We start from the raw sequence: 286,633 nt of genomic DNA, 5'->3' as shown, positions 1-286,633 counted from the left end.
GGACAAACTGTGCCCCAAATCCTTACAGCCTAAACAGGCAACAGAGGCAGAGGAAGAACAGGACAAGCAAGAGATTGCTAGCTAAGGTGAGAAATGAGTCTCTCGTTTTCTTGAGAGATCAGAAGATGGAAGTTAATCTAGATCTCTCAGTTGCTAGACAAGAGTCATTCACAAAACCACACTACTTCTAACAGAGTCTTTGCATTTGTATATGCAGGATCCAGAAATGGAGAGGAACCTGAGGTGACATTTTCTCAGTAACCCAGTTCCCCTCGGGCTGCTTGGTCAGACTTATTGAAGTTATTAGCGACTTACTACTGAAATAAAACAGGTGGAAGGGAATAAGTCAGAGACTTGCTTGGCTAAAGGTAACCTGTCTTCTGCCTTGGAAAAAAAGCAGAACAAGTGTCAGCAGGGCTCCATTCAAGCACTCCAATGACTAAGTCCTCTCGGAAACCTTTAGACACAGCCTCTAATACACATCTCTGAAGGCAGAAACATGGCAGCACGTACGAGTCATAGGTCACTGTGCAAAGCCTCACTTCAAGCCAGATACTAATAACAGGAGCATCTCAGGCATGTTTGGGACCATTTACAGAATTACCAGCTGGCAATTCCTTCCCAATCTTTCTTCACAGCAAAGGCATAAAAAGCAAATATATAATCACATAACTGATTACACTTACTGCATACTTGAAAGCAATCCTATGCGCTGGGCTATAAAAGCTAGGCTGAAGAGCAGATTTACGTTTTCAAAGTCCCTCTCTGACCAAGTAGTAATAAGATGCTACAAACAGAAGGTCCTTGGCTGTGTCTGTAAGCCATTTCTCTCAGCCCCTCATCCAACTCTTACAGCCCTCAAAGTTGCTTTCTAGCAGCCCCCATTGCTCTTCTTTCTCTAGAGATGCCTTGTTTCCCCCTCATCCTACTCCAACAACTCCCAAGCCTCCTCTTCTGCATATCACCAACATTTGACCAGGGTTGGATGTGTCAGCATTAGCACACTTTCCTCTAAGAGGATGGACAGAGGCATTGATACCATTGAAGCATCAAGATAAGCAGGAGGAACAGCTGCCTGAGGAATCATGATGACCTCCTACAGCACTTGTACCATCAAGTAGCTGCTGGATAAACAAATTGTCAAGGTGCTTGAAACCACAGCTGTACTAAAACATGACAGCCTGAATGCATTCCTCTTTCTTCCCTTTCAGATGCTCTAAATCAAGAGGTGCCTTATCTTTAAGACTTAAAATACACTCTGAAACTTTGGATTTGAACAGATGTAGCCATCCAAAGTTACTGCATTAGAGAGGAAGGAAAAACTGCTAGCATATTATAGCCTTGCACAGTGAAAAGGCAGAGGAACTAGCCTATTTCCATAACTGCAGCATTGTGTGCTATACACCAAACAATATACAATCCATACACCAAGCTGTATAAGATCTCATACACAACAGACCAGGATGCCCCAAGTATAACTTGGTGGTTTTAGACAGATACTTCAGTCTACACAATTCTGAGAAGCAGTAAACAGTGAGATAAGTAAAAATACGAGCGGACATTGAATGAGCTCAAACACCCAGGAATAGCACAGAAGACTAAACCTTTATCATGTGGAAGCCACCATGCAATGGGAGGTATAAATAAAACTAAGTGAATATGGAGATTGCACACAAGGCATAGATAGAGCCCAACATCTCCCAAGATCAGGCCTCATACTGGGCATCAGCAGTATGACCACAATATCACAAGTAGCTGTCCCCAAAGCAGTCAGCCTCATCCTGCCTCCCAACACTATTTCATGACAAGAGCATCTCCCCTTGGGCACATTCATGCTCATGTTTAAATGTTTAATCACACAGGCCCTCACAACCAGTTTCTTAACAGTTGCACTGACAGAATTTCCTTTGGAAGGGGAATGAAGCAGAAAGAGTCAGCACATACCAAGTCAGGATTAACTAAAACTACTCTATATAAAAAGTGCAAGAGAAAAGCATACTTCTGATGCATAGCATGAGGCTTCACCGCACTTCAAATTATAGTAAGAGCCTTCTATACTCAAGCTACATAAAAAGGTCATCAGTTTCTCCTAGATTTGAGGTACAGAAAGATGAAGTTGGAATTATCTCCAAATCCTATGGCTGAGGACCCTCACTTGTGTGGATATTTTCTTGCCTTCCCCTCCTTCCCCCAGCATACACAGACAAACTTAGACTACCCTGTATGACCTCTCTGGGACAAAGCCTTTGGTTTTTCCAAAACATGGTTTCAGACTTAAGAGACGTATATATCCACACGTGTTTATCTGTACATTAATGCCTATACATGTGTGCAACATACACATGTGCACATCCACAGAGAGAACACTCAGGACTGGTCATGTTGAGTCAATGCAGAAACACCACGAGTCAGGTCAGTGCTCTGCAAAGCACAAACCATGGGCTGGGGCACATCTGTAGCTGAGGTGAATGAGCACAGATACGATTTTTTTCCACCACCTGAGGATCTAACACTAAATGCCTCTTTGTACTCATTCAAAACAAACTGAAAAGTTACAGCTCCTAGGGGAAAAAAAAAGCACATGCTTGTTTAAAGACATAGCAACCATCTCCTCATGCTAACAGCAGTACCAGGTGCTGGAGTGATATCACTACCCTTGAACTTACCCTTGCATGAGTCATCTCTGAGATTGTTGAAGCTGACAGGTTGTTTAAAATCACTGCCCATGGATTACATTCAAAGGGAGCTTTAAAATATTTTCTAATTATTTTTGCTTCCACTCCACCGAACATTGTTAATCAAGAGCTATTTCCAAAACACAGTATATTGTAGCAGTGCTATATTCCACAGGAGATGCACCAATTGGGTTGGACACCTTCCAGCTCAAACTGTCAGATGACCCAGCTGTTCTCATTCTTAGAATAAGGTGCTCATTATGGGCAGGGAACGTCTATTTTTTCTTTATTTACACAAGAGCCAAAGGGGAATGTATGGATGTGGGGAAGTCAAGCTGCCTACTTTGATTTTGCATTTTGATGTCCATTTGCTATCAGTGATATAGGTAAGATTTTTCTTCATTTATTCCTTGCTTCATTTCCCAGGGCGTTATTTCTTCATGCTGCACATAAAGACCTGGCCTGTACTCTGCCCATGTGGGCACGATGACATGCAACACTCAGCACCTTCCTGTGAGTACAGTAGGAGCAAATTGGAAGCAGTATTACATCTCTAAAGTCTTGGGATCCAGCTCTAAGTCTTGCACTGATTGTTGGGCTTGGCTAACCAGCTAGTTAGGTTTGCAGATAGTTCATACTTCTACTGGTTTTCCTCTACTATGCATTCCTAGTTTTTTTTAAATCCAAAGCTCAGTATGGGGAAAAGCATGACTACAACACAGAACAAGCCTCAGTGCTTCAAACACAGAGTTACCTGAAAGTATCCTGGCAAGGGCAAAAATCAAAACAGGTTCTAAGAAAAAAAAAAAAAACACATTTCAAATTTGTCTAAAAAGTGACCCTTTTCTCTTTGGAAGGTTTATGAACTTCAAAATCCTTTTCATGACCTCCTTAATTTAGAATTGGTAAAACACATGAGGTTATACACATTTCATTGTTTTGAAGTTTCATCCTAAAAATTGTTGCAAATTTTTTTGAAAAAAGCTTCACCATACATTGGTAGTTTAAATTAGAATTGTTATCAATGTGTAGAGACTGTATATAAAGAAATAGATCAAAAGTACCCATTAAAATAACTTCAGTAAAAATGGCACAAGTTAATTTTTAGAACATCTTGGAGTAAATTAATCAGTTTAAAAAGTTTATTTTCTAAGCCTCCAAACTGCTTTTACCAAAATAAAATCTTTAAAATTAATCTTTCCTCAGAAGCTTTGAAAATTTGTATTAAGAATTTCAAAAGCCCTGTTTCTTTTTTTTTTTTTTTAAAAAGTAGTAATACTTCTGTTTGTTAGCTAACCCATCAAGCAGCAGCTCTGAATCTGATGAAAATAGGTCCAAGACACTAAGTGTATTCTTAGATCTGGATTCTTCCAGAGCTCGGTTTTACCTCCACAGCCATGCATATTTTCCTGATCACCAAAGTAGGTGCAGAGATCTGCAGTCCACCAAAAAAATTCATATCTTCATCCTGAAGATCATGAACTGTTCCAATCTGGAGTGTTTGTTCAGTTTTACAACTATTTTTATTGATTTAAAGAGTGTTTTCACACTGCCTCTCCTCCCAGGCATGTTTAAACAAGCAGCAGTGTGCAGTGCCAGAACTTAACAGAAACATGTTCTATAGACAAGTAAACAAAATACCCGATGGCTTTAGCTACCCACACCACGAAGGGATTTTGAGCAAGTCACTTCAAATTATGTTTCGGTCTCTGGACACAAAGCAGAGTTGGTTTAGAGTTCTTCGGCTGTGTTTTGGGTTGGTTTTTTTTTTATTGTTTTGTTTTTTAAGCCATTGGCTGGCCCACACTCCCAAAGATGTGGTCTATTCATTCTGTTCCAGCTTAAAGACACAAACTGGACTTGATTTCAGCAAGAACTGCGTGGTATGTAATATGGTTATAATTTAGCCTGGAAACACAGGGAGTCATCTCTACCATGCATGGCTTGCGTGCCCTGTGACTGCAGGCTAGCCCAGCCAGCCATCTGAACAAGCAGTCTAAATAGACTGGTTTTGATAGGCCTTAATTAACCAGACTGCTGGTCAGAGCGCGGTGTCACAGCAGAGGAAGTGGGAATCGGAGCCCCAGGGATGGCTATCGGTCCAGTCACGCTGTAGTCAGGTTAAAAAAGAAAATTCAGAAAGAAAAACAAGCAGCTTTCGCTGAGAGCCAAGGTTAGTCTTTGCCATAAATCTGCTGGCAGTGGCACAGAGTGACATAGCACCTCCTCCCGCAGGGAGCCGGGGCCAGCCTGCAGGAAGCGGCCACCTCCGCAGCAGGACCAGGCAGCTCCTGCTGCCATGTTCATCCATCCCTGGGACACTCCAGCAGTAAGTTTCCTGCTGTGCGACAGTGGGCAGGAGGGAAGAGAGCAACCCACACGTGGCTCTAGCCGAGATCACAGTTTTGTGAGCAAGGGCTGAAAATACCAGCTAGCTGGCACTGCTTTGAAGATACGTCCTTCCCAAGCACCTTTCCCCAGTCATATTTTAGCACAAGGGGCTCCACCATATTCATCTATGAACTCTTTCTGTAAGACTAGCACATCCTGCCCTGTGATCAGCTATTTGTCCCATCACTGGCATTTCTCCTTGCTTTTTCTTGATGTTAGAATAATCCTTTCAAAATTTCTTTTCTTAAAAAGGGATTTTGAGTCTTGAAATGACTCTGTCTTCTGCATCACCAGCACCCCAGAGAGCATGACGTACACGCAGGCCATAGCGCATTACCTGCAAGGAACGCGACTGTAGCTTTCTCAGCAATAGCCTGCAAGCTTCCTCTCACAGTTCAGTGCCAATAACCCAGCACAAGAACTGACAGGAGACCTCGTTTCACCAGCTGCCAGATGATGAACTAGCTGTACCCCATCACAACTGCGATTCGGGGCTCCCCAAGGCTGAAGGTCTCAGCTGCTGGTGAATCTGCTCTAGAACAGTGACCGCAGTCTCAGCTCCAAAATGGAACATGTTGGCAAGAAAGGAGGTGAAACTGCAACAACCTGTATCTAGTTCTCCAGCACAACTACTGGCAACACCATGATAGGCTCCTGTGGACACCTCCCTACTGCTTCTGGCAAAATTTTTGCTAGCAGGCACTGCCTGTATTTCATGTTGAAGAAAACAAAGCTGCTCCAAACCTGGAGGACCTTTTCCCCCACCCCTTTAATTCTTTTCTCTATGCTCACATCTCCCTCCTGCAGGAATATTTACTGTTTTGACATCAACTCGCATCAAGAGCCAGGAGGCATCTGACAGCATTTTGTAAGGGACACCCTTCTCATCTGGTCCCTATTTTGTGAAACACAACTCTCTTCACTTGAAGCAGACCACCACAAACTCAGCATTTAGAGCCTAAGCGCCACATTAGATGGGAACATTAGGAACATCAGGATCCACTGCTGTGTGAGATTTTGGCATCTCCTCATTTTCATGGTTAAAAACTGTTGACACCATAAAATAAAACCTAGAGCTGAGGTTCAGGATGTTTATTATGCTGGGGAAGAGAATTACATGGTGTGGGAAGTTTCCAATACAAATAATTATGACCATCATTTTGAGCCATGGCCACACCATGTTCCATATTTGCAGTTTGAACTTGGGTAGATTTTGTTACATGACAGCACGTCCACCAAAACCCACTGCACTGTGCGCAGCAGCGATATTGAGAGGACTCACATTAAGTATGCTGGATGCAGAGTCCTATGGCAAGCTCATGAGTGTCACTGGAGCTAACAGGATAGAGGAAGAGGTGATAACAGCACAATGACAGAACATTTGAAGAGCTGGGCAATCATTAAAGGAGGACAGAGATGACTGGAAAATAGAAAGTCCCTGAAGGACAGCATTTCAGCAGGCTTTCCCTGTACCCCCTCAAGCTTTTTTGGCATTTTTCAAACGGCACCAAAGCATACTAAAATTATTTTTAAAAGTATTACTACTTCTAATAGTTTCTTTATGGCCAAAACCAGCAACATATTTACCTCCTTCCTAAGGTGTTTGCACTTCATCACCACACTGACACTTTTCAATGAACTGGCTTTTTATTGTGGAGCTATTCTAGGGCACACAATATTTTGTCGACTAACAATTGCTGCACACAGCGGTTTATTACTGTAGGGTTGCTCATAAGTACCTGGTTTAAAAAAAAAAGCAGGTGGGTTATATTTTTGAAGGGAAGTAAAATTATTATTAGAGCTTGGAAGTTTAAAATAAGCCACATTAAGAGTGGTTTGAATATAAGCACCAGGTATTTACTTTTAGAGCCCACAGTTATTTCAGTGTGGCACTTTTATTCCGGCCAACAGATAGAAAAATAATGTATTTTGAGCCTAACTAACTTTCTGCATGTCTATAAATGTAAGCAATATGCTGACACGAAATGCCAAATTTGAGGTCTTTTGTAAATAGTACTATTTAAGCCCCCCTCCCTAGTCTACAAACTCTTGCCCCCATCTGCCTAAAAGTACAAAACTTACTTGGGTTTCATGGTGCCACTCACAGTAGCAGAGTTGCAGGGTGTTCAAGTTTCAAATCTTGCAAGGACTTTTACTAATATGCTTCAATTCTACCCAAAAATGATCAGAGCTGGGCAAATAGCTAAGTTTTCAGTCCAGTGCAAAACTGAAAAATCCAGGAAATGTAGTTTGCATTGACTCAAAAGTGTTTTTTTTTAAATAGAAATTTAACTTTTTCAAGCCAGAAATATCTCCGACTCCTTCAAAAGCTCTCTCTTCAGGTTATTTAACCATAGTGAAAGCTTGTTGGATTTTTTTGGGGGGTGGTAGGGAGGACAGATAGCAGGAAGGAGGGGCTGTTTGCTCTTTATTCTAAATTTAGACCAACTCATCACTGAATTTCAAAAATGTCAAGATGTTTCAGCATTTCTGTAATATTTTGTTCTGAAAACACTGAAGCAGAACATTTAGACTTTAAGTAATGGCTTTTTTCAGCAGAAGCTATTTGTAAACAACCTGAAACCTTCAGAAAGGGAAGGGAAGAGTCGAACAGAGACTTTCTTATTCCCTGGAAGACTGCTGCCCCCACACCCCCAAAAAAACCCAAAAGCTCAGCATTTAAGCATATGAATATGCATGCATTACACCTTTACAAATTTGAAACTTAAGGACTTGCAAAGTCAAGCTATATGTGAATCCAATCTGTAGATTAATTACTATTATTGGCATCCAAGCATCTCACAGTACAGGCATTCCCAGATAATTATTGCATCCATGGTGTCAGATGTCTGTGAAAAAAATAAATCCCATCCTGATGAAAGACAAAGCAGTATGGCTTCTCCTGAGTTTCATGCAAATAAAAGCAGAAAACAAACATTTTTCACACATCAACCATTTGAAAGCATCTATTCACACTGTGAAAATGGCGCCATTCCACAGGCAACAAACACCCCCAGGTTTTTGCCATCCATCATCTTTTCTGTTGTAATATTACTGTTAATGACCAAATCAGCAACTTTCTAACATCACAACTCTGCAGTTCTCTACAGTAGAAACCCCTGGATCAAAGGTCTAAACAGACCATACACACCATCTGCTACATCCAGTTAGCAGAACATTTTAAATTTAATTAGTAGCGCATACTGCATTAGCCCACTTGCTCACAAGTCCTGGTAACTCCATGTGCAAATGAAGCACGTAACTGCACTAAACCCACATCATCCTGCTCTCTGCAGAGAGCTGAGCGTTCCACAAAGCTGAGGACACTGTGGAAATGGATGAGTTGTGGAGTCTACCGGGAGCCCTTCTCCCACCTTTACCACCATCCATCTCTAACAAACTGACCTCAGCATACCTGTTTTACATCTATAGCAAAAGCTCAACACTCTCCTGCTCCCCAAAACAAGAGAAAGTAACCCCACCTGTGTCTGGGCACCTAAGCACTACACAGATTTTGCTCCAGGTATTCTACTTATTTCACTCCCCAGGAAGTAGATACAGAAAACAGCAACCAAGCCACCTGCCTACATCTTATAGTCCAGCAAACAAGACACTCTCCAGAGGCACAAGAGCAGCAATACAGGACCCTCACCACTTCTTTCTAGAGAAATAACTATAGCAAAGGAAGCAACTCTAACCTTCTGCCACATCATCCTGCCAGCACACCTGAACTTCAGCCTTCAGGGTTTCCCTCACCCCTGACCATTCTGCTGAGGCTGCCAATAAGGGCAACAATTAGTGTCAGTTATGATGGGAGGATCTGCGGTGCTGACATATGACCCCACGGAAACTGGACTGTGCCCAACACTTCTATTTCCACAGGCCATTAAACAACTGTCAAAGAGTGTTGATCTATAATCCCTCCTATCCCATCCCATGCAAATTCCAAGTTGGTGACAAAATGTGAAAGGCTCGAGGTCCCCACAGTCACCCAGGCGTCTAGAATGAAGAACCATCTAATCCACGGTGCCGCCTGTTCAATGGCTGAAAGGATTTTACAGCCAAAGATAAACACACCTCTCTAGTTTCCAGCCTGCTACAGCCTCAAGGGCAGGTAGCCTCTCCTGCTTTATACAATGAGGAAGGAACTGATTGTTCGTCAGGAAAGATGTCAGAGATCCAGCTGCCACCACCTACCAAAACAGATTGGTCACCTTCAATTCTGGCAGATATCTCCCTATCAACAGTGTGTTTAAATGGCTTTCCATCCCTTTAATATCAGCCTGCCCCAGCAAATTCTTCTAGGCTGGGTGGCTACTCTTATTTTAATGTTGATATTCATAAATGAAAAGAAAAAAAATCTGCAGTCATTTGGCAGTGATAAAACGCCTTTTCGATCATGGGTTTTGGCAGCAATTTCTTCCCCAGCAAAATTCAAGTAGACACTGTAGGACTGAAGGTACAGCATCTTAAGTAACAAGCTCTCCATCTCCCACAGATTTTTTTCTTTCCATTTATTTGTTTACACCCAGCCCTCTTTCCTCTTCCCATTTCCATGTCTTTTCTTCCTCCCCCTCCTTCCATTCCCACCCTTTACTGTGCAGATATACAATATATATGTGTTAAGGAGGATTGTGATATCATCCAACATGCAGATAAAGCGAGACCTCCTCTCAGAGCACACATTAAGACTGAAATTTGCACAAAAAAATTCACCTCCTAACCTCTCCCTTTAAACCACTACTAATCCTGCCCTAGTCCCTTTACTTCTCATCTCCCCACCTCTGCTACACATAATAGGTATTCCCCATGAGTGTGGATAGAGCCGTGGCTGGGACAGGGCTCCTTGATGAAAGCCTGTTATGCGGTTTTTTTTATGTCCTGTAAAAGGCAACGTGCAGAGTTACAAATGAGAGACCCTGTAAACAAGGTGAGGGCCAGTTGCTTTATACAGCATGGAAAGTTTCTGCTTCTTGGAACAGACAGGTCAGCTTGGAAGGAAGTCAACCCTCAAGGTCTTTCTCCCTCTTTGGGGCCTATCTGAAACACCAGCTAACCCAGGGAGTACTGCCCAGAAGCTAGGAAAGCCAAACAAACAAACAGATCAGTGTAAGGCGCAACCTCAGCTGTGGCAGTTTCCATTTCTTGACTGGCCAGGCACTCAGAGGTGGGGTTGTGTCGTCAGACAACTAGTATTTCCTCAACTGAGAGGGTCAGCAGTCTGGAGATTGCTGCTAATGAGATGCACAGCTGGGACTGGCAAGCAGCAGTTGTCCCAGGGTTAACATATGCCTGTGTGCCTCTCCTGACAGACTTGGGAAACCAAGGAGAGAAAACCTGAGAACTGTTCCAGAATTAGATCAGTTGGCTCCAAGCCAGCTTCCCAGCACTGGGTGCCCAGAGGACAGGGGGACAGGCTCAGATGCGCATTTCACACTGATGTGCAGGTCCAGCACCAGTGAGGGTGAAAAGGAAAGTTCATTTGCAGCTCTGCTCCCCTTTCCAGCCTGCCTCTTGCATCAGCTGAGCCTACTCTCTCTGCTTTGTTTCCCCTCCTATACCCACCAGTGCTCTGATCCCCCACCCCCCCGCCAGCTCCCCATACCTACTTCAGCTCCAAGCTGTCACTCAAATGGATGACACTTCTGAAAAATGTCCAGATGCTTCAGCTATTTCTATTCTGCCTGGCATAAGGTGAATATCCGAGTCAGCTGGCTGTGCTCTGTCAGGTCTTCTACAGCCAGCATCCTGCCCCTCAAAAACACCCACCTAATTTTGAAAATGCCAGTCCTAACTTTGGTGCTCCTGATGAGAAGCAGAAAAACACACTCAGCTTAATCCCAGCTGCAGAAAAGGATCCAGAGGAAAGAAGATGCCTGAATAGGAAAAAAATACTAGCTCCTGCTCACTTAACAAACATTTTATGTAGTTGTTATGTGAGGAAGACAGAAGCCTCTTGCCAAACACATTGTCTTGGCATAATTATTCCTCTCTCCTATTCCTCCCGCCAAACTAACCTCCCTCTGAATCAGGCCATAAGGGAGGAATGGAGCCAGAAAGGACTTCTACACATCTTGGCTCAACATACTGCAAGTGTAAGCTGTGAGGCAGTACTGTAGCAGCAGGAACATGTTGCTGAATAGTATGGGAATATTAATAAGCAAGAGATGAACTCCAACATCTGTCACAAAGAATCCTTCAGAACCACAAAAAGAGTAAGAAAGGAAGAAGACAAGAAAACAAACTAATCTGCCGTTCAGGGCAGTACTCTGTCATTCCAGAGGGAACAAAGTTACCCCAGGCCAAAAGCTTCAGCATCACAGTGGTCATGTGAAGTGACTAGTAAGGCTGAGACTTGCAAAATTCGTTTAACTCTGCTCCCACTGACATCAAGAGTGAGATATAGATAGCTTTCAGTGGAAATAGATATAAAGCAACAAGAAGCACTTTTGAAATGCTCACTTTTCTACTCCAAGCCCAAAAGCAATCCAAGAAACCCAACTTCAAAACTCAGTTCATCTCGTTTCCATGCCACAGGATTAGCTCTACCTTTGTCATGCCTTATCAGCACTTCTCCAATTGCTTTCAGAGCTTTGCAATACTAGAGGCTCTGTGTGTTCCCAAGCAGACTGTCCTAGGACTTCACTGCCTTGAAGTCCATTAAAATATCTCCTCCAGCAACATCAACCCCTTCCTTCTTGTCCAGTTTGCCACAAAACATAGTTTGTTCCCTCTCTTTTTGCAGGGATTTCAGTAGAAAGTTTTTTTTAGTATCTGAAGGCCATAAAAGCTGTGATCAGTTATCACAAAAACAATTATGTGCAGCAGTACTACAGTCTCACATTAATATCTTTCAGAAAGCAACAAAATACAGAGAGCAATGAATTCAAACCTGAACATCAGACCACAACACCTTTGATGCTGATAGATAAGAAAGCTGATGCGGGGTTCATCATGAGAAACAACTTTTAGAGACTTCACCATGATCATCAACAATGCCCCAACTTCTAGGCAATTAGTCTCTTTTACTTACTAGCAACATAGCCAGCTACCAGGCTCTGCTCAGACTCTGAGACATCCTTCCCTTATAAGACATAGCTTGTACTTGCCTTTTTTCTAATAAAAAATAACGATCACAGCAAATTCTCAATATTACTCACCCTTCACAACACAGCCACCTCTCATTGTTTAGTGGTGCATCTGCCTTCAAGCCAAGTCCACAAATGAAAAATTCACAGCCTTGATACAAGAAACAGAAGCTTCCCTGGGCAGGGCCTTTTCAAGCTGCACCTCATCAGGTTAACGAGGCTGCCAAGGTGTCTGTCTCCTGGGCTGATTAGGTGTGCTCTGACCTTCCCCCAGAAGTACTGTGTGGACTGCAGAGGGGGATTTCAACGTGCCGCTTCATCCCCAACTAACTATTCTGTGGGGCTTTGTGGTTTACAATTACAACTGAAGCCAGAAGGAGCCTCAGTGCTATTTCCAGTCTGGTTGTGGATCTTCTGGTAGAAAAGCACTGTGTATTTCTAATCCTTGAAACCCTGGCTTTAACTCTGAATCAGCTGTGAACCCTAATTCAGATCTGAATCCTGGTTCTTTGTCTTTTTCTAAGTAATATTATCACCTGTTTGTTATTGGCATGTCAAACAGATGTCAGCCATTAAAAGTGGCTCCTGCTTTGTAGTTTCATCAAAGTAATTGGGAGACCCTGCCCTGTATTAGCTAGGGAAAAATCAGGAAGAAACTCAGACCTTATGGTCTAAACACACTGCTGGGGATGAAGTACCACTGTGCTTTTCATCATGTTCTGTTAAGACATCATTTTGGTGTCACTGAGAAAATCAGTTAATGTCTCTGCACCTTCTCTAGATCATCTTCTCTGTATTGAAAATAAAGCCATTGCCTTCAGTTATCCATCCCTGCAGGGGGTGGAGGAGGAGCCATGTTTGCACAGTGCTTTGTAAACATGTTTTTAAGAATTACCTGCTAGCACCAAAGTCAGAAGCTGTAAGTCATTCAACACCCTCCAACTAGGAAATTAGATCTACCTACATCCCTGGGAATGTTCTCTCTGGCTTGAAGCTGTTCTTATTTAGGTATCATCGTAAGCGTGTCTTGCAGCCAGTATTGTTTTGTGGCCAATACTATTGCTATAGCTCTATAAATCTGCAGACACTCTGCAGTAGAGTGTAGTGCCAAAAAAATGCAGAGTCCTCTGCTCTGTTTCCAGTTTAGGAACAAACACTGGAGCAATCCAGCTAGACAGATGTGGCATACTGAACACCTGATAAAGCCACTCAGAAACTGGAAAGGGACTTCTGCATGTCTCTCACCTGAAATGATTTTTCCTGCTCAAATGTCACAGCAAAGGAGTGAAAAATAAATAGAAGACATTGCATATTAGTATTCCTATGACCCATACCCAGAAGAGGTATAGTTGGCAGTCACTGGGGGTGTCTGTGTGTTCTCAGTCTTTCCTCCCCTGCCAAAACCAGCTACCAGTCTTACTTTCCTTTGTAGTATGAAGAGAGTAGCAGTGTGCTGAAAGACTGCTTACTGCAGGGAAAGCAGCCCCTTTACAGAGAAGAACGAGAGAACAAGGAACATCAATCCAAGCTGATGGGGCCAAAGGGGACTTTGCAGTGCCGCAAGAGCCACCTTCCCATCTGTGAAACAACTGCAGCAAAGAGCTGGGAACCCCAGGGATGCTTTTTCTTGGCACCCTCCCAGGTTCTCAGCTGGCTGCTCTGCTCCCACTTGGTGTGAATGAGAGAAACTCTGGCTTCAGATGCTACCCTGCCTCTTTCCAAAACCCTGCAGTCTGGCAGGAAAGGAGGTGCTTTAGCAAGAGGAACTCAAATTTATTCAGTGCAATTTAGCCTGCTGAGGAGGACAGCTCTTGTAGAGCAGGTGGCAGCATTACAGTGATAGGAATACCTATAATAGCTCTGCAGCAGTAAGTAGTATTATGCCAAAAACCATAACATGGCACCTCCTAGGCCTGTCTGCTCCACTAACCAGAGCTGCCACCGCACCCATTCTACCACCTGCTGTGGTCCAGCTCCAGTATTGCTACCAGGTGAGCAAGTTTTTGACTGTCCTAATCTGCGTTCATCCTGTCTTCCCCAGCACACCATCTGCTAGGCAGGACAGTGTTCCTCCTCCAGGTCAAGCATTAACTGTCCACTGGAGAGCTGCAGTCCTGACCTTGGAGCCACTACCTGCTTGAGAAGATGGAAAGGAAAGAGGATGGAAGGTTGCCAGGGCTGTACTGACACCAACTCTCCGTGTCACGCACTGTAGCCATGGGATTTTGCCCTTTGGCTGGCTCTTAAATGACTGCTCAGCTGGAGTGGGCTACTGTCTGGCCTTGCAGCTCACAGCACAGGAGGGAATCTGAAGAAAGCGTCTGTTCCGCTGCTGAGATGGGGACAGTGGGTTGTTATTATTTATACTGTGGTGCTGCCTAATATGTTCTGGGTGCTTTCCAAAGGCAGAGAGAAACATGGGCCCTGCCCTGGAGAGCCGTGTATAATTGAAAGAGCAGTCAGTGCATTATCCAAGCTGCGGGCTCTACGAACAAGCCATCTTCCCATTCAGAGAATTGTTTGAGGCTGAAGGGAGTGCTGGGGATCATGCAAACCACCCCAACTACTGCCACGGACTGGGACTTATTTAATCTTCCCAGAGCGACGGCTGGAAGCTTAGAAAAGATTCCACATTGTCCCCTGATAGTTTGCTCCAATTGCTGTAACTCTTCTTGGAATTATGATTTTTTTTCCTAATATTTATACTAAATGTTCCCTGCTGCAGCCTCAAGCCATAACAGCATTTTCTGTCATTTTACTAATGAGAGTATTTGATGTGTGCTCTCCCTCAGAACATCCCTTAATGTATCTGAGCACAGCCAGCCTGTCTCCTCCATAGTACCAACCAGCCCAGGGCTCCCAGCGTTTCCTCACAGGCCACAGCACTTTCGTGGGTCAGTGCACAGCTCCAGTCAGCTTGCCTGTCTTCATCTCAGCCTGTACAAATGAACATTAAACACAGGAATCTCCTTCTCTGCCTTTCTTAATACATACCACATGGCCAATACTCTCAATGCCTCCAGCATTCAGGCCCTCTGAGCTCTTTGCAAACCATCATTTAGGAGGCTTCACAACCATTGACACAATGTAGGACTCTTTAGTTGTAATTGAACTTTTTTGTTCCAGAAACAGAGATTAAGTGGGGTTTCATAAGGTGTTTCAGCAAAACAGTGGTGGAACTGAGACTGGGATCCATTCTGTTGCACCCATTTCTATACATACAGCTGAAGAACCACACAGATGGGATGTCCTGCTCACATAGTTCTGGCAAATCAAACTCTTAGACAAAGGCAAATAATCTCTGAAGCAGATTCATGTGGTTGTCATTCATGAACTGAGGAAAGATATTTTCTTTTAATTTCTCCTTTTCTCTTGTACATAGCTGGTAAAAGCATATATGTTGTGGACTCAGCTGTGAAAAGCAGATTAATTATTTACTACAAGTCTTCCTGGGCAAAGCCTCTCAGAACCACTTTCTAATCTCTGGTGCCGCATCTGAAGCCCCTGGCAAAGGAACTCAATTTCTGGGAGCACTGTGTAACCATGCAAGGCCTTTAATTGGTGTCTGGGCACCCAGAATCCTAATCCCCTCTGAAAACGTTGGTCATCTGTTGTGCTTTAACCCCAGCCAGTAACTAAGCACCACACAGCTGCTCGCTCACTCCTACCCCTCCCAGTGGGAGGGGAAGTAGAATTGAAAAAAAGTAAAACTCGTGGGTTGAGATAAGAACAGTTTAAAAAATAAAATAACAGTAATAATAAAATATAATAATAATAATTATTATAATGAAAAGGAATATAACAAAAAGAGAGATAAATAAAACCCAAGAAAGGTGATGCACAATGCAATTGCTCACCACCCGCTGGCCAATGACCGAGCAGCGATCTGCCCCTCCCAGCCCACTCCCCCCTTTATATACTGGGCATGACGTTCTGTGGTATGGAATAGCCCTTTGGCTACTTCAGGTCAGATGTCCTGGCCATGCTCCCTCCCAGCTTTTTGTGTACCTGCTCATTGACAGAGCATGGAAAACGGAAAAATCCTTAACTTAGGATAAATAATACTTAGCAACAACTAAAACATCAGTGTGTTATTAACATTATCCTCACACTAAATCCAAAACACAGCACCGTACCAGCTACTAGGAATAAAATTATCCCAGCCAAAACCAGGACATCATCATTATGAGACAACTGGTTAAAGTGTGCCGCAGCAGCCTGAGTCCTCTGATCTGGATACAGTTATATAACTGTGATTTTACCAGGAGGGGTCATGAATGGCAAAGACTAGATGGGTGAAAAAAAGGCTGCACTTGCTGCTGATTTATCTTGATATACAGAAATCTATGAGGAAAGAAAAAAAGAAAGGAGAAAAAATAAAATAAAATAAATAGAATAGAATAGAATAGAATAGAATAGAATAGAATAGAATAGAATAGAATAGAATAGAATAGAATAGAATAATCCAGGACACAAGATCTATAAAGAAGGATGTTTTGCAGAGTTTGCTATGAGGTTTCGGGTACCCTTCCTTAATCCTGACTCAGAGAATGCATGAATATTCCTGGCTCTAGGAGGACAGAATTATGTTGCATAATGTTATTCTCTCAGAATTTGTGCTCTGAAATGCATGTATGGGCTTCACTGATGTTCTACCTTTGCTACAGTGTTTAGTACTCATACAAAAAGGTATTTGCTTTTGTCAATTTTACCTGTCTTCTCTTGGGGTCCTGAATCACATCTTAGGTGAGCTTATAGGCACTCAAGCAGGAATAATCAGTGACTTTAAATGGTCATTAGGCTTAAGTATTTAGGAAGAACAGTCAATTAATAATCAAGATCTAGAGGATATTCCCTCGATTTATTTCCAGGGCCTGCCTTGAAATTCCCCATGCATTTAGGGCTTGCAAAGTAGCCTCATGGTTAGAGAAGCATAATTGGTCTCATAAAGCCTGATATTTCTTCTCAGCTTAGTACCAACATATCCATGTAAACATTTTATACTGCACTTGGCTGAGCACCCAATGAATCCCATTCTGGTCTTGCTGTTCTCCAGCTACAGAAGCAGGTTAACATATCACAAGGCTGCTGGGAGCCTTTGCCAGCCACTGTGTGCATCACCATTTGTAAATCTAAGTGTTTACACTGTGCAATGCTTCATAGAGAAAACTAGACCTCAGCACATAATCCCAAATAACTGGGTTGACCTGAAAGAGACTGGAAGCCTTTAAAGGGGGCAGCAAGCTGCTTTGTGACCAGCCACAATAACCACGACCATCATGATGACACTGATCAAAGGACAAGTGGAAGAGCACTCACTGCATATCCACTCTGAGGATGTGAGATAAGGACCTGCACTGCCTGTGGAGCCGTGCAGGGGCCATATGTGCTGCAACACGGCAGGATGCTCAAAATGCCAAGGCAAATCAGACAGGTTGTGCAGTCAGAGCAACGAGTGAAGCCCATGCAAGCCTTCTGCTTTGGAAGAGGAGAGGATGCTGGGGTTTGGGTAGTCCCAGGACCAAGAGGCTGCAGCTGCCCCACTGTCATTTGCTCTGGGTTAAAGCTGACAGCTGCAAAAACATTCCACGAACTGGCTGTTCTTTGCAGGGTTTGTCACTGAAAGCCAGCGTTTCGCTGGACTCGGAGGAAATCACAGGCTCTCTGTTTCCAGCACAGGGAGCAAAAGGAAAAGCCACAACTAGAACAGCTGCTTCCTTCAGCCTCCCTGAACTGTCAGGCGGAGACCAAAGCAAGTTGCTTCCCCTGTTATACTTACTGGCTTGGGGGGCAGCCCTCACAGATGCTATTAATTCTCAGTAGGGAGGAGGACCTCCTGGGGGACCTCAGGTAAAGTTGATGGAAATTCAAAAAATCAAAAAAGTGAGGTTTCAGCAACTTTTTTTTGTTCTGCACAAGAATGAAGTGAGACATGTCTATATCTTCCCTGCAAAATGAGTTTATCCTTTGCTGAGAAGACACTCTACCTATCCCAGGTGAGTGCCTTCATGGCTGGGCAGAGACCCAGGATGCTGGAGCTCTTCCAAATCAGGCTTTAGCATTATTCTTTCAGTTTCTCGTGAAGAAGATGTGCCAATGGTTCAAAGCAGGGAGTGCCCACCCTACTGTGGTGTCCAATGCTGAGGGCTCTTCTGCTCTCTCCTCCCCTCCAGCTGGCAAATGAGAAACTTTTCTAACAGCATGTTAGCTGAAACTCCCCTGGGACAGTTAGTGGAAGAACATTGACAAATACTTAATGTGTGACTGAGCAGAGATGGAAAATGAGCACGATGTGTTCTGATGGGAGCATATTTAGAGAGAGCGTTGGGTATCTCAGGTACTTTCAGATCAAATGAGAAAGCACGGTTTAACTGCTTCCTTATGTTAGGTGACCACTCACAGAGGGCAGTGGGCTCAGAAGTCAACCTTCAGTTCACTAAAATTCTAATTCCACTGCTTAGATCCTTAGTGGGTTATCTGCGAGCATGCAAAAAAGTTGGAATAGGATGGGAATGAAACCCAGATTCCCTATGTCCCAGGGCTCTATTTACCAGATTGTCATTCCTTGCAGACACATCGCATGTGACTCATATCTACAATGTCAGAAATGAACCAACACACCCCAGTAAATGGAAGAATGTTTCCAGACCCGCTGTGACCTAAAGTTTCTCAGAATTTCAGTCTCCCTAGGAGGGGAGGCAAGGACAGACAATATGGACAACTGGACAAGAACAGTCCTCATGCATCAGAGAAAATCCTTTCATAAAATGATCAAATGTCCTCTCAGAAACTGATGATTTACTCCTCCTGAATAGTCACACCAGAACTGCACTCTTCTGAAAGCTTGAAAACGTCTCCAATTCCCAGGCTAAACATATATTTTTAGTAGAATATAACAATATTATTGGCCAGTTCATGCCCTTCCATTTCTGTGCCAAAGTTGATCCTCAACTTAAACAGGTTTTAACACCCTGGTTCTGTGTGCCAGAACAACTGTATCCCCTCTTGGCCTCATCTTCTTAGGCATAATAAGAAAAGGTTATTTTAACATTTTAAATTATAGCTTCTCTACAAGGACCAGCCTGATAGACCACTTCATTTTCATTTCATTTCCTGTTTCTCCTCTGCATTGACAATTTTTCCCATCTTTGTGTCATCACCAGATTTCACTGGGATACTTTTAAACATGTTATTCATGAAGCTATTAAGATAGGCATCAAGGTTTTATTTGAAGAACTGTACTGGTAACTTCCCTCCATCCTTTTTTAACATTACCCATGGTCACCTCCCCTCTAGCCTGCTCCCTTTCCATTTCTTCACTATTGTGGTAATTCCCAACTTCTCCAGCTCTGCTAAAAATTCCCCATCATAACCTTATACCTTTATTGTTTCACTGAAGTCTAGACAGATGTGATCTATCACATCTCCTTTATCCAGATCAGTTATCTTTGATAAGATAACCATGAGGTTAGTCAGACATAATTTATCCTTGGTAAACACTTGTATTTTATCCCATTTTTCCATTACTTCCTTGTCTTTAATTATAATTTCCTTCAAAAATTGTTCTGATAGCCCTATACACTATTGCGGTCTGATTGATAGGTTTAGAATTTTCCAGATTGCTTCCTCCTTCCATCTTAAGTGTAGGTACTACATTTCCTAATTCTCTAATTATATAGTACTGCCTTTAACTTGATGGAGTAATTAAAATATTTTCTAACAAATTTGCAATTCCATGTACCAGGTCTGTTAAACTTTGAGAGTGAAGATTATTTGGTTCCTGAGCACAGGTCAGTTAAGCACCCTGTGTTTTCCTTCCCACTGGCCACCCTGCATTTTTTCCACATTCAGTATCTTTAAAAGGTACCTATTACAAGTTTGGGTCATCCCTGGACTCTAAGTTCTAGTGACCCCCATCACACCTCATGCACATGTAGATTGTGTCAGGCATCCACCTAAAAAAAAAAAAGTGGGGTACACCCACCTTTTTCTGCACCAAATCATTGTTACTCTGTATGCAAATCTTTGCCTCCCCTCCTCAGCTGCCCCCCTTGTATTTTCCTTCTCCTTTCTGCCTTTAAAATAAGGGAGGAAAAAACTCTTTATGTCTCCAACAAACTTCCTTTGCTGTCTGTTGGCTCATATGTGCTTAGCTCACCCGAAACAGCTTATATCGAGAGAATAGAGTAACTCCGAGAGCAAGCAGGAGAAACCGATTCTGATTATCCACTCTGAACGGAAAGAAATATTCTGGCTGCTGGCAATGCCTTCCCAGAATGCTTCTGGACTGTCTATAGGCAGTTCATTTTTAGCTCTATAAGTTGAAACCAGTGTTAGATGACTATTTGATTTCAGCTATAGTGTAGTAACATCCGGAAAGGGTCCTAAAGTGAGACGTGCAAATCATACAGATAAGCTCAATCTCCCTGCTTTAATTCCAGCTACAGGATCTTTGAGAACACCCTGTCCCTTTCCCTACTTAGAAACCTTATTAGTAAGTGGCCTCCGCTCAGTTCAGATGGGTTTGTTGCCAGATGTCTCTACAGGCAAGCTTGCTTGTTAACCTCATTCTAATAATAAATATGAACACTGCTTTCACAATACCTTTCAGCATGGGAATTCAAAGTGTTTTAAATATGTTGAGCATTTTAACAGCAATGAAGAACAAATTTTGTAAATTTTTCTTTAACCTTGTAAGAGCAGATGAAAATTAACACTGGGAAGAGTATAAATATAAGGGGATAGCTTTGGCTTTCCAATGGATGACAACCTACCTAAGATCTTAGGATAAATGTCATCTTTAAGAGCCTTTTTCAAGCTCATGGTGATGCTACTGAGATCCCCTCTAGTCAACAAAGATGGCTCCCAGAGAGCAGTTTGTATAAATGTGCGTGTCTTCACCAAAACAAGGGAAAGCATCCCCTGGTACTCTGTTATAGTAGTCACTGCTTTCCTGCTAGGTTTTACTTAATGTACAGTGAATTCATTAAATTGGTATTTGCTCCTCCGATATGTCCAAGAGCTTCAGGGAAGATCAGGAATAGGAGGTCATCCTGCATAACGGTCTTCTTGCTCACTGCCAGGCTTTTCTCCAGGTAACCATCCTATCAGCAGCGCTGCCCTGCTCCTGTAGTGAGCTGGCTCGGAATTCAGCTGCCCTCAACATCCTTAAGTAGTAAAGGCTTGGCTTCTTCAAATTTTTCTTATCCTAAAGAAAATGTGATAGGAGTGCCTCGGGACCCTCATGGCCCTCCTAAGAACTTGTGCTGCCTGTGACAATAGGTTATCTAGGTGCTGCCAACAACAGTACTACTCCTTCTTCAAAGGAGATGTTCTGCATCTGGAGCTGAGCCATCCATAGGATTAAGTCCATCTTTGCAAAGTGCCTGTGCCTAGTACATCCTGGTGAAGGAAAGACCTTTTTCCCAGCAAGGTGTGATGGTTCAAATCAACCAGACAACTTCTCTCTGCTGGAGGACAATGTGTGAACAAGGAGCAATCCAACAACCATGATACGAGAAGCTTTTCATACTGATGAACAGTTTGGAAACACTGGAAGTTATTTTTTGGGCTCCACAGCATCTGGTATCAGTGAACTGCCTTTCCTGCAGAAAGGGAGAACTTTGGAACCCTAACCTATGCTGTGAGGTGCAGGACTCCCAGGATGTGCAGCTGGGAGCGTGGAAGCTCTGGGAGCCCCAGGTGAGCACGGCAGAGCTACTTGGGAGCTGCAGACCCTCTGTGCCTGCCTGGCTTTCTGCCAGTCATACTAGCAACCAGGCACAGATCCAGGGGAATTCAGCCTGTATTTCAGTGGGAATTTACTCATTTAGATGAAACAGAGGTTGTTTGTTTGCAGCTAATCATTGCCTTCCAATGAAGAAAACATGTTGTCAGAGGATTCCAAGCAAACTCTACCCATGATTCACTTTCTAGATTTCAGCAGTGAAACTCAAAATCAGCTCTGATGCCCTCTCCTAACTGCACACAAAGCTCTTTAATAGCCTTCGCCTCTGCAAAGGCCCCCTCAGGACACACTGACCTTGCTGCAGTTCGGTGGCGCTGGAGAACACAGCACCCATAGAGAGGGGGCATACTTTGAAATTTGGTTGTGGTTTAGCTTCCCTACCTTATTCCCTCACTTTTTCTTCTTCAACATTTATTACAAAGCCCCAAAACATTATCTTCTCTTCTGTCTCCCTCCAGAAGAACACTTGCATGGCTGGTCTACTCTTTTCCGAGATAGCAAATTGGCTGGAGACCTCAAAAGTTGAAAAGTGCTGACAGCTGCCACCATTTTGTCACAAGATTCTAAAATCTACTGTTTTTCATACAGCTCCAGCAACCAGACGGATGTGATAATTACAAATTTTCACTTTATTTTACTTTTGTTCCCACATGGTAGTAGAAAAAAGGTGCAATAATTGCATGGCAAAAATGTGAGAAAAGAAAAAAGAAAGAACTCCAGGTCCTGAGTCTGCTAGTCTAAAGAAGCAGGGCTTGCAAAGGCCTCAAAGACAGGAAATTCTTACACAGTTTGTGCAAATAAGCAGAAGATGAGGGATATAGACACTGTTAGTTCTCTCTGAGGGAAAGCTGTGGCAGGATTCAAACCATATTAGACATGAGAGAATCCACAGTGACACTCAACCACAGGTGCAAATCCACCATGCTCCATTAATTAGTTCTTGTGCTCATGCAAACACTTGTTTTCCATTTCATTATTTTGAACTCAGTCTTCTCATGTTAAGGAAGGCAGATTCTTAGGGTTTGAAACAGCAGCAGAGACGGTGAGAGCTCGCTTTCTTTTTACAATAGCAGATTGCTGAATTCTTTAATAAGTGATGATTTTGTTCAGCTGTTTATAAGAAGCTTAACAAAGGGAGATGTTAATATGAATAGAAAATATAAACTGAATATAACTTCCTCTCTCGGGGCTTGTGGTTTTCTCTACCTACAGGTTCTTTAGCTGTCCTCAGTCTTTCATGAATATAAGTTAGGCAGGGCATGAGCTGCTAGTATATACTTAAAAAACATTGGCTTCTTTTCACTCCATAGAGAAGAAAAGGAAAAAGAGTCTGGAGCCTGTTTTCTCCTTCAGCATCATCCTATGGAAATGCACAACAGCCCTGTGGCACTTGTCAGTGCAGACCCTTGCATTACACTAGGTGCTGTGCATTTCACCCTTCGACTGTGGAAAAAAAAAAGTGCCAGTGTTTTCCATTTCTTGCATTAATCCTCTCAGCCTGCAGAGTTATCATTATCATTCAAATAAAACGATAACAAACCCAGCCATCTGCTTAAAAAGCCCAGGCTGGTCATAAATCCACTGGGTCCCTTAGATTTAAAAGAGGGGAAAATGCTCCAAAGCAAAGGGGCTCTTAGGCAATGCCAGCCCCCTCCCTGGCAGTGCTGAAACCTTTAATCACCTAAGGAGGGGGAGACTTACCGAGGCCGGGGAGCCCCGTGTCAATATTATTCCTCTTACATAACATCCTGCTTTATTTGCTGATTGAATGGGCTTTTTCTTTTTCTTTTTTTTTTTTTTTTGGAACTGAACTTGTCCCTCAGATGCCAAAAGAGCTTAGTGGTAAATTGCAACCCTCCCCAGAAAAAAAGCAAACCTCACCCACAGGCAAAAATAAAACACGGTCACAGATTGAGATTTGCTATCTAAAACCAAAACAATCATTAACGACAGATAATCCAGCAAAGAAGGTACAGCAAGCAACGGGCACCTTGCTGACACAGAAAATTAGGGCTAGCCTGACAGGACAGAAAGACAGAGCTCTCCCTCTCCCACACAAACCTAAATCACCCACTACATATTTTCTTTACCCTCCTGCAGGGAAAATGTTTTATTGATAAGGCCTCTCCTAGGCTTGTGATTACCCCCCCAGGGCTGAGAGAGATTCGAAGCTGGTCAGCTTGACATCATGTCTAGACAGTCTCTTTCATTGGCAAATGCTCAGCGCACCTGAGAACAGACCAGTGAGTCCAATAATGTGCAAAACGGTGCAGGAGGAACCTTTAGGGGCATGTTGGACACACTGAGGAGACTGCACAGAGATGCTCACATACGTGTGTACCACAAGAAATCCTCTTACATGGGTGCACACACAGCTCTGCCCACTCCCGCCCAGGTACCCAGCTTTGCACAATCTGACATAATTAAAGCACTACCCAAGTTTCCTGCAAGCAGCCATGCAAGCAAACAAAGCTGCCCTTGACGCATACATAAACCTGTAGTGCCAGCGGGGCAGCTACCCACCACATCTCCCTGTATCCCCACGGTGGGGGACTTACACTGTGCTAGTGCATGCCGGGCGGTGACACTGACAGCTATCTGCCCTGGGCCTGTTGCATCGGTAGCTGAACTATTAGGGAAATTCTTCTGCAGTTTACAACCGGATACTTTAAGGCAAGGAGAACCAGTTTTCCTTAAAACACAGCAGCTTTGGACTAGCTTCGCAAATCTGGAAAGGGAAGGCACCATATCTGCCTTACAGTAAAGACTACAGTCCCCTTTACAGCAGATCCACAGGGTCAGTGATACACACGTGTAGGTGCTCTCTCACTGTACATCCTTGCATGCAAACAACCACATATTTGCACATGAAAACAGCCCTACGTCCCTTGCCCTGCCCTCTTCCAGGGTAAGTGCACCCACAGGCACCAGTGCTGGGTCCATCAGCACACGGGGTCTCTTCACTCTCTATTCACTGGCATTCATGTGCAAAAGAAAGGGTGGGGACCTTGAGATACCCCCAGGACAGCCAGGCACTATGATTGCCCTTGTCATCTTTTAGGCTCACATGATAAAGCTGCTGTCTGCAGACCAAGCCCATGCCAACTGAATTGTTGTCTAGGCCAACCAACACCCACAGGGCCCAATCCCTTTTGTGCTCTCCCTCTTTGAATTGGGTAGAAATGATCGCAGTGAAAACCTCTGGTATTTTTAGGACAGAGCAGAGCTGCCTGAATGGCTCATGGCTGGTTCCCTGCTTGTCCCAGGGGAACGAGGCATGCAGAAGGCAGGGAGGAAAAGGCACGGTCACACCACGCTGTTTTGCAGCCGTCCTCAGCTGCCTGGGTACCACAGAGAGCCTGCGGGCAGTTTATCCCAGAAATAACATAGGCCTGAAGAAACTCTACACATAGGAGGAGTTCAAAGGTTGCTCAGAGCCACCTTTGCTAAGAAGTGGGACCGAAGACCTGAGAACAGCTTCCCTCTGGTCCCGGTTAGCAGCTGGCTGACTCAGCTGAACATCCATCATGCAGCAAAATGCGATAATTGTCTTGATCTGTGCTCCCCAAATCTGCCAACTGTGGTCAGTGCCCACTGTTAGCAAATCCGACCCTCATTATCTGCTCTCCACCCTCGTCTTTCCAAGGCGCCGAGCACTGCAGTGCACAATTAAGCACCCGCCATCAAGTTGCTTCTAGGCCCGTTTGTCATCGCCAGCATTTGTTTGGGAATGTTTGTTGGGAAGCACATGGTGGCAGGGTCAGTGGATGTTGTTGAGGTTTTTCCTCTTGTGCCTGGGGGCCAGAGAGCTTTGTGCATTTCTCAGTATGTTAAACTCAATTAAAAAAAATAAAAAAAACAACATCAGGATAACTTAAAGCAGATGTGAACACAACAAGCCTGAGACCCTTCTGAGCACAAACACGGCCATTTCATTGCAATTCCAAAAGGCTTTTCTGGCAAGCCTCCCCTCCATGTCCTACATTCTTTCATTCCAAGGAAGACAAACAATTCAGACTGGAGCAGCAAGGCACGTTTTTCAAATAAACAGGTTCCCTCAAACAATTTTTGCCTTTGTGTCACCCCAGTACATGCATTCCTCTCCTAAAGGATCTTCTGGGATGATCTAAATGACAATTTGTGTCGCACCTTTCATTCAAGGAGTTCAAAGCACCACACTCAGCCTAGGTGAGCCTTCCACATCGTAAGTGTTTTCACCCCCATATCCCAACACAGTATCTTCATGACTTGAAGGTACAGAGAGAAAATGTGGCATTTGTGGATGCTAAAACCAGAAATCCTGTGGAGCCTTTCAATGTTGGAAGAGGAACGTGGCTGGAATGCGGACTGGGGACGGATCCTCTGAAAAGCCGGTTGCTTGGTCATTTCTGCTCATCAATCACCACAAGGTCTGCAGTTTTTAAGAACAGATAAATCCTATTTTACCTTACAGGTAAATGGCTCAAACACAGGGACGTTTTTGGATAGAAGTACAGTCCATAACATTACCTGATTCACTTGTTACCTTAATTTCATCTCTGTCATTTCTCCCTGTGTCCCTCACATCAGCAGCTGCCTTGACCCAAGTCACTCACTCCTTCTTTCTAGCTTCTAAGTTTCGTGCTTACTTTGCCAGCTACTTTTGACTCTGGCTTTGATTTCTCTGACTAATTCCTGGACTCTGTTCTGGCCCTACTCATGAGCTCTCTATTGCTCCACCTGTCTCTTGATGGTAAAAAAACAATGCCAAGTGTGAGCGGATTTTATTATTTCAAAGTTTTGGTTCATGGTATGTTTTCCATATTCTCCTCCATGAGAAAGAACAGAGGTTGTCTCTGGAGAAAACATCAGGAGATGGGTAGAGACAATTCCAAAATCTACACCTGGGATTTAAGACTGCTTCTCCTGGACCTTCCACATGTGAGGAAACAAGACGGAGGCAGACTCAGTTTACAGCTCTAGCCTTCTACCCAGGGAAAGCAGTCTACTGGCATTTCCATTTCAAATCAAGATTGCTTGGAGATATGCTGAGCTGCCCTGTGAGGGCAACTTGAAGGATTTCTTATGCCTTCCAGCTGAATGGCATTTAGATTAATAAAATAGATTATAAATAATAAATAGTAGATGTACTAAATATAATAGGAGATAGTAAATAGTAGATAATAAAATGGATTGTTTCACACAAAATAAATAAAGAGGGATTATAACAAAGAAGGAATGCCTTCTGCAATGTGGGCACAGAGGAATGGCTTGAGGACAAACAGGAGGTCAGTTCACAGGTGAACACTTTCAATCCATACCACTTTCTCCCCTGCTACAACAGCTTCATCACAGGTTTCAAAGCTGGACTAAGCAAGGTGCTGTTCAGTTAGTGGGACAGAGGTACAGATGTGATGGTTGATGTAATTGGAGCCTAGTGTCTCCAGTGGAAGGGGTTAAGCAAGAGAAATGAGATGGCCTTCACAGCCCACCTCTTACAGGAGGTGGGTTGTTGCATCCTCTCAGAACAGAAATATCTGCTTCACCCTCCTAATAGGATTTTCATATTCCTCATGAGCTTAACATGGGAAAATATGTACAAAAAATAAATTGATCATTCCAAATCATGATGACGAAAAATCTTTAAATCTCCCAAATCCCTCTAAATCCCTTTACAGGATTCTGTATTTCTCACAGTAAGTTCCTTCGGTTAATTCTGCCACTGACTTAAGGTACCCAGAGGAGAAATAAAAAAGCTGTGCTTGAAAAACATTTTTCTTTGACTGCTGGACTTCACAGGACCTGAAAAACCAAGGGACAAGCACCCCACATCAAGGACAGCTGCATAAACTTCCTGAGCACAAGAAATTAATCATAATAAAAGGCTTTTAAATTTTTTTAAAATACAGTTAGGTACCAGAGATAAAACGGTTATTTCCCAGAATTGTTCCTGTTTGGCAGAGCTCCTGATTGCTTAGATGAAAAACTTTTATTATTGAGCTTTTCATAACCTCTACCCTCAAAATCTGGGGAATGTCTTACATGGAAAATACAGAATGCGCTGAAATCACAAGCATTCCTGGCTTTTGCATTCCCTCACACCAATACTCCTTCCTCCTCTTCAGCAACTCACCCCAGGGCCATGAAGGCAGCAGTGTCTGAAGGCTGCTTCTAATCTGACTTTTGGCTAGTAGAAACGATTCTGAAAGTTGGATGAGACTGAACCGAGCAAAGCAAATCTCTGTATAAGCCTACCCATACTTGCCTCTGCTTGCATAAGATGGTAAATTGTATGCTTAAGGGTTTCAGGCTTTTCCCATATTGATTGATGTTTCAGATATTCCTGCTTACAGTGCTCAGAAAGCTGTTTGCTGCCAATATTGGTTATGTGTTGCTCTCTAGATGGTTCTACAACAGAAAACCACAGCTCTGTTCTGCTGCATGAACAGATAGGAAAGGAGAGCTCAGTGCTTATTGTCTGGAGCCAGCTCCACAAAATGACTTGGGAATGACAGCCGAAACCTGAGCAGACTCGTGTCCACTGACAAACGAGGCTGCAGTTGAAGCTGGTGCACAGGAGGCAGAAGAAGGCAGAGGAGAAATGCCCTCCTACTGCCGGACCTCGATGACTGGGTTCAGTTTTGGGCCCCTCACTCCAAAAAGGACATTGAATGACTCAAGCATGTCCAGAGAAGGGCAACGGAGCTGGTGCAGGGTCTGGAGCACAGGACTGATGGGGAGCGGCTGAGGGAACTGGGGGGGTTTAGTCTGGAGAAGAGGAGGCTGAGGGGAGACCTCATGGCCCTCTACAACTCCCTGAAAGGAGGGTGCAGAGAGGGGGGATGAGTCTCTTGAGCCAAGGAACAAGCGCCAGGACAAGAGGGAATGGCCTCAAGCTGCGCCAGGGCAGGGTCAGACTGGCTCTTAGGAAGGATTTCTTTGCAGAAGGGGTTGTTGGGCGTTGGAATGGGCTGCCCAGGGCAGGGGGGGAGTCCCCATCCCTGGAGGGGTTGAAGAGTCGGGTTGACCCAGCGCTGAGGGATCTGGTGGAGTTGAGAACGGTCAGTGTGAGGTTAATGGTTGGACTGGAGGATCTTCAAGGGCTTTTCCAACCCAGATGATGCTGTGATTCTGTGATTCTGTAAATACAGTATGAACACAAACACTGAAGTCACTTTACGCCTTTGTTCACCCTGAATCTTCAAGCAACGGGGAAAAGAAACTGAACTGAGAATCAGGCAGAAGCAAGTCCTACCCTGTTGAGGCTGGGACATGGGGGCAAGGGAAGGGCAGGACAGCTGGGATCTCATCAGGTGACACTGAAGCACAGCACAGCACCTGGTCCCGAGGCAGGAGGGACAGGGAAGCGGCCGCCATCCTCATCTGCCAGAGCTGTGTCCAGTCCCATGCTGTAATTGCATTAGTATTACTTCAGCACGTACAAACACTGATTCTAACTGCTAGCTCATCCCATAGGCTATATGGGCAGAAAATAAGTTTTAGGGACACTCTTGATCTGTAATGGCCTTTAACATCAAAAAACAAATATAAAGCTATTAAGTGCAAGAGAGGAAATTGGTATTTTGGGGGTGAAGGAAGAATTGCAGCTCAGTTCTACAGGGCATTCACACAGAGGAATAGTCCCTTTGAAATTATCATGCAAATCTGGAGGCTTTTCAGCAATTTCAGCTAAATCTTTCAGGCTTGTGCACACAGAGAGGTTAATTTGGTTTCAAGCAGTATGGATTAAAAGCAGAACAGTTATTCCTGATTAATTCCCTCTGTGGTCACTCCTATTTCGGAATAAAAATGCCTAACTCTGAACCAATGCAACTCGTCCCCAACCTGGTTTATGTTCATTAAGAGTCAGTCAGTCTTTTCCAACTGGCAGTGTTCATAGAGGCAATTGGTTGGGAATAGTCAGGAATCGCTTCACAGGCAGTCAAACCTTTATTACGTCAGAGAAAACACCTGAAATGTGATATATTTACTAGATCAGACTCAGATATCAATTATATCATTAACAAGTTCAGGGCAATTCTGTTTTCCTCCATGAGCCAACTTTTGATCTAACCCAGTGTAACCTTGATAAGAATCTGACCACTGACTTTAGAGGAAGTTTTTCCAAGAACTGGAGGAAAAAAAGCATTATCAGACCTTCAGCAATGATCCAAGGGGAGTCATTCACACAGGAAAGGGTGACAGGACTGACCCTTTATTTCCATGTAACTAGTTTAATGATTTGTGATTTGGAAAGAAAGTTTCAAAAAAAGAAAGCATTGAAGGTCTTGAGTTGCTTGTAATTTATTTTTCTAGCTTGAATTTGTGTTTAATCTGTTACAACAAGCAATGAAATGTTTGATGAACTTATGCTGATGCTGATGCAGTGAGAAATCCAAACACTTCACCAGTCAGGAGACTAAAAGTGCAGAGATACCTTGAAGAGCCAGCTGAAGGGAGCGTTAGAGCATAGCCAAGGACAGCCAGAGCTGGAGGTAAGATAGGAACAAACTACCTGTGAGTTCAGGGATGCTCTGGGGCTTAGAAATGGAAATATCTAGAAACTGGCCCACTGGGCTGCAGAGCTCCCAGAGAAAGCATTGGCTCCACGCCTGCCTTCTGCCCTGGAGTAAAGCCTCCACAGGCTACAAGCAAATCTGTGTTTCTTCATCCATCTCCCCCTGCAGAATACAGTCACCTCCAAAACAGAGCATGGCAACGCTTTGAACGCTCATGGCAACATGCCAGGGCAGGCTAAGACAGAAAGTGAAGGAAAATTATCTGGGACGGAGTATCTGGTCCTGTGGCAACTCATTCAGACGAACTCCAGCAAAACATCTCCGTCGTCCTGTCCCGCAGGTAGAACTTTTGCCTACCAGATTCACATCCCCCTCTCACCACAAACTCCCCTCTCCAGGCCAAAACCACGCCTTGCACAAACTGAGCTCAGAGAGGCTATTCCTAAAAACTACCTTTATAAATCTCAGTGTAGTTGATTAAGAAAGGAGGAATTAAATTACCTGACTAAAAAAAGTGAGCAGTAATAAGGGAATCTTACAAAGCTGGACGTTTTAGCCCAAAGCACCTTTCAAGTTTCTGCTGTCACTCTCAGACGGGCTTGCTGCTGTGTCCTACAAGACTTTGGGATTGTTAATAATATACATCAATTTACAGATCTCTCAGATCAGGCAGATTAGACTAATAAGTAGATTGAGTAATTTGAAAAATAAAATCTTTGGGTGGTAGGCACCATCTAAACATCAGTCACATCAGTCACTGTTATTTACTGCTTCTGAAGCACAGCAGGGTACACAGAACAGGGCAAGAGGGGCCCGTCACCAGGCTGCAGATGGACAGAGATGCCAAGCTATAAATATGCTGATATATTTTTACATTTGTTGTGGCAAAGTCAGGATGGTCGTTGTGATGCTGGGACGTTGCTGGGGCTGTTTTCTAATTATAATTAGATTCTGTTACTTTTCCAGTGTCATTATCAGAGACACAGTCATGTGTGCTACTGGCCCTACTCATTATTCTGGGCACAAGGGAACTCCACAGGCAGAGGGGAAATAATTCCAGTCCCAGGAGCGCCTCTGTCCGCTGTCAGATGGTGGGTGCTGCTCTCTGATACCGTCATGGTCCACAGCAGGGACGTGCTGGAAGATGCTGTGACTGATTTTCTGACACCAGTCACAGCGAGCACCCCTCCAGCAGCACACCTTGGGGGGTGCTGACAGTCTCCCCACAGGTGCTCTTGCCTTGCCCTTGCTGCTTGCCCTTCCATGCTGGTGCCCTCACGTCTGTAGGCTTTTTGCACCTGTGGATTCAGAGACAGGATTTGAAAGCAAATGTACTGGAACATTTTCAGAATCCAAAAATAAATGACACCTGTCATTATAAAATGACTTGCTGAAGCAGCCATGCTTGAACGTCTGTGCCTCATCACAGCGCCTGATGCTGAAAGGGCTTTTTGCTGTTGTTGCTTGTGGTACTCTTGCTCTGCATTCCACAGGTGCCAGTACGGGAACCTTCCCAAACAAACTGCAAGGAGCTGTGCCCGGGAAAAACAGCACCCTCGGCTTTGTGGGTGAAGCTGATGTGCAGAAAGATTCCAGCTGAAAGCTCTAGAAGACTTATCGGAGCAGTTCCTCATCTACAAATCCACAGGAAAGTGGAATTAAATGATTGGACTTGACAGCTAGGGAGAACTACACTGTCTCTGTTCAATCTTCCTCGCAGGATAACACAACCAAAGCAAGGGCAGGAAACAGCCTGTCACACTAATGCAACACTTCAGGACCTTTTGTTGTTTTTTTTTTTTTTAATTGTATGCTGCCAAGGGCATTTCTGACATTAAGAAAATAGTAGGAAGAAGATGGAGATAGTTCTGTACAAATGTACGAACACTCCTGGAAGCGTTGGCCACACAGTCCCGGGCACTGCTCTGCCTGATCAGCTTTGATCGATAGGTACCTCAGCGTGCACTTCATCTCCTTCATACCAAGCCAGGAGATTCCAGATGCTGCGTCAGAGCCATTCCCAGGATGCCTCCCGTGCTGTGCAATGGCTTCTACAACTGAAATGTATACTTTGGTCCATCAGACCCTGCAAACTTCACTGTATTCACAAAGATGTATCTTTAGGGCTGATGCATTCCTTTATGTTTGTGTCTGAATGAATTGTTGGAGCTTCAGAGGGAAAAAGCCTTCAAGATCATCCACAGTATTGCTGTTATCAGCTGCAGGCTCTTCTTTACACAGTCTCTCTGTGTGTCAGAGCAAGAACTGACTGACCTGACTCTTGCATTCAAACTTCGGTAATAAGTATATATGGCTTTCCCTAATTACACTGGCTTTATGTCCAGAAAACAAGGTATTAGTGCCCACTGTATGTCTTCCTTTGCTTAGCATCAAGCCCTGAGTTCTATTTTCCTTTTTATCAATATCTCTTTTCTGATGATGATTCCTTTCAAACATTTGTAGATTGTTTTAAACTGACCTTTTAATCATCTTGTAGAGCTAGACCACATATACTTAGCTCCATTAAGCTTACTTTATTTACCAGCTATACTGCAAGGCAAGATGCTCCCATCAAATAACTCTTCACATTCCACACTCTGTCTGAACATTGATTACCCTCAATCTAAGGGACCAGTCACCTCTGCAGCCTGGGGTGCTCCACAAGTGCAGGTGGGCCAGGGTGATGGGGAGAGCATTTCACCCCACTTTACAGCTTGGAAATATAGGGAGACAATCCAAAAGAATCCTTTTTGCTTTTAAGAACACTATATTCATCCTCCAAAACAGGGAAGCTAATTAGCCTGGCTGCTCTGACAGTATTTTCTCTTGGGAAAAAAAGTTGCCTCCAACATTCAGAACTTTTTAATCCTGGTGCCAAATGCATTTCTCTGGATTAATATCGGTGGAATGAAAAGGCTTTCTTCTCTGCTTCAGCCTTCTCTCCCAGGATAAATCTTTTTGGAATTTGTTTTATATATTGTGCTTTTGAATGTTCTTTTAAATGTTAAAAAATGACTGTGTGAGAATGTCGCCTTCTCATTAGCAAAATTTACTACATATTTTCCTCCATTGTTACCAGTACAGTTCCAGCAGTGTTAACAATGGGAACCCTAGAGCAAATGGTCTGGCACCAGCACTTGTCATCTAACTATGGCTGGTCAAAAATGTGTTTGAAAAGTGCTTTTGTGTTTTTTAAATGTGCTTGTTTTGAGTAAGCATTTCCAAAGGAATTTTTAAAATAAAAAAAATCCAATTTTTAGTTATATTTTAACCAGGAAGATATTGGGGTGTTTGTGCTTTTTTTGGGAAAACCTATGATGGTGAGTGAAAGGAAGTAGGTACCCCATTACATGCCTTTCTCTTGACTGGGGGGAGGAAGTTAACAAAAAAAGACCAGGAGGGTATGATTTTCTTCATCAGAATGAAATTAAACAGTTCTTTTTTAATTCAAAATTTCTAACAAAATGGAAAAAAATCATAAACTTTCTGATGTATTTAAAAAAATTATTCTAGTGTATATCCCTTCTCTTCGTAACACAGACCAGCGTCAGTATAACGTAGCCCATCACAACAACATTGTGCTAGCAAGTTTGCAAGTTTTCACGAAGCTTTCAACACTACAGGTAAAGAGATCTCAGCTAGATTCAGCAAGGGTAGGAAATATTTAAATACTGTTTCTAGCACTGGTGGAAGAAGCGTAGCAGCAACGCTCTCTGGTGAAAGCTCTGTGGGACGTCAGAAGGGTCCCCTCTGATATTAAAAATTAGTAATCTACAAAAGCTGCTTCCATTCACTAGAAACTACTGCTACTTTCTTCCCTTCTGCAATTACTTAGATCTCCTTTGTTACCACAAATCTTTGCTGTAACTAAAACACAGCAAAAGCACATGCTCTGAAATCCTTCAGTTGTGCCTTCCTATAGCCATGGAAACAGTTTGCATGCCCAGGGCAAGGCAAGGTGGATATGTTTTTTTTTTTTTCCTTGCAATCTGTCACAAAGTCTATTTGCTTCTCATGAATATACAAATCAAGATCCTGGACTGAGGCATTGTTTATTTCAATTCAGACCAAAGGTCACACCTGCACATGACCTGAACTTGACCAGCCTCCCTCAGTGAACTGTTTTTTACACTGTTCTCATAATGAACTTAAGTCATCAGCTGTTAATACTTCTGCAAACCTACTGCTTCCTTCCCGGTGTTAGACAAGGATTCAGAGGACCCAGTTAATACTCACAGCTCTATCCAATTTAAGAAGAGGATTTGGAGCTCAAGTAGGTTGCTTATTGGCTGCTCCTGAACTTGAGCTGGGACTAAACTGTGTTAGAACCTTCCATTGGGTCAAACCAAAATAACCCAAGATACACCTGAATAAAAGCTCTGCTCCGCTTCCCATTTAATGCTCTACATTCCTGGTGCTCCTGTGGAAAAGAACTTACTCAGTGACAATGCAGCCCCTTTTTTTTGATGCTGGCATAAAGTGATATTATTAATAGTTTGTGATCTACTGTGCCTTTCATCTGAGGATGTCTCTGAAAGCATTTTAGGAGGCTGAATCAATTTTCAAAACACTCTTGTGTAATACTATCCCCATTTTACTGGAAGGAAAACTAAGGCAGTGGGAGGCAATTTTCCTGAGGGTTTATTGGTAGAGTCAGAAATAGAGCCCTGGACTCGTGCTCCAAATATAGCCTACATTCTCATCCCCTTTGCTGAAAACTGAATGCAGGAGTCCCCACTTTCAGTGCTAAACATACCTTCTGCCTGGTGGTTTATGCTTCCAAAACGGCTGCCCGTTGCCTTGGGAACTGCAGTTCGGATCACTGGACCAAATTTGCTTCAGCTACATCAATGCAAATCATGAGCAATTTAATTGAAGTTACTCCAGATTTCCACAGGGTAGGGAGGATACAGAGCAGAATCAGTCCCTTTGGATTTGATATAAGAAGGTGGTGATCTCCTGAGAGTGGGAAAAAAATTCTTTGATCATTACAGGAGGGAAAAGGATGAAGGATACCTTACAACAAAGGTATAAAAAGTAAATCTGAGAACTTAACTTCACCTGGGGTGACCTGACATTCTCAGACCTACTTCTGACCATTACCAGTAGAAGCTCTTAGAGTTCCCAAACAAGTGTACTGCTTCCTCCTTGCACTGAGCAAAGACCACATTCATGCTTTTACTGGGAGAATAAGGGATGGTGAAGAATGGTGTCAAAGCATCTACAAACAGAAAGTGGAAAGGACCAGTTTGTGCTGCTGCTTGCAGGACGGGTCTCACAGGGATGAGGAGGCGTGTAGCAAGTCCCCAGGCTGCCTCCCTGTGGCCTCTTCCTGGAGGGGAAAGGAAAGCCTGATGGAACAGGAACCTGAATAGACAAATGAGTTCTTCAGTGTCTGCCACAACACTACGAGGACATGGCCCGCTGCTGACCAGGGAAAGAGAAGAAATGTGGGAGGCAAGATGTGAAACAGAGAGACCTCTTCTAGCAATAGGTACCATCACCCCATAGCTTCCTTGTTACCTCGCAGCAGCTCAGCTCCCTAGGCCAGAGAGCAAAAATCAGGCTGGCACAGCCAGTGTCCCCTCTGCTTTGTGTGCAGGGAGAGATGGAGGCTGGCACTGAGGGAGGAAGAGTATGATATACTACAGGGAAGGGGCATCTCGAAGGCTCGGAGGTTTGTCACCCTGCACCTGCGCTAAAGCATGAAGTCTAATTTGAGATATGAAGTCTAATTGGAGATGAACTTCTCCTACGATACTGAAAAGCAAGCCATACTGTGTCCAAAGCTGAGTAAGCACCTACTGTTTCATACAGTTCACAAAGATACTGGAAATATCCTCCTATAAAGCACAGTGGCAGGGGATATACTGTTAATCTTGCTGGACCTTCAACAATTTAATCTACAGTTATTTAACTTCATGAATTAATATTCAAACTTCCCAAGCTGCCAGCTCTACAGATTAGATTGTTGCTGACCACCCAAAGAAAACCCTTCAGATCAGGCAGATTCAGTACTCGGAGGAGGTGTTATCACCATGGCAAAACTGATGCAGATTTTCTGAGTGTAGACTCCGGAACAACCAAGCAAGAGATGGGAAGCCTATGAGCAGCAAGGTTTGGCACCATCTGCTGTTCCTGATGACAAAAAAATCCTGCAGAGCTTTCAGATCTGTTTAGAAATTTACTCTGCAAAAGCTGTTGACCTGATCTCTGGGCAAGGGGCACCTGGCAGTGACACCGGACAGTGGTAGGGCTTAGCACCCTATTTGGAAGACCACAGCCATGATTTCAGGGAGACATTGCGAGATCGACCCTTGTGTATGTCAAAGATGCAGCAAAGACTGACTTCAAAAAGCAGAGCTAATCAGACTAAACATTGTGGTCTAATAGCATGGTGACCCTGCTAAACATCCCAGAGCTGGATCTGGGTCATGCACAGTCAGCCAGGCAAAATTTTGGATACATGTTTCAAAAGCCTCAGTATCTCTTGCAAAACAAACATTATTCTTTTGCCCACCTCAAAATAAGAGGTCAATGCTCTGATTCAGTATCTCATCACATGCTAAAATTTGGATTTGTCCCATCACTTTATCATAAGCCTGACCTGAGGTTCAAGCTTTTAAAGAAATCCCCTCCTGCACGTGAACATGAGGTTCAGGCTGGGGGTTCAAGGTGAGCACTTTCCACACCTGCTGCTGGAGCTGCTACCAACCAAAACATGACCAGAGATAATACAGAAATTAATTTTCTATGTTGCTAACATTTTCCAGTTTCTTAGATCCAGTTCTTGGGAAGATATTAATACCAATTTTCTTTTCTTTTCTTTTCTTTTCTTTTCTTTTCTTTTCTTTTCTTTTCTTTTCTTTTCTTTTCTTTTCTTTTCTTTTCTTTTCTTTTCTTTTCTTTTCTTTTCTTTTCTTTTCTTTTCTTTTCTTTTCTTTTTTCGCAATTTTCCAGTTCAAAAGATTGGGAAAAAAGCTTGAAAAAGCAACTTAAAATTGAGTTGTGGTACGACTAATAACAAATTGTGCTCTTAAAAACAAATTAGTGATTTTTATGTCCACTCTATTACATTTGTAAAGACCCAATATATAAGATTTAAATACTTGAGGTTAGTAATACTACAGATGCTATTACTATGAGACAGCATAGAATCACAGAATCACAGACTGGTTTGGGTTGGAAGGGACCTTAAAGATCATCTAGTCCCAACCCCCCTGCCATGGGCAGGGACACCTTCCACTAGCCCAGGTTGCCCAAAGCCCCGTCGAACCTGGCCTTGAACCCTTCCAGGGAGGGGGCAGCCACAGTGTCTCTGGGCAACCTGTGCCAGGGCCTCAACACCCTCACAGGGAAGAATTTCTTCCTCACATCTAATCTAAATGTACCCTCTTTCAGTTTAAAACCATTACCCCTTGTCCTATCCCTACACCCCTGATCAAGAGTCCCTCCCCACCTTTCCTGTAGCCCCTTTAAGTCCTGGGAGGCCGCTCTAAGGTCTCCCCAGAGCCTTCTCTTCTCCAGCTGAACCCCCCCAACTCTCTCAGCCTGTCCTCACAGGGGAGGTGCTCCAGCCCCCCAAGCATCTTTGTGGCCTCCTCTGGACCCGGCTGAGCGTGTCCTTCTGATGTTGGTGCCCCCAGAGCTGGACCCAGCACTGCAGGGGGTCTCCCAAGAGCGGAGCAGAGGGGGAAAATCCCCTCCCTGGACCTGCTGCCCACACTGCTCTGGGTGCAGCCCAGCACACAGTTGGCTTTCTGGGCTGCGAGCGCACATTGCTGGCTCACAGGCAGTTTTCCATCCACTAATACCCTCAAGTCCTCCTCCTTGGGGCTGCTCTCAATCCGCTCCTTGCCCAGCCTGGATTTGTGCTTGGGATTGCCCCGACCCGTGGGCAGGACCTTGGCCTTGACCTTGTTGAACCTCATGAGGTTCACATGGTCCCACCTCTCCAGCCTGTCCAGGTCCCTCTGGATGGCACATCCCTTCCCTCCAGCGTGTCGACCGCACCACACAGCTTGGTGCTGTTGGTGAACTTGCTGAGGGTGCCTCGATCCCACTGTCTGTGTCTCCAACAAAGGTGTTAAACAGCACCAGTCCCAACAGCCACCCCTGAGGGCACCACTCATCACTGCTCTCCACTTGGACATCAAGCCGTTGACCACAACTCTTTGAGTGCGACCATCCAGCCAATTCCTTATCCACCGAGTGGTCCATCTGTCAAATCCATGTCTGTCCAATTTAGAGACAAGGATGTCATGGGGGACAGACAAGTCCAGGTAGATGACTACAGTTGCTCTTCCCTTACCTACCAATGCTGTAACCTCGTCATAGAAGGCCACCTATTTTATCAGGCACAATTTGCCCCTAGTAAAGCCGCGTTGGCTATCACCGATCACCTCCTTATTTTCCATTTGCCCTAGCCACTTCCAGGAGGATCCACTCCATGATCTTGCTGGGCATGGAGGTGAAACTGACTGGCCTGTAGTTCCCCAGGTCTTCCTTTTTTTCCTTTTTAAAAATGGGGGTTATGTTTCCCCTTTTCCAGTCAGTGGGAACTTTTCTGGACTGCCACAACTTCTTAAATATGATGGGTAGTGGCTGAGCCACTTCATCTACCAGTTCCCTCAAGATCTGCAGATGCATCTCACCAGGTCCCATGGACTTGTGCACCTTCAGGTTCCTTAGATGGTCTTGGACCTGATCTTCTCCTACAGTGGGCACTCCTTCATTCTCCCAGTCCCTGCTTTTGCCTATTCATGTAGGATAAGGGCAACAAGTCAACTTCTCTCCTCAAGTTAGACCACATTAGTCTCCCAGACAATCCCCTTGAGGATTTATATTCTGAGAATGGAGACTCTCCACTGACTCAGGAATCTTGCCACTCTACATGATTACCATAATTTGAAGAGGTAAAATGTTTAGAAGGAAAGGAAAAAATTCTCAAGATTTGAGTTTGCTGCTCTTTGTTAAAAGTTCAGAAATTGGGTAGTTATATTAATATTAGAACCATACTTTGTAAATAGCTGCTTGAAAAAGGACATTGCTCCAGTAGAAATGGGATTATTTCTAGGTCTGATGGAAGAATGAGTATTTCCACTTCCAAATGATCTAAATATGCCCATTTTCTTTGAGATCTTGGAAGAAGAATATTTGAGGATGACAGTCACAAAAATTTCCAGAATGAGCTTCTGCTCCACACACTATTTTTTACAGACATAACTCTGCTGTATGCTATAGGTGGTAGCTCTAGACATTGCAAGTCTTCTGTTTAGGAATGGCAATGAAAATCCTTTGGATCTTGTTTTATCAATACTTTTTTGGAAATAGAAGTATATCATAGCACAAGGCAGAAAGTGAACAGGTAACATCCAAACTACAGTTTTCTAATTTTGTCGTCCCAGGTGTCTCTGACCATGAACCTACACCAGAATACCTTAATTGGGCATCGTCCCCCATCCCTCATGGCTGCCTGTGGAACTTGGAAATCAGTGCAGTCTTACCAATTTATTGGACTGAGGTTATAAAAGGAGCTTTGCAAAGTCAGAAAATATCAGAAGACAGAGCTATGATCCCTCTGTGAAAAGGACTTATATCAGTGACTTTACCAATACGGCTCGCTTTTGCTGACTTTGTCCTGGTTTTTTTCAGATACTGTTCACTGCCATTTTTCAGACTATAACTCTGTTCCTAGGGGCAGAGATCAGTTACACGAACACTCTGAGCTCAAAAGGATGAAAGCTGAAAACTCTTATGTCAGCTAAATATAGACACAGTTGGGTTTGCATAAATGAACTTTACCTGTAAAAGTCAAAAGTGCATAGCACATTGACGTATGTAAGTCCCTGATTACCTCTCCTCAGTAACGAGACAGATCGACAAAGCAAAAATGTCCACAGACAAACCATGTCCTAATTACATGATTGTGCCAAAACTGAAGAGCCATAAAAAGGGAGCAGTAGTAAATTATCTCAGCTGCTGCATGAAAATAGGAAAAAAAGTGTTTGGTTATCATGTTCTCTAGCATGGCTTTCACTTGCTAGAATTGGTAATTTGCCTGTTTTGCATAGCTTTTTTTTCCCACAGACAAAAACCATCTTGTCCTGTTCCCATGGTCCCAATGTGCAAACTGCACCCACCTGCAGAATGGCCATGCCCTGGGTCTCCGCCATGCCATGGAGAACCCCGCAGAGATCCCTCAGCTAGCTGAGACCTGGCAGGCCAAGCCCACACTATGGTTTAATACAGGTAGAGCTAAGTCAGGTGCTATACAGGCATGCCATCAGCCTCCTTAGAAGAGAGTCCCTCGTAGTGAAAAATCAGGTTCAGATGAAGTAAAGTCAGTCTAACCTGGGTGCTTACAGCGAGGAGGAGGATGTTGTGGAACAGGGATGCTTTGCTGACTTCCACATGAATTTCTAGTGAGGCCAAAGTTTAGACAAACCTGTTAATCTCCACAAACTTCTGTTTTCCTACATAAGAAATCAGGGTTTAAATGCTCCCTTTCCTCAGAGAGAGGCCACATGGGTAAACGCTCTTACACTCCCAATAGAGACCAATTGCCAAAAGCTGTAAAATCAGTGAGAAATTCACAGTCCCATTCCATAAGCATTTGGTCTTTATACTAAATTAAACCTAGGAATAAAACATAGAAATAAAGGGTCAAAAAATGGGGAGTTAAAATCTCTGTGATCAAAATTATGTCAAAACATAAACCCAAGGAAGGCCCAGCGCTGCCTGTCACACAACAGCTACTCCCTGCACTCTTCCTCTGGTGCAGAGCCTGACCTACTTGATACGTGTTCCTGCACTAAGGCCCCAGCACTAAGTATCTTAGACCCCTCAAATCGCATTCCAGACTTATAATTGCAAAGCAGCTGTCAGCCTGAGCCCTGCCATCGAACCTGCCCATCTGTTCAGCCCATCTAGCATTACCGCAGAGGACAGCATCAAGGCTGAAACTGTATCGTATGTGAAGACAGAACCTGCTGCACTGCGCACAGGGCCAGATGAGATCACTTGCACTTTCATGGTCTTGAAATCTTTCAGGCTTCACAAGAGTAGTGGACAGGGGCTGGTCGAGGAGGGGAGAAGGGACACAGGCAGAAGGATCAAATTCTGCAACATGACTCTGGCAGCTGAGTCAAAAAGACAGACATCCTTAGCTTCACTGGGGAGGAGATGTTTGACTTCTGACTGGGCTGAGAATCATTTGAGAGCCCCTTAGAGGAAAACCTGATACTGTGACTTTCCCCAGACCCTCCCCCTCCACATCTCTTGCTATTAACTCTTTCTGTAGCAATTGATTTTACATAGTCTTAAATCATCTGACCTGACATGTATACCTTGAGCCAAAGCCCTTCCTGAATTCATGTGCTTAGACAGTGCATTGATGGGGGCATACCTGTCTCTGAGTCAAATTAAACAGTGGGCTCTGTCCTATAGTCTTTACCAATAATATCAGATGAAAGCTGATCACTTTTCAATCTTAAGAACAACTATGAAAGCGCAGAGTAAGAACTTCAAGATTTGGCTCCAGCTGATTCGCACTACTTCAGTTTCAGGGGAACAAACCGTATTTTGTCCAGGAGCTGGATGTGCTTTGACTTGCCAACACTTAGACCATGAACAAGCAGTGTCTACAATCCACATCTCCTGACTCCCAGGACTTTTAGATCCTCCCTAACCCCAAGCCACTGCAAGCGGTCAGCAGGTGCTAAGAAGATGGGAGGAACAAACCATGGTGCCATTTCTCTCCCACTGAAACTGAAGAAACGTCCTGTTGCCCTCCCAGTACCACCCACACCAAGTAACGGTGCAGGCAGCTCTGTGCTGAGCTCCAGTGGTCCCTGTGCTGACAGATGTTCATGCTCAGGGCTACTAGGGTCACTTCCCCTACTCTGCTTCCCAGCTGGGCTCTCCTCCTTTAACCCTGATGCTTATGCCTCCAGGTGACCTAAGACCCCCAACTGCTCTCACGGTAAGCAAAGTTCCCAGCTGATCGTCCTGAGGAGTTTCTGCAGGCTGGGACCTTACCCATAGAATCACAGAATCATCTAGGTTGGAAAAGACCTTGAAGATCCTCCAGTCCAACCATGAACCTCACACTGACCGTTCCCAACTCCACCAGATCCCTCAGCGCTGGGTCAACCCGACTCTTCAACCCCTCCAGGGATGGGGACTCCCCCCCTGCCCTGGGCAGCCCATTCCAATGCCCAACAACCCCTTCTGCAAAGAAATACTTCCTAAGAGCCAGTCTGACCCTGCCCTGGCGCAGCTTGAGGCCATTCCCTCTTGTCCTGGAGCTTGTTCCTTGGCTCAAGAGACTCATCCCCCGTCTCTGCACCCTCCTTTCAGGGAGTTGTAGAGGGCCATGAGGTCTCCCCTCAGCCTCCTCTTCTCCAGACTAAACCCCCCCAGTTCCCTCAGCCGCTCCCCATCAGTCCTGTGCTCCAGACCCTGCACCAGCTCCGTTGCCCTTCTCTGGACATGCTCGAGTCATTCAATGGCCTTTTTGGAGTGTGGGGCCCAAAACTGAACCCAGTAATTGAGGTGCGGCCTCACCAGTGCTGAGTACAGGGGTAAGAACCCTTCCCTGTCCCTGCTGGACATGCTAGTTCTGATACAAGCAATGTGTGAAAGCCCCATGAAAGCCCCAAACCCATAACGAGCAGCATCTTGTTGACTGGAGCTCCCCATCCCATGCTCAGCACAGCCAGGATGCTCCACGCCCTGTTGTGGCAGCAGCAGTGCCTGGAGCCCCACTCTGCTTGCCTCGGTCCATGTGAGATCGTGCAGTGCCAGAGTAACTGCACCTCCGAGTACTTCTGCACGTGTGCTTGTTTCCGTGTGCGTGCACATGTGCATGTGTGCCGGTGCCTATGAGCACCAGGCTCCCACATGGCAGCAGATTGGAGGCAGAAGTTAGTGTCGCACAAATTCATTTTCTGGCAGAGCATGGATGGGGGAAGGGACAAGCGCTCTTTGTCAGCCCACACAGTTACACTGAGTCCCAGCCTGGATAAGCCAAACCTCTTAAAGGCACAAAATGTGTGTGCTGCTGGCAGCAGCTCTGCCTTAACTCCCTGGACCAGCTGGCATGAGGGCAGCTGTGAGTTCAGCAGCTGGAGCAGAAGGGATGGTGACGCACAGCACTATATCTGGAGATCTGCTTTATCATTTGCAGTTTTAACCTCTGAACCATTGCCCTCCCTGCACAGCCCTACGGACACTGGTACAGCTACTGGTGATGGTTCTCATCAAGAGCAGGCCTGAGACATTGCTGACTGGTAAACAGGGGTATGTGCCATCCCTGCCACCGGATGCAAGCAAACCACACATTGCCCGAGCGCATTATCCCTCAACGTCCTCCTTCGGATCCAGTCTGGAGCCACACAGTCAGAGATGTCGCCAGGACTTTGTGTCTGGGGCAAAGCAAACCCTCTCAGAAATTTACCTGCTGTACTATGTCAAGGCTGCAGTTTGGTATTTCCATCACTCTGGTACATGATTCCTTCCTACGTACACACTGGCATATTCAGAAGCTTTTGCAACCTATCCAGAAAAATCCACCACAATAAGAGGATACCGCCTTCCTGAAACCCCTTAATCAAGAAGGGCCAACATTTCCCAAGTTACTGGTGGAATCCCACTTCTGACTCAGGAGATCTCTAATCTCAGATTGCTGGAAGCCTGGAGGACATATCAGGCAAAGGATCACTCTGCACCTCTCCTGATCTTCTGTCTCCACCACTGGCTAGGGCTAAATACAGGATACAGAGCAACACAGATTTTTAGCCTGGCCCACAAAGTCGTTTCTTATAACAAATAAAGGGATATATTTTACTGCTTGGACAGCTGTTGGCTCCACACATGCCCCCCTATTTCAAAGTGGCAATTAGGAGTAGAGCTGAAAGGGCAACATGTCCTTTACTCTAGATCTCCAGCCAAGTCCACAGGCACAGGTTCCACTCACAGACAGGCAGGAACGCTCACGCGGGCACTCAGGATATCAAAGCATTTGGGCAACAACACACGTAGCAACACGTGACAAATCTGCAGCGTAAGATGTGGTTTGCTAGCATGTACAGACTGACATCTCCAAAACACGCTAGGAAAAACCAAGTACCACCTAGAAAACACTTGCATTGGATCCTTCAGAGTCATAGTTTTGGGTACAGCTCTTCATGGGGCACTTGCAGCATGTCTTCATCACGAAGGCACTTTACTCAACTGCCTGTAGCCTGGGAAAGAGGATGATGGAAGAACACCATGAACTGAACTGCCTCAGTTCAGGGTTGGTAGCAGTCCACACTCATTCCCATGGTGTAGCACTTGCCCTAGTTTCCAGCCCTCAGCTGGTGAGTCCACACACACTTTAGCGATGAGCTGGAGAGCCTGCCAGCTCAGGAGTTGTGCCCTGGCTGTCCCTGGGTAGTGTGTACAAGCCTGTATGGCCAACTCTGGGAGAAGGAAGCCAGCATTACCCAAACTAAGTGGCCAAGTGGGACCAGGAGGACCAAGAGCCTGGGTGTCTCTCATCTCAGGCACACTTACTGTGGAACAAAGAGCAGGTCTGGCTCTAAAGGACACACAGCTCAGGTTCCTGAACAAGCAGGACAGTAGCAGGGACTGCACTGCTTAAACAGAGCCAGAAAAACCTGCTACAGGCCAGGCTGGACACTGTGAGAGAGCAGTGATCTCACTGTGCCAAGCTTAGTTTGACAACTAGCACCAGATATCCAACACATGGCTTCTGAAAATACTCCCTGATACCAGGTACTTGAGCAGGAGAGGGGAAAGCACCTTCTGCCATCACAAATCAGGGCACAGGGCTCAAGTGGACTGTGCCCAAAGCAGCATGATGGTCACATCTGGTGACACGCAGATGACCATGTCAGTCTACCATATACACATTAACTCAGGACCACTTATCAGCTCCTTCCCTGATGATTCCTGAGGGGCCAGCCTTTGTTCTGAACTTCGATATTGTATGTCTACAACATTCTAACCTAGATACTGTGTGTATTGTCTATTCTACACTCACTCTCCTCTATAAAGGCATATGTAGTCCTCTCACATGGAAAAATATTACTGAGGAGAAGGCAGTTTGAAATTCTCACCTATCAACAAGTCATGACACAGTCCAGTTTCTAACCGCCTGTACTTGGCTTGCTAACACACAAATAGGAAAAATCTTTTTGTGTTCTTCAATAGGATTCTAGCTCATCTTAACCATCTATTTGGTGGTTTTTTTCTCATAATGACAAGTCCTTTTTGGAAAGTTCCAAGGGTATCTGTTGAACCAGTCCTATAAGGCCTTACCACCTTAATATCAGAGATGGCATCTTTCCTGAAGACCAGTAATAGTAGCTTTCACCGGTATAAAATACATAGTTTTTAACTGCTCACTTTACAGCGAAGTTTAAACTGGCAGTTTTCTAATGAACTCTGGAAGCTGAAATTAGATTGCTTCAATAAATATCAAGAGCCACCGACCTATGCCAGAGCAAGATTTCACAATTTTGTATTTTTAATATCAAAAATACATTTTCTTTCCAACTCCCAGAAAAGAAAGAATAGAAAAAGAAGCCTGGAACTGACCTACTTTCATTGCCAAATCAGTCTGCTATTGAGCCAAAAGTATTCTATCAAACTTCTTATTGTTCTTAGCAAAGCAATGCCATTTCTATGAATTCCGAATGATCTGGGAAAAGCAACCTCTCATTCTGTGACCTGCAAATTTCTACACAAGTCTTTCAAACAGTTCCAGAGCACCCAAACTCAGGAAATTGCCCCTGTGAGACAATTTCTGTAATCTCCTTGATCTTTCCCACTTCTTAAAGAGATGGTGGTTACAGCTGCAGAATACAAGCTTGCCAAATGTCAGGCTTTCATCTATGGCCTCCTTAGTATTTGATAGTTTTTCTAATCCCCAGCTTCTAAATTCATGTGATAAACTGAGAATTTCGGCTTTGGTAAAAAAGGAAGAAAATATTTTAGCTCTCTTGATTGCAAAGGGCAGCTTCAAGTTACGGACCCCAGAGGCTAGAACACCAGAAAAATACATAAAATTAAGTACAAACTCTGTGTTATTTTTAAAATGTAAATGCAGATCTCATGAACTTCTAGAGCCTTATGCATGATGCTGGGAGTGCTGGGAGTTGGGGTCAATGAAATAAGTTAATTCCCAAACAATTTACCTAGAAACAAGTTGGTTTTACCCTTCTCGAATAATCTCATTTCTCAATTCAAGAGTGACTGTTCACAGGCAGGAACTGCTTTTCTGGCAAGATGACAGGGTCTGGGGGAGCAGTCTTTGGGCAAAAGTGTCCTTCTTACTGCTGTCTGAGAGTGCACACTCTCCACAGCTGTGTCAAAAGCCCTCCCTGTCACCTCTGCAGCTACCCCTTGCCTTTCACATCAAGTTTGATCCTCAGCCTGTGATTATATCTTTCTACTGACTGATGCCAACTGCTGAGTGGGTCACTGGAGGATCTGAATAGCAACCACATGAGTGATCTTCTTGACAGTAAGGAGAGGGGACTCAGGACAGTCTCCTTCATAGCTAGGAGAAGGAGGAGGCTACCATCAAAACATCATGACACGCAGATAAATATGGTGGGGAGGGAATGGGATTGGAGGTAGGATCACTAGGGAAGGTATCCATCTCCCTGCAAAAAAGAACCTCAGAAGAACAGGGCCTTGACTCTGACCCCAGAGAGGCAAATTCACAGCAAGCTGCACTTAGTCAGATGTCTCACAAAGATTACCAGCTCTAAAAATTAGTAACATTTTTAAAAAGGCACACATAATAATTTTTGCAAAACTCTTTCCAACTTGAAGTGTTTCTTGGCTGTCTTGTATATTACTCACTTTTTTAGGGGGAAACTTTTCACTCCCCCTTCCCATGTCTAAGAAGTCAGTAAACATCTGACTGTTTCACTGCACAGATCCCCTTTCAGGATTCTGTTCCAGTCTTGATTAACCCATAAATGCTTTGCTGGAACAAAGAATGCTCACAGCATCCTTAGCCTTTGACTTCGGAAGTTTGTTTTGCATCCAATCCCCTTGCACATATGCACAGATAACAGAGAAAAGTCCTAAATGTAGCTGGATTTTGCTGCAAGAGAAGCAGAGGGGAAGCAAAGGGTTGTCAAATGACACGTGCAAAAATAGGATGCAGCTTCAGGACACTGTCTTTACAAGAACTAACTTTCTTTTTGTTTTTTTTTTTTCCTTTTCGCTTTTAAACCAGACTACACAGAGTGTAGCCCCTTTTAAAATCCCAGGAGGAACTTAAAAAAAAAATCAAACTGGGCTTCACAGAGTCCTGAAGCAAAATCATGCTATGTGTAGGCTGTCAGATGCAGTACACAAGAAATTCAGGTGGTTAGGATTTACCAGGAACATGGGACAAATCCGTAGAAATCAAAACTGTCCCAATTTATTGGGATGCCTGCCAACTCTAACATCCTATGTTCAAACCAAGCATGCAGCATAAAATAAATTTCTGATAGCCAGATCTTTTAGCAAGTGGTTTAGCATCAAGAAGAAAACACTCCCGTTCTCTCACAATTTAGTCTACAGACAGAATACAGAAATCTCTCCAGATCTTCTTGGATAGACAACAGCAAACTCGCACATCACATCATGGGCACTTGTGCAACCCAGTGGTCTGGGATCCTGGAGGAACACAGAGCTCCTGGGAATCCTGTTAAACAGGGTGAAAATACGTAGCTAAGACTGAGAGGAATCCTCATGTAGAGTTACCCCAGTGTTAGTGGGGGCAAATGCTTACAGCCTTACTTTTGTCCTGAGACATTTGTGAGTAACTACTGACGCCAACAGAAGCTGCAGCTGTGTGCCTGAGGACAAAACTGGACATTTTGTTTCAGCTCAGGATTCCTATTTCTGTGCCAGAGCATCTCCAAAGCACTGTTTTCCATTAAATTTTCAAGGTTACAGTATTTCCATAAATGAATGCATAGCTCAGGGAAAGCCCTGAAGGATCATAAAGAACATCTTCTTCTATATCCTTTAAGTACCACAAAACTTTTGTCAATGCCAAGGGCCTGCACCGTGGACTTGAAGAAAGACAGGCCTGCTGATGCTGCACATATCAACACTGAAAGCCACATTTTCAGGCATGTGTGCACATACGCTCCTTTTGCACTTTCAAGAGGGCAGGATTCCCAGGTCCCCAGCTCAGCCAGTGCAGCCCTATCACAACTCGGTTACCTGTTCCTGCAGCCGTTCACTTTGCTGTGCAGCCACTTTTGTGTGAAAACAAGTTATAAGCTCAGGATCCCACCAGGAACTTGCAGTGGGTGTCTTATGGCAAAGAAAAATCTCCTAGTTCTCCATGCTAATTGCACACTTGTGATCCCCCAAAAGAGCAGCCAGGCAACAGCTCCATCATGCTGACTGCTTTGGACTTCTTTTTTTTCCTCTGCTTTTTCTCCAAACACATAATTTACTCTGCTTGAGGGAGCCTATTGAGTGTGTATCTGTCTGTAACAAGCTCCTTCTGGGAGCAGCTGGACTGGTACACACGGAATGGAAAGGCAGCCCACCTCCTTTCCGAGAAGAGCAGGCGAAGGAAGGGTACTTGCTGGGGACAGGGAGTTCAGCCGGGCTCTGGCGTGTGGTGGTGGCACCCGTCCGTCCCACCTCCTCCTCCCTGCGCTGCTTGAACATTCTGTGCAGCTGCTGGCTGCCCGGGATGTCACCATGAATAAGTATAACTGTCAGATTAAATCACTGCCCGGGTGGGATCTGCTGAACCTACGACACACATTCTGGGCACCTAAGTCAGGCCAGGGAATCTGTCCAAGAAAGAAATTTAACTGGAGCCGCTTCACATGGCAAATCAGCTTTGGGGCTATAAGATGAAAATAAGTCCTGCCCTGTGTCAAAAGGGCTAGAGGGGATGGGAGGAGGAGACATATAGACTCCCTTCGCTGCTAATACACTTGTAGAATAACTGTATTTAAGTCCCCAGAGGCTTGGAGCAAGAGGATAGAGTGGCAGCTATTGCTGACAAAGCAGAGCTTTGTGCAATGGGAGCGCAGTGAGTCTGTGGGCTCTAGGCAGTGATGGTCATAGGGATGGCAAAGGCTTATTGCTGTCACCTGACAACCAGAAAGGGCCAGGCTTTAGCTAGAAGCTTATTCCGGTGACAGTCCCCACTGCAAGCTCTGGCTGCTGGGGAGAAAGGCCTGAATTACTTCACCCCACCAAAGAACTCACAGCTGCTGGCACTGTGATGGTGCCATCCGTGCATCCCCTAACCTAGCCTGAGCTCAGGGCATATTCTCCAAAATTGTCCTTCCGTGGATTACTGGCGAGCACACAGCACAGAAAGCGCTCACCGGGCCAATCCTCTCAGCAAAAGAGATACTGATCTGCTTTCCTAACAGCTTCTGAAATGTTTGGCCCTTCTTGTCTGCACAGCTCTGTCTCTACCACAACTCCATTACGTCAATGGTTCACCAGAACCGTACCGCCATTGCTCTCCCAGACACTTCAGAAGATCTCAGGGGAAAAGACACAGAATGGTAAGCAAACATACTTGTTGAGAAGATAAGGAAAGAGAAATAATGTATGGACACTCTCCCTCTCACTTGCAGATTGCTTTCCCGTGAAAACATGAGCAAACTTATTCTGTGCCTGCAGTTTCAGCTACAACTACATCACCACTAATTCTAAGGGTGCTAATGTCTATAACATTTTTGTTGATCTCTTTTCCTCCCACTTTAAGTATTTTTCCTGTCATCAAGGGTTTTTGAAAACCACACTGTTCTGGAAGCTGGGTTTCTTACATACATTTCCCACCTGCCTGTGAGTGGAATGCTAATTTTTGATGAGTATTTACTGCCATTTACCTTAGCATGGGGAAAGAGGAGCCCTGCTTGCCCTTGCTCTGACCTTTGGTGACCGTGGCATCAGGCCAAAGATCCATCTCTGAGTGGCTTCATTCACGGCTGACTGTTTAATCAGGCAAAGCAGCACTAGTTTAAACAAACTTCCCTTGAATGTGCTCACTGAATGAATAGTAATGACCATAACACTTTATGCTAATATTGTGCCTTTCACCCAATGCCGTGACAATGCTTCACAAGGGGGGACAAATTTATTTATCTTTATTTTCATGGAGACAAGTGTGGAAAAAGTGTAGTGTAATAAGGTGAAACACTTCTGCAGAAGATGTTGGCAGAGACAATGGAGCAGAACCCAATGGGAAACACTGCCTGTCTCTGGCTCTAACCATGACATGTTACTCCCGAAGCTGACGAAAAAATGGATGCTTCCAGATCTAACCTCAAAGCATGCCGCTCTTCTAGAGAATCTCAACACTGCCACTGTTCTTGTAGTGAAATACAGAGTACAAACAGTACTGTGGCTGTGTCTGTTAGCCTAAAGACCATGAGGGCTTTAATTAGGACAACTGAAAGGCTGACTGACCTTTAGTCCTCCCTAGCATCCCACAGGAAAGACCTTTCCACTGAGAAGCTGCTTTGTGCTCCCCAAAAGCCACCTAAGAAGAGTAAGCTCCCATTCCATCTGGCAGTCGGTGGCTCTTGGAGGTGAGGAATGACAGGTATCCCCACATTTTAGCCATGCTTCCCTGCTTTCTCTGGATTTGGTTCAGCAGCACAGGGAGACTCGCCTTTGACATGTTGAGCAGCCATGTGGTGGGTTTCTGTGAGCTGAGCCAAGCCAAGCAGTGTGGTGCTTTTCAATGAAGGAAGGAATGGGAAGCAGTTGATCAGGAATATGCAGAGAAGAGGGCAACAATAAAATGAAGAGGGAGTTCTGAACACAGAGGGAAGGTAAAACTGGGATTAAAAGGAGGGGGAGCTACTGACACAAAGAGAAGCTGAACACAGATGGCCTCATCTGCACTAGGCACATTGCAGATCTCAGACTGGGCCGTCAAAACGAAGATCCAATTAAAATGAAAGGCAGAAGACTGCTGCCTTCAGCGGAACACTGCTCCCTCCCTATGAGATCACTCAACACGCGCCTGATGCTGTCACTGACCCTGCATTGTCCTGACAAAGTCATTCTCCATGACACCCTGTGGAGGAACAGTCATTTGTAACAGGCTGGGGGGTGGAAGGAAAATGATGGGGCAGGGGAAATATTGGGCCTCACAGTGGGAGGCGTGAGTAACAACCAGACAACCCAAAGCATCCGACCTCAAAGAGTTGTGCACAGGGGACACTGGGCCTGAAATTCTTGCTAGGTTTACAGAAAGGAATGTAAGCTTAATTTGTGGCAGTGGGAAGCCACTAGGGATTTAGGGAAATTAGTAAAAGGAGGTGTTGCTGCGCTACTTTATAGGAACTTGACATGATGTTCAAATGCTGTCTGTTGGGAGCCCGGATTACTTTATTATTATTTTTAATAACTCCAGAGGGCTTTCTTTTGCAAAGGAACTCAAGCTGAGATGGTGGGTTTGTATGTTCACTATTCATTTGGAGGGAGAATTGTTTGATGGATGCTGAAGTTTATGTTTCTTTTGCAATGAGAATTGCTGGAATGTTTTGTGGCCCAGATCTGTGTTCTCATTTTCACCACACAGTTATGTAAGACTCTGAAATAATAAAATAATGCTGGCTTTTTAAAGGAAAGAAATGGTTGCATGTGCTCTCAGTGTGATGGCCTGCGTGTGGTATTCAGTGAACAGCAGAAGTCTGATCTGTAGGGTCCATTCTGATGGGTCTCTGACATCCATCAAGATTCTTTGTTCTACCGCTGGGAAATGAGAAGGAATCTGTGCTTCAGAAGCACAAAGGATTACTGGATTTGTGTGTGTGCTCTAGACTGTATAGATGTGAATTAACATCAAAGTGTAGATCTCTCATTGCTCTGATGTGTGTATTTTGGGGGAAAGAGAAATGGGACATTTCCAGCACTGAGAGGATCTGGTAATTTCTGCTGTTCACCTGATTTCCCTTGTGTAGAGTCATTCCCTTTTTTGAACCCAAGGATATTTTATTTTACAGAGGAATGGACATAAGGTCATTTAAGTTGAAATGAAATATTAGCTTGTCATCCAGGCCTAAGCACTTCATCATGCACAGCACAACAGCTTTCTTTATCTCCCAATATTCCCTGAGATGTAGGTGTCTAGTCAATCTCTGATCTCCTGTTACGCTGATTCCATAACTCCCCTAGGCATCTTGAGCCACAACTAAAGTACTCTACAAAAAGGTTTACCATATGTTTAAATCACCTTGCTACAGCCCAAGTTGATTTACTTCTGTTCCCTCTTCTTTGACTAACGAATATAATTGATGCTTCATTTGCTTCTCTCAGTAATAATGGAAGGTTGCATAAACTGTTTCCTAATATACTGTGTTGTAACATGATGGGCTAACTAGATATTAAAGAGCAATAAACAATTTAAGATAAGAGATTAATAAAAATGCACTGCAAAGACTGGGAAATCAAGCAAGTGAGAATCAGGAATTCTAAAGGAACGAAATTCTGTTTGTGCCCTTCTTTGAATGCAAATTTACAGTGACTCCATTAATTACAAAGAGATTTGAAATGAAGATGTGCCAGGCTGAGAATCTGAATTGCAGTCCCAACTGTTGTGCAAAAATACAGAGATGATTTTTCTTTTTTAAGTGAAGCTTTGTTCCTTCAGCAAGCTTCTACTGACTGTACTTGGTCTGTTACTCAGTTAAGCTAAATGACTGTAAGTACATCCATGTAACAGAGATGTACCAATCTACAGTAGGGATTTGGGAAATAATTTTGTTAAGTCTGTGTAGTTTCTCCGTGTAGAATGACCCTTTGTGTAAATGAGGCCCAGTGGCTCAGAATACATGGGAGGAAAATCTCCCAGGGTTCTCACATGCAGTATCCACCAAATACATCCCCAGGGAAAGCAGATTTGCTGCTGCTTTCCCATACACAAGAAGCAAGAATCAGCTCAAAGCTGATCAAAGCAAGAATAAGCTGCTGCTGCTCCAAGATCTTGGGAGGATACATCTAAAACCAAGGCATCTATAATAATAAGGGGTTCTGCTTTTATGTTGCTTCCAACCATGCTGTGAACATCCCCAAGATCCTTTGCCAACTTAGCTGTGATGAGATGCAACAGATAAGATTTCCTTTGGCCTTTTAAGAGAAAGTTTGAAAGCCCAGGGTGCTCTGCTGGAAGATAATGGGACACAGGCTGTCCATTTTCTCCAAACGATCAAGATTAATGATAGGCAGATGATTAATTCAAACGACGATTGAAAATTCCACTGAATTGTTACAAGATTTTATAAATTGGCTTTTCCGCCTTTACAATCTAGAAAATCTGAAAAGATCCATTCTCAGAAGCAATTAAGATCACAATCTGGTGCCCATCTTCAGGTTTCATCAGTTCCCATTCCAAATCCATTTGCACACAAATACTAGGAAGCCTGAAAGAGAAGCTGTTATATTGTAAATCAATCAGCTATCCTGTAAGACAGGAACTGAAGCCTCTGCTTTTATTAGTAGAAAGAACTGAGTCATTTGCCATGACTACATGCTTCTTGATATGATTTACTGCTTCTGCAGTTCACTACAGAAAAAACACAAACCAGTGCACAGTGCCTTCCTTAAATTTCACATCAACATATACTGAGAAGTAGAGATGGACACAAATTGATTTTTGCATCTGAATATCCTTCCGAAGCTGGACTTGCCTTTATACTTTGCAACACATATCCTCCTGAGCCATGAGAGAAATGTGAGAGACAGGTTGTGACACAGACCCAAAGTGAGGGACAATCTGTCTCAGAGATGCTGATTTCTTCCTTTCAGACAAATAGCTCTTTCTGGATGCTCTGCACAACAATTCCTTATTTTTGCTGTGAACGCTTAGAACAGGGACATTACATTTGCCCAGAATATGGCTAATTTTATACAGAAATTCATGACAAATGAGAAGTAGTTTAGGTCTCTCTCTGAATGACAGGGGAAAGAACTGGTGAACAAATGTATTGCCATGAAGAAGATTGCTTCAGTCTGAGAGACCAACCATGATCTGGTGAATATAGCAGGACCACGCAGAGCTGTCATTTCAGAAAAGGCTGTACTTTGACTAGCAAGTCAGTAATGCTTTAGATTATTGTCCTATTGACAGCTATTTTCTTTATATTAATATATCAAGCACGACTAAATTTTCAAAGAGCTTCTTACAGTATGGAAAGTATTCCTTATAAATAATATAAAATGTGGCTTTAAGAGCATATTCTCAAAACACATAACCAAATCAGTCCACTCATTCACACCTCCTGTTCCCACCTATCTATGGTATTTCTTGGGTGCTGATGACCTTGGCAGCTAAAAGCTATTTCTATATACATGATACATAGGAAACACATAAGAATGTTCAGGTTGTCTCATCATAACCTCACCCGCTAAAGATGTTACTTAATGCTATCTTCCAAGAATTTGTGCTTGCAGGACTCAAGGTGAATCACTTGCCTGGAAATTGTCCTTCTCTTCTTAAAATGGCAATCTTGTTTTGGTGCACTCTTATGTTGAGATAGTTCAGCTGAAACTGTGAAATGTAGATTTGAATGCAAACTTCAACTACATTATAAGCTGTTGAAATCCCAAGGTTTGTAGACAGCCAGGATGACTGGAGCTCAAATTTCCCTAAACTGTGATTATGTTTGGACACAGGGTGAGTAACAGAGTTGTGTAATACAGCATGAGCTGTTGAAACAAATCTGGATCAAGCATGCCCCACTGGGCCTGCTACAACTATACCTAGAGGAAGTGAGTAAGAGAAAACAATTTCCCTGACATGATGCTTGTTCCCATGCCCCCAGTTTGGACTGTTCTGTGCTGGCTGAGCTTTGCAGAGCAAAACAGATCGGTAGGTGCCAGAGCAGTAGGTGTGCACTCTCTGAATCGATCCATGCGCTCCCATCGCAGAGGCAGAGACTAGGGAGCGGGCAGGCCGGGGGGGAAAAGGAGAAGGCAATGTCCAATACTCTACCGGCTCCTTGCCATCCCAGAGGCCCGCTGAGATCACCAAGTGCTAAAAATCTAAAATCCCATTCCTTTGGGAGCCCAAGCTGAACCTCCACTGCTTAAGGAACAGGAGAGGTTGGGTATCTTTGCTGTCTCAAATGAAAGCTTACTGATGTTGATGATTTCTTCTGCGGCTATTGTTTAAGACTTCTTTCCATCAAATAATTTTCTCATCATCATCTAATGACCTTATTCAGCCAGAGTGGTACTGAAATTCATTTCCCATAGAATCTCACACCCAAACAGTATTGTTACAGGTCTCTGTGGACTTGCACTGAAATAATTCTTCTGTGTAAAGTGACATTGTTGCTTCTCCCTGCAGACTTGCATTGAAACTATTTTCCTGTTATATCTCACATATTATGGTGCTGTTGGTCTCCACAGACTAACCCTCTTTGGAATAGCTTTCCATGGAATTTCACATTTTAAATGCCATAATCAATAACTTTAGACTAGCACAAAGTTGTTCCCCCCTAAAATTTCACATTCAAACAGCATCACTTAAGTTCCCTCCAGACTTGCATTACAATCCATTTGCCGTTCTAATGACATTGCAAAGGAGATGTTTTAGTTGTTGGTGTTACATTAATGTTGCAGGCAATTTACACTTCCATGACTTGAAAATGCCATTCGGAAGCTTGTGCCATTTATGAGTGCCAGTCCAAATGGACAAAATACTGACCGTTACAAAACAACATTTATAATGATATGGGATGTAGCTTACACAGTAGAGCTGCAACAACTTCACCAATAGCATAGTAATGTCAAGCTGTTAACTCCAAACGATCACATCTTTATCATGCTAGAATTTGCCCTCTTCAAGCTGGTATTCTTTCAGTTTACTGAAATCTTTTCCCTCACTATAGAGTCTTTGATCCCACATTCCTCTCTCTCCTGTGCTGTATAAAATTTGTCCTTTCTCCCTTTCTCCCACTACTGCTTTCCATTTCTCTACTGGAATGCAATTTTAAAGACACTTGCTGATGGCCTTCTCATTTGCCTCTTTGGCCTCTTGCCTTTCAAAAGGAAAGATCAAATTAACAGCCTATCCTCCAGAACAATCAATTCCCACCTGCCAAAACTACTGACATAGGTTAAAAATCAGGAACCCTCAGATTTGCTTGAATGGTTTGTGTTTGTTTCTTCCCCCAATTCAATCTGCTGCTATCTGAACCACTGAGGAGATTTAATTCCTAAACTCTTCTCTGCAAACTAGGGCCTAGAAACTTCTATTTTTTATGAAAGTGAAAAAATCACACAACTTAAGGGGCTGCAGTTTTAAGAACAACATTAAATATCTTGAAAAGTGCAGCCTGAGGACATCATGAGAAGTGACTAGTCAGGGACCATAACTGGCATGGTTAGAAAGTTTCCACCTGTGTCATACCCAGCAAGCACATGAAGTACTGGCTGGCTCTAGTATTGCCACCTCCTGTCTACAATTTCATGAAACCCTGGTCTTAATAACCCTGTCCTAGTAAAAAAGCCTCAGATCCTGGAGAGCAGGAAGCAGTAGAATGGGTTTGTTTAAGGCTCAAAATCTGAAATATGTGTCAGAGGGGTGTAAAATGTGATGAAACCTGCTCTTCTTCCCTAGAATGAACAGATTTCTGTCTAGGTGAACAAAACACCTTGGCTGCACCATCTGACATGTATTTCAGTATGCTACCATGCCCTGAAGGCTAATGTCCCTTAGAGTACATTCAGACAGAAAAACTTGCTGTTGACGCAGCTGTACAGATACTACTATGGGTTGTCCTGTATCAAGCATATGCCCTGTGAGCACTGAAACTGTGCAGCTATTTCACACAGGGTTTCAGTCAACCTGTTATTGTGTAGATTTCTAAGGGTGATGTTTGGGTCCATACTCAAAACCCTTCTAGATTTGAACGAGATGTGATCAGATCTACGGCACTGAAAGTATAGATGCAAGTCCCTCAACTGACAGCAGGTTTTTGTTGCTGGCAAGGGATTCTAGAGGGCAATGATACACTTTGCCAACGCACTTCATTTTCAGCCAGAGGTCCTGATCGGGGTCAGGGTCCCACTGTACCCAGCACTTTACAAAGAGGGAGTAAGCAAAGCCTTTGCCTCAAACAGCCTACTTTTAAGAGTTCAAAAACAAGCTGCAAAAGCCACGGATAAGGATTAGGAGGAGAAGGAACACACCAATGACTAGAGAGCTCCAACAAATTCAAGCCCTTGCTCTGCCTGAATCAGACCTAGGACTTGTCCCTGGGTTATCCAAGTTAAATATCCCAACTATTAGTTTTTCACCAGTTTCTGGCCCAGTCTATTTTGGAATTTTTATTTTGTATAAATATTTTAATAGAAATTGGGTTGAAACTAGTGAGAGCATTTACAGCCTGGCAGCAAAAAGCCAAGCTGAAGTCCCTCATACTAATTAGACAGAATTGGATTTGAATCCTAGCTCAGTCCTGTTGCAGGTAAGTTCTGTAGCACTTCTGCTACAAGCTAAGTTAGGGTAGGGCTGACTTCCACATCTCCTCCAGCTGATTCTTGACAAATTAGCATTTTTGGAAGAAAAGAGTCTTGTCAGAAAGCTCCTGATGAGTTCCTTAATGATAAGTCTGTGAGCTGAACAGGTTAGCTACTGTCCAGTTTAATGGCTTTGAGTAACATCATCTTATCTCCAAATGCTGCTCAACTTAGCATCATTAGTTGGTTGATTTCTCTCAGACATCACAGCAAGAGCAGAGTTTAGGCTTGGATTTTGACAAATTAAGCCAGGTCTTATTTTTAAAAGCAAGGTAATTAGCATAATACCTCTGGTGGGGAAAACACTCTTGCAGTCATTCAAAGACATGAGTCAAAGTTTTCCAAATCCGATATATGTGCTTTAGGCAACCTTTTGTTCCATCCTGGCCTACGCATTGTATGCATCAGTTGGACCCTTTGATTTGTCCTCTCTTCCTTCAATCATTCAGTTTATCTCTTAGCACAAAGTGTACCTTAGGCAGTTCTTAAACATCACAGCACTGCGGCAGAGCTCTTCAAGCTGTACACCTTCAAGATGTACACATGAATACCTAGTCCCCTTCATTAAGATCACAGTTCTGCTAATGACCTCCCCAAAACCTCATACCAATCATACACTTAATAGAGAGAAAATGTTAAAGATATTATGCAGATGAACATATTAGCTAACAGTATCTGAAATTATTCTATGAGAAGCCCTAGGGAGTTAGAATTAACGGGAGAAGCAGAGCATGTTAAAAGAATCCCTCTCAATGTCACTTTGTGCCGAGCATTCAAAAACCACACACAAACTGCATATAAACTTGGCAAGTGCTTCAAGGGGCACAATCACCATAAATCTGGGATAACACTCAAGTCTATTCAAAATGATTTTTTAAAGTACTGTTCTGTTGATGATGTTTTTGTTTTATTTCATCCGGCTTAGACCATTCTAGACTGGCTATGTTTTTCTTTTGTTTACAGAAAGTGTCTCAAAGCCCATAAGTCTCTGAAAGTCATCAGGATTATTATTTCTGTGGAGACGCAGCTCAAATGTGGATAGGCTGAGTATACAAGTGTAAGCTGCAAATGATGCACAGGTAACCCTTAGTAGCTACAGGCTTCAGTTCTCACCCTTGCGCTCCCTGGAAAACTCTTCAGTTTTAGATCCTGTTCCTCACTTACTAAAATAGGTTATAGATTGGCCATATCGCTATCTTCAGTTTTCCCCTAAAAAGATGTATACTTTTTGCTCTTTTCTCTTGAAAAAGAATCTTAGCTATGGATGCTAAAGCCACATTCAAACTCTTCCCAGCAGTGTGTTTCCAGGTGACATTACACTGTGAATACAGGTTAGGATAAAAACAGGCATACACAGAACATGACACAATACTGCACAGTGTCAGTGTCCAACTCCAAATTCTGCAGTTGATGGCTCTGGGAGGATATTAGAAAGCATCAGAGTGACAAGCAATATGTGGGGAATGAATCACAATTTCAAGGTTGTTTATGGCCATGGAGAAAATCAAATGTTAAAAGTGTCACATGCACTCAATCAGCTTAGAAGAAGAAAAGATGCTGGGTTTCTGTCTTTAAAATAAGAGTATGTATGCCTTGGATTGCCCCTAAAAGTACTTAACTGTAGCATCTGTAACACCTACCACTCAAGAGCTGAGTCTATCAGCCACAGGGGAAGAACATTACGTGCTTTCTCTTCTTCTTTATTAAGAGTTTATGAGCAATTTTCCAATCTTCTTTAACAACAAGAATATTACTCTTTGGAAAATACAGAAATGAACGAGCAAAGAGATTTATTAATTGCCCAAGTCCTCCCCCTGCTTGTAGATGAATGGTTTAGTTTAAATGCTAGCAATTTTTTCTGGTATCAAACACATATAAAAATTGGATCGCAAATGGGGTCCTACCCACCAGCAGCTCACTGACAGCTGCAATGTTGTATCTTATGCCAATCAAATGGAGCAATGTAGGAGATGAAATATATATTTAAGAACATTTGGATGCTTCAGAACACAGTCAAGTAAAGAATATAAAATAAGAGGGCAGAGGTATCTTACAAATAGATGAATATGGCTACAGAATATATCCAGTGAAAGCATATACTATCTCCCCTACCTAAAGAGGAATAAATGTTATCACAGTTTACACAATGCTGCAATAGGATTACAAGTATCTTAAGAGAACTGGTACTGTCCCTGCAGGAGCCTCTGTACTGAGGCAAAAGAAGAAACAGTGTGATGAAAATGAGGGATATATTTGGAGGCATTAGAGAGCAATTTGAACAGATACTTGGTGAAGCAAATGACTCCCAGGACTGATTGCCCCTCATTGGGAGTGCTACCATTGTACTCTGTGAGAATAGAATTGGCCTTGAATGCTTTGCACCAATGAAAAGGAAATGTAATCTCCTCTAGCACAAAATGTAGTGTTCGGACTTTTTTATTGACAAACTAAGTGTCAGCCAGCACAGTCGAATGGAAAAGGCATTAAATGAAGGGTCATGAACCCCTCCATCTTACCCACCTTGATGAAATGGCTGAAGATCAGTGAGTGAAAAGCAGTTGTTCAGGTACGATCTATGGGGGAATAAGAGAAATCTTTTGAATAGGAACATGACTACACGTCTAAAGTGGCATGTTTTAAACACTTTTACAGAGGGACATTCCTGACTCTTATTTAACCTATGAAGTACTGAAAATTACATTGATTTTGTTTTTAACTAGTATTTCCCTAGAATTAAATCACTGTAATTGTTACCATGTGATGAAAAGAAGCTAGATCCAATGCTTTGAGACACTATACTTACAATGCAGGAGTCATGGACAAAATGTCAGGGGAGTACAACTCAGGGACAAAGATTGTGTTTGAAGTCAATATTTTGTTAAGATCACATGAAATTGGTAGGTAGAGACAACAAAGCCACCATTCCTAGAGTTTAAAGCAATACTTATATGAAATATCTCTGCCAACTGTTGGCAAACAGTGTTGAAAACAGACAGTAATTTAGAATACTCCACTTGGTGCCTGAAATCATTCTCCTGCCCAAGGAGTTGTCCACTGCTACTATCTACCAAAAAAAAAAAAAAAAAAAAAAAAAAAGAAAGCAGCTATTCACAGGGAAAACCAGAAGGCATTCTATTCTTTGGTTAATCATTATTATTGAAATCTTACATCAGTCATAAATTGAGCTGGAAAGAAGGGCTTTTTCCCCTCTAAAGATTAATCTGAGTCACTGAATTAATTTCTGTCCATACCTAAAATTTCTGCAAATTTTGCACTGGTCAGATAAAAGTTTGTTTGATTCTAGGTATGTACTGAGGGTAGTCCTAAGTTTCAGATCAGAGTTCAAAAAGGAGTATGAATTTTCCTTAAATCTGAAGAAAAGGTTTACTTGAATCTATAGTTACTTATAACTACCCTGAAGTAAAAATCTACAGTATCTGTCTTCAGAAAAAGAAAAAAACATGTGATGGTAACTTAAAACAAATCAATAGGTACTTTTTGTAAACTATTGACAGAAGAAAGTATTATATGACAACATAAAACTAAGCTGACCATAATCATGCCTGTATAGACTAAAAGTTCCATGCCTACAGGGACTGTCAGGGGGTTATGAAATTTTAAGGTGACAGATGAAAATCCACTGAAACAGAGGCCTATTTGGGAATCATTAGAAAGTGGTTTGGACATGTGTTCAGGTTGTTATCGGTAATCTGTTAGTTTTGTTTTCAGGAGAATATCTTCTAGGAAAATGCAGCCATCCCATTATCAGAACTTTAAGTCATTTTCTTAGGCAAATCCAGAGCAAAGAGAGAAGGTGTTTAAAACTAGAGTTCCTGGGTACCAACAGAGCTGTTAATGCTGCTAGCCTCACGTGGCCTGCAGAATTGATTTCTGGGCAAAACAGATTGTCTGAAGGGGACACCAGTCCATCAAAATGGTAGAAAAAACCCAGTAGATTTCTAGGTCTTAGATTGTTGTCATGCTTTTTCTCTAATTTACCACTTTATTCTATTGTCTTGTGTCTCTGTTTTGTCTTTCTTTAACCTCATCAACTGACTTTTCCTACATATTTGCTATATTCAGTGCTAGAAGCTGATGGGATATAAGCACTCTAACATGTTGCCACAAGATGGAGAAACGAAATTAAGTTAAAGATCTGATGAACTGTCAAGATATGTGGTCTGCATCATACCTATGAATGAAGTACTGCAGTCAGAGTTTCTCTTTTAAGTTGCTCCTTACCAGGTTTCATTTATTTTTTCCTAAAAACAAGATTAAAAACCAAATGCTGGGCAAAAAAACTTTTAATTCACTCTGCAAATCGACTATGCAGCTTTTGGACTCTGACTGGATCCTTTTGTTCTCAGCATTTGTAGATTCCACAGGCTAAACAAGGTTTTCAAAGACAGTCATACAATTCCAATGCCTTGAAAATAAACCCCATTCGTACCTTGGTGGAACCAATCAGAACTTAATAAGCAGCATCTTAAAGAAGAAATTCTGTCCAATTCCCTCTATGCTGTTTTGGCTTTTGAAGAAAGAACAAGGCAAAAGGCAGAAAAATCTGTTTGCTTTTAGCGAGCCTGTAACTCTGACTATGCCCAGAAATCAGTTGAGTGGGAAGATCCCATTCTAACATACCCCCTTTACAAGACGTAGCTGCATTTTAACTGAATACAGATCCTGACTCTAATTTTGGTTTCCTTGCAGTTGGTCTCTGAATTATATCTGAAAACCAATCTCAGAACTCATCATCGCCTACACATATACACACACACCCTCAAAATTAAGATAGGCTCAGCTTTCAATAACCTTTACCCACAGATTCACTGTGTTCATTTTCACTGCTAATATTCTCACCATCAGATTAGTGTTACTTAAGACTGGAGAGTGACATTTTCTGTTTCTCTAGAAAACACTGCACAGGTAACAGCAGTGCCAGTTACCTCATCTTCCTACCATCTCTACTGATTTTGATCTCGATTGGATTGCTCTAATTGACTAATATTCCTACCATCTTAGGAAAACACTTTAACTGTGGCATCTATTCCATGTATTTTACTACAGTCACTGTTGCCAGCAATACAATACACACAAACAGTGCCTTTACAGGTGCACTCAAAGTTCAGACTAGTCATGAATTACAACTATGAATGGGAATTAAGTAGAACATTCCTTTCTAAGTACTTAGAGGTTGGCAATCGAGGCTTCGTTTAGTAACGAAGGTATTAAGCCTGAAGGATTTGGCACTAAAATGGAACTTCTTTCTGGGGCAGAGATGATTTTACCGAAACATTTGATAATTGTACTTATTATAGGCAAGGGCTGGTAGCATCAATTATTGCAAAGGTTGCTTGACACTTCCCATTCATTACAAAATCTTCTTCTCAATTGCTGTAAACTTTGCCAACCTTTAGCTATCCAGTCTGAAATTTTCCATGCTGAGTGTCTCTCTTAGGCTGATTTATTTATTTAAAGGGAAATGTTAGGCAAAACAAGTCTGCCTTTTCCAAGAATGAAACTGGAGAAAAATACATGATTTTGGCCATGTTTAAAAAAAAAATCTGGAAATCTCCATACTTAAAAAAAGATCCTGAAGGAAGAGAGAGTTTTGATCACACAAGTGTCTCATGCTCTTCCTGTGAAACTTGGAGACTGCGTTTCAAAGACTTTAATCAATATTTATTGAAGGGGAAAATACCTGCAATACTAGGTAAAAGTGTGCAAAAAAAGTAAAATCCATTTTCACTACAGATCTCCCTCCTCCAGGAGCACCTACGTGGGAAAGCTGTGCATGTGTGTGCCAGCCCACTTATATCTGAGCATGCAGCATTCAGGACTATGTTGTTGGAGCTGGTTCTTTTTTTTTCCTGTGTACTCTCATTCCCACCTGTTTGAGACACATCCCAGCATTAAAAGGCAGGGGAAGGTCCACAACTCCCCTGTGCTTTTAATGACCACTTTGCTGCCAAGCCTGGAGTACTGATGGCAAAACTGTCTTGACACAGGTTAAAAGTACAAGACTAGTAGGAAGGGAAAGAAACTGACTGAAACACTTGGGTGAGGCAAGTACTTGAGGATGGGCAAAAACTGAGTACAGGGCTGTTTAGGATGAAAGAACTGGGGCTAGAGGGAGGGGGAAGAAGACAAAACAGCTATTGGGCCCAGGAGCCTAGAAGAGCACTGGGGGGGGGCTCAAGAGAGGCTCACAGAGATGGAAACGTAGGTCCATAGTCAACGGGGAAGGCACTTGCCCCACTGGATTGCTGGTGACCAAACTCAGCTCCTAATTTGAATTGCCTTCTGGAGAAACCTTCCTGACCCAGGAAATGAGCCTCCAGAGGGTACAGTTAGACTCTGACAAAGAGAAGCTGTAACAAAGGCAAAGGCAAGAGATGATTCATTGCCAGGGTTCCGCTGGAGAAAGGGGTTTGGGAATTCATCTGGGAGTAGGGTAACTGAGTGTCTCCTCCCTCTGGTTATCAGCCCAGGTGTCTCCTAAAGATGTATGAATGCTGCTCCTGCAGGACTCCACCCCACCCTTCACCAGTGTTTTTATGTGTTGCTAAGCAAATCAACCGATCCACATTTTTACAGCTTGTCAGCCATCCTCTTAGTGACCCAACAGGAGGCCCTAGAGTCTGATCTGCAAATCCGTGGAGCATTCACAGCTAGAACTGAAATTGGTAGAAACTATTCTCTGAATATATAAAATAGTTTGCAGTGCCATGAACTCAGGAAAAAAAAAAATACAGTCCCAGACAATCAAAAACCTTTGGCAATGTTTTCCCTTCATCTTCATATCTCTTTGCCATCTGTCCAAGTATGGGTGCAGTATCCCCTCACTTCATTGAGGTGTTGTGAAAATAGATTATTTCATGTCTGTGAAGCACCCAGATACAATAATGATGACTGCTGAAGGAAAGCTCCCAAGGAAATTAATAATTCTGTATTCAGAACAGGCTTTGAATAGCATGCAGTAAATAAGCCATGGGGTACACACTGAACAATGAAGATAAAAGAAAATATTAAATAGCTGCTCATTAAGTGAGCAATATCCATCCTGCACTTTAAACAGAGCACAGATTTAACAGTATGTGAGCCTGGTATTAAAGACAATACCATAATGCATATGGCACAAAGGCTATAGTGAATTTGTAGCAACAGCTTAAATTCTTGCATTTCCCAAGTTTTGAGTGTTTGGCTTGGCCACTTTGTGAGAATGCCAGATTTCCTTAGTTTAGCTCCACACAAAAAGGGACATAGATCAATAAAGATTAGAGAGGGGGATGGGTTCCAGAACTGGCTCAACACAAAGTCCAAGGGTGTCTGAATTCAGTTCATATCAGAGAAGAAAGCTGACCACAGCTTTTTATCTGGATCCAGATGTCCTCAAATTTCAAGGCTAATCAAGACTTCATTCTGCTTTGGCACCCTCTTTACTGTGATTTGCTCTCTTTAAGTTGAGAGAGTGTTTCTATGGACCTCTTCATTATCTTGACCTTCATAAATGTTGCAATACTAATCCTGCCATTAAATTTTACTTATTCTTGGTAAGTATAGAGGGTCTTGTTTAGCAACATCTTGAAAAAAGTGTGAGGTAGGTATACATTGTCTTAAGCAACTTGGGTAATACAGGACAGACAGAACATGTATTTTTCCACTGTGAGACTACAGTCAAAGGATAGGATAGAGGACATACTACACCAGGAGTAGAGGGCATCCAAACAGGGTCAGGATGGAGGAGGAATGGATGCAGACCTGTTGGAACAGGAAATCTCTGAAGCCTTGCAGGCATTCTCATGTCACACCTCCTAGAGCTCTCCAGCCACACTGAAACAGTGGACAAGAGGAAACCCAACAAAAAGCAAAAGGAACAGCTGTTTCAGAGAAAGGTATAGGAGCATCACAAGAAAAGTGTATTCCAAGCCTTGTCTTGACATCAAGAAGCTACGTGGCATAAACTGCCACCCAACTGCCCACAAGTAATATAGGAAAAGCAGAGGCTCAGAGGTGGGAAGTGAGAGGGTGCAGGTAGAAGGTCCCATTTCTGAGGCAGACAAACCATACAGCTGCACCTGCTATTACAGCCTGCAGCATCACCTTGACATTTGTTTCAGCTGTACTATGTGAAGCCATAGACAATCAAGAGACCATGCACCACCTCATGTAACAGCATTTATATTTGTGTTGTCCTCCAGGCTGTATGCTTTTAAACTTCCAGGTACACAAACGAGAACACGCACGCAGGTTGTTGTGCACTGGGAGTTAGCACAGTGGTAAGAAAGTACTCGGTTCAGACAAAGAATCACACCATTCCACACGTGCATGCTTCTGAAGGACTGCTTTTACAAAGTCTTTACTCTTAAAAATTTAAACAAAATGTAAAGCAACTGTAAAATTTTCTTTTATACAGTAATTTATCCTAAATGTCTTGAAAAGAGTCTGGCAACAAGAAAGATCAACTGCAACATTTCCCACACTGTATAATAAAGAACTTCGTTTTATGATGGCTGAAAGCATTTGCTTTTATCCAGTATGAACTTGTCAACTGTCAGGAAATTATATGGATGTTTGTTCTTAAGTCCTGAGATAGAGGTTAGAAGCTCCTGATCCACTTGTCTTGTTTTATTCACTGTTACATAAAAACTTCACTATCTGTCCAGAAATGATAGAAACAGCATGTCAGAGGAAAAGAATACTGACATAACTGGGGGAAAAGCAAAATCAATTCCAGTCTGTTCTTCTCCCCACTGGATTGGCAGCCAGAAACTTCAGTGTTCTAATCCTGGCCACTGAATCCCATTTCTCAATTAAGAACATGGGCAATATTCCTTTCTAATACCTGGGACATCACATCTGCTTAACACCTAATTCCTGCTCCAAGGAGGAAAATTTCTGCATTTTCAAAACTACACAAAACTCATGCTAGTCTTTGAGCCACCTGTAAGCAATAATTGCATTATATATGTGCAAAGGAATGTAAAGAACTCAGCTGTTAAGCAGACACGCACCCTGAACTACTACTGCAGGTATCACAGCAAAGTTAAAACTCCATCCTCTTCATACAGACATCTCCACTGATGTGGGAATCCTGAATCTTATCTGTAATCCCAGATCAACCCGCTGACACATTTGCAGCACTTCTCAGAGTGTCTTTTCATTCTCAGCATCTCCCTATGCAGTTATACAGCAAATCCATCAGACAAAGCACCTATTTAATACAGAAGTCCTGCTTTTGCTCCCAATGTCACAAGCAAAGCACCCAGGGCTGCAGGGGGAAATCAGCCTCCTCTAGTTAACTTGGAACAACACCGTCATCTAGTGGAGACCAGGGTGGAGAGCAGGGAACCCCGGCTGTGCTCTTGCAAGGCCAGACAGCTCCAGTGCCAAGTACCTGAGAGGGGGAAAGGAGCCACCCACCTGTTCAATCGACTGGCTGCTTCTCACTTATAAACCATCGTGAATATCAAACAGGAATTCCATGCTGTTCATTTTTATTCTCATCCTCCCCATAAACCCATTTTTAAAAGGGAACTAGAAAGAAACATGTTCACTTCTGCCTGAACTGGAAGGTTCTTCAGAGCAACTGCTAGAGGTCTGTGATTCAACATGTTTAAGCACAAATACTTTCCAGTGCTGAGATGTTAGTACATTATGAATAGGCAGTTACCAAGCTTTGCTGGGCAGAACAGTCCTGTTCAGACAAAATGCTGCAGAAATAAAACCTGATTTTGTATAGAGATGTTCAGTGTGAGACCCTTCGAACATTTTGCAAGTCTTAAGCAAATCTGTCTTCTCCCCAGATGGCAAAGAGGAATATTAGCACCCACTTACAGGTGGTGAAATCATGTTGCTAGGATCCCACTCCAGGTTCTTTAGAAGATTTGTTGTTTAACAACACATCCAAGTTCATCTCTTCAGCTTTCCAATTTGAGCAGCCCACTTTAAAAATTTCTTAACACACCTTCAGATGGCTCATTTCCCAATTGAAAATAACGAAGGAGCCAGTGCTTGCTACATTTGAAAGGTTTGTGTGCAGGTGTTTCATGGGGGCGAACCAAAGCGATGCATGTCAGAGCCTAGCAATGGCTAACCAATTTGCTAAAAAAGAGGTATTATTAGCAGAATGGGTCCAACTCCTTCCTTTTGTGTAGCTATAGTGAACAGAGCCATATCTATGTTTGCACTAACCTGCAAACCTCATTATCTACACATCGTGACTACTGGTAGAATTAACTGCCCAGGATTGTCTCAACTGAAGAAAAAACTTCATTGTCAGACCCTTTATCTGAGTTACAAAGTTACTTTTTCTCTAAATACATAATTTAGTTTTCAAATGCCAGTTTTATTATACTGATTCTTCAAGCCAATTTAAAGCAGAGAATATCTCAGAAGGAACATCACAAAAACACAGCTTGCTTTCAGAATTAAGGTTTCTCCTGTAATCTTTATATAGCTTTTTTTAACAATAGAAGCACAAGAGGATTTTGTGTTCTTCCCTCCCCTGCTTCTACCCCAGGGAAGGCAGCATTGCTAATAAAACCCACAAAGATCAACCCTAAAAATAAATATCTGCTGTTGGTCTAGACAGCTCTGGCTCTTGAAAGAATTTGATCTGGGTGGTAATTACACTTCACTTTCGATCCATGTATGAATTCAGTACTGGCAAGATGTGTCACTTATCTTTCTATCCTCTCCTGATCCATCCATCAGCATTTACAAAGCATTCATTGTAGCAAAAACAGTGCCGGAGATTGAAGTCTTTTGTTTATTCACACAGCAAACAGCACAGATAACAACAGTGGAAGCTGCTTCTTTACATTACCCTGCTATCATTCTTCCACCATGCCCAGAGAAAACAAGTTTAAGGGTGAGAAAGCATCCCTTTTATTCATCAGCTTATGTCATAAATTTGCCTACTAGATTCTTTCAAGGTCTCTCAGGGAAGGCAGAATGTACATACAAATATCTAATAAAAGATATCATCTCTCTCTCAATGCCTAGTTTCCATTCTATCCTTAGACCACCATGACTTCAACACAGCTATTACATTACTAATAAGAAGTAGACTGGGAGGTATCAATTTTACAAGAGAATACTTGTCTGATGATAACACCACCAAAATCTGGTGAACACACTGTTTAAACACAATAAAGAAAAAGCAAGTCCTTTTACCACTCATCTCCTCTGCTACTCTAGAGACTTTACCTCCTGGCCTTGAAAAATCAGCATAGAAGCTTACTTGGTGGTGAACAGATTTTTGTTCTTTCAACTGATGAACTTTACAAAGTCCTGTCCCAAAGCTCCCAGTTCTTGGTGCAAAAATAGGTTAACAATGACTATTCCAGCATCAGAAACTGGAGAGGTATTTTTATGATGACTAGATTTCCCATTTTGATCACAATGCTGTCCTGTTTAAGTTTGCTTTACTAGCTTCTAATTAGCCAGTTGCCAGAAGATAAGGATTTTTTTTATAATTAAATCATTCTTTTCCTTTTCTCATTGTTTTTCTAGCTATTTCCACCACCACTATTGTAAAAACCATTGAAAATGGGGTAAACCAATCTAAGCCTAAATCCATCCTTCTCCTCTCCACAAAATTGGATTCTTCTCTTTCATGGTAAAGATTTTCATTAATTTCACTTCAAGGAAAGAATTTCAAGGGAGGAATAGTGTTACTCATTTGCCTGCTGTTCTTGGCAGGCAGTGACATGTACAGAGCAAAGCCACAGGTCCTGTTATTGCCTTCCAGTTAGAGAAAGAGAGAAAGAGAGAAACAAAGGCATTGCTGTTCCAGAGTTAACGAGGAATGAGTAATGGGTATTTTGTGGGTCAAGCTAACCTGTATGGACACTTCTGAGTTATTCTTTGAATCCTGAGGTCTTCAGGAGGTCACTTGTTTCTTAAGCATCCATTTACAGTAAACCTAGAAAACATACAGCTCTGGATAAAGTGAAACTCAATTCTCCTTCTATTCACTGCTTAAGATCGGTTGCAATCATGTCAGGATCACTTGTCTAGTTTCAGGCTTTATTGTGAGGTTTTATACCAACATACGACATTACAGACAAAAAAAACCATGTCTAAAGTTGTTTCAAAAAGTGAAGAGAATGTTTTCAGTCTCCAAGAAAACATATCTTTGGGAAAAAGCTGACCTGAGAACGTCCACTGTTTTCGTGGAGCTACGACAATTTAGTCCCTTACCTCCAATTTCTGTTTTTGTTTTGATGCTCCTTGATGAACTCAAGACAGACTGAAAACAGAAACCTGATGTGTGTGTTAGCACAGCACTTAACACAATGGAATCTCAATCTCAATTTGGGCTTTCAAGTGCTACCGGCATGTGCACAAAAATAATTAACAAAATCAGCACTAGACCTGGATACCACGGCCGCCTAGAACAGAGAAGGTGACAGCCTACAGACTGTATCCAACCTGTGGGGTGAGTCTGTCCCACTCCCAAATGATTTTGCACCGTAAGATCTCTGGCTTTCGATCAGAGGTGGATGTAGCTGTGGGAGTTGAAGCACTTACCGTTCCCATCCGTTCACACCATTTTTATGCCAGAGTTCACTGGTCTCCCAACAAGGAGGACTGAACAGTATGTGTAGTCCTGTTCAGTCACCATGCAACATACCTTGTTTTACTCATGTAAACTAAAATTAGCTGCAGTGTTTGCTAATATGTTAGACTGGGAACTGTGATAGCTCAAGAAAAGGGGGAAGACAGAGGGGGAAGGCAGGGATACGTCTTCTGCTGATGACAGCCCAACCTGCCTGTGACTGTAAAGCTGATCCTTAATATGGTTAACCTTACGTGGTTTAGAAGTCCTCTGAAAGTGCTATTATATTATTTGGCCAGAAACTTGACATTCTGTGTCTAGATAATCCTAATTCTGGTTCACAATTCCTTCAAGTGTACCTTAAGTAAATCACTTCATAGCCATACTTCAACTTTGCATGTCAAAACTGCTTATTGTCAAAGCATTTAGGAGACAGCCATGAAGGTTAGTTGTCAGCATTTGTTTGCTGCTGAAGCTGAGCAATCTCCAAGGGATCCATGACTGCAGTGAAACTCCAGTCCCTCTGAAGGTTTGTCATTGATTCAGGAGAGTCAGAATTTTATGCGCAGAATTGGTAGCAACTACAGACCAGCCCTTCTTGAGAATTCAGCCCTAGGCATGCTGAGACAGGAGTTGGGGAATTTAGGAAGGGTTGTGTGGCTATTAATACAATATAAGGATAATTCATAATGCTATGAGCCACACTATTAAGAGTCTGAAATCAGAAGTTTCCAAGAACCTGGAACATGTGAGAATGTACGAACAATCATACCGAGCCAGCTGACAGCTCCCTTTAGCCCAGTGTATTGTTTTCAACAGTAAGGTAAAGAGTATAAGAAACAGGGTGTGTATGTAGAGCAATTCTTCCCCAGGGACGTCCTCCTACTCTCCAGAAAACAACAGTTTCTAAAGTAAGTTTCTAAGTGTAATTAGGAGTTGCATGAAAAAATGCTTCCCTATTATTAGCTGTAAACACAAAATTGGTCAGTGCCAGCCAGCTACTGGCCAGAGCAACGCTCATTCCTGCACTAAGTACTAGACTTCAAGAACATCCTGGGTAATTATGACACCTCGGACTGTTTAAATCTTAATGATTAAACACAACCTTGAAAGAAAAACAAGTGTTTTCAAGAGCAGGCAACCTTGGGTATCACCCAAACTCCTCCAGCAATACTCTGTACCCACTGTCTAGACCAAGGATATTCAGATAGGGATCTGAATTGTGATCACTACACTGGAATCTTAGGCATGTAGATCATCACACATCGCTAGCCAGAATACCTTTCGCTGTGCTACATGCCACCGCTTTTAGAGCAATGGGACAGCATGCTGCAAAAAGCTATATTAAAATTCTGCAACAGATGGAGGAAGAAAAAGCCTCCTTTGCCTTCTGCGCACAATCGCTCCCCACCAGAGCTGTTATGTCTCAAAGACACGAGCCAAAAGATGGCTGCACAAGCTGTGTTCACTTCTGCAGCTGCCTACAGCGACCCAGTGGATAAACAACAGCCATTTCAGCTGAAGAATAAGAAAACCATCTAAAGTGCATTGCTCATTGGTGGCATTTCCAGTGGAGTGCAAAGTGTCACAGGACAAAACAAAGAAAAGCAGAACCTTCTGCAAATAGAGGTTTCAGCAGCTGCATAGCAGGAGTATTTCACATTCAGCATCTGTCTTTGAAGGTAAAACTTTCTATCCTGGTCACTGAGGGAACAATTACATGCAAGTAAATTGGCTCCATTAAATCAACAGGGTCTGAAACATATGGGGACAAGCCAGAGGACTTTTTTCCTTCCAGAAAATAAGCTGCTTCTATCATGGAAATAATATTTGCTGACATTGTAATTAAGAATTAAAGCTGCAGAAAAATGTGAGGTTTGCTAAAACACAATAGATATCTTTTATCCATACAATATATGTCACCAAAATATTCAGTGTTCTGGGGAGAATAATTAATCAGTGTTGTCTTGCTGAAGTTCTTTTAATTGTCTATGATGGGCTGTGTTGGGGGGGATTACTGAGTTTTAACATGGAACAAGATCAGGCACCATGGGGAATATTTACACGAATAAAGATTGCATGATCAAGATCTTTGATCTGGGAATTGCTATTCTGTAATCATCTGTAAAGCACCAGGAGTGCCCCTGGCACTGTGTATATAATAATAAACGATTAACAATAAATCATGTAATTAAATCTTCACTTCGAACATTCTTTTCATAATTCTTGCCTCAGATTTAAGTTCCCACATCAGACATATTAGGTCCTCATAATATTATTAAAGTTCCTACACTTCAGCTTTTAAAATTCCCCTAGGGATCTATTGTTTCTTTGTTTAATGTGTTTATGAGCCGAAGGCCCCATTAAATACAATAGGGAAACTCCCAGACCTTTAAAAACTTTGCCACCAGAGACACTTCTTAGGAAACAGGACCATTTTTGTCATTCCATCGTGTAACTATTGGAAAGTCTATTGATCAGAGAAGTTCCAGGAGAAAAACAGAAAAAATATTTCCCCCCCCAGATCATCAAGTCATTAAGGCCACAAGGCTAGCCAAGGCAGAACTGCTGCACACATACTGTCTCCCTTCCTCCATTGCATCTGGTCATTCACATAATCCCATATTAGGAATATTTTGTGTTACGATCGCTCTTTATGCCTCATCACCTTTGTAGATGCTTTCTGTAAGGACAGGGAAAAGACAAAGCCTCCTTGTATTTTCTTGGTCTGGAAGATAAGGAGATGGGCAGATGCTTACATTCATCTAAATCCAAGCTGTACATTGTGCCCTACAGATCTGAATGGAACATTACATCAGAGACAGGATATTTTGCCAAAAGCAGTAGAAATTTTGAGTATCAAACACTGACTTTTAAAAGTGAATTCCCATCCACCTTCAAAGGGAATTCTTAACAAATATGAAGGGAGAGTCTTTACAGAGAGCAGAAGAGAAGGATGAAGTCACTGTCAGTATGCTGCAGAAGCTGGAATCTACCAGAGACAAACTTCATAGTCTGAACCCTTTTTGAAAATTAATTGACATTGCACTCTGTAATCCAGATAACCAGTGAATTCTGGTTTATTTTGAGGGGTTATCTTGTCTAGCTGTAAGGCTCTTCTCAACCACTTGCCTCAGTTCTCCAAAAATGAAAACTTACTCAGAATTTATTTAAGTCTTCTTGGTGAAGCCACAGAGGATAAGCTGGGGTGCTGTGTTTTATCAATTCAAACTCAAGATTCAAAGAAGGCAGAGCTAAGTGGGGAGTTCACACTTGTGTAAAAGTGTACCCAAGGGATATGCAGGGTTACTGTGTAAAAGCCCGAGCCTAAAGTGAGAATTCCTGGCATCAATCTGAGCAACATCATGCCAGTAAAGACAGTTCATCCTCAGTTGAGTTGGCGGTTTCTCAACATAGAGCTTAGAATGAAGGTTAGTGCGAGCCATGGGTGAAATGGAAATTCCTTTGGCCTCAACTAATACATTTTAATCAACACCCACTTATGGTCAGATAATTACAAGTTCTATTTTATTAAACAGGTAAAAAAACCAAACACAATCTGTATTAGGCTGGAAAGTTCTACATTCCAGTGAACATGGGGGATGGTGAACATAGCTTGTGGGCCAAACACAGCCCACGCACAACTTCACACCATTGAAGCTTTCATCTTCAGCACCCTGAGGTACAGCCCACAGAGACTATAGGATCTCAACATGCAGTGCTCCATCTTGCTCCAACCTAACATATATCACATGCTAGGGCCTGTACCTTCCGTGAGCCGTACTGTCACACCACAATCAAGGAGGCTCCCAGCTTGCTCTATCTTTAAGTACTCGGGGGCTGGAGGGCTTAGTTTGGATTTCAAGAGGATGAGACCTAGGTGCAACTTATGTAACCAGATCCCACAGGGCTGCTTCTTGTTCAAAAGTTAGTAATTGACAGTGTACATATTCACCCATCAGTCTGCCAATTCTTGATGAACTACATTCTCATGTAATATATGTCCTACAAGTATACTACAAATATATTTACAAGTCACTAAAAAATACAAACCAAGTGCATTTCCCTCCTACCTCACCAAAAACCAATGATACGCAACAAAAATCATATAGAAATTGGGTATATGCTTGGTTGTAAAGATGTCTGAAAAGACAGCAAGGAATAAGGTCATGCAAAGTTTCACATAAACAAGCAGATTTTCACAGTAGATAACTTATATCATATAACCCAGTGTTAAATAACAAGGAGTGTTAGAAAAAAGAAGCTTGAGTAAAGGCAGTTTCAGCTGTATCTCTGTAATACCTCTAGAGGACTTCACAGTATAATCCTAATGAAGAGATCTGGTAGCATAATCTACCTTTCCAGACTGTCAGTGGAAAGTTATTATTATAATTAAATACAGATATGGTATCTTACTATTAAAAAAAATTGTACAGACAAGTTCTCAATACACCTGTAAAACTGCTAGGTACAGCCTGAAATGCAGAGACAAAGAGTTTGCATGCCAAGAGTTTCAATCAAGGCAGTTCACTGCCTAGTGTAGATCCAGAGCTACCAGTACAAAAAGTCCTTATACAAGTATCAGTTGTGCTAATGACACCCAAGTTATTTAGCTGTGACAATAGAATAAGAAAGGACTAGAATAAATTTGTAATTTCTCATTCCCAAATCTTGGGCCAAATCCAAGGATCACATCTCATTTCTTAGACTAGCATTCTGTTCTGTCTTTTGAGTTACCTTCTGTTGACTTGAACTTTACGGCAGTATGATCAACCACTATCAGCTCTCTGTAGAGAAAGAGATTGAGTTATTCAGGATAGATTTTGTTTTTAAGACCCACACTTAAAAGTATATTTTCATCTTTTCACCTTTTCAATATTAAACCCCCACAGAAATCTTAAAACTGAAACTTATTTTCTACTAACATTTCTCACTTTTATTTGCATTATGTATGGAAGGAAACTAAATTTTATCCCATAGGTTCAGTTAATTCCTCCTCCAATATCTTCAGTACTGGAGGTACCAGCTTGCTCCATGTTACCAGTAAATAGTGGAAACAATGATCCATCCACTCACAGTCCAGCCTGCACTACTGGGCTCTAGGATTTAAGAGACCCTTTACAGAAGACAGCAATGTACCCTATTTGCAGTTCTACCAGAGTCTCAGCATGCAATCTTGAACCAAATGCTTAATTGCAATATCCTGCTTTCTTTTCTTCAGATGAAATAAATTAGATAATAATTTATAGCCTCCTTTGTAAATGCTCTCAGATTTATGAATGAAGCATTTCTCCTCCCCTTGCTATTGCATTCCTGCAACAGCTTTTTGTCTGAAACAAAGGGTGTTGGGTTAGAAGGGTAACTAATAAGCAACCTAAAAACAAAAGAAACCTAGCCTGAGGTCATGATGACCTTCAGTAATTGCTCCTGCTGCTCTTAGACACACATCAAGGATTAGCAGTCACCCTACACAACTCCCTAGAACAGTAAAAAAAACCCCACCAAAATAAGACAAAGCCTCTTCTCCCAAGCTTACTGCTCAAAGGATACAAAATAGTAAGCTTATTCCTAATATATAAAGAATATTTATTTGGGAAAAAAAACTCTGGGAAGGAATCCTATGGAAATTAACCCTTGCTTCTCTGGATGCTATTACTACATGCACAACTTTCAGATTTCTCCAGAAATCCCCAGTCCTTAGAAGCAGCAAATGTTCTGATTATTTTCTCACATAGCCATCCAGCCCCTAAACGCCAGAGCCAGACTGAAGGGAACAGTTACACAACAGGGCCCTGCAGAAGACAAAAAACCGCTCAAGGCAAATTGGCTGCTTGCATGATGTATTTTCACGCTCTGTTTACAACCTCTCTGTATAGGAATCTCACGATTCTGCTGTATAAGATGTGGGTGAATACCTTCTGATGAAGCAAGAAAAACAAACAACTTACTGAACATTCATCTCAAATTTCAATTGAACATAGTCTTTTAAATATCACATGTTTAGCTGAGGGGTTTTTTGTTTGTTTTTTAAAATGTCTACACCTTTAATAGGCTAAATATGATGAGTGGGGATACCTTCCATATACACCCTGGGAATTCTTTTTTGAGACCACAATTCCCACCATGTCCAGTTCTTCTGAACGCTCTTGTATATATTCCTGCTTCATGTCAACACTAACAACCTAAAGAGGGGATGCTGAAACTTTCACTCATCACTAAGAGGACTCTGATGTTACTTTAAGCAGTAGCTTAATGAACATTTCTCCCCAATTGCAGTGCTGGCTTAAGCAGCTCCTGTTCCCTGAACTGACTAGAAAATTGATTCATGTTAAAGCTACACATCACCTCCCTGTGTCAGTTCCCCAAGCTGCTCAGACACTGCAAACAATTCCTACTTAGGTCCTGCAAGCACTTCTATCAGCAAGCACTGAAAAACTTAAATTCCTGGAAATTCTCCCTCATCCATCACACAGACTTGCACCTATCAGCTAGGCATGCAGGAGATGAGAACTCAAGCAGTGCTGTAGCAGCAGCTTTCAAGAGTGGAAACGCAAAATCGTGTTTCCTCCAAGACTAGAATATCTCTGAGCAGAACAATGCAGGAATAACAGGGTTCATCTCCAGCTAGAAGGAGAAAATACTACAAAGACCACATATATGTTACATCTCTGGCCATGGAAAAATTTTAGAGCCAGACTCAAAGTTTTCAAACATTCTGAGGTACATTTTGCACCCAGAACTCCATGGCTTTAAATATTCAGGCATCATTTAACTCTCATCAGAAATAAAAATCCTAGGGATTAATGACTAACATTAGCACAGTGCAACTGGTAATGCCACAGGCAAGGCTTACATTAAACAAAGACACAAGTGGGGGGACAATCAGTTCAAAAGATGCTCTGCAACTCACAGGGAGATTTGGTCAGTGGTTTTGTTTACATCCTTAAAATTTACTTTTTTGTGATCAAATGAGTTACTTGCGTTGAATCAGATGAACAGCTTGCACCATTTACAAAAAGAGAAACCAAGATTATAGGAGGCAGAACTATGCTGAAAGAATCCAGACTGTAGAAGAGACACTGGATTAAGAATCAGCAGATCTGTTGTGTGATGACACTACTACTTCTCTGGGTGACTGTCTTCTCTGTGCAGCTGTGCCAGCCAAAGAACAGTGCTCACCCTCTTGGCAGAGCTGTGTATCAAGACTAGTACCAGAAAGATAAAGAGAAATGCCTGTTCAGGAAGTTTCATCCCAGAGATGTCAGAGCCCTTCACAAGAATGAAACTGTGTAACTTTTCTGTGGGACAACAGTACTAAAAGAAAACCCAGAGCAAACCAGAAGTAATGGAAAATTACACAGTAAACCTCATATTCAACACTCGAAACCCCACATGTAAATTATTTCTCCTTAATTCATGAGACTGCACATGAGAGGGGAAAAAAAAAGTCATTGTATAGATATTACATTGCCTCAAGAAAGAAAAAATAGCTATGACACCTGGCTTTAGGATTGAGGACAGCAGACAGATCTCTTGCGTTACCCACAGGATGTGAATCTGGAAGCTTCATGCATATAGCATTGCTGGTTTTAGGTTGGTTTTCAGGGAATGAATGCAGGACAAGTAAGTTCTAAAGGCTTAACGTTTAATCATGAGGAAAATCTCCATGAGCTGGTAGTGAGACTAGAGCCTGTGCTTTATGGGTAGAACCGCATTAACACCAAAACAACTCTGAATATTCAAATGACGCCAACAGACAGCAATAATGATCAGAAGGTTGTGTTCAGTTTAATTATAGTGTATTCTCTTGGGTTGCAGAAGAGCTTTGGATCTCTTGCCTTTTATAAGCAGCACCTCAGTCAATAAGCATTCAGCTTGGAGGAATGCATAACAAATCTAGAACAAATCAAATTAGCTCTCAGATATTATCTGTTGATACCTCATTTCTTCCTCAGACCTCTGCTAACCACTGGAATGCAACATCTGGGCAGTACTAAAAAGTACTAAATATAGGTGCAACAGAACAAACTACAACACACTGCTTTACCACACCACTTACAGCACAGGATGAACTAGAAACAGTTACCTGCTGCAAGGTCTACCTAAGCCTGTGTCACCTTGGCACCATAAAAAGCCAACTTAACCAGAGCAATTATAGGCTAAGGATCAGTGACAACAACTCATCTGTTGCAGAGGTTATTTAAAGAAATCAAGATTTGGAGCACAACTTATTTCCAATTTTTTCCCTGCCACTGAAACTTGAAGGCTCTGAAAGAATTCAGTAATGCATTCAGTTATGACCATAGGCTTTATACTCAATATTCTAGGTACTTTTAACTTAAATTTAGAGCAGCATACTTTCTTCTTTTTAAAAGGAAAAAGTTTGCTTTCATGAAAGTTCTTTGTGATTTTCGTAGAGCAGATTGAGGAAAGGATTATGTGACTTGCTCAGAAAAAATTTTACACAGCATTGCACCCCGATTAGCGTTAAGTGATAGGCTCCAGTGCCACACACGTGTGATGCTATGATTGACCTAGTACTAGAGCTTTTACTGCCCAACACTTTACTGGATTCAAGAAGAGCAAATGAAAATTTACTGTAGCAGAAGTGCCACAACCGAGTTCTATTAGGTAGTGATCAGACTATCAGTCATTTAATAAACTGTGCCAGTGCTAACAAAGGTTTTAGCAGCCTCCTTACCAGCAGAGATGATGTGCGACAGCTGCGTGCTATAAGAAAGGAACGGGATTAAGGTACTTGCAGTACTAAGGTCTCCTCTAGAGGCTAAAATTGATCCACTATCACAACAGACTTTATGGAATTGAGGCTTCCATTTGTCAAACAAGTGGAACTATACCAGTTTTCAAGAACTATTTTATGTTGCTCCATGAACATTTTATTTTCACTAATAAGAAAATTCACCTCTTCCATTTAAGATTTATGCTATCCCTTACTTTCAAAATACAAAAATGTATGACTAAGGAACACTGTCCATACTCTGGATCAAATATCCGCTAATTCACAAAAGGTGCTTACACTGGAATATTCTGATCTCTTCTGAAGATTTCCATATGCACCTTGAGTAAATCTCCACGTTTACCATGTACCATACATAGCAAAACATTGATAAAACCCTCCTTTCATGATCAGTCATTACCCAACTCTTCCAAAAGTTTATGCAGTGTTTTCTGCAACAGTTTGTCCACCACGCAGACAGTCAGCACGCCTAGTCCCTTGCTGTTGCAGGCAGTCACATCATAAACCAATCAAATGCCATTGTAAAACTAAATAGGCTTTTTGGCCTAAGTTTCCAAAATTTGGGAGTGGGCCTCTCTTGCATTCAAACTAATTTGGGTAACAATGAAAAAATTCACTCATAAACAGGGTTTCTGACTACATCTTTTTCCGTCAGTGGTTCTTGTTTTCCGCTCCAACCCACATCATCTATTCTCTTCCTTCCACCCATTCTTTCCCCCAAAAAAAGGCTGGCTTGGACACTGTGCTTCAATTTTCTGTAGAACTTTCTATTTTTCTTTCCCATTCTTTTTGTTTGGTATATGAAAGCAGCTTCCTGTTTAGAAACATGGGAGTCCTACACCCTCAGTAATGATGTATTCAGCCCATCAACGATCTTGGCATGAATGCCTTAAACCTTAATAAGCCTGATGGGATTTTCTGTACATGTCATCATCAGTCCAAAAAACAATGCACAACATTTGTCATCTTGCACTGAATCAGCTCCCTTCCCATTGCTACAGTTCTAATAAGAATTCTAAGGGCTTACAAACTTTGTTCTCTTAAATATTTCAAATTATAGATTTCAAATGCCTACAGAACAAGAGGAGAAGCACCAAGATGAGAGAGTTGTTGCAGAACTCTCAAGATGATCAATACTGTCCTGCTTTTCCAACCCTGAGTCCCTGCAAGCAGTCTGTCATTGCTCACACTGCTCACATCTTACTAGAACCTATTATCCAAATCTTGGGCTTGTCCTGGGCAGGGGAATAGGAATGAAACACATAATGTAACCTCTGTTTAACTTCAAAAAAAAACATTCCCCCCAAACGCTACATGACCTAGAACAAAATTCTATCTTGTTCAAATACATAGACTGGATCAAAATCTATTCCTGTGCATTCAAACAAGGCAGCAGCATTGGTGATTTGAAATAAACTGAAATATTTGTCACTCAGAGTTTAACGTACATACATTCTTAAGTGCAGGCTGTTCACCCTGCTGAATTAAGTGTAATGAAGTTCTCCAGGGAAGTTATTGGACAACCACACAACTAGCCCTCGAATCAGTGGGTGCAGAAGCAGCCTTGTACCACACACAACAATGTGCTGTTCTTCTCCAAGCAGTGCTTAGCAGCAAAGTGGTTAACCACAAATTATTCTATATGGCACAATTCTTCAGCTAATGCTACTAGCAAAGCTGCAAGCCTGGAGTTCATGCTTTTTCAACTCTGACAATGCAAGGCCACATACTGTTTTACTTTAACTCTTTTGGGGGCTTGGTCTGTGCCTACATAAACATCAAAACCTATTTTGATCTTTACTCATGGGTGAGCAGCAGAGTTAATTTAAAACTGTCAGCAAGTGCCATCCTAATTAAAACCAAATGACTAATTGCACAACTACAGGGCTTGTTGACACAGGCTACATACATCAATCAGGCAAAGCCAACCAAGCTTGAATTTGAAGAAATGCAGCACCATCTAGCGTCCTTACATGAGTTAGAGTCAAAAGTCAATTTTACAATGAGTCCACACAGAAATTTCACAGGTAGCTGACACTCTCACAAAAGCAGTAAGACACCAGAGGTCCAACTATAACAGCACTTCCGAAAAAAGGCAATTACATAATAAAAATTGTTTAAAAAGAGCTGCTGAGTTAAATGTTTGCAGGCAGAATAGAAACTCTCTGAAGACAAAAAAAATGAGAAATTACTCTGCCACCTATCAAAAAGATGCAGTCCAAAGGCTAAAAACTACCAGAAGGCTACTGGAAAGGCTACTACTGTCTATAAAAAGCTACTAGAAATAAAAAGGCAAGCTTCAAGAGGCTGAGTAATATTAAAAATTCTGGCAGGCTAAAAGACAATATGAAAAGGCATTTGAGAAGTTATTTGAGGATAATTAATGATAAATTCTTTTCAAACATCAGGAGCCAGAATCATGACAAAGGGTTACTACAGCCAACAGATGATCAAAGAATTGAAAGAACAGTAGGAAACAGACAACACTACAGAAAAGCTTTTTAAATGTTTGTTGGGGTTTTTTTAATCCACATTCATCAGAGGAGCTTAGACTGGCACCCACACTGGGGAGCTCATTTCAAATTGGAGGGTCAGTAAAAGATTCTACTAAATATTTCAGCAACATAAACAATAATAGATCTTTATAATCAGACAGTAAATACCCAAGAAATCGATTAGACAATAATTGAGCTAGCAACCACCATGCCTAATCTCTCACTTAAAACTGACAAATGAGACATATTTTTAAGAGTTCTACAGGGATTTAGGTGAGCTATGTCAGGTGAGCTGACCTCTTTCAACTGTGCTGATACTCTGTAATACAGAAATACTGGACATACAGATAAGTGTGTTATGCTGGCAAATATGGCTCAAGTAAAGGAAATAGATCTCACATCTCTATTATTCTCAGAGAACCTTACAAGTTTTATTAGCAGATATTAATTCTAAAATTTATCAAGGCAGAAGTTCCTGATATACCAATACTTTATGTATCACGTCAGTCCTCCAATACAAAAAATCACATAGTACAAAAAGGAACAGAGCAGCTTTCATCAAAAATGATTAAATAGAAAATTTCTTTGCAACCTGGAAAAGAGAAAACTGAAGGACAATTAGTAGAAAAGATGGAAAAGTAAATGTACACTCTGCACTCTCTCTGAATACCACCAAGCCAACACTGTCTGTCACACACATGAATGTGACAGGCAGCAAGCTCAAAACCAAGCCTAAAGTCAAAACCAGAAATATTTCTTCAGAGAACACATGCTCAGCCTGTGACATACCGTAACAATACATAGCAAGGGGCTTACCAGACTCCTAAAAGGATGCAGACTAATTAATGGAAGAAAAATCATTTGGGTTCTGTGAAACATACTCTCTCCTTTCCCAGATGTGCAGATGCTAGGGAACTGGAGTACTATCACTGTGTTCACCTATTCTTACTCTCTCCCCCTAAGCATTTATTTTGGCCTCCTAGAGTGGTAGGAGAGAAGATGATAGACTAAAAAGGATCTCAGTGCAGTCATTCTTGTACCCCTTCCAGAGGGGAAGCTGTAGTATCACTAGCTTTCTCCCAATGTCAAGGTTTGTGCATGCATGGAACAGGAGTTGATGCTTGCTGAGCTTACTCTTGCAGAGACAGCATGCTAGGAAGGGATGAGGTGAGAATCATGGAAAATTGTTTTCATCCTAGCCCAGCCTAACTTCAACCAGGAATGGGACAGTGAACGAAGTCTGCTGGAAAGCCACTGCACACCTGTTCTTCATTCAAATAATGTTATAGTAGTTAGTTATACAGATGATTTCTTCTTTCATTTGCATACAAGAGACCTATATACGAAAAACGCATCATGCACAGGTTTGAGGTAACAAATTCTTGCGTGTGTATACAAGTGATTTGTGCTTTCTAGAAAGAACTGCAAGGAATATGGTAGCAAGTTTCCACGTGATTGAAAATTTAAGGCTATAATTGCTACTAACACACTAATTCTCAGCAGTGGCTTCACTATTTCAGCTTCAGCTATCACTCCTATTGTCCTCATACTAGAGGACATTACAGAGATGCCACCTAGAAGCCAGACCAATCTTTTATCAGCCTCTGCTTTCCTTATTTCGAAGACCATGAAGTACACATTCAACATCTGAGTGTATGTATTTTATTGCCAAAAATGTTAGTATCCCTTTAAGAAGAATGTGGCTTGGACCCTTCCAAGGCAGACCTTGCATTCCTCACCACTGTCACAAGTTATGGACATAAGTTATGAAGATTTTTAACTGTAGGAGAAAGTGCCAGAGCAAGCTGCTTTTGCTAAGCCTACAGAGCATGCTTAAGAACCTAGATAAATTAAGTTTATTATGTCACAAGTCAAGCTCTGTAGGAGATGTCCCAGTGTAGACCTATATCTCTCATATGCCTTTCAAACATATTTATTAAAACATTTTATAGCACAAGTGCCTTTTTTTTTTTTTTTACACAAGGAGAATACAAGGATGGGCCTGAGAAATTATATATTAAAAAGAGCTTTGTTCAGGGTTCTAGGGCACCTTCACTGCAGATAACTAATGAGCATCTTCAGCATTCAGCAGAATTTAATGTATTCAAGAACTGAAACAGGCTACAGACAGCGAGAAATGAATGCATGCAGCAGGCAACTCAACAGCATGCGAGGCAACCACCTCAGTCTCCACTTACGGCCTTGCAAGCCATAGCTCTGTCAATAAAGCCACAATAAAAACATCCGAAAACATTAAGAAGCCCATCTTCTTTATGTATCTTAAGTGGAAGATGCATATATATATATACACACTATTTCTCTGCTACAAGGATATGCATCAAGAATTTGAACAAAGAAAAGCCATAAATCATAGCATTCATGTAGTATTGCCCCCTCAAGCACCAATCTGCAAGACTCGGGTATTAGTAAGGACAGAAGTTAACACACAACAGTTACTATTTTCTCAGAAAGTGAGGCTACATACTACAAGTTAATATAGCACTAGCTCTATAGGAGAACATAAGAATAATGTTTTCAACATAAAACCACAAGTCAAATCTGAAAGATAAACCAAATTTATTTAAAACAAAAAATTAAGACAGTGCTATCACCACAACTGAAAAAATGAAGGATTCTTTTACTGATGTGACAAACCAGCCAATTTACAGCAGTTACATTAATTCTGAGAAAATCAGGTTGGCTTCAATTGACTACATGTACTTTCTGCAAGACAAACCGGTTCCCCTTTCCCAAAAGAACAGACAAAAACATCCTATAAAAAACATGTACAGAATTTTCAGACACTCGATCAAAACACAAACCACTGTCCAAAAGCCTGAAACTTTCCAACAAGGTTAGATCCTTTGTCGCTTCAACCAACCCTCAACGGGGGAGCTACAAGCACAACGCCGTCACCTCTGACAAAGAGCATCGGAATATTCCTTTTGGTAGACTACGAAGAAGGAAAGAAAAGTTTAAATTTACAAAAGCATAGTTTACAAAACACATCTGCTAAGCATATGACCGAATTCAACCGCAACAAAAAAATCAGAAACAACTCCAACAAACACCATCTCCAGTGTACAACATTCCAGCATGCTGAAGAGATCGATACAACTAACATCAAGTTTTCAGATATCCTTTGTACTGCCGTAACAATTTGCCCAAAAGTTCTATTAGATCTTGGTTCAAAAAGTAGTCAGCAAGAGACTACTTCAACAAGATAACATAGTTTAGTTTTAGAAAAGTTTTCTATAGGGATAAATACACTAAGTCCTTACTTTATAAATCTCTTCATAGGTTTCTTCATCAATCTCTATTGTAGTTACAGTTTCTTCCACATCACCCAAAATCATATTTAAGTGCTGATCATATGCCTGTAGGAATGAAGATGGTTTATTATTTCTTCCAGAATTCAAACATGAGCTTATTAAGACAAGAATTTTAGCAAGACTTTCAGACACAATTAGTTTAGCCCAATTTTGAGCAAAATATGCCACTGCATCAAAACAAAGTAGTATCAGTTGAATTCCAAGCAAACATCAACAAATCAGTACTCTGCAGCATAAAAAAATAGGAAGACATTTATATTTACTGAAACACTCCTCTGGGAAATAGCTCTGAGGCATTCAGTGAGAACGCACACAAGAACTCAGACGCAGACACACTTTATTAACATTAAACCAGCTACACATTCTCTGCTACCAGTCCAGCCCCTGCAACCAATTGCCTGGGGTCACCTTAAAGGATATGAAAGCTGTGTGCCTCATGGATCCCTCCTCAACTTTGTGTTCCCAAAGGAGTTGGGGCCCAGTTAACACATGGGACAACTGGTTCTCTTCCCCAACACAGTACAGTACTCAGGAAGGATGATTGACTTGTTAGAAAGCAAAAAATCTGTCTTGTCAAGAGACACACCACTCTCAGAAGAAAACACTTAGACAAATGAGATTTGCAGAGAATCCAGCTGAGTACATAACCCATCATGCCCCCCGCAGTGTGCCTTACAAGATATTTGTTTGATAATGATAATCTCATTCTTAATTCAGTCTTAAAGAGACCTCAGGGTACTTCACAAGAAAAGGCCTGCAGCATTATTGCTTATGTCACAGAAACAGAAGCCAAAAGCAGTGGAATGAATTGCTTGGTATTATTCAGGAGACAAGAAAAACAAAATACATCTCTAGACTCTCTAGAGAAGCATTTAATAGCAGAGTACTGAACAAATTAAATTTTTCCACTGATCGCATGTGATAACATGAAGGGGTCAGCCTTCATTACTAAGATGATCTTTAACCTACCTTCTCTAACCAGTTCCACACTTTTAACTATGAGATACAATTACTTGTGTTTTCAAACTATTTTTTTAAACAATAAGTGGAATATTAGAGGTAAGCTTGTGTAATACTGTTGTACATGAAAAAAAGGCTTCCCAGTGCTTAGCTGAACAAGCATGGCATTGTTCCATAAGTTTTACTTACATGTAGTCTGCCTCTAAGCTCTCTGTCGTTCCTCATTTTCACATAGATTCGTTCATCTAGACTGAGTCTGATGAGATCAAGTGGCTCCTCTACAGTATTTGTTGTTTGTTGCTAAAAAAATAAAATAAGTTATTTGTACAGAAAAAGGCTGTGAACTTTTCCATTCCTCAGTGTTTGAGAGACACAGAAAACAAACAGGTAAGAACATAGATGCAAACATTCCAAATCATTCCTTCACATTCTGTTGAACCCGAGTGCGGCTGGTTCTACCGCGCTACAGGTGTTCCCCAGCCTGAGCAAAATGAGTTAAAAAGGCTTCAGTTTAGTTGGCAGAACATCACACCTCACAAGTACTGTTGTGTAAACTCTATTCCTTACCAGCAGCCATCATCCACACTGCATGAAACCCTGCTCAGCCTGAGCCAGCACCACACCTGTGCCACCACACGGCCCAGGATAAAAAAAACCCCAAACACACACTGACATTTTCAACAGCACCCCTCAGTTATTTGGGTAACACACTGCCCACCCCTGTCTCCTTTCCCCCAAGGCCTAGCTCAACAAGACTGCACTCAGGCCAGGCCTCAAACCCGGTTAGAAACCTGAGCGCACACCGAGCTGAGGTCTCTTTTTTGGGAGAAAGGTGTACTTTCAGGATCACAGCGAAAATCTGTGAACGCCTTCCTTCATGCTACCTATTTCCTCCTCGCTGAGGCAGAGCCATGGGTATTTTCCTCAGCGGCTTCCCGCCACATCCCTCCTCCGGCAGTTCCTGAGGGAAACGGGCCCGAAGCGAGCCTCGCCCGCCCTCCTGACACCCCCGGCGGCAGCACAAGGACCGAGGCCGTGGAGTAACTTCGTTTCAGACGGAAAGAGCTTCCCGCCGGGGGGGGCTGCGCCTCAGGAAGGCGCCCAAGCCGGGGGCTGTGCCGGGAGGTACGGCCAGCCCCAGCCCAAAGCCTGCCTCCATCTTACGGCCCTGCAGCCGCGGAGGGAAGGCGGGAGACGGCGGGAACAGGGGCCCGGCCGCTGCTTCCCGCCCTGAGGGAAGCGGAGAGCCGCTCACCTGATCCACCTCATCCGCCATCTTTCAAACCGCCTCCCGCCTTCTCCCGCGAGACTTTATGGCCCTTCCCCTTCCCCTCCGACGGGGGCGGGACGGGGGGCGGTGGCAGCGGCAGGGCAGGGGAGGGGGTTGCGGCAGGGGTCGCAGCCTGACTCGCTGCTGGCGGGGCGCCATGGCCAGGAAGCGCAAAGCATCGCCCCGGCCGGCGGCTGCCAGCAAGAGGCGTTCCGGGGGGCTGGCGGTGCCGCGGGGCGAGCCGGAGGAGGAGGAGGAGGAGGAGGGTGAGTGGGGAGGGAGGCCGTGGCGGGCCGGGCCGGACGCTGCGCCATCGCCGGGGCTTGGGGCCGCTGCAGGCCTCTGGTGTTTGCCGTGGGTGTCGAGGGGGGGGTGTCGGGGGGGCCGGGCAAGGGCCGTTCCCTCAGGCTGGAGCCGTGGGTAAGCGTCTGCGCAGAGCTGGGGGGGTTAAATCCGTGTGTGGGATGGGCCCCGCACGCTGTCTGGAAGCATTGACGAAAATGGGCGCTGAGTGACCCGGGGAGGGTTTGTGTCGCCTCAGCCGTGGCGGGGCCGCGGCCGTGACACGCAGGTCCGTGTCCCAGGAGGTGCCTGGAAAAAAGTTCTCCGGAGCAGCCTCACGAAATAATAATTTCTTGTGAGTGGCAGGTATGATGCTTGTTTTTCAGCTGACCCACTGACTGTAGGAATCTTTATGTACTTTTTGTGCTTTACGTTATTGTATTTTCCTTAAACAGGTTGTTCAATTCCTACTGATTTATTCACAAGCAATGATATGTTTGTCATTGTGGGTGCTTACTTTTTCCTGTAGCTGGCTCTAATGAAGTCTGTGGATTTACTATTTCTGATTGCCATGGAGATGAAACTCATCCCTTAACATATCTTCCTTTCTTCTGTCCCATGCAGATAATTTTGAAGAGAAAAAGCCCAGTGTAAAGAATGATTTAAAAGCTCCAGCTAGGAAGAAGGAAGATTGTGATACTGGAGTTTCCAACTCAGCAAATAAGCCTTCAAATCAGAAAGGGGCAAAATCACTAATAAAAGAAAATAAAAAAAATACTAGAAATAAAGGGAATCATAACAAAGAGGAAACGTGCAGGTACGTTTACTTATCATTCAAGTCTATAGGAGCTTTCTCTTCATGTTATTTGTGCTGCATATGTGCGTGTCAGCAGTTTATTTTAGGCTGTCAGTCCAATTTAGTACATTTGTGTCACACAGCTGAACAGAAGTACTGTCTTATTCCTTGCACAGTCAGTCCTGAGGAAGATAGTCTGTATAGGAAGCAAATATATGAGCCTTTTCAAATTCAGCCTTTTAAATATAAAATTTTATTTCATTTGTTACAGTTTTTACACAGGACTAGGGAGGCATTATGGAATCCAGCATTAATAGAAATGTTGGCCTGAGATTTGGGTTTAAAGTGATGAGTAGAAATCTTCAAACATAGCATTCTCTGATGTTTTTTGGAATCCAAATATAATAGCATGGTCTGCCCATGTAGCAAATGATTTGGTGAACCATTTCTCCAAGTACTCATTTGTAGAAGTTGTAAAGGATGGGGCCTTTTGTAGGTCCGGTCATCTTCCTTTCTAAACATCCTTGCAGAATCAGAACCTAAGTTTGAACTGAAAAAATGTTGCTCCATGGAGCCCATGGTTATTTATGGCAAAGACAGTTTGCTTTACAGAGAAGCAAATTGTGGTTTAATTGTTAAATATTCAATCTGTTGTTACTGATGCAGAGGTCATGCTTCATTTATTTCCCTATTTTTAGTGTGTTCTTTCTCTATTTTTCTTAATTAAACAAGCACCTACATTTCCTGATGCTAAAGCCATTTTGATAATTTTAACAGTGACTCCCTGAAGCCCCCTCAGAAGGAGATGAAGTTGAAGAGAGAATCTCCTGTTAAAAAAGAGATGGATGAAGAGAATACTGACAAGGATGATGATGAAAGTGAAGATGAATGGGAGGATGTGGATGGTAACAATTGCATGTTTATTCATATTAAGGAGTAAATATTGTTATACACTTTTTTTTTGTGATTTGATTTTTGAACCATTTCTCATTTGCATTCAGGTAAAGCTATATGCTTTGTATACCTAAAGTATGCTCCATGTGCATATCTGTATCTTTAAAAGCTCGTATCTTACAATGCTTTTAGAATGGTTCCAAAGTAGAAAAAAGCCAGACAACTACTGACCTGATGATAGTAGTGCCTTGAATTTGACTGTTTGTTGGCTTATGTTAAAATTATGCTACCACGTACAAAGCACTTTCTCAGCTGTTTGTGTTGTCTAGTATTGAGCAGCTATGAATGACTCAGTTTGAAGATTCAAAACTGCAACTTCCTAGTAAAGGAGAGTGGAGATGAAACCAACTGAGCTGTATGATTAGGTGGTCATAAGCAAACTGTGATAAGAATCATGATGACCATCCTATTTTGTTGCTACGGATTTATGCCTTCTAAAGTGAACAGCTGTCAGTTTTGTTCTTTGCTACTCTGCAAGTACCCTCCAAGTCACATCTGCTTCGTTCACCTGTCTCTTCGTTGAGTTTGCCTGTGGCAGCCACTTGCCGTTAGACTGTGCTGAGCTGATTCCTCAAAAGCAGGTGGCTGGTGGCCCACAGTTATTTGAAATAACTGAGCACGCACAGTGTTACAGAAGATCCAGGAGCTGGTAATTACTGGGGATGTTTGTAGGTTGTTTGAACATGTTAGGTAGGTTCTTATGCCGTTGTCACATCTCCTTGGGGCATCTATTCCATGTTTACTTATCATTTAGTAATATTTTATTTTTCCAGAACTCCAGGAACCTGCCACAGATAAGTTAGAAGAAGCAGCTGTTCTTCCAGCAGTGGTGCTGCCAAGCAATCCTGTTGAGATAGAGATTGAAACCCCAGAGCAGCTGAAGAAAAGAGAGAGGAGGTAAGAACAGGGAAGGCAGTGGAGGGCCATTGAGGGATGAAGTTAAAAATATGCTCAGTCTTAACTGTCACTGACTTGCTGTGTTCTGTGTGGAAATCCCCACTTTGTGCAGACTATTGAGTTGAAATGATGCGAGGTCAGGGGATGGAGAACAGTTTACACATGACAATTTTACCAGAAATCTTCAGTGGATGTTGGTGGGAATGGAGGTTTTTCAGCCTCTTAGTTAAAAGATTTCATCAATGAAGAGAAAGCCATTTTTCCAGAAATCTGAACAGAATGCTAGCAGTAATCTAAAAGTCAAACAATTCAGACAGTGAATTTTAAGTTTAGGATGGAGCTGTCCAAAGCTGTCTAGTAGAAAACTGTAGGCACATAAGGTTAGGTAGAATTTAGGCCTTCTGAATATACCCAAGCTCTCAGTAGTCGGGTACATGGAGTTCACAGTTCATTAATCATATGCAATCTGCATGCCTATTCACACAGGCAGTAACTAAACTTTTGTGAAGTGTGCAGAGAAGATTCTCTGGGGTGGATTCTCTTTGTGAACTGATCCAGTTCAGGAATCTAGAAAGGCAGGTTCATAGAAAACCCACAACATCCATTTCTTTTGTAATCTTATGCAGAGAAAAAAGGAAAGCTGAGTTTGAGATGTATCTTCGGAGAATGATGAAACGTTTCAGCAAGGAGGTTCGTGAGGACACACATAAGGTATTGGTCACAGAGAAACCTGGCAGAGAAAAAGTTGAGCATAAAGATGTCTGAACTGGTTCGTAATGAAGAAGAAACTTAATTTTGATCAAATAATTTGGGGCCATGGCTAGAAGCGAAGAAATAAAAAGCCTGTAGTCCTGACAAATGCTCATTATACTTCTAAACTGTAAGTTAGAAACATTAGCGACTGCATTAGTAAAATTCTAACTCAAACCAGATGTGAGTAGGGTGCATATTTATCCATTGAGTATGTATCTGCTCGTTCTGTCGGGGTTAAAGTGTCAGTCATGTAGAGCAGGAGGCGCTGACAGGGACTTCACAGCTTTGCTGTCTTCTGATGGTAATCTGCAGACAGCCCGGTGTCCACCCTGTGTGTGCCTGGGAGGCTTCACTGCTGCTTGTCTTGGTTAAAAGAAGCAGCGAAGCCTTCCTTGTCTATACCATGGACAATAGTTCCAGCAAAGAAAATCTCTTGTGAACTCACTATAGAAACTTTTTTCTCTCAGGTTCACCTCTTGTGTTTATTAGCAAATGGTTTCTATCGGAACAGGATCTGCAGCCAGCCAGATCTTCATGCCATTGGTCTATCCATCATCCCCACCCACTTCACAAAAGTGTCTGCAGGCCAAGTGGACCTCCTCTATCTTTCCAACTTGGTGAAATGGTAAAACTCTGTCTCCTAATCACGCTATCACATAGAATGTAGAGCCAGGCTTCAGGGAGAGGGGTAAATGTAATTACCAGTTTTCAGTGATTTTTCTGATTTTAAATACAAGGGAGAGAGTCTGTCCTTTTTGCAGAAGGAAAGGATGAACTCTGAAGTTTAAGAACACAGTCACAAACACTAGACAATAAGTAGGTGTCTCATATTTCAGGTTTGTTGGAACCTTCACTGTCAATGATGAGCTTTCCACTGAAAAAGGAGAGCCCCTTCAGGCGACCTTGGAGAGGCGCTTTGCCATCTACGCTGGACGAGATGATGAAGAGTTGGTTCATGTAAGTGACTGGGAAGTGCAGGGTTGGTTGCTGAGTTTGGATGCTAGGTCAGTGCTGTAGTGCTCTCGGGTCGCACACAAAGTGGTGTTGGAGGGATGGATTTGGAGAAAACAAATGGGTGACGTAGGTGATTCTGTGGCTTTTTGTTGTGTTTTTATCTGGAGTCCTTCTGTGATTAAATTATTCAGTTTGAACTGTGCCTAACTGGAGCCTCTGGTTCTGGTTGGCGTCACTGTGTGCTCTGCATTCCACTGTGGATGTCTTTATGTATAGTGTATAGAGCTACTTGTTCCTAAGTATGTTTTGGCTTCTTTATATTGCTTTAGCAGTGTAGATCAAAGAAAACCAACTTAGTAGGTTTCTTCTGAAATACTAATTTGAGTGAAGGAATTCTTGGGCTTACTTGCAGCCAGAGAAACTCTTTAGAGATCTTTGAGCTGAAGGTTGGTAATTTGTTACTGTGAGTCACCACTGAAGGCTGAAGGAATTGAGCTCTGATTTAGAGCAGCCCAAGGCCAAGGCTTCAGAAGGACTTCAACTCTACAGTCATTTCATGGTGGAATTTGATTAAGGGGAAAAGTGGAGTCAGTTGCTTCAAGTCACATAGAAATTTTGGTAAAACAACTGAGGGAGGGGGAAACATAGAAGATCAAATTGACAGGGGACATTTAAAACAGCAGAAATGAGCTGCTGCTTTGCAGGTGCATGGCTTGCAGCTCTGCCCTGTCACTGATAAAGAGGGATGTTGCAGCTTCTTTGCTGCAAAACAGGAAGCAGTTGTTGTGGTGGCTTTGCAACCTTGCTGTGGAAATGCAGAGATGTCACTTCCCGGGACAGGAGGAAAAGTCAAACCAAGCCTTGCTTAGGCAGCTTCAGTTGAGTCCCATGCAGGAAGGCAGGTGCCAGGTCACAGCTGTTAGCCACTCAGTTGTGACTGATGACATTCTCTGGGTGGCTGGTGTTTCTGCTGGGTTCAGCTGATGGGCTGTGGTTGGCTTTGGTCACCTTTGAGAGGCAGAATTTAGAGTTATCTTATTCACTTTTCTTCAAGAATGAGAGACTGATAGGGTAGATAGAATTTGGGTGACTTACTGCATCTGCTCCAGCAGGATGGGTCATTTAGCCTCTTTAGGAATTGGTTCCTCATCTGTGAATTAACAGATAATAACAGTAGTAACATAAATAAGAGCCAGAGAAGACCGTGCAATGCTTTAATACTACGGCAACTGGGCTACCTACTGTATACAGCACTGGGTAAAAGGTAAGAATGAAAATGATTTGTGACAGAACCCAGATTGTAAAAGAGTTTCAAGAAGTTTCTTTTTATGGACATTGAGAAAAGGTTAAACATGCTTTATTTTTTCTTTTGCAGATCTTTTTAATTATTCTGCGAGCGTTACAGCTGCTGTGTCGCCTCGTGCTGTCTTTTCAGCCTGTTCCTCTCAAGGAGACAAAAGCAAAGGTAGTTTTTGTGGGGTGTGTGGAATGAGGAACAGGTCACTGCTTTAGAGAGTAGGATTGAGAAAACTCTGGCTGTTGGAGCTTGAAGTGAATCACTTACTGCATGACCCAGGGTGATGACAATGTTCTGTCTGTAGTGCAGAAGACAAACCCTTAATTTTTAGGTTTCTCCTTTAAAAAAGCCACCAATTTTATGTCTTTCAGCAAAGACTTCTTATGCTTCAGTGGTTTTTAATTTCTTTAAAATTCAGACAGAAAACACTTGCTGCTTGAGTGCACCTGTCTTCAGCCATTTGTTTGAAGTTTTCAAGTCCCTGAGACATACAGGTTGTCCATGCCCGCCAGCCTTTGGTCTGCATGTGCCTCATGCTGATTTCAGTCTTTTTTCAACATATTCTTAGCCACTATGATAAAAGTGACCTAGCCTCTTTCTTCGCAGGGAAAAAGCTCATCCAAGAGGCAGTCTCTCAGCAGTACCTCTGAGACACAGGAAAGCTCTGCCACGACACCCAAAGCTGCGGCAAAAAAATGCCCCTGCAAAAAAGCCAAGCAGGATGAGAAATCCTCAGGGAGTGAAGAAGGCAACAAGGAGCCAAAGAAACTCAAAACTGCTCAGACCAAAAGGACACCCAAGGCAAAGTTGACTACAGGCAGCCAGGAACAGAAGGAAGCTAGTAACGAGGAGAGCAGCTTAGCGGAAAAAGATGTGCCAGTCAGGCCCAAGAATGATCGCCGGAGACGAGTGGCCTCCAAAGTGTGTTACAAAGAAGAGAGTGGAAGTGATGAGGACAGTGTTTCGGACTTCGAGGTGTCAGAGGAGAGTGATCTCTCTGATGAGGATTTTGAAACTGTCTCTAAAAGGCAGAGGAGGTCACTGGGCTCCCAGAAGTCAAAGGTAACACCTATAAAAAGCCCAAAAACTGAGACTTCAGAATTGAGGCTGTCCAAAAATTCATGTGGAGCTGAGCCTAGGCCAGCAAAAAGTACAGCTCCAGCCTTGCCTCATGCACAGAGAAAGAGAAACAAGATAATTTCTAGTGATGAGGATGGACAGCAGGAGGTGAGAAAAGTGTTGGGCACAGACCAGTGGCTGGAGGTTTTCCTTGAACGTGAGGACAAGTGGGTGTGTGTAGACTGTGTTCATGGCACCGTTGGCCAGCCCCAGCTGTGCTTCACGTATGCCACAAAGCCACTTTCCTACGTTGTGGGGTTTGACAACGATGGGAGTGTCAGGGATGTGACACAAAGGTATGACCCAGTGTGGATGACCGCGACAAGGAAGAGCCGCGTGGACCCTGAGTGGTGGGAAGACACGCTGCAGCCATATAAAAGTCCTTATGTGGAAAGAGACAAGAAGGAGGAAAATGAGGTAAATAGCAATAGGTTATTCAGGACATTTAATGCCAGTAGTCCAGTCCTGGGGTTCTCATTCAGGCAAGAATCGTTAGGAATCTTTCCAGGAGGGAGGAAGTTTGTATTTGAACTTGAAATGTTCAGACTGAGCATGTTTTAAAGGGAATATACAAGGATAGATTAAAATAATATCAAATGGAGGCTGTTCAGAGAAATTTGCATAGCAAAAGTACTGGACAGCCCATGCTGCAAACTTACTGCTATGCTTTCTGTACAGTTTAGCATCACCCTCCTCAGAGAGAGTCTTTAAAATACATAGATCTGGGTGCACATCTAAGTACCTGTTTGCAGCAAGAATGTTGGCTCATCTGATTAAGTTTCCAGTGTTTTTTTCCTTTGATTCTTACTATAATCATTTTCTTACAAAGGGTAGCACAAGAGAGTTGTGAAATCACTCTTTGTATAATTCCTAGTTTCAAGTTAAGCTTCAAGATCAGCCTCTACCAACAGCAATTGGAGAGTACAAAAACCACCCTCTTTATGCACTGAGGAGGCACCTGTTGAAATACCAGGCGATTTATCCGGAGTCAGCTGCTATCCTGGGGTACTGCAGGGGAGAGGCTGTCTACTCCAGGTGAGTTGTGCACATGTTGTCATGTGCCACTGATCTTTGTAACAAATTTAAGAGCTAATTTGTGTGAGGACCATGATAGTGTCAGCAGTATCTTAGGCCACAGGCATAGACAGGGTGAGGCATTCAGCTGCTCAGAGAGCATTTGCATATCACTTAAATACAGGCTTTTTTACCATTCCTAACACATGATTAACAGTTTTGAAGTCTCTGAGACTTCAAAACTCTTATAGTAGCTTCCTTCTGGCCTTTTTAGAGACTGCGTACACACACTGCACTCCAAGGACACTTGGCTGAAGCAGGCTCGGGTGGTGAGAATTGGAGAAGTGCCTTACAAGGTAAGGGTTTGTCTTCCTCCTGTGCAACACGTCTGCCCTCTAAAGTTCAATTCTGTTTTGGTTTTTGCCTTCTCTCTGCCAGCAGATGCAGATTTCTCACTTGCTTGTATGACTTGTGGTAGCTGCATTGTGAATCTGTCTGCCTACAGCTGCTGTATACTACCCAAAGCCCAGCTAGCTCTTCTTCCCACCCCAAGGGTATCTAGCAGAACTGCACCCTTTTCATCTTCTCCAAAGGCATCCTAGCATTTTATATGAACTGCAGGGTCTGGCTCCCTGTTGCATACAGGTGCTGTGCATTGACCTTAGCTGGATGCCAAAAGCCACTTTGTCACTCCCCTCCTCAGCTGGACGGGGAGAGAAAATGTAATGAAAGGCTTGTGGGTGGAGATAAGGATAGGGAGAGATCATTCACTAATTACCATCACAGGCAAAACAGACTCAACTTGGGAAGAGTAACTTTATTTTATTGCCAATCAAATCAGAGTAGGGTAATAAGAAATAAAACCAAATCTTAAAAACACCTTCCCCCACCCCTCCCTTCTTCCTGGGCTCAACTTTACTCACAATTTGTCTTTCTCCAGGGGGATGGGGAATGGGAGTTGTGGTCAGTTCATCACCCGTTGTTTCCACCGCTCCTTCCTCCTCAGGGGGAGGACTCCTCACCCTCTTCCCTTGCTCCAGCGTGGGGTCCATCCCAGGAGAGACAGTCCCCCACAAAACCCCTCCAGTGTGAGTCCTTCCCATGGGCTGCAGTTCTTCACAACCTGCTCCAGCGTGGGCTCCTCTCTCCACGGGGCCACAGGTCCTGCCAGGAGCCTGCTCCAGCGTGGGCTTCCCATGGGGTCACAGCCTCCTTCAGGCACCCCCCTGCTCTGCCGTGGGGTCCTCCCCGGGCTGCAGGTGGAATCTGCTCTTCCATGACCCTCCCTGGGTGCAGGGCACGGCTGCCTCACCATGGGCTGCACCGCGGGCTGCAGGGGAATTTCTGCTCCGATGCTGGAGCACCTCCTGCCCCTCCTTCTGCACTGACCTGGGTGTCTGCAGAGCTGTTGCTCTCACGTGTTCTCACTCCTTTCTCTGGTTGCAATTGCTCTCCCACAGTTTTTTTTTTTACCCGTTTCTTAAATACATTATCCCAGAGGCGCTCCCACCGTCACTGACGGGCTCAGCCTTGGCCAGCAGTGGGTCCATCTTGCAGCCGGCTGGCAACGGCTTTATCAGACATGGGGAAGCTTCTAGCAGCTTCTCACAGAAGCCACCCCTGTAGCACCCTGCTACCAAAACCTTCCCACGCAAAGCCAATACACATTTATAAGCAATGGATACTGAAGCTAGGAATTAGGCATTTCTTCTCTCCCAGACCTTCTCCTTTGATGTCCTAGGAAAGTCTGAAATCGCTGGCGGCTTGTTCTGGTGGTGTTACAGACTTGGTCATTGTATTTGCACAGATGGTGAAAGGATTTTCCAACCAGGCGAGGAAGGCACGCCTGGCAGAGCCTGCAAACCAGGACAAAGAGGACCTGGCACTGTTTGGTCGCTGGCAGACAGAGGAGTATCAGCCACCTATAGCAGTGGATGGAAAGGTAGCAAGGAATGCAGAGGGCTGGTGTTAAAGGAAGGGGTTTGTATGGAGCTGTGGGCTGTATTTTTCCAGAAGTTGCATGTTTCATAGGTGAGATCAGTCAGTAACATCTGGATTCAGGATTAAGAGTTGAGAGGTAACTGTACCCAGGAGGAAATGGTCAACACTTCGCTGAAGCCTTGCTTGCCTGAGGACAAGCAATGAGTGCTAGCAGTGCAGACTGCTAACTTTATCATTTCGTTGACCTAATTTTCCTAGCCTGTGTTTGTTTTGCTAATTCTCTGCATTATAGGCTGAGTAACAAGGCCTGGGCAGAGAACATAGCTAGGAGATAACCATGCAGCTAAAATCTAGGCTTGGGCTTTGTCATGTGAATATTAATTGAATATTGGTGTGGAATGTAACACATCAGAGGAAGGGAGAGTCCCTCAGTAGCAGCAGGGATTTTCACCTCTCTCCAGAGAGCAGGAGTGTCACCATTTCTCTTTAATTTTGCAATAACAGGTTCCTCGGAATGAGTATGGAAATGTCTATCTCTTCCTGCCATCCATGTTACCTGTCGGCTGCGTGCAGCTGAGACTCCCAAATCTGAACAGAGTGGCGCGGAAGTTGGACATTGACTGTGCTCAAGCCATCACTGGATTTGATTTTCATGGCGGCTACTCGCACCCAGTGTACGTAAAGGTGCTTTGTTGCTGCTGACAGATTTTGATGTCCTGCAGAAGTTGTATACCCCGTGTTAAGGAGTACATGTGATGAGTTACTCACTTAGATCCTGGGAGACAGACAGTTCTGTCAGTATTGAGTAGCTTTTGGTTCTGCTGGGTCAGCAGGCATCTGCTCCCTTTCTTTTTTCTTCTAGTAGCTGACAGAGGATTGTGTTCTCCTTCCTAGTACCGATGGCTACGTTGTCTGTGAGGAGTATAAAGAGGTCCTTGTCGCTGCCTGGGAGAATGAACAAGCAGAAATAGAAAAGAAGGAGAAGGAGGTGAGAAGTATTTTTGCAGCTTCCTTACTGCTACATTTATTAAGTAAATTTAATTGAAACTGTGGGCTGTGTAAGCAACAGACACGGAGCCCTGTGACCGTGAGAGGCTAGTGGCATCCCCCAGAAGCCCCATTTTGGGCTTGCAGTGGGATGCAGTACAAGTGTGTAGCGATATCTGAAATAGCACACACTCTGGAATAGTTTTCCACAGCTGCTGGGAAAGGAAATTGAGGAATACACAGAGGAAGTTAAAGTTTTGGAGGTGGTTCTGGTGTAATTTACACAGTCAGGGTGCACATTAGAAAGTGACAGTAATTTATATATTTAGCAGATAATTGCACACCAATACATTTTACTCTTAAGAATCCTACTGGCCTATAATCTTTTAATGTGACACATTTAAGTTGGCGTGTTTTTTAATGGCAGTTTAAAATCTTCAAACTTCCATCTTCTGTGGGTGTAAATGCATTGAAACTTACAATAGTAAATTTTTCTCTTTTCAATAACAATCCCGTACAGAAGCGTGAGAAGAGAGCTCTGGGGAATTGGAAGCTGCTGACAAAAGGACTTCTCATCAGAGAGAGACTGAAGCAACGCTACTCTGTCAAGGTATTCTGCATTTCTATTAGTGATTTTTTTTTTTCAGGATGATGTTTCCCTGCCAAGAGACTTTTTTCCAGTCTTTCCAATGTGCTGTTTCCAGCTGTAGAGTGTATAACTTCCAGAGTGCAGTTGCTCAGAAATCTTCTTTCCTATTGTTAGCATGTGACTAGCAACTAATAAAAAAAACTACACCAGAAACTCGATGTGATTATGTTCATGAAGATTCATTATTGTTTAACAAAAGATTAGTGTTTCCCAAAGCATCATTTTTTGGGTATTATTTTCTGTTTCAACATAGCCCCTTCCTAGATTTATTTCTCCAAGCCAAACATGAAGCTAACAAGATGAGAGTGGGCTGCTTTAGAGTCAGATGGTTTAGTTCTTAATCTTTTCCCCATTGAGAAAGGTGAAGAGCATGACCTTTTTCAAGCAGGTTTATTTTTATTCTTCTGTTGTCGAAAATATTTTGCTTGTGTTGAAACAATGCCTGACATCCAGGAATAGAAACACCCTGCTTTGAGTGAGAAGCCCAAACCAGAGCAAGCAACTTTCGTAATGTCATTAAGTGTGGCTGTGATGGAAGACAAACCCTTTTAGAAAGGGGTAGTCACGAGTGATTTCTAGAGCAACTTTTCCATTTTCATGCCTGTTGTTTCCAGGCTGAGCCATCAGCACACGAGACAGAGAAAGGAGCGGGATTCTCTTCGGATGAAGAAGGAGGTCCGAGTTCAGAGACTGCAATAGAGAATGCAGCCATTTTGTGGCCCCAAAATCGCCAGTTAGAGAAAAAAAAAGAAGAGAAGACAACCAGAAAGAGCAAGCGAGAAAAGAAAGGAGAAGCAGCACAGTTGTTCCCTTTTGAGAAACTGTGATCAGAACAAGCTTTTCTTTGCTGTTTTCAGATGCAAGAACAGTAGTCACAACAAAAGTATCCTTTGCCAGTTAAGGACTTGGTCTTCCTGTGCACTTGTGTTTCTGAGCTATCAGGGACCAACCTAATTCAGTATCAAGAGTTTCTTTTGCTGTCACAGGGAATTAGATTCATCCTTTTATCCTTGGGCTTACGAGAAGCAGATGTGCAGTTGTACCCTCCGAAGAAGATCACTTTGTGCTGTTGGGTTTTTTTGCTCTCTTTTGTATCACTCAGCACTAATAATTCTGTTTTCCAAAGCATTCCTTTCATTAGCACTGTCTTTTCCCCTTTTTCTTTCTACTTTTTCCTGCTTGCTGAGATTTAAGCACGCAGCTGCTATTTAGCAGTCTGTGGTGAGCTGGCCAAAGGATTGCTAACGCCCTCTTCAGTTCATACCTTATCCAAATCAGTGGTGAGCTCTGGTCTTACTGTCTCATCATCACAGAAGGGGAAATACTTCCTCTAAGATGTAAAGAAACATACAATCAAGATTTGGAGGAATCTGAAAATTTACTTTCTAAAGAATACCTGCCTTTTGCGAAAACTGTTTTGGCTTTTCAGCCTACAATCTTCCTTTACTTTCAGAAATCTTTTGCATTAGAAGGGAGAAGCCCTGTCCTCATTTCAAACTTAAGGTTAAATATGTCTTCTTAAGTAATTTGAATATATAAATATTTGTTTCCATTTTGTTTTACTAAGACCATGTGGATGTGTTCTGGAGCAAAACATGTAAAACTGGTTAAGTGTCATCATCAGAAACGAAATTCTCTGAAACCTTGTAAATGTTAGAGCTCTTGTAAATGCTACCCAGTACCTAAGCTTAAAAACTGTTGAGAGAGGAATGTTAAATCTACACTAGCTTTTCCTGCAGTTTTGCAATAGAAATGCTGATCTGTTTTTCACAGTATTTTTATAACTAAATCACACTGACACTGTCTCTTTAAACATAGAGAGGAAAACAGTCTGGACATTGTCACAAAGATTGAAATGCAAGAAAATGGCTTACATTTAATTATGTTCAGAAAAAACTCTATTTTTGTACTGTATTTGTAGAACAAAATAAAGTATGGAAAAAGAAGGTGTTGTCCGTTACACCTCCCCTCCAGGCAGCTCATTCTTCTAAGCAGTTCCATTTTCCCAGAAGGACTCAGACAAAGGTAAGAACACACCGTAGTATTTCCAGAAGTCACAAATCAGGTCCCAGGATATCCCAGAGCTGGCTGCTTGCAAAAAGGGTTTAGTTTTGGTACAGAATTCTAAAGTAACAAAACAACTTAAGTTGGGGGTTTGGGAAGCAGACACAACCTGTGTATAAGGCTTCAGAAAAATTCTAAATCTTGCATGAACTGGTAAAACCGCCGAGGGCACAGAGGATGAAGTTGCTTCTGGATGCGGCGTTGTGCCGACGTGCAGGGTACACCCTGGGGGGACACTGAACACAAGGGCCCACGTCCAGCTCCTGCCGGTATCGGTCATTTTTTATCAGCTTAAAATGGGAGCTGGTACCAGCTCTCCCAAAGCAACTCTTGGGACACAGCCCAGATACGTGAAGTTGAGTCCAGTGACTATTTACAGTCGGCAGGGAGAGAGACAATAACATCTCCAGAGGGCAGGACCCTGCTCCTCAGCTCGGCAGGCAGCCAGCTCTCCTGAGCTAAGCCTGCAAAAGATGAAAGAGTAAATATTTTTTAAGGGAGGCCAAAGCAGAATGGGAAGATGACTGACAGATCAGGTACGTGTTCAGTCAGATTTTGGTAAGGAAGCAAGAGAAATACTGATGCTGTTGTTTCTATAGAAACATTGTTTGTGTACATGCAGGGAAAGGGAGCCTTGGCTCTGCCAGCAGCCTGGCCTGGGAAATGTGAAGTTCTTGTCGGTGAAAGGGGTCTGACTTTATTTAGCGTCATTCCTGTGCATGCACTAGTAAGACAAAAGTCTTTAAAGCTGTTGAATGCATAGGTAAACCCCCAGTCTCTTTAAAAATCCAAGAGGCTGTATGCAGTCAGGGTGAACCATCATATTTTTCAAATAATCTTATGGAGGGAAGGAAGTTACTATTACTTAAGTAGTCAGTAATGGGGAGTAAAACCATGGTGGGCTGGAATCAGCCTTTCATCCCACAGAGGTACAGAGACCAGACAGCAGCTGTGCTGTTCTTAGGAACTTATTTCCTAAAATGGGGAAATATTTGCACGATAAACCCAACTGCGCGTTTATCTCCACCAACAGTAGAAAATTAGTTCACGTGGAAGCTACAAACTAATCCTCCATGTACCTGGACACTATTCCTGGACATAAAACATGCAATACTTAAACGTAATAAAAAAGAAGCCTACAGACCAACCTTTTGAAAACAGTATTTTATTAAATATACAAAAGCTCAGCACTTCTGTAGAAAAGTGTATCTTCATCTCTTAATAGAGTAATGCGGGTTAGTCTCCTGCGCACGGCTAAAACAGCAGCCCAACACCTGGTTTTCTCCCCAGTGGAGTGCAATTCTTAATCGGTGGAGCCAAAGTTGGTGTCAGTGAGCAGCAGGAAGAGCACAGCATCACCAACACCTGCCAGCGCTTCCTGGTGCCTTTCACTCACTCCTGCTGTTTTTACCAGCAGAACCGAGCCACGAGACTGAATTGACAACATTCAAATACCAGAAGAACGAAAAAGATTAAGGCTAATCAAGTAATCCTACTTCAAAAAACATCTATGATTTATAACTCAGTACCACTTGTAGGAAACATTTGCTTCTATGTATGTTCAAGTTCCTTTGGTACGGGGAACACGTTTCTCCTGACGGTCACAACTGGATTGCATAAATCAGATTGTTATTTCTGTGCTGAATTGTGTATACTCGCAGAAAACCCTCTGTAGTGCAGGGAGGGCACATCTGGAAGCCAGACTGCGTGGAGAGAGACTTCAAACCAGTACAAGATAGTCTCCAATCTCAAGTACTGGTTGCAGCAGAAATACGTAAACACGAGCCATCACAACACTACAAGAAGGCATTTCTCTAGCATGATACAAAGCTCAACGTTTAGGTTACTAAAGTCTATGAAATAATCATGCAAAATTGTTTCCATTATTTAATTTCATGGAGGGTGTCCATTGTCCTTACTAAGTGAAATTCAAGAAACAGTATACACAGCAAAAAAGCCCCCAAGTATTTTGAAGAACATCCATTCAATTCTAAAAGTTAGTTTCGTTCAAGGCAGCAGGTTTTTTTAAAAGTTAGTGACCTCCAAGTGTCCCCTTAAGTGCAATCTGAAGTTCAATTTTTGAAATAGCTATGCAATGGTATAGTCCACACTACCGTTTTTGGATGCTTAACCAAGAACAACTTCAGAGACTTTTTAAAAGTTGGGGGAAATCAATGCTTTCTGACAAATCCACCCTACCTTAGAGCACTGCTAACCTGGCCACTCATTATTTCAATTTACTTGGAAAATCCTCAGACCAAAAGCATACATCTTACGTAAGTATTGTGTGAAATTTGGCTGTGTTTTTCCTTTGAACAGATACACTTCCACATGCAGCAGCCGAAGGAGTGTACATGACTGCATTTAAGAAAAGGCAGCAGAGGAGGGTTTGTCAGGCAGGTACAACATCTGATCACGGCCCATGGGATGATGCTGGCACTCTCCCTAACACACCACGTGCCCCACTTGTCAGTGAGGACCTGCCTGTTCTCAAATCAGGGGGAATTAGCAAATGGCAAGAGGTACAAATCTGCTTGTTCACTCACTTAGAATCAATACAGACACTCCAAAATGCTTTCTTCCCCAGTCAGTGTCACTGAGTTCTTACAAACAGCATCCTACAGTCATATTTTTCATAGATAAGGTGTATCAACAACGACATTCCAGCCCCTCCCCGGCTCCCGGCACACACCGCTAACTGTGATAGGCTGCAAGCACGCTGCAGTAACCAGGACAGAAATGCACTTGAGAAGTTTCTAACCAGGATTCAGCGCAAAACCCGACCAACCCACCTCCTTCTCACTGCTGCTTCTTTGGCGGAACACGAGATTTTGCAACCACGATGGGAACTACAGAGAGCAACCCGACCAGCAGAGCCCAGAGCGGGCGGTAGAAGAGCCAGGCGATAGAGATGGTCAGGAGCGACAGCGAACTGGCTACGCAGAAGGCAAATGCTTTTAATCCAATGTTAACCAGATCTCTCACAACGGGAAACCAGTCCACTGCAGGAAGAATTAAACAAGGGATAACGTAGTTGACAAGATGATAGTTTAGAAGGAAGTCTTATTCACACCTAGGATTTATGCACTAACTGTTGCAATCAAAAGGCAGACTCAAATTATTTATCCAGAGCACTGGATAAGGCATTTCAGCAGAGTATCATCAAGGCATTTGATAATTAAGCAACAGCTAAATATACAAGGCAACAGTATCCTCATCTCTTTAGACAGAAAGTAATCCAAAATCAAGTGTGAAGACTTGTCCAAGGCTTGAGAGGCAGAGTCGACTGATAGCCTTGCAGCTATGGAGCGAGTCTAGGGCAACTGATACAATATGCTAGCACAAAAATTCATTTCTGGCAACAATAAATCTTGCAGTAGCATGTATATAGATTTTAAAAAAAAAAAGTTCTCAGCTGCAAAGCAGATGATAACTTTGATGTCTCAAGTTTATACAAGTTTGAGGCACTGTCCTGCTTTTCTGCAAGTTTTTATTCCAACATTTTTCTGTTAAAAGGATAAGCAAAAACTTTCTTTGCTGTCTGTTCACAGTAGTGTAGAGTAACCAGACACAAAGACATGTTACTATACAACTACTAATTAAGACCTGTCGGGGGGACCACTTGTGTATGGGTGTAGAAAGTAACTGGATTGTAGCACCTTGAATTAGACTTGAAAGAACCAGCCCAACATGTGCTTTGGCTTTTGATTTGGGTAAGCACTGGGCTGGGATCTTCTGAGACTGGCAACAGATATTTGCATTTTTTTTTTTTAATGTTCACAAAGCAACCATCTGGTTCTGGGATCCTGTTTACCTGCAACTGCCTACAGTGACTTTCAGATCAAATCCAGTGTGAGTTCAAACGGGATTTCTCCTGACCTTCAAATTAATTAATTGCATATGTGAGCAAGAGAAGACTCTGCAGGGATTAGAATCCTATTTCTAAATCATTTTACCTTTCTGTAAAAAACTTACCTAAAGTGTAAAAGATTCGGGTCATTAGGCTGATGCCTACAAACATTGCCAGCCAGCCTGCTGCACGGAGGGCCCAGGTCTTCATGCTGTTACTCTCGTGCTCCTTCTGAAACACCTCCTGAAAGCAAACACCAATACATGCAGCTTGTTCCTCAATTTCTTTCGAGAGCCCCTTGATTCCAGTGCATTACGAGCAAATCAGAGCCAGCAGTATTTCAGGAGTACAAATTCTCTCACAGAAGATGTATCACAGTTCATTCTGCAGGGTCTTTTTGCACAGTATTGCAGCACACTACAATAGATTTCAAAGCTCAGCACAAGGGAAACCAATGTTTTCCTAAATTAAGAGAGCTAAACGAGCACCATTCGACACTATAACCACAGGCAGAAAGCACAGGTTTTGCTGCAAATGGATACATTCAACATTACTGCAGAACATAAGACACTAATAAGTAAATGTAATAAAAGGAGGAACGATCTGATTTCACTGTGTGGCCTTTTCTCTCTTCCTCCAAACAATATCCACTGATGGCTGAAGGGTGTATGGAAGAAAGCAAGCAGTATGCTGGGAAGATAAAAGGTATGTGTATATTGGATCGGGCAAAACAAAGCATCTATTTGCAAGAATTCTGAGTAAGATTGTTTCAAAATGGGCTGTGTGCCCCTCTGGCTCTATAAAACATACACACGAAGATGGCTAAGACATAATAAAGCACTTAATGGCAAAAGACGTGTACGACTGCTCGATTACTTGTACATACAAGTACTCTACGAATTATTAATTTGTAGTGAGTTAATTTCCAATGAACTAAAATTCTATCTAATGAAGATTCAGAGCTCACAGCAGAGAGCTGATTCTACTGTTACTCTCAACTCAAAACAAAAGCCTTTTTAACTGCTTTGGGGAGCTCCTGTAAATTCTTGACATCTGAGAGTTTTGCAGCAGGGCATGAAACAATCATTAATGGAAACAAACCTACTAAAACAAGTAAATGAATCACCAAATTGCTGGAGCATGCAGGATTTATCGGAGCATAATGCTCTGCCTGAAGGTTCTTTCTCAGCTAGAATAGTAATAAACATTTCAAACAAGCCTAAACTCCTGTTATTAGAAGCTGAAGAGGGGATGGTTTGTTTAATTAAAGCCTGATTTTTACTACTTTTACATACGACCTTTTCAAAAGCATGTGCTTGCATGTATAAGTGGGAAACTACAATAGCACAAATAAAAGCGGAATGAGAAGGCACAGAAACAGCCCGTAAAGCAAAGGATGTTCAGCATCAACCCAAGGGGGTTTTCAAAAAATATATAGCTACTTTAGCCACGGTTCCTTTTTAAAATTAAAAATACCCATCAGGAATAACTATAGCCAAATTATGTACTGCCAGTGGGCAAAGCACAGCATTTTGCTGCAACACAAAGAACATGCAGAAACCTGGAAGGCAAACAGGCTATGACGTGTTGTCCTAGAAAAATGAGAGAGAAAAGCCAATGTTTGTATTGGGTATCTCCTCCCCTAGAGCAGGTCTGAAGGAGAATGAGAGCTTATTCCCCTCCTGCTTCTGCACTACCATCTCCAGTTTTAACCCTTCAGTAGCACAGTGCGGTCTCTCACCTCCGCAGAGAGGTCCCCAGGGTACAGAATTTGCAGGATATCTCCAGACTTGGTATGATATGGAACCAGCTGATCGCCGCGTTGGCGAGCAATCACAGTCACCTTGGAAGGGAGGGAAAAATATTTACTGGTTACTGAGTTGGGAACAGAGTTTGCAAAATACAGAAACAGGTGAAGACTCACCTTATCAGCAGAGCCCAAATGGGGGTCATCTCCACTCAGACCTGCGTAGAAGAACGAGACACGAAGGTCTCCTACCTACAAACGAGAATATTGGAAGTCAAGAAAGATTTCTTTGCAGAGAATCACAGGAAAGAGAACTCTGCATGGGAACACCCTTTATGTATCAACACTTTTTCTGAACATTTATGTCAAGCCAGAGGATACCCAGAATGATTTCCAAGCTGCACTTTTTTCAGGCCTAGCTGGTAGCCGAAACAGGATAGCTCAAAAGCTGTTTTGCAATACCCCCTCTGATTTACCTGCAGGAACACATTGACATCAATGAGATCCTACGTTCATCCCTTGCTGTTTCATCTCATGGCAGAGAAGGGCAGCAGCACAAGCTGACAATAAACTATTTCACTGTACTCAGTTCAGTACAGCAGGGCAGAGGCAGAACCCACCTCCCAGCACCATTTTGTGTATTTCCATCTAAAAGCGTGGCAGACTCGACAAAACGGCAGACAAAGAAGCAGGATCAGAAGCTTCCTACAAGAGAAGCACCATGCTGAAGGACTGTACTAAGGGTGTCATCCTATGTGATGGTTTGCACTCCAATTTCTACATATTTAAATAAAAATGGGACACGCCCCAACTTTATTTTCCATGTAATAGTAATCACTGGTTCAGTGTATCTTTCTCGTCTTACTTCTGGACGCCTGGGGTTGTCACTGTGGTAAAAGTAATCTCCTCCTCGGGTAACATCAGCATGTGGATCCTCAAGGTTTGACAAACTCAACTGCTTGAAGTCGTCAATTTTCTCCACAAGACCTAAGCAGAACAAAGAATCTCAGGTCTGGTGTCTTAACTTGGAACAGCCAATCTGCTGGCTCGCTTCCTGATTATCACTTGAAATGACCACACTGTGGAAAGAACCAAAGTCCACTGCTGATGCAGCAGCAGACACAAAGTGACCACAGAGCAATCCTTACCCTTGGAAAGAACAAAGCTGCCAACCTGGACATTAGGAGAAACAGCAGTGAAAGACTCCACAGCCATGGCACTGAGGAACAGAGAGAGTCCCTGATTAGTCCCAGAATTATGATCAAACTCTTGATTTGCAGCATGTAACACACAGCACATAAAAGGTACTATGTCAAACATGAGGAGAAACTCAAAGAGCTAAATGGCTGTCATGATGTGAAAACAAATCCAGCAAGAAACTGTGTCCAGCCTTCAGAGTGTTGGAGCCATTAAAATGAGTTAAGACAAGACTGTTTCATCCCTTGGCTTGACCTTCCATTCACACTGCAGGATTTCACTATTTTTTTCTGTACTGAACCTACAATGGGCTGAAATGGAGGTCAGCTCTTAGGAAGCTGTTCAGTGGCAACACAGAGGTTTTGAGTGACAATGAACTATTCACATTCCTAGATGAATTCCTGCAGCATTTAACTACACTCATAGACACACTATTTCTAGCCTGAATTTATTTAGCTTCTGCTCTCAACTGCTAGATCTTACCTGCTAAATTAAGAAACCTTAATCATAAACCTTCTCCATATAAAGGTACTTCTACATTCTGGCCAAGTTAATTAAATTCCAAACTCAGGAATCCTTTACTTACAGACTTGACTTCATTCGTGTAAGTAGTACTACTAGAATCTCCTTGGCAGTAAACAACAGATTTTGTTTTCACAAATGTCTAAGTTGCATAAAAAGATAAGATGGGTGGACAGAAGGAAGAAGATGTATAGTACACACTTAAAACAGAGTCTCATTAATGCTAGGCATGAATTCTAAAGTTCAGCATGCCTGCATACGCCGTGCTGTCTCATGCAAGGATCCAGCAGTTATGCTCAGTCTCCTTGGTTTGTACCAATACACTCAGATGAAACGTTCTTAGCTGCAGCATTTTTTAAATTAGGTAGTGCATAGCACTAAATAAAATATGTTTCTTACTCTCAGTTGGAGATTTGCATTTACTGGAGAAGGCTTAGAGAATTTTCATTAACAAAAAGGTGTTCATGGGGAGGACAGACAAAGCAGGTATGTCATCTGTGCATCCTTTTTTCCATTGTCTCTTGTCTAAACAAGTCTGCTAGTTGGGACTTATAATCAAAAACACATAGATCTTTGCTTTCATTCCTTAAGTAGTACTTCTAAATAAAGGGCAATGTATTTGGATGAGCCCACAGAACCAAAACAAAGTTCTGAAGATTTTGAAGAGTTCAAACTTTTATTGAAATCCTGGTCCTACTATCTCGCCAGCTGTATTTTTCACTCGCACATGATGGTTTTTTGCCAGATGGCATCCTGCAACCTAAGGAACCAAGCAGGTGCTGTGGGAATGACAAGCATGCTAAAACTTAGCATTAAACGTGGCACGTTGTAGTGTAACTACAATGCTGCAGATGAGAGATGAAGCAAATTATATACAGGCGATTGCCACAAATAGCCCTGTGAGCTCATGCATGCTAGCTTAGAAAAAGCAGCATACAAGTGGTGTGACAACCTCATGGGATACCTGCTATTCTAACCCTGTACTTGTAACAGAAGAAAGAATTAGTAATAGACTGCACTAGCAGACCATAAAAGTCAGCAAGGAACCATTCAAGTTGTCCTATATGGAGACCACATGGTCCAGAGGTAATACAATCACAGCCTGACGTCCAGGCATCACTAATGGATGGCTTAATTCTGGTTCCGCCAGGCACCTCTGAACTCTAACTTCTCTATGCCTTAGTTCTCCCAGCTACCAAAACACCAACAGTTTCCATCTACTTCACTGTGTCCCGAGGATTAGTCATTTAGCTCTCATCTTGCATCAGATACAGTGACAGAATCCAGAGGCAGTGCACCAGGTGGTAAATTACCTAGGGTTTTTGTGTCCAATTTCTCGATCAAAGTTTCTGCTGTTCACAACTTCTGATTTCCACTCAGTATCTAGAGAAAATGATATAAAGGTTGAGGAAAAGACAGGAAGAAATGCCACTCATCTTAGTTACTGAAGACACCTCCCAAACAATTAATCAGTTCTAAGTTACACTTCTAGTAATACTATTTACCCCAAGTTATGTGTTTGATAGTCTGGACTGACACTTTAATCCACCCTCCTAGCATCTTAACAAGGAATGGCAGGATTTAGGAAAAAAAAGAATTTCAGGGATAAAATTGTAACTCAACTTTGCACAGTGGGAGCTTTGCTGTTGGCATCTTCCATGATCAGGCTTTGATTACTGGCTCCATTCTTTGGGAATAATCTGGTTTTGTGAGGAAAACTCGCAAGCTCTGCTGGAACTAGCAGTTTTCAGTTCAGTCAAGCAACAGATAGAGATGGTACCTGTATGTGCCACTGTCAAAAATGCGTAATGCTGCCTTTGTTTGGGCCAGAGCAGCTTTCCCACATCCCCAGAACAGACTCCAGTAGGTTCCTTATAACTCCTACAAAACTAGAGTCTTCTTTTGAGCAGCTTCCATATTAAATATAGCTTGCTCTGCTTCCGTGAAGGAATAGAGAGAAAGGAAAGGGAGTTTGGTTAAACAGTGAAGTAGGTATCGTTGTAAGGGATATTCTGGTGTATTGGGTACATGGCAAGATTCTGGTAGAGGAGGGTAGGGGGGTGCTGCAGGGTGGTCTCTGTGGGAAGAGGTCAGAGGCTGCCCTGGGTTGGACACAGCTGGCTCCACGTCCAACCACTGCAAGCCACAGCTGAGCCCATCAGCAAAGTCTGGGGCACTTCTGTGAAACCATTTGTAAGAAAGGGCAGAAAAAAGGGGAAAGGAGGGAACAAAAAGGAGTAACAAACAACAGAGGGAACACCAAAGTCAGAGGAGGAGGAGGTGCTCCACAGCAGAGCAGATATTCACTGCAACATGGGGAGAGTCCATTCTAGAGCAGGGGAAAAGTGTGAGAAGGAAAGAGTGGCAGAGAGAAACCATGATGTACTGACTGTAAACCTACCCCACCCCTTGCACCTCTCACTGCCCCTCTAAAGGGAGTGAGTGTAACCTGTGGCGAGAACAAAGGCAGGGGGGCAAGGGGAGAGGACTCTGGAGCAAAGCTGTTAAGCTTGGGAGAGGGTGAGAGCAAATGTGTTTTGCCAACACCCTAATCAGTAACTAAATATTAGTTTTAATTGACAATTAAGTTATTTTTCCCCAAGTTGAGTCTGTTTTGCCCATTATGGTAACTGGTAAGAAATCTCCCTATCTTTATTTCAACTCACAAGCTCTCTCATGCCTGTTCTTCCCAATCTCTTTCCCAGTCCTGCAGAGGGGCAGAGGAAGCAAGCAGCTGTGCGGGCCCTCGGCTGCCAGCCAAGGCTAACCCACCACATCTAATAATACAGAGACTTTTACTGGACACAATCCATCAATCTTGAGAGGGCAGCTGTTGTTTTAAATGGCATTTCGTTTTTGTTCCCTGCCACTGTAAGGCTGTTTTTCACAGCTTTCAACCACTAGCTTTGCTCCTTATGTATCTCCATACTGCAGGGTCCCATGCTTCACTGACCTGGGGTATTTTTATGATCACACCCAGAAACTGCTGCACACTCACGTTGCACATCCATGTGCTTTAATCAGAGATAAATGAAGCACAGAGACCAATCTCCAGATATACGATGACTCAAGAGTATTTTTCTGCCACTGGGTAGAGCAGAATAATGCTCTCAGTTCTGCTCCTGCCAAAAAAGCATTTGGCAAAAGCCACAGCACACATCAGAAGGTGCTGGTGGTTTTCATTAGATGGTATCAACACCTAAACAGATTTTCAACAGGCTGTCTTACAGGCTGGAGCTACACTGTTCTTCCCTCTCTATTCTCTTCTGCTCATGCCTGACATACACCCAATTACTCTGCTTGTGAAGAGCAACCCCAGGCATAGCTTTGATCACACTCCCATCTCTGCCCATCTCCTGTCACTGAGGACCTTATGGGTCCTATTCCCGCAGCACCTTATCCCTGAAAGGTGCTTTGAACCCCCAGGAGTTCCAAGACAAGACTTTCTGTAGTAGTTGCTTGCTAACAGCACACCTCCTTTCACCTCAGTTACCTCAAGAAAGGCAGATCCTCCCACCTGTTTAGGAAACAGAATTTTTGCTTATTTCTTCAAATTCCTTTCCTTTCTTTCCCAACAGGAAAATACAGGGTTTACAACAAAAATCAAAATACACACACATAAAAGTCCAAAGTTACATCCATAAACGAAAAGGGACTTTCTGTTGATCAACTTACTGTATGAATACTTCGTCTCTTTCTTAATCTCACCATTCTCTTCATATTCCCTGCAGAGAAAATGGGTGGGATGAGAACCAAAACAGTGCACACACACCCCTGCTCAGGGCAGAATACACTTTACAAATGGAATGCACAGACAGCTCACTGGCAACACAAACTTATCTTTACAAGCAAACTAACTCTTCTCTGAACTACCTATTCTGAAGTCACAGATTCTCTGTACAAGGAGAAAACTGCAGAAAATATATGTATGACACAAAAGACAGTTGGAACATGAGTTCTGTGGAGTCAGACCTACATAATAGCTAACAACTTTTATACCACTGTCAGCTGAATTGTTATTAAATGTTTTTCCCCTTCTGCTTGCAACTATTAGCAGAGTAGCTAACACCTCATTACTATTTTATAAATCCCCTTAAAACGGTACCTAGGCTGCAATATTGCCTATTATAAACTAATCTGAGTGTCTCTCAAGCAACTAAATTTTGCAGTTTACTTTCACAGCTAGAAATTAATGTTGGCTTTTGATTATTGAGGATAGCAATCTTCTAAAAATCGAGAAATTATGTCTTGGTTTAATTAAGTACTTCAGTTTGCACATGTATGAAGTACTAAAGAAATTAAGATATTTCCCTCATAGTCACATGCCAAAAAGTCTCAAGTGTCCACAAGTCTGAGAAAAGAATCTGACTTCTAGATTTAATGGGATACAATAGGATTTTTTAATTGCTTTAAAATATTCTAGTGTATGTTAGGCTGTAGGCATCAACCACGCAGTTTTTACATCAATGGGTTTATCAGAGCTTATTCTGAAATTCATAACTGAAATTGTTGAGTTCACTTTTCTAACAAAGGCTAGGAGCCCTTTGGGAGATTAATAAAAACACCAAAACCAACTGACCAACCAAAAAAACCCAACAAGTAAACCATTGTCGTTGTGGAAGAAAGGAAGACAGCCAAGGGAAAACATGCTGAAGTTTCTGGATTCAGCAAAAATCTTTTTGTATTTCCTTTTAGAGGACAGGGAAAAAAATTGGCTTGAGAGTCCATGAACAGATTTTAGAGAATGGCAGCAGGACAGGCTTAGCAGATGCAGGGAAAAAAAAAATGAATTATGAATTCTATTTGAAAAGATTCAGGACGAAGTATTTTGGGACAATGGTTTTGATTCTGCTAATCAACTAGCAGGGAGGGAGTATTATGAGGGTGGAGTTACAAAAATTGTGATGGGCAGAAAGTACGTCAATAAATAAATAAAAGAAGCTTTAGGAACATTATAAAAAATAGAAATCAACTGAGTCTATGGGAAAAACATGAGGTTTGTTTTGGTTTTTTTTCCATATGCTGGTAAAGATCTTTGAATTCCGTTGACAACACACATGACAGAAAATAGATCAATGGGCTCTGAGGTGGCCCAGCATCAGACAAAAATAATGAAAACAAAATACCACAGCTGCAGCACGGAGGCCAAGAAACCTCATATGAAGTTATATAAAATCAGAAAGTGGAAACATTTGATAAAGGCCTTGGATGTTACCCAGATTTTAACAGATGCAAATTCTGCAGCACTGACCATCTCGGACCTGACATCTCCAATGAAATTGAAGTGATTCTAAAAAAACCCAAGAGCTCTAGAATTCTCCTGCCATAAAGACTTACTTTTTTTTTTCTTTGGGGAGAAAAAAGCAATGGGATCCTGTTAATACAACAGCTTTATAAATAACTTTTAAAGATTACTTTCACTTACGTGGAATCTTCATATTCTACCCATTGGTACATTTCCACGTTACGCTTAAGTTTGACAGCCTGGATGGAGAGCCCATAGCTGGGATCAAACAAAGGCTATTTAAAAATTAAAAAAAATACAAGTCAGTATAAATGCTGTACCTTACAAACTCCAAGACTGTGTACTTTCATTATCAAACCCATTTACATACCTTACTGTACATAGTTAGTACTATGTTACACACAGTTGAATATAGAATAAATGTTATGAAAGACAAAAAGGAGCATCTCTTTCTATCACTGATAAATCTGACCTAAAGAATCATCATCCAAAATTATTGCCATAGTGAAGAATCAAACCAGAAATGCTGGCTAATGGTATGCAGGCTTAACTGTTTAAACCAGGGGGAGATTTTATTTGCCCGGAAGACACCGTGCTGTGTTACCATGCAGGCTGACCACGGAAAATGACATCGCTACCGAAAACTCAGAACTTGCAGAGCCTCTGTGCTGCAAGAGCCTGAAGACTTTACAATATCACGAATAAACAACAGGTTCCCCATACAAAGAGGGACTGAAATTACCCACCAAAGGCAGTGGGAGGGTAAGCACAGCTAGAGGTAGCATCTTGCTTGGGAGTAGGGAGACCAAGGCTGTACAGCATCTCCCTGATTTTGGCCCAAGAAAAGTTTGGGTGGTAGCCAGCAATGCTTACACAGGAGAGAAGCTACATGTCTTCCCCCTGGATATCAAACATAATTTTAATTGGCAAAGACCCTTCCTTCTCTCCAAGCTTGAAATAGTCCTATCTTCAAGATGCCACTTTACTTACCTTAGATGTACTCAGAGCGCCAGCTAAGTGCACCAATCTCCCTTCATTCTGCTGAGACACACTGTGGATGCTATCAAGAGGGATCACGAGAGAAAGTCCCTCATCAAGAGATTTGGCTGTCCTTAAAGCTCGTCCCTGCCATCAAGAAAAGCAAAATCAAGTTGTGGAGAATCAATGGTACAGCAGTATTTTGTGAAAAAGGTTAGCACACAGGTGATCTGAAGCCCACAAGTAATGCTTGTATATTCAGCCTCAAGTCATATTCCTGAAACACGCTTTTACTTCTACCTCTCTTTCTCTGGCTGACCGAGTTTGGGGCAGTACTCACCCATGCAGCATGACCATTAACATTGACTAAGCTCCTCAAACACACAGAGGTTATTCCTACAGGGGTCTAAAATTATCGCGCTTCACCTTTACCTTGTTCGTTGGTCATGAGTAACTGCAAAAATTAGGTCAATTATGGTCCTTTTTCCATAGACACGTACTTGGCAGAAGTTTTCCTTGCCTTACCATCATGTTATGGTGTGGCTTTTCCTGCAAAGTCACCAAAATTGGGAGTAGTTCTCTTTCCTCTTGTAAAGGTATAAGAGGAATTCTTAGGTAAAAATTCACAGAATTCTGCTCCCCCACTCCAAAATTGCCAAAAGCATGTACCTTTGCAATGGTAGGGTGTTAGGATTCCCTGCTTACTTTAATTATTTTTTTCAATCTAAAACCAAGACATAAAGTAACACTGAGAATAATTAACACTCTCAATTTTGCAACATGGAGCATGAATTCCTTTAACACAATTATAACAACATTAGCAATGAGGACCCCATGTTATCCCAAGAAAAGAAGACGACCGGAATGTGGCTGGCTCATACCACCCTCTTTCAATAATACTACAGCCTGTTTCTGCATCAGCTCACAAGTTGTGGATCGTATCTCTCATCATACGCTGCCCCTGTCTCTACCATGCTCAGTTCTATAGAAACACTATCGGTCACCCTGTGCTTTCATTCTTCTGTTATATCCCAAGCTCAAGCACCAGGCTCTCCAGACAGTGCCCTCTTCTCACGAATGAAGTAATAGAGCTTTAACATGACCATTTTATTAAGCCTATAAATGCAAAACTAGTTGAATTTCACCTCAACTGAGACATTTTAAAGCTGTGCATAAACACTGACAGTATTTTACTTACTTCATTTGTAAAAAGAAGGTAGAAAGACAGAAGAAATGTCACAAGTCCCATCAACATGCCTCCAGAAGTCTCGCTGAGCCTCTCCAGGAACCCTGGTTTGGACTCACTTGTGATTTTAACATGTTCTTTTCTGCTGCCCGTGTCAGAGAACTGTTAGAGAGAATCCAAAAAATGCAATATTGGTGTAAAAGGGGAAGGCATTCTGTTTCCAAATAGGTGTTTTAGCTTTGTTAATACTGCTGCTCTACAGAGTAGCACCTCCTGCCTTGGACCAAAACCTTCCCACACTTATTAAATGTCTCACTATGCTTTTGATACTAGAAATACAGTAAATAAGCCTAATGGAAAAAACAGTTGCTACTATAGTGGTTCCACACATTCCTTCAAGCTTTCTTCAGTCTGTTTCTAGGTTCCCTATTTGGTGTCCACACCCTGCATTCAGGCCATGACAAATTGAGTAATACTCCTGAATTCCAGACCAGCTAAAACATAGCTATAAATAACAAGTTACAATTTAGCTCACCAGTGGTGAGTGCCTGCATACTTTAAAAGAATTGCATCTAGAGCAAGGAGAAGAGATAGCTTAAAACAAAATTGCTGTCCCTGTCCTAGCCAGTGCCACATTAAAGCAAGGCAGCCCAGGGGTTTATCTGTACGTACGCTGGCTGTGGGGAATAACCCAGGAGTAACTTCAGATTAGCACAGGCGGCCAAGCGAGCAGGTGAGACTTCCCTTTTGCTCATCTCGAGATCCCGGGCGAGATGTGACAGCGGCCCCTCCGCTGCACAGGGCCCCTCGCCTCAGACAGGCCACCCCAGGGGGAGCAGCCGGAGCGAGAACGGGCCGACCCGAGGCAACGCCACACGCAGCGCGGAGCAACGGCAGGACCAGTCCGAGCAGAACTTACATTCCTCGACATCTTGAACCTTTTGCTCCCGCCGGGTGCCCACCCCGAAGCCGCCGCAAGAGCCGCGCAGCCTTAACCGCCCGCCGCCGCCGCGCTCGCCCTCCCCTTCAGGCCTCCCCGGTCTTCCCGCCCCCGGGCCGCTGCCGCAATGCACGCCGGGACGCGTAGTTCCCGCGCGGAGCATTCTGGGAGGTGTAGTCCAGCGCCGGGCCCAGCCCCACGGAGCCGCCCGCTCCCGCCCCGCCCCGGCCCGCGGTCGGCAGGAGATGCGTCAGCGGCCGCCGGCGGGCAGGGAAGGCGCTTCCGGAGGCGGGAGGTCAATAGCGTGGAGCGGCGCGCCGCTGCCCGTTGCTGCGGTGGTAGAGGAGGAGCGGAGGGAGCGACGCCGGCGGTGGCACTGGTTTCTGTGGGCGCTGCGGAGGAGAAGGCACCGGGCGGCTCCGCCATGTCCTACTGCAGGCAGGAAGGTGCGTCCGGGGGTTCTCCCAATGTCACCTCGCCGGGACAGGCCGGGCGGGCTCGCCCTGAGGCGGCTGGGGAGTAGGGGGCGATGCGGCTGCCCGCTCACCTCAGCCCGGGAAGGGGAGCTGCAGCCTGAGGGGGGGAGAGGCGCGAAAACCGCGTGTGGCGGCGGGGGGAGGACAGCCTCGCCTTCCTCCTCCGACCTTTCTCCTCAGGAGAGGCGGGAAGCCGCGGTTGGCCGGGAGGCGGGAGGCCTATCGGCCGGCCTGGGGGCTGCGGGCTGGCTGCGGCGGCGGGGAGCTGCGGGCGCGGGGAGAAAGTGCCGCCCTGCAGCTGGTTGTGGAAACAGCCCCGCGAAATGGCCAGAGTTGAGCGTGGGTGAGCCTCGGGGCTCTTATTTTAGCTCGCCAGGCTTTGCTGTGGCTGAGGAATGCGGGCATGCTCCCTGTCGCGGTGTGGAACGGTGCCCTCCCGTAGGGGCTGAATTTCTACTACCTTAGCTCAAGTGGCCAGAGGTGATCTTTTTAAAGTGAGATTTTTTACCTTTTTAAGGAAAACATGGTAAGTGGACAGTGTAGGTGGAGTGTGAGCTTCATGTTTCTGTATCTGTACAAAGTATTATGTTGTACAGGTTGTGGTATTTATGGGGTTTGGCCACTTCATATCCTGGGGGATATATTTTCCTCCCCACTTTAAGTAACGTGAAGTGACTAAATGTAAAGTTTCAAACCGGAAAAAAGCCAATATGTAGATATAAACGCCATTTTGAAGTTATAAACTTTGGCATGCTGATTATAAACTGGTGAGGTAGTCATAACCTATGGACTTCTTTGCTTTATGTTTTTATTTATTATAAGAACAACTTGGATCTCTGCAAGATCTGTAAGTTGTCATATAGCACCCTACAGAATTGCAGTGACAGGGATTAGTGTTCATATGTTTCTAGTTCCTTTTATATAAGAAATGACTGAACATTCTACGTTGTAAAGTTTGCTGGAGTACAATGCGGAGTTGACAAAAAACTTTCGCTCTTAAAAAGGGTTAGATTTATCCGTTTCTCAGACATGTCTAAATGCATATTGGTTACTGAGCAAAGTAAAGGAAGTTCATGAACTGGTTGAGGTCTCACTGAGGGGCAAGAAGATAATAATTTCTAATATGCCATTTTGCTATAGTGGCCTTTATGAATTTGGAGAATGAAAGGAAGTTCTTGGGGAACTTAAAATTTTTTTTTTCCACTCCATGAATACTCAGCTGCATGTTCAGAAGAGTTTCAGATAGCTGTTCTTTTCTACTTGTGTCTGCCTCAGTGCTTTTTATAGTTTTACAGAGTTGTTGGAAAACTTTACTAAGGTTTCTAGCCAAGCTCCCTCCCACCCTGCTACAGAATGTCTTTGTTAAATCAAGAGTAGCACAAGAGCAGGAAGTACACTGTGGTGGTTTTTTTTATCCTTGGTAATGTTCACAGCACCTTTCAATATAGTTGGTTCTATTCTGTTAAGGTGTTCTTCGGTATTTAATTCAGATAATTACTGTAAAATATTACACCAGTCTTTAATGAAGAGTCGTGTTATTATTAAGTATCCTGTTGAACACTTGACTGTAACTTAGTATAATTTTTCTTTCACTCTTTCTTTCTTTGTCTAACACCTTCATCCGGGTTAGTCCTGGTAAGGCAGTAGTTTGAGCTTGTTTTGAAACAGCTTTTTAACTTCACAGTTCAATGAACTGTACTGTGATCTGCAGCCATTACAGTGTGTTGCTGTGAAAATTGGAACTTTAGCAGAATAGAATTTCAGTTGCGTATGTGTTCCTCTGAACCAACAACTGTTCTAACTGAAGGTGGTTGATAAGTACAACAGAATTAATTCTCTATTAACATTAACGCATCGTTTTGAATATCTCATTACCTTGTGGTGTTCAGCAGGTTTGTAAATGACTCCTGTCTCGGCTTTCTCTGAACTTTTGCTTGTTGTCTCCTGTATTGTAGGAAAAGACAGAATTATATTTGCGACCAAGGAGGACCATGAGACACCAAGCAGTGCTGAGCTGGTTGCAGATGACCCAGATGACCCTTACGAAGAACAAGGTCAGTAGTAAGAAAAAGGGAAGTAAGGAGTGAATTATCACTTATATTCTAACAATCTTAAACAAGAACAACAGAAAACAAACCTTGTATGAAGTAGGAACAAATCATTCATTTTTTAAAGACTGAGGGCAGTTGGTTACTCAGTAGATAAACACACAAACTCTTAGCAGTTTTAACTTGCAAATTAAGACATCACAAATTACATGCTTCCCTTACAGTGGGTTTTTTTTCCTAAAGTTTTAATGATTCTTTGGAATGGCCTGTTCAAATTGTAGTTTTAGTTAGTAGCCGGAGATATCCAGGAAAAACTTCCTTCCTTTCTTTTATTAACAAAGTTAGAGCTTAACCAGTGAAAATTTTGGTGTTTTCTTCACTGTTTTAAATGACAAATTGCAATTTTCAGAGAAGCTGAAGTGAGTTACATACCACTGTCATTGATATGAGTTGCTCACCTGCCTGTGGGCAGCTAATTTGGTGATCTCTGAATATCCGATTTAGTATAAATTATATCTGACTAATCCTATACTATACTAATAGCAATACAATCAATAACTAGTAGTAATATCTTTCAGTGGCCTATGACAGGTAAGTTCAAATTACTCAGGTTTTCAACTGTAACTATCTTACCTTGAAAAGATGTAGATTAAAGTTTTCAGTGAAGATTGCAGTTCTTATGTGAAGTAGATCTAATCTACAAATGGAGATTTAAGAAAGCAGAATATTTCCGAGATCAAGACTTGTAATATTCTGATTGCACAGAGCATATTTTAGGTTATTTTGAATGGGTAAAGGAAATAATCTTCTGATCATGATGATTAAATAAATTTTGCCCCAGGTTAATAAATTGTCGTCAACATCTGTTAATTTGGATTACATTTTTTTCTAATCATCTTTATGCTTACAGGTCTCCTAGCCTCTTCACTCTGTGTGAAGTGATCTCATTGCTTTCAACTCAGCTGAGATTGAAGCAAATGCTTCATCCTTTTTGAAATTTTGTTAGAAAGTAAAAATTATGCAAGTGGCTCTGGGACCTTTAGAGGGCAGTACTACAGCACAGTTTAGCAGCTGGAGCACACGGGGTTGCTCTGTTAGCTGGTATGGTATGTAGTTTAATTTGAACTATATCTTCCTATGTCATTAAAATAACTTTTTTCATACACAATTTGTGTTGAAATTTTTGCATTTAGCTGCCTATCTTGACTTTATTGCAACTGTATGTAGTCAGTAGCTGTATCTAAAAGTTTTGCTTGTCAGCAGTGATAAGTCTGTTCAATTGTATAATGAGCCAAATGAGAACAATGAGAGAATTTCAATTTCAGAAAGGTGTTTAAAAACAGCAGTTTACTACCTGCCTGGAATTCTTCTACCTTGTATTTTCAGGTAGTTGTTTCACCGGCTAAGACCAAATGCCAAACTGCCTGTTTGGTGGAAACAGTCTGTGCTTTGGGATTTGTCATCATTTTCACCATAGGAATAGTGCTTCAGCCCCTGAAGATTTCAGATAGAGATCCCTGCAGGCAGTAAAAGCTATGTGGCACTTAGATCTGTTACTGCCTTTCCAGAGTGGAAGATGGAGCCTACAAATGGTTCATGTAAAGTAATCCATCCTTAAGGTGGGAAACAGTGTCTGAGGGCAGCTCATTTTTAAGAGTATTTGCTCCTCTCAGTATGTTATGTAGAAGTGAAACAAAAGAGTTTTCAACTCCTGCCTCAGGCAAATTTATAATCCATTATCAGTCTGTTATGTGAAGAGTTAGCAGCCTCTTTTTCTGTGGCTTTCTGTTTCCTCTGGAAAGTCTGGGGACTGCTTGCAAAATAAGGCAAAGATAGATACTTTTTCTAGATATCACATCTGTAGAATGTACAAACATTGGAGATGTTATCATTCACTGAACTAGTAAGTCACCTTGCGTGGTGTACAGCTAAACAAAGCAGCTTGCTGTTTAGCTAAATAAATACATGTATGCAGTCTGTATTGATGTTACATGTGGTTGTTTGAAGTTTACCTATCTTCTCTCTTATTCATGGTCTTTAGTGATAATTAAATATTCTGTTAGTAAAAGGTATCTGTCTAGCAACATGTGAATGCGTGTTGATCCTATAACTAAGCCTCTATTTTTGACACTAGCTTTTAAAAGGAAAGGAAAGGGCGCCCGTCTCAGATCTAGCATAATAGAGACACATACTACAAAGGCTTGGAATGTGAACATAGAAAGCAATTCTCTTGGTACCTCTAAAGAGGGGATTCTCTTCCTTCTGTCTCACACCCCACCTCTTTGCCCCAAATTATTATTTTTCTGGTTGTATGTATACCACAAGCATATAGTCTTGTGCCATATATTTGGGTAATAAACTAGTGAAAATTAAAAGAGCCACTTCCTCATTGTTTAAATGCCATATTCATTGATTACTCTTACGTGTATTTTGCTGGATACGGAAAGGCCATGATGAGGAGAGGTGTTTTTTTTTTTCCTAGTAATCCTATGTTTACAGCATGTTAGATCACTTGCTTCCTAAACTAGAGCAGGGAAGAAAACAGAGAAAGCCAGAAGCTAGTGATGTCAGGGACACCTTACATTGAAAATGTGTGACTGTGATTCAAAATTAGAAAGAAACTCTGTTTAAATACTGTTAATAAGTTTGGGTTGGGTTTTTTGGTTTGTCTTTTTTTTTTTTTTTTTCTTAGCATGTGGTAAGTTACTGCTATGTTTTAAGGGTTCTCTGAAAACTTCTCACTTGAACAATCTCAGGCTACAACGCATCAGATCAAAACAGAAACAACTGACATATCACAGAATGTAGCTGCATCTAATGGGAGTGAAATTTGTGGGCAGGAAAGACATATGGACAATGTTTTGGAATATGTTGAAGTGCAGAAGCTCTGGCTCGTGTGGTTTTTATTTAAAAGAAAATTGGAAAGGGCTTTGCTGTACATAAAGTAACACGCAGGCTTTTCTAATTTAGCTTCTACTTTGAATAGAAGACTTTATTTCCAGTGTTCAACTTCTGTGCCATAATTAACTGTAATGACTCTTTTCATCTTTTCTGCTGTGCTAGACACAGAACAGTCATATCTGGGAAAGAATAGATTTATTCTATAGATATACCGTAATCTGTATTGGTTTCTAATACAGCTGAAACTTTTATTTGAGGTTTTGTTTTTTTGTAGGGGCCTTTTTCATACTTAAGATAAACATGTAGTTTGGTATTTTTGGATATTGGTATTTTGGATTTTGCTTCAGGCATTAATAGATGTTAGTCTTTGAGCTACCTTAGTCAGTAGCTACTCAGGAAAAGTTGTGCTCTGTTTCCCTTGGGAGAAAGTAAAGTTGTATAGTATTCTTTTTTATTTCTATCAGTTACGAGATTTTGGTACGCAAAATGTTAATGGCTCACTTTAAGGCAAAAACATTGAAAGCAATGAAGGCATGTGAAACAGGAAGGCAGACAAACCAGGGTAGGTTCAAGTTAATGTTTCATATTGCAGTGTATTTCAGTTCACTGTGTGTGCCTTTTAACAGCTGTGGCTGATGAGAACAAATTAAGAATTAATTTGCAGCAGTTTTGAAATAGTATTCTCACTGTAAAGCTTATTTCTGGTCTTATGTGTTGCAGGTGGAAGAATTTAAATGTGAAAGATCTCTAGTTTTCATTGAGATCTTTACTCCTGTAAGTTAGAATAATTTCTTATTAGGCTTGTATGAAGAAGGCACTGGTGAGTTTTATGCATGAAAAGTAATTTTTATTAACATTAGAGCTGTGATAGGAGAGTTGTCTAAAAGTGCTTATGGAATTGTACCTCAAACACAGGTTGTTGCTGTCCTCTCCCTTTTCTGTTTTTCCGGACTTGTTCCTGTCATCTTTTAGAGACAGTTTTGAAGTGATTTCCACAGAGGTCTGATGAAGCAAAAACCCCAATTCTTTTAAGAAAGAACCTGTTGAATGATCAGATGTACGGGACTGTTTTTAAGACTGATGATGCCCCTTTCAATCCTGCTTCCTATGTGTCTGTCATCTTACATTGTGATTCATTGGCAGATAAACTTGTTATTAGAATGTCTGTGATAGAACAGGGAAGAAACATTTCTCAGAACAACAGTGGGAAATCATTACAGCCAGTACAAAGACAAGGGTTGACATAAAGGCAGACTGACCTGCCTTCATCCATGATTCTAACCGACCCCATCGGCTAAGAGAGGTTACCTTGTGTGATGTCAGCAGTTAATTGCTAATACAAGCCTTGATCTGTAATGATGTAAACAGGGTTGGTTTTTCTTCCCCAAGTGCAGGCTCAAGTAGATTATGACCCATTGGATCAGTGAGGTTCAGGCTGCATTTAAAAGAAGTTTGAATTCAATTTTAATTAAAAACAGTAATCCTGTCTATTGCAGATTTGTGATTCAGGGAGAGTGATGGATGAAATCTGTTTCCATTTGAATTGTGTTCTAAGCTAGCTGCTACATTTACTCATAGAAGTGTGCATTCTGCTGTAATTATCAGTGAGAAAATGCTTGGTTTATCTGTATTTTTGTTCTACTTTTTTTAAAAAATGGTTTCTGTGCATCTAACATCCAAAACTGGTGCTATTTCAGTGATCAAACAGGTGCAAGTCAATGCTTATGTGATATACAAAAATGTATTGTTTATGGGATAATTGTTACATTGTTAAAATTTGCATGCTTACAGGGCAGTTCTGGCTCTAAAAGGAACAATTTATTTTAAGATAATTATTTACAAGTAATTTTATTGCTGTGTTGTCTTCAGGAACATTTCAAAACTCTTCATATATTTTTTTTTTCTTTTTGAAGTATTAGAAAAATGACTGTGAGGAGGAACATAGGACTTCAAAATCTAGGTGACAAAGCAAGCCATATTTCTTCTACACTGTATGGTCAACATCTTTCTGCTTTGTCGTTCTTGACAATAAGGAATCTGGCACCAGCCATCCATTTCCTTGTCTGAGAAGTTCTGCTTTTCCTCCAGGCAGGTAGTGATGCCATGATGCACTGTACTAGATATATCTTCTCAGTACGGTGATTATTACAGATATTTTACAAAACCATCCTGCTGAATAAAGCATGATCTATGAAAAATGACAGGATTACTATAGTTGCCTATATCATGCTAAGGAAGCTGTTACTTTCTGTAATGAAAAGGAGACTGATCAACACTGAGATTTGACTGACTCAGTGTAATTTTCTGCCGAACTGCGTTGACTGAGTTAGAGAACATCATTGATGAATTGCAAATCAGAGAAATTTTTTTTCATTCCTTTTAATATAGCAATAAATATGATTGAACTGCTCTTGCTGTACCAGTACATAAGATTCATGATATTGTGGCCTAATGTCCATGGAGTTGCTAGGGGGAGTGAAATGTACACCTGGGACTTCATGATCCCACAGGACAAAGGAAATAACTAGGCTTATTGAATTCTGTGGGAGTATTTTAGGTAACATCAAGTTACACCAGGCCCTACAGATAATTTCATGTTTGAATTGGAATTAATGCAACTTTATTCTCTGACAATGGTATTTTCATACCTGCTTCTAAAGGGAAAGTACTTAAACTTCAGACTTATGCATGTTAGCTTCTGCAGAAACTTAACCTGGAGGTGAAGTTAGGGAATTCTAGAGAGGAGGAGAGCAAACTGTTAAAGTGGAGAAGAAACCAGCTTGGACCACAGCGCAGAATTTCTCTTGTTCTTAGTAGATGAACATAGCTGTATGTATGTTTGTACAAAGTGGAGAAAGGGAATGGAGACACTAGAAGCCCACACGAACAAGTCTATTACATCATGTTTCCATACCTGACTGTTTAAAGGTTTTCTAAAACTTAGAGGAGATGAGTCTCTGACTTGCTGTTTGAACTTCATTGTGCAAATCAGCTGATGTCTCAAAGAATATATGCCCATTTCAGTCTTCGCCTTGCTATTCCATCGCTGAAGTATTTCTGTGACCAAAGCAGAAAGTTACAGCTCTTCCAGTTTAGAGTCTAAAATGAGACTTAAATCACTTTCAGTTGTGATCTAAAGTGCAATTTGGTTTCTGGGAACCAGATAGGCTAGCATGCCCTCACTGTTCCTTGTGTTCTGTGGCATGTGACTTAATCTGTGTCTTACAAATAAACTGGTTTTGTTTTCATAATTCTGGTTTTCCAGTTCAAATTTTAAGGGGGAAAGTTGTGGGTTAGTATTCCAGAGTTCATTTAAAACAAGAAGAAAAATACACTGTGAGAGTGGGGATAAATTGGCACAGGTTGCCCAGAAAAGCTGGAAGCGTTCAAGGCCAGGTTGGACAGGGCTTTGAGCAACCTGGTCTAGTGGAAGGTGTCCCTGCCCATGGCAGGGGGTTGGGACTAGATGATCTATAAGGTTCCTTCCAGCCCAAACCATTCTGTAATCATCCATCCAACTTGATTTAAAAGAATTCTGGTCTTAATACTGGAATTAAATTCTTGCGACTTGTTCGACACAATTTTAAGGCTTGCTTGTTCTCCTGACAGAGTATGGCAAGTGGATTGGCTTGACTTCAATTTGTTTTGCAGTTTCCTTAGAATATTCTCAGTGGCCTGTAGTCCAGGGAGAAAGATTTAATTCAAGCATGGATATAGAACTAATCTCACTTGTGCCCAGTGAAGGATCCTACAGAGCAGAGATAGAAACAGACTGGCCAGGAAGTGAAACGTGTTTAGCACCCTTGAAGCCTCGAAACTAATACGACGATGTTAGTACTTCAACTTACACCTCCAACCTAGCAGTTTTCACTGAATGAAATCCAATTTTTGGAAGGAGCGCTTAACTTTTCTTCTCTCTTGTTTGTTCAGGATTGATATTGCCCAATGGAGATATCAATTGGAATTGCCCGTGTCTGGGTGGAATGGCTAGTGGTCCCTGTGGGGAACAGTTCAAGTCAGCCTTTTCTTGTTTCCACTATAGCACAGAAGAAATAAAGGGATCAGACTGTGTGGACCAATTCCGCGCCATGCAGGAATGCATGCAAAAATACCCAGATCTTTACCCTCAAGAAGATGAAAATGAAGAAAAAGAGAAGTCAAGCAAAGATTTGGAAGCTACTCCTATGGAGGCTTCTGCTGCCAAAGAGGAGAAGGGATCTAGCTAATGAAGACACAAGGAGGCTGTTGTCTCCGTTTCTCATTTTCAAAGACATGGACTTTTGCAGTATGTCTGAGTCGTCAAGAAATGTTTCTATACACTGTATTGTAGTAAATAATTTATTGCTGAAGAAGAAATCTCAGTGCTACAGCCTTGCAAATAAATACTGCAAAAAGAACGAGTATGTGGATGTACTGTGTAACTTGCTATCAGACACAGTTAATACTTTAACAGCTGTTCTTTACCCTCAAGTTCTCATTGAGTTTTTACTTGAATAATGTCTTTAAAAATATGGATTTCCTCTAAAATTCCACTAGCACACCAGGTCTGTCTTCATTTCAGTATGTTCTGATCAATAGCTGCTCTTTTTTTAATTAATTCTGTTCTATTAATAGAAATTGCATCAAATGGTTGGTTTTCCTTAAAGAGTATTTTCTTGCCAGAGTGATACAGGACACTGAAAATGGCCTAAATCTAGAATTTGTAAAATAATTTCAAATAGTTTTATTGGATTATGGTTGCATTTTACTATCGACATCAGGTAAGGACTGCCAGAAAAATGCTGAAATGCGTATCTCCTTTGATTTCATCTACTTATTGTGATGGCTTTTGCATTTTTAATAATGGTGTGTAGATGAATGGAAGGAATGTTGGTCACTGACTTCATGTTTGCTCTGAAACCACAGTTTTTGGGTTCCTTTAGTTAGTACCTGCTCCTTCAGTGTATACACAGGCTCTTGTAAAATACTTTGAGAATACAATGAAAATGTTACCTGGTGTAATGATCACAAAACAGATACTGTGACTTAAGTGCATATTAAAAAGCAAATACTTTTTACCTTCATTGAAAGTTCCTGTGTCTTTGTGGTGTGGTTGTTTGTTTGGTTATTTTACTTAATACTGTTTGGATTTGGAATAACTCTTCTGTGTTGTAAGCAGAGTTTGAATTGATTTGTGGGTTGTGAAGATCAGTTGCTCCAGCTTGTCAGATTTTTATTCTTGTCCCATTCTTTTCTCCCCAGCCCCAAACAGGAAGGCATAAAAAATGTAAAGCATTTTCAGTAGCTATAGTAGACTGGATCATGAACCAGCATGACAGAGGGCCTGAGCAGCTATTAAAATATTTGAAAATTACTTTCAAGGTACGAGTAATTTAATGGTAATTTATGGTAGTTTAATACCTGTGGATAAAGGAATGCTACACGGTTTTTCTTTCCTAGCAAAATGTGGGCTGTGAAAAATGTATTACAAAACAAATTGTACAGGTGGCTTCAGTAACTCTTCATTACAGGCTTGTTTGGGTTTTTTTTTCTCTCCTTATGTGTTGGATAACCTAAAGGTATAGAAAGTTGTAGTGGCAGTAATGCAGTCCAGTAAGTCTAACAGTGTTTAAACACTTGCCTGTCTCTGGACGGCAGTCTTGAGTGCTCAGCATGGTTGCTTCCATATAATGTTTTGGTATTTTGTTTGTGTAGGTTATTTCAGTGTTAGTGATGATGCTTCTGAATGTTTGAGGGGAATTTCTGTTAAATTTTACAGTGTGTTTGAGCTGTTCATATTTCAGTACAGCTGTTGGATCCTCAAAAAAAAAAAGTAAGCAATTAAATAGCTGACAGCTACTCAGTTCTGAGGGCATGGATAGCCCGTACTCTCAGCATCTCTTTGCTTTTAACAGAAGCTAAGTGTGACAGAGCTTCTCAGTGTGACTCTTTCAGGCATAAGAAGACAAATGCCAAGTTAACCTGAGTAAATGGGCACAAAGGCAGCAGTGATAAACCTTGGCACTTAGGCAATTGGACCATGAAAATCAGATAGGCAATCAGATAAACACTGGGCACCAAATACAAAAAAAAAAATAATCACATGCACCCAAGCTTTTGGTTGTTCAAATGGAAATCCAATGCGTTATTTGTGAAGAAGCAAGAGCCATTTGTGAAGGAGTGCTCTGTTCTAAGAATGGTTTGCCTCCTATTACTTTCTGCTGTGCTTTTCTTTCCCACGTTGCCTCAATGCTCTACAGGTTTTGGATTTATTCTCTGTAACAGTATTTATAGCATATGTGTACAAAACATAAAATGCAAGAATCCTAGTCCTACGGTGGCTAGGGGCCTGAACCTAATACTGACAGAGGGAACTTGCAGCATATAATCTAACATATTTGAAGGTGAGTTTAGGATGGAGTTGCTTCTTTCTGACTCAGCTGTGGCTTGGTGACATGTTGTGCTAGACCCAGTACAAATATGGAATATGTATAAGGGCCTTACATCAGAAACTGAAGAACACCCTGTAATGTGTTTGAGGTATTTTGAGAAAGGAAGTTATAGCTCTGATCCTAAGGAGGTCTTTGTGGAAATTATCACTTTCTTTTCCTCCTAACCTTGTCAAATTAGAAACTAGCATAACTGTCATCACTGCATTTGTGTTCTGGATAATCCCTTAAAAGTGGAAGTGATGTAACTTGCACTAAAAAAAAGTCAAGTCTCTCATTTCCTCATGTACACTTTTTTTCCTTCCCCTTCCCCTTGCTTCTACTTCTGCTGTGAGTGCCAGCCTTTTTTTACCATTAAAAACTTAAAATAGTAGTAGAGATTTGCTTGACAAGGAATTAGGGCTATATGTTGAGACACAGAGTCCAGTCCCTTCTGTTTTCTGGTTTAGTTCTTAGAGTACATTTCCTGCCATGGAATTTGTATTTTGCTGTGTTAAGAGAAGTAAAAGGCAGGCAAACTTCCTTCTGGATTTTAAGTTTGTGACAACCATGTAGTGTAGCTTGAACTTAGTGAAAGATTAGGAATTGGAGGGTGGATCAACAGTAAATACCTATTGCCACTTCCTTGGACCAATGAAAGTAAAGAAAGAGAAGCTCTTCAGTGTGGATTCTGCAGCTGATTTTGATGCCATTTTAAGGTCAAGTTGTCTTTCTTGACCATTATATATCTCTTGAAAGTATTACAGATTTTACATGGAGAATCTTTTCTATCTCTAGTAGTAGACTTGTTTTTAACTCTAGATGAATGGGAAAAAAAAATAAATTGTCTGGAATTTTTTTTTGCTATGTAAACTGCTATGCAGTTCTCTGCGTGATGTAACTCCTTGTTCCTGTTATCTTTCCCAGCATTGCTTTGTTTACATGATTTTCCTCTTATAGTTGCACGCTCCTATTTTAAATCTAAAATCAATCGGTGGTTATTTTAGAATGTAATAAAGATGATAAACTGATCCCTGGCAATATGTGGCGCTTATGGAATAAGCAGATGATAAGTTGCATTTTTATTGGCTGGATACAAAACTTAGAGCTGCATGTTGCTGATTGTTCTAATATGTCTCTTTTTTTCTGCATAAATAATGATTCTTGGGGGAATAGTAGATTCAAATGTTTTTGAGAAATTGCCTGCATGGAGTCATTTTGTAATGATTTTATGCATGGTGTATCAGGTGCTTTTGTATGTCAAGTCAAAAGTAGTGATTGGTGAGGAGAAGGAAAGCTTTTGATATGAAGTAGTTGCTCTTATTTAATTCTGTGCCTTTTGGTTGATCTCTGTGCTGTAAAAACTGATGTGTTGAGTGTGATTAAATGTTTATTAGAGTTTAGAAGCACCTCTAGATGTAATAGAATATGGTTTTGAGCTGGTTTTGGCTGGGGTAGAGTTAATTTTCTTCACAGTAGCTAGTATGGGGCTGCATTTTGGATTTGTGCTGGGAACAGTGTTGATAATACAGAGATGTTTTAGTTATTGCTGAGCAGTGTGTACACAGTCAAGGCCTTTTCTGCTCCTCACCCCACCCCACCAGCAAGGAGCCTGGGGGTGCACAAGAAATTGGGAGGGGACACAGCTGACCCCAACTGACCAAAGGGATATTCCAGACCATATGGCACCATGCTCAGCTTATACAGCTGGGGGAAGAAGAAGGAAGATGGGGGATGTTCGGAGTGATGGTGTTTGTCTGCCCAAGTAACCAGTGTGTGTGATGGAGCCCGGCTGTCCTGGAGATGGCTGAGCACCTGCCTGCCCATGGGAAGTGGGGAATGAATTCCTTGTTTTGTTTTGCTTGTGTGCATGGCTCTTGCTTTACCTATTAAACCGCCTTTATCTCAGCCCATGAGTTTTCTCACTTTTCCAATTCTCTCCCCCATCCCACCAGGGGGGAGTGAGCGAGTGGCTGTGTGGGGCTGAGTTGCCAGCTGGGGTTAAACCATGATAGTTTTTAATACAAATCATTTAGCCCAAACAGTTACATGCAGATACAGACCTAACTGGATTTTATCCATTTAGTTTTTAGAACAAAATAGGTAGTTTTAACTGTATTTGTCCTACAGACTCTTATCATTGCTCCTCAAATACTGCCTTGTACAATATTACTCTGTAATACTTCAGTTTTCCAGTTTTAATCATTCTTCACTTGTTACACACCCTTTTAATTCTGGAGTTAACGCAGTGGTGAAACAAGCCACAGTTTTGAAGGATGGGTAGGACTTACCAAGTGGCTGGAACCCCTGCACAATGCAGGCCACAAATTCATGGATAAGTTTTGATAACATGCTTGTTAGGATGGGGTTGCTCCTGCAGTCAACTTAAACTTGAATCAGTGGAGCATGTGACCTGATGCAGATAAAGATTGCCTGTAAAATTTGTCTCTTATAGGTGATTGTTCTAACACAAAATACATTCTAAAATACAGTGAACTACTGAAAAGTAGTTAAAATTAGATAAAGTTGCATTTACAGAATGTGTTTAAAAGTTACTCATTAATTTTTTTCTGCTTTTCTCTGCAGTACAGCCTATCTTCATTTCAAAGACCTAACTTTAACTTATGGTTAGTAACTTTCCTAGAGATGTGATCTTGCTTCAGATACGAAAATGACCTTTTTTTCCCCTTCTTCCCTGCAACAGCGATGATGTATGCAATGGTGTCTGGAGGGAGATGTTTATCTTGCAGTTTATTCTAAGGGTTGTTAGATCTGGGGATCTGGCAGGGGTGTGTTGGAAACAAGATCTATATCCTATGCAGTTTTTATTGAGAATGTCCTTGTTAAACTTTACAGCGATGTCTCCTGTTCATCTAAGGCACTTATCTGATCACATGTTAATGAATCTCTTTGAGGAAAGTTGTTACCTAAATAGGTAGAACCTACTTTCTTATTCCTAGGGAAGAAAAAAAAGGATATTATATGCTTCTTAGACTCTTGTTTTACTTCTCATTAAAATTCTAGCAGTGTTAGTGTGGGACAGTGTAGAGAAGCTACCAGCAGTTTGTCGTTTATTCTTAATCAGCTCTATTCATTGGACATGACTTCATTTTGTTGAACAGCACCAGCCTGTCTGCAGTTGTTTTTCAACTGCTTTTAACCCCTCTGGAGCTGATGGTTTGTTAGTGGTACTGAGAACCTGAGAGAAGACCCACGCAACAGAGGAGGAGTGGAGAAGTGCAGTAATAATTATAACACCAATGTTAATTCTTTCTTAGTAATGCAAGGTAGTACCTAATATGGTTCATGGATCAGTGTGAAGTTATTTAAAATGTCAAACTAAGTAATTTGGTTGTGAGTTCATAGCTAGAGCATGAGGTTCTCAAGGCCTACCTGTCACGCATTTCTATTTTCATGCCTTGCATCCTACAAATCGGCTCTGTGTGAAGGGGCAGTCTTAGGACCTAGTAAGTATTTTTTAGACCTCATCAGATCTCAAATCAGTAAAACTTCATGTGTAAATGTATCTTATGGGAATTAAGCACATGCAAGTACCTACATGTAAGATTTTGCAGGATTGGGTTTGATCAGTTATTGAATTAACATGCCACTTAGGTAAATTAACTGTACCTGTTTTGTGTTTCTAATCTGTACATGTTCTCATACCAAATGTACTTTTTTTTGGTAAGTTGCTCAGTAGGAAAACATGTATCACAGTTTCCTTACTAGCTAAATGCTTTTCTCTATTTGCCTGACTCTGTGCTAACACTGTTGAAGCAAGAACGTGATGTTTGGGGTATTTGTGGTTTATTAACTTAAAAATAATTAATGTACATGTGGTTTGAGGATTCCATAGTTTAAAAATTTAAAAACAGATCCCAAACCTCACATCAATATAAGTGTCTGAGTATTTTTAATTGAAGTTTTAAGTACAAAAAAAAAAGTGCTACAACACATAACAAATAACACACTAACTTTTTCAGTCTGGTGGACTTGAGGGAGCACATCATGTGAATTATATCAATTCAAAGAAAGCTTACATCAAGCAGCACGGAAAAATTGAGACATGGTAAATGCTACAGAGAAAACTTATTCTTTATAGCAGTGAGCCACTCTCAGAAGAGCAGTGCCCAAAGGTTGTGCACAGGTACGTTTTCCTTCTTAGCTGCTCGCCAAGAGCAGAAGCTGGAGAAGCATTAGTAGCAATATGTCAATACATTGGAGTTAGGGCTCAGCACTCACAATGACCTTTTAATGAACTACTTTGCTGCTTTAAGGGTCCACATACAGAATGTTCATGTATTCATGGGTACACATGCTGCACAGCTGTTAGAGAGAGCTACTTTGACCTCCAGCAATCCTGAGTTTGCTGCCATCTCTAAAAAGTTACATGTGCTTCTGGTTCAAACTATCACCTGCTCTATTACAAATTTTCCACAGCTTTCCAGATAATTTTCTTGTGGGTAAAGGCGTTTATTTGATCCTTATGCAGGAGTTCCAAGTGATACATCATTGCTACTGCTTGATATGTGGTTGTTAGTGCTTGTGAAATGCCTTGTCTGTTTGGGTGCTGTAGGGTTGTTCATGTGGCCATTTTAAAGACTGGTCCCATTTTAGACCTGCCAAAAGAAGCTGTCCAGCCACTTCTGTATTGAGCAGGTGCATCCTGTTTTCCATGTTGGTATTCTTTGTATTACTGTGCCACTGAAGACACACAGTCACAGAGAAGATCACAAGGTATGTTATATTGTAGACGGGCCTACAAAACAATTCTGTTTTGGTACAGGAATACCATGTCTTCTATGATAGTGCTTTTAATTTACTATGTATGACCTTGTTTGCTTTTTCTGAGGAATATGTAACAGCTTCTACTAGAAGACAGTTGTCATCTTGCACTGTCTTGTGCTCATCTTATTTTCAGGTACTGGTACACAAGAAAATAACTTTTTTCCTTTCCAAATTCTCATGGTGATCAATTTAAACTTTCTCATCTCTTCTTTATTCATTAGCTGTTCTAACTTGATCTATGTAGTTCATTTCTATTGAGATACTTATTTTCAGACAGGCTACCTGGATTGTAGCACTGCAGAACAAAGATTGCACATGGTAACTGTGTGAGTTGAAACTTTATTCTTTTATTTTTCCTCTCTGTGAACTCGGAGATATCTGATTAGCAGAAGTAGTGATACCAATAAAAAGTCAACTTGCAGTGTTGATGTGCCCTAATGTGCTTTCATTTTTAACTTTCAAATTAATTTCCATGCTTATGGAATACCTGCTGCTCTGTTGAGCAAAACCATTAAACACAAGCTAGTAGTTGAAACAAAATGTCCAATGTTTCTAACTAATGGAGGGAATGAAGTAGAGTTAGCTATACAGGTACCAGCAAGTAAATTAGAGATTCAAAAAGAATAGGAAATAGGAGGAGGGAAAGAAATTAGCTGAGTATTTTTGGGTTCCCCCACTCTACTTGCTTTTTCTGTAACGTGTGTGTACGTATTGCCTCCTTTTGAGATATCTGAAATGTGTAATATATTGATAGCTATCTTGTTTGCATACAACAGTGTTTGCATTTAGTAGTCATTAATCACTGTATTGTAGTAGGCCCCAAGAGAACACACCAGGGTATCAATATTCTTGTTCCAAATAGTATTTCTACTAGCAGTAGCTAGAAATGCTTGTAAATGACCATGTTAAAAAATAACTTTCCTCCGCAGAAAGGAACTACGCAGACATTTACCCTCCCCACAAAATCACCAATCTGGCACAAAAAGTGGAATATGGGACTTTGTTTTAATACGATACTGACTATAAACCAAAATGGATTATGTTCATCATTAAATAAGATCCCCTGCAGGTAAAATGGCCTCTGTTGAAAAGCATGTTCCTTAGCTTAGTTCTAAACCTACACTTGATTTTCATTTATTCTGAGAGGTCCTTTGAGAACAGACTGTAAATTCATGTACACATCTTTATTGATATTTGAAAGAGAACTTGTCAATCTTTTTGTTGTGAGATGATTTCTGGAGACAGTAAAGAAAGCAGTTGCTATGCTCTTAATTTCTGTAAGCTGACATTTCAAATTAAGCCAAATTCCTTGGTTAAAAAGTGTTTTATTGCATTAATTAAATGGCTTGGTGGAAATGCCATGTTGTTGGATACCACTTTAGGTAACAACAAATAAATAATGAAGTGAAAGAGGGAAGGCAATGGCAATGGAGGAGGGGAGACTTCCTGAAAAGGGGGGGAAGGAAGAAACACTGTTAATGCACTCTTGGGGAAAAAAAGTGGGTCTTTTATTTTGTAAGTATCTGCCTGTCATCCATTTCCAAATGAGCTGAGGAATTTTCTGCTGTTCAGCCAACATGAAGCTAAAAGGAAAATGGTAACAAATGGAATGAAAGAAGCTGTTTTTTTCAGTTCCCAGGGACAGAGAACAAACTGATGGCCTAAGTTGTAGACTAGGACTTCCATCATTCTGCACTAGTATTAGGTTCTTCTAGATATTCCATGTGCCAGTCAGACAGTGCTAAATATCTCCTTCCTGAGAGCATTAAATTATAGACATGAAATAGAAACATGCAAAAGTAGCACGTGTACATGCTTTTTCTCTGTAACCCCCTGGAAGAATAGACTGACTCTCTACTTCCTGCTTTACTTGAAGAGGGAATGTGTTCCAACCAGCTTCATTTGCTCTTGAATCCTTAAACAGGGGATACAGGTCTTAAACTACACTTTCCTCAAAATACTGTGTTAGGGAGTGATTTAAGTAGCTACCTCTTAATTACTATAGGGTAGGGCAAAATTGATTTAGTAAGAATGCTTTTGCAGAACAGAACTATTTTTACCTAGAGTGCAGATATTACCACTCCTATACTTTTGTGGAGGGACAAATAATCCTCAAGCACAAGGGGAAGGAAGCCTATCTTCAGTATATTAACCTGAAGTGTGACCAAGAGAAATAAAGCAGAATGAAAGCGCTGAGTGCAATCAAATGCCAGTGGTCTAAGCACAGTTCAAATAGCCAGGTTGCTCTCACAGGAACTACAGCTACCTCATCTAGTACACAGTCCAGCCAATCCATTTACCTCCTCCTGCTTCTGCCTTTGTAGCTTTTGTAGTGTTACAAACTCAACATTAGAGCAGCTGCTAGTTCCTCACATGTTTTGGCTCTTTCCTTAGCACTAAGGCTTTTTAGTGATAATTGCTGTGAAACCTTTGTTGTGTTACAGACTGAAGTACTACAGCAAAGAGCAAAATGACCTTAGAGAGCAAGGGTTGGATTTGGAATCAATTTTCTGCAGCAGACCTCAGCACTAAGCATTGATGATAGCAATGTACATCTATAAAGGAACTTGTCCCAAGATAAGTCACATGTTAGTGTGTTTCTGTTCAGCAAATGGGATAATAATTGCCTTCTAGAAAGCAACCTGTTGTATTGGCATAATTACACTCTGATGTTAAATCAATCTGAGCTTTTAAATACATATTGTTTGACATGCTTGTTTAGTATTATGCCACTTGTAAAGCTGAAAGAAATTGCTGCCTGTTAGTGGTCACTTATAAAGAAAACTCCCAAGTAATGAATGCATTATGTAAGCAGCTTTTACATATTAATACCAGGCTCTGACCTGGAGTGTGGAAACACTAATCCATATCTTTAGTTTTGCCTTGTAAAGTGATTTCTCTGGGTGTGTGGAATCAAGCTCAAATTAAGAACTGACTTATAACCTATGTATGATGCACTAGTTAATTTCGTATGATAAGGCTGTATGTTCTTTTGAAAAAAGTAGCCATGTCCCAAGTTTCCTGTCTTAAGCACGTGAAAGGAGAAAAGATGGTAAGTCTGCTTTCATCACTTCAGCAAGGAGCATGTTGAATGGAAACACATGAACTAACTACACCTTTCACTGCAGTGTTACTAAAAGGCAAAGTTCAGCACTGTAACTTCTGAAGCAGAAATTATTTGCACCCAGTTCGAAGAATATCTGATACTTGTTTTCCCAAATATGCTTTCCAGGGTTTCACCAGGCTGTTCATGTTCACAAGGAGTTTGCTGGTCCTAGAGTCCTCCTGGCCTGCTATAAGATAGTCAGTACCTAGTTTAAAAAAAAAAAAAGGGAAAAACTTCAGTCAATAAATAGAAGAAAACAGAACTAAATGCATACAGAACTGTATTATACATGAAAATAGTAAGCCAGGCTTCCTAGATTATAACATACAGGTAGCAGGGCCTCAAAGAGGTCTGTGAACAAAAAAGTGGTAACTACACATGGAGACAAGAATCAAATACTACTAGTGAAATCACATCATTGCCTTAGTAGATGTAGAAGCAGTCTTTGTGTTGTATTAACTATAGTAAATAAAATTTCCTCATTGGTCAGAATTCAGAGAAACAGAGGCACCCAGGGCAAGTTCTGTGTGAGGTTCTGCACACAGACCTGCAGGGATCTGGTGGCTGCTACTTACACCTTTGTCCCCTCCTGCCACTACTGCCCTCCTCCTTGAAAGTTGTGTGCTGGGAAGCAACTGTTAATGCTTGTGTAGATAGAAGGGTAAAGGTGGGTGTGAAAGCCCCAAGAAGAGAGAAAAAGTAAGGTTTCCACCATGAGTCAGGGCGTACTACAATCTTGGGACAGGGGTTCAGTCAAGCAGTATGTTGCAGTCTGCAGAACATCAGTGACTAGGACCTGTTCCCAGCTTTAATTTATATCAAGAGTCCATGGCATAACATCTGTGTCTCTAGCATCTAAATTTCTGAGCTTTATGTCTTCAGCCCTGTGTTTCTAAAGAGATACAAAGTAAAGCTAGAGGTACAAAGGAGAAGAATGTCCTGATATTTTCCCTCTTCAAATACCCTTTGTGGGATCAGATGTATTCTCATCATATTTACACAATATGCTTTATCCATGTCTGATTCAGGGCTCCCACAGTTTCACAGGAAACTGTTTCACATGTTATGCACAACTGAGCCACTGAAGTTTAAGTAAAGGAAAACACCTTATTCATTTGGACTACATTAAGTCAAAAACTTTATGTGCGAATTCAAGAACTACCCCTAGAAAGAAAGCTCAGGTTCCATATTACACTCCAATGCAAATTCAGGTGCAGTCTTTCACTTGATACAGATAGTAGAAGACAAAATTTGTTTCTGACACAGTACAGGTCATTTTGCCATAACAGGAAAAATTCATACAGAGTTTGATTTGACAGCTGTCTCTTGTATGTGGCTAATTTCAGCTGAGAACTTGTCTTAAAGGTTAGATTAAACATTACATTGTAAGCGAACCACAAGGAATTTTTTCATCGTGGTTTAAACCTGGCCAGCAGTCAGCACCACGTGGCCACTCACTCACCCTCCCCTACCCTTGGCGAATGGGGGAGAGAGTTGGAGGGGTAAGGGTAAGGAGACCCTTAGGTTAAGATAAAAACAATTTAGTAATTGAATTAATAATGATAATAATATTAGTAATAATAGAAAATACAAATGAGTAATGCACAGTGGGATGGCTCACAGCCCCTGACCGATGCCCAGCCCGTTCCCAGCTAGTGATCCCAGAGAAGAGAGAATCCTGAAACCACCATCCCAAAAACCTGAGTGGTCCTTCCCGATCAACCCTTATCTATGTACTGAGTGTGACATTAGATAATACAGAATATTCCACTGGCCAATTTGGGTCTGTTGTTTTGGCTCTGCTCCCCCCCCCCAGCTTCTTGTGTACCTGTGTACTAGCAGGACATGAGAAGTTGAAAAGTCCTTGATTTCTTAGCAACAACTAAAACCATCAGTGCATTATCAACATTCTTCTCATATCAAATCCCACACTGAATCCAAAACAAAGCACTGTTCTAGCTACTAAGAAGGAAGGAAAAAAAACCCAACACTTGGCTCTATCCCAGCTGAAACCAGGACACATTTTACTCAGTGGATATTTTTAATCTATTCAGAGGAAAAAACAAGGTCATTTTTCTATCAAGTGCTGCTTTTAGAATGATGATAAATCACCATTTTCTGTGGTGTACAGTTGAATAATGAAACATGATCCCCAGCATAAACTGCTGGTCACCCTAATGACACCTAAAGTCTTTGTCTTACTGGGTTTTGATCCCAGGACATGGTCCCAAAGACTTGGAACTTCAGTGATCTGAAAAAAAGCTGCGAGTAATCAAAATCTGCATTAGACACCTAGCATTGACTTAGGGGCATGGTTTAGTGGTGGACTTGGCAGTGTTAGGTTTATGGTTGGACTTGATGATCTTAAAGGTCTTTTCCAACCTAAATGATTCTACTTGAAAAAAATAGAGTCTAGGCTCAAATTTGCAGGATTCAGAGATTTACCAAGACATTTTAGCTGTTGTTCAAGTAAATGTATTTCTCTCTGTGGTCCACTAAGTTGTATTGCAGTAAAGGCAGCAGTAGGGAAGGTTGAATTAAGGAATGTGTCTGCTGGTATTACTCAGCACTAGTATGGAGCTCTGCAGTCTATAGTGTCATGTTTCTGCCTGCAGCAGAGCTGGGGAGAAAGTTGCTGCTTTCCACTACCCTACTTCTCTGCTCCACTGCTGCAGGGACACTCCTATAATTAGAAGTGAACAAACATGGATCATTCTGATACAATGTGGTTAGGGAGCAAACCTAGAGACCTATCCTAAACTGGTTATAAAACTGGGGTTATTTACTTAAAAGATGTTTTTTCTAATTATTAAAGATTTTCTGTCTTACTTGGTCTGAAATGAAATTAATTTGGTTTTATGTTCTCCACCCATGATTGGTTTCCAATATGCTGCAGGTTGTCAGCTTTAGGCCTTGATGGAACAAACCACTGAATGCACTAGAATTTACAGTAGAAGAAAGAAGGAATACTTACTTTTCATTATTTGAAACCATTACAAAGGCATAGAAGTTACATTGCCTCCACTTTCCAAAATTTTCATAATAATTTCTATTTTTTCCAAAAAGAAGTAAAGCACGATGTGAAAATGCAGAGTGAGGAACATAGAAATACAGGGACATAAAAATACAGGGATTTCTTTTTTTCCTCACAAACATTATTCTAGTCACAAGTATTCTGGAAGATCAAATAAAGTCACTGAAAGTAAAACATTTCCTGAAGGTTTTTGGTAAAACTTTGTTCTCCGATAAGAAAATGCTTTTTACTGCAGCTGTCTATTGTCTCCCTCTTTGGTGTGGATGAATCAAAGGACTCTGCCCCAGAAAGGCTGATGGGAAGTGTTGAGTAGCCATAGCTAATGTTCATAACAAATTGTCACCACCATTTACAGGGGAAGGAAAATGCCTGGTAAGCATTTTGTCCTTACCAGGATTGAGAATGGGACATGTGCATCCCCTGTTGGTCCAGGATTCTGGGTAAATGCTTCTGTTGCTCCGAGCAATTTTCACTTTGCCTGATTTCAGGACCTTCTTCACTTTCACAACAACTTCTGCATGGGTCCCTTTGTCATGAGCTGATAGGATTCTTGCTTTTATCACTGCCAGAAAGCACATCAAGATAGAGAACAACAATGAATTTCTAGATGAATTTTGTGTTATACTGCTAAAAGGTAGAATTTTAACACCTTGAAAGAAGACATGGAAAAATACTGCAGTTGTACAGAAAGTGCATTCCAATGCTTGCCCACTTCAGTCATGGTTCTTCTAAATAAATTTGGAGAAGAAAACCTACATTTTTGTATTGAAGTAGCCAACTGATCCTTTCACCATGTTATTTAGCAACTACTTTTTAATTGGCTGATGTCAAATGCTTGGAAATCATAGGAAAGCACTTTTATGTGTATACATATGTATACACATCCAAGAAGGATGGAAAAGACAGATCAGCAGCTAACAGTCTGATTTTAAGTGCACTGATTCTAGGCTTTATATTTTGTAGTTTGAAAACTTGTGATGAACTTTAACACTGGCCTCTCAAAAATTTTGTAATGTGGGAAGGGACTGTCTGCTCTACAGGAAGGAAGTCAAGAAGTTTCCCGTCTGTGAGAGACAAGAAACCAGGCCTGCGAGAAACTGAAAAAAACAGCCTGAGAAAGCAAAAGTTGAGGCTGATCGAAGAAATGCCTCAAACATTCGCGAGACAAAACTATGAGTCACAGGGCGCATAGTGTGGAGGTTGAAGCTGATAAGGCTGCCCAAATAACCCAAGATGCAGCTGGAGGAGGGAGCCCTGTGGAGACAGGACAGTTCTGCTCTGGTGCACCTGGCCAAATTTCAAGGGCCATCTGTCCGGTGAATGATCTTTGCTTCATTATCCACAAAATGCATATTAAAGTTAACACCCCTCAATATGCTAACGAAGGCTAACATGATCATGCTAATTGCATCATCCCATGAAACACCTTACCCCTCCCCATCCATGGGATATGTAGGTATGTGGGTCGACCTAGGGGATGGACCCAAGGAAAGTGTGTATAAATCAAGGGGGGGGAAAGAAAGAGGGGGGCCTGGAGAGTGCAGTGAAGCGAAGAAGACGGATGCAAGCGAAAAAGACAGATGCCTCCTGGAACCCTCGCTGGCGGGATCAGTGCAGAAACCCAGACCAGTGATCTGTATTTCCCCATTCCCTCTATCTCCCTCTTTTCCCTTTCCCATTAAGAAATGCAAGGCATATTATATTGCTTGCCACAACTTGCTATATACTTAGCCAATTATCGTGTGTTCAATTAGTACATTGTGAGTAGTTAATAAATGCTTGGACTGGGAGATTTGTTGTCCGCTCCATTGGGGATTTGCGAATCTGAGTCACTTGTCTCCCTCGTCTGAGCGGGATGTGACACTGTCAGACTGCAGGCATGTCACGTGGCTAAAATTCCATGATTGCACAACGAACCAGAAAAGGCATTTTTGTTTTGTAGCTCAACATCTGGTTGCCATGATAAGTTTCAGTTCCTTTAATTTAATAGGATCCCATAACTTTTTGGCAGGGTAGTCTCATCTAGATCAGCCCCACAAGCAGGCTTTGTTGTGTCGTGACACAAGCACATCAAACCTTTGGATCCCAGAACTTTCCTTTCTTGCTTCATGGGATGGTGTGAACCAGGTGTTCATAAATGACAGTATTAAATACCTTCTTGGTAAACGAGCATGGCCATTTGAACTTGCATAATGAGTGCAAAAACAGTGACAGTTTAGATGCAAGGCTTTTAGCATTTATTCTTGATGTAGAGGCCAACCATTCCCCTGAGTTATAATTCTAGCACTCTTTATGCTGTAAAGGGGGAAGCTGACTGGTTGGAGAGGAGACACCACGGAACCTTGCATGAGAAATGCTGTTCAGTTCTGACTGGAAGTTGAACACATCACTAGACAAAAAAGGCAGAAGAAATCCTACCTCTTATTTCATGACTTAGCTGGTCCTGTCATTTTTCATAGCTATCAGCTAATAACATGCATAGAGAGAACACTGTGAAACTATCATACCTTGAGGGCATGTTACCTACTTACCATAAGCATATTTCATTTGGCAGAAGTCAGTGACGCTTCCAAGCACCTTTTCTTTGCACACACACTTTTCTAGCAGGGCAACCACAGAACACAAAGGGTTGGAGAAGAGCCAGGACATGAAGCAAATGGGAAAAAAGAAGCAGCAAATGATACTTGGTTATGAAGTTATATGTATATAACTCCCATCATCTGGATAGGCCTTAAAAGTAAGTTTGAGAGTGAGCTCAATTATTTACACATCTGTTTCTTGTTACGTGATACAATAATTGTTCTGAAATCTGATCAGTACTGTCAAGTAAAATGCAGCTCTCATGGGATCTATTGTGCAGTTAATATACTGATACTAATAAAGAGATTTGTAAGAATAAGATCCAGGTGTAAATCATGTAAGTAATAATACCCTTGTTCAATCCCATAAACTAAGAAATGCTGATCCTTGCTGGTATTAAGGTAATATCCCTCTCGGGAAAGTCAAGATACGCAATAGGTGGCAGTGTTACCTCTGGGTCTTACAAAGCCCCTGATGCTGCTCAGTGCTGACCTTCCTACACGGCATGCAAACTGAGGACTAGTTCAGTATTCAAGGCTCCACCTCATTCTATAAGGCTACTTTGTACCTTTAGCTTGATACAGTATGCTTGACTTTCTCTCCTGAGCTGTGTGTGCCACAAAGAATATCTTACCCTTAAAATCATTTGCATTCCACCCTAGAGGTGGTGCGTTTCCGTGACGGCTGACGTGATCTTTTTACAAATAGTATTTGAAGTTCTGAACAGCAACTGAATGCTTGAGCAGGAGCTGTGTAAAATCATAAGCATTATGACTATAATTACAACAACAAAAGGAGAGTATTTTTTCCACACAATCTTATTCATGACTTATCAATTTCCCAAACTGAAGTTGGACAGTACAGGTGGTTTGGAAAATAGCAATGTAAGTGTAATGATAACCTATACAGTTCAGATTAGCAGATGTTGCCAGCAGATGGGGCCAGGCAAACTAGAGATGAGTGGGGGAATTTAAGTCAGGGTGGAGAGAAGAAAGAACTGGTACTGAGTGAAATTACTAATGTTCCCAGACTCTGGGCTGTACCTGGGTGCCTCAGGGCAGAAAATCCCTGCTCATGGTCATTCCATTTCCACTCCTCTTCGCTGTCGTTGGTTGGCATTTGCACAGGGTCAGGGATTCGTCCCCCAATGGGGATGTTAAAGAATGGCTCATTGTCATAGCTGAAGGGAGGCATAAAACAGAAGACTTGGTTAGGACACAAGATGGGTGGGAAGCAGGCGTTTATAGCATGTGTCTGTATCCAGACAGATGAGCTTGCTTTCTTCAAGTTGGGAGTGCAAATAAGAGCACAACTTCATGCCATATAGAGAGATCACAAGATCTAGGCTTTTATTTAGGCCTTACTACTGCTGACCTAGCATTTTTTAAAGTAACTACATATTGGGCCTTATTTGTTTTTATTGAAATAAGTAACTCAAGGTTAGTGACTGCTTGTTGATGTCACTAGGAACTGAGGACAGCTGCAGGACCCATAAAACTGCAGTCACTCAGCAAATCGTAGGATTTCTGTACTGATTAATGCACGTTTGGGGTACGGATGCCTGCCCTCTAAAAACAAGAGGGAGACCTTGTAATTCATTCTACCCTGGGCATAGACAAAGGGCAAGCTCTCCAGACTCCTCCATCTATTTCCAAGACAAACAGGTGTATGCTATACATATTTCCATGGGGTTGTGGAGTTGGCTATTATTACTGCAAAAAGTCATCATTGCAAGGTTGCCTTGGATAATACAATGGACTTCAGAGCATGCCAGCCACCGACTGGAATCTAAGAAACCTTTTATGATTTACAGCCACCTTTTCAAATGATTGCGCATCCTTCAGCATCCTCCAGTTACTTTCAGTGCTGCAATATTTCAGTTAATCTGTTTCATTTCACAGAATCCCATCTCAAAATGAACCCAAAGGAGGGCTTCTTTACCCATTGAAACAGTTTCCAGTATGCTGGTCGCAGTCTCTGGCACAGTCACAAGGGCGACAGCCATTTTCTCCAAAGCCCCAGTAGCCCATGAGACATCTATCGCAGTTGGGGCCCGCCACACCCGGCTTGCAGTAGCAGAATCCCGTCTTGGGGTGGCATCGCCAGCTTCTGCTGAAAGTTGCGTTGGCTGAACCCATTGGCTGGCAGGCGCAAGCTATGGAGATACGGTAAGAGGTGACAGATTATGTGCCCAGGGGTCATCTGGTTAAGTGACATTTTTGCAAGCCTGATAAACTCATGCCCACTTCCTTACGCTCAGTAGATTTAAGTCAAAACCAGTAAACATGTTGTCAGCCTACATCTGAAATATTATTTTTGTTTCTTTTTAACTCATTACTCACAGCAAACCAAGTACAACTGGGACCCATTTATGTGTGAAAGTCGGTTCTTCCCTACTACACAAATCTTGACCATACAGGGTTTTGAAGCGGTGGCAGGAAGCCTCCAATGTGTGTAGGGTAATTCACAAAGGGTAATTCACTTTTAAAGTGTTTTGCAAAAAGATTTACTAGCACGGACAAGGTAAAAAATGAAAGCTATTATCTACATTGTCTTTCCTGTGAACACAGAGATCACAAAACTACTGGTTCCTCTGGGGTTAGATACAGCTTATACAGGTGGTTCAGATGACCTGAAACATTTTTTTTGATTTCTGCCTCCAAGGAGTCCACAGATTTCCTTCAGTAGAAGTTCTAAGGGACATATCTCACCATGAAGTACTGCATGTAAGGAAGCTGATGAAATTGTTTGTACAGATACATGAGCAGATTTGTTGTAAAGAAGGTGGACAGAATGAGAGAAAATCTCTAAAGTCACTAGACATATTTTACACATAGATGGAGATGAGCAAATAGGAGGAAGAAAACCCAGATCTTTCTAATGCTATTGCCAGTTTGACACCAGCCTGGCAACTCAAGGCAATGTGGCAGTAAAACAGGCAGTTAGAGCTCCTGTGGGCAACTCTGCCTTCACAGACAATGAATTGTCATAATCTCACGCCACCAGTACATTCCCAGTGTGGCAGTTTCAGGGAGTGAGGTGGAAAGTAATACATAGATAGTGGTGCAAAGCCAACACAGTTGACTCCTCTCCATCAGGGCAAGAGATGGTCAAGCCTTGTGCCAACAGCTCTGTAAAGGTAAAATACAAGCAATAAACATACCCACTTACTTCTGATGTTCAAGCAAGTATGATTAAAATGAGAACTGAGCTGAACTCTAGGCCTTCATATTTCAGCTCTTTTCCTATTAACAAAGCAGCATGCCCTGGCTTTTGCTTGTAGCAGAAACCAAAAAGGAAATGCATCACTACTTCATCCATCTGGAAGAGAGCAGATCTAAAAATCTTGTGGCTAAGACCTGCTTTAACAGAGATTTTCAGTTAAATATTGAACACCCAAGGTGTTTAGATAGCTTGGATCAGGGGCCAGCCTTTTGGATGCTTATCTGAACCAAACATGATCTCCAGAGCTTTTGAAGTTTGCCCATCATTGCTTCTAATCAAGCTACTTTTCTTCATGGGCTCATAGATAAGATGCCAAATGAACACTCTGATTCCACACATCATTTTCCAAGGGGAAGGGGAAAGTATATGACTATAAAGGATGTTAAGTGTAGCAGGGACAGAATCACTTTCATCTGCAACCTCATATTTGATGGTCAAGAAAAGAAAATGTCTTCTGAAAATAGCACAAGAAAAAGGCTGAGCAATTTTGTTTAAAGGGCATTTCTCTTACGATCTGCTTACTACGTAGTTATTTTTTTCACCATGCTCTATGTTCTTTATGCCAATATTTTTAATAATATTATTACACTCTGCTGTAGACAGATCTCCGTCCGTTGTTTTCAAGGGACGCTAGCACAATAGCCTAAGGACAGAAAATAAGCGTGCTGTCATGGGCAATGTACTCAACACAATGAGCTGGTTGGCGGATGGCAGCAGGCTCGCCTGTTTGCCACAAAGCAGTCTTGACTTTGGGAGCAAACCCAGGGATTTTGCTGTCAGTTCTGGAGAGCAGGTGTAACAATGAAGTGCTCATTAGCACTGACAGTTTCAAAGGCAAGTTCTGATTTGTTGCTGCTCAGCTTGAATTATTTTTGCCCAGATTTTTGCAGGGCTGACTACATCACCCTAAAAGAGGAGACACTTAGTTCCACCTGTCACTGAAAAAAATGGATGTAATAGATTTGGGGATAAGGATGGGAAACACACACTTCCTTTACTCCAGACAGGTCTGAGCCATAAGAAGTAAGAGGTTGCCAACATCTGGTTTGGCTTGAATCCAGGTTTCTGATTTCACTGTAATATCTCTGTATGTAGGATCTACCTGTGGAGTTTTCACCTTAAATTTCTTATGTTTCTGCAACATCTGGGTCCATCTTTATTCCCATTTTATTTCTGGTTTTTAGGTTTCATCGGTTAGGGTCACATAACAGATGGGCAAATCATTAGCATCATTAGACTACCTGTCACCAACTGAGACTAGATCCTGATTCAGGAAGATGAGACCTTCTCCCATCCTATCCCTAAGGGAAAGTATTCCAGGACAGTGACTGACAGCATTGGCAGAAGCTGATGAGGAGGTAGGAAAAAAGTGCCTTTTTTTTTTTCTCTCCTCATTTTGGGGCTACAGTTCAGGAAAACTAATGTTCCCAAATGAACTGTGGGACATATTCCCCAATTATGGGGCAGCTTCTGGTGGATCAGAAATCAAGCTGAATCAATAAATGTACAACACTTTCAGATGAGTTATACAAGTGGCTTGCGAACGCTTTACTCAGTCTGTGTTTGTTTAGCATTTCAGCTTGGGTGTGTACATTGTCTGGCTTCCAGAGTATTACGGCCAAAATCCCAGTTGTGCATCTAAGGTAACTCCCAAAATAAGAGCCCACATGTCACATGCTGAAAGGGCAGCTGTTGATGACTGGGTTTTATCTGTTTAATAGTACCCCAGAGTTGCAGATAAACCTCATAATTAAAGAAACATAAAGCAAGTTTCTAAAACCTCACCCTTTTACATTTCCCAATATTTGATAACACAGCATCTTTCCCTGCTGATTTTTGCTTCTTTTCTCTTGGCAAACCCTAGTTTTCTCTCTATCCGCCTCCCTGTCTAACAAAACACCAGCCGACATGACAATGGCCTTGTTTGTCAAAGGCATCATCAATTATGTTAGGGACGGTGTGCAGACAGTTTTGGCTCAGAGATGGCTGGTTTATTTGGGTTCTCCCCTTGACAGCAGTGTAATGAAAAATTTCATTATTGTACTTTAGAATTGGCTATCAGTCACAAAGCATCACAAAGCATCCTCTTGCCTTTTAGTCTCACTCCTGTACTAAGTTTGTTTTGTCAGAAACTACTGTAAAAAGGAGACAAAGAGTAATGATAAATGAATAATTCATACAGCAGTCTCCACTCAAGTCCTCAATAAATCTGTCTGCCCTCAGCACAGCTGTCTTTCCCATGTAATTAGACACAGTTGTAAAATATAGTATTGGTTGTAACAGTACAGTCCCAACTTATAGGAAAATAGCAAGCGCTCCAAGTAATTCAGTGGACTTTGACATATCTTGCCTTAAACTTCTGTCTAATAATACTGCATAAGATACAGCTATGAGGAGACTCTGGCTATTTGATGAAAAACAGGCAAAACGAAAAATCAAACAAAGCCTTTTGAGTCTGAAATATATACATGTGCATCTTTAGAGCATATGACTGAATCAGGGCAATTTTTGAAGCATGTGGGGATTGACTCAGCCAATGATGTTTCTTAAATGAAGGAAATAAGATAGACAGCTGTGTGTGTGGTCAGGGCTGATTAAGACAGACTTTGAACCAAGATGTGATCAGGCCTTTGTGATATTACAATTAAAAGTTCACTCCCTCTGCTCAGAAGTAAAAGGATGAGAAGCAGAGCTTTTCAGAGTGTGTGTTTGTGCATGTGCATCTGGGCACATTTTAATTTTTAACCCTTCTGCTTAGAGTTAAAAAAGCTTGTTTTCCTGGAGACCCATTTAGATGGGTCTACATGCCTGCATTATTTTTTAAGCTAAGCAAAGGGTGAGTACAAAAGATGGTGCCATTTCAGAAGGATCCCTTAAGCCTTCAAATAAGCCACAGGAAAGAGCCAAGGATACGGCAGCTTTTCTAACCATTGGTTAGGAAACGATTAGGCTTCCGAGTCAAAGCTCCCATACAAGTCTATATCCAAACTACTTAATCCTGTGTTGTCACCCCCAATAACAGGCAGGTGTGTGCCTTGCTCTGGGGATCTTTTCATGCCTTCCTCTTTTTTTTTTTAATATAGATCTAAGCAGTGTCAAAACAAGGCTCTGCACACAACCTGGCTCTCATTCATCCCCAGCTGCTAGGAACAGGAGAAGCAAATGAATCAGAGGGAAGCTACCTCTGCAGACAAAAAGAACTAGCAGATTCACACTTACATGTCAAATTTCAACAGATTTTTTCTTTTTTCCAAGGGAATGTCTTTGCAGTCTCACATGGGAGGGTCAGCAAAGGGTGGTTTGGATAGTGCCAGGACATCCAATTGTTATACAACTCTTTTTTCCTAGCAGTGATTAAGAGAGAATGCTGTTCATTATTATGACTAATGCTTAAAGACTCTTTCTGGGCCTGGGCAGTGTCCTGTTAACTTTCTGGGAGCCTGAGGGGGATGTCACAGCTGAACATAGACTTTGCTCTGGATGGCAGAGCACTCTTCAAGCGTGCTTTCTCAAAGGGATTAGCACAGCATTTCATTCAGCTTTTTCATCAGATTTCCTTTCCCAGCTCAGTATCTACTGTACACAAGGGTCAAGTTTTGATCTCCCATTGAGGTTTTTTTTCCTCTGAGTTCAAATGGGAAGCTGAGGACCAGGTTGCTCTCACCAAAATCATACATTTGCAGTTTATTACTGCTTTTCAGCACTTGCCCAGTGGGTGGGTTTTTCATTTACTGTTGTTAGTCTGGCACTGTTTTCTCAAAGTGAGATGATGCCTTGGAATTGGTACATGTAAATCCTCACAAACATGCTAATCCAGAAGTGGCAGCTCTTCAATTTAAGATCAGCAGGCTGAGGTATGAGAGAAATGTACCTGGTGGTCTAATTGTCTAATGTCTTACATGTTAGCAATGCTCAAAACAGTAACTGGTTTTTTTACTGAGTAACCAGGGTTGGTTTTAGGGTCACACAACCTGAACAATTTACACCAGATTACATTTAACAGCAGTGCAAGTTTTGCAACCTAAAGGATGGAGAAGAGGGCCTCTATCTTACACCCTGCATGAGGCCTTTCAGTTTAATATCAGCTCGAAGCATAAGGAGCTGATGATGGTTCTGCAGATGAAATCTTCCCTATGTCAAACTGAGTCTGTTCTAACCAAAACAACTCTGCTTGTCTGCACTGGTGTTTCTGGTTTTGCTGTCACCGATAATAACCAGAGCAGTGAAACGCTCCATGAAAATTCTCAGCAGAGGTACAGCACAAATGAAGTGCACACTTACACACTGCCTGCAGACCACATGGGGAAGTGTTCTGGGATCAGTTCTTTCATCATACAAAACACTACCCTATGAAGGTAATTTGTCAAATGTCATTGTGGGAATTCTCCTCACCTTAAATAAAAGCACAGATTAACCACCCCAGTCCCAGGTTTCTCTTAACTGTGAAAGATCCCATTGACCTGAATCATGCACAGATAGAGTCATGCCTACCTATATGCAATAATGCTGGATGAAACCCATTAGATTCATCTCAACCAACAGAAACTCTGGTGCAGGCTAGCGATCCAGAACACCTCTTAAGTCAAAGAAGAGACATAGATATCCTCTAGAGGGCAATTTAGCTCATCTATCTTAGGCACCTACATTAGACTGCAATATATCATTCCCTAGAGGTCCCACTGTTCCTCCACTGTCTACAAGGAGTCTAGAAAAGACAGGCAACTTTCAGGTGGCTAAAGTGGGATGGCAGCTATCTAGGCCTGAGTGTGCCAGTCAGAGTGGAAACAATTGCATTTGGGGGCCTTCTGCTGGCAGCAGCATGTTCCCAGGTGAAAAGAACATCATTGTGCTGGAGTGGCACGATAGGAATAGAGCTCTTTCACAGTAAATTTCTGAGCAGTTTTTCTTTTGCTATGCAGAGTATTGGCAGGAGGTACTGAGAGGCCTGTAACCAGACCAGACAAAAGATGCAGAGGTAGAGTCAAGGTCTGATTTCATCCAGGCAGACTGTTCTAGGGTTTCCACACAGATAGGCTGTATTTTCAAACAATGTTTTTTCCTCTTCACTGCTCTCCAGTGCTCCTTGACTTTAGCGGTTATCTAAAATTACACATGATGTTGGTTACTACACCATCACCCTGCTGTTAGATACAAGAGTTCATACACAGATTCTTTCAGGTACTATGAGATTGAAAATTAATATTCTGGCATAACAATTTATTCTCATTACAGTATTTCCCTGCAGCAAATCTGCTTAGAGTAGAAACAGGACTAGAAAGGGGCAAACATAGAACACACTATGGAATACAGGGTGAGGTAGATAAGCTCACCCCCAGCCTTGTCTGCTGATCAGTGTTCTGTGATGAACGTTGTGAAATCAAAAAGAAGGGGTTGTGTGGAAGCAGTCTGCGCTGGCACTAAGATCCAGTGGAAAGAATAGAAAAGAGCAGAAGGGTGTGTTGTGCACAGAAAGTTTAAGTGCTATCACAGGCCATACAGTCCTAGGGAGAAGAGTGTTTGTAACCTGAGTGTTTTAAGAGAGACCTTGATGAAGAACATCAAAGAGTGAGGAAAGCTTCAAAAGCACATGATGCCAGTGAGCATGAGTATAGATGACAGGATGAAGTTCTCTGTGCTGGCAACTGATGTCTGAGCTATGGGGAAGGAAAACTTTCCAAAGGGAGAAATGAAATTATGTAGCAACCTCCCAAGTAGATGCCAGATGGAATCAGATGTGTGAAGCCTGGCAGGATACTCAGGAAATGTTTACCCTAAGTGAGGGAGATTTGCGCTATGTTCCAGACTGGATGGATGCAAACTACCTTGATCCAGAGGTTGTACACCCTCTGTGTACAACCGTTAGTGCCTCTATGCCCCAGTTACTTCCTAACACATCCTGCTGAAGTGCTAATGAGGCAATTAATTTGGGCAGAGCACCCCATAATACAGCTGTAGAATCCAGAGATAAATCTGAGTAAGCTCTGATCTGTTTGTTCCCAAGTGGATATGCATGGTCTCATGCTGCCTACACCTCCTGCAGCCATTATTATATATGTGCACAGATGTTGCACAATCAAATGGAATTTAACAATGCCTACACATAGGCACACACAGTCTTGAGAGATGCAGAAAAAACCAGCTAAATAAAATGTACCTCAAGAAAAAAGGAACCGTAGTATTTTGAATGCAAGCGCAAGAAGGTGGTACCTTTCCCCAGAATGCAATGCATTTGGAGAACTCTAGCAGTTATCACCAAAAAAAAATGTGTGATACCAGGGGGAGAAACAGACACAGAAAATCAGGAATATGACCTTTGATCAGAAAACTGTAGTTTAGGAACAGAATACAAGGAAAGGGTAGTAGTACTCATGAGTTACTTCTATAGGAGTTATTGATTCTATAGGAGTTATCAAGTTCTTTCTTTTAATCATTCTTTTAATGATTTTTTCACCATTACGTAACAGTAGTCACTTACGTTTGCAGACCTCTGTAGAAGACATGGGTTTCCCTCTATCTCGATAATACCCTGGTTTGCACCTTTGACACCGATGTCCCTCTGTGTTATGCTTGCAGTTGTCGCAGACCCCACCGCTGCGCTTTCCCGATGCCAGCCAAACACTCAGATCAAAATGGCAGCTGTCAGCATGGTTGTGGCAGCGACACTCTGATGGGAAACAGAATATATTTCAGGCTTATGCAGTAAACAAAAATACTATTCAAATGGTATCATTTTCCTACTGTAAATCATGAAGGAAATATCTGAATGTAACACACTTCCTCTGCCTGCAATCCTTGATTTTCATAAAAACTAGAAATTACAGCACAGGGTGGGAGTCCCGGCAGGGTCTGAGAAGCTTGGGTGGTTGTGAGCTGTGTGGTATTCTTACAGTAAGACAAACCAATCTGAACAGTATCGTAAGCCCTGCACAAACCCCATGGACACTAAAACACATGAGGGGATGTAGCTGCATGAAGAACAGATTTCTGCCTTGTAAATGCCACTTGCCAATAGCCCAAATGGGCCAGCTGCAGTAGAACAACATGCAGACTGAAGTTTTCCATCAGTGACCACCAACTTATCCCCGGTTTCTGTAATGGTACCGTTAGTGTAAATTGACAGAAGTCTTTGTTAGGGAACTTTGCCTGCTGGCACGGTGAGTGCTCATCCTGAAAGCCTGGATCTGTAAACTCCCTCCCACTTACTTCTGCATTCATTTGGTGCCCCTGTTTTTCCATCTCCTGGCTTCCAAGGCTGATCGTTGTATAGCGGTGCACATTTGTCACAGTGGTCCCCTGCTGTGTTGTGTCTACACACACACTTCCCGTGGACCTGTCAGGGGAAAGAGAATACACTCAAACAGCTACAAGCAAGAATATAGTGGAGTGCCCAACAGCCTCGTGAGGAGGTGGGAACTCCTGCACAACTCCCACACAGCTCTCTGGCTCTCTTAAGAAACCCACAGAGCCTGGAGCTTAAATGTGTAGCTTTATCTCTTCACACAGTCACTAACAATGTAGATTTTTCCTCTATCTTCCAGTTTAAATGCATGTGGCAACAATTTCTTTTTAACTTTCCAGTTGGCTATTTTACTACCACATTAATGAGCCTCTAGAGTTGTGTCACAGGAGAGCACAGTCTTAACAGAGGATGCTGGACCCTGTCTTATTTGACATTAACAGTGGTCTGGAAAAGAAAGTAAAGATAGGGCAATGAAATCACCATGAATTACTTAATTATGAGCAAGTAATCCTGCACCTCCTAGCACAGTTGAAAGTGTAGCAAAAATATTAAACCTGGAAAAATACCAACCAATATACCCACAGAAATACAATCCATACCACATTCTGTGAGAGGAAAGCACTGATGTTTGAAGAGACTTAGGTACAGTAAGCACTAACCTACCAATCTACATGTGAATATATATATTAAAAAAATAGGTTAGCAGTAAATGCCCAGTAAAATTCTGGTCTGTGTAACTAAGAGCACTGTAACTCCAGTTGGATAGGAAATTGTGCCTGCAATGCTGTGTTCAGTTTTGAACATATTATCAGATAAATGAGAAATTGGAAGATGTTCAACAACAATGAGCAAAACCTGGCATGGCTGAAGACTGGGGCTGATCTACAAGCCCTAAGCATATAAATCCACCTAAGGTATGAAACAAAAATTTACAAAATATTTGAGGGTGAAACAAAGAAAGAAGCACAAAAAGCTTGACTAAAAGTGGCTAAATAGTAGAGGTTTCTCTGTGGCTATTTGCTTTAAAACTTACTTAAAAAAGAACTTACTTCTTCTGTACTTACCTGCTTTCACTGGAAGACAATAATGATTTTTAGTCATGGAGATATTCTAATATATGTCAGTTTTGGAATCAGGTATTCACACCAGAAACTTGACCTTAGAAACTGAGCTAGTCCAGCTTTCAAACAGAAAGTTACTATTGAAACTGATCAAGTGTTCTCAAGTAATTTCACACACCAGCCAGTTCCACTGTAGACTGTGATTTGGTGCACAAGATTCTGTAATATCAAGCCACATTGAAAAAGTGCTTTACAAGAGGGTTTTTACATCATGGTTTTTGGTTTTGGTTTTTTATTTTAATTAAGAAATAGGATTCCAATATCTGTTTGCAATGACTCAGAGAAAGGATTTCGCAGAGTAAATATTTAGCATCGGGAGTGAGAGGAAGGGAAAGGCAGTACCATAAGTCAGGTTTCTACACTCATCTCAAGAGAAGCTGCTGATTAGTGGTATGTATTTCACATGCAAGGAGACACTTGTATTAGAGCAGGAAACGCACAGAAATCAGGGACTAGACCCCTCTCCCTCCATGTGCTGTTGAGGATGCTAAGCTCTGTCACCGCTGTCACAGCTCTGGCCCACTGCTTTTTACACAAAAAGCAGAGGCTGAAATTTCATTTTGACTGGGGCGTGAATTGAATGTAATCCTTTAATCTCACCACTAATGTGAGTTATGTTTCTCCATAGCCCTTCCTGAAAGTCAGACTCTCCCTTTGCACTCCCCCCTTCCCCCATCTCACGTAGCAGGTAGCTTGGGATCAAGAGAGAGATGTTCAAAAGAGCAGTTGCATGAACACGTTCCCCTGCCCCCAAAACTCATCTCCCTGCAGCAATTTGCTCTCCGCTCCCCTGGTTTCTAATCCTCCCAGACCAGATATGTCATGCAGCTAGCAAAGGGGATAGGCTGCAGCTGATGCCATTGCCCCTCTATGGCCAGCTGGCAGATTTGCTGCTGCACAGAGCGGTTGGCTGCCTCCTCACGGAAGACTGAGCACAGACTTCAGGGTATGCATTTCTGTCAGAGCTCAGCACCAGTAAACCTCAGGAGAATACAGTATGTAGCACATTATGGGGTGCCTCTCCAGACCTCTGTACAAGACAGTCGTCCATGTTCAACACGTTAGATGGGATGACAAATTACAGAGACAAAGACAAAAATACTAATAAGCAACAGTGTTGGGCTTCTCCCTGTTTGGGTTTGGCTCTTCAGGCTTATACATCCCCCCCCCGTGGACACAGTGACTGCTTTTCAGAAGCCACGGAACAGAGAAAACCGCCAGGAGTGAGAAAAGATAAAGTGAGCCTGACCCAGAACCATAGGTTTTGATGTCCCCAAACTCCAGACTATCTGAACTTCACAGCTCATTCCAAAATGGATCAGAACCAAAACCTTAGATCCAGTTGCTTCTTAGGAAAATGCTAGTGTATTTCAATGCAAAATTTGTAAAGTTCACCCACTGGGTTTCTTGGAGATATATACAGAAACTGTGCATTCACTATATATAAAAAATTATATGAAATAAATGCTGAGATTGTATAGCTGGGAAATGGCAGAATTAAACCATACAATCTTGTTTTAGCCTTGAACGACATGATCAAATATTCATTATTCCACAGGACCCTGTGCTTACAGTGCACAGCACAGATGGTGTGAACATTCATGAACAATAATTCAGAAAGCAAAGAGAACAATTCAGTGAGAAAGGAAGAGTCTGGTTGTTCTTTGGAGGTAAGTAGACATGTCAGTTTGCTCATTGCCCGCTGGTTTGTTGCAAACTGTAGTTTGTGGAGGCTATCTAGGAATGGCATGTTGTGAGTAGGACAGAGGCATAAAGAAAGCTTCCTGCCTGTGATCCCTGCTATTGAACAGTTTACCAAATACATGTGGAAGGATGACTGGCTTAGACAAAAGGGTTGAAAAGCCAAGCAGCCAGCAGACAGGAGAGCCACAGAGCAGGCAGAAGTAAGCAGTGGAGCTGACATGGAACTTTTTTTAGAAAGTGTTAGGTCTGAGGACTGACCTTTTTTGTATAGGTTTAAGAACAAGGAAAAGAGAATTGATGGGTTTGGGGGCAAAGGTAAGGGGTAATGGAAGAGGAAGCAAGTCTGCCAAGTCTCCCATCTTGGATGGGTATCTCACGGAAGATTTTCTCCATGAAGAGTAATCTCATAGACAGCATCCAAAGGTGAAAACAGCTAAGGAGGAGAGTGCAACATGAGGTGACAATGAAGTACAGAAAGGAGTTGGATAGGAGAAAGAGAGCAGAGACAAACAGCTCAAGTAGAACACACACAAGAAAGGTGATTCATGGATATAAGTGGCCGTTGCAGAAAGACTGCTTAAAGCAGGAGAAACAGCTGTGGAAGAGGCCTGTTACACTTAAGCATGAGGTGAAATAAGGGTAGGTGAGGTGTCTGCAAGTAGCGAGACAAACAATTTGTTCTCTTAGAGAGGAAGAAATAGGAGAGGCAGACAGAGACTAAAGTCCAGGAAGGAACAAGAATGAAATACAGGAAGCTGTCAGATAAAATAGGAAATGGGATATCTGCTCAGGGAAGGGAGAATGTGAGAGTTGCACTCAACATCAACACAAAGAGAGCAGGCACGTCCCTGACTTGTTATTCACTGCTGAAGTAAGTCCACACCTCTCTCACAAACATTGGTCAAAAAAACTAGAAAATTGTGTTCTCTAGCCAATGCAAGACCTCAGAATGCACCGGATCTCAGTGGAACACAAAGATGATTATGCCAAGGTAGAGAAAACAGTCAGAAAAATACAGATTCAGGGGAATTACATTGATATTTTTCTATGCCCTAAAAAGCAGGGTTAGAGTTGCAAGGAGGTAGTTAAGGAGATGGTTGTCAGGGAACAGCAAGGACCAGTTGCTCTTTAAGGGTTGAAGAGCTCTAAGCTGAGGGTTACCACAGCACAGACTGTGCCCTCACTGAGGGGGCACCATCCTGAGCACAGCAGGGACCTGGTCCCACGGTCCCTTGGCAGTGCCAGACACAGCAAGGGGATGGACCAGGGGCAATCCAGGAGCAGCAGGCGACAAGCCCAGAAACAAGCTCACAACATGGGTTCAAAGTCCACCCAGGAGACAGAATGAGAGACAAGCTACAACACACATGAGGGGGTCTGTGAGGGGGGGAAGCTACCTACAGCATAGGCCCAAGGTCCATCCAGGAGGCAAGGCCAGAGGCAGGGATACAGACAAACACCTCTACAGCAAAACTCAAACAGGGGCTAACAGCCCAGGGCTGAGCTTAAGTGGACCCCCCGGCCAATGGACAGAGAGCATGGGTGGGAGTCCCAGGTGGGGCTGCTCAGGGCTGATAAAGTCCCTTTAGTGCATTCAGGACCCTGATAATAGCACTTTGATTGCCACTGGATTCATGTCATTGGAAACTTTAGGATATCTGACTCCTAGGACGCATCTGGGAAAAAATACTTCACCTTTTGAGATTTGGAGCTGGCAATCCGGGTGGGGGGAGCTCAGAAGCAAGATGTGAGGAACAGAGGCTTACATGAATTTCATGCCATCAATTAGGAAACCTAACCAGTTTTCAGCTAAAGCCCAATTAGTTTATGACACGAATTTATATGAATACATATAAATGTATTGGCACAACAGGAGAAAGATTGAGATCCAGGAGATTTCTGTCTCACATCTCTCATATTTCACTTTATCCTCAGTGTTCAACACATGACACTACATCACTTGACATAAACTGATCCTTAGATGCAGAAGTATTTAGGCCTGTATGGGCTTTTCCACAGTGCTCATTGCTGCAATAATTGAGTACTTCAGAAATATTATGGAATTTATGATGCTTCCCTTCATCTGCTTTTCCTCATTACTGTGATAACTCTGGTTGTCTCCAAGGATCCTTCCTATTCACTGGAGCATCATCATATTGAGAGTTCACTGGCTCTGACTTTTTTGAAACTGGATGGTGCCTTCCAAAGTTATTTTGGGGAATGGATCAGAAAATAGATACACTGGCAGGCAGGCAGACTGTGTGATGATATAAACCTCTTCATTTCATAAAACTAGTCTGAAGTAATATGTGCAATAGTTTGTATTCTTTCAGTCCTGCTTTCTGAGTGCGTTCAGTGACAGTTACTCTTGTCACTAATGCATGCTATGAGCTTTGAGAGATGAAAACTGTTGCTTTAAATACTGATATTCTCGTTGCATCAAGCTTCCAGTTCTCTAATCAGCTTTTACAAAGCGTAGAAGTTTATAGGCTGACATACTTGCAGTTAGAGGATATTATTAGTCCAGGAAAGGAACAAAAATGTTATGCTGTACTCTCAGTCACCATCATATTTGCTTTAGTAGCCACTTGAAAGCAAGCTCTGCTTTTGTGTTTTGGTATAGCAGCTATGTTCTCAGGCTGTAGTTTCATGATGTAAAGTCTTTGGTGGCAATCTTCATTTGAGACATTTCTGCTTTCCTTACTGCTTCTTTCTATGCTATCACCTTCTGCATCATGCCCTAAGTCATGTGTAAATTGGCCTGTGAAACTAAACCATGTTAAAAAAAAGTTAAAACTGCTTTTTTTTTTTTTCCCTTGGCACTAGTATTTTTAATCTGGATTAATTCCCTCATCTGCCTCACAGTACAGTCATGCTGTTACAAGTCCAGTATTGCTGCCAAAGGCTTTGATTTGTACATCTACCACCTGAGCAGCTTTGAATCAGGACATAGAGGAGGTTATAGCTTCATGGATTTTATTGACAGGATGATCAGTTCCAATCATTTAGCTTGACCTGCTATACTAAGCCATGAATTTCATCCAGCAGTTCTTCCATGGAGCTCAGTAACTTCTGGTTGATTTATAGCAAATAGTGTAGAACCATATCCTGCTTTCATGCAACTGTTCCAAGAAATTACATGATACTTAATTCACCTTTGACTGCAAAAGTTGTTTCACCTGAATTCTAATCTGCAGCTGAGAGAGTGAGTGGAAATTTTCCATCTGTTTGTCCCACCATTTTTTTGATTTTTTGAACTCTGTTCAGCTTTGTATAATACCTGAAGCCTGTTGCTTTCTTTCTGCCCATTTAGTTTCTTTTACCTTTGTCCTTTCAGTAAATGTTGTGGTTGTTGCTCTTTCTCCTGGGCTATTCTCAGTCTATTTTGGGGCTTTTTTCCTAATGAATGAAGGTTAAATTTGGAAGCCTTCCAGAACAGAGCAACTGTTGCTGATTCGGAGAAAATGTTTGTCTTTGGGCTCTGTATTCACTTTGTAATGTCGCCAGATAAATTTTGGATACAGCAGTTTGCAATGACATCAGAGGCTAGTCCTTTACCTGCTATTAGTAAACCAACTCTTTCTGGGTCATTTTGAGTGGTGAAATACAAAACAGTGTCTGCTATACTGCTTTGTTTCTCTTACAGTTCAAATGGGCTCTGTTGTCTCTCCAAATGAAGAGATGTATCCATGCAGATTTATAATAAATACTTCAATATCAGGTCCTGAGAAGAGCACATATGACTTTTAAGAGGCCAAATTAAAAATTTCCTTCACCTTTTTCAAATTTGCAAAGACCTAAAACAATGGATGGCTTGGGAGTAAGTCCCAGATTACAGTGCCTGCTATGGATAGATTGAAAGTTCAAACTCCTCCTTTAATCAGGAATGAAAAAAAGCCATTATTTTCCTATGTCACTTGCAGGTTTCTGGGAAAAGGTATAGTAAGTGTATGTGTCTAAAAACTAGTACACATATGGGTGTTTTCTGAGGTAACTGAATTTCTGGCTCATACTTGGTCACTTTGGTAAATTAAGTCTGAGGGAACTTGGCAGGGAATAAGTAGAGCTGGGACACTTGTGGCAAGGCCACCTGAGCCCATACAGGTTTTGGTCTCCACAGCAGTGAGTGAATGAGCAGTTGCTCGTTCAAATTCACTGAATAGGTAACAGCGAAGAAAAATCAGTGATAGTGTTTAGCTGAATATTCAGACTGGCATCACTAAGACCTTTTGAACAGTAACAAAAGAGCAGGATAAAGAGACCAGAAGAGGTACAAAATTCATGCTTCATCTCAGGGAATATAACTCAGCCTGTGACAGTTTCAAGACACAACTCCAACCTCTGCCTGAATTCACCTCCATCGGTCTTTACACACATGTCTGGCTGTGCCTTAGCCCACATTTCACTCTGCTTTCTTATTGTTTTCTTTCTGAATGCTAGCTTGATTTTTGTTCATGTTTGGGCTAAGCCATCCTCTTATTTTTACCTACCGTGCCAACAACTCTATTGTTAATCTGTAAAAAACTGCTGTTACTTGTATAACAGCTGTCATGCTGAAATGCAGCCCCTGAGTTACAGCAGGTAACAGCTCTTGGTGAGTGTCTTAAGAATGGAGAAAGCAGAAAGGGGAGCAAGGCTCAGTATTTTAATAGGTGAATTCCTGAATCACAGCATAACAAGTAAATACCACTGTTCAAATCTCCTGAAAGTGAATGGCACAAGTGAGTTTGGTCTCATTCAAGGCTTTGTTCCTGATGCTACTGAACAGTCTGGCCTGACTGCCAACCTTTGCTGCAGAAAGACCCAGAATTAGTTTTCAGGGAGGAGAAAAGGAGAGAAGCTCTAGATTCTGATATCTGGACAAGGATTTGTGGATTTACAGTCAGGCATAATGTGTTAGCACACTGTGGACAGTTCGGACAAGTTTGGACATGACCTGTTCATTCAACAGGCAAAATAATTCTGTCATTTACTTTGTAATACCCCTGGCTAACTCCAGCAACTCTCAATTTAGCTGGGTTTCTACTGGTTAATCCACAGTGGCTCTAGGGGTGTGTGATCGAAAATCCACTCCCGAAGTGGGCCTGTGAGCTCTTCTCTGAATTTTTACCTCTGTATTGAGGGAACTTGGCAGCATGCATAACTCCCATTCAAGTGAAATTATGTTGAGTAATGGAATAGATGAAGCCGAGAAAAAATTAGTTTTCTGCAACTTCTCTGCAGATGGCTGGAGCTTGGAGAGTGGGGGAAGGGCAGGGCTGAAAAAGATGCAGGACCAGCCAAATTTATAAGGAATCTGGGAAGGGAGAAAAAGGGCGAGAAAGTCTATGATTTAGCATAAAACTTGTGCACAGCAAGGAAAGGATTCTAAACACCTAAAGGGTGCAGGACTAATCCCCAGGACCCTTTCAGCACAGTGAGTGAACCAAGGCGAGGAAATATATGTAGGATTTTATAACTTTTGCACGGAGTAATATCGAGTTTTTTATAATCCTGTGCCAAATTTCTCCATATTTTGTGTGCACCTGCTGCCAAAGAATTAAAATGCAAACTCCATGCACACACAAGGTACAACTCTAGACTAAAGATTTGCTTAAATTACTGGGAAATTTATTGGGGTATTGAAAAGCCTTGGTAAAAGACTGAAAACGTTTGTTCTAGTAACATGTAGGTGAGCTGAGGACAGAACATAGCAGTCTATTCAGTCCCAAGGGAGCTTAAAAACACAAAGACTTAATGTATGAGGCCAAACACAGCAGCTGCTATGATTGTCACATCACAGCAACTTCCTAGTGTCAGTGGCTGTGTCAAATTCAACTCAGAGAGTCAGAACAGTATGTATTAAATGGAACTTAAATGAAAGAACCTCAGAAATGTGCTGTACTATGAGACATTAGAGAGGTATTGGTAGCAAGTAGTGGCTGATAGCTGTGATAGGAAGCAATTATTTCTCTCTCTTAGACAGACTCACACGCAGGCTCTTGTAGATTTAATGTGAAAAGGAATCCTTAAAAGAAATATAAGACATACTTTACCAGACCTAAAATATATTTACAAGTGTTTCCAGTTGAATGTTTCTACTAACAGGGTTATTATGGTTCTTTCACAGAGATGAAAGTAGCAGAGAACATCTCTTAAGTGACTAAAACAACAAAACCACTATTAATGACAGCAATTATGCAATAAAATCAAAATAAATTAAAATAGCTCACCTATAGCCATTGCTTTTAAGAAAAGCTATGTTTAAAGGCTAATAATGTCAAATAGGAAATTGTTTGCTACCCCATCCACAAAATAAGAGACAGCTTCCTACAAGTAAGATGAGTGTCTGCATGGGTGGATCTACACTGAGCCCTGATTCAGGAAAGCATTTAGACATGTGTTTAAACACCATTCCTGAATAGGCATGTTTTTCTGATTTGGACTTCAGTAGTAGTAAAAGACATTTCCACAACAATAATAAAATGTAGGAAAAACTTGTTGACTTTATAATTGCAGAATTCCTGCTGACTGAACCACTGTATGGATCATACTGTCAAAATTGTGGTTATTTTCTAAATCATAGATACTCAAAACATCCTGTTGATAGTATGAATGCCAGATGCTCTGGCTGCAAACCACAGGATCTCAGAAGAGCTCATGGAGAACCTGCATGGCTATCAAGTTAAACACACTGATTATAATCAGAAGAGGGTAGAAACACAGCCCACACACCCTATGAGCAACAAGCAAATTAAAGATGCAGTATGACATGGTTTATTGTCAGGGTACAGCAAAGTAGCCAAATTAGCCATCCTTCGTAAGATGAAATAGCACTCACAGACTAATTTAATTTCAGAGCTCAACAGAAGGAAGGATATGTCCCCCCTAAAAGTGAGTGTGTTGGCCAGTACAGGTGGATGAGGCCGCACAGCAGCACAAAAGTTCTGCTCTTGCCTGCACTTCAGTGGACAGTGCTAAGTGGAGAGGCAAAGGGTGCACAGAACTTTCTATTAAACCACCTAGGAATGGTCCCTGGAACCATTTTAGACCTAACATTACCTGAACCTTACCTGAATGTCAGTTCAGAACTGGCTGAACTACTGCTTATGTATGTCCCTGCTATTTCAGCTGGAATGGCTGTAATGCAAAGGAGGGCTGATTCTATTGGGAGGGTAGGAGAACCTCGTTAAAGTTTGAGTCTAGTGTTGGAGAGCCAGCAAAACAAGAAATGTTCACAAAAACTACGGAGAGGAACCCAGATTACAGACCCTAACTCTGTACTGAACAGGACTCGAAACCTTTAAGATCTTTTCCTCAGGACTACCACTACAGCTTCTGTGCAATTCTAGGAGATACCTGACATAGCATCCAAGTCAAAACTATAAGAAACATACAGAATGCATACATTTTTTGAAAGGAAACACCGTAGACACCAACCCAGAGGTGTGCTTGAATTTGGAAGATACAATATATCTAAAATAAAGGGGGAATATGCATCATATTTTCATTTGGATTCAAATTTTTAACAACTCAGAAGGACAGGGGTGTTGATTTTTGGGGTGGCCAAGAACCAACTCCTGGCAGTAATGGAGGTGTTACTTTAAAGTCTTGGTCTTCCTCACAGTCACTCTGAAACAGCAAGAGAAGCATGGGATGTATAGAAAAGCTCTTTTTTAGATTTATTTAGGTCTTCTTCAGTTAAGGTTTCTGATGACTTCGGAATGTGATAGGATAGGATCTTCTGGATGTGACCTACAAGTCTGAATGTTCTTTTCCAACTTTTATCTAAGTAATTGTTTGAGAACTTCACTGTCATTTAGAGTCACAGTTTTGAAGCACATCTTGCCCTTGGAATCTAGGAACTCACTAAAACTATCCACTAAAATTAAAGAGAATTTAAAGAAAATTAAAGAGAATCTTTCCATGATGCTCCCCTGTCAGCTTCTTTATAATCTCTGAAGACAAATATCTGAAACTTTCTTATCCACCTGCAAGTTCCCACAAGGATTCCTGTGAAATGCTTTGGTCCAGTGTGGGTAGCAAAGGTGTCAGCAACACCACTGTCTTTTCATGTAGTTCATGTAATTCATGACTACTTTTTGCTCCATAGTTTATATGATCTTCTTCTGTGTTTTCAGATCATTGTGAGCAGAGCTTGAAATCCATATTCAGTTTTAACTTTTGGAAAAAAATCAGCACAGGGATCTGTTTCTACAATTTATTCTGATGTGATCTAGAAGATCTTGTAATTTTTTTTTTTTTAACATTCTTGATGCTACTCACATAGCTGATGTACACAGAATAAATTTTTCTTAAACTAAACCTACTCTTTGAGTTGCCAATGACAACAGAGAGCACCTCCTGCACCTCTGCGTGCTGGACATCAATACAGACTGGCACGGCTTGGATCAGATAATGTGAAAACTTAGCTGGGGATTATCAGTAGAACTACACGAGATATTTGAAGAGGAGGTAATATTTGCAAGGGATACGACAGCCAAGTCACCTAGAAAATTGCTGTAGAAAAACAAGTTTTACCTTATGTAACCTCCATTATGCCAAACAAAGAATCTTACTTAGGACCAGATCCTGCTCCCTTTGAAGTAACTGGAAAACTTTCCATTTGCTTCATTGTGGAGGATCAGACCCACAGGGAGCCTAGTTTGTCTCTGTAAACAGGATAAAGAAGCAAAAGAAACATCCGAGGCCACTTGTAAGAATTTCCTGGCAGTGTAGGTACCAATAATTAACAAGTAGAAAACCCCTAATGCTTTAAACAAAAACATTTTAATCCACATTCGCTTTCATCTGTCCATACATACTTCTCATGGACTAGAAAGAGAATTGTGAAATGTTTGGCAAACACAAAGGACTTTGGTCTAAATTCTGTGTTCTGTCCGTGTGCGCTTTCTGCTTTGTAAACTGTTCTGGAAGCACCCCTGGACTCAGCTGAAATGTGTCATCAAAGCAGATCCTAAACCTGACAGCTCTTATTAACGTTGTTGGAGCTGAATAAATAAATAATTTACTGTAGAGCAACACATAACTTTGTACGTCCTGCAACAGTGATACCTGGGACGGGGTTACGTTCCATTGCATCCAATGGTAGAAGAAGACTAGATGTATTCAGGTGGCAAGGTCCTGGCAGTTCTTTCCATTATAATGGGATATTAATGCCCTCCATTTAAAAGAAAATGCTTCTCTGTAGGTTCTGCAGCAAAATGCGATCTCAATAATTTCCCTCACTGACAAAGGATCTACTTGTAAGAGTTTGAATAATACAGGCTGTGAAATTCAGAAAGGAGAATTTTGTCCTTAGCTATCATAAGAAGCTATTTAAGTTGGGTGTGACATCTCTGTCTTTTTTTTTTTTTCTTTTGGTCTGAGGAAAGGAAATAGAAGGCAAGAAAACATGATTGTTGATAACAACAAACGCCAAATTCAAGATATGTTTGTCCAGAAGTTTCTTGCCTATTGTTTATAGCTCCCGTCTTCACTTCTCAAAGTTTTTCTCCTGTCTGACATGATAGTCTCAGTAGTTAATAAGGGAAATGTGATCTAGATAAATTGTGTTGAGGTGGGTGCATGGCTTGTTCAAAAACAAAGCCATATTGAAGGAGTAATTATTACTGGTTTGCTGCCAAAATTAGAAGTCAAAAGACATTTCCATTGGATCCTACGGAAGTCTACTTTGAACCTTACTGTACTTAGTATTTTCACAAAGGACTTATAACCAGAGAGAATATGCATGAAACTATCTAGGATGTCAAGCTATGAGGAATAATGTACCAACTGGAGGTCAGTTTTACAATTTGCAGCTCTCTGGTATCCATTTGTTTCTATGACATTGTGGCATCTGTGACATTACTTCTCACAGAGCTGCATTTCTTATCAGCAGCCTTAGTGGAGAAGCCAGAAGCTGGATGGGTTGTCATGACTGAACTGACAGATCCCCAGATAAATTGATCATTGACAGATCATCTAGTAGTCATAGATCATCTAGCCTCTCCAAAATGGTGTTGAAAAGTGTTAGTTCAAAAGTGTCAAGAAGTTTGCTTCTCTCCATTATTTATCCTCCATATAGTATCAGTCTAGCAGTGTTAGAATTATTACAAACAGAACAGATTTCTTTCAAGAGTAAGAAGAGCAGAGTTACAAGTTAGGACAATTATGCCTCTTCCAAGACATAAATGCAGAATGATCTCAGTTTTGGGGCCTATCCCATGGCAAACAATTACAATTGTTTTCTACATGGACTTGCTTTTGTTTTCGTTAACTACAGAAAATAAATACATTGTAGGGCTCTAAACTCTTAAGAGACTAAAACTCCTCTTACTTAAGCCTTTCTGTGGAGGTCTGTATTTTTCCAGCATTTTATTTAATTACTTGACAGAAACCCAGGAAACATGAAGCTGCTCTGCCTTCATGCTGTGATATCACCCACACTAGCCACATTAAAAACTGTGTCTTGAGACTTGCTCTGCTTGTGTGTTCATTAAATATTAGATGCGGCTAGTGGAACGAATCAGATCCTTTCTGGACATGCAATGTTTGTTTCTAACATCTCTTTTCCCTGTCCTGTTTTAGTCAACATGTAACTGAAAGTAGAGCATTTTTCCTGTCTCTGCCAAGATACTGCAAGATTTTTGTTGCAGTGTAGTTTGGCTGATATGAAATGTGTCATTGGTGTTCACCACTCAACAACAAAGGCCTTTTCCTTCTGCATGTAGGCATGGAGATTACCATATTGTAAGATGCAAAGTTATACACTTATATAAACTCCCTCATGCTAGCCATGTAAACCAGATCCTGAGATCTGTACCTGTGTGAACACTCCCTCCACCACTACAACATCATCATTAGTAAGTATTAGATAAAATGTAAAAGGATCCAAAAACCTGGCTCTTCCAGGAGTGGATTTTCAGTGTGTACTTGAGAAAGAGCTAGGGTGTAATGGCTAAAGCACAGAAAAGAGGAGCAAAGTAGGATGATCATCTTTACTCCAGACTTGTATGATCTGGGAGTAGAATTTTAAATTTTGGCCACCTAAGGTTTCACACTTCTCTGGTTAGTACAAAAAACAAAAAACTAATGAAGGATATGGTAAGAACCTTCCAATCATACCTGCAGAATGAGGATCTCTGCGATCACTGGGGGAGAGGGGACAAGAAGGAATCACCTTAATTTGCAGCAGAGATTATTTAGGCAGGCACTAAAGAAGAGCTTTCAAAATGTCAAAATGGGAACAACTACTGACAGTTGCTATTGCTATTTGGTTGGACTGGATGATCTTCAAGGTCTTTTCCAACCTTGATGATTCTGTGATTCTGTGAATCTCCTTCATCAGAGATTTTCAAAAACTAGTTCAACAAACATTCACTAGTGAATGGCTTAGGTATGCTTGATCATACCTTTATGCGAGGATTCAGACAAGCTCCCTTATGGTCTCTTCCAGTGCTCATCTAGGATTCAAGGGGTAGTTAAAGCTTTGGAAGGCTTTTCTCACTCTTCTCACTGCTGCATTTGAATCCCTGCTTAGGTAAAGACTGGCTGATATCTGTGCCTGTGCGAATGATGTGATGCATCCACCCTCTTGCCTTCTGGAACATGAGTCACTCGTGAAGTGCATTTCATCAAAACTATTTCACCTTCTGCCCCATGAAGTCATTGATGGCACAAAAAGATTCTATTCCCTTGTGACTAGTGGGGGGAAAAAATCCAGTCATAGTTTACAATGGTCATGCCAGTAATATACACAATATTGTGTTTTCCTTTTCGGATGGGCAGAGCGTTTATTCTTCTACCAGCTGTATTCATTTAATAAGTTATTCATCTATTTGGTTTCACTATGTGTATATTTAACAGTTTGCAATAGGGAGGATGCACTCTATAAACTCCTTTTCTCCACACAGTTATGTATTAAGTGAGTCTATATTTATAGTTAACAGAATCTGATAATATTACCTAGTGCTAGAATACTGTAGCTGAATCTTAGATTTATACCACAGATGGAACTGATTCAGAAATGATTTTGCAAATATTGTGAAACTCATACAGTACTTATTGTCTTACAGTGTATACCTCTGAACCTAGAAAAGTTGAAAGGAAGACAATGAATACACATTCCAGAAGAAAATAAACCAAAATTTCAAGTGTACCATATGTCTAAAGGGACAGAAATTAGCTGAGGATGTATTTCTTGAGTCTATTATGTCAGAGTGCACTAAAGTCTAAGGGTTATTTTGGTTTTCAAAACCCATTATAGAAACAGTCAGCCTTCTGGAACCAGTGGAGCCACTGGCTAGTTTAAAGTGGCTTGAATTCTGTCTGTGCTGTATGTGTTTATTAGATGTATGTGCTTAGATGTATGTGTTTAAATGTATTTGGTTAACATCATTTCCCTCTGACTGTTATTACAGTTCTTCAATATAATACTTGCAGCTAAATCCAAAAGGAGACAGCGGTCATTCCCCCTGAATCACAACTTCTGAGTATGCACACAAACACAACTCACATCTTCTGCACATCCAGGGTCAAACACAGCTAAAAGAATGAATAGGGAGGAACTAGTCATAGTACTATAGAATAATTTTCCTACAAGATTGGGCTTTTTAAAAAAAGTTATTCTAACTTATTTTAAGCTGAATGGGTAAAAGAGGGGGCGAGTAGAAATTATGCTTATATCCTGAATACTGCTGTCTTATGTAGTGAAAGTAACAAAAACACAGAAGGCTGAAAACCTAAAAATAAAGGCTGAAACCCTAAGTATGACAGAACTGCTTATGTCTCACAAACCAGAAAACCTGAAATTCAAGATCTGATACTGAAATTCTGGTCAGGACAGTCTTTGCATCAAAGAGATTAGTTAAGTTCTGTGCAGGCACATAGGTAGATTTCATTCACTATATTTGGGGTTGGATCTCTGTTCCAATTACAAGGCTTCTTCACAATTTATAGGTATTTTGAGGTCCAGAGTTTTTAGAAGGACTCATCTCTAGCAATGCAATTAATACACATGGAACTGCAGCAAGGGTTGTAGGAAATCTTTTCCCAGAGCAGTTTAGGTTTCACTAACATGGATTGACAGTGCTGCCCTTTTTTAGCTAGGCTTAGGGAGGCTTGGACAGGAACATACACAAAATGTACAGTTTGTACAGGCACAAGCAGATAACAAGTCTAAGAAGTTAGTGAATGTCTAGAACTCACCACGTTCTCCGTGACTCCTCTTTTATTGGCAAACTCACATTCCTCTGCGTGCCCATTGCAAAAGCAGCTTCCCCGGATGATCAGGTCATAAATAGCATAGTGGGCAAATCTCTGGGGTTTCTCTACCAATCCTGAACCATAGCATGGACATTCCTGTCTTTTTAACAAAAGGAGGCGGAGGTTGGTGAGTTTCAGGAGATCTTGAGCCTCGGGACTATAGGGGTCTTCGATCTTGTTAGCCGGACTTAAGGCACGATAAATCACCTGAAAGACAGAAGATACACATCCAAGAATAGATATAGGATTCTGCATACATAGCAAACATCCCAAGGTGATGTTCAGGAAAAAGTAATAGAAAAAATTTTAAAAGTAAAAAAGCAAAAAAAGCAAAAGTAATATTTAGAAGACTCTACATAAGCAGTTGTGTGGCTGTGACTGATCCCAGAACACCACAGCTGAGTTACCACCAGCTGGCCAAGCCACAGCAAGTGACTGTGTTCCTGCTTTCATCCCATCTCAGATGTGAGATAGGAAATGCCTTAGTTTAAACATCTCTCCCCGTCACTTCTTGCAGTTCAGCCAGTATGTGGTAACTTCTCAAGTGCTGGTTACTTCCTTGTGTTTCTGAGCCAAGTGTCAACTGTGTCACTCAGAGAGATCCAGGATTTATTAGCATAAATAGAGTATTCCCTCTCCCTGGAAGGGTTCAAGGCCAGGTTGGAGCAACCTGGCCTCGTGGAACGTGTTCCTGCCCATGGCAGGGGGGTTGGGACTAGATGATCTTTAAGGTCCCTTCCAACCCAAACTATTCTATGATTCTATGATTAACGCCATCCAAATTTCTCAAAGCATTTTAGGAATGTGGCTTTAGCATGAGTTCTAGAGTCAGGTAAACTAAAGCACTAAGGGGATGTGTGAAATAAGTGGAAACTGTGATCAGACTTTTGGCTTGGTCACTTGAACTATGTGCTAGAAAACACAGCTTGGCTTAGGGTGAGTAAGAATTGAGAGAACCCTGTCTTCAAACAAAGCCATCCGGTTTATTCATTAGGAGAAGAGAAGTAGCTACTTTGCAGTGAGCTTGCAGGACCAAAGGTGCTTTGTGCCTACTGGCTGTCTGCAGGTTGTTACTCTTTTGACAAAGCTTTTATGCTGTTTGATAGTTCTCCAGAGCAGCAACAGTTTGGTTTTGAGTACCACAGTTCTAATTTGGTGTTTAACAGTGACTAAAGGGACATGTTGTATTTTAGCTCATGCACTGCTCTACCCTTCTGTATCTCTCAGGGTGTGTTTGTTTCTGTTGCTTTTGGGGAGAGGTTGACAATGGAGGGCTGCACCACAGTCCATGCCAGTGAACTAGAGAGCTGATTGCATTCGTTCCCAGGCTTAGATGTCCTCTATGGGTATGCTAACTACAATCTGAGAGCTATTTTCTCCTCTGGTTGAGTTTTTCCATCATAGCAGAGGGACTTGCCCTCAGGGTTCTTTGGCCCTGCTTTATAAGTGGTGACAGTGTCTGTCTGACTAACTCCGTTAGCAGAGTGAAAGCTTTGTTTCCATAGGGATTCCCTCTTGCCCTCTCTCTCTGTGTTTTTCTTTTTCTTTCTTTCTAGTGAACCAACCAATTTAAATACTTGCAGCATGTAAAATACTTTTGCTCCTTTTTGCTTGCAGAAGCCAGAAAAGAGCTTGTGGTACATGCCTGGAAGATAATTCTGTTGCATGTTGATGGCACTAACAGAATCAGCTGCCAGACTTTGCACAGAGCTACACCTGGCAGTACCACAGCAAAGGCAGTGGTACATTTCCCACCTGTCTGCAGCATTTTCTGTTTGTTCTGTTCTTTTTTCTTTTAATTCCCTTCGCTTATACTGTCAGCTACTTACAAAGCTGCAAACAGCCCTGTTTGGTGAGATCAGAGGTGCCCATATTTCCTTGTTTGATAGAGCTATGGGCAGATTGCCCAGGCTGTGCAATGCAGGTGCCTACATTCCCCTGACCAATGAAGCCATAACAAAATAGCCCAGACCTTTCCACCCCAGTGTCTACATTCCCCCGGTCAATGGAACCATAAGCAAATGGCCCATTCTGTTTTGTCCAGGTGCCCAGCATTCCCCTTACTGATGGATTCACAGGACAAAGACCAAATCTCCTCTGTCCAGTTCCCCTAATCCAGGATGGTCTGATCTTTTTAGTGGAAACCAGTTTTATGAACCCACTCTCCTTTCCAGGCCCCTGTAGACCACACAGAGGTGGAGTGGTTTCTCAGAGTCCTGAGCACCTGGTCATGTACAGACACACACATCTTCCTCCCGCGTGGTCAGTTAATCTAAGACCAAGGCAGTGAACTGGATGGAATTGTTCTGCAGAGCCTACTAAGCTCAGAGACCTCAAAGCACGGGTAAAAATTAACTACTGGGATATTAATGGTTAAAAGTCCTTGTGAAACTGTTTTAGATTGGCATAACACAGAGGAACCAAGAGTAAAGCAGTTTGCCCAGTTACTGTTTTTTTATAAGCTCTGTTCTCACACTTAGCTTTTTGTCTATGGCTTCTCTAATATATATGCTTAGTATACATGGTATCTCCTTTCAGGATAGCTCTCCAGAGGACACCTAACAGATCACTGGCTTGAGAACATAAATGCTAGAGGTACTTTGCTCCAGGACAAGGCATCTGAAAAAAAGGTAATCAATATGTCATTAGCTTCTGCAAGATCTGCACTGGTCCTGCCAGTGACCTCCTTATACAAGGCTGGACAAGAGGCTTAACAGTGACTAAAGGGACATGTTGTATTTTAGCTCATGCACTGCTCTACCCTTCTGTATCTCTCAGGGTGTGTTTGCAGTTAGCAGTTGTGAACAGCTATGGATCTACAGGAGACAGAGAGGAAGGGTGAATGAGGTGAAGAACAGGAATTGTTATTGGGCTTCTCTGAAAGAAATGATGAGGTAGTGGCCAAAATGTTTCTTTTTACTCTATGTCTGGCATTATACTTCTGCTTGATGACAGTGCTCTTGCATTGTGCTATCTTAACTGTGAAGGAAATCTTGTGTATTGTACTGCACTACTAGAAACCTATTTTGTATACAGTATGATAAGTTTAAAGAGACGGATTCATGTTTTGGGATCTCCAGTCAATTATCCATCCTTCCCATGTCTTAATTGGCATCCAGATAGCACTGAGTTCTTTAGGCAAAAGAACAGCTGTTGGGTTGCTATTCTCTTAGCACAGGGCCATTTGCTTTCACAAAGCTATATTGGTTTTGTTTCTTTGCTTGACAGCTTGGAAAAAGGTTGGGTTCCCTGTGGGTTTATTGTTTTGCAAGTATTTTCATTTCTGGCCTTGCATCTCTTGAGGGGAGTTGCTTTGGCATTTTCCATATCCCCTTAGAAATCTGAACATTATTTGTGAGTAGAGATGTTAATAGCTTGGATGTCCCATAGGGATTGTGGCATCCTTTTAAGAAAAAACAGTATTCCATTCCAGTCGAGGTACAAGAGTTTGCTTGTATGATTAATTCATGACCCATTTCTGTCTGGAATAAGCTCAGTGGTGAGACTGGATTTGTTTGTCTTTAGCTCTCCCAAGGCAAGACTTGTTAAGTGTTAAAGATCTGATTTCAGTGACATAACGCTAGTGAAGTCTTTTGGGAGAGGCATTTTTATGTTCTTCCTGGAATCAACAACCACTAAGTAATTAGCCTTCCTTAACTTTGTAAAAATCAAAGATATTGAGGACTTACTTAAACAAAGACATTTTGTATCAGCAGAGTCAAAGGAGATATGTTGTGCCAATGTAGGTGGGTTTAGGTGAGCTGCATTTTGCACAGAGGTAGCACAGTTTTATTTCATATCATATCATATCAGTTTAGCAGCATTATTTCATATATGCATAAAACTAGAAAATTAAATTTTCCTCTCTCTTCCCTCTGGAGGACACATCCTTTAAATATTGGTGGTTAAAACCCTTGAGCACAAGGAAGAGTGTAATGTAATCACCGTCTCTTGGCTCATTTTTAATATTGAGATGTTTCTTCTCACATTAAAGTGCCAGTCATTAGATCTTCCTTAACATATGTGTTGCCTTACTGTCAAGAGCAATATGTTACAATCCGTAAGTTATACTTATTAGTCTACTATGTGTATTCATTCAAATAATTGTAGAGTGGGATGAATTTTTAAAACAGATCCAGTATCTCACCTTGCATGCTCTGAATTATTTTTCTGTAAATGCATAATTTGCCTAAAAAAACACCCAAGCCAAACCACTAAACATTTTCCTGTACTAAAAATACATTATTATATTTTAAATGAATACAATTGGGTTTATGGTTCCCTAAGAAAAATTAAGTCCTAAATTAGGAGACGGATTGGTGGTGGCTGTATATATGGGTTGATAATTTTATATGGTACATGGAATAATTTTATTTCTGTAAAAAAAGGAAGAGATGTCTCTGTGACCAAAATACAGAGTTGGGAATGGGACTCTTTGTTCAAAGCCCCAGTGCAATTGTTCCGTATAACATTCAGCAAGTAACTTAAGCCTTATGCTGTTCTGGACTGCCAGTGAATCCAGTAGGAATAGAAGTGTGTTGTATGTCCTGCTTACTTTTTAAAAAAAACCCCATAGGATGCAGGTATTCAAGTACTTTATGGAATGGGAGGAAGATAAATAAATTTATATCTGTAAAATTCTCTGAGAATCCCTGGAGATGGATGTTCAATACATGCAATTCTAATAATAATAGGTAAAAGATAAAAGTTTGTCCCTCTCAACCATTTCTGCATAAATGTTTTAATGATAAGATTAGAAATGGATCTAAGTATTAGTGAACTCCTAGAGTCATGAGCTGTGGGAAGACACACTCCATCTTTTCACTGTATTATTTATTCCTTCGTTTAGTTCACAAGGTTTGTGTTTCTGAAGCCGATGAAGTGGATTCCTTCTATACAGATAGATGTTTGGCTTCTGCCTTTTGCAGAAAGGCAGAAATAGGATTCATTTTTTATTTCCCAGAGATACCATGCAAATTCGCAGTTTTCCACTATACTCATGTGAAAGATATGAAGAAAGTGTAATGAAAAAGAAGCGTGGTCTTAACATTAAGATGCAAGCTCTGAATAGAGCTTCCCATGGTGTTCACTGTAAAGTTATTTCTCATGTAATTAAATCTCTATCTGGTATCAAGCTCTGTGGAAGCTCTGTTCTTTTTTTGCTGTAACAGACTGCTCAGTTGTTTCTCTAAACGTCAGTGTGCAGCTTTCACAAAAGTAGCATATGCACAGCTGCAGAAGAAAATCTGATGGTGATGAAGTCTGCTAAGGGACACCCGAGAAATCTTTTCACTTCCATTGAATTGGGTGGAAGTTGAGGGTATTCAGCATCTCTATAGTCTCAGCCTTTTGTGGAAATACATCCTAGATCCTGAGTTTCCCTTATAACCAGGAGCTGACACTGGAGCTGAATGCTGAGTAGGACATTCGTGCTTATCTGCATATCTGCTATCAAGCGCATATTTGTCATTCTCATTTTCAAAAGTCAATCAGCTGCGCCTCAAAAAGATGGTCACTACCCTGTCCTCTCCTGACCTTTCTAAGAGCAAGGAAGTTTGGAGAATGCTGTAAGCAAAGCTAAAAAAGGTAGCCACTGTTAGAGGATTCATTTTGCTGTACACAGCTTGGCACAGCTTCACAGGGGGTGATGTTTTATCACCAATCAAGAGATCATCTTCATTCTGGAGACAGTGTCTCAGATTTTTGATTTCTTGCCATATGTTTTGCTTCTCCATTCTTGATGCAGATAATTCTGTTTTCTTAACCTGATCTTCCAGCCAGTATTAGTCAGAAAAGATGTGGACACAACAAAGGTTCCCCCTTGCAAGCTCATAGCCTAAGGTCAAGGAATATGAGTCATAGATGGAGGGCAGTGCCAGTGCACGGCCTCCTACAAAAGAAGATCCTTGTGCAGAACAAAAATTTGATATTACAAATCATCTTTAAGCTATGTTGATCATGTTGCACACAATCAGGTTAATGAGGTCAGAAATGTCTGTGTGCTTATACTAGGCCCATCAGAAGGAAGCTGCAATAAAAACTCTCATCAGTCCTAAATCCTCTTCATTAAGAGATTTTCATGTGAGTTGATTTTGTTCTTAAAGGAATAGTAAACAATTGTCTCAGAATTTTTCCTACCCAGTGGCAAATATCCTCTGATTGATTTGATGGAGCCCCTTGACTAAAATTAATTCTTTCATCTTGTGGTACAGTAGTCTTTACTAAGAAGTAATCTTTTTCCTGTTTTGAAATACTGTTTGGAGCACAAAGAAAGTCTAGTTATTCTCTTTGCTTTTAGAAGGGCCATTCTGACGATTCATGGAATAGTGTTTTTTAGTCAAGATCCACTGCTTTTCTGTTTTTCCAGAGAATAAAACTCAGAAGCCAGTATAGAATATGATGGTTTGTTAAAGAAATAATTGTACATTTGATTTTTAAAATTTCTCTGATCTGGGTAAACTCAGCTACCAAGACAGTGGCATCTTGAATTAATTCTGTGTTTTCCAAACCAGAAAGGGTCAATGTCCCTTCAGTCGGCATTTGCTTTGAGGTTATTCCAGTAATCCAGCCAGTGTGGCATTAATATTAATATTTAGGCGTTGCTGCCAATATGGTGATGGGGAAAGACTGCACAATTGAAGTTAGAGTCAGACGAATATGAAGAGCCATGCAGACTTTTTCTCTTCCTCAAACAAAATGTATTCTGTAGGTTCAGGTTATCCACAGATGTAAATCTCTACATCTGTGTAGAAAGGCAAGGTTTGTAGGGAGAAGCAGTATCTTCTATCAAGCCAGGTAATGTAGTTGGAGTAAAATATCTAGACTATTGGGCACAAAAACCTTCAGCTTGCAGTCTGTATAGAGGGAATGGACAAAATTCCTTCCATTCTACATAGCACCACCTTACATGGGGGTGTGAGAACATTTCCGTGCTCCCACAAAGTGCAGTGTCCTTCTTCATTACAAGGAACGCTACTTGCTCTGAAATGGCAAAGGGTGGCACAAGGAGTTCTGTGATGCAGACAGCCTGTCCGGAACTGGACTGAGAACGAGGAGACTCATTTCACTCTGTCTGCTCAACTGTCGGGGAAAGTTAAAACAACCCATCACCATCACTGTCAACCAATGTCAACCAAGCTGTATTCTCATGGGAGAGCATCCATTTCTTGTAAATGGAGCCACTGACATCTCTAGGTCTTGGCTGAAATCTTACATATGAACAGACTTAGCTAAGTGTATGGTCTCACCATAACACTGTTCTCTTGCCTGGAGCTTGAAAATTACAACGATGAATCTCTAAGATGTATAGCATTTTAGACAAGAATTTTTTCACAGTTGAGACTTGAAAAAAAAGTCAAGGCTGCAACTCTACTAAGGTTTTATAAAACAGGGTGAGAAGAAAAATTCTTTTGATATCTGCTGCCATGTATATTCAGGAAATGCAGAAGCAATACTCAGAAAAACCCTACTGTGTCTTTCTGGCTGGTTTAGAACGTTTCAAATGTCTCTGAAATGACTCACTACAACCCAGGTCAGAGTAGGACACTTGGTGCCCTCTTGAAGTTCACTTGCCAGGGATGGGAATGCTGGGCTGGCCTCGCCAGTTCAAATTCCCTTCAGAGACAAATATTTGAGCCCCTTAATTCTTCCTCCAGGGAAGCAGGGTCTGGCAGTGTTATCTGCTTGTTTACACTGCTGGTGTTAACTGCTTCCTCTCAACTTGCCTCTGCATTCTATCTCCTCTACAGTTCAAGTTAAACGAAATGTTGAACAGACGGCCCTAGTCATAACATTTGGGCACTTACCTTCACTAGTGACTAATCCCTCCTGGAATCCTTTCCGGCTGGAAATCAGAATAACCCAAGCATCACGCAACTTTGAGAGGCCAGTCCTGGTGGCTGTTGGACAACTCACTGCAGTGCAAGACCCTGCCCTTGCAACTTAGCTACTAGGAATTCAACCTTGTGATATGCTGAGCATGTTTCTTTTCAGCGACCCCACTGCCATATGAGATCAGACCTCTAAGAAGCCACTGAAGCCTCAGTGGTGACCTCTTGAATTATTGATGTTGCGACTTAATGAGGAGTGTGTGTGTATGCAGGGGATCCTCCTTTGTTTATCAAAAGGTTTGGCATGAATGTAGGTCCTTGGAACAGGATCACACACATTTCACACACTCTGTCCCCGTTCTGGTTTGGTGTCTGTGTGCAGGTGGTTCCCCTCTGCCATAACTGTTGCTCAGGGAGTCCCTGTAGATGCAGGAAGGCAGCAGAGGTCTTCAGTGCCAGTGCAGAGGAAAAGGCCTTCCATGGGGTTGACTGTGGCTTCTCTCTGAACAACCTGATGGCTTTTCAAGCAGACAGAACTGCATCCCATCATGACATGTCTTCATCTGGCATTCACAGAGTGTGTTTAGAAGAGTGATTAAAAGTCTTTTAGCTACAAAGCGAGTCCACTCATCTTTGACAAAAGGCACTGCTGGGGACTTCTGTCCCTAAAGAGGTCACCACAGGATACAAAACGGAGAACGAACAGGTCTTCTGCGCGAGGCACACTTAACATGTTGCCATAGAAACCAGTTACTTAATTCAGGCATACACAATTCTTCCAGCCCCCAGTGAATTCCAGTAATGGGTTTATTATATCACACTTCATTGGTGTCATCTGTCACACAGACACTCACATAAATGAACCAGCCTTTGATTCAAAACTCCCTTCCACTAGCTAGATCCAATAGGCTGAGGGTCTCCTTTTGGATCTGGTGGTTATAAGCAGGTCAGTGTTCTACCCCATTTTGCATGCTAATGTCTTCCTTTCATGCAAACAGCATCTTCGATGGAGGAGAACATTTGTTTTCATTTCCCAATTTTACAGTTTATTAAAAATGTGCTCTTAATCTCTCAGATCCTTGAGTGCACGTGCTGTCAGGATGCAGGTTGAAACATTCCGGTCCCTGTTTCCCCCATATGATGTTTGAACTGTAAGTCACACTAATGTCTGATGCAACATTGTGGTGATTTCTCCTTTTGTTTGGGCCAGAGTTTTGATTTACATAAGCTGAACTGAAGGCTTATTTTAAGCTCCATGAGTATATAGTACAGTGTTTTCAAATTAGAACAACAGAAGTATGGGCAAGTAGGTAGAAAAGGTCTCAGATGAAGCATAAGACTCCATGCAAGCATTGCATGTGCAGTAGATGAACAGAGCTTAAAAAGGTGGGGTTGGTTTTAGTTCATGATGGTATGTTGGAGGTTGGCACACTGAAGCTGATGAGCACAGCAGTAACTATTATCCTTTAAGAATAGTTAATAATGTTCTCCCTTAAGAACAAGATAAGGATTAGAAGCACTTGTTTCCCATTTAATATATAATTTCTTATAGTGATAGAAGTCAACAGGCAAAACACAGGGTACTTAACAGGCCAATCAGGACTTAAGGTATGCTAGTGGAGAATTTTCACTGTGAAGTGTTTATAAGCATAGAAAGTTAGGTGTTGATTTTGTGGTACTTCATAGGAAGCAAATGATGTGTAGGCAATTGGCAGTGAATAAATTGTTCTGCCTTCTAGACTGCAAATCATCAATAGAGCAAGTTTATGGCCAGAGAATTAGGGTGGAGGGACCTAGGATCTCAGAGAGATTCTAGCTGCAGAAGTACTCTGGGTCTGAACAGGAGTAAGGGATTTAGTAATGCTGGAGTAAAAGAAAACTGCAAAAGATACATTAGAAAGTAATCTCCTTGCATTTCTACAGGACTTGTTCCCCAATGCATGACACCTTCTGTCTCAGCTCTAACTTATATGAGAGGGAATGGAGATGTGTGACCCTGCCAGAGGTGAAAGATAAGGGATAATCTACGAGAGACAAGGGATACACTTTAACTTCGTGATACATTATGTTCTGCTGTGACATTGTCTCATCACTCACCCAAATGTCTTTTGTTTCCATTCTGGTCTCCTAAGAGTTCATCTTCTGCCAAGTTTCCCATCGTGCTCCCAGGAAAAGCCTCTTTCAGTGGTCTTGGAGGATCACCAGAATGTGCTGACTCAGGGAGATGCATCTCACTTTACAGATGCATGTATGTTACTGTGGCTCTACCACCTTCTCCTTTCACACCCACATTCTCAGTTCTGGAAGCCAGTTGACCTGAAAACTTGTTTCATGATGTGTCCCACATGGGTTTTAAACCTAAGTGTTCTTAGTTAGCCATCTCTTCTTTTGATTCCTTTAGTGCCCTCTTAAAAAGGAATTTGTGTCTCTTCTCCAAGTGAATAGGACAACGCCCAAGAAAAACCTAAGTGTCATTCAGTGAAAACTACTTCAACCCCCTCAGCAAAGAAAACTGGTATTTATCTCAGAGCATTAATTATCATTTAACTTGGAATGGTTTTGATCATTTCAGAAATGTCAGCTTGTTATGTGAGCTCCTCAGCAATCCAAGGCTCAGCCAAAATCAGTAATTGGATGGGTCAGAGTGGAGGTGAAAAAGAAGCAGAGAACACTGATGAAAGTAGTGGGGATTCAATCAGCTTCCTTCCAAGTCAGTTGTCAGTCAGTGCTTGAGGAGATGCCCCGGTGACATTGTGACATCTTTAAAATAAGGTGTAAAATTGCAGTTCTGAGGTGCATGGGCAAAGCTCCTGTGGGACTTGTAGTAAGAGTAGCAGTGTGACTCAAGCAAATCTGATCAGGTATCACTTTAAATAACTACACCCTGCCTTCCTTTATTTTCATTCACAAAAGAATCTGCTGTGTCATATTGCTGACCTGAAAAGCCTGATGCTTTTGCACCCTTGCCATAGTGGCATTTCATGGATTGATTAAGAGGTCTCTAAAGTCTGTCCAGAACTTCAGAATCCTTTTGGGTTAATGTGCTGTGAAACAGTATTTGTCTCGTTCTCTGTTAGGTTACTGTGTGCTGCTTTAAAGCTTCAGCTCTCTGTCCTGTGGAGGAAGTGACCTCTGTACGTATTCAATTCATGTAACAGTTCATGGAAGTATTTGGGATCTGCAGGGGTATGACCTGTAAATATGTGACTGTTCTTACTATTACTATTGTTTTCTAACGTCTACTACCACGGCATAGATTGATTAAGCATACACATATTCATTTCAGTGTAGTTGCTGCCCAAGTTGACAGAATCATTTTGACACTTGTAATCACAAAGGCTTGTGTTGGTTGAATGTTTTATTATTTGGTTTTCTGCCATCCACTTCTCAGATTTGTTGTAGCAGCAACATATGGTCTTAATGATATTCCCCAAGGTTAAGTAAGCACAAAAGCCAACATAGTGCAGGGCAGCAGAGGATACTGTACTAGAGAAGGAAGAGTTGTTTTGCATTTAAGGCCAAGGCGTTTGCCTCACACCCTGTGTTCTGTTCCTTACTCAGCCAGGATTGTCCTGTTTTACCATGAAACACTTCACCTTTCTGTGCTGCTCTTTCCCCATCTGTGGAATGGCAACAGGACCCTTATTTATATATGTGCTGAAGATCATTAAATGGATCTTGCAAAGTACTTCCAGATTCTTGATTGGAAAGCACACAAGAGTGGAAAATTATATTAGTTGCCTAGATTCCGTATTGACGTGGCAAATTATAATCTCTCTAAGAAGACATTTGGATGTATTTGTCTTAAATGTATCGTGATAACTGACCAGCAGAATTACTACTCTGGGAACAAGACAGTTTAGTAGTCAGATGATCTGCTCCAGATGTCTAATATGCAGAGATGTTTCCCAGCCTGTTGCACAAAGATGAACTCAGTCTCTCCTTACTACTGTTTCCCTGTCTCAGGTACAGTCCACTGGTTTCTTTCTTCTCAAGTGCATTTTGAAGTGCGCTGCTGAAACCACTGTGTTTTTAAAGCCTATCTGGACCATTCACCTCACACCTGAGCTTAATTTGCAGCGAAGTATTACTGCCAAACCTGCATGATCACTTCCAGACAGGGAAACCAAGAGGATAGTGATTTCTCTAAGGAAGAGAAGAAAGTGAAAGGACTCCAGCCTCTGTTGTGACTATAGGAATGTCTTATAATCTCCCTTTGTGCCTTTATGTCTCCTCTATAAAATGATATCAGTGATATTTACTTTCTTTCCCATCTAAACTGTTTCAAGATTGATGAATGAAAAGGGTTGTAACTAAACTAAGTAACTGATTACTAAGCAGTCATTAATGTTTTTGTCAGAGGAATTTATCAGAGCAATTGTACGTTTATTTCAAAAGAAGGCCTTCTGCATATGTTTAATAGCACATCAGAATATCCATACCAAGGGAGAGCCTTTCCCCACTGTTAGATAGTGAAACCTGGCTGCTCACTTCCTCTTCCTGTTTCTAAAGGGTTTCATTTCTGGAGCCTATGGCTTGATACAATCAGAGCAGTCACGCCCAGCAAGAAAAATTACATTTAACTTAGGGAAGGGATGTATTTAAAAGTCATCCAATCATCTATGATTTTTTATATGGAGAAAAAAAAAAAAAAAAGACCATGCAGTTCATGTCATCATAAAGTAGGAAAACAGTTTGGATAAATCAGACTCTACAAATGTGTATTTCCTTATGTCTGTTTTGTTGGAATTCTAGGTTAGTTATTGGCATCTGCAATGTAAAATTAGGCAATGTTAATCCTACCCTGTGCAGCTCTCATAAAATAAATTTGTTAAAGCATTTCCATTAATTTTCACTGATAATTTCTCTTCTTCTTCCCCTTTATTTTCTGAATGCAAAGCCTTTGGGGATGGGCTATCTTTCTTAATTTATATGCACAATATCTCTTTGAGCACATACTCTATTATTTTCAGCCAGTCTTCAGCTGTTTGATATTAAACTTAGTCCAAACCTCATTTATTGCTTACCTCTCCTCTGGTGCAGGGCACTGCATCTGAATACCTGGAAGTGCACATGGAGCCCTCCTCAATGAGATCATCCTGGAGCCCAAAAGTAGCTGTACAGTTGACAGAGAAATATTTGTAGGGCCTCCAGGTCTGCCCATAGTCCTGGGATCTTTCCAACACCATCGCAGCAGGGCGAGGTGACTTGAACACAGCAATGACATGGGTCAGGTAGAATTCTGTTTCAAAGTCCAGTCTGATTTCTTCCCTGTGTACCCCTTGGGCAGACTGCCACCAGGAGATGGGGTTTGCAAAGAAATCATCTGTCATGTCGGCAGGGAGATGGGAGTTATCAGGCTGGTTGGCATTGCATTTGGTGCAGCGAGGCTGCCCACAGCCATGGGAGCCCTGATGGAGGAGATTCTGGTCTGGGTAGGAGCAGTACAGTTCTGTACTGTTCTGGCCACACGTGGTGAGAGTGATCGGTATCCTCCCTGTTGCAAGGTTTCCCACCGGAGGGTTGCAAGAACGGCCGTTACAGCGAAAGGCTCGTAGCCTCACGGGGTCTGAAAGACAGACAAAAACCACGACTCAGTAGAGTTTCTCAAATACTTCTCAGGCTGTAACACAGGTGACCATGCAAATGTTTGGAGTCCCCATCTGGGGATTGACATCCAAAAGGATTCCTTCTAAGGACACCTACTTTGTCTTTTCACACAAAGTTTGGAGGGAGTTGCTCAATAAATCTAGTTCTTGGTTTTGGCGCCTAACTCAGAAACTGAGGTCTTTAGATGACCCATGCTTATGGCACTTAACTTTGATTTCTGTTGAAAATACAATTGCGTTGGTCTATTGAATTTTGTGTTTAACGACAGAAAAGCTGTGTTTTCTTACTTTCACTCTAGTAAAGCTCTGTATCTAAGGCCTGAATCTATTCAATGCATTTATTTTCATTGTTATCAGAAAGCAAAGTCAAACTGTATTATACACTGTAGATACATTAAGAAAAGAGATGATTCCTGCCCAAGAAATTACAGACACTAATTACACATACAAACACATAAAGAAAGCATGTATTTCTATAGTTTTACAGTTATGTGTTACTGGCATAATTTTGAGGGGTGTTGAGTTTCTGCTGTTCCTATTGAGATCAGCTGAAGTTGTTAATACTTAGCAGAGCTGAAAATCAAGTCTCTCTTTTGTTTAAATACCTCAACATGGAAGTAGGTGACTATATTCTGTTTGCCAAGTTTGCAAATACTGGCAAAATTTTGGTATCTTCAATGTATATATCTACTTATTTCTAAATTAAGAAGAGGTAGGGATAACTACAAAGTCATCAGTAGTGTCTTCTGTCACTGCAAGTAAAGGTCAGTCCCCAAACCTTATTAACATATTGGAGAAAGCTGCTTTTCTAATGACATACGATGTTCTCTTTTCAATTTAACAGTCTAGAAGGAGTTAAAGACTGACCTTGCAAGGTCATAAATCTAATCCAAGAGGTCACAAGTCAGATGACTCGATGTAAGTCCTACAGGAAATGACCCTTCCAATGAAACATAGGATGACCATAAACCCTGGGTAATCTAGGAGCAGTTCAAAGGTCAGCTATTAGTTCAACATTCTAGGTCAAATTTTAAAATCTCTACTTGGTTTATATTCAGCCTTTCCTCAGGCAAAATCGGTTTTAAAATCAAGTTAGGTCAAAGAAAATACTTTCTGATTCAGACTTATAAAAATACTCAAATCATAAATGTAGTTGGGTGAAACCAATGTCCCTCTTTCCTAAGGGAATATTTAAGGTGAAAAAATGTGTCCAGCATGCACAGTTTTGCCTCTGAGTTGCTTCTGTCCTTAATTCCTTAGTCACATTTCTGCACAAGCCAGAAGAGAATGGTCAGAGATGGACATTGTCTTGGAAAACACCTCATGCATTTTTCTTCCCAGGATTAGGAGGCAAAACAAAGTTGCTGTATGTCCACTGAATCCCATTGACCGATGGTGTGTGCCTTTTTAGCTTACATACAGCATAAGGGAATCTTAAACTTCAGATAGCAAGGGAGTAGATAATCCAAAAATGATCTTGACTACTCTTAGACACAGGTGGATGCCACCTTCAAAGGAACTTGGAATTAATGTGTGTGTGCCTAACAGACATTTTAAGCAGCAGCCTCAGGGAAAGAGGGAATGTCTGGAGACACAGTGGGTTTCCTCCTGGTGGAGGTTGTCTTTCACCAGTGGCTGGAAAGGGCTGTCCAAGATTTCTTTTTAGTATCCCAGTGAAGTCCTAGGAGACTGGCAGAGCTTAGAGGGCAGCAGTCCCCGAATTACATGTGCACCTAACAGTCCTTGGCTCAAAGGAATGAAAGCTGCCCCTCCTCAGCCCCACCACTACTCCATGTGCCAGCACAGGGGTGGATTTTCATGAGAGAGGAGAGTTGCAGAAGTTAGCTGGAGAAGAAAGGAGGGAAGATGGGGATGTTTGGCTATCAGGTCTGTTCTTTGCTCCTCAACTTCAACTGAGCAGGTGATTCTTAGCACTACTGGAGATCCTCCACCAAGCCCTCACACCATCCTGACTGCTTGATGACCATCTCAATGTATTTTCTTTCTGATTATGAACTTCTTATTCCATCTGAGCTTAATACAGTTACAGGGGAACACCAGGACCTCCAGAGATTTTATCTGGGAGGTTCCTTGCAATTTCTATGAGTCTTTTTGTCCTGAGAAAGGACTCAGGTTTCCAATAAAGTTGTTTAGAGCTTCCTCCTTTTTGAAGAGCATCTGAAATGCCAAATTTTTGTCTGCTCTGAAGGTTGAATTTCACCGAGTCATGAAGAATTCTTGAAATAAAGATAAATCTATCCTTGCAGGTCAGCAAAAATATAATGAGCTAGAACTGCATGCTTCAAGAATGTCTTTGCAAGTGGAATTTAAGTTCATGCTCATGTCCAAGCTGTTTGGTAAAAACTACTGAAAATAAGGAAAGCACTGTGTTTAAATTGGATATTGACTGATTTTGCTCGGTGCTGCAGGAAGGTCTCATCTTTGCCTCCAGAGAATTTACGTGGGACTGGTCTTACAACTGAGCTTTGAACAAGCATTAGCTGTGACTAAGAGTCAGGTTTGATTAAGAATGGGTTCATGTTACAAATGCTATTGGATTATGGATAAATATATGATGTAATTAAAAGAAAGTCCATCTCTATTGATGGATCACACCACTAAAGCTTTCATAGAGGAAATGGGATGCTGGAGTTCTAAATTTAAGGAGTTACATAGGGAAAGCTTTGCAGACTTTGAAAAAGTAAAAAAGGAAACATTTTTGAAAGGGAATGACTGCTTTTGGCATTTCCCATAAATGGGCTATTAGTCTTGTATTGAGTTTTTCAGCTGTTTTTATCTGAACCTGGAAAAGGAAGAAAAACACAGTTGTTCTCCTGAACGACAGTCACAAGAAGGTTTATCTGCTCTGCCTGCTAATGCAGCAACATCAATAAACAGTTCCTGTCTGAACTGCTGTGTCATTAGGAAAATGGGAGAAGAACAAAGTGCAAATTAGCAGAAGGGAGTTCGAGAGAAGGAGAAAGGTTGGGAAACAAAATCTGCAGTCGATTAAAAGCTTTGTATTTAAAGAAATCAATTGGCAGAACACTGCTTGGCCACAAGGATAGAACAGCCTGTCCATCACTCACTGATTCTGTGGAAACAACATGAAATGTTGAATCTTGTCAGTGAGGTGGGCCTGCTGCAGAAGAGAAACAGCAGCCAGGCGAACATACAACTTACCCCAACTGCCAGGAGGACTAATTGAATAATTCATAAAGAACTAAGCAGTTTGATTGCGCATGGGCACTGCATGTTATTGAAGTTGATTAGCTTTTACTCCATGGAGGATGGCTTGGCTCCATAAATGGTATGATTAATTTATTTGTTTGTTTTCTGGTCCCTCAGAGCTGTGCCACAAAGTGGCAGGTCAATGGCACATGCCTGACACGTGTCATAACAATGGCGTTATCCGATGATTAGGGAATCATACAGTTCAAGGGAGGTCATACTATTGATATTCCTGGGACACCATTCCAAACGGAGATCTCTTACTTCAGGGCCTTGTAATGCAACAGAACACTGTAGACATTTACGAAAATCAGGTTCCATTTTTTTTAGGGTTTTTTCCACCCTCCACTGGATACCTGACAGAAGAAAGGTCATATGGCAACTCAGTCAAAGCCTGCTGATGTGACTGGAAAGATGCCTAATATTTTTGGAGTGATTTGAATTGAATTTTTATTTATTTTCCATATGCAAATTCATGATTTTGTGTGTTCAAGTCTCCTACAGTGAGACAGGAGAGCGAATTTCACAGTTCTGAGCAACACGTAAACACTAAAACCTTTGGGCATCTTCTGCTGGTTTTGGTGGAGCAGTTTCAGCATCTATGTCCAACCTGGATTTCACTTCTTGTATATCTGTTTAACTTTTTTCTTAATAACTGAAAACTTTAAAATGTTCTTTTAGAGCTAAGCACCTGGGGGACATGAGTTTTTATTAATCAGACCTAGAACTTTACCCCTTAATGCTGGTTGCAGCAGCAGTGCTATACAACCCTTTGGTGTGTCTGGGGCCGACATGCAGTAAGTTTGGCAAGTCTTCATCCATTTATGAGTAGCCCAATGTATTTCTGCATTAAAATAGCCCTCACAACTGGAGCTAATGAGCCAGCCTTCATAAACACCCCAAAGGTGAAGTTCTGAATGTGCTACGAAACCAAGCTGCCTCCATGACCTGAGGCACGGACAAAAGAAGAATAAAATCCCAGATCTGGGCAATATTCCGTTGTGGCCAGTCACAGTCTGCCTGCCCACATCCCTCCTGGAACAAGGCTGGGCTCCAACACCTACAGTTGATCTGCAGACAAACTGAATAACCCCAGACCAGAGGAAACCAAACCCTGCTGATGATCAGGTCCTGCAAATTGATTTTTAAGCTTGGTGCTAGAAAATGGCCATTTTTGGCCACACCACGCCCCCTTTTGGAGGGCGGCCATGGCCATCGGGAGGAGACCTGGCCCAGGCACCGCTCCCCTGGGGAGCCCTGGGCCGGCCTGGGCTGGCCAGCATGGAAGCAACAGCCCAAGTTGTTGTCTGTCCCCTTAACTGTCCCAATATGCAAGAGTTTTGAGACCACTGCGAGTTTATTTGAGGGGAATAATGCCCTCCGCCTGCATAAGGCTAGGGGAAGGATCACCCAAGTGTCACATCTCATAATATAAAACCTAGGTGACTCCTCCACCCAAACCACTAAGGTGGTTTTTTATTTTTCCCTTGGCATTATATTTAAAGATCTAAGGAGCCAATCTTGACAACCCTGACTGTCTTCTCTGCACAGGTTGCAGAAGGCAAATACTGTACTCCCCACAAATATTGTACTCCATGTACTCCCCACACAACTGCCCCATCAATTTGTTTCACTTCTGACCAGAAGGGACCAACTATAGGGCTGAAAAGGGAATTTACTGTATAGGCTAGTAAAGTATGTCAAAACCAAACTTCCCTGTACACCTCTCTGCTCAGGAAAAGGCTGAGACTTCTAAATCATTTTACACAGATGGGCTAAACACTGTCTGAACTAACCTTAGGCTGAGCAGTACTGAGCCTGCCTGTAACAGGACCTGTAAAGATTCAAGGTTAATTCAGGATTTTTATATTGCTTCTAAAATAAATAAATAAATAAACAAACAAACAGGTAACCCTTGTGCTTTCACAGGCTTATGATTTGTGCAACCTTTTGACCAAGCAGAGTATATTTATTTGAAGTGAAATTGAATCCTTGGCATCATCACCTTCATTATCCAATTATTTTGCTGTTATTCACTATGTCCTACACCATTATTCTGTGTTTAGCTCCATACAGAACATGCTGCCTCCCCTCAAATTCACTTTCCAAGCAGTCAGCTGTGGGCTGCATTTCCTTGAAGATTCATTTTCACTTTGTGAATTGGATGCAGAGCAAATCTAAGCTAGTTTATTACAGGCTGCTTTCCACAACGGTATCAGCAACTTTATAAGACATCTCTGTAACCTTTCTGTGCTATGTATCAACATACGTATCCTGTAGGGAGAGTCCTAGGCTGGGAAACTAGTGAATGCCCAAAATAAGATACTAAGAGGACTAAGGTACCATGTCCTCCCTCCACTCATTCCCTGGAATGTTGTGATAACCAGCCTTTTTCCCCAATGTGTCACTGGATAATATGATAGGATTGTAAATTCAGGAGCTGTTTTCAGTTTTTAAGAAAATAATTTAGAAAATTTAAGAAAAAAAATTAAGAAAATAATTCCATTATGGAAATCTGATGTCTATGTTATCAAAAATGACCTAGCTGGGGAATAATCTGAGCTGAAGCCACCTGATCTGCCTTTGACTTTACTGGGGCTTGCAGGGTGGCTGAACACTTCAATCGCTTTTAAATCACTGCATGTAGAGTGTTGTTCCTGTCCTAATACTCTGAGCACACAGGTGAAATTTAAACCACTGGTATGCTTTCCTGTACAGAAAGAGACACCCGAAGCCAGTATCTCAAAGGAAAAGTCATCAAGGATGTCTTGTTGTTTTATCAATACTTATTTTTATTTTTCTGACCTGATCTTCATAATTCATCCCTTTTAACCTTAAAGATGTATTAAACCACAGCAAGAAGAAAATAATCTAATGCTTTGCTTCCTTTCCCTTAAGGAATTTGTCTCCATCATAATCCAGGTATTTTTAGGACCCTATGTAAATACCGTTACAGCCGTATCATTCCTATATATGTTTATTTATACACCCACATATACACACACACAACTAATCAACTTCTCTTTCTGTCCCAATCCATTTTCGCTCTAATGCTAATTTAATCTTGTCTGCTGCATGTTAACTATTAAATCAGGGAACACACTGAGTGAATGGACTGTCTTGGATACATAATAATTCCTAAACAGCATCCCTGACTTTTAATGATGCAAAATGAAGTTAACAGAGAATAACTCAAATTTCTACAGCGATGCTGTCCAAGGATACTGTTATTTCCCTCTTGTCCTGCCTAGGATGGCAGTGTTTCATCCTCAAAACAAATATCCAGCATATCTCAATCTATCTACCTCTTTCTTCCTCTCTTACTTTTCTTTCATTCAGAAAAATAATACAGTTTTTTCTTTTAAGGATGTATGAAACTGTACATGCTGTTATAAGTCTTTGGGAGGAGGCTGAGCTATAAGGCTGTGTGTTGCAGAGAATAAGAAGCATTTATATATATTGACTAACCCAGATTCCTTATAAAAATCCAATCTAAATGATGGTGTCATACTTTTTTTTTAACACAGACCTGATTTCTATCCCCTTTCCCCTTGGTAAACTTAGGATAAATTGTTTCATGAATGGCAATATTGATTTATTTTGCTTACCTGCTTCCCCATGGCCAGAAATAAAATATTCCAAGAGCACAATCAGCATGATGCCTTTATGCTGCATGGCTGTCAGTAAAATATCTGTCCTCAATGAAGCAAAAAAGAGCTGCAGTAATCTACAGGTTTGGTGCTTGCATGGCTTTTCTGTATTTTCTTTCTTTCTTTCTGCTCACCTTCCTCTCAGTGTAGGGGTCAAGGCTGCTGTCTCATTCTTCTTGTTCTCGTTTGGGTCCAGAGGTGGGTTTTTTTTCAGGGCTCAGATGCCTTCTGGGTGTCACCCGTACATTGCTTCCAATAAATAAATAAATAACAAGGATTTTCTGTGTCTTTACCCCTCTCCATGCAGCGGCCCGGGAACATTCACATCCCTGATGCAGCCCCTCGAATGCACCATCGAGGACTGATGCGACGCCGAGAGCTCTGTTCCGTCCGGTCCTTTGCGGTCGTTTGGATGCTATTTTGAAACTTTCATTTCTGCTCCTCGCTTTTGGTGGAGCTTCGTGGAGCTTTGGGGAAGCTTTGCCTGGCTTCCCCCTGACAACCTTCCCTATCCCCCCTCGCACCTCCCCGCAAGCCTCCTGCTACCCGGGGGAGCGATGGGGTCCGGGCAGCGGGAACCCTGCTTTGTTAGGTCTACCCCAGTACCTGCCTTCCCTTTGCTCCCTGCAGCAGAGGGTCATAAGAAGAACAGAGTTGGCTTTTCTCCCTGAGAGATGATGAGAAGCAAGTGCTTCCTTGGCTCTTCTCTCTTTGGATTTTGGTTTGGGTTATTTTATTTTATTTCCCTCCTCCCTCCGCTGTCACGGAAGCCACTTCTCCCCCACCTCCAAGGGCTTTGCTTCACACAGCGAGTGCCTAATGGGGATAAGAGTAAAAAACAAACCCAACGCCAGCTCGCCGGTGCCGGTGCCCGGGCAATCCTTTGCCGTCTCTGCTGCTGGACCGCGGCTTCTGGCCGCGATGCGGGGGCTGCGGTTCCCGGGGAGGGGCGGCGGGAGAGGTGGGGGGGGGGAGGGGGGGAGGCTCGGCCCGGGGCTGCGCTCCGGGGGTGGGGGTGCAGCGCCCAGGCGAGAGGGGAAAAAGGGCGGGGGGGGGGGGGGGGGCTGGACGATGCTTCCTCCCTCCTGCTACAGCGAGGCGCAGGGCTGGGGGGTCCCTTCCCTCCTGAGGGCTGGTTAGTTCTCTCCAAGTTTTGTCTCTGCCTCCCTTTGAGCCTCTAGCACATCTCTCAGTCCTAACTGGGCAGTTCTCCTCTCTGGTCCTGTCTGGCTGCAAAGGGGATTATTATAACATGTGATCTTCTTCCTGCTCTTTATATGTGCTTTTTTTTTTTTTTTTTTTTTTTTTTTTGTGTTAGGGTGGAGGAGGAGGAGGAGGATGGGTCGGTTCCGCACCTCCTCCTCGCTTGGGCTGCTCCTCGTTGCTCTCAGATGCTGCCGTTGTTTCCCAGCCGCATCTTCTCCTCCAGGAGCCGGTGCGCGCCTGTGTGCGCTGATGGGTGCGGGGGGGTGCGGAGGGGTGCGCGGGGGGGGTGGTGGTGGTGGTGCGGGGCGGGGGCAGCCCGAGCAGCCCGCCCGGTGCCGGCCGTCCCTGCAGCACCCTCTGCCAGCCCGCCCGGCTCATGACACCTGCCCGGCCCCGGGGACACGGCCCGGCACCCCCGGGGGCACCACGGTCCCCCCCAACACCGGGCAGCCCCGGGGGTGGGAAGGGGGATTTGGGGGGGTTTAGGTGCGGCTCACACGGTGCACAAACGAGCACACGCACTGGGGTTCTTTCCATGATCACAGAGATGGGGTTTCTCAGAGAAACTGGGGTGTCTGCTCTGACACCACTGATACACCTGCCCCTCCCCGCTCCCCCCCCCCAGCCAGCGCTGGGCACGACCCTGCAGTCAGCTTTGCTCAGGTAACTCCAACACAAAGCTCCCAGGGACACAGAGAAGCTCCAGTATGTAGTGATCAGGGGCTGAAAGTGCTAAGCCCTAGAAATAATTTTAATTCCGGGAGTGAGTTCCGTTCTGTCCCGTCCCGTCCCGTCCCCCCCGTCCCCCCCCCCCCCCCCCCCCGCTTCATTCTCCCTCTCTTCAGCTTTCACAGCAGTATAACGCCATTAACTTCTGCCTGATGCCACAGAGGGAAGCGGGTCCGATGGGAGTCCCAGTGTAGACGAGGTTGTTCTTGTGCCCGTGTGTGCGCAGGACCAGACCTTTGAGGGGTTTGGAGAATGTGGGTCACACAAAGAAGAAGAAGGAAAGATTTATTTCCTTTTGGGATGTTTATGTGAGGCGGGGTCATTTAGCTAGGTTTTGGGGTAGAATTTTCTGACCTTACCCTCACCTTCCTTTTTTGTATGTATAAGAAAACCAAGTAGATAATTTTCAAATATGAAGAAGGCTTTTTCCACTCCTTTTTGTCTTTGCCTTTTGTTTGGAAGCAGCTAAAATACTGTATAATTACAAAACAAAATTCTCCTGCCATAAATGAGTTAGTATCCTTCCGAGGGTTTGAGTATGCCGTGTGCTCAGCTCCCCTGGGATGGTCTGAGTTCTTTCAACTCGAGCATCTTCAGTGGGAGCTGGGGATGTGCAGTATGTCCTAGAGCTAAAGCCAATGTGACATTAATGAGATGCTGTCATTTAATAATTGTGCTTTGTTGTCATCGCTTGTTGATTGCTGCCCTGTGGGAAAATACAGTATTTTTTTATTCCTAGGTTTTAGGCTCATTCCTAACTGAAATATTTCTCCCAGTTAATTTCACCAGGCTTAAACTCTGGCACTTGAGAAAATTCCCTGGCTGAGAGTTGTAGTTCCATGGATGTAATAAAGGTCAAGAAGCTCCTGTATAATTTAAACAAGAACTCAAAACAGAGAGCGAAGTTCATGTTGGACTGTAAGTGGAAAATCAAAGTTAAGTATATTCATTTACTTGAGATGTCTGGATGGCAGTAACGTAAGACTTTCTAGTTGTTGTTGACTGTAAGGTATAAAAGTGACTTAGAACTGAAAGCCTTAATTCTTCCTCTCAATTATTGCCTGTCTTGAAAAAAACAAGACCAGTGCTAATGAGTACATTTCCAGTTTAATACTACTAAAAGCCATTCATGCCTGTGAGCTAAGAGGAGCAGAAATTTTGCTGTTATCATTGACAACTGCTGTTGTCTAGAAGATGAACTGATGAGATCTGAGGAACAGCCCATACCTACAAGTGTCAAACAGAGAATGCTCATCTTAGCTGAACAGTGACATGAATAACAGTGATTAACTTTAGTTGGTTCCTAAACTATGGAAATGTAAATGCACAATCCTTGAGGTCTCAGGCAAGGTTCATGCTCTGGACCATGACTCACTAGGACATTGGGGGAATCAGATGATTTGGAAAGCGACTGAGTTTGCTCTAGTGGCTTAGCACAGCACCAGCTGACAAAGCACCCAGAGAATAAACAGCAAAACTGTGAATCATTCATTTTGGAGGAGGAGGGAAGAGCCAATGGCACCGCAAAGAGGGGGGAGGTGTGTCACCTGTGCCGCCTGCCCTCTCTGCTTGACAGCCCTGTTTGGAAAAGCCAGAGGACAGCCTGTCCTCTTGGAGATCACCCCGGAGTGGTGGTACACCTGAACCGCTTAGCCTCTTGCTTGCCTGCACCCTTCCTTCCCCGTTCCTTGCACCTCTCCAGTTTGCCTTGCCTTTCCTCCTCGTATTTCCTCAGCAGCTATGACCAGCCTGAAGGAAATCTGTCGTGGCCTTCCTCTCTACCCTTTGCCTGAGAACAGAGGTCGGAGGAAAGGAATACCCCATGCACCTGTGAGAACCCCTAATCTCACTGCTCAGGAGAAAAAGGTAACATGGGGTTTCACGGGGCCTCACTTCACTTCCTTTCAGATAAATGCAGCTCGGGGCAGCAGACCTGATTGCCTCAGATGCTTTTCTGAGTGTGCACCTAACATCGTGGCAGATGTATTTCCTTGGTGTTACAATTTCAGTGGGTAATGGGACAAAGTACTGGAAACTCTTCTGCTTGCTTTCTTTCTTCCTTCCCCAGAGATAAGGAGGTTGATAGGAGGAACATGTGCTGCACAACAGCTTCCATGACTTTAAATGACTAAACAAGAGGCATTAGACTTCAAGGCTGTCAATCCAGCATTGTTCCTTGGAGATGAAATTATGAATGCTGTTGCAAAAACATTGCATATGTATGGGAGTGAAAGCTAACCCCTCAAATACAATCACTATCAAATGTGATGCATCAGCATCACAGTACAAGCTACACAACTGTATATTTCCATAAAAGACCCAAAGATAATTTATTTTAACCAGTAGTCTGAGTGTCCTGGAATTTAGGCAAGTTTGTAGGGAGTTGAGTTAATTATTTGTCTTTAGTTGTGTAATTCTTTTCCTGTCTCTTTTTGTTTGAATAGTCTATGTACACACTAAAGTAATCATTGCATTATTTCATGTTAGAGATTTAAAAAAATCAGCAGCAGAAAATAATGGTCAATGAGTGGAGATCCTTACAAATTTGTGTGGGAGAGGATGAGGTGGGTTCCTTAGTTTGAAAGTCTGTGCTTCATCACGTGTAACATCACTTCTAATGTGACATTCTGGTCAGAACACGGGAGTTCCTTCCTCACTTCACAAGTTGCACACAACTTCCTTGCCTTCGTGGGAGTTCCCCCCTGGCATCAGCAGCCAAATTCTTTCAAAGTCCACTTCTACAAGCAGAGGAGAGCCTAGTCAAAGGGTAGAAAGAGGAACAGCTGTAAGATATCCAAAGAGGATTTACTTCAATGTCAGGAGCATTCATGGCTGAGGCATCCTGTTTGTGCCTGGGACAGCTCAGACACATGGAAGTGTGGCTGCTAAGTGTGTGAAACGGGGCTGTGGTGATGGCTGTGAAGATAAAGGAGTGGGGAGTTAGCTTCACTGCATGTCAGAACATTGCCAATCATCTCCATTTTATTCCTTGCCTTTGCTAAATCACTTTTCCCCAGGAGAAGTCTGCTATAACATGAGGGAGTCCATGATGCAGGAGAGGAGATGGTATCTCTCAAAAGGGTGCCAAACCTTACTCTTTCCTTCTTCCCCAAAGTCCTCACTCCTTATATAGAAACTCGAATAGTTTCTTGTCTCCTTTAAGTGTTGCAGGAACATGGCAGTAGACTGATTTTCTGGCCCCAGTCTACTGTCTAGCATCCTACCCTCATCGCTCCTTCTTACCTACATGTGATAAGAGGTCATTCTAGTTGGGTTTTTTATTAGACTGTTAAAGATTTAAAAGCTTCCTTTCTGATTTATTTTACTCTTAATTCTCCACCTTAAACAGAGTTAGAGGTTCAGCTGGTATTTATTTTATATCTGAAAGGTCAAATCTCTTTTTTTTTTAAGAGGTGTTCCATGCTTAGAAAAGCATGTAGACGGAAAGGTTGTCTGTCTACAAGTTGTTTTTTAAGTCTCAAGACAGGCTTTCAGATTTTGTTGACAGTGTGTAATGCTGAGCATATTGTGAGGCTTGTCTTTACGTATGCCACTGTGTTCATTTTCTAATTGAAGTATTCAGGGGAAGTTTTGACAGAAGTGAAGTTAATAATGCTCTGCTGATTTCCTCAGGATTTGTCCCTCTCTTCATATACCTTCATTCCAGTTTTAGCCCCTTTTCTACAATAATAAACCTTAGCGCTGCCAATGTTTTATTTTCTTGGGCCTCCTTTTGTGGTTATAATAGAAATCCTGTAAGTGAGATTTATAAAGTTCTGTGTGTTTTGGGGCTTGCTGAAGAGGTATGTAATTTTTCCTCTCATACCAACTTTAATCTTCCTGGATAAATCAAGCCATTTCTCAGAACTGATTCTGTTTATATGTTTCCTGAGTTCTCTTCCTTTGGCATTCTTTGCCTGAGGCCTGAAACAGCCACATCCTCTCTCTTTCCCCCCACAGCTCAGGAAACCCTAGCTCTGTGTTTCTCAGCATCTGTATCTTAATGTATATATGCTATAAAGCAGCTACCCTTAAAATCTTATGTGTTGTGTGTCCTTTACAGAACAAGGATGTTGCACGCTCAATACTCATTGATATTCCAGTAAAGCTGGAGCGACTTGGGAAGAATGTGTGCTTCTCGGTGTTGCTCAGAATCAGAAGAAAATAGCATGCCTTCATCCATGCGGCAGTTCCCTTATGTATCTTAGAGCCAAGCCTGTTATGGTCTTCCTGCCACCCCAGCATGATCATCTGTTACCTGATTGCAGTATCACTTGTGTTTCTGTAGTAGGGCCCTGAGGTCAGTAATAGGCCTTGATGAGCCTCACCTGAGATCTCCACCCATACCCTCTGTCCGCAGGCTTAGGGGCTCCATTTAAGCTCAGGCCTGGGACTTCAATCTTAGTTATGTTGGCAATGTGCTTGTCCCAGCCATAGATCTCACCCATCTCATCTCCAAGCTGTGAGCTGACTTGCCACTATAAACCTTCCTGGTGATCTCTGGGCCCTATCTCTCTGTGGTAAGCATCACCAAACCTGATTCTGACTTGCACTTCTAGCTTGGCCCTGACCTGCACGTGACAATGTTCCTGCCTGATGACGTGGACTCCTGGTGGAACCTGCCTGCCATCCCTAGGCTGCCCTGCTCACCTCCCTCAGGTTACCATGAGGCTGGATGCTGGCTGGTGAGGTGCCTCTCCTGGCTGGGTTACTCTGCTTGGCTCCCTATCCCTTCAGGAGCAGCCAGGCCTTGCTGCTTCATGACATCCTACTGCAGAGAGCTGAAAACCAGAGCCTGTGAAGTTGCATAGCACCTGAAGTTCTTGTTCAACTTTCTGGCGAAGAAGCAGGACATTTGACCTCAATGGTTGTTTTACAAATCCAGAAATGAGACCCCTTTTAAAAGTTTATATGTGGATTAGGAAGGCCAACTTGTTGGTTCCTGTTTTGGAACATCTGGATGATGAAGAACTCAGTTAAACTTCCACAGCCTGTAGGGCGTTTATAGCAATGGCCAGTCAGAAATTGCCATGTTGACTTCCCAGCTGGGCTGATCTAAACTGGGACCTATCAGGAAGAATAATACCTGAAATTGCAATCTTGCTTTTATGGTTGCTGTTTAGAGAATAGTACCACCAAAGATTCTAGACCTGGTTATCATCAGGTGGAAGATGACAGGTGGGAGACAAGCAGCATCTCCACTGGAAAAGGGGCAAAACTAAGAATGAAGCTGTTGTAGAGTTAAGCTAGTCACTTCCTCTCTGCATGCTTCCCTTTCCCTTGGTAAACAGGGAGACTGCAAATCTTAGTGTTTGTGTGCCTCAAGATTCTTAAACTGGAAGTCCTGATGATCTTGTTAGAAAATGGAGATGAATGACATTCCTTCTGAAGAGGCACTGGCTCTTCAACAAACACCAATTAACAAAGAGGCTGGTATACTTGATTTCTCAAGAGAATCCCCCAACAAAGATATTTACAGCTGATTGATTGGAGCAGGATTTCATGGGTTCTTTTGACTACATTTTGTTGATACTGAGAGGTCTGAATCTTGATTAAATAGCAGCAGGATCATGTTTTACTCTATAAATGCCAGTGAATAAAAAAAAGACACCCTAATGGTGACTAGATCTTAAACACAAGAATCAAATGTTAGATCCAGCTGGCAGATCTAAGAGGAAGACTTTGCATCCGATGCTTGCATTGCATTGTGCTGAACTGAATTGGTAACAGCAAATTCAGAGCAGGTTTTTAAAGCAACCCATCAGGCTCAAGAGTATAAGTGCAATTGATCATTTTTTTTAAGACACCAGTGAACTCCAGACCTGGTTTTTCAGAGGTGCTGAGCATGTGCAGCGTAAGCTTCTGTCAGTGGAAGTTATGAACAGGAAGAACACCTAAATATTAAATGCACAATTTCTAATATTCAGAATGCAATGTGCCAGTTACAGGTAAATCAATCCTACTTAAAGGTTAGAATAATTTTTTATATGGTGCTCTAATGAAATGTAAGGAATAATGACCTATTGCCTTTCCACAAAAGCGTGATGATCAGCCTATTTGAATTTGCTCCTTGAGTGCCTTTCTCTGGTTATTCAGTTTATGACTCAATAATGAATATGCAAAATTCTTCCTGATGTACATGGCAATTGCCCTGTCATAAAGCAGTCAGACTCCATCTAAGCAATTTTAAGCACCCCAGCTCTCCTATTGAGAGACTGTTTCAGAATCTCTTACATTTAAATTCTTCTAATTTCAAGATTACATTTTTTATGGCTAATTCACAGCTATTTATTCCTCTTCCAGCATTTCCCTGAAGCTCCTTCCTGCTTTGACATTTATCCTGCAGTGAGACAGCAATCAAATGTCACCTTTCTTCAGTTAAGCTAAACAAGCCACAGTCTTAGTCCTCTTTTATAAGATCTCTATTGTCTGTGCAACCGAGGTGCCCTTCCCACCCTTCATGTAACATCCAAGTTCATGTTTCATTAATGTTTGCATCATCAAAATTCAGGCTTCTGCTAATGTGTGACATTAATAGGATAGAGGCTCAGTCTAAGCGAATTTATTTGAAAATCCAAACAGATTTTGCTTGCTTGTTTTTTTAGGGTGAAGAAAAATATTTGCCCATCAGTTTCATTATAATAAAAATAATATATTGATCAAAAACCAGGTGATCCTTGCCAGACTGGAAGCAAAACACTCATCCTGATAGTTCTCTGTAGTTCTCACAGGCAGCCAAAATGCCACATGTGGTGATGTTTTCCTCTTGATTTGGTTGTTGTAAGGGTTGTAGGTGATTATATTCTTTCTTTGGACATTTCTTAGATCTGGAAGCCACTGTGATGGCTGCTTGCCTCTGAAATTGACTTTGAAAATCCCCACATATTTTGTCATGGTGTGGATATAGCTGGGATTTTTGTGTTTATTAAGAACATGGCCTTGAAAAATGACTGTTTAACTAACTGGAGAACAATAAGGTGGTATTTGAAGACGGAATTTGCATTTTCTCATCTGGTAAATAGGTTTTCCCCCTTGTCACTCTCTGTGTGGAATGACAAATCTAATTTATAGGGTTTTACTGGTCTGATCCTCAGCTGGTGTAAATTAATACAGCTTCACTGATCTGAAAGGCTCTGACTCATATGCCTGTTCAGTAGCAAGTATGCCAACAAATACCTCTCTTAGTATGGGGCTTTTTTAGACTTAGAGATATTGTTATTTCAGTGTGCTCCAAGGTATGTGAGACCAGCATGCTCAGATGAAGGGGGTGGAGAGCTCTAGCCATAAGAGCCAGACCCTAGTCATGTTGAATGAGGAGGTTTGTTACTGAGCTGAGGACTTTATAGACCGTTTCAGGATTTATCTGTTCTAGATACCTGTACTACAGTGAGCTGCAGAAAATACTTGCTTGCATAGCTCTTTGAAGTGCCAGTGGCGGGTGTCACAAACATGAGGTATCCTTGCTATACTCAGCCCTCTCCAAAACCGGGCTTTCCTGGTTGTTTTGTAGACTGTTACCAGATTTGGAAGCAAGCTTGATCCCTTTCTACCCTTTTGACAGCCATTAAAAATCAGCCTAATGAAGATGTGAAATTCCGTATGATTTGTGAATCTCTTCAACTAAAAGTAATTTGGATAGTGTCACTGTTTGTCAGGGAACTTACAAGATCTTTTAGCATCTTTGAATGACATTGGGTTTTTAAAGATGACAAAATCTTCTCATTATGGTTTTAATCAAATGGAACATGGAATACAGAGACAAGACTTGACAGACTGTTACTAAGGATAGTGATTTATTTATGGTTTCTTTCATCCAAAAGGACATACTGTACTTTGCAAACCATGGGTAATGTCTTTGAAGGCAATAGGGAGTATGAGCCACATAATATAATCTGCAGAATTTAATTCAGTGCCTAGTAATCACTTCAGCTAATTTGGAAGTGATACATGTAGCATCAATAAAATCATGTAAACCACCAGTCTCTGTAATACATTAGGATGCTAAATGTAGTGAATCTTTAATGAAACTTAGCCCAATAACATCATCTGGGAGTATGTCACATAACTCAGGGCCAAGATCCCTTTTTTGAATGGAAAGTCCAGTAGGGTCTTCAGTGTCTCTAGGAGTTCGGGATATCAGTCTAAATACTTCTAAAAAATGTTTTCCTTGGTAGTTCAGTGCCCCCTAGCATTGTGAGAGGGAATCCGTCCATGTCTTAACAAATCTCCAAGGTCTCTCCACACAGATTTGGATGGGTGGAAAGGGGAGGGTTACTTGTGTACAGCAACTAAATCTACAAGGAAAGATGCAGGTGGAAACACTTCAATCAGAAAGCAAGAATGGAGCTCCCCTGGCGTGAGCTTGGCCTTTTAAAGTATGTCATCCTTGTGATAGCTTAGGCAGGCTTCCAGCTGAGTGTGATTAAAGTTCAGGGCCACCCACTTACCTCCATTTCTCTTTTACCTCGATTTTTGTCTCTCTTGTCCTTGTTTGTTTTTTTTTTTTTTTTTTTTTTTTTTGGCAGCTGGCTTTGCGCAATGCCTTGCGTTATTTCCCACCTGAAATTCAAAAGAAGCTAGCACTGGAATTTGCTGAAGAACTCAGGCTCTATGGCCATATTTATATGTACAGATTCTTTCCAGATATTGAGATGAGGTAAGGACTGGATGGTTTATATTGCATTTGATTGCCATTTGCTTACCAGCTTTCACCTATGGAACTGACCTTTAAATAGTGGCATTGCTGTGTCCTAATTTACCTCTTGTAGAAGGAATGTCATATTAATGAAGTGCATCATCTGAATAAACTGGATGATCTGTGTGCCGTTAGATAACGGTGGTTTCATTTCCAATGATACTGTATGTTTTGGGATGCTCTTCTTTAAAGCTGCGTAACAGTGATCTTTCATCTCCAGCTTTCATCTGTTCTCTGTCCTCATAAGAGTCCCATGGGACTAGCAGGGGGACAGTGTGTGACAGGGCCGGGACAGTCTTGGTGCTGGAAAGCTCAGCACCACTGAGCACAGGGAAAGGATTGTGCAAGGCTGTGTGCTTGGTAGTGCCGGTTTTACCATGCCCAGAGATCCCAAATGCTCTTCCCCGTGGCAAGTCTTAATTTCTAGGGGCCAGTCGTTACTCAAAGACCTCTGATTGCAACCTGGATAGAAAACTTGCAATTTATGCTGCAAGTGAAGTCTCAATTGAACCCAGAGGTAAGATCAGATGAGTAGGTGGGTTGGGACCTGCTATGAGTGGCTCGTTTTTCCCAGTCTCACAGAGAAGGCCTTCTGGGCTTAAAAGACAGACAACAGTACATGTTTCCATCACTGGAACCTGTGTCTGACCCTGGTTTGTAATATGCTGTGCCTGTTGATCTTGGAGCATCACTTCATTCTAGGGCTGATGGGGCTAATGTTTGTGAAGCAGAACAGTTTTAGAGAGGGCTGCCAGGGGCTAGCTGCTTTTTTTAGACTGATTGATTCCTTTTTGCATCCAGCAGGGGCCTGGTTAATGTCTATACAGAAATCTGAATAAAGCAAGCAACTAGAAAGCACTCTGATTTGCACAGACATCCATTTTTCTGTGCTGTCCATACTGGTCTGGGGTCAGCCCTTGCAAGATTCAGCTAAGGGGATGACAACTGGAAGACTGTCTGAAAGATATTGCAGAGCTGGACTTCAGAGGACCATAGTCTCAAACTACAGATGAGGACACTTTCCACTCAGGCTTGGATGAGACAGTCCACCAGCTTGTTTCCATCATTGGCATGAGTGACTCTTTGATAGCGTCAAATATTTTTTTTCTTTGTGACCATTTCACTGATCACTCTTTCTAATAGACTCTTACAGTCTCAGATTAAGAAAATGCCTTTTGTTCTCTTTAGTTTGGTAGTATTTGGGGTTTTTTTTGTTGTTCTGTATGTCCCAGGGAGCACAGTCCAACTTAGTTCTGTTCCATTTAACATTCATGTTCCCATGCTCAGCTGGTATCTGAACTTTGGATTTCTTATGTTCTGAGCAATAGTATGTGGAAATATCTCCTCTTGATGAATTGATATCATTCCACAGAAATCCTGTTATTTTATCACATCAAGCTTAGAAAAGCAGAAAACACTAATAAAAAAGTATTGTGGAAAAAACTCAAATGCTTTCCCTCCTGGTTTGGCAATGACTACAAGGCATTTGTTTTAGTATCCTGATGTAAAAAGCTGCGATAAAGAGCATATGAGCCCATTTGCTAAATCTGTAGAATATACATTCCAGATCTTGGCTCATGAGCTGGTCAGCGGATGTCCAATTTTTTTTTTTGTAGTTGGCACTCTTTAGCCTAACCTTTTCAGTGTAACAGTCTTCCCTGTACAAAGCAAGTGTCCAGCCACTGAAAATCTATGGTCCAATAAAAGGAAGATCATTTAGAAACCATGTCAAATGATCCTATGTACCTTCAGGAATTTGCAGCATCTGCAATGGTGTTGTTGCTTACAGAAAGGGAAAGAGCAAAACTCTTGCTCAAGGCATTTCTTGTTGGTATAATACCTTAGAGGCCACAGCACAAATGTACCAAGACCTGTGCAAACACAGCAAAGGAACTGTTCCTGCCCTCAAGAGCTACAGTATAAATCTAGGACTAGAAGTTTTGGAGAAATTGAATATGACAAACAGATGGTGGAGAAGAAGATAATAGTGAGATGATTGCAGCAGTTGGCATTGAAGAACATTAGTGCTACGAAACCTGACCCAGAATACCTTTGTGAGGGCTTCCCATACCTCACCTCTCAACTTTCTGGATGAAATGCACCTTATTCAGTAAAAAGGCCCATATTTCTCCTAACTAGGTTCAGTTTTTGAGAGCTGCTTTGGGACTGAGATTCAAGCTGGGTGTTTTTTCTTAGATAGGATCTTAAATAACAAGGGCTGATGAGCCTGAAGGCAACTTTCACTGATGCCATTTTCCTTGGCAATGCAGGACTCAGTTGCTTGGCCTGGCAATGTGCTACAGAGACTGGTTCCAGCATCCCCAAAATGATCCAGTTAAAAAGCAGTGGGAGATCTTGGCCACCATATTTATAACCAGTTGTGATTAACTGCTTCAGCAAATTATAAGCTGAATACAGTGTTTTTCTTTGCTTAGTTCTGAAAACAGTTAAAACCTGATTTGCCTGTTAAGGTACATATGTCATTTCAAATCTGCACTTTCTTCTTTTTTTTCTTCCCTTACTGAATAAAAGTCTGCAACTGAAAGGAACATGTTGGCATGCAGGGATATTTCTGTAGGGTATGTTGTGGTTGCACTTGTGAGTGAGTTGAAGTGTCTCCTAAATTTTTGTGACTACCATTTCAGAGCGTACCCCATAGGAGACTACCCGTGCAAGACCAAATCAGCGGCTGCCATTATGTTGATGATCATGAACAATCTGGATCCCTCAGTGGCGCAGGTAAGGTACTGTGAAAATAAGGAAGCTGGATTCATAGAGCAGCAGCAAATCTGCAAGTTATTTTCTGTATTTTCCTCACATAAAAACTGAAGAATTTAGGCATATAGGTGAAATCAATCCTTGTGCAGATGGTCCTCTTTCCATAGATTGAATAGGATTTTAGTTGTTCATATGTCTTTTGCTGGTTCTGTGCCCCAAGGTACATTTTTCACAGAAAGAGTGGTCAGACAGTGGAATAGGCTGCCCAGGGAGGGGGTGGAGTCGCCATCCCTGGATGTGTTTAAGGGTCGTTTAGATGAGATGTTGGGGGATGTGGTGTAGGGGAGAACTTTGTAGAGTAGGGCTGATGGTTGGACTCGATGATCCCAAGGGTCTTTTCCAACCTGAATGATTCTATGATTCCATGCCAGCCCCTGTAACGTGTCGAGCTGGCTGCTGTGTGTCAGGTAAACAGCCCCATTTCAGCAGTGCCAAGGCAGCCTCCTTACAGAGTGATGTGCTGGAATGTCCATTTCTGTGAGGCTAAGCTTGCGAGGGACTAAAGGGTATTCTATACTTTTCCTGTGGGTTATGTTTTGATTCCTTGGGTTTGGGGTCTTTTGTATTAAGTTCTGTAGTTTCCTGCTGTGTGCAGTTCTTAATTCTGCACAGTTGTGTCTGTCCTAACACAGACCTCTGAGGTCTCCTACAACACCACCAAGGTTCACTCCAGCTCCCACTAGACACAGGGGCTCAGTCGCTGTCTGAGAGAGGGATAGAACTCAGCTCTTAGTACAATTTATGTTGAAAAATTAGTGATCGTGCTTCCTGTCTCATCCCTCAAGGGCTGATTGACTAGAGTATTACAGGACCAAAGTCCATCTGTACAAGTACTACCCAGTGTAATGCATCTTTTTGCAAATGGCAGGGGAGAGGCCATGCAACTATGCCCTGCTGGTCATAGACTCTTCTAGCTGTTGTAAATGCCGGTGGCAACCAAACTCAAGCAGTCCCTCTGTAGAGGAGTTTACTGGGATGTCTGTCTGAAACAGAAACTGCAGTCAAGGAATCACTTTGTAACGTTCTGCATTCCAAATACCATTGTAGCAATAACAAATACCTCATTCTGAAAAAGAATTGGAATTTTTTTCTTAAATTATACTTTTATGATGTTATTTTCTGATTTCAAGAATCTGGAGAGTGTTGATGTGATAATCTCTAGAAAAGATTTATTACTGAGATTAAGAAAATAGCTCAGAGATACAGTGAAATGTTTCAGAAAAGTGCTTGCCTTATTATTGTTAAATCACCTTTTTCAGTTTCCCCAGGAGCTTGTCACTTATGGAGGAAATGGGCAGGTCTTCAGCAACTGGGCACAGGTAGGACATTGCTGCTTTTGCAACTTGTTTCACCCTCCCCCACAAACATTCTGCTTAGGCATTTTGTGATAATTCTTGGCAGTCGTTGTGTCAAAATACTCCAAAACATCCTGTCTGGATAGAGGAATGCTCAATTATGAACAGCATAGATAGGGAAAGCTTTATTTAGTAAAGAGAGCACAGGCAGCCCAATAGAAATACTAAACATAATACCATAATCATGCCAAGCTGGGTATGATGAAAGACCAGTTCTTTGTCTTTCTCTGATGCATTTGTATGTGCCGGTGTATTTTGCACAGATAAATTCAGAGTCAAAATGAATTCTAGGAAACAAAACAGTGTATCTTTTTGTCTGCTTGTTTCTGGTACTTTTGCAACATTTTTCACAAGTAATGGAATAAATAAAAAAAAAAAAAAAAGGCTTTGATTAAAGAACATGCAATCCTGAGTCTTTTTCCAAGCAAATCGGATTAGCTGTAAATATTTACATGCTAGCTGGCCAGATCATAGTGCACTTCACTGTCAGGCCTAGCAACGTTATCCCTGATCTCCTGAGAATAATGGCACGTGGTAAAAGTCTGTCTAAAATCAGAGCTGGGATGTTTAAGGTGTGATTGTGTAATTTATCAAAGATGGTAGTAAATACACTTGCTTTAATCCAAGTACTGCAAAATGTATGTGAGAAACAGAATCATCTAGGTTAGAAAAGACCTTGAAGATCACCTAGTCCAACCAACATTTTGAGGAGAATTTTGGCATTAGACTTGTGTTTTGTATGAGCTCAATTTATTCTCTCAAGGAAAAAAAAAAAAATCTGGGTCTGAATGCTCTACAGGTGTGGGGTGGCAGGAGGAGCCTCTCATGACCAACCACCCTGAGTGTCTGAGGATAGACAGGCACAAATTCAGTTATTGTCAATGGCAAAACCACACTGTGCCTGCAGCCTCTGGTATGCTCCAAGGCCACAGCGGGGGACAGGTGGACATGTGGCACAGGTAGAAAGCTACCTCACCCTGAAGGTCAGCATCGCTCCCAAAGGCTGGGAAGATCTTGATTTCTGTAGTTTACATAGGCAAAAGCTGACTTAAGGAGACAACTTCTGTCACAAGGTATCGTGTATGCACCTTGTTGTGGCTTTACCTGAACCTGGCCTCTTGCTTATTAAAAAAATAATTTACACTAATGTGTAAATGAAGTTCCTAGTTAAGGGAGAGGAATGTATTCCTCACTGTAGCATGGAACCTGGGTTTTCTTCCCAGTTTAACTGTGATATTTTTGTTTGTTTGTTTGTGGCTAAGAATATTCATGCTTCAGTTTCCTAATCTGGTAAATGGGAGTTAAATGGGTGTCTTAGGCAGCTTTAGAGGCAAAACTCTTCTGACTTTTTAAAAGAAAGGTACCATGGCAATGCACACCATTTCTTTATTCTGTGCATTAATTAGTGAACGCCTGTTAACTGCATGAGTTTTACAGCATTTTACAGTGCTAGCAGTTTATATAGTAGCCTTTATTGGACTGACATCCCTTAGGCAGATGCTGGGCCAAAAGGTGAAGTCGAAGCACTGCCAAAGTCAGAAATATTCTCTTTTCTCTTGTTCTCATCCAAACCAGAGCTATGACCTGCAGTTGTTTCACAGCAGAATAAACAAAACCTTTTTGTTTTTGCTTACTTAGAGTAGCAATCACATGAATGAGTCAGTTATGACAGAACATTTTGTTCCGTTTGTGGCTTGAAAACAACATGCTTTTTGGAAATCTATCACTGCAAAATTTGTAGTAAAAAGGTTCAGCTTGGTTTGTATCATCCATGCAGACCAGTGCTTTCTTCTGAATAATTTTTAAAGAACATACCATGTCCAGGGCTAACTTTACAAGCCTGCAGGCAACAGAACTGTACTTTAAGCTAGGAAGGGCTTTTGCCTCCTCTGTCCTAGTGCAAAAAGATCTAAAAGTCTTACAGCTTCTAGTTTTAGTACAATGCTTTTCCCAGCCTGCTAAAGAGCTGGGAGTTCACCTAGTTACTTGTTCTGTCCTAGGACCAGAATTTGATTGTTCGATATTTTTCATGAAACAAAACCAAAATGTAAAAAGCAAGACAGTAACTCTAGTAACTCCTTCCTGCTCAACTTGCAGCTTGGAAATTAGCTGGGTTAGAAGGGACTGTCTTCAAATATGTACCATTTTTAATTGAGATCAAAGACACAGAGAGATTAAGTGCCCTTGACGACTGGTAGTACTGTCTCTTTGATCAGCAGTTCCATTTTTTCTCAAAACTTTGTCTCTGTATGCCTACAGAAACTCTAGTTTCAAGCTATTGTTGAATTCCAATATTGCATGGGAAAGCTCCCAGTGTCACAAACTGAAAGTCCTGTGGAATATTATGGGCTTTGTGATAGACAATGGTGGATGCGAGTCATATCTATAGGCAGCTTAGATGGCCATTGCCTACTTTTTGGTGTAGACCAAGAGTAACTATTGCATTATGCAGACAACCTCAAGATGCATTTATTTGTATACTTCTGGGTGCCTCAAGGACTTTTCACTGTCCACAATTAAAGTGGATTTTTTTTATTTGAGAAGAAAAATCATTTCATTTTTAAGTTCACATTGTAATATCCATTTGTTGAAAAGATGACAAGCGCCAGCAGATGCTGAATTATCCGTTTCAGGTTAGGATCAACACTATGCGTGGGTATTTTAATCACTTTTATAGGGAAAACTTTGCAGTTTGGCTTTGGAAAGATTGCCAGAAAAGTGCCAGATCCAAATGGTTAACCTCAAGATAAAATTAGAATGGTTTTAAAAATGAAGCATTTCTGGAGTTTGTACTGGAGAAATTCTTCTGGAACTTATTCAGACTTTTGCTAAATGGTGATTTATGTTTCCTGCTAAGTGATGTCTCTTAATGGACTTTATTAAAAGGAAGAATGTGTTGAGAGCTCTGGCTGTTATTCCATATGTGAGTACACCTCATTATCTCTATCGCTGCCTTTATACTCAAAGTTTAGCAGCTTCACAAACAAACATTAAATGTAAGATGGAAACAGATTTTCTCACTTTCCTTGCTTTTCCTTTCAGTTCTGGTTGGTAATGCACTATTTGTCAGAGATGACCGAAGAGCAAACATTAGTAATGTACAGTGGACATCCCCTGGGAGTCTTTCCCAGCCATCAGTATGCTCCTCGATTAATCATTACTAATGGCATGGTGGGTATCAGCATCTTGTTTTCTCTTTCTCTTCCTCTTCCGTTTAGTTTTCAAGTGTTTGCTGAATTAAAATATTATTTATACTACCTGAACTTACAACCACACACAGGAGAATCTGGGGCCCAAATTCTGCAGCATTTATTCCAGTACAGTTGCTCTCACCTCAAGTGTGCTGATCTGCAGTGATGGAGGGAACAGTCCTCTCCTTATTAGGTGACTTCTGAGCTGTACACGTTCTTGACCAAAACAGTTCAGCTAGATTCAGTCTGGAAGATTTAAAAGCCCTCAATAGGCAAACAGATGATTATTAATCAGTGTTATGGTTTAACCCCAGCCAGCAATTAAGTACCACACAGCTGCTCACTCACTCACTCTTCCCCCCACCAGTGGGATGCGGGAAATAATTGGGGGGGAAAAAATAAAGTAAAGCTTGTGGGTTGAGATAAAGGCAGTTTATCAGGACAGCAAAGGAAGTTAAAATAATAATAATAATAATAATAATAGAATAGAATAGACAAAACAAGTGATGCACAATACAGTTGCTCACCACCCACTGACCAATACACAGCCAGTCCCTGAGCCGTGGTGCCCCCCCTGGCCAACTACCCCCAGTTTATATACTGGTCTGGAATACCCCTTTGGCTCGTTTGGGTTGGCTGTCCTGGCTGTGTCCCCTCCCAGCTTCTTGTGCCCCCCCCAGCCTCCGCTGGCAGGGCAGCATGAAAAGCTGAAAAGTCCTTGACTTCATATAAACTCTGCTTAGCAACAACTAAAACATCAGCGTGTTATCAACGTTATTCTCATCCTAAACCCAAAACACAGCACTCTACCAGCTACTAGGAAGAAAACTAACTTCATTCCAGCTGAAACCAGGACAATCGGATGCTCAGCTACCTGGACTGCTTTGCTGGGAAGGCAAGTTGGACAAGTGAACACACTGGTTCATTGCCAGTCTTCTGAGCCACTCAGTATCTATCTCTCTGCAGGCTAGTTTTGTGGCTAGAGAGCTGGTTTTGTTAGAACTTGTCTGACAGTCACACTGCCAGAAAGACCAGACATCTTTTTTCTAATACTAGAATGCATGGAATAAAACACTCGAAATACTCCTCCTGTTTTTCACTGTTTTTCTATGCGTGTGAGCATAGTAAGAGAAATATAGGCTGTTAAAATGATTTGCTTAAATCTCTAATTTGCTTATCTGGATTTTCTTTTGATTGTTTTCTTAGGTTATTCCCAACTATTCCACCAGAGATGAATATGAGAAGATGTTTGCTTTGGGAGTAACAATGTAAGAAGATACCTCACTATTAAAATATATCAAATCCTTAACTAAAATGTAATTTGGACATCAAGCAGTAGCTGGTTAAAATTTCTAATGCAAATGGATTTCAACTGTGCTGCATAAAGTCCTGATACTGCAAAGCATTAATGCACACTTAAGTGGAATTACTTAGGAGTATGAGTTATGTTCAGCCACATATATAAAGATGTAATTGAGGTCTGCTAGGAATTAGTATTGGGTTTATGTGTGGGACTTGGCTGAATTACAGTCTGAAGCCTTAATTATAACCTACTTATAGCACTGACTAGTTCCACTTTGCAGTGGTTGTTTTGCAATCTACAGAAAACACAAGTTATGAAACATTCTTTCACACCAAGAGAAATCTTTGAAGTACAAATTTATCATTTTTTTGTATTTTTTTAATTATGATTTACCTAATTTTTTTACTGCTCCTGTAGTTGATGAGCAGGATTATTACTCTGTTGTGTACCATGGAGAGAATAAATTAAAACCACTGGAGAGAGCTGAGTGTGTACAGATAAGGAAGCTGGAAGAAAGGGTATGAATCAAGAATGTCTATTGCCACTTTCCTGGGAATTTCATAGGAATGTGGACAACCATTTTGGGCTAACAGTTTCGAAAGAGACCATGTGACTTAGAAGTGTGAGTGCCACTGAAAACCAATGTCATAAAGATGCCAACAATGTGAAAAGGAGTGTCCTTGTGGTCTAGTTACTATGATAAATGCCAATTGAGTTTACACTCAGTTTTTTGCTCCATGCATTTTTGAACTCAATTTATAGAGCTAAATGATCCTCTGAAAACATGTTGGTGCATTGCTAATGAAGAGACTCAATTAAGTTGTGAATTTGATAATAGCAGATCTTTAACAACAAATCAAAGCACGGAGACTATTTTTGGTTTTGTTATACTGGAAACATGTAGACACATACAGAATTCATTCCAGCCTGAGTGCTATCGTTGTGTTCATTCCTATTGCTAGGTACGGGCAGATGACTGCAGGGAGCTACTGCTACATTGGGCCTCAGGGAATCGTCCATGGGACTGTGGTAAGAAATTGGGGAAAGCTCTATTTGTTGATACCTTTTGGAGGAGGGTATCTTCCACAGTGGCTGGTGGCTGGAGTGGATTGGATTGCTGTGAGAGGATGTTCTGGCTACCAAAGAAATTCTCATTGCCTGCTCCTTATAAAAATGAGTGTCCTTCCACTCAGTACATGGCATCTTATCCAGAACATAGACCTGAAGGAATCTGCAATCAAGGTCTCAATCTGAGCTCATATCTAGCTACAATAAGTGAAGTATGAATTGACCAAATGTGTTAGATAAAAACATTTTCTTAGCTTGTTTTCTTAGCTGTTTTCCTTAGCTGTCCTGAATACCCAAAGAACAGCATGTTGGGAACCACTGATTATTCTATTTCATAGTGAGAGAAATAAAGATAACCAGGACAGATGGTTTCATAGCATCACTTTGTAACATGTTTTCTTCTTAAAAAATTAAAACAGTTTCATGGTCCCAATGACCCCTGAGTTTCAAACTCTGTTTGCAAAAGGCACAGAAAATGTTTCAATTTCAGGGACTCTGAAAATAGCTCCTGATAATTGCTCTATTGTGTTGTGTGCAGCTCACAGTGCTCAATGCAGGCCGTCGCTACTTGAAGGTAGAAGATCTGTCCGGAAAGGTGTTTGTTACTTCTGGTCTTGGAGGGATGAGTGGGGCTCAAGCGAAGGCTGCAGTCATTGCTGGCTGTGTGGGGATCATTGCAGAGGTGAGAGCAATGTTTCTTTCATTCTGTCTTCTCTCCTTCATATGCTGAACCAGAACCCTCGTTCTCCTGATCTGACATGTTCCTCAAGTAACCCTGACAAGCCAAACTCAAAAAAGGTACTCTTTGCTGAGATCTGTCTGTCCTTTTTGTTGCTGAGCATTTTTCACTGCTATTCCACTCTATTTGTTCACTCCCTGGATCACACTGTAAGCATATGGCCTGTAACTTCTTATGATTTCTTCTCAAATAATGCAGCGTGATGCTGCGAGATGAGACATTCTCAGTGCTTGAGCTAACCTCATTTCATGTGTGAAAGGGTATAACTTCCACAGGCAATTCCCAAAAAATCTATGTTAAAAAGGTGTTAGTTACATTACAATTAATCTTTAATGCCTCTGGCACTGTTATCACGTGCGATGGAAAGTTAAAAATGTTGGTATGATTCACTCGTCAAGGTTGGGACTAATGATGTTGCTTGGTGTTGTGATTCTTTGAAGTCAATGGGATTTTGTAAAACTGGGAATTTTAAAGTTGGCTTCAGTATGAAGGTGGTGAGGCTAATAAGCATTTCTAAGAATCCCAGTTTGTAGACAGCAAAGGTAAGTTCTGCTAAGGAAAAATGCTGATGGGAGAGAAGTTCTGTAGTGTCATTTTCCCTGTTTCCTGAAGCTCACCCACAACATATATTCTTTGTAGAGAGTCTTTCATCCTGATGTAATATTTCTCTGTTCCAAATATGTTAAAATAGCCCACTATTTCCTCCCATAAACAAACAGAATCTAATAATGATCTGTAATTCAAAGACTGCTAATGTCCAGGCAATTGGACTAGTGTATGATAAGATCCACTGGATCCACAGATATCCTTAAGTATCATATATAATGCAGAACACGACCATCATAATTTTGGTAAGCATGTATGGTCTGTAAGTTTTGAGTGAAATACTTTTCATATAAAAAAGCAACGTTAGGTCCTCCCAATACCTGCCTTTTCCATCTATTATGCTTATCATAGGGTTCTGTTCTAACAAATCAAATGGAAGGATCGACTACAGAAATACTGCAACACTTTTTAACAGAAAATGTTGCTCTGCAATTCTGTGAAAATGGTAGTGATTATTTGTAATGATATTGACTATTGAGAAACAATAAACATTTCCATGCATTTGTTTCCTCATGGCTACCTTTCAATTCAATACACTGGGGAAACATTCTTGGTGGAGCAGATATAGGACTGACCAAAATGCACTGAGCTCTTCTGACTATTGGCAGGTGATGAGCTCTTGTTACTGCTCCAGAGGAAGAGAGATTTTTTTGAGACTTAACCTCCAGTTGGAGCTGACTGGAGTGGGAGTTTTTAGCCTTCTCAGACAAAGTCATTTCTAGAGAGAATTAGCTGGCAGACCTCTGCTGTGGGCATGTCATTTGCTGCAATGAAAAGGGTAAGACTATTTCAATCTGGCCAATGGTAATTATAATTAAACTTCAAAACATAATGGGTCAGACTGCCCACCTGGCATGCAGTAAATCTGACCTGCTCTGGCTAGTTTAGGTCTTATTCATGGAAGGTTAGGGTTTCATCTGTTTTACAGTGATGGTGCAAAAGTGTTTTTGTTGGCACATAAGTTTTGCATGTATTTGAGATCTCATCAGGTACTCCCTGCAGATAAAATATTCAATTTATTATTGAATAAATTATTATTGAATGAATTATCTTTATACAGACTTCTACTCTGTCATCATGATCTTTTAAATGCTAGAATACAAAGGAAAGATTCCAGTGAATGCTATTCACAGCAGTCCTTTGTCCTTTTCATCTCTACGGCTGCAGATGATTTTGTTCAGGAGACTGAATATCGCCTGGTTTTTATCTCCTGTGAGATGATCCTTGTCGGAAATGAGTCTCAGGAGCACATGTGGATAGCTATATATATGTACATATTATTTATTTAAGGAACTATTTATGCAAATGACACTGATGAATTGTGCAAGAGATGTCATTTTGTCAGCCAGGGCTTCCGAAGCTCAGACAGAAGGGATTAATGGTGCAAGTCTTTTACCTCTTCTGTTTGACACGAAGCAGATGATTGTAATTTTATGAAATAATTGCATGGAGGGCCAGATTATCTCCTCTGAGCTGCACTAAGCTCTCTAGGGTTACACTGGAAGTGACATTAGCTCATTGTGTTTGTGCAATTTTTTTAAACTACTGAGATGCTGATCAAAAAATTAGCACATTTTTGAAAGTGTTGTTCAAAGGATCTAGCTTTCTTGAGTATGCTAGCAAGTCTGTGAAAGACTGAGACTGTCAGAGAGAGCTGAATAAAATATGCAGGATGTGGTAACAGATTTAAATGGATCTGATCTGTGTTATGCTGAGCTTTAAATGAACCTGATTCCTGTAATTCGTACAGACCATTTAATATATTTCCTCCGGTGATGATTTAAATAACACCCAAAGAAGTTGTCCCCCACGGCCCCTGACTTTATTGAATAACTCCATTGGCAGTGACACTGATATTATCATAATCTGGGGTTTTGGAAGGGTAGTCTTTATTAATGATGTGGGAAATGATGGAAGGTTTCTCATGCTAAGAAAAATTAGGAAAGAAAAGGTTTCCTGGTGTTCAGGCGACTCCTGAATACAGAACTTATTTAATTTACATGTAAGTACTTTGTTAATGAGAAATAATAGAATGAAAATTATGGTAGTGGATTATAGAGAGGTAAAAATGCTTTAATAAAATACTAGAAGATACTTGGGTTATGTGTTCTTATGCAGACACACCACTGTGGTTGTTTGAATCTGTTTTCCACAGAAAATTGACTTGAATTAATTTTCCACTTGCTTTATGCCACTGATAGCCCATTATAAAAGTATTAATGATGTGCGGGTTTGTACATTGAACCGTTATTATGGAATCTGTGCCAAAGCCTCTACACTTTGTCTATCCATTTATATTTTTATCCAGCTGTCTCTTGTGCATATACACACTGACACACACAGAAGCTGAGCCCAGAAGAGCGTACAGATTTGGGACTGAGCTTGTTTGAGCTTCAAAGTTCAAACAAGAGGGAATTCAAGACATAGTTTCGTTTTGATCCATTCCATTTTTCAGAGGCATTAGCCAGCTGGGACAAGAAAATGCTTTCTTCTTTTCCATATTTGGTTGAGACTTTCAACCAGCAGTTGAAGAATAAAAGTGAGAGTCAATTTCATTCAGCAAACCATTGCTTCATCCTGGGCAGTCTGGCAGAAATGTCTATCGCTGAGCTGATCAAAGAAAATATTTTCTTAATTAAATAGAAATTTTATTTTCACAGAAAGCAGCCAGATTTGAAAAATGAATTAGAAAGATTTTGACTTTTGTTTTTTTCAAGATAATAATGAAAAGAAACAATAAGAATAATTAAAATTGGCAGAAAAGTATTACCTCTTGTATAATTTTAATGATAATATTTGGATTGCAAAATATTTTGGGAAGTGTTGTGTCAAAAAGTCTTTTTTTTTTTTTTTTTCTTGCTTTGAGCCTGGAGTAAAAGAGAACAGAAAATGTAAAAAAAATCAGAGGTGAAAAATAAGTATTTGAACAATCACTCCATATTTTTAATATGGTCCATATTTTTAATATGCCAAGGCAGAGCTATTCCCTTTACCTATTTGCTATTCTTTCTTGCAGGCTAATTGAAAAACTACAGGTAAAAGAGACTGGATAGGGGAAACAGGAGTTTTAAGATCCCTGCTATTTCTCTTAGGTTGATGAAGCAGCACTTCTGAAACGTCACAAGCAGGGATGGCTGATGGAAATCTCTAACAACCTGGACCATTGCATTGCACGCCTTAGGTATGACTCGTAACGTGATTCAGCAAGTTTATCTCTGCTTCCTAATCCTCACTTCACATCTTTCTCCACTGGGCCATTTTAGTGTGCCTGTAGAAAGGGTTGAGGGGCACCTCTTCTTATTCCAGGTCTGCCTTTGAAGTGAATCCATCCATCAGAACAGCAGCAGTCATTATTAGTGACTACCAATGCTTACTGCAAGCCACTACTAATGCTTCACATCATTTATATATGTTAAATGTGTCTTCATTCCATTTCATGAATATGCATAGAGCAATTATAAATAATGTTACACTTGAAGCATCACTCAGGCTTTCTGGAATCAGTGATTAACAATTACATAAAGGTTGGAAGATCTGTTGCCTATGGTTGTTGGAAACCACACGTAGACTTTTTCTGCTAGGTTTGACTCTGTATGTGATTTGTACACTGCAAGATGGAATTACATGAGGTGCATTTTCTTCAACCAATCTTTTTAATCTATTCTAGAGACGCAAGAAAGAATAAAATTGCCCTTAGTTTGGGTTACCATGGGAATGTGGTAGATCTATGGTAAGTAGTATATATGGACAATGGATATATTAATGCTCTTGCTTGTAAGTCAACCTGGAATTAGTTCCCAAACTTGGAAGAGAAGAAACATTAAGCCTAGTGCTGAGTTCATTACTCTAGATGCTCATGAAAAACTGTATTGTCAAAAAAGGGGTCTTCATCCTTCATCTTCAGTTCCCAATTTCTTCCCACGCACCTTCTCCTTTCCTTGTGGAACACTGAATTTCTTAGGAAAATAAATCCCTAAGATTCTTCCTTCTAACCTTTTGCTAATTGGATAGCAAGAAAATGTCTTTGACTTCAGTGAAGAATAGAATTATTGATGTATTGATCAAATAAAAATAATCAGATGATGGATAGAAATTCTGGCACTCTTTGACGCTTGATCCAATGGTAAATCTTGCTGCCACACCATATGCCAAGGGCTGAGACTGACCAATAAGACTGGTATGTCATACTGGTATCCGACTCGTCTATCAGCATTCCTGCACAGGTAAATGTGAAGTATAAAAGTTGCACCTAAATCTTCGTCACCATCATTTCCCACCTCCTGAATGGTAAAACAAAGACTTAGCCTGCCAAGGGCATACCTTTATAAACAGCTTCTTGGGATGGAAGATGTTCACCTGAAAGAGGAACTAGAATGTGAAACGAGAGCTTTTGTTCAAACACTCCCTTCATTGTCTTCCCCAGGGAGAGGCTAGTATATGAGTTGGACACAACAGGAGAGCTGCTAGTTGATCTGGGGTCTGACCAGACTTCATGTCATAACCCATTCAGTGGGGGATACTATCCGGTACAGCTTGGCTTTGAGGAAGCAAAGCAGCTCCTTTCCACCAATCCGGGGAAGTTCCGGACCCTGGTACAAGAGAGGTAAATGTTTTGGCGATACATGTTTGTAACTTTTCAGTTTAGTTGCTCTGCAAGTGATCAGATCTTTGTTTTTCTCACAAGAAGTTTCTGTTCTTCAGTAGAAATCTGGGGTGGAGCTACTGCACTAATAACTCCCAATTTTGTACTCATACAGCTGTCACTCAGAATCTGGCAGACAGCATGCACCCACCATTTTAGGAGTAGCCTCTATTGGCTATGACAGATCAGACATCTGAACGCTAATGATTTATTTCATTTCTGTAAATTCCTAAATTACATTAGATTTTAAACATCTGGGAATAAGAACAATTCCACATAGTCTACCACTTGGTTTAGATTCACTTGAATATAGCATCAAAACCCAATGGGTAAGCCAGAAAGTCCATCTAGCCTACCATGCTTCCAGTTGTGGCCAGTAATGGATTTTTGGGGAAAGGATATAAGGAGGAGACAGTCTCCTCCTGTCGCCCCTCTCAGCTTCCTGAAACTGTAACTAAGTTCTGTTTAGCATCTTGATTTCAGGGAGCTACTCCTGATTTACAAGTTTGCAAGTGAAATTGGAGTTGGACGTCATAAAGGGAGAAAACTGGCATAATTTATATATAAATAAAGAACTGTGGAACGGAGACAGCAAGCTGTACTGTTGTTCTCAACTGGTACTTTTGAGATTTTTATGGCTCCTACTCTGGTTTCGTTCACCTTGAACGTTCCTGCTGGAGACCTTTTTCCAGTGGGAGGTAGAATATGAGCATATAATCTATCTGACTTTGGATGAGGGACCTACAAGAACCTTTCCAGTTTCCCAATTCCATATCATACTACTCTAAGACAAAGGTAACAGAAAGGTAACTTCTGGGAGGGACTAATTTCTAACAAGCTAGTTATGACCTAAAAAAATGCAATTTCATTTGTTGGGCATTGATTTACCCCTCTAGAGTTCCAAGAGGTTACACCTATGCATGTATAACTCCATATGCAACTATGCAGCACTGAGATTAGAACTAGATAATATTAAGTGGAAATGGTATCACAGAGAGTAGTCCTGGGGTATGGTCCACTGTTGGAAATAAAAGTAAAATTGGGCTGTTTTGGCCAAGGGAGAGGCCAGAACAGTGAGATTTAGCTATTTTCAGGTTTTCTGTCTCTGCTCACTTTCTCTGTGAACTCTTAAATGGTTTTGCAGTTTTGTGTAGGCTGTTTTTTGTTGTTGCCTTCCATCCTCAGAGCTGACTGCATTTCTTTGCTGAAAGACATGATCCCTCTCTGCTAATTAATGAAGTTCCCTTAATGCCTGTAAATCACTTCAAGATTTGGGGATAACAGGTGCTGCAGAGACTGAAAGCATCTCAGTTGATATCTTATGGGTTTATGTCTGAAGTTCTCTGGGGTCTTTCAGTTCCATCTGTCTCCCCCTACTCCCATGCCTTTAGTGAGATCATGATATTATTCTTCTTAATATTTTATTAATCTCAAGAATAACTGTTTCCTTCTTTATTTCAGTCTGAAGAGACATGTGGCTGCTATTAACAGACTAGCTGATAAGGGCATGTTTTTCTGGGATTATGGCAATGCTTTTCTCTTGGAAGCTCAAAGGGCTGGTGAGTAGATCCTGGAGTTGTTAGGTAGAAACAAGGACAATCCTGCATGCATCTTCCCAGCTGATTATTTTGGTAGGATAGGGTTGGCCACTGTGTTATACTAACTCTTTAGTCTCTCTCTCATTCTCTGAGACCCCTGACCTTCTCTGTGGCTGAGGTAGAGCCTTCATGGGAACCCAGGTGCAGTCTGGTTTTATATTTTATAGTTTTTCTTCATCAGATCACTGACTATTAAAATTCTTCTATAGGTGCTGATGTTGAGAAAAGAGGAGCCAATAAAACAGAATTTCGATATCCTTCCTACGTTCAGCACATCATGGGGTATGTTGGGGGGAGTTTGGAATAAAGCACACAAGTGCCTGTGACACCCCTCTGTTTAGGGGGCGAGTACTACAGAGATTCCACTTAGTGCAAATCTGGCAGTGCACTATATATGATGAAAAGGAGTCAACAGTAGCAGTAGGAAAATAGATCTCTCAGGTGTTACGTCAGAGCTAGTCTTGTTTTCTCCACTCTGGAGCAATGCCCAGTGTGGTTTGGGAAGATGTTCTGTTGGTTGTAAACATCATGCTCATGTTTTCTATTGGCTTCCTTAGAGTTACTCCTTGCATTTTCCTGTGTACAGGGGAAAAGAAGAGCCAGACCTGGAGGGATATGTTAGATGTGATTAAGATAAGTAAACTCTGACAGCGGAGGTTTGGCACGTCTTGATAATTTGGTGTAAAGCTTTATTCTTTTTAGAATTAAAAGGTCTTATGAAAGCAGGCACCAGATGTGTGAACAGTAAGATAAAACACTGCCAAATCAAAACTCTTCTTTACATGAACAGCTTCATTTTCTCTTTTGTCGCATCAATTTTCCTTAAGCAGTTCTACTCAAGAAAATAGCCAAGTCACAACCTAAAACTATAACTATATGTAACTTCACTTCTAGGTGCTAAAAATGAAGAGCTCGTCTCTTCAGAGCAGTAGAGCTCAATTCCAAAACATCAAAGCCTATGTCTACACAGAAGTTAAAAGCACATCTGAAATAAGACACTCTTCTGCCCACGTCACTGACTGTACCTCTTACCCAAGCTGTGCATACTGCTTGTAGAGAAAGCTGTGCTCAGGAGATCTGTTGAAGGACTGAGTTTATATCACCTTTTGCCTCTGACTCATGCTTAACTTGCCTATATCATGTGAATAACAGCTTGAACATAGAGTAAGGCACCAATCAGATTGGATCTCTTCTTCTGGAACTCAGCTGAAGCATATCTGACTATTGTGTGTAAACAATGTGGACAGCAAATGAGTCTGGACTCAGGCACTTGTTCAGAACCTACACTTGTCTGATAGTGTAGATGCACTCAGAGTTAGCCTCAGTTAAGGATGAGAAGACCAGGCAGCAGGGAGAGTATATCTGATGAAACAAAAGAAAAATTGCAACTCATCTGATGATGCACTTGTTTGATTGAACTGCCCAACATTCCTATCAAAATTCTGGCCTGACTGTATTTTTATACAGCTGTCAATGGCTGCGTGAAACAGCACTGTTTAATTTCTGAATTAATGGTCCCTGATGCTTCTGTTTAGATTAGTTCATTGAAAATGTTTCAAATTCTTCCGTCTCCAGCTAATGAAAGAAAAGCACTGCTAGCAGCCAGGATAAATAAGGAAAGAATTTCAACTATCTCTTAATGAAACATGTTCTCTTCCCAGGGACATTTTTTCCCTGGGATTTGGGCCATTCCGCTGGGTTTGCACCTCAGGTGACCCACAGGATCTTGCTACCACTGACTCAATTGCCATGTCTGTGCTGGAAGACTCTATACGTCAGGGAGGTAAGACACCATCCCATGCCCCCATCACTGGGGGTGTTTTTGGGGAGGAAAGGAAACTGAGAGTTGTGAAATGTGTGTTAGCTTTCGGCTGAAGCCATAGAAAGCAGTCTCTTGCCTGTTCTCCAAACTCCTGTAAGGAGTGTAACCAGTAGGTGAAATGTGAAAACACCATGTAGAGAGGTTATTGATCCCAAAGCTATTGGTGCAATTTTGGCTAAAGAGCCTTTCTTTTGATTTGTTACAGATTTTCCTGCACTTTATCACCTTGAAACTTTAAGACAAACAGTATCTTTCATCAACAGGTCTCCAAGAGTTTTTTTAAAGGAGTCACATTGCTTTGCCCCTGTCTCACAGGTGAATGAGACATGGGAGGTTTTTAAGAGAGCAGCAAGCAGATCAGTGGCAGGAAGACCAGGTTTCATGGATGTGGTGCTCCATCCAGTGTCATTTATTTGTGATTACAATTTTGAGGTGTTTTTGTCATTTGTTAATAAATTGACAGCTGTTTCTACTCACTGGTGGAACTGATCTGGAATATCTGCATGGCTCTGTATGCTGCTCTAGTATCTAGGAATTACACTGTATTTCACTCTTCCATATCCCTGAAAGTGGGCTGTTATTGTTATCCCCTGCTTATGAATGGGAATTGAGCCCAAGCTCATTTTGTGCCAGCAAATGTGAACCCTAATCTCCCAGGTTGCAGTGGAAGGCCCTGCTGCTTTCCCTTTCTTTGTCTACTTTTACAGTAATTGGACAGCAGACTCAAAGTCTTAAGTGTCAGTTGTCCCTTAGCACTGAAGTCTTCAGCTCTTCTGTTTCCAGAGCGTGGAGCTTTGCTTCTCAGAATCAAGGAAGAGATCAGAAAGAAATGGATCACAAATCCAAAGCATATTTTATGGGGAGGAGAGCATAATATGTTTATCTGGTAATATTGAAATATTTATTGCTCCTTTCATGAAAGACATAATTGAAATATAAATAAAGTGTGAAAATTTTGAATGCTCTCCTATTTGTTCTGAAACAGTTAGCATTGTGGGGATCTAGGGTGGTATTTCTGAAAAGGATATATCACATTCAGATATGTCTCTCATTTGAAACAAAGCTACTGTTGTCTTCCTGTAATGCAAGGCTGGTGCCCAGCCTCCTCTTCCTCCCAGGAGGTGAATAATTGGTAGAGTGGGTCTGACCTTGCAAGGTCCTTAGTTCTGTCCTAAACTTTCCTTAGGAGTCATCTTCAAGAAATAGCACTGGAGCATGAGGTGTTTTTCATGCAATGACCCAGAAGTGCCTACCCTGTTCTATGGATGTTGAAACTTTCATGTTTTTAAAAGTGGTCCTTTGGCTTAATTGAAGAGAGGGTGAAATTCAATACTATAGTGCTGGATCTAACTTCAAAAATTTGCAGTAATTTTTTTGCCATGTACTTCAATCTCCAGTAATCTTCTCTCAAGATTTAACTGATGCATGACCTTTGGATGGTTTGCACTGTAAGACTAGGAAATGAATCAGTTACTGTGTGTACAATAGTATGTGTGTGTTTATATAGATGGTAATGTAAAGCTGGGGAGAGAAGTCTCTTCCACAGACAAAAAGCATTGAACTCTTGCATGTATATTCTTAATTTAAATGAAAAATGACATTTAAAAAATCCCAACAGGTAAAAACAGGCTTAAGGGCAAGGCTATTATTGGATTTGTTGTTGAATTTGGCAGGACAATGAGAATAGGATTTCAAAGAGAAATGAAAACAGAATTTGGCCAGAAAATAAACAGCCATTCACGAATTCATGTTCTTGAGTATTCCACTTGCTGCCCACTTCCTATGGGACCTGGGCTTAGACCAAATTCCAGAGTCTGGATATCCTCACACACATATACATCTAAAATCTGAATCTACCTTTGAATTTTATAAAACAATCTGTTATGAAGGCTGAGTGAAAACTCTGCAGAGCTGAAGTCTGTTACATTCCAAGTCTAAACTTTTGACCTGGCTTTGAGTCCAATGTTAACCATTCTTTTCCTTTTGTGGAGATGAATTTTTGCACTTAAACCTCAAAAACTGTTAAAAAGTCCTGTGTAGTGTTATTATCTGCTTCCACTCCTAAGGTACCCGAGCTTTTAAGTTAGCCTTTGCACAAGAGATGCAGCACTGATGATTGGAGTGTAACTTGGATTTACAGCCTCTGTGGTAGTTTGAAGACTGAGCTGATGCACGACAACAATACAAATCTCCCAAGAGCTAAGGGAGTCAGTCTCTGTGTTGATGAGGACTGTTCCTCTGAGTACACAGTGCTTTCTAGTATCTTTTAAATCCTAAATAAGTACAAGGGCCTATGAAATACCAGAAGCAACACAGGAGCCTGCCTGACTTCAAAACATACTCCTGTTGGGGTGTGGAGTTGGAGGTAGCAGTTTAGCATGAGAGACATATGGAGCTACTCTAAAGTTAAGGTCTTTCTAGAAAGAGCTGTAACATTTTTTAAATTGCAGGAATTAAGACTAAATAAAAGGGAGGATTCTTCACTTCCCCAGGGATAACTGATGAAATCCAACTTTGGACACATCACAGGTTAGGACAGAGAATATGACTGTTTATTGGAGCTGGCTGGGAGGGACAGTGTGCTTTGTTGAGATACGTCCTTGTAGCCAGTATCTTCATCTGTCTTCTGGATATGTTCTATAGAATTAGCAGACAGTAAGATATTTTCTATAAGTCTATGCTCTGTGAAGTATAAGATATGGTCGATACTCTTTGGGATATCTTATAAAAGTGATAGAAAGGAACTCATTCTTTATTTGGTTTTCTGTATTAACTCCTGTAAACTTCCATTAAATATCTATAATAACTGAAGTGAATACTACCCATTACCATCTAGGAGATGCTTCCTTAAAGCTTATGAATGGCAGCACAATCCTACTAGGACAGCACTAGCATATGTTTCATCTTTCACTCCCTGTGAAGCTAAGAGGTGACACATTAATCCTCGTTGCAGAGTTTAGAAGCTATCACTTGGACCCAACCCCTAAAGCACTGACAGGTCTTTCTAGTATCATTAAAGCTCTCTATGGAAGGTCTGCCTCTGCAGGAATGATCATATTTTACATTTCCCTTTAACAATGTGTTTAAGCTGGATTAAATATGAGTATCTTGCCTTTTCCTCTTTCCTTTTTCCAGTTTTACTATGCATATCTGCTGACATATTGCCTAGTGGAAAGACATTAATCTAAACACTCTTCTCAGTTACCAGGGACAATTTCAAGTTAGCAGTTTGCAGTTTCTCCAGTTTGACTGACTTCTGAACATAAGTTATATGCACGTTATGATTTGACTTGAAAATGTGTGAGAGAGGGCAAGTGATGGGGAACGTGCTATCTTGGCCTCTGCAAAAATTATTACAACCTGAAGCTCCAGTGCATGAGCAAGTCACCGTGGCTTAGCATGTTGCCACATGCCAGCTGAGCCCTGGTGGCTGACCATGTGTCTCAGGACAAGGTAATGTGACATAGCTTAGCTCACAGAGAACAAGCCTACAGGCAGTAACTTCTTCAGCTGCTGTAACCTCATCTGAGCTCACACTCAGCCTGTGTGGAAAGACACAACTGTAAAAGCCCCCAAAATTAAGACAGTAAGACAGTTCTTCTGTCCCATTCCATACCCCCTCTCCCTTTTGTTACTCACTTCCTACAGATGATGCCATGCCTTTGGAGGCAGCTGATTGTACTGAGATCACCATGTATCTGACTGATATGTACCATATTTCACTGTTTTTCACTTCAAATATCTCTATTCTTACTCCTTTTTGGTTTGGCTGATTGAGATGGAATGGCACAGATATGAGACAAGAAGCTGGAGAATATAAAAACACTATATATAATTTTCTTCTTAGATAACATGTATATATAAAAAGGTGTAGGGTGGATTTACACATAAAGCAGCTGCTCCATAATAAGTTGTTCTGTGCAGTTTGTGCTCCATAGTAATGCGAGGCAGCATACCTCAGTTTGTAGGATAAGAGACCTCGGTTTTATCTTGGAATAAAAACATTCACATGGGCTATTTAGCAACTGCTGTGCTATAAATCTATATCTCAGCATTGGTGTAACTTATCCTCAAGTATGTATTGCCAGCTGCTTCTGAGAATTTCTGCTGGCTGACTCAAAGGAGTTATTTACTACCTGATGCAAGTGCCCAATGTCATGGAGTTTGCTAAAGCTACTGATCTAGCAAAGGCTTGGAGAGGGACTGGCATTTAGTAGGCAGCAAGCCAGGTGACCAAAAATGAACAGTACCTGTAACCCACATTTCAAGGTTTAATTTAGTTTCCTAAAGATCAGAATGGGACCTGTTGTTCCAACTGTCTCCTGGGCAACATCTCATACCTTCCTCTAAATACATGGTACCAGTTACTGCATCAGCTGCACAGAGGATTCTATATATCATTTCCTATATGCGTGCCTGTATCTGAGAGCAGAATTTGACTTCATAGTGCTGTCAGATGAATTAAATTAGATTTAGAGCATATTGCATTCATTTTCAAAACCTCTTTTCTTTCTTGCTTTCTCTTGCAAGTGAGCACATCTGTGAAGCAGCAGTACCATGACAACATCTGCTGGATTCGGGAAGCTGGCAGGCACAGCTTGGTAAGCGCGCAACCTCCTTTGGCACATATGACCACTCCTGGTCCAAAATGCAGTTTTTGAACACTGGAGTGGAAAGCAGGAATGGGCATGAATGAAAACACTGGCTGTAACTCCCAGGGCTGATAACTTAAGCCTCTCTCCACAGCAGGGTTTTAGGGTGAGCTGAAGCAGTTCTTTCCCTTCACTTCCTCATCTGGAAATGTTCAAATAATCCAGCAATGTGTAGTCTTATATCTGGAGTGAAACACATCAATGATTCACCCTCCACCTCATTTGTAACTATCTTTCTTTAAGAATGCTATTCAAAATGTCCTCCTTGGCACTGCTTTGGCCCAACCTCTTCACGCCTGCAGTTCCCAGTGCCCTTTACAAAGCAGGTGATGAGGCCAAAGAACTGCCCTCCTTTTGCACTGTGGGAAGCAGGATGCCAGTGAAGCATCTTTTGTTTTTTCGTTTAGGACAGGCTCTCACTGTGAAGCTAACTGGTAACACTGTAGGTAGGGTTCATATGTGCTCTGCTCATCTGGAAGCCAGATTGGTCTGTGAGGTAAAAGCCAGAGAGAAGCATAGCTGTGCAGGACAGATGTTCTTTGCCGTTCTTTGTCTCCTTATTTCTCTTCCCTTCCAGCCCACCATTGCCAGTTCCAAACCTCTGCTTCTCAGTTGTTGATAAGGGATTTGTTGATAGGGGGATTATAGCCTAGCAGTCAGGTTGATTTAAAAAGTGGGATTTATTGGACAGTAGCAGCTGAATACAGAAATACATGTCACTGATTGTGTGAGTGGAGATAAAACTCAGTTCAAAGAGGGATTTTAATTTCTTTTTTTTCTGGAAGCTGGGTATTGATGAAGAAATAATCTGTAGTTTCCCCTACAGAAGGGAAGGGGTCACTCCTGTGACTCCATTTATCTGGGGCCTGAAGATAAGCCAGTTGCACAGAGAACCTTATCACTCTGGCATTTTTGTTTTCCAGGTTGTTGGCTCTCAAGCTAGAATCTTATATTCTGATCAGAGGGGTCGTGTGTCTATAGCTGTGGCTATTAACCGAGCGATTTCCGAAGGAAGGATTAAGGTTTGTCTTTTTTGCCTTGATATGGTCTGGTAATTGTGTTTAATATCTGAGACTGGGGTGGCAGGTGGGAAAGAAGAAAGGTTCTACCAGTGAGAGCAGAAGTGCCTGCTGTTTACATGGGACAAGTGTTCTGTTAGCATGTATTAGAGCTCAGTCCTCCTCTCTTCCTGTCACCAGTATTGTGCTGTGTAATAGAAGAGAGACTCTGAAATATGCTACCTTTTATTTCACATTGGGAATCTGTCTTATTTTCTATTTGGGCATCTACAACCACAACATATGCTGTGATTTGCTGAAAACATGAGGCAGGGACTGTAACTCCTTAGCAGTGCCTCAAGTGTTAAAAGTAGCAAAAGACTGTACCACTCCCCAGTGCTTCTTACCCTCTATCCCTCACTTTCAGCTGTATTATGGCTACAGCCAGCTCTACAGTCAGTTTTCATTTGCATTGCATATGTGAATGTAGAAAATTGTTAGGCTTGACGCTGCCACTCTAGTGCATAATGAATAATATCTTACTCGTCTGTGTAAAATCCCACTGACCATATGTGGTGGTGTAAAAGTACATACTGTGGGCAAGATTGTATAGGGATTTTCCAAGTTCTTCGTGAGTACTGTAGGTAGATGTAGGCACCACTCAGTTATTACACCCATTACTTGCTGTGTGTGCAGCAGCATCAGACCAAAATATTGTCACTCATTCATCTTCATCTCTTTTATAGCTGAATTACAATTACCCTTTTCAAAGGGGCAAACTCAACTTAGGATGGATTCCAGCTAGGAAAGGTCTGGGCTTTGTTACTTAGAAAATGTTTGTTAAAATATTTCAAATGCTGTTGACCTTCTCGGGATTCAAAATTAGTGTCACTGCAAGCTAGTCTCAAAAAATAAACCTGACCAGACAGAGCACTCCCTTGGAGCTATGACTGACAAGGTCAGACTCCCAGGCCCTTCGGATTTTGTTGCATCCTTTTTTAATTTCTGCAAATCTCCAAATTTGCCCTGGCAGGCTGGGTGTTCATGTCTATTTTCAATGATTTTCTAATTGACTGCCAGCATAAAACAGAGCCAGCTAATTCCAGAGCACACCATGCCAAGAGTGAATTATCCTTACATAAACCTGTGCATGGCAAATGAAAATGAAGACCTGCAAGCTGATCTAGATTCATACTGTCAGTTAAATTCCAGATCAAGAATGGACTTGAACTGTATGAAATCACTGATTTTCATTGCTAACTTATTTTTAGTCTTAAAGTCTTGAGACTAAAATTTCAAAAGAATGAAAAATTGTAAAACTTCTTACTGTTAGTTTTAATTTCAACAGCAAACAGGAACTATTTTTGAATGAAGATTTTTGCGTACTGAAATGTCATTGAAATTTCAGCACAGAAATACCCAGATGAAATCACCTCCCTCCTTCCCCGCTTCTCCCTGCCCTCCTTCAAGGATGCCATTGGCAATAAAACCAAGCTCTTGTTCTTAGTTATGAAAGGATGGTGGCTTTCATGAACAGTATGTGAACCACTGTTTTATTATAAATAACAGCAAGTGGGGAAGGTGTTTCAGGGGGTTTGGAAGAGGGGGCAACGCTGAGGTTTGAAATTACTTTAAGACAGAAGTGAATTTGGCAAATGATGATCCTCAGCAGCGTTAAAAGTCCATGAAGGATTCCATTATCTTGTCCTTGGCTTTCTGCAGGCTCCAGTAGTCCTCAGCCGAGATCACCATGATGTGAGTGGGACCGACAGTCCTTACAGAGAAACGTCAAACATTTATGATGGATCAGCCTTTTGTGCAGGTCAGCAGAGCAGCTCAGGCTTGTCTGTCTGGGCAAACAACGAAACTGCTTGAAAAGAGAAATTGTTTTTTTATGCAACATTTTTAAAATGTTTTTGTTTAACCCTTTAATCCCAATTAATCAGACTTCCTGAGAAGCTTTATGGGATTTAATAGTGATGCAGACATGAATGTGGAGCTAGTTAAATAGGAGAGGTCCAGAACAATGCTGAAAAATCAATGAAGATGCACCAGATTTACCTGAATGTGAATGGAGAGCAGTCTATGTCAGAAGACTGTGTCTTCTGTTTGATTTTACTTTTGCACCTCACTGCTTCTAAAGAGGTCATCTGAGCAGAATTACAGCTGACTTGCTTGGGATCCACAAGCTCAGAATCGGGTCTATAATAATATTTTGCTTAAAGCAAAAAGATTCATAGCTGCATTCGCTTCATTGCCCAAGGACTCAAGAAAACAGTCTGGAGTTTCTGAAAGGAACTTTTCTGGTCATAAGGGAACATACTTTGATAGTAAAAGCAAAAAAATGGATGTCAGTCATTCTGCATTGGACTCCAAGCCTTGTTGCTCACTTACAGTGTGACTGGGCAAGTCATGTAGGTTTGCTATACAAAAGGAACTTTTAATTCTGCACACCTGACCTGAGCTAGCCAGACAAATTTGCATTTGTCAAATGATGCTTTAGAAAAATAAACCCAAGAAATACCAGATCAGAGACCTGAAAAAATAAGTGATGCACTAAGTAATTTTTAACCTAAATCTTCCTCAATTTTCCATCCATAAAGTGGAAATGATGATAATAGCTTTAGCACAGTAGTGCTTCCACGTGTCACGAACTGACAATTGTAAAGTGGTGTGAGATTGGAGGATACAAGCTGCTGTGGAAGGAGAAATTATGATAGAGGTAGCTAAGCATACTGAATTACTTCCATTATGGGAATTCATAATAGAACCAAATTATGGCTCAATTTTAAGAAATTCCCTGCTATCTTAACTGGATCTCTTGATGAAATGAGGCTTTTAGCTGTGTCTATCAGTCCCACTTCACCATTTCGAGTACGTTGGCTAGTTCTAATAGGCCAGATGGATAGATACGTCGAATAATGTGGTTCTGACAAGCTGTGAGAAAACGGTGCAGCTGCACAGAGAACAGCAATTCAAAGTAATGTCTCCACCAAAGGGCTTAGCAACATAAGTAAACCTCAGGCAATGCCTTCAGAAGAGGGCACTAGAAACAAGGCTTGCTAAGCCCCGTTGCTCATCATGCTGTGTTTCTCTGTGTTTTGTGATTGACATGAAACATTTTCCTTCTCCAAGGGCTTATCTAAACTCTGTTGACCACTGATTTCACTGGTCTTTGAAACCAGGCCTAACTCTGCTTTACCAGATGACCCTCTAGAGGTAATAGAATAAAATCTTAGGTGTTCCTCTCTCCCTTCTTTCCTGTTGTTTTAACACTATGTTTGAGCTGGTTCAGGTGACATTGGCTCCTCTCTAGCACACAGGAATTTTCCAGAGTGTTTGCCTGTCTTGTTTTACAGTAAGTACCTCAGCCTGATCCTTGGCAAACGTGGGTCATTGCTGCTCTGCGAAGTGTATTTCAACACAGACATTTGCACGCGTAGTGACCTTTATCGAAGCCAAGGAGCAGCACATTATTAGATCGTTAGTCCACTTGCATGCTCCTTGTCCAACCTCCACTCTTATCATGCTGGTGGCTGAGGAAGAAATCTGTACATTTTAGAATAGGGGGATTTTGATCTCTACCGTTCCCTCTTGACAGCACTGTAATTATGATAATTGGGTTATTAAAGTGACATAATGCCAGATAAAAGATGCCATAATGGGGCTTTTGACAGGGTTTAACATAGATTAGTGCTCAAGTAAACTCATTTTTCCATCAGACATGTAACAACAGTGGGTCTGCAAATGTGACTGGTGGGGATATTGCTGTTTGTCTCTTATTTTTTTGCTGTTAAAAGCCCAGCAAATGATCTATTAAATCTGGACAAATGTTTCCAGTAAATTTTACCGTTATCCTCTGTGTGTACCTGTTTCCACCTCTCTGGGTATATGCTTTAGCACAAATTGTAATGAATATACAAAATTCTAGTGAACACTTTGGTGGAAATAATGCATTTGATATTTGTCAAATTACATTTGTCTGTTGAATTATTTTTCTTAATTTATTAGACAAAATAAACCTCCTGTGTGATTTCTAGCTGTTTGTGTCCAGGGTAAAATTCCCCCACGTCCAGAGAATCAGGCCAATATCAGTTTTATCCCTGCTGTGTTCCCAAAATAAAACTCCTTAGCTTTAGTCTGGCTTTCTGCACAGGGCTGAATTAACTCTGCAGTCTGATCTGAAAATACTTCACGCTTCTGAGAACTGCAAGCTGTGTAGTTTTCCAGGTTTCTTCCCCATTTTGAAATCCTCCACATGGATGTGTCCAGCCCGTTCTTCCATGACCCAGGCATCCCAAAGGAGAGGATTGTATTTCTCTCCACCCTGAGGAGGTATCTCCTAGCTGAGGAGTTGGTATGTCCTTCAACTGCTTGAGTTGGATCACAAATGCAGAAAGCACCAGAGTCCTCACAAGCCACAGTGTGAAACTGCCATTTGCTTCTTCCAGTGTAGGGGCAAAGAGTGGGAGGAAAATCTCTCTTGTCCATTCCTCCCAAGATTGAAATGTTCAGCGTATATCTGTGAGAGAAGCTGTGAGTAAACCCTGCCTCCAACACTGCCTTCACACAGCCATAATCAAGGTGTCAGTGGAAGGAGTAAGCAGCAGCACAACAGAATAATGAGGGCAGCATGTCAGATCCGTAATGCCTTTCCTCTCCTCCTAGACATGGCAGTACAAAACTTTGTAGGAGATGCGTTCAGAGGAGCAACCTGGGTCGCGCTGCACAACGGTGGTGGAGTTGGCTGGTAAGAACTTATCTATGTTTCTAAAGCTGGACTCTGAATCCTGTTAGCACTGCTGTGTATGTGTGTGGGGAGGAGAGACAGGAGGGGAATTGCAGAAAAGATGTGTGTATTACTGGAGTAGTACAATGTCGTGTACGTGGGAAGGATGGGTTTGGAAACAAGGGCTGGAAGGACATATTATAAGGTAAAGTATAGTGTTGTATTTTTTTTTAATTAATGCCCATATGTCTAGAAAAAGTGTTTTGGACATTGGCCATAGCACAGTTTGAAGAACTTAATTTGCCAAACAAGGGCAGTGTGCTGTGGTCTTTTTGAACAGATCCTGCTTCCAAAGTTGTGTTCACACATGCACAGCCAGAGTGTTAGTGGATGGATTATGTTTAGGTTTCCCCTTAAGCTGTATTTAAATCTGTGACCTTAGGACCCCAATATAAATGCTCATGTGCTAAAGTGCAACGAGGGGTTATTGATACAAAACAGCTCAGGTGCCAGTAAACCCCCAGGTCTTTCTCCCCTTGCTTGTGCCCAGTAGGATAAAAGACCACAGCCAAGTAAGGACTGGATTAAACACCTCCTTCACTAAAGATGCAGAACTAAGAGAAATGCCTAAACTGAGAAGCAGAATGAAAGAAATATTATATATGGAGGGGAAAACTGATCTCCTTCATATGTCGCTAAAAGGTTTCTCTGAATTGGCCGAGGTGTAGGGAAAAGAGAGCCTGGCCACACTGCAGAGGCTTTAGTTCTGGTTTGTCCTTTCCAGCATAGTCCAGCAAAGCCTCTCCCATCTACAGTCATGTCTTCATTTGGTGGTGTCACCAGTCAAAGGGGGCACAACCCTCTATTAAACACTGTAGTGAACCCTCCCACTTCCCTGTTCCATCCAGCTCTGGAATATGCCAAGAACAGCAAGACAAAGAACTTGTAGCAGATGTTATCCTCAGAGACATTTGCTGATACTTAATTGTTATTCATCCAGATGAGATGAATCTAGACAACATCGCTTCAAGTCTGATGGAGAATTCCCTCTCCTGTACTCTAATTCCTTTGATTTCAGTGAAGTAACCACTGAATAGAAGGGACATGAGAGCAAAATGGAACAATGGGATAAGAAAACTTTCTGAGGTCTCAGACACATGGAGTGAAAATTTGCCTTTACTGATTTCAGTGATAACAACAACCATGGCCAGGATTTTATTCACAACGTCCGTAACTCCAAATGGAAAATACATACCAGAATATCTTCTTACTCTGGTCATCTCAGTCTTAGACACCAGAGATAGCAGCAGACTAGTTCTCTCTGAATTGCCTTAGCTGAATTTAACCTTTTAAAACACCTGCTTATGAAATACAAGAAAACAACTTTCTACTACATGTTGTGCAAAATATTTGGAATATTTTTATGATAATTATAATTATTAGAATTGCTAAAATAATTTCTTATGCTGTGAATGTTCTGTGCATCATACTGTTTAATTCAAAGGATACAAATGATCATATTCCCTATCTCTCTGGCCTCTGGAAGGCTAATCCCTCCTGCACGTTTCTAACCCCCTCTGAGCAATTCAAAGAGAGATTGGCTGAATGGTAAGACAGCCCTTGCTTCTGGAAAACTGGCACTGACCACACTGCAATTTCAGTTATATTTGGTTGTTTCTTAAGTGGAGAAATCATTAGAAAGCAGCTTTTCCCCAAGGCAGAGCAGAGGTGCTGTCATTTATGTAATGCACCAGAAAATTAGTGTGTGGCTATTCACCAAAATCAAAATATCAATGGAAAAACAGGGTTTGGTTATCCTTTTTCACATTTCCTATGGCTGCTTAGTGGCTTGTCATTGTGGAACAGTATCTGCTCACCTTGTTCTCGGGAGCAGTCATAGCCCTCTGTGATTAAATTACTGTGCTTCAGTGAAGAATGCGGAGCCTGAAAATTAGGCCTGTCTCTGCATGAGCCTTAATAAGCCGCCATGCTGAGACTCAGATGTGGTAACAATGTTGTGTCATTAGATGTCATGGTCTGGAGAGCCCCCGAAAGCCACGGCACGACAGGTGGTTCTGCTCGGCTTAACTAATCACGGCACCACCCTGGCTAGTTAAAGTGCTGCACCCCTTTGCCTTCTAAGGAGAAAGAGAGAAATCATTTAAAGGTGGTAAAAGAAGCAAAACAAACCCCGACCACAACAAATTACTTTCTTTGCCTGGAAGAGATAGATACCTTTAGGTTTTAGGAGCCTGGTTTTCCTTTTCTCTAGAGAGCTAAAAATTCAGCTGACCTTGCAATAAATAAATCTCCATGTGCCTGGAAGTCTTCTTGTCATCAGCTGATTTAGAAAGTACATGTGGAAGTTTATTTATAAACAGATATGCATGTGATTAGAGAGAAATCAAGTTGTCATTGGCAAGTTTCTGTTTGGGGAGTTCAGAAATGGCAGTTGCACTGTGTTCAGCTACCAGTCCTGCCTGCAGAGGCTGGGCTTGCCTGGAAGTGCTGACAGATCTGCCCCATCTTCCCTGTGAGACTAGAGAAGTGCCTTTCACCTGCTTTGATTTTTCTGTGCTGTAGCCTTGTGGGACAAACAGAAAAAGGAGGATTAATATTTATTTAGCTAGAATCTGCATCACATGTGCTGTTTGAGAGACTTAAGATTAACATAGTCTTGACTATAATTACAGCAAATGAATGTTATTCATTTCTTGCTGCCTGTTTATTTGCAGGAGAATGTATATTAGCACAGAGCCTGAGCAACCTGTAGTAACAAAAAGGCAGAAGCAATTTAGGAATCGAACTGCACTGTTGACAGTGTGGCATCTTGATTGTGAGAGAGGCCTTGTTTTCTTTGATCATGTTAGGAGGAGACATCTGGAAATTATAGGAGGTAGTTTAGGTCAAAATGCCACATGTTTCTTTAATTACCTGAAAATGTGATCCGATGTTAATGAAGGCAGAGAGCTCCCTGTTAAAAGTGAGAGGTTTTGCTAGAAAATCCATCCTAACAAACATTGGCATTTAATTTATGAGCGATTTTTCAGACAATAGGACAGATTCTGATGAGTGAGTCTGATGTACACTGGAGTATCTCTGTGGAAATCGATGGCGAGCCTCTAAATTTATGGAGTGCTAGTGAGATCAGATGCTCACTGTTCATGCCTAAGCTTCAAAGGATGCTCTTTGGGATGCTGGACACAGAGGGGATCTTTGCCACTGAAAGAACATCATCTTCCCATATAGAATATCTTTATAAAGCACTGGTCCAGAGGTCTGATTTTTTTTTTTTTTTTTTAATTGTCTGATATTGCCAGTAGGCTGTTTTGAGGTGTGTTCATACTGTGATCCCAGTTACATGGCAATGGCACCACTGATGTTCATAAGTGTACTCTAGCTTGGTACTTTGACAGTAAAGAATAGTGCTAATTTGGTCTCTGTACACAGAAGCAGCAGAGTATGGTCTTGATATAATTACATTTGTAATGTTGTCATCCAGTCAGATCCCCTCTTTTGGAGAAGACTGTAACAACATGAGCTATTCAAAAAAGTAGAATTTGCAAGAAATGCAGATCTTTGGATGTTTGTTTTCATCCCAAAATAAGGCTAAGAGCAGAACTTGTGAAAGATTTTACACAGTAACAAGATCCTGGGAATTAAATTCCAGGCTGGAAAGTGTTGACAGGGTCAGTCAAAAAAGGAACATTTTATTTTGAAGAGTCAGAGCTTACAATATTCGACCATCTCAATTGAAACATGGCTTTCTTTCAAATTGTCCTGTTAAACTGATTCATTCACTGCCATTGTGCTGTGAGAACTGTCAGTTTCAAGAAAATCGTGCCTTTCAACAGAAAATGTATTTGTAATAATGATACATCTAATAATGGCAAAGCAGAGGGAATTCACAGAGTGGTACTGTGATGGTGATCTGGAGCTCTAAGTTCCTTGCTCAGCTATGTGATAGGGTCCTACTTAGCACACAGGTATATATAACCAGTGAAAGGGAATTAACATCATGCTAAGTAACAACATTGCATTGAAAATGAGAAAGGGTGAGTTCTAGTTTCAGGAAGTAGACGTCAGGTCTGTGGGGCTCCAACATAGCCTTGTTTCCCCATTTCCTGAGAAGCTTAAGTTACTGCTGGAAAATATACAGTAAGAAACAATTCCTTCCTGGATTGGAAGACACCTAACTCCTGTCTGATTCATGGGTATGTCTGCTGTTGTTACATGTAAATGTTGTGAACTTACTCATTATGTTAACTACAAAACACAGAGGACAAAATCCTGCCTCCGGGGTGTCCATCAGTAGTCTCTCATACCGTGTGCTGTATGACATGCCCTGTCCCTCAGGTATTGCTGATGCTGAATTACAATGCCAGAACTCATAGATTTACAGCAACAAATAATTAATTATTCTACTGCATTCACCACTATTCACCATATGCAACAAAACAGGAACTTGAGCAGGCCAGACTCTGAAGTCAGACAATTTGTTTTGCTCTATGTGTTTTCCCTTGTCCTTTTAAAACCAGACTGGTATATCTCCCAACTATAATCTGTGAGTTTTAACATATTTCTGTTGTTCTTCTGCCAATAAGTCTGCTTCCTGAAAAGTTGGCACCGATGTCTTTAAACATCTATGTATCTCATACAAAATGAATGACTGTTTTTGAAATGATCGAGGCAGATGTGCATTAAGTGGTGGTTAACACTTTTTTAATAAAATACTTCTGCTCTCTCGTTTGTCCCAAGAGAATATAAATAGATCCATCTGTCTGCTTCAATAAGTACACAGTCCTCCTCACGATCCTATCTGTATGGCAGGCTCTGGTGCAGCAAAGATGAACAGTTTAACCTTTAAAAATACCCGGAGATAGGTAACTCTCCAGACTGTCAGAAGTGCTAACCTTTCTTGTTTCTAGAGTCAGTGTGGACTGCAGTCTTCAGGAGATGCAGCACAAGCTTAGTTTTTGGCACTCCTGCTTGGAGCAGCGACTGACTAGCTGGGCATTACAAGAAAGGTGAAATAGGTTTGCTACAGGTCAGGAAACTAGGCCTTTTCCCTCCTAAATTCCCTTTTTTTAATTGTACATATAAAGGTCACTGATAATATCTGTTAATCAGCACAATTTCGATGTTCTCATCCTTATTCCTGCAGTGCAACTGAACAAACTAACTCCTGTGAATTTTGTGGGATGGCTTTGAATCAGATATAATTCTCTTACGTTTACTTTTTCTAGGGGTGAAGTGATCAATGGGGGATTTGGCCTGGTTTTGGATGGGTCCAAGGAAGCTGAAGAACGGGCTAAGATGATGCTCAGCTGGGATGTTTCCAATGGTGTAAGCAAAACTCATTATACATGTTTACTTTAATATTTTCCTGCCTCCAGGACTATGTTTATTTAGGTACTTGTGTTCCAGTGCTCCTGAATGGGGAGTATGAGCACTCAGGCAGGTGTTTTTAGGATCTGGCTTTTTGTATCCCAGGAATAGTGCTAATGGGCCAAGTGACTTGTTCTCTTCACTCCTCCTAATACAGGTGGATATGAGCCTGATTCCACTAGAGTCAGTGAGTTGTTTTGTCTCTTTGTTTTTTTTCCCCCTAACCAAGTTCAAAAGACTTTAAGTCAATAAAAGAGGCTGAGTAATCCTTGGGTAAGGAACTTACTGTAAAGTGTCGGGACCACCCCTTCTGACTTTACAACATATTGGAGCCCAGTAATTTCCAATTGGAGCCCAGTAAATTCCCAGCAGAAAGGGAAGCATACTTACTATAATTTTGTTAGACATGTTGGCATTGTTATTTGCCTGCATAATACAATTGACAACTATATGAACTTTAGTCTTGTTTATTCCTAACTTCTCAATCTAGGTATCTTGACAGGCTTGTCATTTAAGTGCCAGCTCACCCAGTCCTTGCTACCGTTAGAGTTTTTGCATTCCATTAGTGTCCAGATCCTGTCTGGGTTTAAGACTAGGATCCCATCTCCGAAGTGGCTGAGAGGTTTTGATTCAGTACTTGCAGGGAACCAAATCAACAGGACATAGTGATGCACAGTCTAATTAAAGGACAAGACCTGCTGCATTTCAGCCATGTAACCTCACAAGGACCTGATGTATTGAGGGAGCTCCTTGCCAATGCTGGCATGATTTGTTCCGGTTTACTTCTCAAGAGAACTGCAGAATTCCTTCTTGCCTTAGACCTAAACATTTTTTTTTTTCTCCCCATAAGACCTGGCATGACTGGGAGTAGAAGAGGAGGAGGAACAATTTGCATGTATTTGCTGTCCCAGATCTGAAATAACACAGTAGTAAACTATTAAGGAAGAAGGAGGAGGACAATTATATTAATTTGTAGATTAGAATAATAAAGACAAACCCTTAACAAGAGCTGTGTATCAGAGACAGCCTATTAAAAACCCAATAAATCTTTTGCTGCTCTGCTTTATTGCAAGCAAAAGCCCCACTCCTCCACACACATGTTGAAAAAAGGACAATCTGAGAATGCTACCCATATTATATACAAGACTGGAAAGAAACTGGAGTGTACCCTTGAAAATATACTGCCAGGAGTAATCATAGGTGAGTGGCAGGGAAATTGAGTTGTTGACCTGAAAGCTCATTTCTAGCTGTTATTGCTATGATCCTGGGAACTTATTAGACTTACATCAATCATATGTTTAAATATTTTGCTAAATTGAAACCTAAGTATTTTCTTTCTTGAACACTTTCTAGTCTGAATATTTCAGATAATGATTTGCAATTCATAATAGAGATTTGTAAGGCATTCAGTAGAGGGAAGGACATATTTCTTTTGTGCCAAATCTTGACTTTTTCTGGGGAATCTTGCTTGTACATAGATCAAAATGCAGAGCTTTGCTGTTGAAAGAGGGGTTTACCAGTTCCCTGGCTGGCCATGGAGTTTCATCCTTACATGCTGGCAGAGAATTTGGCTCCTTGATTTCATATTTTGAAAACGCATTGAGTGACGTTTTCCTTTTTAAATGTGTATCTCACTACAAAAGCATCGATTGCTTAAATGATAATGTTATCTAAAGCAAGTACTAGTTTTACAGAGCTGGGATGGAGTGCACAATTATTTTTAGTGAGAGAATTGTCATGAAATTGGATGCCAGTGTTTGCGCAAATATTGTAAGATGGATGTGGGAAGAGAGCTTTAGGATTTTTACTCCCATTGATATTCTGGTCTGACAGGTTGCCAGACGCTGCTGGTCAGGTAATGACTATGCTTATGAAACCATCTGCCAAGCAATGAAAGAGAATTCCACGTTGAAGGTGACTCTCCCTCACAAGGTGGTGGACGAGAACATCTTGGAGCAGGCCATGAAACATTAATGGTATTCCGAGTGCAACGTTGACCTTGCAGATACATTTGAAGTTGCTTCCTTGATACCCTACTTTGCTCTCTGGCCAGATGATAAAAGATTTCCAAATGTCTCTTCCTTATGAGTTCTTTTTTCCCCCTGTAGCTTGTTAATGGGGGCAAATCTGTATCTGTCTGTGCCAGGTCCACTGGTGTCAGAAACAGTCTTTTCACTAACATATTTGGAACAATGTTTGCAAAAGAAACTATTCATTGTAAGGAAAAGAACTGGAATTTCGTCCCTGAAAATTAAATGGAAAAAAAAAAAATCCACTTATTCCTGATAATTCATAAGCTAAGGAGACTCTTAGATCTGGTGGATCAAGTGTGGAATGGAAATTGGAACTCTTCATTCTAATTCAGAGTCTGCTGCTATCAGCAAAGAGCCATGAAATCTAGTAGCCAAACATGTGGGTGTGTAAACAAACTTGTTCTTCAGCTGGTGGAGGATGTACTGATATCACATGTGCTAGACTCGAGCTTTTCTACATTGCCATAAAAGCATTTGGTGATTGCAAGAGAAAGTGACAGATAAACTGGTTAAGCGCAGCGAGCCTGCATGTTTTTCCCTGAAACTTTCACCCCAGATTTTTTACCCCAAGCAGGAACAGAATGCAGTCGTAAGTGGGTGGAAAAGCCTAAGGGCAGTAAGTAGTAGATCATTTCCAAACATCTTCGAGCAAGGCCAGGAAAATGTAGAACAACTCAAGATAAATTAGCGTGAGCCAAATTCTGCATCAGTCTGAGATGGTGCCATTCTGCTGAATCTGATGTGTGTAATTTGCTGCCTCACAGTGATGAGCTTGTTCTTTTGTAAAAGCTCATTGCACTTGAGCAGCTTCTCAATGAATGGAAACCTCCAGAAAAATCTAGATCCTTAGTGCTGGCTGCTGCTTTTTAATGAAAAAACATGGGCTACTCACCCATTTGGATGTGAGTGATGCGATTAGTGGAGCACTATAACAAAATGATCACGTAGACTTTACTTCTGAACTAAAACACAATTGATGTGAAACAAACTAAAGCACCAAAGACAGTGTGGGCTTCCTTCACACAGAAGTTGATTATAAAGTACAATAGAGATAGAAAGGTCTTTTTGGTCTCCCTTCTTCCCGGGAAGAGTTAGGAAGGCACAGTACCCAGTGTGCCTAGATGCAACTGAAAGAATGCATATTTTGCACATGAACCTACTATTATATTTGTGTGATCAGTAAGTCAGAAATATTTTGTTCTGATCAATTGTGATGCTGAACCAAAAATTGAGGCTTATTCTGAAGCCCCTATACACGTACATATTGAGATATGTACGTATATATTTACAGAAACATATTTTATGTATCTATATATACGTGTGTGTGTGTACAAAAATGATTCTTAGCTATCATGTCTCATGCAAAGCGTGGCCCTTGCCTCTGGGCCTCGTTCAGACATGAGCACAGAGCCTCAGCAATCCCCCCAGCATGGACATGGTATTGCACTTGATCTGGCCTGTCTCTGTCTCCTGGGCACCGGTTACCCCTTGGAAGGGAAGGGGATTAGACAGGTAAATCTGTGTTGGCTGCTGCAGGTGAGGTGTGATGAGCTGCAGTCCTCAGGACTGTGGGGTCTCAAGAAACTGCACAACTCTTAGACCCTGTGGTACTTGCCAGGTGAGCACACTCTGCCACTCTGTACTGCCTCTGGTGCCAAGGAAAGCATTTATTTTGGATCACAAATCAGTTCTTTACTCCATTCACGTACTGTGTATGTCTCCAGATGAATAGTGAGAGTCTGACATCTGCTTGTAACTGAACCTTCTGTGAAGTGCAATCTGCAGTTGATCAGAATTGCTTTATATTATGGAAAAAATGCCCACATTGCCAAGTTATACGATTGAGATGCGAGTAGTTGTCAGCCAGATTTGACAGCCTTTGCTTTGACATATGTTACACATTACCTATTATTAATAACCACGCTGGACTGGGTCCAAAGTTAGTATCTTGGTATTGTACAAAACCACTCTAGTCTTTGTAGCCCAAAAGCACTAGGGTACTGTTCTGTCAAGAACAACCAGAAAAAACACTGGCTTTTCTATACTAACGAATGTAGAGCTGCTCCATAGATTCATGTTAATTCTGAGTTGAAAATCCACCAAAGACAAAATGTTGAAGAAATATTTATTATGAATTCTTCACCTTTGTATTGTTTAGTACTGGGGTACCTGCCAGCATGCTCACCTTTATCCCAGACAAAAAAAACGAACCTTATTTTCATCCTTGTAGCTTTATTGACCAGAGGACATTAACCCTGCAAGTATACTCATGTTTAATGCCACTCAAGTCCTTGGAAGTTTGTAACTCTGGGCTAAGTGTAGGGAGATATAGAACCCAAATGTATGAGTGCTATAGAAGAGCTACCAGTTGAAGTTCAGATCACAAAGTCTTTATTAATGAGGTAGCATGAGTAAAGCGAAATAGGTGACAGAAAGGCAGTGAACTGATGAGCAGTTGGTCATATTTATGACTATTCACTGCTGTTTATTTTAATGATGTAGTTTACAAAGCTATGTGTGTACATTTCAATCTACTCTGGCCTTTTAACTGCGTGTCTAAAGCACTTAACAAATGTGAGCTGACTTTGGGGGCTGGAATGAAATAGCAGGTGGTTTCCAGCATACAGAAACCACAAACAAGCCCAGCGTGAACGTTCCCTTTCTGAGCTCTGCTGAGCCTCATCTTATCTGTTCTCTACTTGTTTGCAGAGAAGCTGGGACTGTGAATGGGCCGTTGTTCTGTGGGGATGCTGATGACATTTTTAGGTAGCTGACCTCACTGCTGGACAAACCCAATACAGGGAGAGCAGTCTTCAAGCCGTGCATCTGCAGGGGTTGCATCAGATCAGATCCAGGCAATGGGTGTAGAGGTACTGAATTTCTGTAGTGAAGTCTCAAGCTTGCCCCAGGCAAGATTCACAGGCACCCTTCCTATGAATCTTAGTAGCTTAATGCTTTCCTCAAAAAGCAGACACTTGACCCAAAAAACTTGTGCCTGGTTGCAGATAGAGGAAAGAGCTTGGTGACAAAGGATAATTCATGCAGGATACTTGTGTCTGTAATTACACAGTGGTTTTTAAATGTATAAATATATAAAGCTTGTGACATAAGAGCTGTTAGCTTTCCTAGTTAGGGTCCTGTTGAATTTCTCCATGCTGTGGCAAACATAAGCAATTTGTGGCTTGATATTTTTTTTTTCCTTTTCTCCTTCAGGTCTGACATCCTTCAACCAGGGATGCATCTATGTATTAAGCTATAAATGCCCGGGCAGAGCTTTCTTTTCCTAGGAACGTGAAGGCAGGTACTGCAAAGACCTCCATAGGGAGTTCAGGAGGGCTAGGGGCAGCCAGGATCGGGCCACTCAGCAGCGAGGTAATGGGGCTTTCAGAGGAGGCTGAGCTTGAGCACCCAGGGACTTCACACTCTGGCTGTGAAAGGTCCACAGTGGAGCTCTGGGTGTACCGACAGCTCTAGGGCAAGAAGTACCAGCTTCCCTGGAGCTGAGTGTGCCTGGCAAGCTCTCGTCCTTGTCCTTGCTGCTGGAGATTTGATGCTAAATTGTTCAGTGGGAAGGAGAAATAATTTGAGCAGTGGAATGATCACAGCACCATCTGCTGGGACTGCTCATCGGTCCCACAGCAGGAGGGGACTGGTGTCATTTCCATGGCAAATACAGGACAATTTTCCCTTTTCTGTAAGTATTAGGCAGCCAGAAGGCAGCCGAATGTTCTCTCAAAAAAAGCTCTGCCCAAGAATGAAAAAAAAAAAAAATGACGCAGAAGGTTTTTACGCATTAACTGATTGTATAGAATTTTTTTTTGCATAGGTTCAACTGACTTCAGCAATAATATGTCATTTCGGAGCCTCTTTCCTACCCTCAGTCTCTTTTAGTCTGTGTTTGTCCTTTTTCCCTCCCTCCTTTGCAGCCTGCCCCTGCTGCGCAGGACTCCTTAGTGCCCTCCTTCAACTGGTTCCACATTCCCTCGGGTCTGGCTGTGGTGGTGAAGTGGCCGGGCCACACTTTGAGCAGGAACTCTGCATCGCTCACAGCTGGTTCCTAATGCTGTTTTCATACTCCCGCTGAAGGCTGGCGGGCTCTTTTGCTAAAGTATAGGGCAAGAGGGAATGGCCTCAAGCTGTGCCAGGGCAGGGTCAGACTGGCTCTTAGGAAGGATTTCTTTGCAGAAGGGGTTGTTGGGTGTTGGAATGGGCTGCCCAGGGCAGGGGGGGAGTCCCCATCCCTGGAGGGGTTGAAGAGTCGGGTTGACCCAGCGCTGAGGGATCTGGTGGAGTTGGGAACGGTCAGGGTGAGGTTCATGGTTGGACTGGAGGAGCTTCAAGGGCTTTTCCAACCCAGATGATTCTGTGATTCTATTTCCCTACTGCAACTCTCCAAAGGTAGTTGTGAGTTTAGGATTGCTCTGCTCTGGCGCAGCTTCCTCCTCACTATTAACAGGTAGCTGAAGAATCCCCAAATCCTGAAATAATTCTAACTGGGCCACTTCGGCCAGCCGCTAGCGCTGAAGGTACGAGCTAGCGCACGACAGCCACCGGGGCGGCCCTCCCGAGGCGAGGAGAAGCCGATCGGGGCGAGCGGCCCGGCGGGGGAATGGAAGTGTTGGGCGCGCGGGGGCCCGTTCCGTAACTCCGTGCTCCGCGTTTCGGCGGCGCCTCCCGCGCCGCTCCGTGATTCCGCGCTCCGTGTTTCCCCGCCGGCCCGCGCCGGCCCCGCCCCGCGGCTCCGGTTTCAGCCGCTGCTACAGGGACCCCCAAGATGGAAACGCAGGGGCTGCCCGCCGCGGAGGCGGCCCGGGCCCGGCCCGGCGCCCAACATGGCGGCCCCGCCGCGCCGCCCGCCGCCCCGCGCCGCCCGCCGCCCGCCTGGGAGCCGCCGGCCGCCTCCGCCTCCAGCACCGCCGCGTCGGGCCTCTACGTGAGCTTCCCGGTGCTGCTGGTGGAGGAGAAGCCGGAGCCCGGCGCCAACCCGGCGCCCGGCCCCTGCGCGCCGCCGGCGGGGGGCCCCGCGCCCGACAACGACGGGCTCCTGCTCGTCTTCAACGTGGTGCGCGGCGCGGCCGAGGCCGGCCCGGGCGGCGGCGAAGCGGGGCGCCCCCAGCCCGGCCCGCCGCCCGCCGAGCCGCCGGAGGAGGCCCCCGGCTCAGCGCCGCCGCCACCACCGCCACCTCCTCCTCCTCCCCCGCCGCCGCCGCCGCTGCCCGCCGACGGCGATGGCGCGGAGGACGGCTCCTTCTCGGGGACCATCACCATCAACAACCAGAGCCTGGTGGTGCGCATCGAGAACGGCGTCCTGACGCTGGGGCCCGGCGCCGAGCAGGCCGCGGGCTCCGCGCCGCCCGCCCCGCCGCCGCCGCCTCCTCCTCCTCCGCCGCCGCCGCCCGCCGCCAGCCCCGCCGAGCCGCCGGGTGGGCCGCGGCCGCGCTCGCCACCGGCCTTCCCCTGCCCGGAGCCGCGCTGCGGCGAGGCCTTTCCCCGCAAGCAGCAGCTGCGGCTGCACCGCCTCTCGGCGCACGGCGGCGGCGAGGACGGCCGGGGGAGCGCGGCGGCGGCGGCGCGGCCCTTCGGCTGCCCGGTACCGGGCTGCGCCTGGTCTTTTGCCACGGCCTACAAGCTCCGGCGGCACCTGCACTCGCACGACAAGCTGCGGCCTTTCGCCTGCGCGGCGCCGGGCTGCGCCAAGCGCTTCACCACCGTCTACAACCTGCGGGCCCACAGCCGCGCCCACGAGCAGGAGGCGGCGCACAAGTGCGAGGCGTGCGGGCAGCGCTTCCCCAGCGCCGCCCGCCTCGCCGCCCACCGCCGCCGCAGCCACCTGGAGCCCGAGCGGCCCTACCGCTGCGACTTCCCCGGTAAGGCGCCGCCGGGCCTCTGGGGCTTGGTTCCCTCCCTTTCCAGAAAAAAAAATAAATCAAAAACCCCCAAGCAGCTCGCCTGGGTGAGGATGGGATCCCTGCCGTGCAGTGCTTTTCCTCCCCGCTGCCCCTCTTTTCCCTTTCGTGTCACCCCTTCTCTGAGTGTCAAGGCCGTGGCTCCAGGCCCCTCAGATATCGAGAGTTTGGGAGCTGGAGGATATCGAGAGATTGGTCACCTTACGTGTGGGTTTGAGCTGGCATGGTGAAACGCCCGAAGTCACAGCGAAAGTCTTAAACTGGGCTGCCCGCCTTGGCTAAATCAGTAACAAGTGCCAGGACAAGAGGGAATGGCCTCAAGCTGCGCCAGGGCAGGGTCAGACTGGCTCTTAGGAAGGATTTCTTTGCAGAAGGGGTTGTTGGGCGTTGGAATGGGCTGCCCAGGGCAGGGGGGGAGTCCCCATCCCTGGAGGGGTTGAAGAGTCGGGTTGACCCAGCGCTGAGGGATCTGGTGGAGTTGGGAACGGTCAGCGTGAGGTTCATGGTTGGACTGGAGGATCTACAAGGGCTTTTCCAACCAAGATGATTCTGTGATTCTAGTTGCAATCCCTGGGAGTAATGTAGTTTAGGATGGCCCTGTTTGGTTATTCTGCATGCCAGGATATCGTACCTTGGAAATAAGATCACAAACTCCAGATATGTTGGAAAAAGGATCATGAAGGTCCCTCGCTAAAAGTGGGGAGGGAAAAACCTCAGTTTCCCGGATTCAGCTTTGTATTCTGTTTCCCTTCTCTCCCCAGGCTGCGAGAGAACGTTTATCACAGTGAGTGCGTTATTCTCCCATAATCGAGCCCACTTCAGAGAGCAAGAGCAGTTCTCCTGTTCGTTCCCTGGCTGTAACAAGCAGTATGACAAAGCCTGCCGACTGAAAATCCACATGAGGAGTCACACAGGTATTCATGAGGGTGACTTGTTCCTGGGGAAGTACATGGAAGATAATGTGTGTGGGGTGGACTTCAGTTTGCTGTAAAAACTGAAAGTCATGAGCAAGGGTGACGTGAGTTCTTTGGAATCAGTGAAAACATTTGATTCTTGGCCTCCTGCGGGGTAGCAGTCTGCTGAATGAACTGACCAGATATGAAGTAGCTGTGGCCATGCAAAGCTGTGGCTTTTGGCATGCAAACTCTGTTCACAAAAATGATCCCAGGTCTATTCCCAAGTTCATAGATGTTCAAAACGTTGTCGTCGTTTGAGCCCAGAGGGCAACTGAGCACTGTGCAGTTGTTCAGTCACCCCTTCCCCCTCAGGAATGGGAAAGAGAAAAATAAAGCAAAAGGCTGGGGAATTGAGATAAGGACAGGGAGGGGAAGAAAAAGAACATCACTTTAATTCAAAGACTAACAAAAGACTAACAGAATAGGACAGTGAGAAGCATTACCACATCTTAAAAACACCTTCCTCCACCCCTCCCTTCTTCCCGGGCTCAGTTTTGTTCCTGATCTCTCTATCTCCTTCCCCGCAGGGGGCAGGGAATGGGGGGTGCGGCCAGTCCTGCCACTTCTTCCTCCTGGGGGAGGGCGGGTGGGGAAACTCCTCACATTCCTCCCCTGCTCCAGCGTTTCTGTTTTGATTAGTGCTATTATTGGTTATTGAAGCACCTTCAGGATGGCTCAGATGCATATGAGATGTGTTGATAATTACCTGTGCTCCCTGGTGCAGAGGGGAGGATGCAGTGGCCTTGAGTTAAAGGCTTTTACGAGGGGGAAGGGGGCTTCACAGTACTCTGCAGTGAATTTTAGGAGGGGTTGGTTGAGTCTTCTTGTCCTAAATTAATTCCATTTAAGCAGCTTTTGAGATTTTTTAGTAGCAGTGTATATTTCCGTATTAGATTATTAACATAACCTTTCTTTGCTTAAGGTGAAAGGCCTTTTATCTGTGACTTTGAAGGTTGTGGCTGGTCTTTCACCAGTATGTCCAAGCTGCTGAGGCATAAAAGGTAGCCTTTTCTGATTATACTGTCCTAAGTTACTTGCTGTTTGCTTGTTTATTTGTTTTTCTTCCAGTACTTAAGCAGCAGTGGATTTAAACATGCCAATGGCAATTTCCTCCCCTTGTAGGAAACATGAAGATGACAGGAGGTTTATGTGCCCCGTTGAAGGCTGTGGGAAGTCCTTCACAAGAGCAGAACACTTGAAAGGCCACAGTATAACTCACCTTGGCACAAAACCCTTTGAGTGTCCTGTAGAAGGTATTGTTCAAATATTATATGTGGTAATTAGTGTGTATATTGCCTAAAGATTGTGTGTCTTTCCCCAACCGCAAGCTTGTTACAGGATTGGAGCAATTTAGAGTGAGTCTTCTAACAGTTTGAAGAGAGAAGACTAAGCAGAAGACATTGTAACTGAATGAGTGGTCATTCTCAAATTCATAGATTGTGGAGAAAACGTTGGTTCATGCTCTAGCTTGATTTTTTTTTTTTTTTTTTGCCTTTGTGATGAACAAGATTACTTTATTCTGGAAAATCCTACTTCTGATACTCAGTTTCTGTAGCTCAGCTTTTTCACTTGATTTATCAGAAGTAATGAAAAGTGGTCCAGTCCAGCATCTTCAAGGTCACGTTTGGCTGTGGTGATGTGTCATCTCGAGCGTTTGGTGGTTGTGCTGTGGTGGTCTCTGGGGCTGGGGTGGTGGATGGCCGTGGGAATGGCATCTCCTGTGGTCACACAGGAGCTCCGCTGATGCTCCCTGGGTTTCTTAGCACTATCTCTATCACTTCAGCAGCGCTCCAGGAACAAAGATTTTGGGTCTGATCTGGAATATTCTGCTTCATGAAGTAAAGCAGCTCCACTTAGTGATTGTTGCTCCTTTTAAAGGTTTTGCCAGCAGTCATCATGAAGAGTTTACATTTAAGATGCCATAGCGGGGAAGAGTTGTGCATTACACTGAATGATTTAAGAGTTTCTTGTTGTCAGAAACAGGTTGTTGAACTATCCTACCCACTGAGATGACATTGATGGAAAACAAGGAAATGTATATTTGGCTTTCTTCTGAATGTATGCACAGGCACTGCAAAATAGCAGATAGAGTTCTGCAGAGCTACTCTTGATTTGTTAAGATGCTAAATACGAACATCAAACTGAAATTAGATCAAACTTTAAAGCCTTGTATATCTTCTTCCAGGCTGTTGTGCAAAATTTTCCGCACGAAGTAGTCTGTATATTCACTCCAAAAAACATCTTCAGGATGTGGACTCGTTAAAGACTCGTTGCCCTGTATCGAGCTGTAATAAGTTGTTCACTTCCAAACACAGTATGAAGACACACATGGTCAAACAGCATAACTTCAGCCCAGGTAAAGTATTTATTTCAAACTATGGGAGGGTGCAATGGAAAAACTAAATGTTTTATTAAGGAAAAATGTGTATTTACTGATGTTGAAATCCAAGCCCCATCGATATGAATGGCAGAATCTTCACGAAGACTGGGGTTGGTTTTCCTCCCTTAAAACTTTCAGTGGGAACTGGGTGTCAGAAAGTGAGACTTGAGCTTGACCTGTGTGAAACTGCGAGAAATTGAAGCTTTTCTGAATGAAGTAGAGCTTGTCCTTTTCCGTGCCATCTGTAAAATATGAGCAGGGACTAAAACCACTTCTTTTTGCACTCCTTTTTCCACTCTGCTACAACCTGGCTTAGTCTGGACTGCCTTAGTGTTATCTTTTGGCAAGTGCTTTTGTAATTGAAATTTCTCGTAATACTGACCTTATTTCAGTAAGCTTCTTTTCCTTAAATCTACTTTCAGGAAGTTGGGAAGTGTTTTAGTAGGCTGAGAATCTAGAGTTTTAAGCTCCCTCCTTTGATCATTTCTATTTTTCCTCCCCGTTGTGTGATGAAAGGTCATGTCTTCTAACTAAACCCTTCTCTTCCAGATCTCCTAACTCAACTCGAAGCAACCAGCTCCCTCACACCCAGCAGTGAACTCACTAGTCCAGGACAGAGCGATCTCAGCAACATCGACCTCGTATCCCTGTTCTCCAACGTCTCTAGTAACAATTCTGGAATCGCAACAGACATGGCGCTAGTGAACTCTGGAATTGTCACGATCGATGTTGCTTCGGTGGGCTCCACGCTCGGAGGAAACCTGCCTGGCAGTAACAATTCTCTAAGCCAGGCAGTCGATCCCTTGATACTGGTGGCGAGCAGCGATATGCCGCAGAGCCTGGACAGTTCTCTCTTGCTGGGAACCAGCGCAACAGTTCTACAGCAAAGCACTTTAAATTTGGATGATGTACAGACTGTCAATGCAGAAGCCTTGGGTTCTCTAGCATCCTTGTCGGTGAGGAATTCCAGTCAAGATGTGCACGGTTTGACGTCCAGCAATAATTTAACAATCGACACGGCCACTTTGACCCCTTCTAGTAGCCTCGGCAGCACCAACGTGCCCGAGTTACTAACACCAACTAAAGTTGAACGGAATTTGCTTCCTAGCTCGGATGTTGTTGGTCAACAAGAGGGCAGCAAAGTCGTGACGCAGTTTGTCTTCTCCAACCCTCCAGGGAGCTACAGTGCACAGAAAGAAATGGATCTTGGGACAGTGACTGGCAGTTCGTTTTTGGTATGCAGTAACTATATTCATTTTGCCCCTAGATGGCTGAGACACCCTGACTTTGGGGATATCCATTGCTATTTGTATCTTATAGGGAGACCTTTCTCTCAGATTTTGCAGATGATACATTTTGGCTTTTTTTGATGAAGGATGATAGGTTGAATAATGTGTTGTCAGAACACACAGATTCGGTATGGTGGTAAGTTCTCTTAAATACTGGAATTCTGGTGGGGAGAGTTAAAGGAGAACCTTTCAAAATAAGGGATTAAAAAATAAATGGCCACCTGTCTGAGAATAAAACAGAATTTACAAGAATACCCCAGAATATATGATATGTCTTGTGCATTTCGTTCCAGGGAGAGGTTTGGGCTGGGAGAGTAACGGGAACATTTTCATCTCAGTCCTCATTCCTGTTTTAAGTACTCTCCCCTTTCTGCTTTACTGTGTTACTGCAGACATAACTCTTTATATATACATTACAAAGTAAAAGTTTGCGCTGTTAAAATCTGAAAACCTATAAACGTGGAGCTAACTTCTTTTTGTGTTGAACTCCAGATATTAAGTACATACAAGGAATTTATTGAAACTAATCAGAAGAGCACGGGAAACTAGAATTCAGTGTTTTCGGTGTAAAAGATAACTGCAACTGAGAACTCATTAGTCTGTGTTCATTGTCTTGGTTTGTTCTTGCATTCAAAAAACTTTGCATCTCTTGACTTTTTTTTTTTTACTAGGAGAGCAGTGGGTCTGCGAGAACAGACTACAGAGCCATTCAGCTAGCCAAGAAAAGAAAACAAAAAGGGAATGGGAGCAGTACAGGTGAGAAGCAATTAATTTTGTTAAATTTACTAAATAATTATTAAGGGGTTTTCGCGGTGAAATGAGAGCAGGTATCTGAGTACATTCTTAAATACACCATTCGGTTTATTGCTAGTTAAAATAATTATGCATGTGGTGTACCATCTGTTACTGGGGATAATCACATTCTGTGGGATATCAAATTCACAGGAAGTTTACAAAGAAATCTGCACCATATGTTTCATGATTGTTAACAAGACACTATCCCTCCATCTCTTCATCTGCTTTTTATTTTCTTATTAAAACAAAAAAAATTCAGGTCACTTTGCTTTCTGTTGTTTATGCTTTTGGTCGTCTTAGTGGGTTCTCTTCTGCTCAGTACAGACAACAAAAACATCAGCTGGATTTGTTTTGCTTCTGTGTTTCACTTCGTGTCTGTGCAGTATTAATGAATTTATTTCTTAGTTATCTAGAAATACTCAAACCTCTCTTAGATTTCAGCCTTGGAGAGAGTTCTTGTGTAGGGTGAGGTTTAGGTCATGATTTAAGATGTGTCCTCTCAAACTGTAGTTTGGCTCAAAGCTGTCTGATGTGAATATACACCGTTACCTTGTCAGATCAAGCCGTGCTCCGTGGCTCGCTAGATCTTGCACAAGCTCAGGTGTTTGAGCTCTGTCTGCCCTTGGGACTGGGGTGGAATATCATACATGTGTATATATATAGTTTAGTTCTTCCTTGCTGCCTCTTAGACCTTCCACCTCTGAAAATCAAGGTGATTATTTTTAAGGTGAGTTAAGAGACTAGTTTTGAACAGAGCACTGTCATGTTTCTGTATTTGTAAAAGGCATACCTGCATAAATTCTCTCTGGTTCAGTGAATCATCACAGAAGGATAACTGCTTTTTGAAGCTAGTTCTGAGTGTGCTTGTATTACCAAACATGTGCATGTGTCATCAAACGTGACTTTGGACTTCAGTTTAAAAAGGTGATTGCACTTAATCCGCACGTCTCTTAAAACGACCTCAGAAAATTCCTGTTTCTGTTCCTACCCAAGACTCCCAGCAGTCTACTTTTCACCAATTGTTGCCTTAATGCTACTCTGTGCTTCTCAAAGTGGTCTAAAGGGTCTTGTATTTCTAATTGGCTTAACTAAGTTGAATGAACACTCTAGAGGGAAGTTCAGTGTTTAAAAATAAGTTATCCAAGCCTTCTGTTTACTATACACTTAAAAATCAAAACAGAAACCTGGAACAGCTGACAGGTTTGTATCCTTACATTTATTTTGGTTAGATTTTTGGTTTTCAGCTTGTGATGAAAGCAGCTGGTTTGTCTTGTTCTAAACTGAAAAATGCTTCAGGTTGTGGTAGTTGTACTTCTGTAGCCCATTCTACCTAACAGCCCTTGAAATCTTTCTGGAAATGGATGATCTTCACTATGCTCTTTTTACAGTTTGGAAAAATGATGTATATCACTTCTCAGGAAATGAGTTGCAAAATTAAAAATAGAAAATGCAGTTCTGCTTCCTAGTTCCTTTCTATAACTCTACAAATAGGCTGATATTTCTGGGCTACCACAGGGGTGAGCCCTAAGCTTAGCAGTTTGTGATGTGATTTTAATGGTATTCATGTAAAAAGATGCTTAGTCAGCAGTTGGAGTTCATCAGCTGATTGCTGTCTGGTCTTTTAGCAGTTATTAGATGGTGCTTAATTATATTGCAGTCTTCCAGGCGTTTGCTGTATAAATAACTGCATGAAATTGAAAAATACTAACAGGAAACTTCGGCAAATTGCTTCTGACCATCTAAACACTTAAATTGCTCTCTTCTAGGGGCATCTGGCTCTGGTCAGAGGAAAAGCAAGGGTGGTAAAGTAAGTCCTACCACCTTTTCATCCTCTGCTCCTGGCAGTCGACTGGGTGGCAACATAGTTCTGCCAAATGGAGGGCTGACGATAAGGGACCCCGCCACTGGAGCCCAGTATGTGCAAATTCAGCTTCTTCAGGTACGAGCTGAGGAGGGAGAACATGCTCATCTTCTCTGTTACCCAAACTGACACGTTTATGGAAGAATCTGAGTATCGGTGAACTCAGGTAGTGCTGCCCCTAGATGGGATTTTGAGATCTGCAGCATGTACCATGTCCGTTAGGGCAAGTGCCTGCAGGAAGCACTTTTCTGGAAAGTGTGTGAAACAGGCTGTAGAGAGATCTCGAAATACCTGAAAACAGAGCTGGTTCAATCATAGAACTGCTGGGGGCCCAAACAGATGCATTGTAGAAATGGGCAAGATGTTTTTATTTGGTTCAGTACTCATATTCCGTCCAGCCTGGAACATGTGGGCACTGTAACTGTAGGGAACGTCCTGTTCAGATTCTTAGGCTGGATACACTTGATGCAGGAAACGCCGTGGTGGAACTAAGAGTTTTAGCAAACTTCCATTTTTTCATGTGAGAGTTGTGGTCCTTCAAGGGCTTAGGAATTTCCTAGTTTGGACAGGCAGTTAGGACAGCAGCAAAACAGATGCTACATTCCTGTTGCAAAGTATGGGGTAATTTTTCTTGCAAAAGGAAAGGATTACTAACATGCATTAACTTAGGGGTTTACAGGAGTATGACTTTTTCCTCCAGTCTTTTTCTTTGTTGACACCCCACCAAATTCTTCCATTACTCCACCTCTCTCATTTACAAGGTAAATGAGATGGACAAGAAAAGATTCCTGCCAAATGAAGTTTCAGCCTAAACTTATTTCTCTAAACTGTTGAAATAAAGCTTAAGATTTTTTCTAAAAATACCTAGTAGTCGATGTGGGCTCATTAGTGGAACATGGCAGGTCATATTTTGGCCAGGTGCGTGTCTGTAGTATCCAGAGAGAGGGTAAGTTCGTTCCATGTTATTTCTAACAACATGTGGTAGGAAGGAAGCTATGAGCAGAGTTCTCCATCTCTCTCATTTTCTGATGGGTGTAAACGTTTGTAACTTCTGCGTTAAGTATCAGCTTCACACAACATGATGAAACTTGTTGCATCTTTCTGAGTGTTACGTTTGTTGGAAGATGAACCATTCCTTCCTTTTCAGATCTTGCCAATTTTCCAAGTTGATTATGATAATAGGTTGTACACTGAGCTAGTTTCAGATTTAAGTGGTGGTTAGCCTTCCACGTATCTTTGTGGATCTAGGCCTTACTAGTACAGTGCAGTAGCTTGATCAGATTTTTTTTATGACTGTGAGGCTGAGTGAAATCTGCCATATTGTTCTGAGATGCTTGGGGGGTCTTGTAATTGCATCATGTTTCTGCATTCACAGGATGATTCCCCGGGAGAGGGAGATTTGCCCTTTCAGCTGAGCTCTCAGTCCTCCTCGTCACATTCTCAGCTTACAGTGGATTTACCTGTTCACATACTTCAGGTAGAGCATGTCAGAGCCCTTAGGTTTTATTGCCTGGTTTGGAAGTGAAGACAGATTGTTTTGCCTAATGAAAATACATTTTCCATTGGGAGTTTAATTTCATGTACAAGTAGTAGTAAGCAGAGAGCTGCACTGCAAAGTTTATCTTGTGTATGTTACCAACCTTTGACACATCATAGGTGGTTGTTTTTCTTCCTCTGTTACAGAGTAATGAATAACTAAATGTTACTCATTTATTACTGAACTGCCCCATCCTTGTTTTCCTGAGCCCATCCTGAAGATATTAAGTGGGTCAAGAAAGAGTATCAGAATTTATATGTGACAGGCTACAGGATGGGTGGGAAGTGGGAAAATCGTGAGCCTGGATTTCAGAGCGGTGTCTCTATGGGACTGGCAGTTGGATTAAAAAGCCTGCTTGCTTCTACAGGCTTTGTTTCACTACTTGCCCTTGTTAACTACTGAGTGTCAGTGTTGGTTGAATGCAGAAAGCTTCATACAGCTTCTTGTGTAAACATTTTGTCATCTGCTGTTCTGGTAAACTGCATGTGAGTGAGTAGGAGCAGGCGAGGACCGAGCAGCAGTGAATGATTAGCATGTACATAAATCACATTTTCTACTTGACCCATGTGGGTTTGGTTTTGATAAACTCGGCAGTGCAGTTATTCTTACCAAGTGTGCTTCTCCTGGATAGAGACTAAAACTTTTGTATTTGAGAGGAGCACCTCACTGTGATAAACCTAGAAATGCAAGAACAGTACTAGGATGGTTGGCCACAATAGAAAGTTAATAGAGAAAAAGCAAATAGTGATTTTAAATTTATCTCCATTAGTAATGCTCATCTGAAGTGTTCCAAAGGAAAACTGTAGTAGCACTGTTTGAGTGGGTCCTCAAACTAGGAAAGCTTTGTGTTTCCTCCAAACCATTCAAAGCATTTCTCTGGTGTTGGATAAATGTCAAGGTAACCTTACTGATAAGCGTTAAAAGCATCTAGAGGTGAAAGTACTGAACTCTTCATGCTGTCTGTTTGCTTTAACAGGAACCGCACAATTCCACTGAAGATGATGCAGGTTCTGATAACTCTCAGTTCACTGGAAGCACAATAAACCTACAGGATCTGGAATGACCATTACTAAAAACGGTGACTTGAAAACAAATTGGGCAATCATGTCTTGACAGAGTGAGATAACTGTTGGGTCTTTTTCCAAGGAAAATATGAAAACTAGGAGTACTGGATTATGGTTGCACTCTTTGCAATTTGATAAGGGCAGTTGCAGCTGAAAGATTTTCTTAAAAAATGTAAATTCCACTTGATGTGCCTGTGTAAGATACCCTGTCTGCCAGGTGGTTGGAGAGACTGAGGCAGACTGCTGTACAGTGTTGTTTCAGGGAGAAGTACTGTATTAAACTTCAAACTGAGGTAATATTTACTGTTTTCACAGGAAAGCAAGTATTCTACAGCTAACGAGTACAAATTTATAATCCTGCCTATGACAGTTAAAACTTTCCTTCCGTTGGTCTCCTGCTGGAGCCAGTGGCATCAAGGAATTAAGAGCTAAAATTTGCAAGTGTTTTCCACACACAAAAAATAGTTGTTTCGGCCCCTATGTTTTGGCAGAAAACTGGTATAGAGTGTCACATGTAACAAAATTAATGTCCTATGCCATGAAAATGAGATGCTCTAAAATCTTTGTTTTAGAAAGCTAGATTCTAAATGTTAACTTAGCTGTGAATCAGTTTGTAGCTCATGTTGAGTTTCTCCTTTTCCTTGCTCCTGCATCCCAAATACTTTGCTGAATTCTTCCAGCAAAACTTGAAAAAGAAAACTGCAATAGAACTGTACTCACTGTAAGTGATTAGCTAAGAGTCCAACAGCATCTGAGAGAGGTTTTGTTTTATCTTTTGTGTTCCCTTTTTTGGGAGGAATGTTGACTGTCACATAAATTTAAGCACCTTGATTTTATCTCATCTATAAACTGCTGCCAAGTTACCTGTAAACTGGCCACTACCTTTTTATTTTGGGTTGGTTTTTCTTTCTTTTTTTTTTTTTTCCCCAATTGAACACTGTTAACGCTTGTTCTTTATTGATATCCCAGAGTATCACATGCACTTGGAGCTTCCGGCTGGTTTACAGAATATGCAGTTGTCAGAGTATTTTATGAGGGGAAGAGAATTGTTACATAGGAAGATTTGCCCCACTGAAAAACTCCAGTTTCTCTTGGGGGCGGGCAGAGAGGTTGTATGTACTGTACTTATCTGGATTGCAGACACTTAAATAAGTATAGGGTTGTATAGGAAAAAAAAAAACCACCTTTGGTTACATTTTAAGGTAGTAATTTAAATGTTTCTTATGGTGATGTACTGAATGCCTATAAAATTATGTATAGGAGTTTGATAAAAGGGTGTATGTACTGTTTTCTATTCTCAATGAGGTGTGTGTGTGTATGCACGTATGTGTATTTTTTTTACAAAATATGTCATGCAGGAGAACGTAATCTTTCTAATCTTGCACATATTTATTTATTTTACAGTTATACTGATGTTGAATTCACATGAGGTCATTCAGAAATCCTTTTACTTCCTGTGCCTTTTGAACTTTGTATGTGTCCAGACAAATGCTTTTTTTTGGTTGAAGACTTGGGGAGAAAAAAAAGCATACAGGTTACATTCAACTTCAGATCCTGATTTGTAGGCAGTATTATATCCTCTGGTTGAACCAGTTTTATTTTTCTATCTTTAGCTTAACTGAGCGTCGAGGTCTCTCTGTTCCTCTCATCCTGAGTTTACAGCTTATGTCCAGGGAATCTCCTCACCCTCTCAGGTTGGGTTTCCAAACCAAACTAATTGGTAGATGAGATCTCCTACCTGGTGGCTGTGAGTGCAGCACGGAGTCTGCTCCTGAGAGGTGGAAAGGTTGAGGAGGAATCATGCTGAAGGGACTACTGGGGCTTGCTCCAGTGCTCCCCATGCTCTCCCTGGAAGCTGAGACACCTCGAGCTCCCAATGCCTGCATTATTCTGTTCTCAAGGACCATACCAGTTCTTAATCTATTAAAATGGCCAAGGAACACTCCATCTTTTTGTGGGACTTGCAACCAAATCTTTTTACTTCTGAAAATGTACCTCACTCAGCTTTGTAAGTGAATGTAAAGTGCTAACCTCTTGGGGCCGAAAATTGGATCACTTGGCTGGAACTCCATTGCTGGCAATGGAGAACTGAAGAACTGCTGGTGCAAAAGGGTTAATAAAGCTTTTTTTTATGGTCAGTTTGTCACTGAGTATTGTTCTTTGTATGGATGCTTTATGTCAAAGCTAATTTTCCACAGAGCCTGTGTTTTTCCTTCGCTTGTGTCTTCTCCACAGTAGTGGAGTCTGTAATGAAACTCATCCTTTGGGTTAAAGCGTAGCCTTCATTTTTCATAGTTCTTCAACAGATGGGTGATTATACTAAATGTCTGACAGGTGCCTGGCTTAGTTGTGCCTTAATAGAGATTGTTACCCAGGACTGTGATACATCTCACTAGTCGGATTTGTAGGGATAGTGTTATTCATGTGAAAAACTGAATGAGAAAAGCATTGTCGCTAGCAGGAGCCTGAGAAGCAAAATGAGAGAATTTAATTTATTTTTTTAGGCAGAAGATCAAGAGAAGGGGGGAAAAGGTATTGCCTGACACAGCAACTTCCCCTGGGATCAGATCTTGGGGTAGGAGAAGGAGGGAATTTCATGGAGCTGTGAGGCCATCAACTGAGCAAAGACTAACAGGATGTAGAGCTACGAAAAACTTTTTCTAGAGCAGCATCAGCCCTGCGTGTGGTGGTTAAGGCTGTGCTGTCAAGTGAAATAATACAATTGTTCTTCCTTCTCCTTATTCATTTGTTCTTGGCTGTGATTTTTCTTATCCGCCTTCCTGACAGGTGGGTTAGAACGAAACATCAGCCTCCTTCTGCTCTGCAGAGGAAGAAGAGTTGTGTGCATCAGTGCTGTGCTGGAGTAGCGCGCCTGAACCACGCAGCTCAAGCTGCTTCGTGCTGCGAGGGGCCGTGGCCCCTTGCTGCCAGTTTTCTTGTGTCTGTTAAGTGCTTTTTTCTATCAGAAAATGAGTGGCAAGCACCTGAAGTGCTCCTGCTTCATGTGCTCATGCTTCAGCTTCTACAACGTACCGTTGCACCTACAACTGGTTTCTGACTAAAGCCTTATTTGTACTGTCTCGAGAGGAAGGGAAGTTGGATGTCTGAAGAAATACCTGAGGGAGCCTGTGGAACCCTCTTATCTTGGGTAAAGGGGCAGGGACTCACGGTGCCTGTTCTGTCACCTGTGCTGTCACCAGCTTGGTGTGGGACTGAACAGTCAGACAGTGGAATAGGCTGCCCGGGGAGGGGGTGGAGTCACCATCCTTGGATGTGTTTAAGGGTCGTTTAGATGAGATGTTGGGGGATGTGGTGTAGGGGAGAACTTTGTAGAGTAGGGCTGATGGTTGGACTCAATGATCCCAAGGGTCTTTTCCAACCTGAATGATTCTGTGATTCTGAACTGGGGTGTCCTCACTGTTGTGTTGACCCATGAAACGTGCAGCAGGAGCCATGGCGTGAAGCTCCACGCTGTGCCTCCTGAGGAGCTGGAGATCAGTTTGGCTTAATGTGGAACACCCCAAAAAAGGTATGTATTTGATGGTATGTATGGCTGAGCTGACCTAGGGCCTTGCTGCCGTTGCCAGGAGTATCTTGCTGCTTCCCGTTTCCTCCTTTGCTGATTTTCATGCTTTTTTTTAATGCTGCCAAGTTAACCAAATTGAAATGAACTTCCTGAGAAAATTGGCAAGTAATGGAGCGGGCTGTGTGGTCACAACAGAAGGACACTGAGCTGGGATAACTCGCAGCATAACTGACTTCCCAGCAGTCGCATAAGTTACATTAGTGCTGCAAATTGGGCTACACCTGAGTCCGGGTGCCGTCCCCACCCAGCTAGGGAGGCCCCCAGTAACACTCTTCCCTTAAACACTTGATGTTCAAGTACCCCCAGCTTCTCTGAAGGGGCTGTTGAGGCGAGGTGTTCCCTCAACAGCGAGGGATTTCTGCACTTACCCTTTTCTTTATAGGTGCCTGTGATCGTTCCAGGGCCCTTTGCAATCTTTCCTCCTGCTGCTGCTTCTGTTGTCTCAGCTTTTCCTCTCTGAGCCTTTTGAAAAGAGCAAATAAAATGCAGTGTGCAGCTACACCAAATACACTTTTGACACACAGCATCGGCATCTAACATTACGTCTGACGTGTAACTGTGAGACCACCGGAGCACAGGGGGTTGGGTGTAGCTGGTGCTGGAGTTTGTTGCTGTGAAGGGGGTAAGAAGGAAACTGGCTGCAGGTGATCCTACTTTCTGGAGTGAGGGGTGGAAAAAGCATGTCAAGCTTTGCAAATGGAGATGTCAGGTGGTTGCTCTCTGTTACAGACATGCTCTGTACCACCGTCAGCGGGTGACACGTGCTCCACAGTTGACCAGGACGCTCACCAGCTTTGTGGGTGAACGGTGCTTATTGTGTCTTGAGTTCTCACCAGTGCAACCGAGTTTGTTAACGCAGATGTAGGAGGGTTGTACATCCACGGAGCTACACGTTGCCTAAACAGGCACTGGGAGGGGCTGACACTGTGAACTGGCTCCAATTCCCTGTGGAAGTGAAGTGCTGGAACAGAAATGGGCTCAAGCTATGGAACATTGGTGGAGAGGAAACGAATTCTTAACCTTGTGATCTTCAGGAAAATTTTAAATGCTCTTTGAAGCTTTTTTATTGTTTGGTTGGTTTTGATTTTTATTTGGGGGGGGAGTCAAATTCCTTCCTGAATTATTCTCCTCCATCCCCAGAGTAGAATAAATGTATGTCTTATTTCTTTTGTAAGTTAAGAGTGCGAAACCATTCACAGAACATCATGAAGAAGCATCAAACACTTTCTACTACAAAGGTGAAGAAAGATGCAGAGAAAGAGAGTAAGTAGAAGGGAAATGTCACTGGTCTGGCTTTTTTTTTTTTTTTTTTTCCTCTGCTGAATCTGGTTCACCTGAGGATGGCCAGATACAAGTAGCTGTCCAGATGCATCTTTGCTATTTGTGAAGGGAATTTCATGTGTGTAACCGAGCCAAAAGGAATGTGTCTTATCTCAGAACCTAAATTTATTGTGCTAACTGGCTACTATTTAATTTAAGAATACAAGTTAAGAGTTTTGTAGAAGAAACATTTGAAAGCTGGCATTGCTGACAAAATATAAGGGCATGTCAGATTTTGAGAGTCTTAACTACAGAGGAGTAATTTTCTATTTCATCAGTTTAAATATTGTTACTGCAAATTGTCTTCTTAAAATGATGATTCTCATAATTGAATCTGGTTTTGTTTGTGGTTTGTTTTTTTGGTGCGTTTTTAGTTTGGTGTTTTTTTGTTTTTTTTAATTCTTCCAGATTTTGCCCTTTTCTAATGTGGCTTCCAGGTCTTTTCTAATGTGGGCTGCTGCTTGCTGATTGGGAGATGCAAGTACTATGAATGTGAAATCCTTACAGAAGTAAAGTGGAATGGATTGGTCACATGGGCTTTCAGATTGCTGTTACAGTTTCCTGGGTTGATCTGAAAAATTGGCTCTTTCAGTGGCTTTGCTTTTAGCTGTCAACATTTAAAAATAGAGGCTCCATTTCTAGAAGAGGGTCTTGTCCTACCTTATCCTCTGTTCCTTTTTTTTGGCTTTCTCAGCCTGTTCTATCTTTGCTGGTGGGATTCTCTCCAGGTTGTCCAGTAAATCGTTGAGCTGTTTTTCTATCACCATTAGCATCTCCATTGTCTCCAGGTTTGCCTCATTTTCTCCAGTGCATTGGCAATAGACTTCCAGCACCTTCTTGTTCAGGCTTGTGAGCATTTTGTCCTAGAGATGAGAGGAGATATGGTGAGAAGCACAGCTGGGTTCTGCCCAGTACAACCACAACGTCACTTCAAAAGCAAATAGACTTTAATTCCCTCTACAAGACTCAATTCTTGTTTCCTGGTGTCTGGACAGATGGCTGTATTGAGCCATTCTGCTGCTGGTCTCACCTTCCCAGCTTTGCTGTGACCTGGGACAGGTCGCAGCTGCCTGGTTGCCTCCATGAGCCCTATACTCCCACCTTGTAGCAGCTGCATGGAGCAGACACATTTGCCCCAGTTTCCTGCCTCAGCAGTGCCAAAACCTGCTCTTGCTACAACTCTGCTGCTGAGAAATAGTACTGATCCCTCCCCAGCTCAACCCCCTGTCTGCTTTTTTCCCAGAATGGATATGGGTGGTGGAGAGGAACCGCTCACGTGCATGCTGACCCCCCGTGCCTTGATCTCAGGATGTACCTGGTCATCAGCTTCAGATTCTGCAGAGGAAAAGAGGTGAACTTTGAGTTTCAGATCTGATACTCTCTGTTCTTCCTTGGCGATGGAGGATTTGAGGGTGACTACCTGCTGTTTCAGCTCTGCTAACTTCTTTTCCCTAGGCCAGAAGAAAAAAAGAGGTATTTTGAAAGGGCATTTCTGAAACAGATGACTCCTCTGCTGCTTTCCAGCCTGGGACCATCCCTCCTGTTGCCGGCAGATGGAGGTAACACTTCACGCCATTTCTGGGGAGCTTGCACCCACAGCTCTGAGAGCAGATGGAACTTGTGATTTTTCTGGAATAACAGTTACTGTGCTGGTGTGGGGAAGGGAGAAGTAGCATAGGTAAACATTCAAGATTTTTTTAAGAAGTCAATGGGGGAAGTAGATTACCTTTAAAAACTTTCACACAGGGATAACCCACACTTCAAATGGGATGATGTGTGTCTACCTGCCATTGAGATACTATACTGCAATTGCACTTGGGTTCCCTGCTGGCTTCCTCTAGGAAGGGTTTGCATTGAGTCAGAATAGGTGCTGATCTGGATCACTCCAGGACATGCCTTGTTTCTTCCTTTGATCTTTCTTTATGAGAATTAAACAATACTTCTGCTTTATGTTCACTCCAGGATGCTAAATGCATCAGATCCCCAGCCTGTGCATTGAGAACTAAAGAACTAGTCCCAAGCTCGAGTCCTATCTCCTAAATAACATAGACGGGACACTTTCCTGGGACCTCAAAAGATGGTGAGTTGGATGGGCTAGAGGTGGGCTCTAAAGTATGAGAAAGACTCTTCAATATTTGCTGTGTGAAGAGCATTACGTGTGGTCTGCAGCACGCAGCCTGATGGCGAGGTGCTAGTGGGGGCAAGAAGGGGTCACTTATATTTGAAAGTTGGGGCACAGAGACCCCTTCCCATCATTTGCAGGATCACACTTACGTGCTTTCATGTGTGGTGATGAAAGTGTGTTGGACCTTATCCAAACTTTCCTCGATCTCCTGGGAACGCTGGATGAAGGACAAGTTCTCTTCCTCTATCTCCATGAAAATTGACAGCAATTGTTGAGGATCAGTAAAATACAACTCAGGCTCCTGGAGTGGAAAACACATGTGATGAGGTTTTGTCCTCCTATAGCTTCTTTTCCACTGAACTACGTGGAAGTTGGTCTGCACCAGCCCTGGCTGTTCAAATGCTCTCCCATGTGCAGAGGTCCCTGACTGTTCACTGTCTCCCACCTTCCTGCCATGTGTGTAGTTTTATGCTGCCTCAGTAGCTCAACCCCCAAGCAAGTTGCATTTTGGGGAGTAAAAAGTGGTGCAAACATCTGTGAGTGGGAAAACTTTCATTACAGACATAAAACAATAAATTCACTAATTTTAAAATCTCCCATTATATGATGTCATATCTTATTGGGGGATGACAAGGTTTGAGGTGATGGTAGGTTTTGGGGGAGTGGAGAAGGAAAGCTAAACTAAGGTATTTACAAAATGTGTTGCTACAATATGAACATTTATGGATGTATAAACACACATTTATAGTTAGTGGCTACAGTAAGTCCTTGATACCATAATGAATGATTAGAAAGTGAGAGAAATTAATAACGTCAATAAATGACACAGGACAAACAGAAAGTGTAAATATTTCGGCACAAGACTTCTGACCTCATCTTCGTCCGAGCAGGTTTCGCTTTCTGCATCCTCCAGTGAACTCCTGAAAAAGCATTTTGTGTATCAGGCCTTAGAGAAATGATAGCTCAGAGGAGACCGTGTTAGTGAACTATGAACACTGTTGTTGTTTGCTGCTGCTGTTTGCTCCTGAACAGCCCTTTGCACATTCACACATTTGGCCCCCCTGTGTCTGTGAGCTATTTGGGGATGCGTAGGAGTTAGGGATCACACAAACCTGCAGTGTGGGAGCTACGTCTGTCCACAAGCTGCTCTGGGCTCTGCTGGCCAGCATGAGCCTGCCCTGAGGGTATTGATCCAAACGCCTTTAAACTCGGTGGGAGGCTTTGGCTCTTAGCAAGGAGAAGGCAGAGGTTTTATAAAAGCTCAGGCAGCAGCACAGCAAGCGTAGAGAAAGCCTTGTGGTACTGCTCCAAAACAATGCCGTGTAGCCACCGTGGGAGTCTGCAGTTTTTACCTGCCTGGGGGAAGGTTGTTGTGTGCTTCTTCCTCTGCACATCCCACTACCGTTAACCAGCAGCACCGCCTCTTTCTTCCCTGCTCAGTCCCAGGGACAAGCCAGCTCAAGAGCAAAGCAAGAACTGCCCGACTGATGTTGGCAGCAGTGCCTGATTGTCACCTTCACTTGCAGCTGTCACCCTGGGCCACGGATGGGGTGAAAAACCTTCCATTTGCGTCATTTTGGTGCCAGCCCCACTTGTGTCGGCATTGTTCCTGCCACGTGGCAGCAGCCCAGTGATTGCGGTGGCTTCATGAGGGGTGGCACACAGCAGCCCTGCTTGGGCGTGAAGGCAGAAAAAATGGCCCTGCAAGCAATGACTGACTTCAAACTTTGTTGACAGCCATTTTTTTTTCCCTAAGGAGACTCACCAGCCACTCACGCTTTGCTTTTCGAGGCACCTGCTTGTTTTGCCTCAAGAAGCTGAGGCTGGTCATACTTCTTCCACACTCCCACCTGCCCCTCCTCTTCTCAGGCTGGCCCTGCCTGCGTTACAGCAGTGTTACTCAGCCTGCACCCCAGCGCCTGCTGTCTGAACGCTCTTACTGAAAGTATTGTGGGTCTGCAGGGACCTCGAACCATCATTAATGACAAAACAACAGGCACCGATTTGCCTGGCAGCTGTGACCAACGGTGGGAACCAGTATCTCAAATAGACCACAGAGCAGCTTTGCTGCAGGACAAATGCCCAAGGTCTGTGATACCTCAAGGCCCAAATTCTTTGGGCAAGGCTCTCAGCAGAGGATTTGAGGATGAAGCTCTATTGGAGTAGATATATAGGTACTGACGTGCACACCTGATGGCTTTCTACTGGTGTTCTGATTTGTTCCAGTAAGACCCAGATCTCAGCATGCTCACAGTGAAGATGAGGAGTAGTTTTCCTCCATACTGACTCCCAGTCAGTTGAGTGCTCTCTACTGTACTTAAATCTGCATTGTACTTAAGTACTTAAGCTTGCATTGTCTTGTACTTACAGTCTTCTTGCTGATAGAGGCTTCAGGAAGTTTTTGAGCTGTGGCCTGATCTCATGTAATGTCCTGAAGTCCAAACTTTCTGAAGACAGCAGGGAACTTGGCACACCTGTATCACTGGTACCGTAGGGACTGGCAGGGGTTCTCCCAGCTGTCAGACCCTGGCCTGGAGACGAGAGGGACACTTAGAGCATGGGGCTCTCCCAGGGAGGAGGGGGCAGCTCTTCCCTGGCACTCACCCTGCTCTGCAGTGCTGGGAGGTGAGGCGTTTGCTTCATTGGCTTTGGGTGCTGTTTTCAAATCCTTTCCCTTTGTGTGCTTTTTTCCATGTTTCTCCTGCCACTCTTTTGGAGATAGTTGATAGAGGAAGTCCCGGTACATCTTGTACTCCTTCAGAGTATTCTTGAATCTGGATATATCACTGGGTTGAGAGAAGTGGAAAAAGTTTGTTAACAGGGAGTAAAGCCCCTGTTTGAACAGGTCCTTTCTAACTCTTGCTATTCGGCTTCACCCAGAGAAGGGACAAGAGGGCACATGTCTTCATGGACATGCAAAGACAAATGGGAACCTGCCCTGTGTGCTCTCTGGTTCCTCATGTGGAAGCTGTCTGGTCACAGCTCTGTGGCCAGACCCTTGCTATGGCACTGGCTTGCTAATTTGGGATTTTTTACTTGAAAATAAATGAGATATCTTGCCAGCTCAACTCATAATGAGAATTATAATTTATTTTTTCTTTTTGTCTTTCCCCAGGTCACCATTAAAATGCATTACTTAGTTTTGTTTGTTTTTTAATCTGAGATGAGGTATTTAATTTTGGGTTTGGAATATTTATACTTTTAAAAAATGCCATTAAAAAACTAGTTGAGTTGTTTTAGAAACACAGCCAGCATCTGGAAAACAAAAGCTGAAACATTTTGACTCTTAAAATTGAACATTTCTGGAAATATTTTCCCCCGGTTCTCTTTTTCCCCGAGGGTGTGAGGGTATAGAACTGTATGGGCTGTTAAAGGCTAGGCAGGAATAGTGTGCAACTGTTACCTTTGGAGGTTCTCTATTTGGGAAGTGATTGCCTGGATCTCTGTTGTTTTCTTTGTCTTTGCTGCGGTTTCTTTTTCAGCACTAGGGAAGAATGCATAAACATAAGCCATAAAACAATTTAGCAGTGAGTAGTGAATTGAGGTGCATATAAAACAGAAAAAGATGTGGGGGGAGCACTAGAAATCTCTTATAGATGTGTCCCAGGTGATGCTTGGCTCCTCTCTGAAGGCTCTGCTTGTCTTGCCAAAGAGAGTACGGGGTCCTAGCGACGCTTCCAGGTTAAGGTGTCCTTAATTTGGCTGCTACTGAGCATCAGTTGCTGCTCTGCCCTTGTGGTACCTGTAATGGGCCAAAGTGCTCAACTTGCCTGACTTAAGGGACTGTTGCTGCTGTGAGGTGTTGAGCAGAACTATCTCCCTCTCATAAGGGTGTCGTGAGAAGGATAGAAGTGGTGGGGTCGGCAGCAGGGTCCTGCATTGCAGGACTTCTGCAGTGAGGGGATTCCCCAGCTATTGTTGTCCTTCCTCTCTTTCACTGAATGTGTGAGGAGAAAGTGCCACCAGGACCGTAACTCTGGGCAAACTCAGACACAGAGCATTTGCCAGCCAAAACCCTGCAGGGAGGTCAAGCAAAAGATCTCCCGTGTTCAGCACAAAAGAGCACATGGGTGGTTCCCTCAGCTTCCATTACATTTTCAGGGCTTGAACACAGTTTTTATGGTTCTCCTTCAGGAACTCATCAAACATGGCAGCATCCTTCTCCAGGCAGTATTCGGCTTTTTCCAGTTTTCTTTCCTCCTCCCTTACTACGTTCTCCATCCTTTGCATCTCATCTCGCTTTACTGCCATGGCATACTGAAATGAACCCAAAAGGCAACATGGTCACATTGGCTGGTTGATTTTAAAGGTTTGTTGGTTTAGTTTTGTTCTTGGTTACCTTATTACCTTACAGTTGTTGGCGGAGAGGGTAAGGATTTCAAACCAGGTATGTGTCTTAGTGCAAACGAGGTACATAGAGGCCAGAATATATTTCAGAAGTAACATAGCAAATAAACAGTGAAATTAAGGACAGAATCCAGAAGTTCCAGCACTGCATTAACTCCTGGCTGACAAAGATTGATTCATTTGTGTTACAGCACAATAATAGAGGTGAATAATGGGGATATTTTCGAGCACAGCTCCCTTATTTTGAGTTCAGAATGGCTCCCAGCTATAATTTATGTATAGGACAGCAGGAGCCAAAAGGTCAGTATATCTGAGCATCTCACAAATGAAATAGTTGCATGGCTGCTACTGGAGGGTGTGAATGACCTATGTTCCTGTCTGTCTTGACTGGAGATCTGTGGGCTATAGACTAAGAGTGCCTTTAACACAGGACCTGGACAATCGGTTCATGAGGTCTGGCGTGTGCCTCCTTGGTATGATCTCTAGGCAATGGATCTCAGGGGAAAAAACCAACAAAACCAAAACAAAGTCACACAGGGAAGAATAATTAAATGAACAGAAAGTAACATTCTTAAAGCCAAATACCTCAAGTAAAAATATCTCTCTTCTGTCATTTATGTAGTCACGGAAGGTCTCCTTTTCTAATGGGTAATCTGAAATTAGATTATAAAGTTGATCAGACTAGAGGGGAGAAGTATAGCCAAGGCAAAACACAGTGAATATGTAGACTGCTGTGAGCACAGATGTGGTTGGCATTGGAGCCAGCAATACTGATTATTTTATTAAAGTTTTGACCTTGTTTAGGTTCAGTTTCACATGGCCTTTCATGGAGTAAAACCAGGTAGAATGGAGTGGAGAATCTGGTCCTTACAAAGGTCAATGTCCTCTAGACATTAATGGCAAAGCTACTGCTCATGTCAGAGGCAGAAATTAAGGCCCACATTCACTAAAACCCAACCTTAGTTCAGCTTAGTAGAAAAGTCCCTGTGAGACAAGGTCCTGCAAACTCTCAGCTGACTTCCAACTGATTCCAAGAGCTTTCAGCTACTGTGAAGGCCACAGGGGATGGTGGAACCCAGGCTGCTGCGGTGGGGAGGACGCACTCCGTAGGTAAATACATGAGATAGAGATGGCCTGGCCACATAGAGGTTGGCAAGATGCAGCATATAACTGTTGTGTCTGCAAGAGCTCACTGAAGTCAGCTAGAGCTAACTGCTACTCCCATCCCCTCTTTGATTTTTGCTTTAGGCTGTTACCCAGCTGAGCAGCACCACTACAAAGATAGTAACTGTTCCTTACCTTTTTTAACGGCTATCTTCCATGAAAGACTCTCCTGAAGAGTTTTCAGTCTCTCTTCATTTGTTGCCTCTTTTCTGGCCTCCTCTTGTTCCTCCTTTTGCAGAGCTTTCCTCACCCCTTTTTGCTTTGCTTTTATTTTAGTGGAGTAAGTCATTTTCTCATGGATTTTCATGGTCTTCATCCTTTCACGTTCCTATGAGAAGTCAGTTATGTGGACTGTTTGATTATGTGCTTTGTTTGCTGTGGTTTTTAAAGACATGAGTGATTATTCACAGTCTAGAAATTTGCAGGCTACTGATACCCTGCTGATGCATGTTTGCCTGGCTTATCTGACTAATCCCAGTGATATTCTCTCCTGAGGCAACCAAAACACTTCATTTCTTAGCATTTGTTCTCATTAGTTTGTTGATTTGTATTCTGCACCAAGCCACCAGCTGTGCCAGCTTGTACCTACTCAGTGTCCTCATTTTTCCTTCCTGGATTATTCCTGGGAGTGAATGGAAGTTTTCAGAGATTCATCCTTCAAGTTCCCCAGTAAAAGGGAACAACAGGACAGACCAAGCTCAATACTGACTCATTCCAACTTTCATAAAGGCATGTAAACCTTCAAGTTCAGATTGAGATGATCTATTCAAACCCACTGAAGAGCTTTCTGGAGGATAAAAGGTTGTTCATCCTCAGTGCTTTCACATGGGCTGAAGTGTAATTCATTGATGTCTGCACAGTTTGGGCTTGGGTTAGGCTCACTCAGCAGACATTCTTAGTGCACTTCTTCCTAAGCCCTTCCCCGTACTTATATACCTTCAACCTAAGCAAAAACCAGACTATATCAGTCATCAGTGTGAGGTGAGGAGGCTTGCTTAAGCTTGTTTGCAGCTCTCCCTTTGCAATCTAGAAACAAAGACTTGCTTCCACACTACTGCCTGGCTTCTGCAACCACATGCAACAACCAGACCTCTCAGAGATGTGGTGACCTCTCCATGACTTCCCACCCCCTTTGGATTGCATGCCCTAAGGGAAGTCCACTACAGAAATAAGAAGGAAAGAGACATTCCTGAGACCCAGCTCTCTGGTCTGAGGAGCTGCAATTCCCTATCTTATGGAGAGAAACCTAGTGCATGAAACCCTGTTGTCCTCCTTCTTAGACATTCATTTCGTTGACAGTTCAGAAGAAGGTCCCATCGAACTTTGGAATACAGCTTCCCAAGCAGAAAGCCAAGCCTGTTGAAGTGGAAAGCAAGAGATCTTGCACCAGAGCTTTATGTAGAAATTGATGCTAACAGCACTGGCAGGTATCTTCTCCAGGAACAGGAATGAGTGGTAAATCTACCTTGAAGTAGGTAAACAAAGTGACAACATCCAGATTTTGCACTAGCAACCAGCAAGCCTGTGCTCAGATCTGCTCTTGAAGTTAATCTCTCAGCATGAACTTCAGTGGACTTGAAGCTGATCTGGGGGAATCTCAGCTGAATTTGGCAGCTGTTATCTCTCTCATGCACTAAATTTTGGTATTATATGGGTTGGCCTAAAGCATGTATACATACCGCCTCAGCATTTTTGATTTCTTTGTCCATTATTGAGAAAATATTGATATCTGGAGGAATTGTAAATGGGTTTTTCATCGGGTTTTCTTCATCCTCTTCTGGGCTTTCTGCAAAAAATGAATGAGGATGTAGAAGATGTGAGGCAGAATATCAGGACACAGTGCAAAAGGACTCTGATCTGTCACATCACGCCTGATGCGGGGCAGCTGTGCTCACAGCTGCAGATGTCTAACAATGCTGCATCAAGAGCAGGGAGCTGGATAGGGCTTGTAAGAAGCCAGTGATATAACTGAGACCTCTGTATTGTTTATGTCACTTGACCATATCTGCTGATCCGCTCAGGATTTCAGCCAGGGATTTTTTTGTAAGTCTGGAGCTATTCTACCCATCTCATATGAGCGTGGGCAGAAGGGTCTGAATACAGGCCTCTCCTTTGACCTAACAACAAATAGCTGCCAAAGCATCATGACCTTACCTGACAGCACAGGCTGGGTTTCCGTTCCAGGTTTGGAAGAGAGACTTTTAGATGTTGACTCTGTATGTGGAGGTGGCATCTTTGACCCTAGCCCAAGGTAAACCATAAACAAATCGATCAGTTGGGACCTGCCAGTAACTGATGCAGTAGGTTTTACAGCAGTGATGGACCTAGGGGCTTCCTGGGTCGTAACCACTGAGCCTTTTATGTCTGTAAGAACTAACAAAAAGCTTCACTAAACTGGAAAATATTTGTGTTCTGACCCCAAAAAGGAAATGTTCATCCCTGGCTTGTGTGAAAGCTGTGTAAAACACAGTCCTCCTTACACACACATTGATGGGAAAGCAAAGACAAAATGATATTGAGATAACAAGCAACTCACGGCCCTTGTCTCTTGTTCCACACACATCTCCAGTTCCTGTCCACACCTATAGTTTTTCATCTTAGTATCGCTGGTTCGCAAGCAACATTTTTACTCCCTAAAGCTCTTACCAGTAATTGCTTCAGCACTGTGGGTTTCTTGTGATAAGGCTGAATGAATGTTGGACAGCACTGACATGCTGTAGGGAACTCTGTCGTGTTTAATTTTAGGCTGTCAAACTGTTGAAGGTTAGGTTTTTGTTTCTCTGAATCCAGTCTCTTTTTGTAGACTTTGCTATGGGTCCTAGGGGAAAAGGCATAATTGTAATGATCTCTCTTACAAAGAACAGATAGACCATTGTTAAAGTTATCCTTTAATCAACAAAGGCAGCAAGCTGGGTCTAGAGAGGTATTAGTTCAATTGATGCAATTCTGCTGCTGGGACCATTCCTGATCTGCACGGGTATAAGACACAGCAGAAAATATTCTCTTCCGCTTGCACTAGTTTTAAGGCTATTTTAGAGCATCATTTTTTGCTCTGAACAGCCTCCAGTTTTTATGTATTTTGAGCTAAACTCATCTGGCCTAATTTCCATGTACGTTCTTGGTGCTTTGTGTTTCCTATTGGCTGTGTTTCTGCAGCTGCCCAATTAGTATCTTATTCTTTGGAGGTGTCAGACTTTCACTGTTGATGAGACACAGAGGCTGAGGTAGAATTTAGTCCGTTTGAATATATCCCAAATGTTTTCTCTCTCCTTTTCAGTTCCTGAAGTAACTTTTCCAAAAGCCTCCTTGACTGGCTGCTTAGATTTCATGTCCCTCTGAACTTTGCATAACTTAATGGGATCTTTTTCTCCAGGGGTGCCTCATCTATGTCCTGGAACAACATAACCCCTGCTGATGATGTGAGTTTTGGAGAAAACCCCATCAGGGCAAGGGTACGGAGGCAGTCAAACACCTGCAGCGTTCAGTTGAATACACTTTGTGAAATATGCAGAGCACTTGCAGCAAACAGCTGGATGTTCAGCCCTCTTGGTGCACACCTTGACTTCTGTAATCTAAAACCCTTCTCATAAAAATCTTCTTGTTCATGTGGTTGATTTAAATTCCTGCTACAGGCAATGGGACTGAAAAGCAAGACTAGACAGAGGATACTGGCATATGGAAAATAATTGTTAGTGCAACCCTCGGATATAAAAAGTGCTTTATAATGTAATTTTAGCAAAGCATAGGAATCTGTTTCTAAGATTAACTTATAAATACTCATTTTATCAGGTGTTTTTTGTTTGAGGTTGTTGGGTTTTTTTAAATAGACTGTTTGCACATCGCTTTGGAAATAATGCCAAAAGCTACAGAAGCGCTAGTTGTGCTAATTATAATTATTAAGCTCAATAATGCAAATAAAAAATTGCTTTGTTGCTAGAATCATTTAGCATATATTTCACTGACATTTTTCTGTTTCAGTAGCTACGTACCAATGGGCAGTAGTATGTGAATCAATAGATAAGGCATTTGTGGTTTTAATTTACCAAAACATTTATTCAGTGCTTTTCCCTAGCATCAAGCTGCTGTGCAGAAAAAAAATATGCCAAAGTAAATATGTAAACAGTTCTAAAAAATAATACAGAAAAAAAAATAATCCACCCGCTGTGTTCCCAAAGCACTGGATGAGCATATGTTTTATACACTCAAATGATTTAAATGATACCATTGCTTGCAGAGAAGGCTTGCTGGGAAACCACTCCAAGTTTTGAGCTACAGAACAACTCTTCCAGGGCCAGGTGTGTCCTGTTCCCCAAAACGTAACCCCCCACTTGCCCACGGATGAGACTGTTAGTGTGTGGTTTCCCAGTGACACACGCCAGCACCTCCACTTGTCCGAATGAGACGCTATCTGATGACGAAAACAGAAAAGAAACTGCTGTGATTGCCCTCACCCCTTTATTTTTTGGTTTCTCACCCAAAGGAGAGCTGCTCCGGGCTCCTCTCCGCAGGGGGGCCGTGGTCAGATGTGGCCGTGGTCAGATGTGGCCGTGGCTTCGGTGCAGCTCGGCTCAGCTCAGCTCAGCTCTAGGCTTGAGCTCCGTCTCTTGTTTGCACTGCCATGGAAACCTGCACTCCTGTTGCCGGGCAGCATTGCTCCCTTCTGGCCTTGGGCCTGGGCCTCCTGCGCCCGGGACAAGTGTCCCTACCCCAGTGGAGTGGGGCTGAGGCAGGTGGGTCCTGCCGGAGCCCGGCACCATCACCTGCAAGGTGGGCGCGTCGGTGGGTGTCCTCAGCAGGCGGCTCGCTGAGGTTCAAACCAGACGTCGGGATGCAAAAGGAAGAAAACTTCTGTGGTGTTAGAGGTCTGCTTGGCTTGCTGCGTGTCCGCGTGGCCTGGGAATCAGGTATTTACCCCCATCTCTGCAAGCAGAGCAGTGGGTTGTGGAAATGGGAGCTGGAGCCCCCGATTGTGGAAATGACGGTAATTTACCATTTCACAGCCTCTGCCTTGGTCTTTCTGTTGGTAAAGGCTGAACAGTCACAGTTTGGAGACTGTGTGTGGCATGGGTGAATGAACTGTCATTTACTGGAGGGTCCCCAGGTCAATAGTGCTATAGAAACCCAAATATCACCTTCCAACACATCATGTAATTCTAAAGATGATTTGATAAAATATTGGTTGGAAAAGTAATATACTGTAATGGAGGAAAAGATCCTTAAATCCCTATATTTACTCTTTCCTGTTTCTGAGAAGATCAAATCAGTTCCAAATGGATCGTGTTCTTCTCCAGACTCTTTAGACTATTAATACAATTTCAGCTTTCTGAAATAGCAGTTTCTTTCATTTACCAATAGGTTTCCAAACAGCTTTCTCCATCTGAATAACTCATGCAATAAATAGCATCATTTTCTGTAAGTGCAAACTCCCATTTGATTGTTATAGTTCTTTTCTGTAATTGCTGATTATCAAGAGACTGGATTCAGGCAACAGGAGGAAAATGCTTATACAGAAAGAAAACTCTCTTTATTCTGAACATGATTGCTTTGATTTTTAGCAGTGATGCAGAAAACCATAGTCCTATCTTTAGTATGCTTTGGGAAATTTCCCAAATGTATTGGGCAGTATGTATAAAAAAATGAGACTACAGAATAATTTCCATTACCAAAAAAATAATTCAGGAATAAATTGTACTTAAGATGCATTTTCCTAAAGGCATAATATCAGATGGTCTTTGTTCAGAAATACCAGTTTATTACAGAATTGTGAATTTGCCACAGTGGTAACATCATAGAAATAAATGACAGAAAACTAAGGCATTTGAACAGCTGTGGTTCTGTCTGGCATAATCTCTATATCAGTGAATGATACATTTATATATCCATTGCTCTGTTCTGTGCTATCCTTGCTAAACAGTTATTTCTTCAAACTGGAACAGAGATTATCTAAAAGCAGAGATGCATTTTGTGAGTTCTTGGAAATGTGCAGGCTCTTCATAGCTTTGTTTCATTGTTTGTGTCCCACACATGCCATAAGCCACTTAGACTTTGCATTTCCTTGAGGGCAAAGAAATTTTTAAGGCCAGAAGGACATCTGGAGCCTATTCTTAGCCACCGTTAACTTGGTTAATGAATGGAATAAATAACATGTGCAACATCATGGGAAAATCTGCCTGGTGGCATCGGCTGTGCAGCTGACCAGTGCTGCAGCTCGCTAGGGTTTTCTGGGTTGTGTAATGTCACTTCAGGGCACCACATTTTTGGGACTTATTAAATGTAGGGACAGCTCTTCCTTGGTGCACAGCTGAGAAAGGCAGTTGGCATGATAAGAACAGCAGGTTGCTGCTTACGTTTCCAACAGGATGTCTGCAGATTTAGAGGCTTGTAGGAGGTGGATTTGTTAGGACATGGGATTGGGATTTCAGGATATTGTTATTTCTTTGCTCCTTTCATTTCTTTCTTGAAGGGGTTACTTGTCTTCTCCATTCAGTCGCCCTGTCTGTGATGTGGGGATGGTGATCCCTACCACAGAGGTGCTGCGAGGGTTAATTAGTGTTGGCAAAATGTTTTGAAATGGCTGATTGGGAAACGCTGCCAGAGATGAAAGCTGAATAAGTATCTAGATAAATAAATATTCCTTTGTAGTCTTATCATTACGGGAAACTCCCTGTGTACCCAGGATGCTGCACAGGTCACTGAGCAGTCATCTCCCCGTTGCCTGGAGTCTTCTCAAGGGGACTCATTTATTTAAGTATTTCACTTTAGTTTCTGTGAGATGAGCCACAGTATGTACCACACAAAGAGAAAAGCCTGGCAGAAACCAGCAAACACCACGGAAATACCAAATGGATTGGCAGTTTTTTCTTTCTCTGGAAATCTTGTTCCTGTTTCCTGGTGAATTGTGCGGCTGCGGAACCCGGAGCATCCCAGGAGGGAGAAGGGGAAGTGGGACCCTATTCCCAGGGTTAGACACAAGGAAGGAGGAGGGATCTTCAAGTGAGTGTCTGCAAGATGCTGAAGGCCATTAGCCAGCTCTCTGCTTCAGTATGGACTCTGGTGAGCTGTCAGGAGAAGTTTCTCTACTGGCGGGTCTCTTTGGGACACTTTTCTCCTGCCTTTGTCCTGCCTGGGGGGGAAACAGCTTCAAGATGGTTATGGAGATCCCATGGGGAATATATGGCTGCTCAAACATTTCTTGCAAGGTCTGTGCAGGCTGCTGAGCTCTGTAGAGAGACTGAAAGGGGGAGAAAAAGTGACCACGTCGTTCTCCTCCATTTGTACTTTATCCACAGTCCAAATCTCTGCACCAGCACCACAGCTTAATGAAAGAGGCCAAAAGAAATGGAACTGGAGAACATATCCATCCCACCTGATCCCAGCACGTCCCTTTACCTGCAGATCTTCTTCCTTCCCCGCACCAGACCATTGTGCAGGCCAGGCTGAATGGCCGCATGCAGTGACCACTGCATCTGCACAGCAAACCCAGGGCCTCTCCACAGCAACAGGGATGTCTCCTGTCTCCTTAGGTTATGGGGCACAAGGAAGTGATGGCCTGACGGAAAAAGGGTTACAGTGGCTTGGGGTGGAGCCAGACCAAACAGGGGCAAGCAGGTAGCGCAGCAGGTAAGCAGGAGACCTCCCCTGAACAGCAAAGCTGTGATCCCCAAGTGCCGTGACCCCACTGCTCCCTCCAGCTGAATCTTACTTCCAGGAAAGATTTTATCTCAATGCAAAATTTTCCAGCTGGAAAAATGTCCCCCCTAACCTTTGCATGGCCAGAGCCAGCCACGAGATGGCAGCAGCCCTGTATTGCCAGGGCTGAGGGTTTGGTTCGGTGACCCGCATTTCCCACCCTTGCTTCTCCATGTCCCTTTTACCTTATAGATGACGTCTCCAGGCTTGACGAGCACCAAGACACCCTGGTCCATCCTCTGGGTTAAGGAGAAGTGTCCCCAGAGGGGGATCTGCAAAAAGACCTGTGAGCTCAATTTATCTTTGCAAACAGGCTGATGGAGCAAGACGCACTCAGGTCTCTGTGTCCTACCCCTGATCCCCAACCCCCTGGGCTGTCTTTTCCAAACTGAATTTGTGGTATTCTTTCAGCTGATCTGATTTCAATCTAGTGGAGGAAAGCTGCTAAAATCTCTGAAGGGCCGTGTAAAAATGACATGACAGCCCCTGTCATCTGTCCCTTTACTTTACATGGGTGCTGTGTAATGACTTGGACAAAAAGCAGCAAGTGCTCAGTGATTTGTATTTCACACTTGTTCTTGCTGAGAATGCAGACTCTTGCTGCTGAGAAGAAGAGAAAATGTTCTGCAATCTTCATCTTGGGACCCTGGCCAGATCTGGGCCAGTTTCTTTTGCAATGCAAAGCTTATACTAGTGTGTGCTGTGGTGGCAAGGAGTCTGTCTTGTAGTGACTGTCGGCAGCGCTCTCCTCAGACAACTGCAGACAGGTGAGCTCTGTGCTTTGCTCCAGCTCCTGAGGTAACACAGCCAACGCCATGAAGAGTTGGTTGACTCAGGCTCCCTGAATTCCAGATCTGTTGGTGTGGGAACTGCTTGTTGATCGGTCGAGTGGTGGTGCCTGATGCAAACGCAGCGGAAGATGGCAGAATCACAGAATAATACCATTTGGGAGGGACCTCTGGAGGTCTCCAGTCCAACCTTCTGCTCAAAGCAGGGCTAACTTCAAATTCATATCAGGTGCTCAAGGCCTTGCCTGGATCGTCTGGAAACCTCCAAGGATGAAGATTTCACAAACATTCCAGACGATGGAGGGTCAGATCTGGGAGGCCGAGCTTGGACTCAGTGGGGTGGCCCCACTGGTTTGCTCTGGTAAGGATATAAATAAGTGATATTGTTGCAATTTCAAGGCCAGTTCTGAATAACCATTTAGACCCGATCCCAAACTGAAAACTGTAACTAGTTCCAGACTTCCCTCAGAGTTCAGTGCTTTTGGGACCTAGGAGTTTGCATTTGGCCCATTGTAAAGAGAGCCACAAAGCTGTAGCCAAGGAGACTTTCCTAACCAGGGCTATAAATCCAGGCTCTTTGCAGGGACAAATGACCCAGGAACCTGAGGTTGCAACTTCATGATTTTGCGTTAAGCTCTTAAGGCACAGTTCCAGTCTCTTTCCTGGCCCTCGCTTTGTGGCAAAACTACAGCTGCTGTGACTGCATGGGAACTCATCCAGCTGAAAAATACCCTGCCTGAGGAAAAGATCCTTTTTTTTTAATGATCACCATGATGTCTTGAGGAAGAGGGACACGTGGGCTGGGGGAAGGTGGAATTGCCCCTTTCAGTGACAGCCTGTGCTTCGATCGTCTTAGGGAGATAATGAAACTGCAGTTTCGTGGGGGTAAACTGGGCTGATCCTGCAAGCCCTGCACACAGACTTCTTTCAACAGGGGTGCATGGAGCAGACCAAAAAGAATTCATAAAGTAATGCTAAGGGTCATGCTGATTTCTAAGAGCTGCAAAAGGAAGCACATGCTTCATGGCTCCAAACCCTTTCTGCTCATGTGGAATGGATTAAAGATAAAAACAACCCTGTTATTCACTTTTCTCCTGAGCTGTACAGGAACTATTATCTGTGATCCAAAACTGTGGCTCATATCCCCAGTGTAGCTCATGGGATCCACTTCCCCTTGCCAGAGAATGAGGCATCACTGGGTACGAGCTGCAACGGTTCAGGAACTCTTGGTGCCAGCCTGGCTGTTTTCTTGCAGGATCTGCCTATTAGTGTCTATTTTAAGTATGGAGTACTGGGACACAGAGCAGCAAAGTGACTCCACTGATATGGTGCAGTGGGGCTTTGGTGGGACAAGCCTGATGTCTTGTATCTGTTGAGCTGGAATCACGGACAGCACAAACATGCTCCTCGCGCAACGACAGCTTTATTACTTGGAAATGCTAGGAAGTTTCCACATCCACCTTACTATTCCTTTGCCTGCACCTGTGTGAATGCCCGCTGTTCTCCCCACCAGGATGTCAGCAGATCCTGTAGCTTGTTTTCCATTGAAATGTCTCCTCTTAGGTAAATATTACATCTGGGGTTACTTTGCCAGCGACTTTCCTACCCGGAGTTTGTACAACAGGTCAATGCCCTGCTCAGAGATAAGCTGAATACTTGCTGTGAGTGCTGTTTGCTGCTGTGCTACACCCTGCCCTTCCCTCATCAGCTTCTCCTTTAACGGTTTCTCAATGGTGCTTAAGCTGTGGAGGTTTTAGCAAAGTGAGGGAAATTTAAGACAAGCCATCAAGTGCTTGGACAGAGCAGAAGGAGTTGTTTATTGCAACAGCCATGACTTGTAAATTATTCATCTGTGTGCAGCTGAAACACGAAGATCCTCAAAGGTCTTGTTACAAAGAGTGAGGTGAAGGATCAGTGAGGTTTGAGCCAAACAGGAAGGTTAACGGGTTCTGGGGAACCCTTCTCCATCCACCTGCATCTGCCCTGTGATAATGCCTCTCTGCAGAAGAAAATTGAGCTGCCGATAAGTGAAGCAACGCACAGATATGTATCTGTGGAGGGGAGAAGACATCTGTAAAATATCTGCCTGTGTCAATTTTTCCCTCCAGTGGGAAACACACAGATTTGAAGCTGTTTGCAGTGAAACGTATACACAGCCCATGGGCATGTACCAAGTATCAATGCGCAATAGGCTCTGGCCTCTGTGAAACAGAGAAGAAGTTTCCAAAGACCAAGAGAGATCAGAATAGCCGGCTAAGCAGAAAAGAAGCCAGCACACTTTTGCTCAGCAGTTATGTCTCCAGACAAAACCAGACTTCAACTAATTAAAAAGAGCAGATGCTAGCTGGAACATTAATTGGAACAACTGTCATCTGTGCTTAAATCTGTATTCTAGCACTCTGGTCGTAGGTTTAGAGAGAGAAGGAGTTAACCCTTTAGCTGGCTTCTTATTTTGTTAGGCACAGCATGTCCTTAGAAGAGAGCATAATGAAACGTCTATGAATAGGTTTGGATCTCTTTTTTCAGGAGCAAACAATTCTCTGTCTAATAATGCAGAACCATCATCACAACCAGCATTCTCAACCCTTCCTTCTCACGGTGTTGTTAGTAAAGTGATCTTGCTTGGCTTTCAGAGGCCTTATAACTAGTGCTGGGCACAGGGCCAGCTGCTGTTCTTCCCCGTATGTATTGTATTAAGAGGACACCTCTTCTTTAACCTGTGCTCATTTGTTCCCCTCAGCCTGTGTGCTTTCTCATTAGACTTGATGTATGATCTATAGAGAGTGCAAAGAGCTCAGCTGACATCTGATATGCTTATAAATAGCCTGTCTGCCCTGCTACGGTTCTGTAGCTATCCCAACATGAGCAAACACTTGACGTATTGCGCTCTTCCTGGAACTGGGATGCTATCGAAGATTTTCCTCTAAAGCATCCAAATTTGGCCTCTGCTGGAAGCCGGGTACTTGACTGCAGGCACCACTGGTCTGTTCCAGATTGGCAGTTCCTCAGCCTTGTCCTAGTCTCTGATTCCTCCCTAAGAGATGAGGCAAAGGTGTCGTTAGAGTAACGAAGCTCCTCCACCGTTCCCTGCCCTCCCTGCTCCAGTCCCTTGCCGCAGGCAGAGGCCCCCTCGGCACAGCTAGAACCCCTGGTCCTTTCCTGCTGCTTTGCTCACACACCACCCCCAAGCTCATGCTAATTTCTTCATTCTTCCACACCCAGTTTCCTCCCTCTCCATCAGGGCCAGATCCTGGTTCCTCGATGGGCTCACCAAGTCCATCATGAGTTTAGCAGTCCTTGCTGAGACTTGTCCTGTGATGCTTTCCTGAGCACCAGCGCTCCCATCTAAATGCAATGTGTTCTGGCTTCCAGTGGACCAAGAGCAGCAAGGACAGCAACCCCTGGTGCAAACTCCTCCCTGTTTCCTTGGTACGTATCCCTTAACCCCTTTTTCTTTTGCTGATCTCCTTGAGTGATAACTACTGCCATTACTCACCCCCTACTTGCACTGAATGAGCCTCCCTGCAATAGTTCCCAAAGAGATTGCCAGAGAGAGATGAATTTAGGCAGATCCATGGAGGCTTAGGGGCTGATTGGGATATTTACGATTATCCCTGACTCATTTTCTTGCAGATCTGATGCAAGAAGTGAGTCAGATTCCTCCAACACAGTTTGACCTGACAGATGCAGCCGGCAGACAGATGAGTGGCAGCGTGTGGAGATCATGTTGTTTTGCAAATGGAATAAAGTTTGCTTAACGCAGCGGGCAGCTGCCTATACCTGCTGTTAAAGGCCTCTCACTTGAAAACAACCTACAGATCATCCCATCACTGCTCGCAGGTGGAATTAGCTCCTGAGAGCCACTGACGGTGGAGGAGGTGGGTATTTCTGAGAGGTGACCTTCTTTCCCAAGACAGGGCAAAGGTCCCTGTCCTGTAATGCCAAGTTCATCATGCTTGAAATGCTCACAGTCCCCACCCCCTTTTGGGCAGCTGGGACCCTGCCCAAAAAACCCTCTCCTTCCTCTGGGCTTTCTCTATGAGCAGTGCTGCCAATGCTAGTCTTAATGTAGTTTTGCTTTTTTTGGCTGCTTTCTTTTCCTAGGTGTGAATGCTGTCATTACTAAGTGACACCTGTTTCCCATGGGTCCCTTCAGCCTGTAGGAAAATTATTCTTTCTCCCAGCTCAGCTGCAGGCAGGTGTCTCCTGAGGCTGGTGGCTTAGGTGAGTTGTTCCTTCTGACTCAGTTCTCAGTTCTTGCATTGAGCTCTCAGTGCCTGTCTTCCTTCTGGATGCGTCTTGTTGACCACTGACAGCCAGAGGTGAATGGCTCACACACAGGTAGATATCTGGTTTTTAGACATTTAGAGGTCAGGAGGTGAAGTTTGTGGAAACTTGTCTCTTACTATTTACCTCCTGTGTTCTGTCAGCATCTCCTCTTAGCAGCACCCACTCCAGTTTCACTGCCCTCCGAGCCTCTGTGGTGGTCTGTGCCTGCCCGGTTTTCCCTCTCAGCCAGGTTTTGGTTCAGACTCTGCCCATTTTCTTCCACCAGGAGACAAACTCCTACTGCAGCTTCTGCAGCCTGCATTCCCACTGCTTCAGGGCAGCTCCCCCATCTTGGGTATGGCATCCCCGGGGCTGCCATTCCCTTGCGGCTCCCCGAGAGCGGTGTTTGCAGCTGAGCTCTCTGGAGAGAGCATCAGCATTGCTGTGCTTGGGCTGGGGCCAGGTTTTCTCGTTGCTTCTTGAGTTGTGCTTTGTGGTTGCTATCTCCACCCGTACGGCCTGGAGATGTAAGGTGTATCCCATCCCCAGAATTCTCCCTCTGGGAAACAGGGGCAGTGGTGCTCAGAGCCTCTGATGGGAGTTTTTTTCGGGCATGGCAGCAATCTCACACTGCTTGAACGCAGATTTGTGCCAGGTTAGGCCATCACCCTTGAATGCCTTCTCTGTTCTTGTTCCAACGCAGCTTCTAAATTAGAAACCCTACCACCTGCATATGATACGAGCAGGGATTTTGCAATACTGGGAAGCTGAGTCAGGCATAGGGACAAGAGCCATTTCTGCTGCTGAAAGGCTCAGTTGCATGCAGGTGCCCACTGCAATGGTTTCCCTTCTCACCCCATCTCCCCAGGGGTTGTGCAATATTGGCAAACCCAGTGTCAGAGGAGCAGCCATCCCAGCACCGGCCGCTCTGTGGGTCTCCAGGTGCTGGCTGGCTCAGCGGGGACTCTGCTTGCTACCTGCTCATGGCTTTTCCCCCTGTCAGCAACAGCATGTCCAAGGTAAATTACCTCTTTGGAACGGCTTTAGTTTGAGCTCAGATTGGCAGCCTCTGTCTTACTGTGAACCTTTTTGATACAGCAGCAGGACACCATCTGGGTATGGAAAACAGGCTGAAAACGCTTGCCATGCTGTACCCTCTCCAATGGCCCACCACATGTGTGTGTTATATGGATGAAAATTTACTGCTCCCAATTTCCCTAGACAGTACCCTGCAGGGAAAGCAATCTGCTGTCTGTCCTTCAGATCCAGCCTCTTTAGCCGGTTCCTGCTTTTTTAAGCTTCCTAGATAAAATCTAATGGAGCTTGTTAAGACTCTTCAGATCGCCGGTGGCTGTGGGAAGGGGTCTTATAAAATAAGTGTTTGGATTTCTGTTATCGTCATATTTAGTTTCCTGCAGACCTTTCAGTGCTTTCTGAGCCTGGCCCACGGCTAAACCATTCTCAAGGACTAAAGACGGTTTTCTTGATACTTCTAGTATCTTGTAAACCATCTTCTGGCTTTGGCACTGTTAAATGGTGAAGCAAGGAGTTTTACCACTGCAATATATCTATGTTTGTCACAGCAGAAGGAACAGAGCCCACTTCCTAATTGAAGGTCTCCTAAGTTGTTCTAAGTTTCCCTGTTTGAATATATAGCATCGCCTTGGGATAAGCCCAATGAAACCTCCAGCAGTTTGCCTGATTTACCTTCCACACTGCATTAGACCCAGGACTTTGTGCTATGTTCATCCTGGGTCACAGCTTGATCTCTTTTCAAAGGGTAAATCCTGCAGCTCCATTAACATACGGCTGCTCAAGACGGCTCCTTGAAGCAGCCCATGTGGCTCCTCAGCAGGCATGTGGACTTGAAGGCAGCCAGGGAAGGTTCCTGGCAAGTTTTCCTCTTGAAAGTGGGGATGAGGGAGGAGGAGGCTGCAAGATAATTGAGCTAACAAAATTTTTCATCTCCTGTCTGGGTCTCAGTGGGCTCCAAAAGAGGGTCAAGAAGTGCCAAGTCCTTGGGCTGGCCCTGTCCCACGCAGAGGCTGCTTTCCAGTGTGGCTCAGGAGCCTCTGCTCAAGGTGATTTTTTCAGCATTTTTATTCCTTTCTGCACCTCTTGTTCTGGGCTGCTGAAGATTTTCTGCTGGCTTATATTTTTATGAAGATTCATTTCACCCATTGGGCTCTGATAGCTGGGCCACTTTCCCATCCCCTGTTTTCAGACAAGCCATGGTACAGCTGAGCCTCACCTGGGACACCTGCACATGGCCTGGCTCTGCCCCGGCAGGCTGCAGCTCCACTGGCAGCTGAGCTTAGCCTTTTCCGTGAAAACTTTTGAAGATTCTCATTCTCTTTCTGCAAAGCCTCCCTCTCTCGATTCTTTGGTCCATCTTTGAGCCCAGTGCCCCCCCCATTGCTCATCTTCATTGTCTCAACAGAAATGCTGGCCCTCAGCATTCTCCTTGGAGGTGACATCCCTCGCCTGAGTCCAGCACTGAACAACTTGCCCCAAGCAGCCAACCAAGCTGCCTGGGAGCCCTTGAGCTTTCCCTGATCCTGCCTGTGTCCAGCTCCTCTGGCTCCTTCAGAGCCTTTTTGCACTGTGTGCTCTGTTTTCTCTCCCTCCCATCACCCCCAAAAACATCACTGTCTTTTGGCTTCCTCATGAACCTCCCTTGATTCTCTTACCCCAGAGAAGACCTAAACATCTCCATGCTGACTGATGGGTCCCTGGGATTTTTGTAGCCTTTATTTCTCTTGCCCAAGCTCATTTGTACTAGGCAGTGCCCAAACAAAACAAAAAAATCTAAGGACTGTTCAAACCCTCTCTTCCACCCCATGCGAACAGCCCCACTTGTGTGGGAAAACAGGTCTTTTGTCCATCATTTTGCAGCTGCACAGTGATGCCCCTTCTGTTTTAAATGTTTTCACCTGAAGGCAAATTATTAAACAGCTTTTTGAGCAGACTTGCACTGATTTAGTTGCCAAACTCTTGCCGTTTCTACACACCGAAGGCCAGATCCGGGGGGTTCTGAGCCGATTTGCTGTGGGGCATGGTTATACCCGATTCCTCAGTAAAGCCTGTTTCGGCATTGCTCAACGTGTCTCTTGTCCGGGGAGTGGGGGGGGGATCGTGCGCAATCTCCGATTGGGACAGACCTCTGAGCTTGATCCCACTGGAATGACGTCAAAGGTTGCAATATTGTACCTCTCCCCAGTGCTGGCAGAGCCCGGCCTGGCAACGTGCCGCTGCAGCGGCTGCAGCTGCGCTCGAAGCCGCGTGGCTGCTGCCGGTTCGACCCGTGCAGCACAATTAATAGGTTACCAAATGGCAGCACAATTAATAGGTTACCAAATGGCAGCGGAGGCAGGCCCTGTTGCTTTGCACGGCGGAGATCTGCTTACGCGCCTGGCTCTTCCCTGCATTTCCTGCAGCTCCAGAAACCTCTGACGGACACCAAATGGAAGTTGCTTTTAAAAGGAGCATCCTGTGATGTTGACCTGCTAGCAGATAAAACTCCAGCAAGCAAACTCGCAGCCTTTCCCATGCTTGGCACTCAGGCTGGCACAAGCAAATGCCATTTATCACGGAGCTGCAGCAGGCAGCACAACAGAGGGTGCCAGTAAATCACTGGCTGTGGTTTGGCACTCATCTCTGTGGCACTGATTAAGAGAATAAGAGTATGTTATCTATAAGCAGCTATTCTGAAGATTTGCTGCTGAGGTCTGCTGAAGGCAACAGCGCCAGTTAAAGCAGCAGCCTCAGCTTACACCCACCCAGCCGTGGTGAGGTGAGGGTGCTACACCTGACTGTTTGCCATAGGGAAGGTTTGCCAGTGCTGCAAGGAAGGAAGAGAGGGACAGGGGGTATTGATTGATAGCTGGCTGAACAGGAGCCAGCAGTGTGCCCAGGTGGCCAAGAAGGCCAATGGCATCCTGGCTTGTATCAGCAGTAGCGTGGCCAGCAGGGACAGGGAAGGGATCTTACCCCTGTACTTGGCACTGGTGAGGCCGCCCCTCGATGAGTGGGTTCAGTTTTGGGCCCCTCACTCCAAAAAGGCCATTGAATGACTCGAGCGTGTCCAGAGAAGGGCAACGGAGCTGGTGCAGGGTCTGGAGCACAGGTGTGATGGGGAGCGGCTGAGGGACCTGGGGGGGTTTAGTCTGGAGAAGAGGAGGCTGAGGGGAGACCTCATCGCCCTCTACAACTGCCTGAAAGGAGGGTGCAGAGAGGGGGGATGAGTCTCTTGAGCCAAGGAACAAGCGCCAGGACAAGAGGGAATGGCCTCAAGCTGCGCCAGGGCAGGGTCAGACTGGCTCTTAGGAAGGATTTCTTTGCAGAAGGGGTTGTTGGGCATTGGAATGGGCTGCCCAGGGCAGGGGGGGAGTCCCCATCCCTGGAGGGGTTGAAGAGTCGGGTTGACCCAGCGCTGAGGGATCTGGTGGAGTTGAGAACGGTCAGTGTGAGGTTCATGGTTGGACTGGAGGATCTACAAGGGCTTTTCCAGCTGAGATGATTCTGTGATTCTGAGAACAGCACGCCCTTGGGGCAGCACAGACTGACTTCCCAGTGCCCTGAAGCACCCCAGCCTGCCACACTCCCCAGAGGCTGCCTCAGGGCAGGAGCGTTGTGAAATGCCCTTGTGCTGCTCAGCAGGATGTTGTGATTCATCACGACCTCTTGGCATCATTACAAGCATGGCCTGCACCTCATGGGCCCTCTGCTGGACCTACCCACTGGTGTGGCGGCTGCTGACATTTCACATCTGCCAGACCCAGTTTGAAGTGGGCTGATTCCGGCCCTAGATCCGTGACATGATGTTTCTGATTCGGTCAGCGGTGCGCTGGCCCAATTTGACAGCCCTGCACATAGGTCAGGGGGAAGGAAGAAGCGTTTGACGGTTTCAATTTTTATACGAATGCCCAGGCAGTTCTTAGGTTCTCCTTAAAAAGGTGCTGACAGATTAAGAACAGCTCCCAAGTTTTGATTTTGGAAATACTGGGATTTTCCAAGTTGTAAATCCAGTAGGAGGAGTTCCAGCCTGCCTGTGGCTGTGCACAGCGTCCTCTCCTTCAGGCAGCTCAGCGCTGCTCGGCAGTAGCTGCTCCCTGGGCACTGCCGCACGTGCTGAACGCCCTGGGAAAAGTAAAAAAAGGCAATCTGTAATGTTAGCAGGAACATTTTTGACAGCTTATTAAGTGAAGAAACCATAAGATGTAGAAAACTGTATTTAAAAAAATACTGCTAGGTTTACAAAAATGGGAGAGATTGTTTTTTAACATGTAGGAGCAGAGGTAAGGTATCTTAAAAAAATTCATAATTCCGAGCTGGAAATAGGACTGAGACAAGTCTTAAAAGTAAATATTTAATTACTGGATCAATTTTGATAAAGACCCAGAGTTTGCAAGTGATTTCTTTAGCCTCTGTTGAGCCCACCAGTAAAACTCCTGGTTAGTACTGGTGTTGCTCTGGGTCCCATCAGCAAATAACTTACACCTGTTATTATAATTGATTTTGCATGCTAAAAGCAAAAAACTTCACATCCCAGAACCAACATCATTTCTGTCTTCTCTGATAGTGATTATCTTATTTCTGGGTGCAAAAGCAAAGTTAGTTTTCTTGACTGGTCGTGCTAGTGAGGTTGTGAGAAGAAGGGCTGGCATGACGATACTTTGCTCTTTTCAGGGCAGAAATTAGCCAGTATTTACCTTAGGGGCTGTGATATTTAGACAAGAATTCCAAAGAGAATTACAATAGTGAACCTCAGCTGGCTCCGACAAGTTTCCATGATCAATGCTTAACTGTAAAAGAGGAGTTGATACTTGTTGATCAACAGAGCCATAGTGCGATCTAGAAAAGCCCTCCTGCCTGCATTAGTTCACAGGATGATCACAATTAAATGCAAGCTTAAGGCAAAAAAACCCCAAACAAAACCCAAAAACCCCTCCAGATCTAATTGTTGCCCAAGCACTGCGTTAAATCGGCTGTAGAGCCAAGGGCAGCTGCTGTGCCATGCCTCTGCAGCACACAGATCCCAAGTCCACTTGTTCAAATACTGGGTGATGTGCGGAGGTTTAGAGGTATCTTTCCTCTAAGAAAAAAATGAATTAGCATGTTAGGGAAGAATGAAATAATTGAATAAGATGTGATGTTCTCTCCCATTCAGTGATTGCAGGTTCTTCTCATAGGAGCTGCCACATTCCCTGTGCCATTGGCACAATTCAGGCATCCTGAAAAAAAGGCTTTGTCGTCATCTTTTTTCTACATATCCTTCACCAGACAATTGAAGTGCCTTTTATGAACATCAGTTTGTTCAGTAGTGTACAACGTGAAAATTATTATCCTTAGGGAGCAGGTGGAGAAACCAAAGAGCAAGGAGATGAGGTGAGTCACTTCTGGCCATATAGACAATTAAATAGTAGCAGAATTGGAAAAGGACATGGTTTCCTCTCGAGCGGTGTTTATGGGGAAAAATATATGCCAGTAATCTGAATTTAGCTCTGTTCTTTCTTGTGACACCACTAGGGGTGAATATTTTGCTCCTAAACACCTACAGAATAAGAAAATGCATATCTTTAGCTCACAGGACGTATGGCTAAATTTCTCTCAAAGTTTTTAACAAGTCTGAGGTTGGTGTGGATGAAAACACTTGCTGTCATCACATCTGCATTTTGAGGAAGAATAGTCCAGGTATGAATCAGTGTTTTCTTCATTGCTTATATTGCTACTAAGGATTCATTAGATGAGAAAATAGAAGATTACATCACAATGGATTTTTTTTTAAATGAGCAATCCATTTGTTTGGGGGTTTTTTTGTTTGTTTATTTGTTTTAAATTATTCTGCTGAGAATATCTGCCCTGTGACAAGCAAAGCAGTCAGCTCTCAACAGCAGCGAAATAAATCTTGGTCCAGGGCAACACAAATTGGGAAGAAGCTCCAGAGAGTGGTGCTATTTGAAATAAATTGAGGAATTATTTTGAAAGCTTGCTTGGAAGAATGGAGTTTTGCCAACTATTACAATTGGACTTCAGAGTAACTGCTGAGTGGGTAATTAGTCCCTCAGGAACACAGGAGTCTGGACAAATGTAAGACAGAACAAGAGGGAAAAAAATGTATGAAGAATTAACTTTAGAAAACAAGCTAGAACATTAGTCACAGGAGGGATATAACTCAACTTTCATTTAACGTTTATTTCTGTGATGAACAGAAACGTTGTTCTTAACCCCTGTACTGAAGCAGGAAATAGGAACCTTCTCTCTTTCTAAGGCAGCTGGAACTGCTTTATTGAAGTTCAACTCTTTGATAAGAGGGTGAAAGGGAGGTAAAGGAATGCACTGAACATATTGCAAACCCAGCAAACAGGACTTATACTCAGGTGGAGCAGGGAAAGAGACCAGTTGTGGAACTGGTCAGGATATTATGCAGTGTCTGTTGTGGTCTCCAGCAACTCCCCCATCACGAAGACAGAGCAATTAGCCAAGGTTTAAAAGACAATGCGCCCCCCTTTGCTCACAGCCTGTCTACAACGCATGGTCTCATTTTCCCCTGTGCTGAGCAGCACCCCAGCTGCAGGGAGGTGATTCACCTACCCAACATGGTGGGGGATCTTGGCACACCTCCTTGCTGGGTTTACAGGGACTTGATGAAATGCAACTGCAAAGAAAACTCAAAGCATGTGAGACACTTCTGAGGTTATATAGTGCACATGTGGTTGGTCCTGCCCTTCCAGAGCTCCTGATTCATAGTCCTATGCTGTAACTGTTGAACTATAGACTTATTTGTAGAGTTTCTACACTTGGTTTTTGTGGTTCATTGCTCCCATTATTATCTCAACAGCAGCAATTTGCTAATCAGTCCTCTTTGTAGAACAGGACTAGTATTGCTTTGGATGTTTGATGGTCAGAAAAAAAAGAATAACGTAATTCACGTGACTGTGGAGAAGAAGGAAGCCTTGCAAAAACATCTAATATATTCAGGTGTGAATCTATGTAAATGGGTCATATTCACTGCACTGTGTGTCTGGAGGGTTAACAGCAACATCACAGCTGAAGGTTCAGAACCAGACCCCCAGACCTGGATCTTCCCAATTTTGAGAACTTGGCTCTGTCTCTATAGCCTCCAAAGACATTGAGTCAACCTCCCTGCTGGGCTCTCACCATATCGTTGGCCAGGTGATGGGGTCCCGCTTGCCCGTTCTGCACCGTACCCCCAGGAGCACTGTCTGTTGGTGCCATGGTGTTGCATTTCTGACCTGGCAATGCTCCACTGTGACCTGAGTGAAGGTTACCAGTGTTTTCATGTAGGCTCCGTGTTTACTATTTAAGGTGAGTGAGAGACTCTAGATTCCATCGGTTGGCTCATCCTCTCTGTTTCCCAATTCAATGCAAACGGCCAGACAGGCAGGCAGCTCTTCCTTGAAAACATTCAAATTCTCTTGAGAGGTGTGCCAGTTTCTGTCAGACGTGGTGTTGGCAACACACGATGGACACAACATGGTCATAGTTGCTCATTCCTGTAAACATTGCCTTCAAAATCGCCATCTCCTCTCACCACCTCAAGCCACTTCCCTGGAGTGCTCAGCACAAGGATCCTGCACGAACACACCCAGCTCTGGCATATTCCTTCCAGGAGAGGGCAGGGGAATACAGTTTATTGCAGATCCGCTCCTGAACTGGAGCCAACATTCGTCAGGTCCCAGATCTTCCTGTACGTCTTCCAGTCTATTTTGCTTTCCTAAACTTGGATGAGCAGAGGTAGGTGCTGAATCTCCCCGGTGTGAGTCAGTGGGTTTTGTCATATTTGTGGACCTGCCTGTCCCTGACTCATCTTCAGGAGGGGTAGCTTGGACTAGACTGTTCCCCTTGCTCTTGAACCTCTTGCAACGAGTCTTGTGTCACATTGAAGCCATCGGCTTCTGTGCAGCTTCAGGAGCAGGGTTTAAATAGCTGAGCCCCAGCTCTTCTGCTTCACCTCACCATCAAGCCAGGGGAGGCAGTGATGGGACACCGTGTGTGTCTCACACCCAGCGCACCCATAACCCGTTGTGCCTCGGACGTTCCTAATGTCAGCAGGTGCAGCTCGTGGGTGCTTCTGCCAATGGACTAAAATGCAGGGGTTGTGCATGGAAAGTGAGGTTGG

General features: G+C 42.5%; 8 protein-coding genes and 3 long non-coding RNA genes across 19 annotated transcripts; 6 read left to right on the top strand and 5 right to left on the bottom strand.

Annotated features, from left to right (window-relative positions):
* The first annotated feature begins 18,053 nt into the window (after window positions 1-18,053).
* On the top strand, window positions 18,054-19,152 carry LOC141928432 (uncharacterized). Its single transcript, XR_012624755.1, has 2 exons — window positions 18,054-18,150; window positions 18,726-19,152. It is a non-coding gene; the product is annotated as an uncharacterized LOC141928432 (long non-coding RNA).
* Window positions 19,153-84,315: 65,163 nt separating this feature from the next.
* LSM3 (LSM3 homolog, U6 small nuclear RNA and mRNA degradation associated) lies at window positions 84,316-87,443 on the bottom strand. The gene is made up of 4 exons (XM_074835652.1): window positions 87,303-87,443; window positions 86,237-86,347; window positions 85,037-85,132; window positions 84,316-84,708 (listed from the first exon to the last, which is right to left on the bottom strand). The coding sequence occupies exons 1-4, from the start codon at window positions 87,321-87,323 to the stop codon at window positions 84,628-84,630; spliced, it is 309 nt and encodes a 102-aa protein (XP_074691753.1). The 5' UTR covers window positions 87,324-87,443; the 3' UTR covers window positions 84,316-84,627.
* An 18-nt stretch (window positions 87,444-87,461) lies between these two features.
* Window positions 87,462-100,906, top strand: XPC (XPC complex subunit, DNA damage recognition and repair factor). Of its 2 annotated transcripts, none has more exons than XM_074835647.1 (16): window positions 87,462-87,583; window positions 88,224-88,416; window positions 89,173-89,300; window positions 90,123-90,246; window positions 90,873-90,957; window positions 91,467-91,624; window positions 91,836-91,956; window positions 93,329-93,418; window positions 93,857-94,786; window positions 95,244-95,404; window positions 95,658-95,739; window positions 97,191-97,325; window positions 97,829-97,998; window positions 98,219-98,312; window positions 98,832-98,921; window positions 99,575-100,906. In XM_074835647.1, exons 1-16 carry the CDS (start codon window positions 87,475-87,477, stop codon window positions 99,785-99,787), a joined length of 2,883 nt encoding a protein of 960 aa, XP_074691748.1. In that variant the 5' UTR covers window positions 87,462-87,474; the 3' UTR covers window positions 99,788-100,906. The 2 variants fall into 2 exon arrangements, with proteins under 2 accessions (XP_074691748.1, XP_074691749.1); XM_074835648.1 differs by lacking the exon at window positions 87,462-87,583 and adding an exon at window positions 87,806-87,965.
* On the bottom strand, window positions 92,436-97,270 carry LOC141928046 (uncharacterized). The gene is made up of 3 exons (XR_012624655.1): window positions 96,307-97,270; window positions 93,049-93,103; window positions 92,436-92,961 (listed from the first exon to the last, which is right to left on the bottom strand). It is a non-coding gene; the product is annotated as an uncharacterized LOC141928046 (long non-coding RNA).
* Window positions 98,169-116,800, bottom strand: TMEM43 (transmembrane protein 43). 2 transcript variants are annotated; one of them, XM_074835650.1, is made up of 13 exons: window positions 116,669-116,800; window positions 115,762-115,911; window positions 114,576-114,710; window positions 113,766-113,860; window positions 112,016-112,065; window positions 109,654-109,723; window positions 107,770-107,840; window positions 107,487-107,608; window positions 106,799-106,873; window positions 106,616-106,717; window positions 105,000-105,117; window positions 103,817-104,026; window positions 98,169-98,269 (listed from the first exon to the last, which is right to left on the bottom strand). In XM_074835650.1, the coding sequence occupies exons 1-12, from the start codon at window positions 116,678-116,680 to the stop codon at window positions 103,824-103,826; spliced, it is 1,203 nt and encodes a 400-aa protein (XP_074691751.1). In that variant the 5' UTR covers window positions 116,681-116,800; the 3' UTR covers window positions 98,169-98,269; window positions 103,817-103,823. The 2 variants fall into 2 exon arrangements, with proteins under 2 accessions (XP_074691751.1, XP_074691750.1); XM_074835649.1 differs by lacking the exon at window positions 98,169-98,269 and having other exon boundaries at window positions 102,174-104,026.
* An 84-nt stretch (window positions 116,801-116,884) lies between these two features.
* On the top strand, window positions 116,885-127,177 carry CHCHD4 (coiled-coil-helix-coiled-coil-helix domain containing 4). 3 transcript variants are annotated; one of them, XM_074835646.1, is made up of 4 exons: window positions 116,885-117,135; window positions 119,121-119,219; window positions 122,835-122,934; window positions 124,028-124,892. In XM_074835646.1, exons 1-3 carry the CDS (start codon window positions 116,935-116,937, stop codon window positions 122,895-122,897), a joined length of 363 nt encoding a protein of 120 aa, XP_074691747.1. In that variant the 5' UTR covers window positions 116,885-116,934; the 3' UTR covers window positions 122,898-122,934; window positions 124,028-124,892. The 3 variants fall into 3 exon arrangements, with proteins under 3 accessions (XP_074691747.1, XP_074691746.1, XP_074691745.1); XM_074835645.1 differs by having other exon boundaries at window positions 122,835-124,892; XM_074835644.1 differs by lacking the exons at window positions 122,835-122,934; window positions 124,028-124,892 and adding an exon at window positions 126,045-127,177 and having other exon boundaries at window positions 116,892-117,135.
* A 5,240-nt stretch (window positions 127,178-132,417) lies between these two features.
* On the bottom strand, window positions 132,418-190,434 carry LOC141928040 (netrin-4-like). 3 transcript variants are annotated; one of them, XM_074835640.1, is made up of 10 exons: window positions 188,842-190,434; window positions 181,421-181,962; window positions 168,508-168,771; window positions 152,458-152,584; window positions 151,730-151,918; window positions 143,971-144,184; window positions 143,073-143,209; window positions 141,981-142,049; window positions 139,841-140,011; window positions 132,418-136,620 (listed from the first exon to the last, which is right to left on the bottom strand). In XM_074835640.1, the coding sequence occupies exons 1-10, from the start codon at window positions 188,906-188,908 to the stop codon at window positions 136,484-136,486; spliced, it is 1,917 nt and encodes a 638-aa protein (XP_074691741.1). In that variant the 5' UTR covers window positions 188,909-190,434; the 3' UTR covers window positions 132,418-136,483. The 3 variants fall into 3 exon arrangements, with proteins under 3 accessions (XP_074691741.1, XP_074691744.1, XP_074691742.1); XM_074835643.1 differs by having other exon boundaries at window positions 189,018-190,434; XM_074835641.1 differs by lacking the exon at window positions 141,981-142,049.
* On the top strand, window positions 144,073-181,230 carry LOC141928042 (uncharacterized). Its single transcript, XR_012624654.1, has 6 exons — window positions 144,073-144,197; window positions 146,439-146,612; window positions 155,174-155,285; window positions 171,103-171,194; window positions 179,471-179,527; window positions 180,360-181,230. It is a non-coding gene; the product is annotated as an uncharacterized LOC141928042 (long non-coding RNA).
* A 1,998-nt stretch (window positions 190,435-192,432) lies between the features above and the next one.
* Window positions 192,433-236,458, top strand: UROC1 (urocanate hydratase 1). 2 transcript variants are annotated; one of them, XM_074835639.1, is made up of 20 exons: window positions 192,433-192,684; window positions 199,344-199,474; window positions 202,159-202,252; window positions 203,551-203,610; window positions 206,689-206,817; window positions 208,044-208,105; window positions 209,103-209,169; window positions 209,747-209,890; window positions 213,646-213,734; window positions 214,221-214,283; window positions 214,977-215,156; window positions 216,657-216,754; window positions 217,003-217,075; window positions 218,455-218,576; window positions 223,146-223,216; window positions 224,191-224,289; window positions 225,988-226,087; window positions 228,934-229,015; window positions 234,241-234,340; window positions 236,216-236,458. In XM_074835639.1, exons 1-20 carry the CDS (start codon window positions 192,559-192,561, stop codon window positions 236,354-236,356), a joined length of 2,031 nt encoding a protein of 676 aa, XP_074691740.1. In that variant the 5' UTR covers window positions 192,433-192,558; the 3' UTR covers window positions 236,357-236,458. The 2 variants fall into 2 exon arrangements, 1 of the variants encoding a protein (XP_074691740.1); XR_012624653.1 differs by lacking the exon at window positions 228,934-229,015 and having other exon boundaries at window positions 192,554-192,684; window positions 236,216-236,265.
* Window positions 236,459-236,603: 145 nt separating this feature from the next.
* Window positions 236,604-254,341, top strand: ZXDC (ZXD family zinc finger C). Of its 2 annotated transcripts, XM_074835638.1 has the most exons (11): window positions 236,604-242,282; window positions 243,083-243,235; window positions 244,200-244,278; window positions 244,400-244,530; window positions 245,463-245,633; window positions 246,207-246,892; window positions 247,618-247,702; window positions 249,508-249,680; window positions 250,978-251,079; window positions 252,116-252,217; window positions 253,608-254,341. In XM_074835638.1, the coding sequence occupies exons 1-10, from the start codon at window positions 241,190-241,192 to the stop codon at window positions 252,200-252,202; spliced, it is 2,760 nt and encodes a 919-aa protein (XP_074691739.1). In that variant the 5' UTR covers window positions 236,604-241,189; the 3' UTR covers window positions 252,203-252,217; window positions 253,608-254,341. The 2 variants fall into 2 exon arrangements, with proteins under 2 accessions (XP_074691739.1, XP_074691738.1); XM_074835637.1 differs by having other exon boundaries at window positions 252,116-254,341.
* Window positions 254,342-254,681: 340 nt separating this feature from the next.
* CFAP100 (cilia and flagella associated protein 100) lies at window positions 254,682-267,458 on the bottom strand. Its single transcript, XM_074835739.1, has 15 exons — window positions 267,386-267,458; window positions 266,900-266,986; window positions 266,425-266,531; window positions 264,881-265,073; window positions 264,167-264,234; window positions 263,328-263,491; window positions 262,638-262,718; window positions 261,766-262,020; window positions 261,603-261,731; window positions 260,106-260,154; window positions 259,384-259,535; window positions 258,425-258,560; window positions 257,770-257,972; window positions 256,158-256,251; window positions 254,682-255,024 (listed from the first exon to the last, which is right to left on the bottom strand). Exons 1-15 carry the CDS (start codon window positions 267,456-267,458, stop codon window positions 254,908-254,910), a joined length of 1,908 nt encoding a protein of 635 aa, XP_074691840.1. The 3' UTR covers window positions 254,682-254,907.
* Window positions 267,459-286,633: the final 19,175 nt, after the last annotated feature.

Source organism: Strix aluco, chromosome 11, assembly GCF_031877795.1.
Source record: "Strix aluco isolate bStrAlu1 chromosome 11, bStrAlu1.hap1, whole genome shotgun sequence".
NCBI lineage: Eukaryota > Metazoa > Chordata > Aves > Strigiformes > Strigidae > Strix > Strix aluco.
The sequence above is the reverse complement of the archived record's forward strand: the minus strand, read 5'-3'. Positions and strand labels throughout refer to the sequence as shown.

Coding starts and splice junctions, on each gene's coding strand:
- CHCHD4 (XM_074835644.1), top strand. CDS start 117,114: ATGTCCTACTGCAGGCAGGAAG. Junction 117,136..119,120: donor GTCCTACTGCAGGCAGGAAG/GTGCGTCCGGGG, acceptor CCTGTATTGTAG/GAAAAGACAGAATTATATTT. Junction 119,220..126,044: donor TGACCCTTACGAAGAACAAG/GTCAGTAGTAAG, acceptor TTGTTTGTTCAG/GATTGATATTGCCCAATGGA.
- XPC (XM_074835647.1), top strand. CDS start 87,475: ATGGCCAGGAAGCGCAAAGCATCGCCCCGGCCGGCGGCTGCCAGCAAG. Junction 95,405..95,657: donor GGAGAGGCTGTCTACTCCAG/GTGAGTTGTGCA, acceptor TGGCCTTTTTAG/AGACTGCGTACACACACTGC. Junction 98,313..98,831: donor TAGAAAAGAAGGAGAAGGAG/GTGAGAAGTATT, acceptor AATCCCGTACAG/AAGCGTGAGAAGAGAGCTCT.
- CFAP100 (XM_074835739.1), bottom strand. CDS start 267,458: ATGTCAGTGCTGTCCAACATTCATTCAGCCTTATCACAAGAAACCCAC. Junction 266,532..266,899: donor AACCCAGCCTGTGCTGTCAG/GTAAGGTCATGA, acceptor CATTTTTTGCAG/AAAGCCCAGAAGAGGATGAA. Junction 259,536..260,105: donor CCTGCTCGGACGAAGATGAG/GTCAGAAGTCTT, acceptor TTTCCACTCCAG/GAGCCTGAGTTGTATTTTAC.
- ZXDC (XM_074835638.1), top strand. CDS start 241,190: ATGGAAACGCAGGGGCTGCCCGCCGCGGAGGCGGCCCGGGCCCGGCCC. Junction 242,283..243,082: donor CTACCGCTGCGACTTCCCCG/GTAAGGCGCCGC, acceptor TTCTCTCCCCAG/GCTGCGAGAGAACGTTTATC. Junction 247,703..249,507: donor AGGGAATGGGAGCAGTACAG/GTGAGAAGCAAT, acceptor GCTCTCTTCTAG/GGGCATCTGGCTCTGGTCAG.
- LSM3 (XM_074835652.1), bottom strand. CDS start 87,323: ATGGCGGATGAGGTGGATCAG. Junction 86,348..87,302: donor TGGCGGATGAGGTGGATCAG/GTGAGCGGCTCT, acceptor TTATTTTTTTAG/CAACAAACAACAAATACTGT. Junction 84,709..85,036: donor CCTATGAAGAGATTTATAAA/GTAAGGACTTAG, acceptor CCTTCTTCGTAG/TCTACCAAAAGGAATATTCC.
- LOC141928040 (XM_074835640.1), bottom strand. CDS start 188,908: ATGCAGCATAAAGGCATCATGCTGATTGTGCTCTTGGAATATTTTATT. Junction 143,210..143,970: donor ACTGGAAACTGTTTCAATGG/GTAAAGAAGCCC, acceptor GCCTCCCTTCAG/CTATGACAATGAGCCATTCT. Junction 136,621..139,840: donor ATGTCCCATTCTCAATCCTG/GTAAGGACAAAA, acceptor TTTTTAAACTAG/GTACTGACTATCTTATAGCA.
- TMEM43 (XM_074835650.1), bottom strand. Junction 109,724..112,015: donor AGAGACGAAGTATTCATACA/GTAAGTTGATCA, acceptor CATTTTCTCTAG/ATACTGAGTGGAAATCAGAA. Junction 104,027..104,999: donor CCGAATCTTTTACACTTTAG/GTAAGTTTTTTA, acceptor TTCTTCCTGCAG/TGGACTGGTTTCCCGTTGTG.
- UROC1 (XM_074835639.1), top strand. CDS start 192,559: ATGACCAGCCTGAAGGAAATCTGTCGTGGCCTTCCTCTCTACCCTTTG. Junction 223,217..224,190: donor AAGCTGGCAGGCACAGCTTG/GTAAGCGCGCAA, acceptor TTTGTTTTCCAG/GTTGTTGGCTCTCAAGCTAG. Junction 226,088..228,933: donor TGGATCAGCCTTTTGTGCAG/GTCAGCAGAGCA, acceptor CTCTCCTCCTAG/ACATGGCAGTACAAAACTTT.